At 46.0% G+C, this 262,801-nt stretch overlaps 1 protein-coding gene and 3 long non-coding RNA genes across 25 annotated transcripts; 2 read left to right on the top strand and 2 right to left on the bottom strand.

The window, feature by feature from the left end:
• Window positions 1-20,265: 20,265 nt before the first annotated feature.
• Window positions 20,266-57,162, top strand: LOC309845919. 3 transcript variants are annotated; one of them, XR_014301599.1, is made up of 8 exons: window positions 20,266-20,353; window positions 30,146-30,264; window positions 30,819-31,000; window positions 31,269-31,381; window positions 35,257-35,310; window positions 35,726-35,807; window positions 53,512-53,560; window positions 56,205-57,162. It is a non-coding gene; the product is annotated as an uncharacterized lncRNA (long non-coding RNA). The 3 variants fall into 3 exon arrangements; XR_014301600.1 differs by lacking the exon at window positions 56,205-57,162 and having other exon boundaries at window positions 53,512-54,830; XR_014301601.1 differs by lacking the exons at window positions 53,512-53,560; window positions 56,205-57,162 and adding an exon at window positions 35,906-42,756.
• Window positions 57,163-58,298: 1,136 nt separating this feature from the next.
• On the bottom strand, window positions 58,299-65,592 carry LOC309845918. Of its 7 annotated transcripts, none has more exons than XR_014301595.1 (4): window positions 64,119-64,626; window positions 61,942-61,992; window positions 61,173-61,232; window positions 58,299-58,604 (listed from the first exon to the last, which is right to left on the bottom strand). It is a non-coding gene; the product is annotated as an uncharacterized lncRNA (long non-coding RNA). The 7 variants fall into 7 exon arrangements; XR_014301593.1 differs by lacking the exons at window positions 58,299-58,604; window positions 61,173-61,232; window positions 64,119-64,626 and adding exons at window positions 62,366-62,564; window positions 62,842-62,979; window positions 65,014-65,437 and having other exon boundaries at window positions 61,242-61,992; XR_014301596.1 differs by lacking the exons at window positions 58,299-58,604; window positions 61,173-61,232; window positions 64,119-64,626 and adding exons at window positions 62,366-62,564; window positions 62,842-62,979; window positions 63,340-63,784 and having other exon boundaries at window positions 61,242-61,992.
• SMARCA2 (SWI/SNF related BAF chromatin remodeling complex subunit ATPase 2) lies at window positions 63,962-243,100 on the top strand. Of its 14 annotated transcripts, none has more exons than XM_082694426.1 (34): window positions 63,962-64,103; window positions 77,696-77,959; window positions 81,876-82,005; window positions 87,680-88,051; window positions 94,985-95,240; window positions 102,734-102,860; window positions 105,097-105,270; window positions 106,380-106,553; window positions 108,910-109,080; window positions 117,498-117,551; window positions 120,359-120,489; window positions 120,721-120,778; window positions 122,863-122,963; window positions 124,204-124,351; window positions 127,758-127,921; window positions 129,308-129,374; window positions 130,043-130,153; window positions 132,778-133,020; window positions 134,429-134,542; window positions 141,539-141,646; window positions 142,268-142,354; window positions 145,629-145,675; window positions 147,844-148,010; window positions 153,606-153,769; window positions 159,038-159,265; window positions 163,004-163,081; window positions 167,972-168,190; window positions 196,348-196,565; window positions 204,761-204,814; window positions 214,047-214,152; window positions 214,678-214,779; window positions 217,642-217,774; window positions 240,852-240,994; window positions 242,058-243,100. In XM_082694426.1, the coding sequence occupies exons 2-34, from the start codon at window positions 77,732-77,734 to the stop codon at window positions 242,091-242,093; spliced, it is 4,713 nt and encodes a 1,570-aa protein (XP_082550552.1). In that variant the 5' UTR covers window positions 63,962-64,103; window positions 77,696-77,731; the 3' UTR covers window positions 242,094-243,100. The 14 variants fall into 14 exon arrangements, with proteins under 14 accessions (XP_082550552.1, XP_082550563.1, XP_082550562.1 ...); XM_082694436.1 differs by lacking the exon at window positions 63,962-64,103 and adding an exon at window positions 64,764-64,868; XM_082694433.1 differs by lacking the exon at window positions 63,962-64,103 and adding an exon at window positions 65,556-65,929.
• Window positions 68,548-77,687, bottom strand: LOC309845922. Its single transcript, XR_014301604.1, has 2 exons — window positions 74,397-77,687; window positions 68,548-72,563 (listed from the first exon to the last, which is right to left on the bottom strand). It is a non-coding gene; the product is annotated as an uncharacterized lncRNA (long non-coding RNA).
• Window positions 243,101-262,801: the final 19,701 nt, after the last annotated feature.

The following is a 262,801-nucleotide window of genomic DNA, read 5'->3' as shown; positions in this document are numbered from 1 at the left end:
TATCTTCGGACCGTTTAAGATTCTTTTTGTCATAACCTACACGACAGGCATCATGGACTGAACACCAGGCTAAATGTTCCCTCTATGACAATTGGTAATAATGTCCCACACTCACTTGTATCCTCCATCATCATCTATGATGAGGCTAATCCTGTCCTTTCTGCATGAGCTGTTGGAATACCCAGAGCAGCAAGGCAAAATATTATCGAACAGGAGTTGACCCGCAGAAAGCCTAGTGTAACAGAGCTCCTTTCTGGAAAATAAGCTAGGGATGGCATTCGTTGGAATGGGCCCTACACACTCTCTGGAGTGACTGGCTCGGCCACCGTTGCTCAGAACAGCGTCATGTCAGTCGCGGGACGCCGTCCTGAAGACAGGGTCCACAGAACTCAGAAAACATCCTTCAGTCAAGAGGCAGCTCCTTGATGGAAGAGGAAGTGATCTAAATTCCGTTGGCACGTCTGCCACAGACACTTACGTGGTCATGTCCCGTGGGCCCTTCTGGGACTCTGTTTCATCAGTGATGAAGGTTGGGAGATAGCCTTTCTCTATGAAAGTGAGACGTGTAGGAACCGATACCATTTTAAATCTTTTTTTTTTAATTTTGTTTATTTATTGGACAGACAGAGATCACAAGTAGGCAGAGAGGCAGGCAGAGAGAGAGGAAGAAGCAGGCTCCCTGCCAAGCAGAGAGCCCGATGTGGGGCTTGATCCCAGGACCCTGGGATCAAGACCTGAACTGAAGGCAGAGGCTTTAACCCACTGAGTCACCCAGGTGCCCCAGAACGAATACTATTTTAAAATGTGCAGTGAGTGGCCCAGAGACCCCCCGGTGACAAATACTTCCTCGACTGTTTTTTAAAACAAAGTGAACGGACCAATACTTTCATAAGCAACAGATCGTTATTTAAATAGACTTGGTCCAGATGTTTTGTAAGACAAGTTAATAGAAGGGAAAGTCTGGAAGTTACCAGAAAGGACTCAGCTGTGAAACAGAAAAACTGCCATCCATGCTCGACCCTTCTGGAACTCTGAGATTATAGTAAAGAGACCGTAGTTGTGCCCACACTTAAGGGGGAAAAAAATGCAGCATACGAAAATTCAAATTTACAAACCAGATCAATTAATGGGTGATTATTCACACTATAAAAGGATTTATCGCTTTACAAATGGATTCCCTGCAGGGTTCCATTTTAATAACTAAGCCTTCTCAGTGCTAGGAACCACAGCCAATTAAGAGTCAGTCAGAAGTGGAGATAAAGCGACTCTGAAATTAAAATGTATGTCAATGGGAAGTCAGTGGTAGAGCCACAGAAATTCACATCACATGCAATTTTGTAGGGATACGGAACTTTTTTTCACCAGCCTTAATTGAACACCTACTACAAACCCAGCCGGTCCTAAAGAGTCACTGTCAAGGGATCTCAGAAAACCATAAATGCTCCTTGTCTTGGGGACCCACACGGCGTGTTTGTAGCAATAGGGTGTGGAGGAGGGACTGTCCCCATTTGGGAGGGGAGGGCAAGGCACTGCTTTCTTGTCAGAACCCATGTCAATTCCCAGGAAGCTCCCCTGTCATTGTAACAACCACAGAATGCCATCACCTCCATTCCCAATTTCTCCTGTCCCACTGACCCAGTACCCCACTCACTGAGAACATTTCTCACGTTCAGAAACTCTGCTTGAATCTGAAGACCTTGGTGCGAGAGACATTCTTAGAATTCGACTGCTTTCAGGTGGAGAGGGAATTAAGGCAGGAAGAAATGGAGCGGCGGATATTTGCGTGCCCACTCTGGGCACCTCTCTGGTCAATAAATCTCTCTCTAGAGACAGTACAGCACTTGATGTCTACGCTCTGAACCCCGCTTCTTTCTACTCTCGTCATTTTCCGCGTTTTCCCTCTTTCTCTCCGCCCTTCGCCCGAGCTTTCAACAAGGGAGCTTCCTCATTCTTTGTCATCCCTTCCCTGGGATCTCTCTCCCTGAGGGCTCCGCTTTCTCTGCTAGTAGGAGTTTGGAACAAGAAGGGTGGTAAGCGAGAAGCTAGCCCCATGATCCCACTGGCTCCGTGGGAATTCTTCCCTAACTCGCTAAAGGGAGATCTCTGCTGGGGGTTTAAGGAGAGAAGGTTTGGAACCCGCCATCAAGGGCTTGATAGGGCATCAGCAACAAGGTGACTGAAAGAAATTATTTTTTATTGTACTTGGTTTCATTAGGGTTCAGCGGATGAGGTTGCATAAAACTTTAACTGACCCGATCCAGCACTTTTTTTCATCACTTTCTTCTGCAGCTTTCAGCGATCTGAGAATGTGAGGAGAAAGCCCTCCTGAAGTCATTCATCCCCGGTGAGCGGTTAAATGTAAAGACATTGAAGGATCTGGATATGACAGCAGACACATCATTGGAACGGCCGCCATTGAGGTCCCTCCAGAGACGTGAAGTGACACAGCAGGTGATCCAGACCCCCACACTGGGAAGCTTTGAGAAGCCAGAAGGCATCTGACAAGCTGACCCTGATGGTAAGAGAATGGGAGGAGGGAAGCGGAGTTTCCAAGGCGGAGGTCGGAGTCTCAGACGCGAACGTGCAGAAGTTCTGCGTGACGGCGTTGTCCCTGGTCCGGCCAGCTGGTGTGGCCGAGGCCAAGTGGAAATGAAGTTGTTAAGAAGAATGTTAAAGCCCCCAAAAATGGTACAGAGAGAGAGAGACTGAGACAGGTGCTGAAGTCATTTTGTAAAGTAAATGGAAGCGAATTTGAAAAGAATGACTCAAATTTCCATTAAAATGCCTCTGGGACAAAAGATTACAAGAAGATATGCAACAATTCTCAGCTGCCTTCGTATTAGTATAATGCATTGGGGACCTCAAATAAGGCTTCATTGCCCACTGAATTTCCACTGATGCGACTATTATTCAATCGACAGGTAGGTATTTTGGATACAGAGTACATAGCATAACGATCTGAGTATCAACCCTGTGTCAGATACTGTACTAAGCACTGTTTTTGCAATTGAAAATGGACAGGTTTGTGCTCTTAAGGTGATAAGCCCTGAAGGAGGGAAAAAACTTCAATTTCAGCAGACTAGAGTAAGTACAAATGCAGTAGATGCTCATAGAAGGAATGCCTGACCGAGTCTCTAGAATCTCGGAAGGCTTCTTGGAGGAGGCATCATCGAAACTGGGGTTCGAACAGTAATCTGAATTAAAGAAGTGGATGGTGATAACCGATGGGTGTTGGCAAGGAAGCAGCAGGAGCGAAGGCTCAGGAGTAGGAAGGAGCAGCATAGGCTGAAGGAACTGCAAGTGTGGAGGTGACAGGAAGCTAGTCGGGGAGGGAGGGAGTGAGAAGCTCTACACGGGCAAGGACCTCTTGAGTCACTCCAAGGAGCTGCCATTTTATCCTGAGAGCACAGAAAACAATTCAGAGGTCTTTGCACTGGAGGAACGATGTGATCACATCTGCATTTTCAAAAGCACATTCTCGTTGCCATTTAGCGAGTACATTAGTCTGCAGAGGGCTGGCACGGCCAGATCATGTCCGGTTATACTAACTTAACATACCAGCGCAGGAGAGAAAAGAAGGGAAGCCAAGACCCAACTCTCTGGCTTGTGTGAATAGGAGGGTCTTGGCACAAATCTCAGACATTTGAGTGGTCGGTTTGAGCGGGGGCAGTAGGAAGCTTTGGTCCTCGTTTAGGCAAGTGACCAGGTCTGTGAACAGAGGTGAAGTCAGATCAGGCGAAGGGATGTAGGGGGGGATGTTGGTGTCCTCCAAGGCTCTGAAGCCCTGGGGAAGGGGGAGATCAACCAGACATGGTGGGTGAGAAGAGGGTTTGGAACAGCCTTGGTAGAAATCCAAGCAAGAGATTAGGCCAGTCCGGCAGTCTGCAAGATCAGAGCCGTGATATGGTTGGGTTTTTGGAAATGTTCTAGAGGTGAATCCACATTCTCCATGAGGGAAGCTTCAGGACGTCTGCAATTATAGTAAATGCTCTTTTGACCTAGGTGCTTTAGAAAGTAATCTTACTGTTATGTTTTATATTCAGGGTACGGTGATGCTAGTTCACATATCCCTAGAACAGAAGACACACGAGTCAGGAACAGAATTCAGGGCCGCCATGATACCAGGGAATGGGTTGCAACCCACAGTCACTTAGGGCCTGAGGCTAAAATCATGTCGTGTATGCAAGTCTTGAAGGTATGGGCTGCAAACAGGTGGATAATTTTATAGCCAAGACAGATATTCCTTGATGCCCAGTATATCTCGGTGATACAGTAATTAGCTCTTCCTCATTGGGCTCTATTTGGCCAAAAGCCTGGTTTTCTCCATCTCTCAGAGGCCCTCCGAGAGAGCTTCTGCATTCTGGAAAACCAAGACAGACTCTCCATTGTTGAGGAAAGGCACCATCGCTTCCTAACATCGAGCTTACTGAATCTCCGTCCTCCATGGTGCCCACCTTTTTCTCTTTAGCCAAGATGCCTTTTCTCAATTATTTTCCCAGTCTCCAGTCCCAACTGGCCTGCCTCCAGTCACTGATGTATCTCTAGAACCTCCCATCCCTGCTTCAGCCAACTTCCTTTGGTCTTCTGCCCACAGGCTCCGTGCAGCGAGCTTCGTGTGTTCTCCAAACCTCCCCCTGCTGTCAGCTACTAAGGGGCTCACAGCTCCAAAGAAAGCCACTAAACTTAAAAATCGGCATTTTAAACCCTTACCTCTTGTTACCCATAGTGACTTGGGTGGGGAGAGTTCTCAGTTTTCTCATCCATCCAGTGGGGATAAGCATGCCTGTGTGTATACCTGTCACGGGGCTACAGCTCAGTAAATCTCAGCTGTTGCCGTGATCGCTACTGGAGTTGAAGTCCCAGCTCCCACATTCTGTAGCTGTGCAACGCCAGGTAGGGCACGGACTCTCTGAGCCTCAGTGTTCCCTACTGCCCACCCATCTCCTAACACGAAGAGGTTTCAGTGGGAGATCCTAAACAAAGACCCTTGCGTATTACAGAAATTCATGGCAATGTTACTTCCTCGAAGTTTTCTTTGAAGATAGTGCCTTGCATAAGTAATATCACCAGAAAACCGACAGTCCTTGCACGGGATGCTGGCTGGGCCTGGGGGAGAGGGGACAAATGGGAAGCTTGACTTTGGCTTTGTCCCATGGCTGCCTTTGATACCTGATATTTGAAGGACGCTGAAAGATTATCTGACTTTTATTTCAGGTTAAGTTCTCGAAACGCTACATAGTTGAGCCATGACTACTTGGCTGCCGGTAAAATGTCTTCTCTGAATTATTTAATAATTCGAGGCTTTTGCAGTTAAGGACGAATCTGAGAAATGACCAAGGGAAGCATGTTCGTAGTCATTTATAAACTTCCCACGGAAAACATCTGTCCGTTCTTCTGTTCAGCCTTTTAAGGAGCCACACAGCAAATACTGGCAAAATAAAAACAAAACCAGCCCTGGGACTAAATTCAGTTCCTCTTTCTGTACAGTTACGATTCTACCCAGGAAGCAATGAGTGCCGTACCCCATATTCTCTCCTTGCCCGCTTTCTTTTCCCCTTGGTTTATTAAAAAAATGACACGCGGTCCAGAATGGGCCAGCTGACAGGGATTTAAATCGGCTGGAGGTGAGCTCCTCATTTTTTCCTCTTGTAGAATGCCTCCTTCTTCCCTTGGCACCTCGCTCCTCTGCTGGCTCATAATTTCTCCTTATAACTCACTCCCTGGCCCAGGTGCTGCCCCATGACCTTGTTTCAGCTTCAACTCCTAGCACTGACTGGACCAATTCTTTCTTGTCCTGCAGTCCCGACTCCAGAGGGAAGGGTTGTGATTGCCTTGCCAACCACTTGCACATCTGTTTGGGCAGAGCCCGTCCTGCCAGGCCCGTCCTATCGGAAGGCAGACTGGAGACGGACCACCTGGAGCAGGGGACCGCGGCCAGCCAGGCCAGGCTGGGGCGGAGCTACCGATGCAGAACATGCCGTTCCGGCGACTTAGCTTCCGAGGTGCGCTCTTTTACCTTTCCTTGTATTTTTGTTTGTTTGGTTGTTTGTTTGTCTTTTTATGATACGTAGGAAGTTCATGATATCAACCTGTAAGCCTTTGTCAGAATAGAGATTTTTTTTTAGAAGAAGTGAATAATATACTGACTTAGAAAGCTTTTTGAGCCAACACTATATCAAAAAAGTAAGAAGAAGAAATTTAAAATTAAAGTCTAGACAACTGAGAGGTTTTCTTCAGCGTTCATTAGAATATTGAGGTTTCATAGAGCATTAAGGTTTTATTCTGACAAAAGTCCATTGCAATATCATCCACGAATGACAGAGAAGCTGTCTTTGTCAGTGTTCATGGTACAGAGCATTCATGTCCAGTTTCCAAAGCAGGATCTTACAAGTCCTGAGTAACAAGGTATATGTGCTAAGGCCCTGGGGTCAGCTCCTTTGGGTTTTCAATGATTAATTATTAAACTTTCACATATTTTGTTATTGTGGCTTGTTAAACAAAGCCACTATTAAAATTAAGATAAGTCAACTCATAACTAAATCACTTACATTAAAAACAAAGGTAATGAATATTCAAAACCCATCACTTTCTTTTTAGTTTATGCCATTCTACCCTTATCTCTGCTTCCGAGCTTGCCGACATGCACTGTGTCTACATGGTTGAAACACTCTGGAACCGTGTGCTCCTGCACTTCTCCTCCCAAGCTCGTGCTTGGTGACGTCACACTGACATCTTGAAATCCCAGATGATGGAAGGATTTACATCATGGAGGGAGAGGCCCGCACTCCAAATCAGCCTTTCTCCGCTGATGCCCCCTTCCCCTGAGACCCAGTTGTTAAACATTGATCAACATCCCACTGGGCATCTGTTTCACTAACCGAAAGTAAAACTTGCAAATTCGCAACAGCTTGGGGGCTTGGCTGAAAAGTACTTTTAAAAGGGAACCATGGCTGTAACCCTGAGTTACCTATCCATGAAACGTATCCACCAGCAATGCCCACATCTTTATACATTGCTTCCTGCCCTGGAAAGTCCTACCCATAAAAATAATGCTAATAATAATAATCTCAGAATGCGTTATTTTGGGGAGGAGAAGGTGGTTAAGGGTCTCTGAAGCTCATACACAGAAACCCATACACATGCACCTGTACACAGTGCCCAACGGAGAATAGAATGTTCACCTAATGATGGATTTTTTTTCTTTTTTTACCTAATGATGGGATCTAAGCTGCTTGAAACAATTACGACTTACATTTAAATTCAGGTGTTTTTCTCTCTTCACCGCTACACATATTCTTGAATACCAATGAAAAAGTATCCTAGCTTTTTACTCCCCATTTTTGATTCATGATGACCTCACTAGCTGCCAAACAAATTCATCCTAATTATAACCTTTTGAAACATTACTCCATTAATAGAATGTGCAAGAGGATGACTGATTGAGTCTCTGGTTAATGTGTTTTGTCACTTAAGAGATTGTCAAAGTGGTTGAGTGTTTCCCACGTCCTTATAAAGCACATGGACAGAGTGACAGCAAATAGAAAATATATAACCTCGTTGCACTTGGAAACATCTATGGAGGGGTGAGGGACTAAGAAGCCTTGCGAGCCTGGCGAAGAGGCAAGGTGGGCCTGCCCTAAGTCGATTTGTATGATGAGCTAAGGAGCTTCCCAGGCAAGTCTCATCAGAATGGAAAAGAGAACCAGGCACAGGCTCGTTCAGGAACAGAGCCAGGGAGAGGTGATTATGAATACATCAGAGCATCTGTCACTTGGATGAGCTCCTGGCCTCGTCCCCCACCCTGTGTCTGCACCCTGAGGCAAGAAGTATAAAGGATAGAGCTGCTCAGGAGGCTCATTCGGAGATTCTAGACCACAGACATTATTGCTTTGGGAACCCTCTACTGTTAACAGAAGGCCGAAGAGGAGAGCGTGTCGCCCGTTCCGCAACAGGATTGAACAGCTGTGGTATCTCATGGGTACTTGGCCATCGGTGGCGGAGAAGCCGTGGGGGCCGTGGCCTGTCAAAGCAGCATCTGGGCTCCTCGGAGGCTGCAGTCCCCCTGGTAAGGCCATCAGGATGGGCAGAGGCCTCCAAAGCTAGTGGAGGAGGGAGAGGGAGATGTCAGACACAGTTCCCACACCGAGCACAGGACACGCGGGGTGATATCAGAAGACCAAAAACAAAGAGGATGTGTGCTAACTAACGTGACTTTCCCTTTGGGTTCACTGGATACACTACCCAAGAATTTCTGAGAAATCTGCGGGGAGGGGAAGAACTTGCAGAGGCCCACAGTTCTGCATTAGTGGGCGGTGACAAGAACTTTTAAAAAAGTGTTGCCTCTTTTCCTGTTGGAAGATTCCCGGTACAGATCTGACTCACAGAGAACCAAGAGCACACTCTCACCCCGAGCGCCAACACTGGTCCGCTCACATCTTGGAGGTGCATCCGAGCGGTCGGAGTTTGTGCTGGTCACTGGGGGGCTTCCCCAAATGAGAGGAAAGCTCTTTGGCTAAAACTTCAGGGGACTTTCTGGAAGCACATGAAAATACTCACCGTGCTACTCGCCGTAGGAATGCCCACTTCCTACACCGATGTCCCTGCCCGAGGTTCCTTTCATTGGGGCATTTGGACAGCACTCTGAGTCCTTGAAGCAGGAGACACCTGCGGTCCTTGCCTGAGAAGCTCCATGAAGAGACACAGGGCGGTCTGTGTTCTCTCCGTGAAGTGGAAAAACTGTTGGAAGGGCAGAGACAATGAAAAATCCAGGCTGGCTCCCAGAGGACGTCATTAGGATGGAGAAATGAACCACTCCTACCAACACCTGTCAGGACAGCACAAACAGCGTCTTTGTGCAAATCACAAAAAAGCAGCCTCTCTGGGTGGCCAAGTTGCAAGGAGATGCACCTTTTTCAGGCTGACAACCACTCATGGGGACACAGCTTGGCAAACAGGGACCCGGCCCCCCAGATCTCAGTGCATATGTGCATGGCAGCCCACCCAGCCTAACGGGCTACGAGAGGGTGAGTCGGCTGGAGGCATCCCACGTCAAGAAGCAGGAGTCAACGTGGAAGGCTGTGCTCTCGGAGATAGGAGCCAGAGGCTTTGCTTGACCTGAAACAGGAAGGAGTGTGTGGCTGGAGCCGTTGCCTGGGGAATTAGCATTTCCATCTGGCCAGACAGTATATGCGGCATGCTGCTTTGCAGCCCCAAGCAGCTGCCTGTCGGGAAGGATACAAAAGGCCTGGAAAATCACATTTTAAAAACCAGAAAGTGCCCGATCCACACCTGAAAAAAAAAAAAAAAATCATTGCAGGCCTGGAACAGATCCTGGATCTGATGGAGGTTCATCTTCTCACAGGAGAGGCTAAGAAATCCACCGGTGTCCTGGCTGCCGGAAGTGCTCCGGGCGCCGCAGTGAGGACAGCCTAGTGCACGGCTGGGCCCCCCTGCAGTGGTGCCCCTGGCAGGTGCATCCCCAGGGAGATGGACGCCAACAGAGAGGACACAGACACGCAGGGGGGTAGCCGATGGAGAGAAAATTACGTCCACTAGCTAGAGCTCAGCCGTGGCTGGGCAGATGGGGAAATGAGAAAGAAAGAGCTTATTAGACTTCTGTTCGTGTGACTCCGAAGACCAAGATATATTTAGGGGGACAGAGAGCTAGCTGGACACCAAGCCAGCCGCTTGTTAGAGGAGAGGAGCTCTGCTGAGAAGGAACTAGAGCTTCCCCTTGCGTTTTGTCTCCTGGTTAGAACCCAGGGCACTTGGGTGTGCATCCAGGGTAGGGAGATGGGAGAAGGCAAGTTTGTGGCCCTGTCAATGGAAGCTGCAAGGACTGTCACCAAACTGTGAGCCTGTGGTCACAAGTAGCCACAGTTTAAAGCTCCAGTGTAGAGGGCGGTGTCACAAAAGAGAGCATTCTCCCTGACTTTGTAGAATCCCTGGCGATGTGAGAGGCAGTAGAGAGGCAGGACTTCGGTGCCTTCTGAAGGTGCTGGTGCTGTCCCCAGGCAGGGAAAGAAGCCATACCCAGCCGAGGTGACCCCAGGCCCAGGGGCCCAGGAGGACCAGCAGATGGGAGGTACCCAGACAAACAGCACAACTGAAGAAGAACGGTCCCAGAGTCACATGGTAAGGCACGGATCTCTGCACGAGCATATACAGCCTGCCCTGCCCCCATGGGACCTACAGACAACCCGAGGGAAATGTGGGGACTTTGTAGAGGCCTGGGGTGCAACATGCACAAACACGGCAAGAGGCAGCAAAATCCAAGTGCTCACGGAGTCTCCCTTCCGTGGGCACACAGGTGTTCTAGCAACGGGGAACACAGGTAAAAACTAAGATGATCCCCGTAATCAAAACTGATTCTCGGTACCCTAAAAGAGCTTCTTACCTTTCTGAACTCAGCTATAAACTGTGAAAATATTCAGGCTTCTGACACAGAAGTGCCTTTCTCCTTGCCTGTTAGGCTCAGACCTCACTCCTCACCGGCCTCATCTGTCCCTGGAACTCGCAGAGCTCACTCTCACCCGAGGGTCTCTGCCTTTACTGTTCCCTCTCTCTGGAATATTCTCCCTCCAAGCTTTGCAAAGTGGGCTCCTTCTTGTCATTCAGATCTCAGCCTAAATGCCATTTCCGCAGAGAGGCTTTCTCTGACTATACAATTTTTTAGCCCATTTTCCACCCACAGTCCCTCCCGCACATTATGTAGTTTTACGGTTTTAATGACACTTATCATTAGCTGAAATTATCTTGTTTGATTTTTTTTTTTTTTTTGGTTACTTATCTATTGCCTGTCTATCTCCAACAAAATGTAAGTACTAAAAAAGCCAGGCATTTGTCTTATTCCCATCTGTATCCCCCAGCATATGACTGCCTGGCACATAGTAAGTGCTCTTTAACAATTAGTTGAGGGGCACCTGGGTGGCTCAGTTGGTTAAGCCGCTGCCTTCGGCTCAGGTCATGATCTTGGAGTCCCATGATTGAGTCCTACATTGGGCTCTCTGCTCAGCAGGTAGTCAGCTTCTCCCTCTGACCCTCCCCAATCTCATGCTCTCCCTCTTTCTCTCTCTCAAATCAAATAAATAAATAAAATCTTTTTTAAAAAAAGAATTAGTTGTATTAATTTTAAACATTCATTTTCAGTTTCTCTGCAGTTGGGGGAAACACTCACCCTAGGTCAACAACAACAACAAAAAAAGGGTGTCTCTAAACCCTTGTCTTCTTATTCATTTTCCAGGTAAATGAGATTGAGGACTCCTGCCTCAAACTTAGAATCGTGATTTGTTCGTATGTGCTGACAGATCACTTTCAAGTTCATGCCTTTGACATCTTTGTACACTTGCCCTTTGCATGTATCAATACTTTACATTCATTTTGCTGGAACACCAGTTGTCTCTACTGTTCAGACTGTGCCTCTTCTAACCCAGTGCTGTTGAAACAACACATTGCTAATGAGAACTTGTGATCTATCAGCAATGTAGGGAACAGCGTTTTACTCCATTAGCAACAATCAGACCACCTGCATACTTTGTGTCACTTCCCATCCTCATAACTGAGCCTGCTTTAAAAATATTGGTAGAAACAGAATTCAGGTCCCTCCCTTGTGTTTTAGTAACTTTGCATACCCACTGGGATTATGTCTGATGTTTTCCAAGTCCTTTTAGGTGACTGGTTTGACACCAAATGAGCTTCTAAGACACATTGCTGAATCATCTTCATTGGAAAGTTTTAAGAATAGAATAGGTAACTGCTTAAGCTAGATGAGATGTCATAGCACTTTGAAGCTAGGGTTAGAAACAAATTCACCCCTTAAAATTTGCTCTAGCAAGGTGATTATTCTACCTATGGATAATAATTAGTCCTCTAAAACTGGCAAGCTTTACTTTTAACAAACAAAATTATCTTGGAAGGAAAAAAACTTCATTAACCAATATTGGGGAAAGTATATATATTTCATATTTTTAAAATATTTATATATTATATATTTTTTATTTATGTAATATATATATATATTTATATCTTACCTTTATATATTTTTTATATTCATATGTATATTCCTTCCCCCCTCCAACCCCAGTTAGGTATACAGCAAAATATTGAAGGGGTGTTTGAGACCAAAAAAGACCAGTGACTTAGGGGGATATTTCCTGATGTGTTTGGCACTTTTAAAATTTTTGTTGTTTTTCTTTTTTCATGTAAATCATCCTCTAGTAACTAGCATGGGGTATTTCTGAAATTCATTTACTGCCATTTTGCTGTATTGTCCAACAGATTGTTTCTAGTACCTTCTGATGTGTGGCAGCTGTGTTTTAACAATTCCAAGTGTACCATATGAAAGTAATCAAAGACATTAACACACTAGTGTCTGCAGCTCTGGAGGTATTTCCTGAACTGGGTACTGCTGGGCCAAGCAAAGTTGTACGTAAATTACTTTTTTTTTTTTCCACATGCTGAAGTTTCCTCTAAATATATGTAGAAGCATCACATGTTTGTGGATCCCTGTCTTCATGGACACAGCTCTCTACAAAGGGCGAGCATACTCAAATCTGCAGTCAAGGGCCATTTTTACAGAGCGTAGAATACATAATACATGAATCTGCGCAAAGTGATCTCTCCGATTCCCAAAGGAGGAAATAGTTAAAGTTTAGTGTTTTCTCTGATATAGTGTACCCTGGGTAGAGTAGTAATCGCTAACGGCATAACATTCTAATGTAAGCGGTTATTGGGAAATGTTTCACAAACAGTATTTTATTATAGTAAGGTTGCACTCCACTTAAAGTAAATATCCCTGGATCCCCTCCAAAGCCAAAAGAGTGTAGTTAGGTTACAGAATCTGCTCATTCAGCAATTGTGTCATGATAAATTAGGAATTTGAAAAGAGGGTTCTTTGTTTATCATAAAAGGTGCAGAGAGGTGGAGTAACCTGAAATAAGTACACTTTCAGGGAACTGTTGGTCAATAAAATGACGTGTTGTGCAATCTCGAAAGGAGGCATACAGATATGCCCATTGTAGTTCCTCACTGATTGTCAAGTCACATATGTCATGCAAGCTAGGTATCCAAGGATGAAGCTTAAAAAGAAGGCTCCACATGTGGCAGATGCTGTCAGAAGTCATGTTTCAAGATTTAAGTTGAGCTTTCCACATATCCAATTTTACAACACTTTTGCGATCCTTAGCAAAAAATGTGAACTCTCATTAGCTGACTCTGGATTCTGTATTTTAGTGGCCATACATGTTACAGGTATAGATCTGGATAGATATACAGAGAACACCTAGCATCACACGTTACTGTACCAACTCCACTTTCCTTGCTAGAGGAAGTACGCTTTCCAAATGTGCTTCAAATCAGGGGTTCTAGGACTCTGCTAGGAGCCAAGAGCCTGCGTTTATTTGACATTCCACTTCTCCCCTATGACCACTACTGACAGAGCCTCGGCGTGCCTGGCCCTTGTAGAACTTTCACTCTTAATTAAAATAGTGACACCAAACGCTTTTAATGATTCCCCAAGTGCTATTATAAGGTACAGGGTAAATGTTGGAGCTGGAGCCCCCCTTCGGGGAATAAAACGATTTGGAAGTAACATTTTCCGCACTGCTTTGTCCATTGCTTTCCTTTGGCCTTCCCACAGGACTTCACTAGGCACTGGGCCACATCTAACCTTAACTCCTACTGATCCTTACTGAAGGAAACTTTTTGCAACATTAAACACCAGAATAGGACATTTTCCCAATCAGAAAGAAAAATTGTTAAGACGTTCAACTCTGTCTTTTCAATTCCTGGCTTTCTTCTCTATTCCATGGTCTGTCTTCTTTATCCAGATAGATATAGAGGAACCACGAAAGAAATTGTCCCCTCCCCCACAGCACCTTGAAGAACTTACACAGTATCAATCCTCACTGGAGTTTGTATTTATGGAGAACTTACTACTGGCAAATGGTGATACTGAAGATTTCTTTTTAATTTGTTTTTCATCCCTGTCCTTATAGTTGTGCATGAACATGGTCTAGTAGATCAACATAGATCTATTGATAGATAGATAAATAAATGTTGCGTGAAAAGGAAGAGTTAAGGATTATCCTGTAATACAGAACTCTCGCTGTCTACCTCTTTCATTGCTGAACCTCAACCTTGCCTGTTTTTCCTCAAGCAAAGAAAATTAGAAACAGTTACTGAAAAACTGCCATTTGGATCAGCTACTTTAATTTATTCCACAAATTCTTTTGATGATACTTAGAATGTGCAAGGTACTGTGCTATACAGGAGAGATGCACAAAATGTGAAATCAAGCACCCTTTCCTCCCATAGCTCCCTGCCCGGTGGGAGGCTGGGTGTTTCAAGGAAGGGCTTCCAGCTGCGGAGAAGCAGAGCGAAGGCCCTGAGGGTGGCTACTAAAGGGAGGCACTTGTATAGCATGCTTCGAAATGAAGAATTTCATTTGGCTGAAGATTACTCTGCATGGAGAGATAAGAGAGGAGAAGTAGGAGAGGAGATAGGAATTGGAATGAAGCTAAGAAGAAAGCCTTAATCCAGATTATAGGACTTGGAACATCAGGCTTAAGGTTTGAGTGTTGCGTCCTCAGCAATGGAGAACCACTGGGGGCTTTGCAGGGACAATGACCTTGTGATCAAGTATCTCTCTTTCATATCCACTGCTGAGAAGGTCTTCAGTTTAGAAGCCCAGAGATTATTCAGGAGACCTTTAACAACATCCTCGGTATCACCTACATTGTGAGAGAACGGGGTGGTTTTGAAACTATCAAAATCACAACAGAAAAGATGGAAATGACATTGAAAAACTGTCTGTTCCTCTTCAAGAAGCTATGTGCTTAGTTATGATCCTTTTTAGCACAATCACAGTGCAGAAGAGCTTCATCTTGGTGCATCCCCCCAACCCACTGTACCACCAGCCCGCCTCACCACTGCATCCCCACGTAGTCATCTTCCATCCCAGCCCCACCAGGAAGAAGAAAACTAGCTTCTCCACCCTCACCTAGCCATTAGTCGACCTAACTAATGCTTTCATGGAGGTGAAGGGCAGGATATGATATAAAATTAATGTCAGAAGAAATGAATGACTCCTTTAGGTGTGATTCATGAGTGACAGATTTTAATCTTCCTGCCCTTTCCTCCCCCACCAATGCAAATTCCACTTGCTTGTTTCTCCATGAAGTTTCTGGCAACCAGAAATCTTTTAGTGCCATAGTTGGACTTAAAATAACAAGTAGCCAAGGAATGGAAAAAAAAAAAAAAAAACTTGAACCAAATTAATATTAATATGGAATGACCAAATAGTGTAGAGTAGTGTATCCATCAGGTTCTAGCAGGAAAGAGATGGTATGCCCAAATTAGAATCATTCCATGTGAATTTAATAAATTGAATAAAAAGACTATTTACAGAGTTTTAGGGAAACCATGAGGGTTCTTGCAGCACACTGAGCTAGTAAAAGCAAAGCTGGTACCATTTCTAGGCCCAAGAGAGGAGGGGAGGGAGCATTCATGCTATCATTATTCAACAGCGTACCCTGCAGAGAGGGGCATCATGAGAGGAGCTCATACCTTCAGACAAGGGACACCCCTGGTCCAGGGTGATGGAGACGAAGCCAGAGAAATAAAGATGGTGATCTCCCTGTGATCTCTCCCTTCACTCTTTTCTCTGAGCCTCTTCATTGATTGGACTCAACCAGAACTGGAGAGCAAGGTGGTGGGGGGATCCCTTGATGAAGTTGTTGTAAGTCAGCTTTCCTATGCAGAGCCAGGAAGAAATGAGTGCAGAGCAGATCTGGAGGCGTGAGTAACATACCCAGCACTAGAGGGAGGGAGAAAGGGAAAGTAGAAGCAACGAGCTTGGGAGAGCAGGTGCGGTATGTTGGAGAAGGAAGGGCTAAAACTTACTGTTCAGAGCGTTGACCTTGTTGAACACACAAGGTCACACACACACACACACACACACACACCCCTTCCAAAACTAAAGAAACACAATATTGGGATCTCCTTGTCCTAAAGCTGAAGAGAGACATTTTCAGACAACCCCTTACTCCACAAGATGATCACCCTTCTCTCTGTGAGGAGAATAAGCTCACTGAAATCCAGACACTAATGAGATCTTAAACCATGAAAAGAATTCACTTTGAGGTGCATAGACCATTTGACTAGTCAGCTGAGAGTATCTTGAGGAACTGCAGGTAGAGCAAACCATGTCTTCTCTTTTCCCATAGGATTACCTTCCAGGGATACAAAGTCAGCCTCAGGTGGAAACCTGGAAACCCAGGTGTTCTTGGAGTGCCTCCAACTTTCCTCTTCTCTCTTCTATTCCTTTGTCCTTCCTCCAACCATGGCCCCCCATCTCTAGGTCAAAGTTTGGAAATCTTCATTCCTGGATTAATCCTGGAAGGTACTGAGGAATTTCTATTCTGTACCTCTTTAGTTTTCACCAGGAGTAAGATTCTTGTGCCTGAAGCATCTACAAGGGAAACTCTCTCTTGCTAACAGCGAACACCTTTGAGGCATGATTACGCTGGAGAAACATCTTCTCACCTGCACACATCTCACCCACCCCCTTTCAGAGTAAGTGTCCAAAGAAATCTGAAACTTTGTTTTGTCACACTAACTTCAGGGAAGTACTTTCTCTGGTTATAATTGGGTCATGGGCTTCTTTTTAATTTGACCAGTTTCACAAAATATGTTCATCTTGTATGTACTTAAATTACCTTTTCATTCCAAAACTTTTCTTTGGTTATCTGTAGCTACATAACACTGTGCTAAAATGTGGTGGCTCAAAGCAATAGTGTATTAACTTTCACAGACTTATGGGTTGTCAGGATGCTTGCTTCTTGCTTAGGATTTCTCATGCAGTCATCTTGAATGCTCCATTGGGCTGTCCGTCCAAGATGCCACTCTCACATAGCTGTTGGTTGAGATGAGCTGGAGTCTTTGACTAGACCACTTGTTTGACCTCTCTATGTGGATTTCATTTCTCACAGCGTGGCAGTGAGGTTCTGAGAGGGAACTTCTCAGCGAGAGCCTTCCAAGAAAGCCAAGTGGAGGTTGCCAAATTCTTATAACTTAATGTCAAAAGTCTCACCTCAGACCTTCCCTTAAGAGCACCCAGATTCAAGGGGGAAAGGAATTAGACTCTACCAGCCACTGGTGCTGAGGAGAAATATGTACCTACAAAGCGGTATGGAATTGGTGATGGCCACATTTGGACTCCAACACAAAGTTTCATCTCTTCTTTTGTGTTTTCCTAATGAAATCATGATCATTCATTTGTACTATCATTATTCAACAGTGTGCTTAATATAGTGGAAAGACCACTGAATTCAGAGTGAGGAGGCCAAGCCAACAGTCCCACCAGGGGCAAAGTGTAGCCAAAGCAGCAGCTGGGCTCTGAGGTATCCATGCATCCATGGTAGCTCTTGGGCTCTGGGGCATTTCCATGCCTTCTAATCCATTCCAGGGAGTGCAGAATTCAGAAGAACTCAGCCATGGTTGTTTCTTCTTCATTCAAATGTCTCTTACCTCCTGACGTTTTCAGGGAGGGGAACTGAACAGGCAGAATTACCTCAAGAATTCAGAATAAACGGAGTGGGGCATCATCTGGAGTGTGCCAACACGTCAGTTTGTATTAATCAATCCCAAAGCTGTCAGGTACCCCCTCTGTGATCTTGGGTTAGTCACTTCTAATTTTCCTTTTTTGAATAGGAAATTCCTATGGGGCTTTAATTGTCTGAATTAAGAGATTAGAGGAGAAACTACATATCTATTTCCCTTTTTTCCATATTTACTCCATTCTATGCTTAACCCTGTCCCTGTACACTTTGGATATTTTATTTTATTTTACTTTTTAATTGATGTATCATTGACATACAATTTTATGTTAGATTCAGGTGTACAGCCTTGTGACCTGATCATTCTATACATTAAGTTATGTTCACCACAATGTGTTGTCACCATATGTTATTACAATATTATTGAGTATATTCTCTATGCTCTACTTTTCATGCCCATGACTTACTTATTTTATAACTGGAAGTTTGTACCTCTTAATCCCCTTCCCCATGCATCCCCCAGCCCCCTCCCTTCTGGCACCCACCAGTTTGTTCCTGTATGTAAGAGTCTGGTTCCATTTTAGTTTGTTTGTCCATCCATTCGTTTTGAGTCTTAGTTTCTACATATTAGTGAAATCATATGGTCTTTGTCTTTCTCTAATTTCCTTCTGTACAATGGAGAGAACAGACATTTCAGAGGTGCTAGAGGAGCAAGATAAATAAGATAAATAAAAATGTTGTCAACAGTAGAGCTCTAGGGACAAGTAAAGTATTTTCAAGAATATTGCCTAAATCAGGGCAAAGTTTCTCTCCAAAGGGCCAGTTAATTAATCTTTTCAGCTTAAGGGACCACATGGTCTCTGTCACAACCATTCAGCTCCACTGTCATGGAGCATGAGTGTGAAACCAACCTTAGACAAAAAATGGTAACAACAGGTGTGGCCTGGGGGGCCTGGATGGTTCAGTGGGTTAAAGCCTCTGCCTTCGGCTCAGGTCATGATTCCAGGGTCTTGGGATCGAGTCCTGCATCGGGCTCTCTGCTCAGCAGGGAGCCTGCTTCCTTCTCTCTCTCTCTCTCTCTCTCTCTCTCTCTCTGCCTGCCTCTGCTTACTTGTGATCTCTGTCAAATAAATAAATAAAATCTTAAAAAAAAAATGTGTGGCCATATTTGGCCATCATGCTTCAGTTGTCAACCTCTGGTCCAATTTATGATCTCACCTGCGAAAAGAACAGAGTGAAAAGTCTGGACAAGTAAATTTGTAATAATGTCTTTTATTTAAACTTACTGTGGTGCAGACACTGGACAGGTGAACTAAAAATACAAAGAAATGGGAAAATACTGTTTGACACTACGATTTCACACTGGATTTCCTCCTAGAAGGGGAATGGTAAGAGAAAATACCCTGACCATGGAGATCATAAGACCTTGGGGAGAGGATGGCTGGTGTAGTGGAGGGAGGGAGAGTAATATTCCATTTATTCCCAGATAGGAATTAAAATGGCAGGGAGAGTCTAAATGATTCTCAGTATAACCCTACCCCCCGAACCTCCATTTCCCTACCAAGGCTATTTAATTCATGAAATGATTTGAGTGAGTGGCTTGTCTCTTTTTAAAACCAGTGAAGAGGGGTGCCTGGGTGGCTTAGTGGGTTAAGCCTCTGCCTTCAGCTCAGGTCATGATCCCAGGGTCCTGGGATGGAGGCCCGCATCAGGCTCTCTGCTTCTCAGGGAGCCTGCTTACCCTTCTCTCTGCCTGCCTCTGTCTATTTGTACTCTGTCTATCATATAAATAAATAAAATCTTTAAAAATAAAAATAAAAAAATAATAAAACAGTGAAGAGATTGTGGCTGCATACCTCTTTCATTTAGAACAGATCCTCAATCTCCTACTAGGATGTTGGAGTACAGATGCAAAGAAAAACACAAAAGAGTAAGTCCTAGAAACACCTAGAAATCACAGGGAGGCCTGTATACCCTCACGAGCCATAGAAATAGGGTGCAGAGGGAGTGACCAGATGTCCAGAGGGCAGGGGTCCCAGCTGGAGTCTTCGACAGAAACTTTGGGCATATCATGATAACATGATAACAATGATTATGGCACTCTTAGAAAACATGTCAAATGCTTTCTATTAAAAGGGTAATTAAAGTTTTTTAAAGGTGACTAACTGTCCCATTCTATCAAATATGACGATTTCCTTGAAAAAGAAGAAATATACATAACTGGCCATCTCACATGCTTTTTAATGGAGATTTATCCAAATTTTGCCTCCCTGGGATGAAACTTTTTTTTTTTTTAAATGAACAGCTCTTTTTGTGAAGAGGTTTCTCATAAATAATATCCTCTGCAATCACATTTCCAAATGGCCCATTGCCAGTTTTGGTTTAGGAAAAAAAAAAAAAAATAGGAGTCAGCAATTAGCACTGGGCCCTTGAAGAAAGAATGTTCATAATAACAAAAGACTCCAGATAACCCTTCCATAGAATAGTGACATGTAAACGTGTGTGTTCGCTTCTCTGGGAATGAATGGCACAGTTGGCCATGTGCTTACATAGTCTGGCATATACTTGGCACATTGTATTTGATTCTTGGCCATAAGATTGCAGCGAGCCCCTGCTAATGACGGCCGAAGAAAACATTTCAGAATGTCTTTATTTTACAGGAAAACCACTGCGATTGAGAAGAAAAACTTCTTACTCAGAAATGGGTGATCTGAATTTGAGTTGAAAATCTGCTACTCCTTAACTCTGTATCCAAGTTTCTACTGGAGCTCCAAGAGCATCAGTATCATCTGTGAAGGGTAAGAGAGCCCACCCTTCGTCTATCACCTGGTGGTTGTGAGAATTAAGGGAGAAAAGTCGGTGGAAAGATGTTTGCAAATTGACGTAGACATAGAAGTTTTTCTAAACTGATGTTTGAGATGATATTGTAACTAATTGTTCAGTATTTTTACTATAGTTTCAGGTTTCTCTTAGTAGTAGGATTCAAGCATGCATATACTTAGAATATGAGTCTTAGCGACTTATTGCCGGGGCAGTTGACTCTTGAACAATTTGGGTTTGTACGCTGGGATCCACCGATGCACAGATTTGTTTCATATCTAAATGCCCTACTATTCGTGGATTTTCTCTTCCTTACAATTTTATTAGTAACATTTTATTTTCTCTAGCTTACTTTATTGCTAGAATTCAGTATACAATACATATAACACCCAAAATACATGTCCATCCACTGTTTATGTTATCGTTAGGAATTCTGGACAATAACAGGCTATTAGTCATTTTGGGGGGAGTCAGAATTTACACGTGGACTTTTGGCTGGGGGTAAGGGGCGGGTGTCAGTGCCTCTGACCTCCACCGTGTTTGTGTCGGCTGTATGTGAAGAATAATATCGTCTTTGCCTCCAGCTTCTTCTCCCAATATCCCCAGTGTCGGCGAACTGATAATGAATGGAATGAGAGTAGTGGGCAGGTTGGGCATTGTGTAGTCAGTGCTGCTGGTTGCCTCCCCGAGAGCTGTCTATCAGTTCTCCCTTTCCTGTTAACGGAGTCCAGATTTTTAGTCATATAATCCGTATACAAATCCCCATTTCAGCCCCCATTTCAAGGACAAATATTGAGTTTTCAAAGCCACTTACAGTAACCCTCTTCCCTTTGTCAGTGGCTGATTAAGAACTGGACCCAATGCTCAGTTAGGTTTGTTGAATGCATGATAATGGACACTTCCGGAGCACTCACTCTATGCCAGACACTTTTCCCAATTCTTTACATACATATTGATGCTAATCCTTACACCAACCCTATGAGGTAGGTTGTAGGACTCTCTAAGTTTTGCTGCTGATGAAATTCAGAGCTAGAAAGACAAAAACTACTTGTTCAAGGAAGTGTTTAAGTAGAACTAGAATACTACCCCAAGTGGTGTATCTTGTTGCCCACACTTATTGTCAGTGTGTAACACTAAGGTGGACATCTTCTGAAGGTTTTTGGAAAGGGTCCCCTCACTAATAAAAAACAGTCAAGCAGGATATGCCCTGTTCCTTCTGCCAGATGTGTGGTGATTGCATGTGATGCTCGGGAGAATGGCAGCCATCTTGTGACAATGAGGAGCACTAAGCCAATACACTGAATATAGTCCAGTGAAAAGAAAGAAAAATCCTGAGTCTTTGACATTATGTTGAAACACTGACTTTGCAAACTGTGAAACTTGCCTACTGCAACACTTACTAGATGCAATACTCTGTTTTCATCTTTGTGTAAACAATTTTGAATTGGAGTCATCTAATATTACGCTAAATACATCCCAGCTGAGCTAACACGGACATGCTGTTAAGTATGGTATGTCCAACCTAACTGATTAGCTTCCTTCTGAAGTAGCAATTTATTTTCACTAGATATATGTCAAGGATGCTAAAAGGGGATTACAGTTGGGCAGAGTCGTTTAGAGAAAATGATCCAAGATGCCTTCTACTTCTAGATTGCTGTTTTCAGCGAAATTATGGTTTTCTCTATCAAGTAAGATCATTAAGATGGAAGGTAATAAAATACAATTGAACAGTCTTCTGGAGGAAAAAAAAAATATTTGGAAGATAATGGAAGAAACGATAAATTAGCAGAAAGGTAGGCAGATCCTGTGGCTCAGTCAAGGAACTGAAACCAGAAATAACTTGAAGATCCAGGATAAGCCAAACTTAATTTGGGGACTTGCTTCCTCAGTTTCAACCTTAAACATCAATTAAACAAAAATTCTTAGCCTCTACCTCAACTACCTCATACTTCTCTTTTCCCTTTACCTCCAGCTTCTAGAAGATCACACAGCCTCCTTCCTAATTTCTCTTGTAACTACTGTTTCTATTTACTTCGTTTCTATTCCACAACTGAATGGGAACTCCTCAAACTGAGGCGACTTACTTCTGCATTTGCAAATCCGAGAGCGTATTTCAGTCCTTGACCCATCCAGTCTCTTCATGGTGTTTGGCCTCAACTTTTAGCTCTTGCTCTACATTTCGTCATCTCTCTCTGAGTTACTGCAGTGCCTCCCACTTCCACATGCCCAGTTCTTTTTCACCATCTCAGAACATTCTCCCAACCTCCAGACCCCTGTTTATAGCTCTTTCCGGAATGGCTTCTGTACACTCTGGAAAAAAAAAAACAACAGTCTTCCTGGCTCCTCCATCTCTCTCTCTGCCTCTCCCTCCCTTACATGCTTGTCTGTTCAAACCCCCGAACATGTGTTTCATTTGTCCCCGATCTGTTTGCATTTCCAATTGCAGATCTTCCTCTAGGCCTCCCTAGGCTCCCAAGTGGCCCACCCTCAGATCCCATGCTGACCACCAGAAGAGTAAGTCTGAACAGGAGTCAGCATAGGAAGTCCGAGCTTTCTTACTTTGATGACCCCTCATTGGTTTGAATGGCAATTACCTTCAGAATAGCACCCATTTTTCTTTGGGTGTTGCTCCAACTGGCGCCATCTTACCTGCCGGCTCCGGCTATCCCCTTCACGCACCCCGTGGTTTTCCTTTGTGAAATTGCCCGCTCTTCCACCTCTGTGCTTTGGCTGCATGTTGGTTCTTTGATTGAATTGTTCCCATCTACCATTGCATGGCCTGGCAAACTCATCATATCTCAAGGCACAGCTCCGATTGTGTCTTTTCTGTTTATCTTGCCCACCACCAGGCCGACTTTCAACTCCCCATCTGTTTCTAGAAACGTGCCTCCATTCAAACATGCATTGGAAAAGCAGGAGCTGCCTGGATAATGCAATGTGTCACCACCCCCAGCTTCGTAGAAGTGCCCAAGGCCTGAGGTTCTAACCCCAGCTGAGCTAATGTGTCCCTTTCTGGACATCTTTTGGTTTGAGACCAGAGAGAACTGGCAACGAATTTCTCTGACATTCAGTCAGGGGAGAAAATTATTATCTTACACAAAACAAACTCAGGCTTAACCTAAAACTATGTAAAGAGCGACTGTTTAAAGATATTTTTTATAAGAAGAAATTGTAACCCAATAGTTTGAACCTAAACCATTTTTTCTATGTGTGTAAAAATCTCAGCAATCTGAAGACTAAAATTAAAATGCCACTCAGGTGTTTGTTTTGAAAAATTCAAGAAAGGAAGCAAAACTAGAACTCAAGACTTGAAAGGCGGAGTCCTTAAGGACTCATGGTAATCTGGGATTATTATTGTTAATTAAAATTAAACACAAGTATTAAATTTGTTTTGATAAAGAAGATAAATAAGAATGACTCAGTAATATTGATCTGGATATAAAAATCACAAAAGACAACACAAAATAGAAAACAAAGGTATTCACATAATTAGACATTCTAATTAAACATTTTTGAAGTCCTGGCTTATGCAATAAGGTACAAAAGATAAATGGAGTACAAATGATAACATTATTATCGTGATTTTGAGATGTTATTATTTATGTAAAAAACTCAGAAGACTCATTTGAAAAGAATAAAGTTAATAAACTTATATGTGAAAAGAACATGCCTATTATGTATACAAATTCAGAAGTTTTTCCTATGTATCTGCAATAACTGATTAGAAATTTAATAAGGAAATAAACTATAATTTTATTAGAAAAGAAAAGATAGTTCTTAACTTAAGAGAATGTTTCCAAAGTAAAAGTTACCAAATCATTAATAAGAGTAACTAAAACATACATATAATACCTAAGAAAAAAATCTACCTTAAAAAAAGATACTGTTCCCAGAAAACTGGAAAATTTATTGAGGAGCATGAAGACTGTAATAAATGGAGAAACATAGCAACAGGAAGACAATATTAAAGAAATGTCAATGCCTTATCAAATAGTCCTTAAACTTGATGAAATCCAAAACAATATCAGTATATTTTTCTTGAAACTTAATGACGATCTATCGTTCCATAAAATCAAAACAAAACAACAAACAAAAAAATTGAGAGGTAAATGAGAGGACCCATCCATGTCAAAATGTGTTACAAATCTACAATAATCAAAATAATATGCCACTGATGTTATTTTATGACCCCAATTCTTGTTCTCTCTTTCTTTGCCTACTATAATCCTGACCCATTCAAAAGCAGCCCTTTCTGTGAGATTTCCTTGGACCACCCAGTCTGGAGGTCTTTCCCCATAATAATGCCCTTCTCTTTGGTCATTGATCCATACTCTTGTCTACATAGCAAAATTTGTACATGCCTTTTTTTCTCATAGTTTAATTTCCTCTTTTTATTGTCTTTGTCTTAATAGTTTCACACCTCCAAGATACAAACAGTTGTTTTCAGTATCCTCATTGACAGAGGGCAGTGTGAGATATAATAACATCATGATACCAAGGCTTCAGAGTTAACTCTGAGGACCACCGGGAGCAGTAGTACCTGGGAGCTTAGAAACGCAGCATTTCTGGCTTCATCCCAGATATACAGAATCAAGCTGCATTTTCACATGATTCTCAGGTGATTTGTGTGCACATTAAGTTGTGAGAAGCACTGCCCTAAAGAATTTCATGGAATAAAAATATTTCATAGCACTCCCAAAGCAATCAGACATAGTCAGATATCTTCCTGTGTTGCAAACGAATAAAATTATTCAAATCTTGTTTCCTTGATAGGCAAAATTTTAGTGACACCAAAAGAGCACTAAAGAACCGTGGATCCAGGGCATGGTATAGGTTGAAGGATAAAAAGGCTGAAGGGGTGTGTTCATGGGGAATGCAAAGGCAGTAGTTTGTAATTTGGAAATGATCTGATACCTGGTTACTTCTGTAGGGCTTGCTAATTTCTCCTTCTAACACTGGTCTCCCCACTAAGACATTCGTCTTTACTGTTGTTCTACATTGGGTTGCCTTAATCTCCCGTCCCACTCACTGTCTTCTAACAAAAGCAATCCCCATCATGAGTCTGCCCTTTCCTATCAGCCTAAGCCACAGTCCCCAGAGCATCCATTAGAATGTAAATCCCTTAGCAGCACAGAGTAGGGCTGTAGCATCAAGTAGTAGACATTCAACCTAGTAGGCATTCAATAACTGAGTAGTCAACAGATGAATCTTCTTTATTATAGCAGGTCCCTAAAGGGAATGATATCTACATGGGTTTGCAATCAATCCCTTATCCCCTTAGAACAGTGCTTATTTTACCCCATAAATTCCTTTTAAGTCTGTTTTCATTGTATCACTACCATTGCTACCTCATGGCTGGACTGTCATAGGAAAATCTGAAATACTCTCCTTTCTCTGGTTCCCTAATCTAGCTTCAAGGAACTTTTTACAGTCTGCTCTTATCCAAAGCATCACACCCAAACCCTTTACCTCGACACTGAATTTATTTTAGAGTCCGAACCTTGGCTTCCTTTCTAGCTTCATTTCATGACTTCCCAAAGGCGACCTTCCTTTCTAGCCAAGACAATCTACACATGATTCTTTACTATGCTTTCTCTGCTAGGATCCATGTCCCCAAAGTAGAAGTGTTTTTCCCTACCATGTTTGCTGATCGAAACCTACCCATTCCTTAAGACTTGGCTCCTCTACTTTCTCAATGGAACATGGTAGCCAAGCACTCTAACCTGGCAGGATTCATCACTGATTCACTCAAGGAATATTTGCAGTGATTTCTTCTCTGAATTCTCCTGTCACTTATTATGTCTAGAGCCCATCACTTACTATGTATGATCTCTTGAACATATATCCTTCGGCATATGTGTTTTACATACAGGTCAACAAAGAGGTCAAGACAGGGTAGCCTAATATTAAAGCATCTCTCTACCACATAGTAATGATGTAACATTAGGCAGCTTTCTTCCCCTCTTTGGATCCCAGTGTCTTCATCTATTAAAAAAAAAAAAAAGTACCTAATTACAAGATTATTATAATTAAGATAAATCACATACTTTTCAAAGCTCTTAGCAGGTATCTGGAACATAAAGAGTACTCAACAGTATTGGTATTCCATCCCCAGAATACTTACAGTTGGTGCTACTTTATATCCTTATGTATTTCAGTACAGCAAAATATTTATTTATCCATTGGTGAATTGATAAAGATTAGTGTTGACTATCAACACTGACTTTCCACTGAAAGTTTTTAAGAAAAAAATGTCCTATTCCTTTTGGATCAAAGAGTAGGCATTCCTCTCTAAAAGAAGGGTATTTGGGGGAGGATATGAAAGAGATAATGTGATTAGAGTCCTATCTTAGAGTATTTACTCTATCTTTGAGAACATATCTTGTAAGGGAGTCTGGTTTTCTCATTAAAACTATGATGAGTAACAGAATATGTTGTAAAGAAACTTCACTGTTGGAGCCTTGGACAAGGGCTAAACCTCTGTAAGCCTGTCTCCCCACTTAACAGTCAGATTAGAGCGATGACCCCTACCGTCCCTTGGATTGCTCTGAGAGTATGGTTACTTTGCTGTGGAATATCGAGATTGCATTATCTCCTCCATCTTTCATCTATGTGTCAGCCTTAAGAAATAGCTGTTGAATGATTGATTGATTGATTTCAGATTATAGAAGAAAAATTCTAGCAATTGTTAAGGTATTAGGTTGTCCCTCAGATCTTCATACTCACTCTGAAAAAGTATGATGGCCTTACATTATTTAACAGTAAATGGTAACAATGCTTCATCTTACTCTACTTTGGAAAAAAGATTATTATATACCTGTTGGACTTCCTCAAAATTAACTAATAGCTTATTGGCCAAAGTAAAGATGGCCCGTAGGTTTTCTGTTTTCTGCATGATTGTACTAAATACTACACATGCCCTTTGAGTCTGAATTAGAATTATGTGTAAGTATGGCAGAGTTTAAGTAGGATGCTATCACTTTTTATTCAGTAATACAAAAAATATTTGCTATTGGGTCTCATGCATGCCCTGACTTGATAGGTGATGTTGTGTTTAAAACTCACACATGCATATTTCCAGCAAATCAGCATCCATGCTCTGGGTGACATGGGATGGGAGGGCATGTCTGTTCTTGCTTCTGACATAGATTTGTTGATATGTTGGGGAGCAGAGTGACACATTGATATTTATTTCCCATCAGCCTTATTTTAGGGTTCTCTTTATGAGTCTGTGGAAGGCCAGCTTCAGGCCATACTGTTGCTTTCTGTGGCTACCCTTTCAGTGACCCATGGGAGCAGAACCACAGACAGTCTCCAGCTTGAGTCCCCAGGCTTCAGTAAGGAAGTGTTGAATGGGTAGCATGTGTTAGGTGGGCCTTCTGTGAGTCTACAGCCCTGAGTTCAGTCGCACTGGACTTAGGAACTGGACATCCCATTTATGCAGGAACCTTGGTCACTATCTTTGCAACAAAGGCCAGATCTTCCTTCCCCATCTCGTCTGTCTCTCCATAGAAGAAAAGTTCAGGTACGACTTTCCATGGAAGCTCATGAGGGATATGCTGTACTTACGGAAGACTTCCTGAGCTGGCATTCCCTCCCATCAGACCCTCTGGTGGCTCCCTCATTGTTGCACAAGGTGACAGTGTCCATATAACATGGGAACATGGTGGGAACCTGTGCCACAAAGCCAAGGGAGGGGCTGGTGGCCTGACCTGAGATTGCCCTCTCCCAAGATTGAGGCTTTCAGCCCACTGCTTTGAACTGGGTAAACGGGGCTCGGCATGTTGGTCATTCAACAGTGGCCAGCCTCCTGGGACAACAAGGAAACCTCAGAGCAGCAGGCTGGCTGGTGTTTCTGGGGAACAAGGTTGCGACATCAGCTAGATTTTCAGTGGTAACAAGGGCGCCGAACTGCCGTCAGAAGCATCTCCCAAATATCCTGCATCTTTGCAGAGGTAGGAGTTTGCCTTTGATGGGTGCACTGTCCCATGTGAGAGTCAAGCCTGAGACCACCGAAATGGGTTCTGTATCAAGGAACGTGAGGATATGCCTGTCCTTGAGCTGTAGGACTCAGATATCCTGAGCCTTCTGAAGGTTTTCCTTTAAGTTCCTTCGGGAATAAAGGACCACACCATATGAACCCTTCTGGGCAGCGTGGAAAGGCTTCAGTTTCATTCTTACTAACTTGACTTGTGTGCCGCTCCCAGCAGGTGTGCGTGAGACTTGAGCACTGACTGAGGTAAGGGACAAGCCAAATCAAGGTGACTTAGACCCTGTACCCTAAGCCTCATGATAGAAACTTGTTGCTTATACAGGTTAGAAGTGCCCCCACATTCATGAGACCCTTGCCTACCAGTGTGTATCTTAGAACCAACCAGCATCATTTCTGAATAGACGTAAGCACTGTCTTTGTGCCTGGAGGATCCTGGGTCAGAATGCAGGAAGCAGGGGAGCCGGCCTCCCATGATTTATTTCCCCCTGCAATTTGTGGTCAGGTTACGATTTTACCTGGGGAAACAGCGACCTGGCCATCTGCTTGCTCCTTCCCTACCAGGCCCTGGGCATGGGGGCTGGTGATGAGAGAAGCAAGGGTGGGAACTGGGGGTGACTCAGCCCCGTCATAGATGGTGGCCCATCCCAGGTCAGCCTTTTCTCTCCCTCGTCACCGCCTTCCTGCTGCCAGAGTTAGCCTGCCGGATCAGTAGGATACAAAGCGACGTGTGACCCTTTCTTGAGCTGGATGCTGTTGTCTGGCCAGATAAACTAACCGGCTAGGAAATCCAGCTGGGCTGGTTGTACTTTGCCCACGTCTGCTACAGCATATGGTACACTCTCTTGAAGTGGCTGGCACAGCTCTTTGATTTTACCGTTCGTCTGATGCCGGCACCCAGATATACGCAGACTGTCATGGGTTGATGCAAACCAGACTCAGCTTGGTCACAGGCGTGGATCTCACGAGAAGAGCTCTTTAACACTGCATTTGAGCTCCACAGTTCCCAGGATAACAGAGCTGGATAGAAAGACGAGAGGGCGTATCCCTCACAAGGCCTGCTCATGTTCCTCGAAGAAGTTGAGGCAGAAAGATTGAGTGACCCCCCCCCCACACACACACACAAACACACACAAGGTCTCACCCGGCCACTTAGTCCAAGGACTAGAACCCTCGGCCCCTGACTTCCAACCAATGTTCTTCCCAGCCCAGGCCGTCATCCCACGGCCAGTTGAATCAGTTGTTGCTTCATCTTCTAAATCCAGCCTCTAGAACCTTTCCTGGAACTGGACCTCTGGGCCTGAAATGGTTTAATGCACACTTTTGGGAAAGGAGAGAGCCACAAAATCTCTAAGTGGTTTTGATCAAGTTTGCCAATATTTACATCGTAGGGTAATCTGCATAAACCTCATAAATAATGTAAAATTCCTCCAAAGCGAGTTAACCGTGAGCTACAGCGGTCTTTGGAAAAATCCGTGTTATGCAATCATCCCGACCAAGTGAACAGCTCGATGGAGCGGCGAAGGTAACCACTGATTGCAGTGACTGCTAGTGACCGTTTTAAGTGTGACTATTTTTAAAATACTGTATGCCTCATTAAGCTGTGCTCTGAAAATGAGAAATTTGCTTTAACTGCATTGTTTTGAATTGCTGAGAGAAGGATCTATCCACCACAAGGTGCCCCGCTGCTGAACTCAGCCAAAAAGCTGTTAATAACCCCAGCAGATGTTTCAGCTTTTAGGCCAATAGACTCCCTCCCTCCCGGCCCTCCCCTTTCTAGAATCTGATGCCAAGAGGACTGAACTCCACTTTCTGCGGCTGCTGCCGTGGCCGCCACCACCAGGGCCGAGGAACTGAGTCTTTGAACAACCAGTGGCCACCCGGCCTCGGCCATTTAAGGTCAGAACATGATTGCTTTGACTGTCCGAAGTTTAAATCTTCAGGGGGAAAAAAACGGTGGGTGCCCAGAATTGCTGTTTCTGTTTGGGTGTCTGCCTTCATTGGCGGCCATTTTGTCCCGCTTGTTGTGGTTTCGCCCTGCTCCTCAAAGTCCATTTCTCAGTCTCATGGGGGAGGGCTGGGCTTGCTGGGTGGAGGTCATTCCTATGCTTGTGTCCCCATTGGTCACCAGGAGATGCTGGCTTAGCAGCTTTACAGAGGGGTCCCCTGTGTGATGTACAGTTGGGGGTGGTTGTCTGCCCGAGACTACAGGCCCCGAAAGCCCTAACCTTAGCAGGTATGCAGTATTAGAAGTGCGTATCCTAAACACAGTGACATCCCTGGTAGGTCGGTACGTTACGAGAGCATCGTGGGCTCCTATAGTCCCACATGGGGATTTGTCAACATCTCTGGGATACACCTTATACCCTTAACCTGAATTTAAATCTACATTCCAAGGCTTTCCAAATGAGAAGAATTTTTTTTTTAAGATTTTATTTATTTATTTGACACAGAGAGAGAGATCACAAGCAGGCAGAGAGACGAGCAGAGAGAGAGGGGGAAGTAGGCTCCCCGCGGAGCAGAGAGCTGGACACAGGGCTGGATCCCAGGACCCCGAGAGCATGACCTGAGCCGAAGGCAGAGGCCCAACCCACTGAGTCACCCAGGCGCCCTGAGAAGAAATGTTTTTAAAAAGGTGATCCTCCCGCTTCCCTCACACTCCAGCCCTTCCCCCTTCCAGTACTCAGTTATTTTGCAGAGAGCGCTTTAAGGCACCCCGGTGACAGCAGGGTGACCAAGAAAACACAGGTGCACCACATTTATGGAATATCACGTTGGCTAGGAACACATCCGAGCTGCACATCTATACATCCTCTCGTGCAGAGAATTGCCGTTTCAATGGGGGGAAAAATTGAAAATCAGAATTAAGTTCATAAATACTTCGCTTCCTTATTTTGATGCAGCACAAAGGCAGAATAGCCTAGACTCAGTGGACCTCTCTTGTCAGCTTCAACATTTGCCAGCCATAGTCATTCAACTCCAAGATCTCAGCTCTATGCCACAGTAGCTATAAAAAGTAAGTACCTTTTCCCTGGTGCCAGAGCCGCCATATTGTTTACAGACGCTCAACACTCTGTGTTTCTCTTTATCAGAAAAAGCTCCCGAGTGTGATGAAAGTCTATTCTTTATTTCTTTCTTTCTTTCTCTCTTTCTTTCTTTCTTTCTTTCTTTTTTTTAAACTGGAGAAGGTAATAGATTCCATCCTAACTTTAGGTCCACATCCTTTTCAGTACACATGCAGAGGCACTCATTAATGTGAATGGAATTTGCATGTATGTATCTAAGGGGAAATACAGTTGCCCACACCTGTGTGTTCTTTATTTTCTTATCAGACGGAACACACACAACATGGTACACTTGGGAGTTCAGTGGCATCGACACCTTCTAATTCTGAAATTTAAGTAACTCGGATTAAAAATTATCCCAGTCATTCTGAAATGGGGTGTTCCCACCAGCAAATGGGATGGACGTTTCTGCTTAGATGACTGTGATTCCAAAAAGCCAGTACCAGATGATAAGTCTTTAGTAAAATAAACAACCAATGTCATAATAACAAAATAGGCTAAAAAAAAAAATACCCCAGGAACTCCCTACTGAATCAGTAGAGACTACATCCTCATTATTAAAAAAATTCTGTATTAAATTACCTATATGCATCTCCAGAGGAGTGAGAACACAAGATGAGGGAAAGAGAATTGAAAATAATCATTGTTTCGTTGAGATTCCAGACCTGCCGGCGGTGAATATTGGAACTAGGCATTAATAAACTATGTGGAGGCATCTGGGACCCATGGAAATCCAGACCAGGCACTTCATTAGGTCCTGAACTTTATCTGGAATCTTCTACTACAGGTGATGAGTTCCAAGCTATTCTGCTCTTGATTATTTCCAGCCCAAGTGAAATGGACAATAAAGAAAAGATACTTCTATACTATTTCCATGATGGATGTTCACGACGAAAATAACTCCACCATCTGATGTATTTCACAGTTTTAAGTTAAAACAGACCTAGTATAATATGCTTGTACATCTGGCTCAGGTGCTTCGTTTGCCATATGTTTGTGAAATAATCCAAGGAGATGTTACAATTGTACCGCTCCTCTTGGGACCCGAAGAAAATGTGCCCGCGAAGAGTTACCTAATTATTCATTCCTGCCAACAACATCCTCGCCTCATAATAAGGGGGTGCTTACAATGAGACAATAGTGCTTTCAATCTTGAGAGATGTCAGTGCCACTTATTGTTTCAAAAACAGAAAGTCTTTTGCATTTTTTAAAATAAGAAAAAGATCTGTGGCCTTTAAAGCAAATAACGTACTCTGCAGGTGGTGTAGTTGGTATTCTCACTGAGGGGGGCAAAAGCTGGGCTACTGATCAAGGCCAGTGCTCCCTGGAACTCAACAGATGAAAGCTCCCCCATAGCGATGCGGAGATGAGTGACCCCAAAATCCAGAGGAGCTAGGAAGTGGCCGCTCTGGTAACTCTACACAGGAGTGGAGAACTTTACAGTTGGCAAATTGCTAACCACATTTAATTCTCATAACTACCTTGCACAGCAGACAAAAAAGGCACACCTTGTTTAACCTTCCCAGTTATGCTGATACTTCACAACCCTAACTAGCCAGAAATGTGAGCCTCTTTTTTAGATGTAAAAGAGTGTTTTAGTCTTGACCCATAAGCACCGGTTGCCACAAGGAGTTCTCACATGGAGTCATTGAACATCCGCTTTTCCCTTGCTCGTGAACTTGCATCTTTTAGTCCCGTGACTCACTTATACCCCCCTCTCTCTGTCTCTCGATTCTCTTTTGACCCAAGAGGCATAATTTGACTTTTCGTTCGGGGGCTCAGGGAAAAAAAAGAACAACAAGGAAATTAACTTAATGATCAAAATATAGGCCTACCACGAAAATACAGATTGTAATGAGGCTCCAGGCCAGGCTGAAGGTCAGGCGGATAAATCATGCTCTTGGCCTAGCTTTACCCACCACTAAATCAATGTAAAGGAAATGGGATAAAGATGAAGATATCAGCCAGTAAATCTCTGTGTGTGTTAATTGTGCATTTCCAGAAGTGCCGAATGCCAGGAGAGCTGTGTCTCCATTGGGGTACCGCTGACATGACCCTAAAGTGCCAGATTAGTGTAGGGGTTGGTTTTCCCTGGAATTCCAATCTCAGGGTCAAACAGGACACAGAGGATGAGAGAAGAAGGGTAGGAGATTCACCCCAGGTTATCCAGGTCGGATAAATGGGTGCCATTGTCCAACATGCTTGTTCAAAACAACTAGGAGCTACAACGCATCCCTTAGTTCTGCTTTGCTGATTAACCTTAATGGTTTTGGATTACTTGATATACAATATTTTCTGGATGTATATTCCCCATAAGAGGGAGAGTGAGTTATTATAAAGAAGTAATTGAATATTGGTCTCTTGTTAGGGTAAGAGATTCCCCAGGCAAAATTTTTTCACTCATTGCAATTATACACTTTCTGGAAATGTCTGCATTTCCTCCATTGTCTTAATGTTTACTGAGTGCCTACCAGTAGGCCACGTGCTACGGATACAAAGTGGAGAAAGCGAGGTCCTACTGTCAGGGTGTTTAGGCAAGTGGAGACGCAGACTTGCCAACAAGTAAATACAATGAGATTTACAAAATTGGTTGATCCACAAAGTTGACTGACACGTTAGGAGAACACATTGCAGTCTGTTCTGGAAAACTTCCCAGAGGAAGGAAAAATATGAATAGGTGTTTCCAGGCAGACAAAAGATTTCAAATCGTGCACTAGGAGTCCTGAGATGCTAAGGATCAATTTTAAGCAAGGCCGTAACAGAATCACATGTTTGTATTTGAACTCTAGGCCTCCAGTGAAGGGGACGAGGGGTGGAAATGAAAATTCCTGGCGAGAAATGTCAGGGATTATATGGCAGTACTTGAGGGAGTTAGTGGACCTAAATCAAGTCGAAAGGTGGCCCCCTTAGACGTGAGAGGTGAATGAGAATAAATAGGGTTTGTTGCTTGGAACGTGAAAATGTGGTCCAAGGCTCCAAGAACGTTGGCTTGGGAAACTGGGCCAAGGGTCTAACGTTCACTAATACAAAGAGTATAGGAGGGAGAGCCAGTTTTGCGTAGTAAAGAGGCAGAGATGAGCACGCTCGATTCTGGACATACTGAGTTTGTAGTGCCTGTGAAATACCCAGGTGGAACGATTTAGAAAACAGTGACACAGGGGCTCCGGATAGAGATTCAGATGTTAAACCTCCCTGGAAACAAGATCCCCCAAAGGTGAATAAAATGGGAGAGAAAACACTGACATCTAAGGAGAGCGGAGAGAAATAGAACCCAGTCAAGGCACAGACAAGGAGTGACCAGTGCAGACGTCAACCAGAAGAGAGAGGGAAATGTCGTGAAAGGCAAAGCCAGAACTGCAAGATGAGAGAAGAGTCAGCAGGACAAGTCGTATAAGATGAGAATGAAAAATGCTTCTCCTGGGGCGCCTGGGTGGCTCAGTGGGTTGAGCCTCTGCCTTCGGCTCAGGTCATGGTCCCAGGGTCCTGGGATCGAGCCCCGCATCGGGCTCTCTGCTCAGCGGGGAGCCTGCTCCTCTTCTCTCTGCCTGCCTCTCTGCCTACTAGTGATTTCTCTCTCTGTCAAATAAATAAATAAAATCTTTAAAAAAAAAATCTTCTTCCATTGGGTGAGGAAGTGAAGCTGGGCTGTCTCAGGGCAGCGACAGGCCTAGAGCCGGGTTGGAAAGGATCAAAGCGCCCATGAGTGACGTGGAGTGAGAGTGAGGAAATCTCGCTTGCCTTTTGCAAAGGAATCGCTATCAAAGAAAAAGACATGAAGGTGCTAAAAAAAAAAATTGGTTATTTAAATTGTTTTTTTTTTTTTAAGGTGAGGGATGAGCCTATTGGTCTGCTGAGCGGAACAGCCAACAGAACATCAAAGGTAAGAAAAGGATGTTATTGATAAAGCACATTTTCAAAGGAGGCAAGGTGGACTGATGTCCATTGTCCAGTGGGCAGATGCCGTGCCCTCTGATGGGAAAAGCATCTGTTGCTAGAGGTGAGGACGGGGAAAGAACGGGTACTGATGCGGATGGGCCCGTGGGCGAATGGGTGGGAAAATGAAAGGAGCCATTTTGATGGCTGCGGGTCCCGAACTTAGAAATGAGGTCATTCCGAGAGAAAAGACTGAAGGCTGTGAAGAGTGAGGAAGGTTTCGGAACAGCAGCTGAGGGAACCCAGAGAAGCCCGGGTAATACGACTGTGGAGTAGCAGCGAAGGCTCAGCTGAGATTAGTTTCCCTCCAGATTTATGGTCTCCATTCTCTGTGGCCGTGATGTTTCTGTTTCCTCTGGCAGAGCCGTGCTCGAGGGATGTTTACGGCTAAGGAGGCTCCGTAGGGCACTGCTTGAAGGACATGAAGTCCATCCATCTCTCCAGGTACTTTAGATTATATCTCAAGATCAAGGTAAACCATCCAAACCAAATACTTGAACCATATCATTTTGGCTTCTTGTACTTCTTGTACTCACTTTCAGTGACTTACGTTTCGGCATGGAGCCTCGGCCTGCGTCGAGGGGACCCCGCAGGAAACACCCATTGGCCTGTTGGCATTGTTAGCATCATGGAGGATGTGGAGGAAGCCACTCACCTCTGAACCACGCATGTTCCACTCGTGAGGGCACAGAGAGCCCTTTCCCTTAGAAATAGGCGTTCCTTTGGTTTTTCAGTAGCAACCCCAGTGTGTCCGTCGGGTGTAGGGTGCATGGTCTTGAACCCACAATGCTTGGGTTCCAATCCAGCATCTGGCACCTCATAGCTGGCTGACCTGGAGGCTCTTAACTTCTCTGGGACTCAGTTTTCTCATCTGCAAAATAACCAAAGTCATCCTGCCTACTTCGGAAGGCTGAAGTAAGAATTAAATGGCACGGTCAATGTCCAAGTGCTTGGTCCTATCATCCGGCAAATTGTAAGTCCACTGTACGCATTTGCTGTTACTGTTCTTGTGACAAATATGATCTCACCAGTGCCCCTTGTGGGTCTTGTGTTTATTCTCTTGCCTTCATCCTCATTGTGGCATGCGGTAGGGAGCATGTTTTAAGTCATTTCTGGTCACCAATTAATACTGTTGTTTTCCTTTTGTTCTTTTTTTTAAAAATTTATTTCTTTTCAATGTAACAGAATTCATTGTTTATGCACCACACCCAGTGCTCCATGCAACACATGCCCTCCCTAATACCCACCACCAGGCTCCCCCAACCTCCTACCCCCCTACCCGTTCAAAACCCTCAGGTTGCTTTTCAGAGTCCACAGTCTCCCATGGTTCACCTCCCCCTCCAATTTCCCTCAACTCCCTTCTCTTCTCCATCTCCCCTTGTCCTCTGTGTCCTTTTGTTCTTTTCCTGTGCCTCGCTTAGTTGTTATCTGCTGTGCACCTAGCGTCGTTCTAGAATGAGGCAGAATTTTTAAAAAAGTAAACTAAAAAAGGCCTTATAACCAATCAACAGCGACAAAGACGCATCTGCCTATCTTTGTTCTTGCTTTGGGAAGAGTTTCAAAGATGGTCAAAAGGACCTGGAACTTTCTTAGCCCACACTTGTATCTAGAAATGCAAGTTTCCTTGAAGTCTGTTTCTGATCTTTCCTATTTCTGATACGTACTTTTCTTACCATCATTCTCGACTGGCTCCTACAGGGACTTAATCCTAACTCAAGCGCTCACAAGCTTCTCGTGGAGAATGAACCGCGCGCTAATTTTATGGCAGAGACGGATGGGTTGTTGTCGTTGGAGAAGCAGCTACAGGGTCATGGTGGCATGAGGGCTGGATCTGGCCATCAGAGGGCCTGGCTTTGGCTGCAGGCTCTGTCACTAGGAACTCTTTGTCACCGAAGCCCCGTGGCTTCGGTTCTCCTGTGGGCCGAGTAGGGTTAACATGAGTGATCTCAATGTGGTTGCGCGGAATGAAGATGATGCTCTGCAGAAATTAGCTAATCCGCCTCTAGTGCGGAGAGGTGGCTTTCAAGTTGCCATTCAAACTTGCACTTGAAAAATTGGACCAAACAATCGAGGCTTCTCTCAAACACATTTAAAGCGCCCTGAACACAGGTGTGTTACCCAGCTTCATGACTCGAAATATACATACCAGTCATTGAAGAGTATTTAGTCAAAAGTCAAAACAAAAAAGCTCTCGTTTCCTTTTAAGAATATTCAAGAAACATCATCTCAGTATTCGAATATCAACTTGGCCTGTAATGTCATCAGAGAAACATGAAAAATATCCCAGATTGTGTTCTTTGCTTTCAACTAAATGAATGATCTGTAGACCCCCGGATACACAAATACATCTGCGTTACCTCCTGGCAGGTAATAGCTTTCTGTTTGTTTTTTGTTTCTCTTACCGTTGCTGCTGCTGGTTTTTTGCTGCATAGACCAGTAAAGCACATGCAGATAAAAGGCAGCTGTTTTGGGGTTTGTTTCAAATCAAGGGATGTGGGTGTGGGATGGTTTATCCCACCTGTTGCTATCAAAGGGTAGCAAAAGATCAGGGTCATTTCTTTAAGGAAATCAGAGGACTGACTTCTCTGGCCTCCCTCCCCCATTCAGGCCCGAGGTGGGGAACCAAAGGGCGTGTGCTGGCGGGCCACTCCCACCACCGCAGAACATCGCTGAGAAATCAGTGTAGGATAGCACAAAAAGAGCCCAACTACAATGGTCGGTCTTCAAAGGGGCTCATTTATTATATTGCTCAGTGCCCCACAGAGTTGCTCCAAGCTCATAACTGCCACTGATTTCAAAGAGAGCTCTGAACTTGCATACGCTTCACAAGGCACGGCGCGGGATGAGAAATAGGCTGAGTGGCTTGAAGCCATGTTCAGACATTTTTTAATGTTCGTAAATGTCTTTGGCACCATCACTTTCACATAGAAACCCACTTACCTCCTGCCGCAAAGTGTGAAATAAAGCCATTTTCAAGCCTGGGTAGGGGATGGTCTGGAAATTGGGCTAAATCTTAAAACTGCATGAAGACTGAAAATAGGATTCACAGGCTGGGGCTCAGCGCTCACTAAATCCCTTCTAAAGTCAGGTCACCGCAACCCCCTGCTCTGCTAGATACCGTCAGTGCTTCCTTGAAAGGGTTAAGACAGTAAATGCAGTCGCCTTAGTAGCTTCCAGACTGAAGGTCCACAGCTCCAAGGCATCCCCAGATAAGGGCTCTAAGGGAAGGAAACACTGTTTCAGCTGGGGTTTGATGGGCATTCAAACTGCCACAGCCCTAGGGGACCTCAAGTTAGGGACTGGCATTTCCTACCACCCTCCTGTCTCAAGAGATGCTGTGGGTCCCTGCTTGATCCAGAAAGCTTATGGGAGTCCGACTGAAATCCATCCAAGGCTTTCTTATTGAGCACCTCCAAAAAGATCAGACATCTTCCCTAGTTCTGTTTCCGGGGCTCTCTAGCCAACAACACAAGGAGAAAGAATTTCCTTGGGGACTCAGAAGTGATTTCTGTATTCTAGGGAGCATTTGGGCAGCTAATTCCAGAGCCCTTCGGAAGGCTTTATGAGTACCTTTCTTTTAGAAGGATGCAGGAGAAAGTGGTGCCCTCTCCATATTCACTGTTCCATAAACATTCACTAAATCTTGGGCAATGCGTTATAGTGGGTAGCATCTTTAGCTGGAAGCAGAAAGGGAAAAAAAGAAAAAAAGAAAAAAAAGAATGAAATAAGGAGGTGTTAGGTGTGCTTTTCAGAAATCCAGAAGTGCCTTCCACAAGTTTGAAAGCATACAGCCTCATCTCTCAAGTTCTTTCGGAGAACACTGCTAAGCATTTATCTACAACAAATCCTCACAATTTCTTTATTCCCTTAACCAATGTTTGCTGAGCACGTGCTATGTTCCGAAGTCATTGAACTTGCTGGGATTCAGTAGCGGACAAAGCAGACAAAAGTCCCTGCCCTCAGTGAGATTGTGTCTTAGTGGCGAAGACACATGATAACACATGGTAACAAAATAAGACCAAAATCACTCAGGCATCTGAGATGTGTTAAGTGCCGGGGAGAAACAGAGCAGGAGAGGGCAGGGGTCCAGCAGGGTAGGACAGGGGTGCAATCTGAGCTGGGGTGGCCTTGGGAGGTGTCCTTCAAGTAAGAGTTTCTAGGGAGCCTTACTTCTAAATGCTCGCCTTTTTTTCCCGTTAGTTCGAATATTAGTAGAAAGGAACTCTGAATTACCTGTGACGTCTTTTTAAAACTTAAGAAGTAAAGGCATCTTGCCCAAAATGAAGAGAAGGCAAAGCCGCTCTGCTCTTAGCTGCCCCCGTTGGCCTGAGCTGTGATTTGGAGCACCTTCCATGGAAATAGGCCTGCTGCCTGGAATCCTGTTCTGCATACAGCAAGTGCTCAGTAAATGCTGTTCCATGGTCTGGGCTCCGCTCTAAAAGTAATGATTTTTGGGGTTTTTGTTGTTGTTGTTGTTGTTGTTTTGACAAAAAGAATGTCTCCATATTTTCCTCTCTCTGTCAGGGGCCTATGATTATATTGCTTAGATACAGTCATAGGGACAGATGAGACATCACAAGTAATTTCTGGAAATTAATCAAGTTGTGTTTATTCACAGTAGCCTCCCTAAATTTCCGCATCGTCAATAAAGGACCTTTGACTAATCTGTCTTCACTCACTGCCATCATTAAATTTGGAAGCAAAATGCCAACGGTCTGCCTCCCTTCTTTCTGGGACGCCTCCTTATCTCCAAGATTAGACAACCACCCCATCCCTCAAACACAACATATTTCTTTTTTTTTTTTTTTAATTTTTAATTTTTTTATAAACATGTATTTTTATCCCCAGGGGTACAGGTCTGTGAATCGCCAGGTTTACACACTTCACAGCACTCACCAAAGCACATACCCTCCCCAATGTCCATAACCCCACCCCCCCCTTCTCCCAACGCCCCTCCCCCCAGCAACCCTCAGTTTGTTTTGTGAGATTAAGAGTCACTTATGGTTTGCCTCCCTCCCAATCCCATCTTGTTTCATTGATTCTTCTCCTACCCACTTAAGCCCCCATAAACACAACATATTTCTCTAGTTTCTCCCTTCCTTCCTCCTTCCTTTGAGCTCGCCTTTTCTTTCCTCCGCATTCGTGTTGTGCCAAGCATGTTGAACTCCCTCAGGCTCCATCCTAACCACACTAGAAAAGTTAATTCTTCATATAGGTGTTGTTAGAAGCACTGAAAAGAACAGTACAGAATGGAAAGGCATGAGGGTCAGTAATATTTTTCACTGGAGAGCATTTCCCAGTGGAGTATGTGTCCACTGCTGCTGTTCCATGTTACTCACTTGTACCTAGCAGTTTATGAGTCCTTTGACTTGTGTATCTCCTCTAGTCCTCTAAATTTTGGCTTCTCAAAGTGTGGCCCATGACCAGCAGCGTCTACGTCTCCTGGAAGTTGCTAGAAATGCAGAATCCCAGGCTCCACCCCAAACCTACTGAACCAGACTACAATTTAACGAGATCCTCGGGTGCTTGGTCATTTGAGGAGCACTCCTCTTGGTAGTCCTGAGAGCACGTCAGAATTTCTCTTGCCTCACTGACAGTTAAGAAGTAAACAAAACCCGGGTTCAAAGATATTCCTTCGGCTCATAGGTAACAAGATAAGACTTGGAGTCAAAGACCAATATTCTTTCCCCACAACTATGTCCCTTCTTTGGATGCTCTTGGAAGAAACTGTCGCATACCCCTTTTTGGATCTGGTATCGCCTAGCCCAGTATTTTATAAGGAGCATCTGAACAGTAATTATAGCCTGATATTGTCCCCTGGTGGTAAGTCGGCAGATGTTAATCTTGTACTTGATTATATATTCCTTATGTAGGCTGGTCTTGCTGCCTCTTGTCTAAAAGGTCTAAGGTTAATGACAGGAAAGAAATGTCAGATTTAGAAATTTCTCCAATTTTCTCCCAGTTCCTTACCACAGAAGATCATGCTCTCTGGTTACCTTAATTCTTGAAGTTTCTATTGCAATTTTGTTTTCCTGAAGTGGGTTCTTAAGTGTTTCATATGGTCATCTTGGAGGAAAAGGGAACAGCAAGTAACACATAGCAAGCCCTGCCTTGCACCCCATGCTCTGAGCTTGGTCTGTCTGTCATGGTTCCCAGAGAGACCTGTTGTGGAAGCTGACAGGCAAAAGAAACATGCCTGGCAGTGCTGGGAACTGACTGTCCTACCATGCTGGCCTCTTCCTAAAAGAAAGCTTCACCTGAATCCTCAGGGAAGTTGACCCAAGTCAGGAGGGGGGATTATCATGACCTTCTGTCTTTTGTCATCATTGATGATGGGACACGTTAGACCCACCGTCTTTTCTAAAAGAGAAAAGCGACTACCAAACTCCCTCTGGTTTTAAGGGTGAAGTCACAGACGAAATCAAAACAAAGAGGAACCAACTAGAAGCCACGAGTGCAGAACCTCCCCGAAAGGGACCAAAAAATCAGCACAGTGTCTGTTGCTGGGAACACCCATTTCTACACCATACACCTCGGCTAAAACCCAGACAGACGAAGCCAGGCCCTCTAAACGGGTCAGCTTTAAACTCTTCATGCTCAACAGAGAGGCAGAGAAATGTCACCTTACTCTTTAAGAAAGGAAAAGGACAAATAGATTTCGCACTGAGAAAGGCGTCTCCTAGAATCTCTCATATCCATGTTCTCAACCCCAGCTCTGTCAGCTCAGTCTCAGCCGAGACCCTGGACTGAAATGTCCTCCCGTGTGACTCGAGGAGTCTGTAGATAGTTTGTGTGGCAGTCGCTCCACTAGTCTTAAGGATTTAAATAGAGTTATAGCTACTCAGATTTTAATATATGCTACAACTGTTTTGCTGGCTTGGCATTTAAGGATGCAAACTTTCCAATCTCTTCTAGAAGCATGACACCATAAAAGGGACTACCGTAATTAGGAATAAAGCTGTGCAGTCCTCATTAACCAGAAAAGCACTTTCTAAACCCAGGGAGGCTCTACTTTTATTCCAGGAAAAGTCAAGAAAATGGTGCCTCCAGAACCCAGTAAAGATTTTGGGTCAAATTGTCCTCGCTGGAATTGACTGGGGTTGATGTAAAATGCCTTTAAAAGGCGGAGAACAGCCAGCAATCTCGCAGAGGTGATCCGAGCAGAGAAAAGGCTGGCGAGTCATGTTAAGTAAGCTAATCTTGCTCCAAGTTGCGTTGTTATTTAAGTCTTGATTGGCCAAGTTCATTCCGTTTTAATGCGTTGCGATAGGTCCTGCCCTTATTAACCAAGTACATTATGGTGACTGGTTGTAGGTCTTCTGGTCCCATGGCAACAACACGTGACCAGAAGAATGCTTTCTGAATTAAGCCCGGAGTGATAAGTCCCGAGTGACTCAAAATAGCTAAAGAGTGTATATAAAACCAGGCACAAGCTAGTCTCAAAGATAATTGCAGGCTTTACTTTAGTTCTTTAATCTCCACATCCTTTTCTGTCCTGCCAGAACTGTCTACACAGGGGCCTCCCTACGGCCTTAGCCACAGTAAGAACCAAGCGTTTTGTAAGCCAGTGCCTTCTTATACCTGTCTAAGGGGATTTGGTCACTCAAATCACAAATGAGCCATGTTAGAAGGGGTTCCACTGTAAGGCAGTCCCACACGTAGGAGGAAGACCAGAACGTTCTGAAGGAATTTGATTTATTTATGTTTTCTGCATAGATACTTGTGATGTGTCTGCTTCCTGGAAAAGCTACATTGGTAGATTGTGGATAGCAGAATAGCTAGTTCTTAGTCTCTCTTTGAGCTGACGTGCTTATCACCCATGTTTTAAAACCTAATTAAGCTATGGTTCATTTATAACAAAAGGACACGGGACAGGATGGTCCAGGCTCCGATCTCTGCTTTGTCACTAACCAGCTCTGTGGCTCTAGGCAAATTAGCTCTCCACTGGGACTCTGTTGCTCTGTTTTATAATCCTAACAGCTCTATTTATTAAACACTGTCCCCAAACTCAGGATTCTGCCAAGCACTTCAACTAGATTATCTCATTTAAACTTCACAGACCCGCCGTACGTAAATTCTTTTATTACCTCCATTCTGCAGATGGGGAAGCTGAGGCATAGAATGGGCATAGACCGGCTTTGCCTGTCAAAGAGCCAGGAATTCATCAAATTTCCCTAGACTGGGGGCGCCCGGGTGGCTCAGTCTTTAAGCCTCTGCCTTTGGCTTAGGTCATCATCCCAGAGTCCTAGGATTAAGTTAGGCTCCCTACTCAGCAGGAAGCCTGCTTTTCCTTTTCCCACTCCCCTTGCTTGTATTCCGGCTCTCACTGTCAAATAAATAAATAAAACCTTAGGTGGGGGAAAAGTTTCCTTCGCCCAGGCTCTAGATCCCTGGGCTGCGTGTTTCTCTGATAGCCTCAGCCGCCCAGCCCAAGGACGTGTTCTCGCTCTCGAATCCTTCCTTGTACTTAGAGATGATTGATAGTGTTAACTCACGTGGCTCATCTCGGCCGCCGTGTGTTTCCTTTATTAAGTTTTAAAAATTATTTTGGTTTTTAAAAACTTGTTTCCTCAACTGAGTCAAATGTCTGAATGAGCCTGCGGGAAGACCACTTCCTTGAGGACGACGAGTGAGGTTTTCTGCCCTTTTCGGATTCCTCCCTTTATAAATGGAAATAATCATGTCTGGCTTAAGGATTATTTTCAGGCTCCAAGCAAAATGGCTATAAGGTGAAAAGCACTGTATGGATAGAATGTGTTACTAGTGTTTTAAAATATCAGCCCTTTCAGGGAAGACTTTCATACGCGCTGTATTCTCCATGGCATGGAACGCGGTGCCCTCCAAGCTGTGAGACCTTGAGGTGGTTGTGGTGATCATTACTTTGATTGTGGTCTTCAATTACAGAGAAGAATTCTTAAATGCATTCTTATTTACCTTCGCACCATAAATTGATGTAGCAGGAGGAACAGTGTAATGGAGATGCTGAAGCAGAAGAGAACTAACATTGGCTGAGGACCTAAATTTGTCCCAGGCGTTACTTCGCTGAATTCCCACCATCTGTCGTTGAGAAAGTTAAGCGAAAACCAAGTACAGAGATGTTAGGCAGCTTCCACAGAACACACAGCTTTTCGCTAAGAGTTAGGATTCAAACAGCGACCAGGGTTTTGCCGCGCCATACTGAAGATGAATTCACTTTAAGATTTTTGAGCCTAAGGGCGCCTGGGTAGCTCAGTGGGTTAAGCCGCTGCCTTCGGCTCAGGTCATGATCTCAGGGTCCTGGGATCGAGTCCCACATCAGGCTCTCTGCTCAGCAGGGAGCCTGCTTCCTTCTCTCTCTCTCTCTCTGCCTGCCTCTCAGTGTACTTGTAATTTCTCTCTGGCAAATAAATAAATAAAAAATTTAAAAAAAAAGATTTTTGAGCCTAAAAATGTACATATTTTTCACATATCATTATATCAAAATGTCCAACTCAGTCGTCAACATTTTCTTAGTAACTACTATGATCAACCGTTAAAGCAAAAACCGAAGAATCCTAAAGGTATACATGGAAAATGACCTTGGAATCAGCAAGTTCAAGAACTAGTCCATGACTTTTCCAGCTTCTCCTGGAACACCTCCCGATGTGTCGATGGCCCTGTCTCCAGTGGCCAACAGTTTCATCTTTGAACACTTAGAGAACATTACCACTTGGCTCTCCCTCAGGCATTTCAAACTTAAGATGCTTAAAACTTAGTTCATAAAGTAGTTTCCTAATTTTGTTTAGAGTTAATGGGGGAGTTGGGCTCACCAGAGGAGAGTGAATGCTACAGAAGGGAACACTATCCCATCAATAATTAACCACAGATTACATTCTAAACAACCCGTTCACTTTTTCATTACGGAGGCCGAAGGAAAACGTCAGTAAAAATTGTTACCCTATCTCCTTGGGATTTTCCAAGATCCTCTGGTCAGAGCTTCAGCCTCTGTTTGCCTTACAAGACAATTGTATCCATCAGGGTTCCCAGCAAGAAGCTGATGGTGCATTCAAATGGAACTCCAGGCAGGTTAATGAAGGCATATTTACAAATGTATGGGCAGCGCTCAGGGAAATCAACAGAGTATGGTAGAGTGGAGAATTTAATACCTGAGAGGGTGAGGGGAAGGAGCAAATCTCAGCACCCAAGAAAGTCCTGGTGGAAGACCCTCCCCTCCCCCACCGCCTAGAATAAATGGGGCCTGAGGTGGTGGTTTGCCCTTCAGCAGAGAAGTAGGCATGCTGATCTCACTATCCCCCACCCTAGAGTTCTTGCCCAGGGCTCCGAGTTTCGGCTGGGACCAGCTGGAAGACAGAAGACAAGGGAGTTTACTAATCCAGTTCAGGAACTCCCCGGCCTTCAGGACACAGAGCAAGACTCAGAAGAGCAGAGAATTACAGCTCCACAGTGCAACCCCAAATATTTCTCAGGCCTTGTTTTGCCTTCTTACTCCTCTCTTGCCATTTACCTACACCTTTTCCCCCATTTCCAGTTACTAACTCAGTAACAGGAAGGGCAGCTAGTTTGAAAACAGCCTTGGGTTGGGGCACCTGGGTGGCTCAGTTGGGTAAGCATCCGACTCTTGATTTCTGCTCAGGTCCTGATCTCAGGGAACTGAGATCCAGCCCAGTATCAGGCTCCACGCTCAGTGGGGAGTCGGCTTGAGGGTCTCCCTCTCCTTCTCCCTCTGCTCATCTTCCTGCTCTCTCTCCGTCTCAAATTTAAAAAAATCTTAAAAAAGAAAGAAAGAAAGAAATTAGCCTTGGGTCCTGATGGATAGAAATGATAATCCTAGAGCTCTACTAGATTTTGCCATTCAAAGAGGTTAGCATTTGTCTCTTAAGTTACACAAATTCATTCTAAAAGAAATTGTGTGACCCTGCTTCCATAGTTTTGTGTCATAATAAGAAGACCAAACCTGCTAAGAAATATAGAGAAATATACACACATGTGCACACACATACACATACACACACACGCATCTAGAGGCCATTTAGTGTTCCCACTTCAAATAACTTTTTCTGTTTTTCTCTGATTTCTTTCTGAAACTTTGTCTAATTGTTCATCATTAAAGCCTTTTTTTTAAGCTTTAAATACTGCCAATGGAAGTTCTAAGCTCTGAATTACTAGTCTAATTGCTTTCTCCCCATCCCCAATATGTTCAAAGACTTGCCTTTTGGGAATTATGTCTTAACTACAGATTTCTGAGATTAAAGTTTTCTGAATGAGAGGTCTCAGAACCAGATTTTCCAATGGGATCTGCTCACGTGCTTAGAGCAGACAAATAGCGTTCATGCCTGTCAAGCCAGGTCCATTGGGAGGACCATTTGTTACAGAACCCCTGAGATGGAGTTGACACAGTTTGAACAAGTTCAAGGAAATTTCTGCATCCATATTACTTGGATCCTGGTGTGATGGTCTGTTCATATGTGTTTTGAGCCCGAGAGAGTTTTTTCCAGACCCCAATAAAACACGTGCTAGTCTACTCCACCACACTGCGGAACACCAGTCAACAGCAACACACATCGTTGATAAAGAGGACAGATTCTCATGCTGCGCGAGCAGAATCAGAGCAACGTTTTGTCATAAAAGGTAGCTAATACACTGGTAAGCTCACTGGTGGGGGCTTCAGTTCTGGAATCCTTCAAGCTCTGTGTGTTTTTCCCCTTGATGTTAGTAATAGGGCAGGAACACTGAGAAATAAGCCTTTTAAATTTACATACTCATTCAAGTATTGATCAAGCCCCTTCTTCAAGGCAAGTATGGCCGCAGGGGTGGGACATGATATGACAAGTAAGACGTGATCCCTCCCCTTAAAGAGCTTGTAGTTCAGCTGAGTGACCGAATCACATCAGAATGCGAGCAAATTCTGAAAGCAAAATATCGTCAGAGACTCTGTTCCAGGGGGACCTTTTCATCTGTTTCATCCACAGCCCTTAAGCAGACAAGGACTGACGAGGCCATCTGAGTGACGTTGTTGTCGTTGTGTATGTGCCACGGGTTTAACGAACCATGACTGCTGTGGTCATCAACTGATTCTTAGCGCCACCCCGTCCCCCAGCTTCATGACACTGTGTCGTACAGACACACATTCGTTCTTGTGTTCAGCAGTTGCAACAACCCCCTGATCGGTTTCCTTTTTCTGATACTTGAGTATTGTCACTTTGTTCTCCCAAGATCCGTTCTCTAGCACCCTTGTAAGGATCATACTAAAACAGATATCTTGTAGTCCCATTTCCCTCCTATAATGCTTCACAGTTTCCTATGCCACCAAGGCAAGATCCAGACTCACCAGTGAGCGCCACTGTGATCTGATCCCTGCAGAATTTCCCAACACCTTTCATGGCTCCTGCAGCTACACCTTTCCATGGATGCTGCTATTTCAGGCTTTAACGCCTCCTGCCTTTGTGCTGGCCATCAGTCTACCTGGGCCAGTCTTCTCCTTCCCTTCCTAGTTCTGCCTCTGCTTTATTGGTCCAGGTCCATGTCTGTCTGTCTCCCCTTCCACCTTGCAAACACCATCACCTATTCCCTGAACAACTACATCTGCTTCCTGATGGGTCTCCCCTCTGCATCTACTCGTGCCCCTTCCCGTCCATTCTTGAGTGCCAGGATGGTGGTAACCATCACGCAAGCCCTCTTTACCCTTATCCTATCATGTTGGAGATAAAGAAGAGCATCTTTCCTATGGCCAATCAGAAAGGCCCTTTCAGGCCCTGCTTGTGTATCTGGCCTCATGCTCCTTATGCGGTGACTACAACCTTCCCCGATCGCTCGCTAGTCTAGGCTCTTTCTTTATTCTGCACTCTTGTGGAAGACTATTCCTTTTCTTCATGGTGCCTACCTCAGTCTGCAGGTGGTTGTCATCAATGTCTGACCTGCCCCCAAAGCAAGCTTCATGTCGTAGGGATGACATCGGATTTTGTTCGTCATTGCATCCCTAGCCAAGCACAATATCAGGCACAAAGGGGATGCTCAAAAGCATTGCTCAAAAGCAACCCTCTAAGACTCTTACTTCATTTGGAAAGCCCTACTGTCACTACCGCTAGCACCCCAGGTGGGACTGGCCTCCAGCAGCCTAGGAATGTGTTTTCGCACAGACCTTTATTCTCTATCATTTTACTTGCCAGTCCTTAAGGATCTCAGAGTCCAGAGAGAGAAGCGCTATCATAATCAACTCTACATCCACTATGCCTGACACGTAGATGGTGAACGATACATTCATCAGTAAGTTTTTTTTTTTTAAATTGAGGTGAAATTTACATAACATAAAACTGTAACCATTTTCAAGTGTCTAACTCAGTGGCATTTCTCACATTCACAATGTTGTACAATCATCACTATCTGGTTTCAGAACATTGTTGTCACCCCAAAAGGGAGCCCCTTACCTGTTGAGTTGCCTTCTCCCCATCCAGCTTCTGGTAACCATTAATCTGCTCTCTACCTCTTTAGACTTTTCCATGCTGGGACATGTTGTACCAAGAGAATGTGTTTGGCTTCCTTCACTTAGCATAACATTCTCAAGGTTTCTCCGTGTGAGAATATGTATCAGCCCTTCATTCTCATGGCTGAATAATATTCTATCATGTAGGGACATCCCATTATTCATATTCATTCACCTGACACACATTTGGGTCGCTTTCACCTTTTGGCTATTGTGAGTAGTGCCGTGAGCTCCCACACACACTTTTGTTTGCACACCTGTTTTCAGTCCTTCCACTCCCTTCCTGAGAATGGAGTTGTGTCACATAACTACGGTTAGCTGACTGAGCAACCACCGAGATGTTTTCCACAGAAGCCGTCCCATTTTCACATTCTCACGAGCCGTGTATGAAGGCTCTAATCATTTCTCAACATCTTCACTAATATGTATTATTTTCTGTAGCTGCCATTTTTTTTTTAAAGATCTTATTTATTTATAAACAGGAGCAGAGTGAGAGAGAGAGCACAGGTCAGGGGTGAGAGTCAGAGGCAGAGGGACAAGCAGACTCCCCGCTGAGTAAGGAACCCAAAGCAGGGCTCGATCCCAGGACCCTGGGATCATGACCCAAGCTGAAGGCAGACAAGCCACCCAGGCCCCCCTGCAGTGGTCATTTGTTGAAGCAATCAGTATTACAGCCATCCTAGTCAGTTTGAAGTGGTATCTCATTGTAGCAGTACCACTCCCTATCCATCAGGATGACTACTGTTTAAAAAATTAAAAACAGAAAAATCAGAAAAGAACAAGTGCTGGTGAGGATGTGGAGAAACTGGAATCCTTGTGCACAGTTGGTGGGAGTGTAAACTGGTGCACAAAGGAAAACCTTCTGTTAGGGAAGATAGTATGGTGGTTCCTCAAAAAATTAAAAATAGAATTTCTATATGACCCAAGTAATTCCACTTTTGAGTATATACCCCAAAGAATTGAAAGCAGGGACTGGAACAGATCGCACATCGCTGTTCATGGCAGAATTACTTGCAATAACCAAAAAGTGGAAGGAACCCAAATGCCCTTCGGTGGAAGAACAGATAGACAAAACGTTGTAGGTGTGTATCACGGCATATTGCTCAGCTTTGAAAAGGAAGGAAATCCTGTTAAATGCTACAACATGGATGAAGCTTGAAGACATTATGCTAAGGGAAATAAGCCATTTGCAAAAAGACAAATATTGTCTGATTCCACTGATGTGAGTAGTCGCTTTCCTGGAAACAGATAGTAGAAGGCTGGTGGCCAGGACCTGAGGAGAAGGGGGAGAAACGGTAGGCTAAAGGTTGAGAAAGGCTCCCATTTTTTTTTTCCAAAGAGGCAGAATGCAAGCAGACTCTCACATGGGATTGTAGCCTGGATGTTTCACTGTCTCCTGTGTTCCTCCAACAGCAAAAGGAGGCTCTTCCTAATATAAAGACTCCCTAACAGTTGGCAATGACATTAGGCATGGCATGTAGAAAAGAAGTCCCAAATTGAGAGCAACAGGAGGAAAGGAACCCTGGAGAAAAGAATCGAGAAGGGACTACATTTCACAAAAGTACCATTCAAAACCATTTTGCAAATGGGAGAAGCAAAAGAAGAATTCAGAATTTGTGTCAAGACAGCTGATCAAAAAAGAGGAAGACATTCTAGAGAAAAATGCCAAGGCCCAGGGCTCCAGCTGATGAGCAGAATTGTTGGCTGGTCAACCTCTGGCTTCAAGATAGAAAAGCATTTTGTTTTCTGTAGGTAGCAGATATTATTGCCTGAGCATTAGTTCTAATGAATGAGCTGGCACAGCGGGATATTTGTCCGCAGGTTTTTTATAAGTAGAAGTCATGGAAGTACCCATTGAAACCAAAAAGCAGAAAGTCCTGTTTGGAGTTCTTATATTTGGGGATTCCTTTTAATAACAATTCCCATTTATTTGTGTCTGGAAGAACACCAGGGAATAAAGTTATTTTGAAAAGAGGCTAGATGAAGTACATCTCATATCCGCCGCGCCCCGCCCCCCCCCAGAATGCGCAGTAAGTAATTGTATCCAAATGAACTCTCATGTCTAGCCGTTTGAGGGAGTCCTTAGGCTTTTCTTAAAATGATTATTCAGGAAAAAAATTTTCAGTTGGGATTATCCTTACTTTTTATAACCCCTTTTTCTTTCCTGGTATGTGGCTTTTAGCCAGTCCTCTGATTCTTAGAATGCTTCCGAAAAAGATGAATTAAGGAAAAAGGAGAGGAAATTCAAATAAGTCAACGGAGGCTGCTTGGCAATAGTGAACATAAAACATGTGGTTAGGAAGAGGTTGAAATGAACTAAAATCAAGGCAACTGCGTTTTTTCAATAGGACTTGCTATTTCTATCTTCCATTTCCATAGAGGGAGGGAAACTAAAATGGCATAATAGAAACAGCTAATATTTATCCAACGAAACATATGATGTGCGAGGGCCCGTTCTAAAGGCTTCACACGTATTAACTCACTTAATCTTCACATCAGCTCCATAAGGATGGGGCCGTGGAAGCGTCCATTGCTAAATTTTCAGGAATTTTGTGAGCCTGCCGGGAGCTTGAAATCAGTCATTGTGGGAGTATTTATTTATACCATGGAAATCGACATATGTTACAAATCGGGGCTTTTGGGGGGAGAGCCATTTGTCAAACGTTTTCTAGAATACCACTGCTGTTGTCCTTCTTCCACAGATGGGGAAACTGGGACACAGAGCAGTTAGGTGGAGTCTCCACGATCATTCAACTCGTAGTTAAAATTGGTAGCGTTAAAACTGTCTGCGAGGCAGCAGGACTCAAGAGCCCAAGCTTTTCGCCATCATACCGTCCTGCTTCTGATGTGTCTGACTTGCGCTGACTGGATTTGGAAAGCCTAGGGCTCTAATTTGGACTCTTCTACTATCCGCTGTTTAAGCTTTCCAGGTCTCCAGACATTTTATAATAGAGATGTGACCATCTTCAGAATGCTTCACGTTGATCTTTGCCCTATCACTAATGAAATCGATGATCACAGTGAAAATGTGATTCCTCCCCCGCCCCCAAACCTTCCTTCCTAATTTTGATTGTGTCTTCGCTATGAAAGTAGGATCCGTGTATATCTCTTCGGACTTCGGCAGCCTTTCAGGAGGGCTATGGTGAATTTTCTTTCTCATGCTCCCATACTGCTTGCCTCATTATTGTAGAAAGCAGAACAGCTGTGCTGACAGTGGGTATCATCATCATCGTTAATAAATATTTATTGAGCATGTCCTTTGTGCTGAGCTCTGAGGACACAGAGAGGTAGAACATAGGGTCCTAGAAGCTTGCCCAACAAGTGGCCCAGAGGGAGAGGAGAGGAACCCCAGTATGTGGGGAAGCCTTTCTGGGAGAGGGAGTAGTGCCTGAGCTCAAGTGGGCATCATAGGTGGGCAGAAGGGTTTGAAGGAAGGCACCAGGACAGTGATCGTTTCTGTGTTTGGAATAAGTGATGCAATTTGGCCTAAGAGATGTTCTGTAACAGGAGACGAGCCCAGAAAGGATGGACTGCTGTCTGAAGAGGACCTTTGAGCTTGACTCACCAGCCTGGGCTTCCTATTTTGAACAGTAAGGAATCACCTGTGGTTCCGAGCGCACCAAAGATGAGCAAAGCCGTGCTATGAATAAGATGAAATTTAGCCAGGTGTGTAGAATGAACTGAAGGAGAGAGTTGCTGGAAATGGAGATAACAGTAAAACAATAATCTGTTATGAAAGCTTCTCCAACATGGAAAATCCTCATGGAATCATTAGAATTGTAAGCAAGATACAGTTAGAAGGGCAGACTGTGGTTACAACAGTACAAACACCTACGTGATGGGAAACACTGGAAAGAACCACAACTGAATTATCACAGTGATCGGACTGGGCTGAAGAATTATGGGGAATTGTGTTTTTTTCTTCAATCAAGATTTTTGGTTATGGGGTCATAGTTTATCATCGTGAAAATGCATGGAGATAATTAAAAAATGGACATAAGAAGAAGGGGACACAAATTTTAGGTAAAATGATAAATTATGCTGTAGGCAGAACAAGATGAAGGAGAACTGTCCAAACGCGATGCCTCTGGGGCAGCTGGAGATAAGGGGCTGAAAGTTTGGAGAGTGATCGACCCTTGACACCAAGAGTTTTGTGAGCCAGAGAGGAGCTGACGAGTTAGTTCAAGGGAGCTCACAGCAGGAAACTCCCAGCAAGACCTGAAACTTGGACTTGGCCCATGAAGGTGCAGAAGAGGAGGAAGATGGGAAATCCTTAGACAGAGCCAAACGTAATTAATCCAAGGAGGAGGAGGAGTGTTAAGACCTGTTAGGACACAGAGACTAACAGAAGTTAGTTTAAAGAATCATTTCGGGGTGCCTGGGTGGCTCAGTGGGTTAAGCCGCTGCCTTTGGCTCAGGTCATGATCTCAGGGTCCTGGGATCGAGTCCCGCATCGGGCTCTCTGCTCAGCAGGGAGCCTGCTTCCCTCTCTCTCTCTCTCTCTGCCTGCCTCTCTGTCTACTTGTGATTTCTCTCTGTCAACTAAATAAATAAAATCTTTAAAAAAAAAAAAGAATCATTTCATTTACTGAGTGTTCTCCTCTGTGGTGACGCATGATATGTACATTATCTCTACTGTCTTACGATTCTCCTAACGGTGCTCTGTGTTACCTTCTCCCCACTCTACAGATGGAAAACCCAGACCGGAAACACAAGATGGCACAAATCTTTCCAGTCTGTAAGTGAAGGTAAAAGGGCTCCCAGGTCAGGGTCACGTGACTTCTCCAGACCCAAAGCTCATGGAACAGGGAAGCTTTCATGGGAGGGAGGTTATGCACGCAAAATCCCCCTGGAGGGTGGCCAGCCCACCGCTAGTGTCGCTGAGCCTTGCCACAATTTGTTACGGGTTTTCACAATTGATACTGAAAGGACTTTAGTGGTATTTCCTCACTTTCCACATTTTCTCAATACGTAGATTGTCTAAACGTACAAGTGCTGATGCTTCTGTCAGTCGGTGTTATCTAGTTGCTCCAAGCAGCTTTCCTAGTTCATTATCAGCAGTGTATCTGATGTCATACACCACGAAGCTTCTGAAGCCTGGTAACGGATCCATCCGTAAATCGAGAACCTGGAGCGGGGGAGGGGGGTGTTATTCAGAAGAGAGAGGGAATTGTGACCGTTCAGCAGAATGTTGATTACAAGTTTAATTCAAGTTACATGCATTGGTGATTCAGTCCTACAAAACAAGGTGTTTAGGTTATTAGATGCCTAAGTGACCTTCTCTTTCCCTGTTTATGTTAATAGATAGTGTCTCTGACGCAGAGTGTTATTAGATAGTTTTGCTCAGTTTTCAGAAAAGACCGTGAATACACAAATCAGCAGAGGCCAGATCCTATGCCCTTCATAATGACTAGCGACCAACAAATCCATCATGAATCTATTAAAACCGTATGCCCTGGGAGCATTACTAGCAAATTTCACAGTCTGAATTCTTACCAAGGTGGGAAATTTTATGGATTTCGCTGTTAACATAATATGCAACCTGATAGTCACGTGAAAATGTAATCACGAGCTATAGTTTTCTTGTTATTAACTCAAATTAGGATATTGTATCTATTTTACTAGATTTCAAAAAATCTAAAACTGTTGCATCTGTAGTTTTAGATATATTTATATGTTATAGTTGGCTTTAAACACTAGTTAAATTTTATATTTAATGTCTTACTACAGCTGTAGGGGGCTGTTCATGCATACTAAGCCTGGTTTGTGGTACTACGAGTATCTTTGTAAAAATGACTTACAAAGAATGATTCTATTATAAAAATATAGCTATTATTACTATACTCCGAAGTCTCTACAGAAAATGAAAATAAAGGTACTTGATAAAGCTTTATTATCACTGGCTATTTGCTGATTATGTGGAAAAAGTAAGCCTAGAACTGACTTGTCTCATTGTCATCCATCATTATTTACTTGGTATCTAGACACCTTAAAAAAAGAAAGAAAGATGGTCCAAGTATAGGAGCCTGGAGGAAATTTTTATTTGACTACATTTCAGATGATATAATCCGTAGTCTTGATCACGAGACCCATGTTTTAATAACCTGACCTGAAAGAATATTTAGGTGGGGGCAAGAGGTTCCTGAAATGTGTATCACCTTACGGGTCCAAGGGGTGTTTTTCACCTCACTGTGCATTCTGAGTCATAGTGGGGGGTGTGCCACAGTGACAAAAAGAAAGAGACTAGGAACCGTTCACTTCAGAGAGCATTGCCTAATATTAGCAGGGTGAGTGCCCTTGGAGACTTTGTTGCCCTGACTGGGTCTGCTGGCCCTAGATCCCTTCTTCACTCTTCTGCTGGACTCTCTGGGGCCAGTGGGGCTGACTCTGTGGGGCTGCATTTCCCGGGCGCCTGTATCTGCTGCAGTCAGCCCCTGGGAGGCACCAGCAGGAGACAGGACAGCTGGAGGACTGGAAGGAAGGGCAAGACAGGGTCTCTTCTCTTTCTGCCTCTGGTTGCTTCTCCGGCAACAGCTGTACCCCCGCAGTGGTTCTGAGAACCATCATGGGCTCCCATCGCTCTAGGAGACCGTGGTCTCTGGGTTCTGAGTTCTGCCTCATCCTTTAGCTCCCTCAGCTTCGAGGTGAGTGTGACTTCTTACTCTTGGTGCTCTCAGTTCCATATCTGACTTCTCAGCTCTTCCCTCGCCTGTGTAATCAATTTCCTGAATTAAATTCCTCCATTTCCCTAGCTGGACCCTGACTGGCCCAATTCACTATATACCTAAGTATTTGTGTATCGGGTCATGATGGAGAATACATTCTGTGCGGAGAGGAGTTGTTAGAGCAATTTGAAAGCCACTGTCTATGAAAATGAATCTGACAGCAAAGGGCGGACAGTGGTGGGCCCGATTCTTCACTTGGGCGTTGATGGCTGGTACTGAGCTGAAGACCGTGAACTTGGAGATTCTTTTTCTCTCTTTTTTTTTTTTTTTAAGATTTTATTTATTTATTTGACAGAGAGATCACAGTAGGAGAGAGGAAGGGAAGAGATCACAGAGAGAGAGGAAGGGAAGCAGGCCCCCTGTTGAGCAGAGAGCCCAATGTGGGACTCGATCCCAGGACCCTGAGATCATGACTTGAGCCAAAGGCAGCGGCTTAACCCACTGAGCCACCCAGGTGCCCCTCTTTTTCTCTCTCTTAAAAAGGGAAAACTTTGTGGTACAGAAGAAGGAGTACCGACGGGGGGATGAGGAGACCAAGATTCTAATCCATGTAATCATGTGTTCTAGTCCATGATGCTTCCTTTGTGCACGGAACCAGGGGCTCTGAGATTGGTATGTCTTTTTTTCTTTAAAGATTTCTTACTTATTTTTCTGCAGAGAGAGACAGAGAGCAGCGCATGACCAGCGGGAAGAGGCAGAGGAAGAGGGAGAAGCAGATGAGCCTCCCTGATGAGCAGGAAGCCCGATGCGGGACTCGATCCCCAGACCCGGGATCATGACCTGAATTGAAGGCAGATGCTTAACTGACTGAGCCACCCACGTGCCCCTGGCATGTCTTTTTAAAAGGGATTCCTATAAGAAGCTGTAGTGTTACCATTTGAAAGAAGACGTTGATACACAGCCTGTGACAGCTCAAAGACCAGTGAGACTAGCACCTGTAGGCTGTTTAAAAGAATAGTCACTTACCTAGATCATTCCATTACACTTGCATTATTTAATTATTTTCCTCAATTGATAAATATTTCTTTATTATGCTAGCACTAGAAATAATAGCTCAGCATTCGGGTCATAAAGTTCTTAGGGAATAAACATTGATATGGGCTGTGGGACTTGCAGAATATCAGGTAACAGTGGTCACGGTCATTAATGTCGGTAAATAAATCACTCTGTAAGACAAATGCCCCCATGGGAAGATGTATTTTTTAAGTAGCTGAGTAAGATATAGGTAACGTGTGAGGTGTCGATCTCTTTAAGATGCACACATATCCCCCCCATGCCCTAAGTCCTATTGAACAAACAAAAAATGTTGCATGTTTTGATGTTCTTTGACCTTATCAGCCATTCCCTTGCTTTCCTCCTTATTTAAGAAAAGTCTATGACCAAAAGTCCCCAGTCTTTAAAATAGTAAAATGCCAACAGATACCACAATGTCTCTGGTGAGATAAGCAATTGCATATTCACAATTCCAGACCAGATGTGAGCTTTTCCTCTATGCCCAGCATTCAGTGAAGTCAGGAACTGCTCAGCTGAGTTTATCTGAAGGGGAGATAAAAGATAGAATCTTCCTGCCTGGCATTAAACCTTGCCCCATGCAGAATCCAGATGCTCGCAACCCTTTTTTCAAACTTTGTGTATTTGTCGTTGTTTTTTTTTTTGTTTTTTTGTTTGTTTGTTTGTTTGTTTGTTTTGTCTTGTTTTTAATATTCATCACTTTCTGGCTGGTGACACCACTGAAGACTACAATAAACCATATTGTTGTGGAATGTGCTTTGTCCCCACCTGCAGGGACAAATTTTTTTGGTCTGCGGAGACTGATTTTTTTTTTCCCCCTCCAAAGCAGATTATTTATCTCAATTTCTTTAAAGAGTCATCTAAGGTAGTTTTCATGGTTATTTCTGTTTTTATATGTTCCTGGTTTATTTTCTACTCTTCCCTTCAATTTACATAGAACGACTTCAGGCACAGGAAAAAATGGCCGGGATTAAAACAACAGCAGATTGCGCTTTTGCGTGTTGAACTTGAAGCAAGAATCTGGTGGGTGATGTGTTGGAAGGCAAGCTGGAAGAGGGTCGCACACACATAAGGTGCAATGGATGGCAGCTGCAAAGAGAAGTCCGGTAACAGCCGAAGGTGGTCTGAAAGTAAAATGCTGCCATAAAATCTCCTACAGCAGCATGGGAAGGGGACCCACGGCATGTTCTGCCCCCGCAGCTTGTGGTTGAGGGGCTTGGAGATGACCTAAGCGTCACACTGGTACAGAAGCATATCATCATTCAGGGAAACAGAGGGCAGTGGGGACAGTGGCCTGCCAAGGAGAAGTTAAAATATTTGAACAATTGATAACAATAAAAACTTTCAGGCTCTGGATTCTTGTTCTGATCCCCAAAATGCACCTGCCCAAAGAGGCGTCGAAGCCTCAGAGATAAGTTCACGACAACATTTGTAAAACCCCTTCTTGTCTGGTCAACAATGTATAATGGAGTATTATTGAAAAAATGCTTCAGAGTGAAATTATCCTCAGAAAGCGCATCTCCAGAGACAAATGAAGCCCTCCTTTGGGCAGTTAGGAAGCATTTGAATTATCTAGAGAAATACTGAATTCTAAATGGTTTTTCTAAGGATAGACATGATTGGACGTAGAAAGTGTGCCCGCTTTATTTTGTGAAAGTTAAGGAAAGGTTAATTTCTTATCAGAAAAGTCCCCTAGATCATTAATGCTGGTGATAGCTCGATAGCAGTGCTTCTTACCCCCTGTGCTGAAGATCTCCTGGAGGATCTGACTGAAGGTATGGACTGCCTTTGCAGAAAAGCACATCTCAACATGATCATGGAATTTCAAACACGGTGTCGAGGGATTGTTGAATTCGCCAAAGATCATTTATATTCCACTGGCCCCCCCATTCCCTAATGGGTTAAGAACCCTGTATTGATGATAAATGATGGAACAAGTTTTTACATGAGCAGCACAGATCACGCCGAGTCTGGAGCTTTACCAAGCTGGGTTAAAAATTCTGACTTCATCGCTTAGTTCTCTCCAAGTCGTTTGATCACATTCCGCTTGCAGTTAAAAAGGAAAAGAATGAAGTAAGGATAGACCATGACTTATGTCTATTAATTCGTAATGCATGTATTCAGTATTACTATATCAAGTGTATCATAAAACATACACAAAATAGAAGTTATAGAAGACCGAGATGAAGATGAGAAAATAAAATACCCCGCTAATCACGATGATATCATCCTCTATCAATAGTTAATATCTCACGGAAAAATAGATGCTCAGATCAGAATTCATCATTAATGACAGTTCATAGAAATCCAAATTGCAAGTAGTCTCGCAAATTTGTGAATGTTTTTGACCTATTTCTTGTCAGATCCAATTAGACTGTCATTGTTTTCACTGGCGAAAAACTCTTAGAACTGAAAGTGGCAGATTTGATCTTGATTTTCACCTGTGAGTGCATTATTGGATTTATCTCAATCTTCGATTTCTTTGAAGGAATCTTTGAAGCCACTTGTTTTCCAAATAAGAGAGTTAATTGGTTAAAACCAGACAAGACACTTTGCGGAAGGTGTGAACTTTAGGCAGTGTCAACACCCTGAAGTCAGTGAAAGAACGAGATGGGGGCACTGTCACCCCTCCCCGGGACTCTTCAGTGAGTACTCCTCAGGTACAGCACTGGGCACGTGACCACTTTCCTGGGCACCTCGTAAAGGTGCTACTTGAATAAATATAATGAACATTTGGAAAGCTTTTCTCTTTTTGATCATTGTATATATATTTTTAAAGATTTTATTTATTTATTTGACGGCAGACATCACAAGCAGGTAGAGACACGGGCAGAGATAGAGGGGGAAGCAGGCTCCCTGCCGAGCAGAGAGCCGATGTGGGAGTCGATTCCAGGACCCCGGGATCATGACTTGAGCCGAAGGCAGTTGCTTAACCAACTGAGCCACCCACGTGCCCAAGAAATAGAATTTCTTTCTTTTTTTTTTTTTAAGATTTTATTTATTTATTTGACAGAGATTGCAAGTAGGCGGAGAGACAGGCAGAGAGAGAGGGGGAAGCAGGCTCTCCGCTGAGCAGAGACCCCGAAGCGGGGCTCGATCCCAGGACCCTGAGATCATGACCTGAGCCGAAGGCAGAGGCTTAACCCACTGAGCCACCCAGGCGCCCCCAAGAAATAGAATTTCTAATGTTCTTCCAAAATCACAGTGAACTGCCTTGCTCACTCCACTACGGAGACCCCACCTGAGGCAAATTATTTAATGCCTCTCAGTTTCTTCATCTGTAAAGTGGGGATAATGTCATGTAACTCAGTCGGATCAAGTGGACCAAGGGCATGGGTCAAGGCCTGTGCACAAACCCTGGCCTGTGATTTAAAGGAGAAATAAAAGGAGATACTATTATCATGATTACTCCTCTATCACACGGCTGTTAAGTGAACTCGTGTTGCTCCTAGCCTCATTTAAAAACCACACAAAACCTCCTCTCAGTGCTCTCTATATGACTTCGAGAGCTGTAGTTTCTCACCTCCGACCTCGCCCCCCGAAACAGAACAAACCAAACAAAAGCATATTAGCCTTTTCAGCTTGGAAAACAGTGGATTCTGAACACTTAGTAATCCTGTTCATTAGCTTGAGAATTACTAATTGGGAAGACCCCTTAGATCCTATCAGATCATTTTAATATGGGAGAGGGTTGTTTGCTTTTTGGTGTTTTTGCTTTGTTTTTAAACAACATACAATGTACTAGACGCCTGGCTAAGGGCTGAGGTTTCCAAGATGAATTGAACTTGCTCTAGGCCCTCCAAGCACTAACCATCTAGTGGAGGATACCAACCAAATAATCGCATCAAAGTGGTAAGAGCTATAATGGAGGTACACACTGGTTGCTATGGGAGCAGAGTCGGCTAAGCAGCTTCTTTTGCCTGGGGAGGGCAAGGAGGGCCACCGGAAGGAGGCTGGGCCATAGCTGAGTCTTGGAGGATAGGCCTGGGAATCTGCATTTTGGTCGGACGGAGGTATATCCAGTATGGTCCCTTAGGAACCCGCGGGTAGTCCAGGTTTCTGGCGCCGGGGTTTGAGGGGTTTGAGGAAGTCAACGAGACTGGCAGAAATCTGTCCGTGCTCAGCCTTGGATGACATGCTTTGACCGAAATTTATCACGGAATGGATTGGAAATAGACAAAGGCTCTTAAGTGAGAGGGAGATGCCATCACAGAGAACAGGGCGGGTATTTTGGAGGAACGACTGACGAAACAAAATCTCTTGAGACAGTTGGTTGGGAAAAAGGAAAAAGAAGAGCTTTTACCTCTGTAGTCAATTTACTTGCTAATTCTAAACTCGTCACTAAAGTAAATGTCGGCTAATTCACTTTTGTCCAAGAGCCTAAACAAGTTTAGGCTCCATGACTGTAGAAGAAGTATTCATTTCCTAAGTGTCTGACTTGTTCCTGTCGGAAGCCTGGCAACACTTCAGCTGGCCATTACCAGTTTGCCTGGTGGGATTACAAGCTTCCAAATGTTGCATGAGGAATTGTTCCCTATGAGGATGTTATAGCCAGATACCAATTTTCAAACCCAACATCCACTCTAAACAGAACATCAACCGCAGCCGACTTACATAACAAGTGAAAGTGGCCATACAGACATGAAAGAGCGACTTCCATCTCTTGATGCCAAACTAGAAAGAGAAAAGCAAGTTCAGAGAACACATCATGACTCATCAAAGTCCAAAAGGAAAAGCTTCACGCACACACAGCCACCCGCGCAACCTCTTGGGGTCCTTTTAGCCTGCAACCATATTGGCTTTTGTGTGGATCTTCTGCGAGACAAAAGAAACCCATCATTTTCCTCCTTAACATCAGTCGTTACATGTTGCTTTACCTAAGAGATGAAGCTTCTGCTCCATGTTCTACAGGCTTCCCCCGCACCCGTACTGAGAAATGAGCCTTTTCATTTCTCCTGAGTGTAGGCCTTACTTTCTAACATTTCCACTTTCTGCAGCGCCTGCCACCAATGAGACGATTCTTCCCGAGGGAAGACCAAAAGGGAGACGGTGGTGCTTTCTTAGACCAATACGAAGGGAAAAGGAGATGCAGTATCTGTATTTAAGCTCTGCTCCCAGAGACAGATTTTATTTTTCAGCTCCCATAGTTGAGTATAGAATGCATTGATACCAGTCCTTCCAAGCGCTGCACCAAAATGTTATATGAGCCGAGGAATATACACGGGTAGCAAAGCAAGCCTTTTCTTCTCCACTCTCCCTCTGACAAAACACCAGGAGGAATGGCCAGTCTCTTCCTCCAGTGTCTTACTAAGATGATTGTTCTCTCTTTGAAATGTGGCATGGCCGGTGAAGATGGAATCCTAAAAGGATCAAAGGTACTTACGCACAAGGAAGGATAAGTGTGAGGTTGGTGTGCCAGAGAAACAAATTGGGCCTGAAAAAAAAATTAGAACCTATTATTAGCTAATATAATAAGCATTGCCATTAGGTGAGGGCCCTCTTACTGACAACTAGATTATCTGGCTATATTATTAGTTGTGGTTTATGAGGCAGTTAGAAGTTATACTTTTACTACATTGCTAATTTCAAGGTTTCTCGATGTCTGTTTCCTGGGGAAAAGTTATCCTGGCATATCCTCAGGCAGAAAAACAAGTTCTAACAGTCAGTCCTTTAGGGCATACTCTATCCTATTTCTCTTAGATGCGTTCTCTTTTGTTATCCCGAGGTTCACTTTGGGATAGATGGGAAAGTATAACGCTGAAGTTATCAAGCAGGTCACAAAGCCTCAGAAACTACGGGATGCTGACATGGACACTCCTTGGCTCCTGAACTTGGTGGCCTTGCAGACTTCTGTTTCCCCTCGCAATGGGCCAGCCAGGTAAACAGATTTTGCCATTTCATGAGCCGATGCAGCCTTGTTTCTTGTCTTCAACTTCTCCAGTGCCCGGTTCCCAGCATCCTAGAACTGCGTTTCAGACCGGCCTGCTCCAAGAGTCAATTCTGCAACTGCAAAATGGTCTTAAAATAGGATTTTACTCTAGGGGGAAAATCCTCAACCAAATAGCCACAGTGCGCTTTGAATGACTAATTGAAGCCATTACATTACAAAATAAGGGATACATCATTCTTTTCATAACACTACCATATAGGAACAGTTTTAATTTTAAGAGTCAAGCACTTACATTAATCTGAGTCTGAAATAATAGGCCCCTGATTTAAAATCTCCTAACATTCTTTCACACTTCATAAAACTAAAAATAAAATTGTCTCAGCAAACACTGACCTATTCCGCCAGCCAAAGAACTGTATTTCAAGGAGAATTGGAACAAGAGGTCGCCCAACTGCCAAGTGCCGGCAATCTACTGTGCGGAGCCTTAATCGCTCTTAAATGCGAGGTGGGAGAGAAGAGCCAGTCTGTGGACTGTACAGGATAAGAGATTTATTCCCCTTCTTAAATCAAAAGCAGATTCCATGCTTCAGCTGTCCCCTAAGCCGCTCGCCCCGCCCCCACGGGGTTGTTTTTCCGTAATTTTGTATATATTCCCTTCGCAGATGACAGGTGAGGGAAGCTTCCAGTGCCCTATCTGGTCCACGAAGTAAACAGAGGGGTGAGGATGGGCTTATTTATTTACAAGGCGTTCAGCCTCTCAGCTGTTTTTTTCCCCTCACTGGCATTTGGAAGCTTGCCGTCCTCCAGAAAAGAGACAGATTTGGCAGGAATGTTCTTTGTGCCCGCCTCCCTTTTTACCGGGGAGGAAGGGGACAGATTTATAATTACAACCTTGAGTGGGGGTTGGGGAGAAAAAGTTTCAGCCGGCACGACGATGCCTGTTTCTTCTTTCACGGTCAAGACCGTGCCGCCAGCCGCTCTGGTGCCCCCCCGGGAGCCCTCCGCCTGTCCCCTCCCTTTCCCTCTGCAGGCTGGCTCCGGCAGGCGGAGGCACGGTTACATTCCAGCACCTTCTCCACATACCCCCAAACTACTACGCGCTATTACTACGGCCGCCCTGGCTCTCCCGGGGCCGCCTCCGCTTCCCCAGCCTCCCCGGTGCGGGCTGGGGGAGCCCGGAGCACGGCGGGGACAGCGACAACGGGCGCCCGACCCCGCCGGGGTTCGGGGGCGCTCGGCGTCCTGCGCAGTGTCCCCGCTCCAGGCACGAGCACGGCCCGAGAGCCGGCGCCTCGCAGACACACACGGATCCACGCATACAGTAGAGCTGTCTCGATGCACATTCTTGCACACCGCCCCCTCCTTCCCCCCGAGCTCCCGGAGTCGCTGCGCGGGCCGAGTGACAGGCGCGTCCCGCCAACCCGCGCCCGGCCGGGCAGGGAGGAGCGGCGCGCGGGGCCAACTGCGGCGCGTCTTCCGGCGCCCGCGGAGGCGGCGAGGGTGGGACGCGGGGCGGAGCCCGAGTTTAGGAAGAGGAGGGGATGGCTGTCATCAATGAAGTCATATTCATAATCTAGTCCTCTCTCCCTCTGTTTCTGTACTCTGGGTGACTCAGAGAGGGAAGAGATTCAGCCAGCACACTGCTCGCGAGCAAGGTAAATATAACTTACAACTCCTTTCTCCTCCCTCCCCTCCCTCCGGCCTCGGGGCTGCAGCCGCCGCACCAACACCCCTCCGGCTCCGCGCCGCCTTCGCCGGGGATTATTCATTATTATCCTAATTATTATTTATTGTGCATGCACGGAGACCAAAACAAACAGGCGGGCCAACCGCCGCCACAACAACAAAAAAGCCCGCCTCCTCCCCGCGGGCCTCAGGTGGAATGCTCTAACGACAGCTCCCGGGCGGCCGCGGAAGAAACGGGAAAGTTTCAACCGAACCTCGCTGTTCTAATAATAACAGTAATAATGACTACTTCGGGGAGGCGAGGGGCGGGGGGAATCCCCACGAACCCCAGCCTTGACCCTAGGTAGGCAGTCAGCGGTGCGCTGCCAACTCAAGGTTGCAACACACACACACACACACACACACACACACACTCGGCCAGGTTGCAATCCCCCCCCCCCACCATCCCCTTAAAGCTGGGGGAGGGGGACGGTGGAGGGGGGCAGGCTGGAGGGTCCGGGAGGAGGATGGACAGGCGACAGTTCCCCCCAGCAGTCCTCCCCGGAAGAGTTGGAAGGGGAGCGGGAGAGGAGGGCGAGGAGCCCGGGCTGGCGGCGGGGCGCCAACGAGCGCGGCTGCCGCCCGCTGCCCGGGGACTTGTTTAAAGGGCTCCCGTGGCCGAGACGCCAGCGGATCGCGGCGGGCGAAGCCGGAGCCGGCGCGCCGTAGAGGCGGTCGTCACCGCCGCGGGGCCGGTGCGTGCCGGATCGGAGGTGTCACCTCCACTTGGCGGGTTCTCTCGGGCGGGGATGGGGACGCTGACCGGTACGCAGGCCTTTAGGCAAAGGGGTTACCGGGGCGCTGCGCCCGGGGCTCTGCGGACGTCCCTGCCTCGGGTACCTGGCGGCCGCGCGGGCTCGGGTGTTGAAGTTCGGGGTGTCCGGCCCCGGGCCGCACCGCCGGGAGGGCGGGAGGAGGCCCCAGAGAAGGAGGTCGGAGGTGCCCGCCGGGCTCAGTTACCCTGCCCTCCCCCTCCCGGGGTTTGTTTTCTTTTGCTTGGCGTCGTCCCCCAGCTTGAGCCGCGGGAACCTCGGGCGTCGGTCGCCCGCGATCGTCCGGGTGCTAGGGGCTCGCTGGGGCCCGGGAGAGCCGCCGCGGCTGCGGGCCGGGAGGCCATGATCTGGATAATCTTCTCTGCCTGACTGTCACAAACAGGACCCGCGCGCACCCGGGCAGCAGTGGTGGCGTTCGCCGGAGAAGGGGAAGGGCTGCGGGGGGGCGGGGGAAGGAGGGAGGGGGTGGCGAGGGCGGGAGGCGGGGAGACCGGGTGGGAGCCTCCTCCCAACGATGACACGCACCCCTTCCTTCTCGCTCCCTGCTTTCGAGTTTGCTTTATTCCCATCCCAACCTGATTTACCCCTTCCTCTGCTCTCCCCCTCCATCCGGCCGTCTTCCCTCCTCCCGTTTGCGTTGCAAAACAGGGCCATGCCATCTGCAAAGGTGTCGCGATGCACTTCCCCAAATAACCGGTCCGGCGTGCCAGTCCCTAGGCGCCCTCCGGCTGCGGGCGCACGCCGAGCCCGGTGCTCCGGGTGCCCCGCACCAGGCCTCGCAGCCTGGGCGCAGTTGCACCGCGCGGGGCGGGGCGCAGCAGTGCGGGCTCCGGGGGACCCCCGTGCCCTGGTCCCGGCACTCGGCGGGTTTCCGGTACACGCGGGGAGATCGCCGCCTGCCAGCGTCTTCGCGCTCGCCCCTGCCTCCGCCGCCTGGATTGCATTATTATTTTTATCCGGGTTGCAGCTTGCGGCGGATCCTGGTGAGCGCGGGGCAGGCCGGACTGCCGGGGGTGGGGGGTGGGGGCGGAGGGAAGTTGGACACGGATCAGGCAGGAAAAAAGAAAAAAAAAAAAAAAGTTTGGCAGGGCGGCTAAGTAGGGAGGGGGGCGGGAGGGGGCGGCGAGCTCCCGCCGCTCGCGTCTCCGCGCCCTCGGGGCCGGCGCGAGCGTGTCTGCGCGTGAGTGTGAGTGTGTGTTGTGCGCGCCGGGGCCCGTGCGTCGCGAGCAGAGGCGCCGGCGGCCGCCGGGAGCCCCGGGAGGACCAGGCGAGGTTTGGTGGCGGGGGCCGGGGGCGGGGGGTGGCGTGTGCGTGTGGCAGTGAGTGTGCGTGTGCGCGCGCGAGCGGCGGGGAATCAGGAAGTCACAGCAGCGAAGCGCACACAGACATGTTTGATCGCCGTGACATGACGCGCGCGAGGGAGGAAGCGGCGGCGGCGGCGGGGGCCGGGCCGCGGGCTCGGGCGCGGGCCTAGGGCTCGGCTGGGGAGCCCCGCTCCGACCGCCGGGGGCGCCGCCGCCGCAGGCTCGCCGAGCCCCGCGCCTCTTTTTGTTCCGCGTCCCCCAGGTAAGGAGCCTGCGCCGGCGCCGCCCGCCGGGTGCGGAGCTTGTTCCAGCTCTTTCCCTGCCGGCCCCCTCCGGGCTCCCGGCTCGCCTTTCCTGCAAAGTCAGGCAGGCGGGGCAGGCGGGCGCCTCGCCCTCCGCTCGGTCGCGTGGAAAACTTTCCAGCGGGAAGCCCCGCGAGGGGGCACGGAGAAGGCCTCGCCGGCGGCTGTCGCTGGTCAGCGCCTTCTCCCCCGGGTCCGGAGAGCGGAGTCGCCGCTGTTGCACATGCAAACTTTGGGCCTAGACGTGCCTGCAACTCTCGCCGGATTTACTCCGGCGATCGGATAAATAGGCCGAGTCGTCCCTTTGCTCTTGCCAGGCGTTTGGATTTTTGAAGAGAAGGAGAGGGGCTTGGGGAGTCGGGGGAAGGGGAGGGGGCTGTCGTGCAGAATCCATTCCTTCTCTCGTGTCTGCGCCGGGTGTTATGTAATTTTAATAGCACATGGGTGCAAAGCCCACACTGGGCTTCTCCCCTCCTTTGTTTATATAACTTTTGGGAGAGTTTTGCAAGGTTTCGCCTTTTTCCCTTCCTCCCCAATCTGGTGGACGTTGGTGCTTTCGAAACCACAAAGCGACGGGGGTCGATATTTGATGCAGAGCTGTCATCATTGTCTCCTGGTCACCAGATAGACTCCATTCCTAAGTACCTGAAATGTTAGAGCCCCGGGGAAGCGTTAAGGATACACACGTTCACCTCCTGCATGGGGCGGATATTTTTAACATCTGTGCGTCATGAAGAGCAGAGTTAAATTTTAAACTCCCATTGCAAAGGACTTTTTTATTTACACCTGGTCGTGCCGTGCTCCCAGGAGCAGAACGCTTGTAGGAACAGAAAGCTTGTTGCTGGCGTGTGGAGTAGCAGAGAATTTCTGCCGCACCAGCGAAGACTCAGAAGGCCCCGAGAGCTTGACTAAAATAAAAGCCATACCCACCAGCATAGGTGTGTATAGACCCTTCGATGTGCACGTTCAGATATTTCGGTAATATTTTGCGTCGATTGGGGGGGGGGGCAGGGCCACTGCCCCAGGCTTGTTTGCTCACACTAGACCTGGTAGGCGACCAGCCTACTTTGAGCACGCTGGTGAAGTGTTAAGAGGTGTGGCAGGTCTTTATCCAAGTTGGTGTATTGTTATGCAAATCCAGACACACTCCCTCTTTTAGGGATCTAATTGCGCTTTTATTCTCCTGGACTTTTTTTTTTTTTTTTTTTTCTTTTAAGTTCCCTGACTCCAGTGTTTGCACTAGGAAGAAGGGATTTGGAGATACCTGTTAGGTACCAAAGATATTTATGGCAGTGGACTAAGGAAAAAATCCAAACCTGGGCACTGGGATCCATTTACCTGATTGGAGGCATTAAGCAGAGGTGGTGCCTTGTGGGTAAATAAGATTGTGAAAATAAATTAGGAGTTTGGGGTATCAGAACCCTTGAAGAATGGTCAGAGGGGAGGGAGTGTCTCCTTCAATGCAGCCTTTCTCTTCTGAGTGACAGCAGTGACATCCCAGCTCTGGGACTAGCTGCACTGTGGCGTCTTAAGAAAATATTCACCGCAAGAGTGTGTTCAAAGGAGCTTTAGATCTTTTCTTTTGTTCGGTTTTAAAGTGGTTTTTGAGCATTTCTTGTCAAGTTTCTTGAAAGGTGCTTTGACCAATACCTGAGGCTTGGAATTGACCAAAAAAAAGAGTGCTTCTGCTTGTATTTTATTGCTAATGCTGGAATTATTTCTGACAGTGTAACTGGAAAGTAACACTTTGGCAAATAATTATTCAAAACTTTCTGTCTTTGATTAAGATCAGACATTTACAGGGCAGTGTAAAAGCGTATCCCATTCTCTCTAGGAGACCATTTGGATGCCCCTTACTTTACTATAAAATTTTGACATCTCATTTTAAAGGCTTTTATTTTATTAGAGCAAGATCAGAAAAGTGAAAACTTTTTCATAAGCTATGAAAATGGTGGTGTCCTCCAGTGTTTTCCTGGCTTTTTTTCTTTTTCTTTCTTTCTTTCTTTCTTTTTTTTTTTTTCCTTTAGAAGTCTTCCTTTGTAAACAAGGTCTTTGTTTGTCAAACTGCCCTAGGTCAGCAGCTTTCTGATACTCCAGAGAAATAATAAATCATGATTGGTGACATCTTGACATGCTGCCACGAGTACTGAATTATCACAAATATAATGCTGGGCAGGGTTTGCCAGCGCTGGCCTTGTGAGGGAGTGTTGATAGGACCTGATTTCAACCAGCCCAAGTTTTGATTCCCACTGTTTGGGGTCAAGTTGGTTTTCAGGGGAGCCACGGACAGTTTGTTGCTTAACATGAGTGGACTGGGAGAACTCCCTACAAATGAGTCACTTTTCTCTTCTGCAGTGTTTCTGGTGAACAGATGAGAAAATTTCCCTAATGGGAAAGCCATATTTGGGAGCTGCTTCTGATTTTTCTCTTGTCACTTTCTTGTGTGAAAGAGTGGTCTTCTGAATCACTCCTTGTCCTTAAATGTGTTCTGTAGATTGTTTCAGACCTACAGAGGATGCTGACTTCTCTGTCGTCTTGGGAAGAGTTTGCATGATGGAACTCTAATCTCTAGCCATTTGAAAAAGTCTCGGGTCATTCCGTAAGTAGTTGCGAGCAGAAAATAGGAATGGCGGTAAAGCTGTTTGGTAGAGTACTTAGGAAGGCCTGAGATGTTTATTTTTTCTGCATAGGAAGTCATGATTATATTTACCAGAGAATACAGAAGTCTAAAACTCAGTGCTGCCGCAATCATTATGAAAGATAGCATATGTACTTTGAGGTTATTTATCAGCAAGTTAAATGGGGTCTTGCAATGTGGGTTTGCAAAACTTTACACCTCATTGCTATTTATTATGACTGGTTTTTTTTTTTTTTTTCCTCATGTGAATGTAGTACTTTTCCCTGGAAGTATTCAGGATACATTAGACTGTCAGTATTACAGGTTTTAAAGATACAGTCAAAGATGCTTGAATAATTATACCTCAGCAAAAACATATCATAGAGCTGATGACATTCAGAAACCACCTTGCTGGGTCTTTACGATGTTGGATAGAGGAATCTTTTGATTTTAATTATGGGTGAATAACTTACTAATTCACTCATTTGGAATGATGGTTTAGATACAGAATACAGGATTTTGGCTGAAATATTGACGTAAGTGGTGCCCTTCTGGGCGTCTGGATTTATAACACATTATTATGTAATTGAAGCTGTGAATTGTGATGCTTTCTTCGTTATGTAAGACTTTCAGAACATTCACACAGTTATAATCAGGCTATAGGCCTGTATCATGTAAAAGCTTTAAAAATCACAGCTTTCTCTAGTATTTTCAGGGGCATAAGTATCAACCCAAGCATCGGTTTTACACCAAGACCATTATCTACACCATTATCTACAGTGATGCAAGCACTGATGTTTTAGGAACTTTTTAGGAGCTGATCTCCTCCAGATATGGGCTGACCCTTTCATGAATTGTCCAGTGGAACCCGTAGGAGTTGAAATGAGTTTGAAGTTTAAAAACCATTAAATATAATTCTAATCCCCCCCCACCCCCCCACCCCTTCTTAAAAGCTGAATTCAGGATTTGGAAGTTTAAATTACTTGAAAATAGAAAACTCATATCTGAGCAAAAAATATCGGGATGTCTTGTTTGGTAGGTTAATAGTAACCCCAGGGAAATTGTCTGTTGGTTTGTGTTTGTGTTTTCTTCTTGAGGATGATTATGTATTTCTTCACCCACTTGATGTTGCGTATCCCAATTGTTCTCGTCCCACTGGAAGATAAGTCACTGAACTTGCAAGTGGAATGGACCGGAGGGAAGCCCTCTCCCCTTTTCCCCGCACTGCTTTTGAAGTGGGCACATGCTGCCCTTTGTAGCATCTGCAGCGACCCGGGCTGTTGCCGCTGTGCCGTACTCATACATGTGCTAAAATGCTATTAAGCCAAGCCCATAACTCCGTGAAAAGTACACAATCTACAACTGAGATTAAATCTACAATTAAATCTGCAGTTGTGTTTTCAAGAATAGATCTGAGAATATGGTAAACCGCGCAGGCCTCGTGATGCAGGGAGAGGTCGGGGGGAGCTGTCGCAGGTCCATGGGGTAGCCTTGTGGGGAGGGGTGGGGCACATGGGGGTACTGAGCATCGGAAGAAAAATCCAGAGATTACAGGGACTGGTCTGAAGAATCCATGAGAAGACGTTTGACCTGATGGCTCAGGGAGGAGGTTCGTGTTGGGGAGAATTTGTGGAAGACAATGTTGGACGTGGTAGAAAGACTTGACATCCGGACTATTGCAGGAATATTTTATCCAGTGCTTACTGGAGGCTTGTCTCAGAAGTTTTGAATGAGGGACTTCATGAGCAAAAATAGTTTACATCGCCCTGTGGATTCGAGGCTGGGGTGGGTGTCGAAACCATTGGAAGGGTGTCCCGGTAATGTACATTTTTACAGCAGAGCTCATAAGGTGTCTTCAAATGTGGTATTTTACTTGATTCATATCAGAATCGTGGTTGTAGCCGACGACTGTTTTGCCTAGTTTGTAGATGAAGAACTTGAAACTTGAGGTCCAATGAGCTATGGTGGTGATTTCTTTTAAAGGGCATGTTAGCAGTAAATGGCCATTATCCATTTTAATTGCAGTGAACTTGAAGGGTTCCTACTTGAACTTTTGTGGCTACTCTGAAAGCCCCAGCAAGTGGGGCATATCAAAACCCTGAGGTTCATTCAGCAAAGAAGGGTCGAGCTTTACTGCAAAGTCATAGCGCACCTTCTCAGCCAGAAGAGTTTTTAAAAGAGGTATTTCAGACTCATATGTTTAGGTTTCATGTGTAAATGCAGTTATCTTAGCGGACAGAGAAGGAGGTGGCTACCATCATTTCTTACCAGCATCCCAAATGAGGCTGCTTGCACAGGGAGCTCACAGAACCGAGGAAGGAGGGTTGTACATGTGAATGGACACAGGACGGTACCTGTCAGGGTGGCGTCCTCTGAAGCGAGCTTTTGTCAGTTTGGTTGGCGTGGTGTGGTTTTGGCCAGTTGCCTAGCAGTTTGGGTTCAACTAAATGTTGGAAGTGATGGCCATCGGTGATAACCTTTATAACTACCAAAGGTCATGAGTCCTGCGTTAAAAGGATGCTCTGCCCTAGTGTTGTTTTGCTGAGGGACTTTTTTCTGGTACTTTGGGTTTGCTCATAGACACCCTCCTCTGAAGCCTTTTTCCTCAGCGGAAAGGTTGGCTCTCCTCGTGGAGGAGGTCCTGGGATTGTGACATAGGTAGGCCACCATCTTGAAGGGTGATGGTGTTAAATGCCAGGTTCCTGAGCATCCCCAGGGAAGGGCAGGGCAGGACTTAGCTGTTGCAATGTTTGTGTTCTCTTTTGTCCCACACAGAGCTTCCCCTGAGCCTTGGCCAGGTCTGATTCTGGGCAAGGACAGTCCCAGGCCAGGTTATTTCAAGGGAAGGCAGCAGCTAACCTCATTTGTTTCCTTCGCCGTTTGACAGAAAAGGTCACAAAAGCCGGACCGAGTACCGTGTTTTTATTCCCACCCCTTTTTATTTTTATTGTTTTATTTTTAAAGATTTTATTTATTTATTTGAGACAGAAAAGGGCACAAGGCAGTGGGCGGGGGGAGGGGGGAGTTGCAGACGGAGAAGGAGAAACAGGCTCCCCAGTGAGCAGGAAGCCTGATGCGGGACTCGATCCCAGGACTCTGGGATCCTGACCTGAGCCCAAGGCAGATGCTTAACTGACTGAGCCACCCAGGCGCCCCAAATCCAACCCCTTTTTAAAACCTACTTGACTTTGAATGGGAAACTGACAGAAAGCACTAGGAGGAAAATGTTTTCTAGGCTTTTCTAGAATTTGGGGTCCAGTGACATGTCCCGTTGAACTTCAGGCCCGGCGTGGTTTTTCCCTGTGGCGTGTACTGTTTCAAGCTGCACGTCCCAGACCGAGGAGTGGGAGGCCTTTTGGTAATGTTTCGCTGTCTATCCAGGCAACCTTGGTCTCTGAAAAAGAAACTTCTGGTGGATTTATTTTCTTTATCTTCACTGCTGTTCTAGCCCACGCCCCACTCCCCCATTAAGCACAGCAGCGCTTCTGTTCCCGTTGGAGAGATGTTGCTACTTCTTGTAGGAGAATTATCAATTCCTTTATACAGAGCTGCACAGAAAGCGAGAAGCGCTTCAGGTCAGGAGATGTTCTGAATCAGCAAACAGACATAAAAAGAACCCTTATCTTAACTATCTCCTGAGCCGTGCAGTTCTCCCGCAACAGCCAGAGAACTTTAAAAGGACGGAGCTATTCCCCGGGATGCGAGGAGGGCCTAGTTTTTATTGCGAATGTGCCACCTTTGACCCGGACCCCAGTCTTTGTGTAAGTCCGGCAGCGATGAAGATGTGCGGGGAAGCCGGGATGTGCCCATGCTTCCTCGCCTGAGTTACTGAAGAGTCGCTGTCGAGTCGGGATGTCCTGTCTCCCCCCGCAAACCCATTCTGTGCCTAGAAAACGAAAGTGTCTGGGAGACATACATCTATTTATTTGTTTGGTTGGTTGTTTGGTTGGTTGGTTTTATGGTTTTTTCCTTGGAGGCCTAGCTGAAGGGTCACCTTCTCCAGGAAGCCCACCGGTATTCCCTCTGCCTCCTTCCACCCTGCAGAGCGCAGGCAGTCTCTCCTGTCCGTCCTTAGCTGTTTGCTGTTTGCCTTCTTGTCTTGCAGGAGCTTCCATCTGGGCCCCCACTGCTATTTATGGAAAAGTCTCTTTCCCTATCAGACTGGCGGAGCCTCGGGGTAAGCCCTCGGGGCCTTTCTGTGCCTCCTACCTGCCTTGTGGGCAGTGGAGATTCAGGACAGCTGGGAATGGACAAGCAAAATGGGCCCTCCGGACGTCTGATTAGACTTCAGCGACCTTCATGCACGACCTCATGTCCACCTCCTATGCTCTCCCGGGCTTCTGGTCATTTCTCTGTCCCTTCATGGGTTGATCTAGTATCACAGCCGGAACCTCAGCCCTCCCATTATTGCCACCTGGAGACTTCTCTGCCCTTCTCTTTGCGTTCCGGGTTCCTGCACGTATGGGGCTCCCGCCTGCCCCAGGGGTTCAGTGGCTCAGCACTGGGCTGCGGCAGGAGATGCGGAGTTCTGTCGACAGATGTGACTCTGAGCCAGCTTCGTGGTCCCTTTCTCACTTCCTGCCCTCACCTTTGACAGGGGGGATGTGACAGCAGGTGTCCTCAACTCAGGTTGCTCCTGTGACTCTGACGCCCCCGGGGGCATGTTTAAATATGACGGCAAGGGGGGGGGCCAGTAGTGTTTCGGCTGATCACAGTAGGACAGGAAAAGGTGTAGGTTTGGTCATTGTCGTCATGGTCAGGCTGGCGACCCTCCACGTTCCAGGAAGTCAAACTCCTATTTAATATGCATCATGATGGGTGCGCTGGGGCTTGCTCAGCTCAGGAGAGAAGGAAGGAGGGAAGGCATCTGGGGTGGTTGCCGCTGTGGGAAGCTCCAACGACTTTTATTTTTAAAAACACACACTCCCCAGTTGTAAAGGCAGGATCCAGATGCAGAAAAAGACAGGTTGTACTGCTGAAAATGTCTTGGCCAAGAACAGGGCGGCCAGCCCTCAGGGAGCGCATTACGGGAGGGCGGAGACTCGCAGTGCCGTGCGTGGGGGGGGGGGGGGTCGCTGTGCTTTACGCTTTGTCCCCCCACCCCAGACGCGTCGCCTTCCTTCTGTCAGCCTCGTAACTGTGGGACAGGCTGTGCTCCTCTGTGACGGTGCGTAGCTCTCGTCACCCTACCTCCCAGCCCAAGGGAAACTCAGATTTTGAGTGTTACCTTGTGCAGAGACGTGAGCTCCTCCCCTGTCCTGGTGATCTGAGCTTGTCCCAGGTCCCTACTGCGTCCACGCCTGTCACTGCCTGTCTGCATGCTGTCATCCGTGCTTTGCAGGAGGAAGAAGAGGGTTTGATTCCTAGGGACCCCCGGGTGGCTGGTGAAGGAGAAGCTGAGTTGGCCAACACTGGACTTGACACCCGAACCACAGTAACTTAGTAGTGCCCCGCGCCCCTGCTCGAAAGCTCAGCCGCTCTGTAATTCACAGCAGCCGAGTTGCTTTCCGCAGCGGGAAAGGCTGGTTGTGTCCTCACAACCGCGAAGAAGCTCCCAGCAGAAATACAGAGGGAGGGCCAGGAGGCCAGGGCTGTGACCTCCTCCTTGAGAGTCCCCCCTCATCAGTCTACCGGGGTGCGGGTGGCGAGGCGTGAATCCCGGGACAGGCCAGATTCTGCCCCACGAAGGCCACCGCACACAGGACTGGGGCCCGTCCTCGAGATGCTTTGGAGTCCTGGGTGCACAGGTGGGGGAAGCCTTGAGATGCTCAAGCCCAGAAGAACCAAAAAGACTCTATAGAGGAAAAGCACTGGTGCCCCGGATCCCGGGGTTGGTGGTGGTGTCGGGATGGGAAGACCAGACAGAACCCGCATCTCTGGGCGCGATCAGAGCAGCCTGAGTGTCCCGTTCCTGGTTTGGATGATTCCTGCCTGCATGAGTCGGGGCAAGGCTCCTCCGTCGTTACACTCCTCGGCCTCTCTGAGCGCCTTTCTTTGCGACGCGCGGTTGGCCCAGGCGCCGGACGCTTCTCTTCTTCATAAGGACTTTCCTCCACAACATGTTGCTGTGTCCACAGTCCCTGGAGGTATCCAGTACTTTTCCATCCCCCCCTCTCGTCTCTTTTCCCCTTAAATGAACCTTTTTAGGAGTTGCCTTTAACATAAAAACGAGGAGCATTTGTATGGGACAGTATACAAGTAATCCCAGCATCCAGCCAGATTCCCCCACGGCAGCGATTCCATACCTAGGCACGAGGCAGGATTAAGGGTCAATATACGTTAAAACAGAAAATGTGGCCAGTGGGGACCGCCAGGCTCAGGATTTGTATCTTCATTGTTCAGACCGCTGGTGGGTTACCGGAATAGCTATTGAAGCCCATGTCAAGGTAAACCATAACAGGAAGTAAGCAATTTCCTTTTATTCACTGAAAAATAAAGGGGTGTATTAGTTTGCTGATATACATGAAAGAACATTATAACTTGTAGTACCTCCGAGTTGACGTCAGCTCCCTAAATTTAGGACGCTGACTGAACGAGCCTGTGTATGAGGGGGTGGCATGCAAAAAAAAAAAAAAAAGGTAAAAAAAAAAGTTACTTCTGCCCGCTTTGTTAATCACAAAGAATAAATAATAACATTTGGCTCTCTAGTGAATTCAAGGCTATAATTCACGCTTGAAGCTTCCCTGTTGTTTTAGAAACCACTTCAGCTGGGTTCTGAGTCCCATCTTGTATCAGCAAAACACTGTGTTATAATCCCTCCAACGTAGCCTTTCATTGCTTCCCGTTTTAGCTCGAATTCATTCATCAGAATGGCCTAAATTCTTGCCTCCCCTTCCTAGATTTCTTTATGTGAACGTAGCTCAGGCATGGATTACTCTCTAATTTTTTATTTATCAAATAACGGGTGCTATGGGTGCTATTCATAGTTTGCCCTTGGAATCCGTGGGCCTCCATTCAGCTCCTTTTTGAGCCCTTCCCACACGACAGGCAGGCTGGAGGAGCCGAGGACACATAGGAGTGACCGGGAGCAGGACCCGTGCCCTCAAGGCCCTCACTTTCCAGAGACTCAGCAGGAGGGGAGAGCCGGAGGCGACGAATGGAACTAATGTGGGTTTTTTGCGTATCCCCGGCCGTGAGCGGCCGGTCCCCTGTGGTCCATTCCCAGCCCTACCACTAAGTAGCGGGTGAGCAAATCACCGACAGGGTCTCATTCTGTGTTTTTTGAGGTTGACAGCAGAAAAGTTTTTGTGTGGACAGTGTGCGTGGCCCCAGGTAGTATAAGGTCCTGTGTCGCACCGAACACTGATGCTCTTCAGTTACCATCGATGCGGCCTCTGGGAAACAGCATCTTTGCTTGTTTTGGGTCCCGTCCAAGAGGCAGGCATGCCCACCATGAGGCAGTTCCCCACGACAAGGGGATGCCAAGAAGTCTTGGAGTGTGGGTGACGGAATCTGGCTTTCCCAAAGTCGGAGAACTGGGATTTTCTCACCCCGTCCGTGCTGGGTGCGATCTGGTAGTCACAGATGACTTCTCTTGGAGATCTTGGGCCACAGAGAAGCCGAGGTTGAATCCCCGGTCTCAGTTCTCCAAGTGGTCTTCGATTCATGAGCCGGCAGGAGGACCACATTGAAACCGCTCCTTCTGGGGTGCCCGGCTAGCGTCTGCCTTCAGTCCAGGTCATCCTCTCGGGGGCCTGGGGTCATCACGCCTCCCTCTCGGGCATCCCTGCTTCTCTCTCTGCTGCTCCCCCTCCTTGTGCTCCCCGTCTCTCGGTCAAATACATAAATCTTTAAAAAAAAGAAATCAGTGAACTGTTTCTTCTGATCACTTGTGGTACAGCAGAGACGGTGGGGACAGTAATGATGCGTGGGGGGCAGGGGAGGCCCGGAGGTGACACAGCACTTACACTGCGTTTCGGTCTCAGCCAGTCGCTGTTCTTTGTCGGCATTTGAACCCCTGTCCCACAGCCTCTGCTTTTCCCACAAGCTAATTCTCTTTCCTTCTCTGTTTCCGAAATTGTACTTCTTTCCCCCCGTTTAACTGTCTAGAATTCTCTGTGAAGTTTCCGGCGCTCATTCGCTTAGGAAAATGTGTCTTGGTTGGATACTTTTTCAGGGGTTTTATGTTTTAATGGCTTTGGGGGGTTAATGACTTGTAAGGTGCCCAAGCCAGTGAGTAATGGAGAGCATCTGTTGACTCCGGTAATAAATTTCCAACTTGTTTAGAATTCTGCTTATGTGTTAAATTTGAGTTTCTCCAGTGGGTCTTTTTTTGTATCTTGGATGATTTATATCTTTCTGGGGAATCATTTAGAGTGGGTTTTTTTTTCCCTTTTAAACAAGTGGTCTTCATAAAGACTAGGGCAGATGGATCTCTATCACACTCCCTCAAACATCTGGACGCGACAGGGCAGTCCTGTTTGATGTTTGTTCCAGAAATGGCACCATGAAAGACTAACACTGTTTCATTCTGATCTTAACATCATGTTGAAAACATTCCTTTCTCTTTTCTTCCTTCGCACTCAGGATCCCTCTACTGACTGGTCAAGACCGGAGAGGTAGATGTCCACGCCCACAGACCCTGGCGCGATGCCCCACCCAGGGCCTTCGCCAGGGCCCGGACCCTCACCTGGACCCATTCTTGGACCCAGTCCAGGACCCGGACCGTCCCCGGGTTCTGTGCACAGTATGATGGGGCCGAGCCCTGGACCTCCCAGTGTCACATCACACCCTATGCCGACCATGGGGTCCGCCGACTTCCCGCAGGAAGGCATGCACCAGATGCATAAGGTAAGAGTTTCTTTTCTTTTTTTTTTAAGATATTTATTTATTTATTTGACAGACAGAGATCACAAGCAGGCAGAGAGGCAGGCAGAGAGAGAGAGGAAGGGAAGCAGGCTCCCCACTGAGCAGAGAGCCCAACGTGGGGCTCGATCCCAGGACCCTGGGATCACGACCCAAGCCAAAGGCAGAGGCTCAACCCACTGAGCCACCCAGGCGCCCCAAGAGTTTCTTTTCTTGTTCACTCTGTCTTCTGAGTCATGGATGGCTAATATCCCTAATAACACCCCCTCTTTTTTTTTCCCCCTACTCTTATTAATAAGAGAATCAAGCAAGGTCTTTGTCTTATCTTGTATATTATTCAAAACATACGTTCTGAGGCTCTGTTATTGTTACAGATGTTGTAAAAGAAGATCAAATCTTGGCTTTTTGAACAATGCTAGATAGGATTTGTAGTTCTGACAATTAGGTTCTGTGATTTGTGGGTTGTGGGCTGTGGGCCTGGTGAGTAAGTATATTCGCGCATAAATCTTGATTTTTCTCCAGCCATATATGTAAAATCACATACCATCCACGAATGGATGTATTGAAATTTATTCTTCTTTAAGAATGTTGATACTTACTTTAAAAAATAGATCTCACAGAGTGGAAAGTAAACGAGTCATTTTCTAAGGCTTTTTTTTTTTTTGTTAAGTCTTTATCGAAATAAAGTAGTTTCCAGGGACTCCCTAAAATGCACTTTGCTGTCTCCTCCGTCAAGTGGCTTTATTCTGATTTTGGAAGAGGGCTGGGACTCTGCAGAGCGCAGGTCCATTTGTTTGTTTCTGGACTGAGGTTATAATACTCTCCTATTTATGAGGCTTGGATTGTGGCTATAGGAGGGATCCCTTCAGTATAACTAGGTGTTAGGCCTTTCCCAGGAGATGCGGAGAAGCGAGAGCTGCCTCTTGAGAAAGCCAGCCAGATCCTGTGACCGTTGGCTCTGCAAGTGAGTAAGTGGCCAGTGAAACTCAGTGAGGCCACACTGCAGTGACCCGAGGGGCGTGTGTGATGAGACAAGTAGAGGTTTTCCATCCCTTTCGGATGACGTCGCAGATACATGGGGCGGTCAGGCTGCCTCTTGGTATTAAGTACACAGACCACGGAAGATCCTGGTTTAAAACAGAAGGATTACATCAAAAAAGAGCAAGTCTTTCCTCTAGTCGTGTAGGACTGGAGGTCAGTTTTAAAGTAGGGCATCAGAGCCCAGAAGGGAAGACCCTTTTTCTTACCCTCGTCTTGTCTTGTCTTTTCCTTTTCTTTCATTTTCCTTTTCCTTTCCTTTGCTCTTCTTCCATTTTTTTTTTTTTTAACAAATCTGGTTATTCGATGATTTTCAAATCAGGAAAGTGATATATACTTGCTTTGAAAAGTAAAACCATACTGAGATAAAGAAACGGTTTATCCTGGCCTCACCCAGGTAACAGATTTGTGCTTGCTTTTTATACCTCACGTTCCTCCCTGCTCAGTGAAAGGTCCTGGGTAAATCCAGGTGTCCGCATCACACAGGTCTGACTTTTGGGTTTTGTTTTCCTTTCGCCATAATACCACCACGTCATCACTGTTAATGACTCTGGAACCTCCTCTTCTCCTTTGACAACACACACTGGATACCCTGCATTGTAGCCCCACGTTCTTGCTCTGCTTTCGAGTTTGTTTTGTTTTGTTTTCTTTAACATATTTTTAGCTTGTCCAGTATGTAAAGAAATAAAGCTGCTTCTTTTCCAAATCATATTCTTGAGGGGACGTATTGAACATCTTGACATACTAAAGTCATTACATTGTCTTGCATTCCTATTAAATTAATTTGGGAGCTATTATAGGCCTGATCTGTCACTCGTGGGCCTTAGTCCAAGCGGTTTGAATAATTTCAGGGCGGTTCGAGGCTGTCTCACCTCCCAAATGAAAGATAAAATCTGGAGGAAAGATTTAGTTGACCTTTAGTATCATTTAGGCATTTGGAAGGTGAAAAGGTATGACTGAGTGTTGGGTCCCGGATGGATTTTTGCACTGGGTCGTTTCTCTGGGTGATTATCTCTTCTGATCTCTTCTATTTTGTGACCTAGTGCCTTTCTCGTATCTTCTCCTTATCCCCCACGATACTCTTTTTTGGTTTCACTTTTCTCTCGTTGTACGGAGTTTGCATTTTTCCCCTCCTGTTCCTTCCTACCAACCCCCCAGATGCTTCCCTGCGTGGGGACGTGGTTAAGAGCCTCGAGTTCACACCTGCTGACCAGATGCCTCCCCTTTCTCGAGTCCTTTTCCAGGGCAGCTCTGTGCCTTGTCTTCCTCCTCCTTCTCCCTCTGAGATGCAGCTTTTCGCTTTTCAACATCGCTGGAAATAAACAAGTGGCCTAAATACATCTGCTTGTGTTGCTTTGATTTCCTCCCTATTATTACTATTTAACCGACTCAGAGACACTCTTTATACCAAATTCTTCCCATTTTTCTTCCGAACATCCTCTTTATGGTAAATTTCTCCTCTTTTCAAGTGCATGCTTTTGACTCTGCAGAAATTAACTTTCCTTTCTGTAAAACTGCAAACACTCATACTTTCTTGCTTGAAGTCATTTGGTTTCTATAAACTCCTGGAACTATTTCTTTCAGGCGGTTCTGAAAATTGCTCTTCCAGTTTGGGGAGGAATAGACTTTTCCTCCCCCCACCCCCTACACACATGCTCCGTTGCCCAATTCTGGATTGGATTAATGTCAGCTCGATGGCTCTTTATCGTGTGCCTGTTAGGCACAAGGCCTCACGTCCTGGTTGGAGTCCCCGTGATCTTGACTTTTTCTTTTTTCTTCCCAAACTCTGCCTTTAAAACATTTGCAAGTCGTCTTCTGTCTGTGGTGCCGGTTCGTTCGTCATACCGTCCTCCGGCAACACCCCGCCTCGCCCCGGGTCTTCCTCTTTTCCTGACTGCCTGGAACTTTCTGGTTTCGACTTTGAAACTTTCCGTGTAGTTCTTTTCTCCCTGATGAAAAAAAAAATATGACCAAAAAAGAAAAAGAAAAAAGAAAAAAGCATCATTGCAGACATTTCAAATAGCCTTCCTTTGGACTTTGGCCCGCCTTCAACCACAGCAGGTTTCAGGACTGACTTGAGAGGGTAGGGAAGAGTAGCTTGCATCTGTGAGCAGGACGTCATTTTTATTTGTAGACGTTTGACATCACACACACACAAAAATCCACCTGTTTAGGGTGCCTGGGTGGCTCCGTGGGTTGGGCCGCTGCCTTTGGCTCAGGTCATGATCTCAAGGATCCTGGGATCAAGTCCCGCCTCGGGCTCTCTGCTCAGCAGGGAGCCTGCTTCCCCCTCCTCCTCTTCCTGCCTCTCTGCCTACTAGTGATCTCTCCCTCTCTCTCTGTCAAATAAATAAATAAAATCTAAAAAAAAAAAAATCCAACTGTTTAAAGCCTTAACTCCGGACTTATGAATAGTTTTGCTGACCTTCTTGGTCTTATTTTTTTTTTTTTTCATCCCCACCTGCAAAGTGTGGGTAATATATGAAAGTACAGGTAGTACAGGTATAAAAGTATATGTCTGTCGTATGAGCAGTGGATGGTTATGCCACGGTTTTGAAGACTTTAAAAGCGAGGGATCTTGGGGCGCCTGGGTGGCTCAGTGGGTTAAGCCGCTGCCTTCAGCTCAGGTCATGATCTCAGGGTCCTGGGATCGAGTCCCGCATCGGGCTCTCTGCTCAGTGGGGAGCCTGCTTCCTCCTCTCTCTCTCTCTCTGCCTGCCTCTCCATCTACTTGTGATTTCTCTCTGTCAAATAAATAAATAAAATCTTTAAAAAAAAAAAAAAAAGTGAGGGATCTTAAAGGCCCAGACGGAAATCTTGTACCTTCCGGAGGCATCTAACCGATGTCCTTTGAACGTTCCAGCCCATCGATGGCCCGCACGACAAGGGGATTGTAGAAGACATCCACTGTAGCTCCCTGAAGGGTTCCGGTATGCGGCCGCCTCACCCGGGAATGGGTCCTCCCCAGAGTCCGATGGATCAACACAGCCAAGGTTTGTGTCCGCTGCACACCTGCTGTTGGCTCCATACTGTCTGTCTTCTGTCTTACCGGTTACTTTACTTGTGACTTCCAAGGAAGGTGTCTAAGGAAGGCTGAACCCTGCAGGCCGCTTCTCCCCTCAGCCATGCCAACAGGACTATGATTTTCGTATGGGCGGTGTTATTTCCAAGATCCTTGTAAATTCTACTGGCCCCCACCGTGTCCAAGCAATCTGCAGAGTGGCTTTGTGCACCCGATGTGGATTCTTTATTATGATCTTTAAAGGTACATGGGGTCGGCCCCGTTTTCTAGATGGGAAAGATGAATCTCCGAGAATTTGCTGTGTTTTCTTAAGTGAGGAAGCGACAGCGCCAGAAGGAGAAACCAGGTCTGCCTCTAGATGATAGCAGAGATGTGAAGGTAAGACGAGCCACCTGTGTCCCTTGAATTGCACGCTCAGACATTGTCAGGTGGCTTTTTCTGGCTGTGGAATTACCTGTCATTGCTGGTGGGTGGCTGTGTTTGTCTCCTAGGACCGCTGTAACTGATTCCCACAAACGGGGGGCGGGGGGCAATGAAACAACAGAAATTGATTCTCTCCCACTACTGGAGGCTGGAAGCCTGAAATCAAGGTATCCGCGGACCCTGCTCTCTCTGAAGGCTTTCAGGAAAAACCTTTGGTTTTGCCTCTTCCTAGCTTCTGGTGGTTGAGAGCAACCCTTGGCAGCCCTTGGCTTGTAGATCTCTCATTCCAATCCGTCTTGGTCTCCATGTGACCTTTGGAGTGTCTGTGCCCGCGGCCAGATTCCCCTCTTCTCATAAGGACACCAGTCTTCGGTTTAGGGTCCCCCCCAATCCAGTATGGTCTCATCTTAACTTGATGACATCTGTAAGGATCCTGTATCCAAATCAGGCCACCTGCACAGATCCTAGAGGTTAGGGCCTTGGCCTATCCCTGTAGAGGACATAATTCAACCCACAGTAACAGCCAATCCATATATGACATATTTCTCTTCTCCTCAGCGCCCTCCTTCCTCACTGTTGAAGGTACAGTGACTTTGAGTACAGTGTGACCTGTTTGCGGAATCACTGGACGGTCATTTCAGCACTCAAGGGCATGCCTTAACCAAGGACAAGTTAACCCTAGCATGTTGATCTTCGCGTTCAAAGTTTGTGGTTTATGTGTTGTCATAGGTAGTCCTTTGTCGTTCAATGTATGTGGGGTTTTTTCTCTGTTCATGATTGACCATCCCTCCACCCGAGGGGAGATTTTTTTGACTGAGGATTTTGAGAAAGGTATTCAGAATTAAATACGTGCGCGCGTGCGTGTGTGTGTGCACGAGCACATGCACGCGCAAATCATGGAGGCATAGGAGTGTGTCTTCATTCAGAGTCAAGCAGGCTTTGGCTATCCCAGCCTCTGACTGAAATTTTGATGGCCACAGCTATGAGTATCACAGATGATGCCTCACATTTTGATCACGGCCGCCAGCCAGCCTGATTCCTTGGGATTTTTTGCAGTATAGGAAGAAAATACTTGACCCGTTCAGGGCTAAGAATGGGTTTAGACAACACTCGCAGGATTAGCAATTAAATTCTAAGGAGCCAGTTGTGTTCCCAGAGCTAATGAAGATCTGTTTTGTACTCCCGGAGAGGTGTAGATGAATGACGTTCCACGGCTGTCAAAGCCAACTGCCTCCTCTGTCTGCTCCTGGCTTTGTGGTGCCTCTAGGAGTAGGGCCTGAGGGAAACCTCCAACACAAAACACTTTAAATGCACGAATTTTCAGTGAGCACTTTCATGTATCTTAAAATTTCTCTCACTGCTTGGTTCCTTTTATTCTTCTTGGGATCTGCAACACTTGGTACATCATCTGGCACTTCACTGGATAGATACCTTGTTCATTTTGCTCAGTTAGGTAGAGAAGTGAGCTGATGCATTCACCAGCCAACCATTTTAAATAGATACTAATTTTTATATAATTTCGGCAAGTCGTAATTACCTGGAAATGTAGGGGTCTGCGCTAAATGGAATCCGAATTAGCATGTAATATATTTCTGCCAACCAGTAAAGTGCATTGTAGGCTGGGGAATGAGTTATTTAAAAGCATATTTTTGCATAAAGTAGTATTGGTATAATAGAGTCTTATTCTATGTAATGATCTAAAAAGAAAATAGACCCTGTAATAGCATGTATCTTTAAAGACCTCATTGTAAACACACACACATACACACAGACACACACACACACAAAACCCTTTATAAACACACGTATGGAGAGGTGTGGTATTGATCGGAAAGCTGCTAGCTTTAACTACCTAGCAACGTATTAGGTTATTTTACGGTATTGGTTGAGAAACAAAACCATTTCCTTCAATAAATACTGAATCGTGTACCTTATGGTCCCAGTGATAACATTGTTTATTTTTAGTCCATTGGACAGGAAAAGCCTTCAAAGGCAAGAATATAATATTCAATGTGTGTGTGCCGGTGTGTGTGTGTGTGTGTGTGTGTGAGAAGAGAAAATTCATATAAAATTGGCACTTATAAGTTCAAGATTATTAAAAGGAAAGACATGACCGCTTCTCTTGAGGCAAGGTGAAACCAGGGAGATAATGGCCCTCACAGACTTAGAATGGAAAACAGCCACATTTTTTGGGACCACTTTTTAATGAGCAAATCAAACCAGAGTTCAAAAAGAGCAGATTCAGTATCGACACCGGCATCCCACAGACAAATGTCTATTCTCTCTCAGGCAATTGCTTTGCCCCGTTTCCTTAACTAAAGATAATTACTAAGATACATTATGTTGTCTCATCATTTAGATTCTGGTTTTACCTGAAGTTTTATGGAATGCTAGTCATGTAGGGGGGGAAAAATCTCTTCAGCTTAAACACTGTCACATTTTTAATGTCATACTGAGATAGAATGATTCTGTTAACATCCCCTGTATTTCTTAGGAAAAAAAAATTTTTCCCATCCCCAGTTTCTTGTCACATTTGAGGTAAAATTTTGTTGCATGGATTAATTCCAGAAAATGATTTTTATTCCACTCTCAGTGTTTTTCTTAGTGAATGTGAGGTAAACCTAATCGTTGTGCCGGATACAACTAGAGTCATTTTCCCATACTTCGTACTTTGACAGAGCAGATTAGTCAACAGTTGAGTTTCGACTGCATTGTCTGATGGTTTGGTCCATTGTTTTGGCCATCCTGTGACGCATCTTGGGGAAGCCACAGATAATGACCTTGGAAATAGGAGAGACTGGAAGGCAGGAGACATAGGACCCATTTCAATGCCTGATGGTATCCATTCAACTATGCAAATCCCAGTAGGAAGATTTTTGGTAGCAGGTTTCTCCCCCTGTGGTAGACAGAGAGTTGGTCAAAAAGGTGTCAGGAAGGTGCTTTCAACAATGAACAAACTATATGCCAGCAGGCACCACCATTACAATTAAGGGGCGAACGTAAGCCTCATGGAGGAGGAAGAATGTTAATGACAAAGTTCTGTGCGTGTTGGGGATCCACTCAAATGTTTTCTGTCATAAGTGACAACGTACCGGGCTTTAAATTTCTGCTGGTCATGCAGGCTGCTCTGGGGCATTTTCTTGGCTGCCTCAGATGGCGACTAGAGCCCTAGTGGCTGAGTGGTTTTGCACTCCATTATGAGGTAGGGACTTGGGGAATGAGACTTAGTAGAACTTGTAGTTCTCCTCAGGGCGGCGTCGCTTTGAATGGATCTCCTCAGCTCACCAGCTTGTCGGACAGAGCCTACCCTCATCTTAGAGCATCTGAATACATTTGTTGCCCTTTCCAAACTGGGATTCGAGATAAAATTATGGCCTTTCTCTTCTCTAGTCTTTCCAGTGGTGATGCTGAGTCCCCACTTAGCGTCGGTCTGATGTCCTTGGGCCTCCGTGATCTCATGTGGATGCCCAGAGCTTTCTGTTCAAGCCCGACATAGGTTCCAATACACAGCAGATGTCTAATAAACACCTGTGTGATGACCTTTATGATGATTGTGACTTCGAGTACATTTATTAAAGGGCAAAGACCTTGAATCTGATATTTTATATTGTGTCTTAGGACACCAGTGACTTGATTAATTAGCACTCAGTTTGAATTCACGGCAACCTTTAGGATTGCAGGAGGCTACTTCGTTCCCTCCTCACCTTGGCTCTCGTGCCAGCAACGCTCAGTCATAGGTTTTTCTAGGAATTCGTTGGCCAGGATCTATAGTTCATCTTGTGAAATAAGTTCCTTGAAATACTTCAGGCTTTTTTTTTTTTAACTTTTCTTCTCCGAGAAATGCACTCTTAAATTTCCCACATAGATCTCTTAAAGCCCAAACAGATTACTCTCGTGTTTATGTGATATTGTAAATGGTTCCTAGAAGATTTCTGAGACGTTCAAGTCTCTAACTTGCTTGTATAAAACCAAATTAATATTAGAGCCTGGAAAGAATATATACACATTGGAATCAGACACACTTCGGTTTGTATCTTAAAGCTGCCAAGACCTAATTATGTGACACTCTAAGTCTCAGTTTCCTTATTAAAAAAAAAAAAATGGAGGTGACAACACTTAGCTTTGGGGGCTGTTGTGAGGATTAAAGAAATAATGTGTACGCCGCTCATATCCCTTTAATTGTCCTTACCCTCCCTGTCTGTGCTCCCACCCATCTGAAGTCCACTGGCCAGCCTGCCATCTTGCCTCCAGTGGAGCCTCCAATGGACTTCAGCCCCTCTTACCCACACCTGGAAAAGTCCCTGGGGACTAATAATCCCCAGAGTAAAACCAGTGACCTAAGCAGTGATTGATGATCCTGAGAGTATAAATACCCCAACTTCTTCCCTAGGATAATTTAGAGGTGAGTCATTGACCTCATACCCTAGAGGTTGTGCCTAAAATTAGCACCCACCAGAGCAGCTGCTGTCTCCTACTTACTTCACCTATCTCTACCCACCCACCCCCAAGTCAGTGTGCTTGCACCTTCCAGGTAAATCCCCTGCACTCAATCCTTCCATCAGGCTCTGTTTCAAGGGAGAAAACTAAGTGCCTTGTGTAGTCTCTGTGGCAGTGGAGGCCCTCAATAATTGCGCACGATGATAAACCAAGTAATAATTTGCTGTCCCATAAGAGACTCTTCATTCCCTGTTGCGAGATAGTACACACTCACCAGGTTCTGTTCTGGAGGTTGGAACTACTTTTAACGTATAACACTGTCCCCTGCTGTCTTGGCTTTATGTGTGCAATAGCCACTAGCAGCGTCCCTTCTAGGACACATGTGGCTATTGATCATTTTGCTTAAAATGTGGCTTGTCCTAATTGAGATGTGCTGTCACTTAGCGTGAAAAAAAAAAAAAAAAAGAAAAGAATGTAAACTACGTCTTTGATCATTTTTTATTTTGAAATGATGATATTTGGGGTATGTTGATTTCAGCAAAGCATTATTACCAAACTTGGCTCTGTGTCTTTCACTTTTTAATGTGATGACTGGAAAATCTTCACCGCATGTATTTGGTACAGAGCAATTTGATAATCACCCGTAGTTCTGTAATTATTAAGTGATGCATATTTAAATTTCTAGCAGGCGGTGCCATTGCAGAAAACCATCCAAATGACCACGAATGCCGGGCTTCCAGGGTCACTGGGGGCAGCATGTGATCTCCTTTCTTGTTTTATTCTAGGTTACATGTCGCCACACCCGTCTCCGCTGGGAGCCCCAGAGCACGTCTCCAGCCCGATGTCGGGAGGCGGCCCGACCCCTCCCCAGATGCCGCCGAGCCAGCCCGGGCCCCTCATCTCGGGCGATCCGCAGGCGATGAGCCAGCCCAACAGAGGTCCCTCGCCTTTCAGCCCCGTCCAGCTGCATCAGCTGCGAGCGCAGATTTTAGCTTACAAAATGCTGGCCCGGGGCCAGCCCCTCCCCGAAACACTGCAGCTTGCAGTCCAGGGGAAGAGGACGTTGCCCGGCATGCAGCAGCAGCAGCCCCCGCAGCCCCAGCCGCAGGCGCCGCAGCCGCAGCAGCAGGCCCTTGTTAACTACAGCAGACCATCTGGTAGGTTAATGTGCAACCACACGAGTAACGCGACGGTCCAGCTCGGCTAAGGAGGACTGCTAAGGTCCAGCTCGCAGAGGCGCTGGGCTGCCTTTTGTTGTACCCTTGTGTGGCTTCTGTAGCTGGGTCCCTGGGCTCCTGCCCTGCAGGGCTCCCGGGAAGGAAGCCGTGTCCCCCGGGGATTCTGCATTCTCTTTCAAGAGGCTCAAGGTTGGTCCGGTCGGGAGCTCGGCCACCGGGCCCAGGTTAAGAACCAGGCCCCTAGAGCGTTCTCGTGGCCAGAAGGCGCCCCTAGACTCAGCTCTCCTTGAGCCATGCTGTGGGTGTTGATTTATTCCTCTCTGCCCCTTGGCGTGGAGAAGAGCATTTAGGGAGACCTCCGCAGAGCAAACCTGCGGTAAAGTCATTATCAAGTAGGAGGAAATCAGAAACAGAGGGAAATAGCAGTCGGGGTCAGGGAGGTCGGGGGCATGGAGGGCCCCCCAGAGCTCACGGTTGCTGCCCCGGAGCTCGAGAGAGGACTGCAGCTTCCTGGCAGCCAAGAGAGGAGACCCGGGGTCTGCTACCAAAGCCTCACCACGCGGGAGCAGGCGGCTTACCCGTTGCTCAGAGGAACGCAGAGCCTTTTCTAGCCTGAGACTATAAGGTAGATTTTCCAGGTGGGATTTTTCTTTTTTAAATTATTGGTGTTGTTATTATTGTTGTAAGAGACACTGCATCATAGAGGCATCGATAAGATTTGTTCCTAATAAACAGAGTAACAGAATCCATGCGGCCTCTTTCTTCTATAGACCCTGGCATCAGACCCCAGGCTGTGATAGGACGTTAGGGGTGGAGATGAGCCGGTCCTGTGCATGGCCTTCTGACGGTCTGGCTGGCCCCCGCCACTAGAACTCAGAGGTGCGGGGAGCTGTGCGATGAGCTTCCGTGAACGTTGTTTTCTCTGGCAAGGTTTCTGTTAACCACCAGATAAACGAAGAGTTGATGGTTCTGTCCTAAGTAGAGTTTGGAATCCCAGGGTCTTCCTCAACGTTGACACCCTGTCCTGTGACTGCTTCCCTCTCCCTGGGGCAAGCCGGGACGTGCGGATCACTGCCAACGATTCATTTGGGACATTGGTACTTTGTCTAAGCTTGAGGACTTAGGCAGTGGAGAGGAGTTCAGATTAGTAGTAGTATTATCTTTCGGTTATCGTCTGCCTTCTGGGTTTGCAAATGTTTCTTTTCTGGTGGGGGAGGCTCCAAGAGTTGGCCTACTGGAAGGATTAACTCACCTTGTTAATTGTGGATGTAGCCTTAGGAATGGGTTTTAAGGAGTTTTAAGGAGCAGGAAAGGATCGCGTCCGCTCCAGACCTCTGTGTAGGGACCGTGGTGCTCTGGTAGGTGGAGGACCCTGTGGGACTGAGGAAGGCCAGGCCGAAAATGGGACTGCGGACACCTGTTGTGTTTAGAGGGTTCAGAACAGCCTAACTCCAGCTCTTGGGAAGGCAGCCAGAGGGAAGGAAAAAGTACACGCATGTCTCTGGGTGTGTAGCCTGTGCTTCCTAAGCACCCATGGGACTGCCTTGTGTGTTGTGCGCAGCTCGAATGTTCTGCACATGGCACCCACCTAGAACATGGAGAGTCGGGATGCCCATGCTAGAGGTCTGCCCCAGAGCCTGTGTCCTTACCCCTGCCCTGACTTCTTCATCACAGAGGTGCTCATGCATGGCCGGGAAAGAATGTGTCTTAAACCAGGAGCCAAAGACAGCAGCCGTTTTCCTCAAGGGTGTCCCAAAAGAAAAAGGATCTCCGCTCCTTACCTAGAGGCTGTCTACTGGTTCTCCAGACAAGGGCAGCGAATTTAGGACTCTTGACATGCCACATTGCAGTAGTTTCCTCTAGAACCACCAGAGAGTTGGTAGTTGGAGGAGGGAGAAGCAAAGCCAGGACCTCGCAGGCGCTAGTGGTGTGGGACCGTGTCCTATAGGCGTCCTTCATGGCGCATCGAAGCATGGCCTGGGCTATCATCACAGACCTCCATGAGCATCACTACTTTTTTATTTTTTTTATTTTTTTAAGATTTTATTCGAGAGAGAGAGAGAGAGTGCAAGCAGGGTGAAGAGCAGAGGGAGAAACAGACCCCCCGCTGAGCAGGGAGCCCGATAGGAGACTCAATCCCGCGACCCTGAGATCATCACCTGAGCCCAACGCAGAGGCTTAACCGACTGAGCCACTCAGGCGCCCCAGACATGAGTGCTTTTTCAAATGACCCGTGCATAGCAGGAAAAGAGGCCCGAGTACCCTTTAAGAAGGCAGGAAGCTGGAGGATTCATTTCAGAAACCTTTTCACCCAAAGTTCGAAGAAGGAGACCGATTAAAGTAGTAAAACTTAGGTGATCAAGGTTTCGTTGTCTGGACGCTGTACCTAACGGCCACTTCACGTCCCAGTGAGCACAATCCCGAGTGTGTTTTCTGGACCAGGTGTTACCCATCTCTGATGCTTCGTCTTTGCTCACCAGGGTCAGGAGGAAGCCGTTGTGTTACTCAGTGCTCTGTCTCTTGTATTTCCGGCGGTCAGGCTTCATTAGAAAGGAAGGTATTTGGGCAGATCGTGTTTGATGCCAGAGTGGGCAAGGAGGCTGTGGACAAAGCTGGAAGGAGCTCCGTCCCGCCAACAGAGCAGACCCATTCCTGCCACTGGGAAGGCAGCTACACCCCAAAGTGCTGCACAGCTTGTCCCCAAATCTCAGCTTTCAGAGTCGGATGACGTCATTACTTGACAGACTTTTTTGAGGGGTTGGCACTTAGGGCAAGTCAAAATAAGGCAAAGCATATTTTATTTTTAGAGTTAATATTTTTTAAATTTGTTATTACTTATCTTCATCCCTCCTTAATTTAAAAAAAAAGTATTTGTGTTTATAAATACCTCTACTAATATATCAGAGAAAAAAATAAGTTTAAGGATGTCCATTTATCTGGCAGTATATTCCATGTTTCTTTTGTCCGGCTTTGTAGTGTTACTCATGTTTGGGAGAATCTCTTTGGCTGGGGTGGTCTGCCTCAAACCTGCTCACCCTAAGTGACCCACATCCTCAGAGGCCACGACTGGAGAAATATGGGTTGACTGCAGGAGTTGCACACTGAACAAATAATTCTTCTTAAATTTAAACAATTCTAAATCCTTACCTGCTGTGGGCTCTGTGCACATCTAAGCCATCATCTTTTTTTTTTTTTTCCACTTTGATTCATTTATTTCTTCTATGGAGACTAAAGCAAAATTAAAAATAAGAACTGTATAACTTTGGGTTTTTCAGGGGCTTTTGGGGGGTTTTTGGTTTTTTTGTTGTTTGTTTCTTGGGGGGGGTTGGTGTGGGGTGGGGAAGATCTTATGGTAGAAAGTAAACGTTTCGTTGCTAATTTTTCTCAGCACTTGCCTCTCCTGCTCCCTGCCCCTCCCACCCCCACTCTTTTTGGGTACCTAAAATATCTAGGTACGTTCAATTTAAATACACTTCATTACATTTATTTTTTTCAACCCATGGAAACCACTTAAATCCTTATTTAAGGCACAGAATATTGAATGAGGATCCTAGTGTGCTAGGAAGACAGTGTGAGCCCTGAACGCACAGAAATTCTGTACATGTTGAGACTCCGGTGTTTTAATAAGTTTGTTTTCCTGTTTCTTAAAATCAGGCAGAGGGGTGCATCCGAGAAAGATGCCCCCCGCCCACCTTAGCTGCACGGGGTCTCTCTCAGGGGTGTCTGGACATACCTCTGCCTTGATTTCCGAGGTGAGGACTGAGGGGGAAACAGCCACATTTGGAAGCTCTGACAATTGAGCCTGAATTGTTTATGTTGGGAGTGGGGTGGATAGGAGATAAGCTAAGGAATGTAATTTGTCTTACGTGTGAAGATGCCGGGAAGCGGTCTGATCATTTAGCAGACCGCGGGTGTCGGTAGCAGCGATGGCTTCTGTGGATAGAGAGCCGACCTCGCCAGGTACCTCGGCTCTACGCGGCCTGAGGGACAAGCAAGAAATGCAAAAAACAGGCAGTTACATTCTGGGCATGTCCATCTGCGGCAAGCTGCCCTCGCTTCCCTGGGCTCTGTAAGTAGGAGTTTTTATGTAATCTGTTGGGAGGGAGGAAAAAATAGCCCCACGCAGTAAATGAACTCGCGGTGTTTAGTCGGGAAAGGAATTTGCTTGTAAGTGGCTCTTGATAGGAGCTCGGCAGGAAGCAGGTGGCAAGCCGACTTATCTGAGTGTTTGTGCCAAGTCGTCTTGAGCCACAGAAACATCCTGAAGTTTGCTGTAGGAGAGTGTACTCTCAACACTGCCAGCCAGCACAGTACCAAGCTTCCCTAAAAGCCTTGCCTTCGCCATGGGGTTTCTCTATAAAGCTAAGTAACTGAATGAGACTTAATCTTCTTGGCCTTGCTAGTATTAAAAATGACCAGAGTGGAGGCTTGGAGCGTGTGGCTACCCGGTCTCACTGAGTCCTCGCTCCCATCCTAGGGGGTGAGGTTACTACCCCATTCTACGGATGGGGAGACTGAGCCTCATGGGGTTAAGGGACTAGCTCAGGCTCGTTTACAGCAAGTTGTGGGACTTTTTGAATTGGGAGACTTGAATATGGAAGTTCATGTTTGGGTCTCTGTCTCTCTGCTTCTCCATTTTAAGGGTCGGTCAGCTGGCTAAGAATGTCTTTGTCTTTAATGAATTCAGAAAGTCAAATTATTGGGTGTATTAGATCTTGTCTTGAGTCATAGGCTAAAAATGACTAGGACTGGAACTAGGAGTATCAGACATGGTTTGGATACCATCCTTTGATGAAATGTGGCTTTAAAAATATAGACTTGAATATACCTCAAGGAGTCATTAGAGGCTTCTGCGTAGGTAATTACAGGCAAGAAAGCTAACGAAGAAAGTTCTGGAACCAGGTGGAATGTGTAACACTAGTGCCCTGTTCTGGCTTTTGTTGATGAATTATTTAAACTTTGAAAGAAGGAAAATACTCGTAGAACTGAACACCCAGTAATTATTGTGATATCATATCAGCAAGACCCGTATTTTCTTTATTAAAGATGGTGGTGTTTTTAGGGGGCTCAATGAGTGGGTTTTAGTATGCTTATACCAAGTTTTGAAATATATTTAATTCTACCAGTTTCTTAAGTTTATTAAGGAGATTTATAGAATCACAGAGAATCAACCTGTTAGAAATCTCTGTCTCCTCTTTTTGGCTGGATCACACCTAAAGTAAACCAGATGAAAAATCTACCCTGTTTTAAAGACCTCTAGGGAAAACATATTCTAAAACATCCCTCCATAACTCATTCCAATGCTTAACAACCCTGAGATTTAATGTGTAGAAATCGGTTTCTTATATACGGATGAAAGAAACTTCTAAATATAAAATATTATGAAACGCGATGCATTATGTAAAAGACTTCCCATTCAGAAAAAAAAAATCAAGAAAGTATTTAGCTGAAAAGAATCTCTTTATTACGACAGTACATCTACGATGCTTAAAATAGAAAATTTTTAAAAATGTATTTTTTTTTTCCCTGAAGAGTTTTTCATTCCCCACTGGACCCAGGGCTACCTCAGGACTATGTAGCTGCATGTGTTTTGGAAAGTTTACCTAATTTCACAAGGAAGGTGAAAAAAAGCACATTAGTCCCTCCCCCCCTCACACACACGTGTACAGTTTCCTAAGCAGTTTGTTCTAATTCCTCACATTCCTCCTGTCAAAATGTTTGCTTATACTCTCCTTGCATTGTCATTTAAGCCCATTTCTGAGTGGTGTTGGCTGGAAATTGAATAAATGTGTCTAATTTTTCATAATGTATGTCTTTGTATGGTTAATTATTAAGGCGCTCTGAAGTATACAGACTATTATTTTATTACCGTATAATAGTTTTAACTTTTCTTAGAGAAGATATAGAAAATGCTTGGGAGAATGCCTCTCAGAGGTTTTAACAACTTACTGAGATTTTTTTTTTCATTTCCTAATTCATCTGGTAGCATCACTAATCTTATTTATAATTTTGAAGTAAGTAAAATTTTAACTATAAAGAGAGAGAGAACACTTCTTATTTTCGGTCCATACCTAGCAATCAATTTGAACTCCTGAAGTTTAATGTGGAAATTAAATTAACTTATCAAGTGCATTTTGATAAGCTTGATGATTGCGTATCCCTTTATTCTGTTAGCATGAGAAAAAAAAATGCTCTCCTGAATCTTAATATTTGCTAGTTTTTATGGGTGGAATGAGTGGATTTGCTCCCCGCCCCCCCACACACACACACTGAATGTTTTCAGAAACACTTTCTTATATGTGGTTAACACACACACACATACACACAAACGCACCTTCAATTCCTGAGATGCACTGATGAAGCCTGCAATGTGCCTTTTAGGTCATTAAGGGAAAACGTGTGCGCCTTTTGGTTCGCAGGGAGGGCTGGCCGGGCTGCCGGCTGTGTTTGGAAACCCCAGCTTCGGCGAAGGGTCTGTCTCAAGCCCCACAAGGTGCAGCCTGCAGAATGGGATGTTAGGACCGCACCCAGACTGCATCTGGCTGAGCTCTTGAATGCACCTGCAATCCTTAAAAAGACAAAAACAAAACCAAAACACCCCCACAGCCTACTCCAGAGCTCCATTAAGCGCTGACCATCCGTTTCTTGAATGTATGTACGAATTGCGTCGTCTTTGGGCCATGTCACCGGTGTTCATCAGTGAAGGCCCCGCGCTCTGAGAACAGATGCCAGGCTCTTCTCACTGACTCCCCCCCCCCACCTCCCCCTTCCCCATCTCCTTTCCTCCCCTCCTCCTCCCTTGTCTGGAGATGTTCCATTGTCCCCCGAGGCGGGGGGTGGCCGGCGGGCAGGCCGGGGGTGGCCGCAGGGCGCCGGCCCGCCCAAGCTGCCCATGTCGCTCTTGTCCCGCAGGCCCGGGGCCGGAGCTGAGCGGCCCGAGCACCCCGCAGAAGCTGCCGGTGCCCGCGCCCAGCGGCCGGCCCTCGCCCGCGCCCCCCGCCGCCGCGCAGACGCCCGCGGCCGCCGTGCCCGGGCCCTCCGTGCCGCAGCCGGCCCCGGGGCAGCCCTCGCCCGTCCTGCAGCTGCAGCAGAAGCAGAGCCGCATCAGCCCCATCCAGAAACCGCAAGGCCTGGACCCGGTGGAGATCCTGCAGGAGCGCGAGTACAGGTACCCGCACCCATCCCCGGGCGGGGGCTGGCCGCGGTGTCCTCCTGAGCACCGCGGAGCCCGGGGGAGGTGGGGGGTCGCCCTGCCCTGTGGGACGAGGCCCCGGGCCGGACCCCAAGTTTGTGTGCCACTGGGGGGATGGGAGTGGACAGGACTGTGATTTTCCACCACGGAGTTAGAAAATGGTCATCACCCCCTGTGACATGCCAGGCACCGTGCTGGGCGCCAGTGAGGTGAAGACAGGAGCCCAGCCCCGAGAGCTTGTAGATCCAAGAAGGGCGTCTTCTCACTTGTAGCCCAAGCGGGGCCTTGTTGTGGTTTGTCATTTCATCCTGCAAATGACTCTGAGCTGGCTGCGCCTTGCGTGCGCCATGCCCGCCGGACCTTCAGGATCATGACCCATCGCATGCTACTAGAGCTACTGAGTGGGTTCTTCATTGTAATGTGTGCATTTGTGGCTCTCCTGCTTGCTCCGGCCTTAGGAGGAAGCTGCCTTCACGCAGAGTCCATATTTAAACTCTTATTCCAGAAACTTGATTCTCACCTGACTTGGCACATTTGTCCTCATCCGTGGTTGGCAAACTTTTTCTGTAAAAGGCCTCATGGTAAACATTTTACCCTTTGCAGGCCCATAGCGAAGGTCCCTCAGCTCTGCCCTTATCGTGAGAGCGTTCACAGACAATGATGTACTGGCCGTGTTCCAATAAAACTTGATTTATAAAAACAGACTGTGGACAAGCTGGAGCTAGCAGGCCCTTCATATAAATAAATGGTTAATGTTAACCAAAAAGAGAGTCCATGAGTAAGGATTCAAGATAAAACAAGGCTAAGATCATGGTCTCTGGAGTTGGCCAGTCATGCGGCCTCTTGTCACTTACCAGCTGTGTTACCTTGGTCAAGTTACATCTCTCTCTCTCTCCTTTTTTTTTTCTTTTTAAGATTTTATTTATTTACTTGAGGGGGAGAGAGAGAGAGCATATGTGAGGGGGGTGGAGGGGGAGAGGGAGAGGGAGAAAGAATCCCAAGCAGACTCCCACTGAGTGTGAAGCCTGACATGGGCTCAGTCCCATCACCCTGAGATCATAACCTGAGCTGAAATCAAGAGTCAGACCCTTAACCAACTGAGCCACCCAGGCATCCCAAGTGACATCTCTTCTCTGTGACTCAGTTTCCTTCGGTGTTAAAAGAGAGTGTTGCAGTACCTCTTGTAGTGGGGGAGACTAAACAATACGAAGATTTTGAGTACATATCAGCCATTACCTTTTCCTGATTATTATTTCAGTCAAAAGAAAACTGAAGTTTAGAAGTCCTAGGGAATGTTAGTAAATAACATCCAGGCTCCCTTGAAAGACATTATCTGGGTCTTTATTGAAAAACGCATGACTTGTTATTAGATTAAAATACTAACTTGCCAGCTTTGAGTGTGACTCTGAGGAAGAAATCACAGTACTTGCCATTAAATGTGCTTAGCTTTTTGGATGAAGAGTAGAGCTCTGCTCTCATTCCTAGTACTAATCCTCAGTGAAGAGCTTTCATATTGCCGTTTCCCGAGTTTTAGGTACCCCTAGAGAGTTAGATACCCATCAGTCCGTTGGGATTGCAATGTTGCTATGCAGATCACTGTGTGGTACGAAGTCAAATGTTAGCCCTCTATTCTTATTTGGGGTCGGAGAACTTTTTTATACATGGTGCTGTATGCTGTTATCAAGTTAAAAAAAAAAGTCAAAAGTATTTCTTTTAAAAGATTTATTTATTTAAGACAGCGCATATATTGGCAAGCTGGGAAGAGGTTGAGCGAGGGGGAAGCAGAGCCCCGTGGGATGCGGTACTCGAGGCTGCCTAACCGACTGAGCCTCCCATGGAGCCCCATAGGTATTTTTTAAAAAGACAGTAAATGGAATCAAGGAGGTATTGTTTAGTTACTCTAAAATCCTGACTTCCTAAGAGCTAGCATTTTTTTTTCCCTTTCTTGAATGTGCGAAGCTACCAGGACTGTTGTCTGTCATGCGAACGACATTCAGAACAGACACTCTCTATACCTAGAAACACATCTGGACTTTTTTTTTTTCCTTACGCAGCCTGTGTCATGGGTGTGTATGTGTTTTACTGAGTCCTAAATTTTCTTTATCGTTTTTACCAGAACTTTAATTTGCAGGCCTTTCTAGTCATGAGCCCATTTTAGCCCCTTTTTTAGAAGTGATCTTAACAGAAGACATCCCAGAGTATACAGGACCGAGTGGTACGGTATAGCCTGTTCCAGGGTGGAAATGTTTTGGTCCTCTGGTCCCATGCCAATAAGAAAAAAAAAAAAATACAGGTGTCAGTATCTTTTAAATGATAAGCCCTGCACAATATGGGGTAATGCCTATTGTCATATTATTATCATTGCTTGATACACATCTCCTCTTCTGTAAAGCCACGTGGCTTCTGAAACCATCGCTCTGGCAACCCTGGGTCCGCAAACCTGGTGGGGTCTTTGGACTTGAACTTTCCTGCGGCCATCTTGAGAAGAGGTATAGGTTTCCATGGGCAGCCTTGCAGTGTATCTTTTATCTTCCTTGGTCAGAGGGGCGAGAGCTGACTTCTCTGTATGGAGATGAATTGTTCAGCAGCAGAAATTAATTACATTTTTCCTTTAGAAAGGGTTTGATCAAGTGCTGTGGGCTCTTGTGAGAGACAGCAGAGGAACCCTTGCCCCTTGATGAGAGAGTGGCTCACTCGTCTTTAGCACCAGTAACTGGGGGGGGGGGGGATTTTTTTTGTCTTCTGATTGAGTAATTTGAGCAAGGTCTAAGGGGGAAAAAAAACCCTCTTCCATAATTTTATGAACTTGGTTGGAGCAAAAATCATCTGTCAGAAACTCTAACAGATGTTCATGTCTTTGACCATTGTAATATCACTTACCTCATCTGCGAAAATTGAAGGGAACTTGTCAGAATCTCAGCTTTCTTTCTAACTTTTAAGTCATTTGGCTGTTTCTCTTGTTCATCATAAAATCAGAATCTTGACAAATTGACCTTCTTCACGCGGCAAGAGCATAAATAAGTTTCTGCCTGTGCACACTTTGCCTCAGATCCGTACAAGCTCTGCCATTAAAACATTTTGTTCTCATTTAAATTGGATCCTTTTCTTCTTGACCATCTTTCTCTTAATGATGGAACGGACTGCCTTTTCCTGTAGTAAGTGTCGGAGAGATATTTCCAGTGCTTCTCGCCCCCACCCCGGCCTTTGTGGCACACTTTCCTTGCCCTGTCAGTATATCTGACTTCTGTTCTTCCACTCCAAGGTACACATTTGGGCAAAAGGGCTCGGAGTTGTCACAGTAGGATGCAGACGAATTCTACAGATGTTTGCATGGAAGGTGCACTTGTCATTCCAAAGAGTTCTCCGAGAAGAGCCCGGTCACATCAGGCCAGGCCTCTCCGGGATCACCTCTGGATTTAGTGTGGACACAGTGGCGCACCTTGCTTCAGGAAGCAAGCCTCGTCTGCTTAGCCTGCCTTCTGTCCTTCCCCAGTTCCCCCAGTGCAGCCCTGAAATTCCTTCTGAAAATTACCAAGGGCCGTTTTATCAGCAGAGTTACAAAAAGTCAGACTCCCTCTCCCTCTCTCTTATTTTTTTTTTTTTTTAAGTGTCATTCAGCTTCTTGAAGGAACAAAATGTACCAGTGTCATTTTCTGTTCAAATAACTCTCCTACAGGAATCATAAACTTCTCCTCCGGACCTGAGCAAATATTCTGTTACCTCTAATGGAACTCTTTTTCTTGCCGGAACAGTAACCCCTCTTGATTTACTGTTCAATCTGTATGAAAAACCTGAGTGACCTAATTCTGCTTCAATTTTCTGTGCTCGTGAGGACACTAAATGAGTCTCCCGCAGTTAGCAGTATTGCTTGTGTTGTTGTTTCTGGAAGTTTAGAATCTCAAATCTCTTTATCGGACTACCTGCTGGATCCTATTGATGGGGAGACGAAATTGTCTGGAGAGGAGCGTTATTTAAAATGAAGATTTCTATTAACAATGACAACAACCACCGCAAGGAGAGAAAATTTCCTACATTAAAGGAGCCCCTCCTGGACCCTCGCCCCCCACCCACCCCGCGCTGAACCAAATGCATGTAATTTTACTCTGGAATCTCCCTTCCCTATTCTGCAGTTTAAATGTTCACACTTGGCACTTCTTGCCTCCCTTTCGTAAAAGAAAGATTCTTTTGTGCTGGGGAAGCTGAGATTCACTGACCAATCACTAGGCCCTTCGGAGAAGCAGACGCTTCAGGAAGAAGACCCCCGCCCCCACACCGGCTCCCACCTTGTCCGACTCCCCACCGTCCTCCGCCCCTCCTGCTCCCTGTGACTTCATCTCGGTGCTCTCAGCCCCGTTGTCCTAAGATTATTTGTTTAGTCCTCTTTCCACAGACCTTTGGAAGATTAAGGAAAAGCAGATATGCCTCTAATTTCACACCTGACCCACTTTGTCAAAGAGAGGAAACCAGAACACCAAGGATGGTTGGAGTTCTGGGATATTCCGATGAAAAAGGTCTACAGTCAATCTAGAACCAGGGAAGTAGCCTAATGAAATCACTGGCTCTCATCACTAATTTTCCTATAATATGGTCTTCGTTTCTGCCATATTCTGTTGGTTAAAGCCTCTGCCTTTGGCTCAGGTCATGATCTCGGGGTCCTGGGATCGAGCCCCACATTGGGCTCTCTGCTCAGCAGGGAGCCTGCTTCCCCCTCTCTCTCTGCCTGCCTTTCTGCCTACTTGTGATCTCTGTCTGTCAAATAAATAAATAAATAAATAAAATCTTAAAAAAAAATAAATTACATATATTTTTAAAAAGTAGTAGGATTTTCTATCAAACTTGTAGTTAAGATGCATCATCTTTGGCTATAATTGGAGATTTGGGGCTATGTCACTATTTAAAAAATTGAATTGGACAAATGAAATGGACCTTCGTTCCTACAGTGAAAAATAAAATAAAAATTAAAAAAAAAAATGAAACAGGCTAGAGGCACATGGGTGGGTCAGTGGGTTAAGCCTTTGGCTTTGGTCATGATCCCAGGGTCCTGGGATCGAGCCCCGCAACAGGCTCTCTGCTCATCAGGGAGCCTGCTTCCTCCTCTCTCTGTCGGCCTCTCTGCCTACTTGTGATCTCTGTCTGTCAAATGAATAAATAAAATCTTTAAAAAAAAATGATAATGATCCCATGAGTATCAATAGGAAGTGAAAGAATGTTGGGTAAGTCTGAATAATTTGATGAAAAGAAGAAAATGGTGGAAGTTTATTATTTTTTATTTTATTTATTTATTTATTTATTTTTTAAATTTCAAAACTGATGGAAGTTTACTGTTGTTGTTTGCACTCGCAGATGTTTAGTCTGTTGCAAAGAGGAGAGAGAGCGCCACTTAAAGGTGTGATCGCTTGTGTTGGCACATCCAGTTGAAACAACAGCAGGATAACAATGACAGTACTACTAATAGCACATTCCGACGATGAATCAGTCAGGAAATCAGAATTAATAATGTGTGTGTACCAAATAAGATAGGAATCTGTCATAATATTGTTTGCAGTCAAGTCAGTGAAAAAAATGATGTGTTTCTCTTACTATCATTTTTGAAGTTTTGAAAAAAATCCCACTTCCTTTTCTACCAGAGCAAACAGCTATTAGTTTTTAGTTTTTGTTTTTTTAAATTACTCATTTTGATGTTTGGGCTAATTGAAGTATTAGGATATTTTGTGACATCTAGGTCAGACAAGATTTTACTTTTCCATGTTAACACACAGTATCTTAAAAGCTGACAAAACCATGATACAGATTTATGTTTAGTTTTTTTACTTTTTTTTAAGGTTTTATTTTTTAAGTAATCTCTACACCCAACATGGGGCTTGAACTTACAACCGTGAGACCAAGCATCGCAGCCTCCACCAACTGAGCCAGCCAGGCGCCCCACATAATATGAATTTTTACAAAAATCTTAAATTATCAGCTTTTATACTTGAAGGTCCCAGCGCTGCAGTTAGGAAGTGGATATTCGTTATCTAGGGTGTCACTGTGGGGAGTCAGGCAAATGAAGACTTCTGTCTGGGCCCCTCCTGCACTAGCTCTGTGAAGTCTGCCTGTTGCTTGCTATCTCCAAACCTGAATTTTTTCATCGGGAAGATGGGACCATTATAACATTGACCTTGTAGGGGGTGCGAGTGTGCGTGCATGTGTGCGTGCATGTGACCGAGACAGAAGGAGAGAGGGAGGGAGGAAGAATTAAACTTTGTGCATTAGCTACACCTTAGTGTAGTGAGTGTTAACTTAGTTTAACTTACTGCCTTTTACTGTTCTCCATGAAATCTATTCCAAGACGCTCCTGCCCCAAGTTTGGAGGGAGGTAGTTCTAAAAATAGATTTAAACGGCATGTAATTATTTGTAAGGACAGGATCCAGGCGAACCTGAAGCCAGTGTATATGGGTGACGGTAAAAGTATCCCAACTGAGTGAAGAAAGTGGGATGTCTTTTCTCTTCTGCTTTTATTATGAAGAAGGGCCTGCAGTCATATTTTTGAGGATGTCTGAGATGAGACTCTACAGCAATCCTTCTCTAGAAGTTCATAGTTTTTATTTTTTTATTTTTTTTAAAGTTTTATTTATTTCTTTATTTGGCAGAGAGAGCGAGCGAGAGAGAGCACAAACGGGGAGCAGGAGAGGGGGAAGCAGGCTCCCCGCTGAGCAGGGAGCCTGATGCGGGGCTCGATCCCAGGACCCTGGGATCATAACGTGAGCCCAATGCAGATGCTTAACCGACTGAGCCACCCAGGTGCCCCAGAAACTCGCAGTTTTTAAACACTGTTACTTTACCATCCTGTGCTGCCCCAACCCTGATTTTTAAAAATGCCTAATTTGCCTCTTCTTTTTCAGACAAGCCCGGCTCACAGAGGAAGTGGTTGTGGTTGGCAGGGCTCTCTCTGACCGTTTTTGGGTTGGCTGATTTCTGTGGCCTCAGCAGCACCTAAAAGGGCCCTTGTTCACTCAGCTTTAAGGGCTGTTGTCATCAGCGTCTTGGCAAGGAGAGCAAATGGCCCGGTTGCCTGGGGCAGGCCTAGAAATTAGGAAGAGATGTCAAGTTCTGCACTCTGACCAGCGGGGCATTTGGGAGCCAACCCCGCCGTCCTGTTTCTCATTTTCTGTCTGTTCAAGGCGAGCTGTGACACTTGACTTCCCTCCTCGGTGTATCACCAGCCCTTCTTGTGGGTGTTAGAGAGAGGTCAGGGAAGAAGGTCAGAGTGTCCCGTAACACGTAGCACCTGTCTGCATTCACGCGAAGGTAGCTTTTCTCTGTTGGACATCAGAAGCTCTAGTTGGGTGTCAGAAGTCAGCTGGCCGGCAACGTCTGGAATTGTGTCTGGCCGGGAACTTAGACCCACTAAGGATTCTCATTTATCATTAAGGCTAAATCATAATGTGTATTTCCACCTCCCCTTCCCTCATGTCATTGTTTCCTCTAGGCTCCAGGCTCGCATAGCACATAGGATACAAGAACTGGAAAATCTGCCTGGCTCTTTGCCACCAGATTTACGAACCAAAGCAACGGTGGAACTGAAAGCACTTCGGTTACTCAATTTTCAGCGTCAGGTAATGCCTTTTCCCCAGCGAATCTGAGATATAGGACATAGATGTACGTCTGTTCAATGCTGTTATAAAGATAGAAACTGAGTAAAACAGTATATCTTTTAGACTGCCTGCATAGAGCTCAAAATAATGAAGACTGAATTGTTTATTGTTCATTTTTTTTTTTTTTTTGCTTCTGTATATCAGAGACAACCCTCCGCCCCATATTATGGTTTCCAAAGTCAGAGTAATGGCATTTTGTTACCGTGGATGAAACCTCGAGAATGAATGGGATATATAGAGAGAGATATATGTCTCTCTCTCTATATATATAGATATATCTAGAGAGAGAGAGAGACCAGAGCCTCTTTTGTAAACACGAATGTAAAACCTGAGCCGTGATGACGAAAATAATTTTAACAAATATGATAGCAGCTCTGTGAAATGAATAACTCATCATTTACAGAAACATGTCAAACCGTTTGACCCCATCAGGCCCCCACGTGGTGACTAATTGTGAATGATCATCTCTTTTCTTCCTGTGGTTCTTAGTGGCCCCCTGGTGAATCAGAGCTAGTGCCATGAGCTGTTTTATCATCTCAGATACTAGAGAAATGAAGGAGAACGAATTGTTACGTCGATGAGTTACGTGTGCTTCTCAGGAGGGTGGGTTGACTTGGTGAAAGTCTCGGGGTGTGCAAAATGAATTATTAATGGATGAAAGTAGTTTGGAAGTATTGAATTGCATGACTCGGTCTGTTGCAGGAAGTGACTGAAATCGCAAAGCTACCCCACTTGCCACTGTCCCATGAACCTGGGAGTGCATTTGCCCTCTTGGTTATAATGTCCGTGGTGGTGGGGTGCTAGTTGGCCATAGTTCCATGGGAGCAGATTTCAGCTGGAAGTCGAAAAGAAAGAAAATAAAAGGCTTGATCCAGTACTGTTAAATGATTAATAACCAAGCATATTTTCACAAGTGAGATTATAGTCAGATTCGCTTCACTATGCCAGACTCTTACTGGTCTCTGATTTTTTGCTTGATATTATAGAAAAATCCACGATTTATGAAGCTTCCCAGTGAACTAACTGTAATTGATGCTGAGTTGAGTTTCTTTTTTTTTTTTCTAAGATTTTATTTATTTATTTGACAGAGAGAGAGATCACAAGTAGGCGGAGAGTCAGGCAGAGAGAGAGAGAGAGAGAAACAGGCTCCCGCTGAGCAAAGAGCCCGACGCGGGGCTCGATCCCAGGACACTGAGATCATGACCTGAGCCGAAGGCAGTGGCTTAATCCACTGAGCCACCCAGGCGCCCCCTGAGTTGAGTTTCAATTGAATTATTATTTTAATGTATATTCCTAACCCCATCCCTGGCTGCCACCACATAACATACAACGTGGATAGGACATCATATTGATGATCATCTGGGGCGCCTGGGTGGCTCAGTCATTAAGCATCTGTCTGGCTTCGGCTCATGTCATGATCCCAGGGCCCTGGGATCGAGCCTTGCATCGGGCTCCCTGTTTCTCCCTCTCCCACTCCCCCTGCTTGTGTTCCCTCTCTTGCTGTGTCTCTCTCCGTCAAGTAAATAAATAAAATCTTAAAAAAAAAGACATCATATTAATGATAATCTAAAGGAACTCCATGATATAGTGTGAAATGTAAATATCTCCAAGAATATCATTATTGGGAGTGGGGGAAGCCAGCGCCAGTGCTTCCCGTCGTCTGTGTGAGCATGAACGTTGAACTAATGTTCAATGTGAGTGCCTGCAGCTCCTGTATGCGAACAGGAAGTCATTTCTCCACTCTTTTTTTTTAACAGAGCAGCATTCAAGCTAATCTTTAGACACAAAGAGAATGTTACTGTGGCACTTAAAATGAAGTCAAATATTTCAGAAGATCATTAGCTAATTAATACCATTAGAATAATTAAGCAGAATGAATGAATTTATTTAAAACCCAAGTCAGCGTCTGTTTTTTTTTAGTGATAACAGTGCTATGAGAGTGTGTGTGTGTGTGTGTGTGTTTCCCCTGATCTGAATGTCTTGGAAAGAAAACTTATGTCATCTTTGAAAATACACCATAGATTTTGCATGGTGTAGTCCCTTCACTTACAAAAAAGGCCACCTGTGATGCCGAACCTTCTAGAGTCTGCCGTGTGCCTCCACTAACCAGGAGCTGGAGCAGGGCAGGGCCCGGGAGCTGGGCCTTGCCTCTGGGGACAGGCTCTCCAACCACTCTTCCCCCCCTGCCCCTTGACAGCTGAGACAGGAGGTGGTGGCCTGCATGCGACGGGATACGACCCTGGAGACAGCCCTCAACTCCAAAGCCTACAAGCGGAGCAAGCGCCAGACCCTTCGGGAGGCCCGCATGACCGAGAAACTGGAGAAGCAACAGAAGATCGAGCAGGAGCGGAAGCGCCGGCAGAAGCACCAGGTACTGGGGGCTGGACCCTGCGCCCCCACAGTGGCAGAGACGCCCCGACCAAGCCCTCCGGCGGAGGCAGGAGGACTGCAGAACAGACCACGGGGCTGGGCGGTGGGAACATGGCAGAGCAGAAGGGTTCCCTGGAGCTGCAGTAGGCCGACCGCCCCAAGGAACAGGAGGGGAGACCAGGCCACGCTGGGGACGTGGGTGGCCTGTCCACGGCCTCCTGTGGCTGGGGTGAGGTGGAGGGCCCTGCCTTCTGGATACCAGGCAGGCGTGCTCCTCACCGTCCCGCCTGCAGCTGCCTGTTGGAAGGGCACGGGCGGGTGGCCGGAGGGCAGAGGCCCCCGGAGTGGGAACTTGGAAGAGGAAAGAAGAGAGCAATTGGTTATTTTTATAGCAAATATGAATACCGTCTCCTGGGCTTTTGCAGGGCCCAGCTGGAGGTCTCCTAGGGGCAGATCTTTTAAAAAACATCCCTTTTCTAGGCGTTTGGAAGTCATTTGATGGCGGATCTGATTTTGCGATGCAATCCCATACATGGTGCTTGTTTTCCTGGGCTTCATTTAGTGCCCGGCTTCGTTTCATTTTGAAAAATGTTAGATGTTTATGGGTACACGTTTCCTCTCCTGTCTTTAAAAGACTGCTCTAAACCCTCTGCGGCGAGTTCAGCTGCCCCTCCGTGGTATTTCAAGTCGTGGTCCTAAGACATCTGAGTTAGAGCAGAAGGAGGCATCACTTTTATGACCTGCTCTCCCTGGAAATGGCTGCCTCCCTCAGGTTGATGGGAGGGCGGTTTGCTTTCAGTCTTACCCTCACCCATTTTGCGGCTTCTGTCAGTCCCTGATCTGCAGTTTTCACGAGGCCCTATCCTCGAGGTCCTAGAGGCTTCCCTTACGAGCTGGCGCCTCCTCCCAGAGGCTGCTTTTCCCACTAGCCCCAAATTGTGCAGCTCAGCTATCAAGAGACATCCCAGGGCACCTGCCCTATGGAAGATTCTAGTCTTCTGCTGCTGTGAAAGACACCCTGAGTGTTTTCTTGGGCTCCACGGAAACCTCCGATGACATTGGGAAGTAGGCTTTAAGGATCGTTTTCCCTCCTCCGTTCGGGTCCTATAGGAATACCTCAACAGCATTCTGCAGCATGCAAAAGATTTTAAGGAGTACCATCGGTCTGTGGCCGGGAAGATCCAGAAGCTGTCCAAAGCAGTGGCAACTTGGCACGCCAACACGGAAAGAGAGCAGAAGAAAGAGACGGAACGTATTGAAAAGGAGAGAATGCGGAGACTGATGGTAAGGGGCTCACCTGTGGGGACCACGGGCGGTGGGGTTCCCGTGTGCACCTGTATTGAGAATGTTAAACACACCATCTCAAGAGTGGGTAAAAGCAGCTTGTCAAATATATGAACACGTCCCTTTGAACTTCCTACGGACAGAGTAAAAACATTTCCTTCCTGGACAATGCCTGCCGCAAACCTAGGGCCACAGCTGACGACTATGTAATATTTCCGTGTCCTGGGGTGGCCTTGCTGTGCAGAATATAGCATCTCCCATGAAGGCAGGCCGTTTGCAGGGCATTTAACAACTAGACCTGGAAGGACTGTTATGATTGTTCTTATTAAAATAGTGCCTCTTTGAGACTAAGGACACAAGTTGTTTTGAGCAAATGTGTCATTAACTTGTGTCTGGACTCGAAGAAGGCCCGTTTCTTGAAGCCCCTAGTGCTTAACCACCCCTTTTTTTTAATGGTAGAAATTTCTCTCTTCTAGTGTAAAAAGTGATTTTTAAGTTAATTTTGAAATGTCACTTTTTTGGTTATGGCTGTTATTGTCAGATGCTCTTCATGGAGCGTACCATTGTGCTGTTGTTTTTTTAACCGGGAGATAAATCCAGAAGGGACGGTTCACATTGCTGGCCCGGGTGTCTGGTTTTATTGACCATTCATTTTTGGAATTGGACCTCAGAGCACACTGTGGATTTCAGAAAAGTCTGTGTGATCTATAATGATAGGAGACCTGTCTATCTGGGACATAATGCCAGACTGTGGGATGGAGATGAAATCGTTAGCCTTGACCCATAATTACGTCCCTGGAAAATTCCAAGTGACACTGTCTTCTTTGGTGGTCCGGTGGTTTGCATTTTGTTTTCATTATCTTTTTTTGGATTCCGAGAGTAAGCACATTTCTAAAGGCTCTGCATGCAGGTGCACTGAATCTTGTCATCTTCTCCTGCCTCCCTTCCCCCTCCCCTTTTTTTTCCCCCTGGGAAGGAGAAGGCTGTCCACGAGATTTCTACCCAGCCAGGGAGGCCCTTTTCTAGTTGTGGGATCTGAGTACGAAGCAGATTTGTCTGATTCAGCTGGAGTGAAACTATATTAGAACCTCAGTAACAGACTGGCTTGACACTAATGATTAGGCATTTGCAAATCATTAATTTTTGTAATTAAATGATGGAATATAGAGATAACAGAGAAACTGAAGTTTTTTATCACTCTTTCTTCAAGTGAGATCAACCATAACCAAAAGCAATTAGAGTTATAATAGCATTTGGGGTTCCTGCTCATCCACGGGGCAAACAGCAGCTAGACCGAGTGATAAAACGCCTGTCACTCGGGGAGACACTGAAGTGACGCCCCTGGACAGAAGATCCTCGGCTGCGCTGCGGTGCCCTGGCCTCTGGAGGATTTTGTGACATGTTCCTTTTATCCTGAGTCACACGAGGAAAATATTTTGGGATGTCCTTCTATTGGGACGTATTAAAAAGATTTCTCCTGCAATGGCTCCAAGGACATCAGTTTTTATGGCATTTAACCTCATGATGTTGCTTAATGGGAGGTAGAGGTAGAAATGACTGAATCTGTTTTATCGCTCAGCAGTATCAGACTCTGGGTGCTAAACGCCTTGCCTGTGGTCACTTAGGCCTGCCCTGCCAGCCTGTGACAAAAATCCCCCCAGATCTGACATTTCCTGTCAACCACCCAGTTTGTCATGCTTTTACATACAAGAAGTTACACTTGTCAAAGTCCATTTGGGTCTTTGCCCTTAGAAGTGCTTGATGAAATGTTTCCTACTGAAATGTTTCCAAATGAAACAATGATATGTCTGGACTTGGCTGCAGGATAGCCCCGTTTGGGACCAGGGAGAGGAGTTGCAGGAAGGGTAGCGGTGAGACGGGAGTCATCACGAGTTCATTTGGGTTGCTTGGTGTTGGTTACCTGACAGACTACACTCCTCTCTCCACTTTGGGTTATTCTTGAGAATTTCCATGCTTCCAAGTGAAGGATACACTTTGGATGATGAATTAACAAATTTTAGCATCTTTCTCTCTCTTTTTGTTTTGAACAAAGAAACCTAGAAAAACACAGAGTTGAGTCAAAGTCCTTGCCCGCACTGGTAAATAGTGTTGTTTTGGGTCCTGACTTTGCTGCAGAGCCCATGTCCTGGGACTCGGGTGGGCAATGCACTCCCAGGCATGTCCCCCCCCCAACCCTGACCATCCTGGACTGCGCACAGTCACTCCCGCAGCCTGGGTCATTCAGTGCGCAGCGCCTACCAGCCGTCAGTTCGGACCGTGATGGGGAGCGCTGAGTGGAGAGTGGAACTGTGTACGTCTTTGCTGTGCTCTCATCATGTCCTTCTTTCCTTAATAGGCTGAAGATGAAGAGGGCTACAGAAAACTGATCGATCAAAAGAAAGACCGGCGTTTAGCTTACCTTCTGCAGCAGACCGATGAGTATGTGGCCAACCTGACCAACCTGGTCTGGGAGCACAAGCAAGCCCAAGCAGCGAAAGAGAAGAAGAAGAGGAGGAGGAGGAAGAAGGTGAGAGCCCTGATGGCGGCGGCCGAGGTGGTGGGGGGTGTGCGTATGGTCAGGGGCCACTCGAAGACTCTTTCATCCGCGCTCCTTCCTGACCTGGTGGAAGATTCAGGTGACGGAGTTGCAGAAGATGCTTACGCAAGTGGGCGGCACGGTGTGAGGGAGGGAGCCAGGCACAATGGTGTGAGGGAGGGAATCAGGCACAGCGGTGTGAGGGAGGGAACCAGGCACCCCAGAGAGGATGTTGAAGTCATATAAGAGTGTAAGGGGTGGGAAGTGAACTGAAACACTGTAGTCCGTGTTTCCTTGTTCCATAGCATGTTTCAAAATGAAGCGTACATGGTCAATTGAAAAAGGAAAAACATGGGCACACGTGTGTTTGCTTGAGGTTAACACCGGTGTGGCAGGGCCATGGGACTAGAGCGGAAAAGGCAAAGTGCTGTTGGAAAGAGCCCGAGGAAGGGGTGAGGGCTGGCTCCGGGGTACTGTCAGAGCCTGTTTGAGCCTGTTTGTTCGGACGGACGGCAATGCCCAAATGGTGTATTCAGTTCAGCTGCCCTGTTGTGGCGCTAAGGTGAGTGGGCAGACCAGGGTTTTTGGTCCTGACAGAGGACAGTAAATGGTTTTGTATAAAATAGAACCTAATCAGCATGGAAAGGGAAGGATGAGATTTAGACTCTGAGCGCTGCAGCTGTTGTGATCTCGATGCAGGTGTAAATGGCCCGGGTCGACCTGTGAATGTAGGTCCTCTTGGAAGCTTGAGTGGTCTGGTGGTTTGGTTCTTGGTTCGTATTTGGTTTTCATGGGGGATCCTGAGTGGCCTGGATGCTCAATGTCCACAAGAACCAGGAAGGCTTCATCGGGTCGTGAGGAGCCCGGCTGGGCGGCGTTCGTCATGTATTCTCTGCACTGAATCACTGAACAAAACGTTTTTCAAAAAAAAAATAATTAATTTCATGGCTCCTGAATTCTCATACCTGCTTCGTAATTAAGGGGGGAATGAATGATGGAGAAGGCGCCTCCTTGCCCCTGACTCCTTCGGTATAAGATCGCTGCCTGCATTGTGCAGATGAACAAGGGATGACTCAGGGCTCGGATTTAGACAATTTTGTCGGTGAGAAATACCTCATTTTCTTGTCAAGGTAGCATTACAGACTTTGCAGGATTCCAGCTCCCAATTTCTGACTTAAAAGGACGTGTTCAGAGTCAGGAGAGAGCACATGGTCCAACAGATGGGATTCTGTGACATCCCACGAGGGGACCCCGTGAAGTGACGGTTTTCGTTTTTCCTAATGCGGAGATGTCTTTTGCACAGGTTACCACAAAAGGTCACCGTTGGTGTTTTCGGTACTGAAGTTCAGATTCCACTTTTTGTGTGTGATTAAAAGCTAATGGCCCAGATGTGTGCTTCTGGCTTATAATTACTAGATTCCTGTCATGATATTATATGGTTATATCATTGTCGGCAAAGAAGGATATATCACTGAGTGATAGTGATTGTACCTGTATTTTCAGTTAATCTGTACAAGGCAGGAACCTGTCATAACATTTTTCCTGGTGCTGCCAACCCCACGTGATCTCTAGACTCTACTTGCCAACCCCTGCCTTTGGGTTTGCCGATGGTAGATACTCTTTCTCTTTATCCGTTTGTCTGGTGCATATTACCTGGACGCGTACCGTGAGCCAGGCAGAGGGCTCAGCGCTGGGGAGGAGGAGAGAGATGTGGAGGAAGAGTACACTTGTCCTCTCTCTCAGTTCCACCGGAGAGGGGGAGACAGACAGACACTGATCAAACACACACCCAAAGAGATGATCGTAAACCGTGATGAACGCTGTGAAGGAAGACTGGGAGCCAAACTTGGGGGGAGGGTGCCTGATTTCCTGGCAAATGAATGATCCATACCAAAGCCAGTCCCGCTCCCCTCTGCTGGACAGGAGGCTCCGGGGGCTCCCACTGGTTACCTCACGTGACTGAATGTGCAGAATCGTGACTTCCCTGGTGTGCTTTTCCCTGGCATTTGTGCTCGCCCTGCCCTCAACAGGACCTAGGAGCACAGGCAGGATTTCCTTCTAGAGCCTTCTTGCTGGGACGGATGGGACGAGGAAGGAAACCGAAGAGACCTGGCCCTTCCCGCCCCCCAACCACCTCCAGTCCTTTCTGAGAACCATCTCTTTCCTGGGGCTTTGAGATTTGGTTCAAAGCGAGTTACCTAATTCCAGATCCACCTTTATTCAAGTGCAAAGAAAATGGTTTTGCTTTCAAAAGCCGATTATTGGACAGTCTGGATTTTCCGTCATTCTTCCCTCCGTTAGAGTGAATGATTGAGGGTGGCTCATTCCAGCTTCTCTGCTGGGGAGGACGGCCGTGTTCAGAAGCTTAAATAGTCATCGCTGACCCTTTCAGCTTTTCCCACAGAACCAAATATGATGCTGTACCTATCTAGAGTGTGTTTTTTGCGATTAAGTAAGGCCTCAGTAAGCCTTTTTTTCTTGTGACCCACTGGACCGACGGCGCTGTGCTTCGGCAACAGGTGTAGGGGCAGCTGGGCCGCAGGTACCTCTGTCCAACATGTTATCGGTTGAACATGGGACTTCACTGGAAAAGGATTAATCTTTTTTTTTTAATATTGCCCCAGTGTAACCAAGAAGGTGTCTCTCTTTCTGGGGAAGTGTATTGCGTTTCCTTGTTGTTTCTGATGAGGAGATGGGTTTCCTTGAACCTTCCATGAGTGTGTTTGCACCTCTGTTCTCGCCGTGAGAGCCGCTGCTGCGAAGTATACGTTTATAAGTCATTCTGGAACTTACTGCTCTCAGCCCGGTCTTCCATTAATGCCCTTGAAGTGGAGGAAAAGGAAGCGAACTATGTGTATCTACCTAGGTGTTCGAGGAGGAGTAATTTGCAAAGTAGTGAAATATCCATTATGTGAAACCAGCTTTTGCTGGGCAACAGGATTAATGGACTCTGACGTGCCCTCAGCATGACCTTGAGGTCTCTGTCCTCTTCTCTTGATTGTTCTGTAACATCTGCAGGCTGAACTATAGGATGAAAAAGGGCATGGGGCTAATAAAGCCACCAGAGTGTGTACAGATAGGCTTGAGTGTGCTGATGTAGAAAATTGGGCCACCGCCCAAGAACGCATATCTGACTGCAAACTTCTAAGTTCCTCACTGCATCAGAAAACATACTCTACTGATTTGCTTTTATTCCCTTATAGAATATTTCCTTAAAGGATTGGTTGCCTGGTGCTTCAGTCTCCTGATCTGTGAGGAGGTGATAGGATTACATGGCCAAATGTAACTAGAGCATTTAGAAGGTACCTGGGCACATAGTAAATGCTCAATAAATAGTAATTATTGTACCAAACAATTCTGTGGTATAAACATAGGCTAGCAATTGTTGAAACATGGTTTTAAGGGCTTTTTTTCTTTTTTTAATAAAATCTTCTCTTTTCCCATGTTATATGTTTGCAATGATGTCAAGAGAATAAATGTTTGGCTACCACCACCCCCCCTCCCCCCAGTTTAGGATCAGTTAGGCGAAGGGTAGGATGTCTTTTTGGACATTGACAGATTCTTTGACCATTGAGGCATGCAGTTGGAAATGAAGATTTACCCTTTTTGGTGGACTCTGCTTACCCCTCCCTCGCTAGCTCTGACACAGAGAATTTTCTAATTGTGGGGCCCCTCATTTGCAGTGGTTTCTGGTGGTAATCAGGTGGTCCCTGTGCAACTCGAGGGTGTTTTTCCTTAAGCTCTGGTTAGGAGCCCAGGCTCACCGCCCCCTACAACACCTCCCACGCCCAGCCTACTGAGAAGTCCAGTCCCTTCACGGGTTCTGCCTCCTGAGCGGTTGACTTCAGGCCAGAAATAAATATTTAATTCCCTCTTCCAGATCTTCCAATGCAGCATATACCAACAGAGCTACACCCTTGTTGTGAATGTGTGACATTTCTTGGAAATGCAGGACACTAACAGGAACCAGCAGAGAATCCGTGGGGACCACTGTGCCAAGTATTTTTTTCATCGTGGTGTTTGCTCTTCCGTCTGAAAGTTCTTTTATTCTCTTTCTCAGCAAATGCTGTTATAAAGCACATCTCAGGACTGTGACATTTTGGAGGGGGGCTCTTTCTGGCACAGAATTCTACACGGGTCAGTAGAGCAATGGGAAGTATGTTTTTACCCTTTTTAGAGAGCAGCAAATCAGAAAACCCTCTCGGCATAATTTTTGGTGACAAGAGCATGAGAGGCACAGGAGTGACGTCATTGAGACATTCCTTGTCAATTCAAGTCACCCTCCTGTTCTTCTCAATTCTTTTCTCTCTCCCGTTTGCCCCCAAGATGAAGATTTTCCCTTGCAAGGAGAATATCACAGGTGAAAGGAGAAGTTTCTTTTTCTTTTCTCTTTTTAGAGAGAGACAGAGAGCACGAGCAAGGAGAGGGAGAGAGGGTGCGGGAGAGAATTCCAAGCCAACTCCGCTCTGAGTGCAGAGCCTGGCGTGGGGCTCGATCTCACAACCCTGAGATCATGACCTGAGCCAAAACCAAGAGTCAGATGCTTAACTGACTGAACCACCCAGGCGCCCCTGAAAGGCTCTAAGGTAATGCTGGGCATGTTGAGTGTAGGGACAACCAGGAATGGCAGGTGATTGTGGTGCCATCGTGATCAGTCATTTGATTAGTCCAGTATCAAAATGGGTGAAAACAGAAGTTTGGATCAAAGTCCTGCTTAACTGGATTGACCAGTTACTTGAGTCGAAAAGGTTGGAATTGGCTTTCGTTGCAGGGTGCAACCAAAGTAATGTGCAGTTGCCTGTTAATGTGATATTCTTGGATCTTTTTTATTGCCCGATCACCTGTCTTCATGCTCAGAGATCCACTTAAATGACAGTGTAAGTAACCCAGGTGGTTTCTGGATGCTTAGGTTTCCCCTGAGCCAGAATGAGCCTTGAAGTTGCCCGCACTTTCGAATGTTGTTTTAGCGGCGAAGAGCCCTGCTGGCAGGTCAGATGCACTCACTTTATAATATAAATTATAAAATTGTAAAATATTGGTACAAAACTGTTTTCCACACAGATTGGGGCTGTGGCCCGTGTTATGGTCATGGGAGTGAAGCGCCCCTCTGGGGTTCATTTTCCTGGGTTCGGCTTACCTGGGATTTTCCCGTCTCGGGATTCCTTTGCCTCCTCATCCCTGTTGCTGATTATGTTCTATAGCTTCTGCCGGAAGACAGGTAGCGGTGAGGCTGGTGAGATACAGCTTGGTGAGGCCACCCAAGTGGGATTTCTAAATTGGCTTTGACCTCGGAAATTGGGGAGCCACCTTGTTTTCCGTTTTGACGGGTGTGTCCCACATCCCTTCCCATCACCACGACAATGGCCTTCCCCTCCCTCCAGCCGCATAATTAGTTCCCAACTTCTTGATTCATGGGTGAAGGGCTGCAGATTGTTTTGTTTTGTTTTGTTTTTGATCCTTGGAAAAAACCCAGCTCAGGCTTCTGCTGGTCGTGTAGGACGTGTCTGATCGCAGGATGGAGATAACTGTGTGACATTCCCCAGGTGGGGGGAGACATGTAGCCCCCGTCGCAGTTTGTTTGGGGTTAATCTTGAACCAAGAAAAGGGAAGCATTTTGTTTTGTTTTGTTTCGTTTCGTTTCGTTTCGTTTTGTTTTGTTTTGTGGGGAGAGGATTGGGCAGCGAGGATAAAGGCACCCCTGTGATGTGAGAACCGGAGATTGTCACCAGCTGAAAGAATCCAAGGCATGATGGGAGAACGTGGTCTCTCTTGTCATAGAGAAGACTGCCACCTGGCTTCCACCGCCTGTAATAACAGCTAGACTGGGTGTAAGTTCAGACCTCTCACCTAGGGACAGTTGGGTGAGGAGTGTGTGTGTGTGTGTGTGTGTGTGTGTGTGTGTGTGTGTGTGTGTTGGGTGAGGAGTGTGTGTGTGTGTGTGTGTGTTCATTCGTTCTTAACTGTTTTATGGCTTGCAAATAGACCAGCATTGTGTGTGTGTGTGTGTGTGTGTGTGTGTGTCTGTTCTGTTCGTTCTTAACTGTTTTATGGCTTGCAAATAGACCAGCATTTAATTCCAGTAATGGTGACCCACTGAGTCCACTGAGTGTGTGCTAAGTGGAAAGCATTGTTCCAGATGCTTCCCTTCCTTCAGTCACCAAGCATTTACCTAGTACCTTTCATGTGCTAGGACTCTGTAGGTGTCTAGCCACACGAATGACAAAAACAGACAGAAATCCCTGACTTCAGGCAGTGCTATAGCCAGTTCTCGCGAACTTAAAGGAGCGGTCCTTGGATTAGCATCAAATCTTTTACATTGTGGAGATGGACGCTGGCTGTATATATTTCATGGAGCCTTGGATCGTGCATCCTAAAATTATGACCTAGTCCTGCCTCCACCCGACGAGGGAGGGACTGGTACTGTCCCTTTCTGACGGAAGAGGGAACCAAGACTCAGAGATTTGCTCAAGATCACACAGCTCACGTCTGTCCCATGGAGCGGCAGAGCTGGGATTCAAACACCAGTGGTCTAGTCCCAGAACCAGGTTTCTTAAATCTCATATTACGTTGCCTCTTGAATTTGATACCATATAGAATTTTTTAAATGAGTTTAGAGGATTTTCAGTAAAGGAAGGGCCTGGTGGTGGGGTGGTTTTTAGATAACACTCTAGCGAGTCAGTAGCATATTCATAGAAGACCATCCTTGAGAATGGTTCTGAATCTATTATTTATGGTCCTCCAAGCTTTTTAATGTACTATTCATTGAGATGGTGATGCAGTTCCACTAGCGAGATACTGGAAATTGGCTTATCCATTGTCTCATTTGATTTTCTTTGTTGGCCAAATTTGTAGCTTATTTCGGATTTGTATGGAAAGAATGGTGGGATTAATTGACTTCTTCCCATTAATTAAAACAGCCGCCTGAGTATAGTGCCTGAGAATTCCAAAAAAATGGAACTGTGAGGGGCTGGTTGAAGGGTGGTTTCCTTTCTGAGCCTTTCTGCCATTGTTGTCTGTGTCCGTAGCCAAGACACAGGGCCTGGCGCTTTTCAAAGCTGACCCTTCCTTCCGAGCCTGGGAATGTTTCACTTTGGGGTGACATAGATAATTAAATTCTGGGGAAGTCATAGCCAAAGGGAGCGTTTTATTTCCAACTCTGTGGTAGAAATGCTGCACTTTTTCTTGCCTTGTGCTTTGGCTTACATACTTACATGTATTTCTTGTAAGAAAATTTTGAAAAAACTTCAAAAATTTCAAACATCTATGGGAACTGCTTTTCTTCAGTGTAGACAAAAGGTTGGATTTGGAACATTTTCTATAAAAGCTGTTTTTGTCAAGAGACAATGGAGTTATTTTTCATGGAAAGCAAAAATGTATTCTATAATCAATGCCTTAAGTAAACAAAGTAGAGTTAATATTGATTCTGTATCATTATATATATTTTTAATTAACTAAAGAGCCCAGGGGAAGAAAGCTCATTTTCTTAAATGTCTTGATAAAGGAAATGACTAAAGTTGTGTTTGTTTTTTTTTTTTTCTTCACGCAGAAGTAGTGTAGCTTTCCAGCAATAAAAATAAGGATTCTGTAAAGGTGATGGTAAAGATTTCACTTGTCAGAAAGGTTGTTATAATGTAAGAAATTTCAGACTTTTTCGTGTTTATTGCAGATGAGACCCTCTCAGGTATGTACAGAACGTGACATAATCTTAGCTTTTCATTTAGGCTGTCTTTGAGGCACATAGAGGTTAATGGACTAAGATACTGAAATATTTAAGAAATGGTCGATGACAGAATTTTTTGTGAGATCACAGTATCTGCATCCAACTTCCTCATATTGCCAACCATGGAAATGCTATATACTATGAAAAGCCAATTAGGCAGAATGGAAAACATCCAGAGAGTTCACAGAGAGTTGTATGATTCTGTATTTTTATGACCCAGGAAGCAGTTCCAAGTTTACCGGTGGTCAACATTTTTAGAAAACTTGCTAAGGGGAATGAAAAAGTTGGGCTGGTTATGTCAGGGTTTGCCAGACACGAGAGGGACATCTCACACGCGCGGACCTCAGCCCTGCTGCTCCCGTGTCTTCAGCTCTTTGGGTTCTAGAAAATGTCATCCACGAATCTTTGGCGTGGGCCAGACTTGTATCACACCTGGCATTCAGTAACTCTCTCCAAGTTTCTAGAAAAAAAAAAAAAAAAAAAAGAAAGAAAGAAAAGAAAGAAAAATCCCACACACTCTGTATCAAACAGTGAAGAGAACTGGAAATAAAAGACATCAGTACTTAAGCTCTATTAGAGGACGGTGGTGAGTAACAAGGAAGTGCTCTTTGGGGCCACTGAGTTGCCATGAAATCTTTCTGATAGCCATCTTCTTGGTTGATGTGTAACGTCTGACCTTGCTTTGCAGAAGGCTGAAGAGATTGCTGAGGGAGGAGAGTCTGCCCTGGGACCAGACGGAGAGGTGAGGAGTTTTGTGCCCACTCCTGCCTGTGTTCTGCTCAGTGAGTCCCTGCCATGCCCTCCAGCACCATTTTCCGGGAACACCAACTTTATTTTTACGCAGCTTTTCATTTCTAAGTAAAAATAGTAGTACATTAGCATAGTAGAAAATTAGGCAAGTAGAAAAGGGATATACTGGAACATAATCTCCTTCCGTCTCAGACTGCCAATCAACGGATATTAAGTTTGTGTACTGTTCTGGAATCTTCTGTGCGCATATATGTTTATGACTCTATAGAACGTGTAAAAATCTCAAGTGATTCTATAATTGCATTTTCCCCGTAAGTGATACAGAAGCATAAAGATATGACCCAGTTTCCTCAGTGTATTACTAATTTGAAATTATAAAACTCCATAAACACAAACAATTTACATATTTGGTGAGCTTCTTTTTTTGACATTTTTGTGTAGGCTCACAAGAGTGCTTTTCTGTATAGATTCACCACCACATGCCTAATGTGATTTCTCAGGATTTTGAAAGTTCCCCGGAATCATGAGACACAGTTACTTACTTATTGGATTTAGTTTCTCCTCCAAAAACTCAAAAAAGTTCTCTGCCAGGGATTCACACGAGGATGTGCGGCCCCAGAGCGGAATGGGAAGGAGTTTGTTTCCAACGGCCTTCTCCTCTCTCAGATTCTGATAAACCTGCTGGGTGGACCCTTCTAGAATCTGTGCACACGAGGCGTACCGCACGTGTGAGCAGCCTGGATCCGGAGCTGAAAGGTTGAAACCACTACTCCCTGCAGAAACTCCTTGAACAATAAGTGTCGCTTGAGCACTGTAATTCGTCACAAGGAAAGAAAGGATCGGGATGAGTTGTCTCATGGTTCAGCCACCCTCAGTGGGCCACTCTGGGGGAAGAACACTATTTATTGGACACTGCGAAACAACGCTAGTCTGTGCAAGCCCCCAGCCTTACCTACGCGCGGCTCACATGGGTCTGTAATTAACAAGCACGCAGGGGGAGAGCGAGTGGGTTGGTGGGACCGTGCTCCTACCTCTCTCCTACCTCTTACCGTCGGTTCGGAAGATCCCCTGCTGATCTTGGGCTTGCGATGTACACCTTTTTTGTTTGTTTGTTTTTTAAATCTTAACCCATGTGCATTCTGCTTGCTGAAGTTGGCAGAGTGGGCATCTTGCTCAGTTTGTTTTGAAATCATGTTCTTACCCTCTGCCGGGCTCCTTCAGGGCCCTTGCCAAAGCCCTAATTCCAGCCACGGCAACTCCCGATTTTCTCTGCGGCACGACATAAGCAAGGAAACAGGCTGTGTTCTCAGAGTCCGCAGTAACGGAACACAGTTTCTCCAAGGGAGGCGATAACGACTGGTAGATTCCTTGCTGTACCGCATGGGCATGTGGTTGACCTTGTCCCCAGGGAGGAAGAAAGGTCACGCGTGCAGAGCAGTAGTGTCCCAATCTGTTGCTTTAGCCCACATCAAAGAAAAAAGAAGAGACGGCTTGGAGTTGGCCTTTTCTTTTTTAAAAGCTTTTTTTTTTTTTTTTTTTTGGTAGATACTCGCTAATATATTGTTTTTTGGGTTTTTTTTGTTTGTTTTTTATTCTGTTTTGTTGAAGGAGAAGGGAGAATGAACTTTTTTTTTTTTTGTCCTTTCCTCTGAGATAGGGAAGATACACTGCGGTATCCTGTGTTTCCTGTCATTTTTATTTAACTCCAATTAAGAACAATTGAGAAAAAAATTCTTCAGAATTAATGAACTGTGTAAACATGGAATTTTATTACTTCTAAGGAGATGGATAACCTGGACTGCTCACAAATCCAGCATTGCCAGGCCAGCCTCTGGCCTGGGGGATCCGTCCTACAGGTGTGGTCGCCGGGTCATCAGTAGCATTCATTTGCATAGGATTGATTACTCCATTTTTTTTTTTTTTTTTAGGCCTTTTAAAACAATTTGTTCCTTGAAGTAGGTTAGACAGGGCCTCTATGATTTCATTTCTCCTCTTAATTTTCTGAGCAAGCCATTCTTCACGAAGACTCTAATAATGAACTTCAGCTCCGGCTTGGTCCATGCGCCCGGTTTCAGAGGATCCAGCTTCTGGCTCTGTCTTGGCTCTGTCTCGCTGTCAGGTGCCTGTGGCCAAGCTAGAGAACAGGACACTGGGTTCTGCAGAAACTCAGACGGGCCCCTCGAGAGGGGACACAGATGACAATACCTCTTTCTTTTCCCATTCTCTCAGAAACCACGACTTAGCAATAGTTGTCATGGGGAAGGGGTATTATGTGGGGGTTCTTATTTGCAAATGACAAATGACAACTCTGCCAGATTTAAGTAAGAAGGGAGTATGTTCATAGGATATTGGGTCATTCATCAGACCTCCAGGAAACCTGGAGAGCCTGCCTTGAAGCTACAGTAGGCCGTGTTCTACCGTCTAGCCAGTCAGTGAGGCCGTGGCTGGTGGCTGACGCGGTGCACCGGCAGGGGCTCGGCCTGGCCCGGCCCTGTGCTCTGCCTTCCCTCCAGCATGCCTGTTGCTCCCGGCTTCCCCAAGCCTCGGGCTCCTAATTCCAAGCCGTGGTGAGTGCGTCCAGTTGATGGAGCTGAGGTCTGCACTGACCTCCTTGCTGCAAGGGAGGTTGGTGCTTTCAGCGTCTTTAGTAGGAGGTGACCTCCCACCTCCCGCCAGGACTCATAGGTGGGGAACTTTCCAGTCACAGGAAAAAGTTTCAGATGCTGGGCAGCGTCCAGCACAGAACTGGGAGGCGGTCCTAACACCCAGCGGTGATGTGTTTTTGTTTCTCCTTTCTAGCCCATAGACGAAAGCAGTCAGATGAGTGACTTGCCCGTCAAAGTGACTCACACGGAAACGGGCAAGGTCCTCTTTGGACCAGAAGCACCCAAAGCAAGTCAGCTGGACGCCTGGTTGGAAATGAATCCCGGGTACGGCATTAAAGCAGAAATTCTGGGGTTGGGGTCCAGTGGCTTCTTAAATGTCTGTGGTCCCCATAAAATCTCAGAGCACCAGCACCATGACCTTCGCTGAAACAGTTCAAGTGATTCCCCACATTTGTCATTTGTACACAGAACATGCTACGTAGGTCATGTGCGTGTGTGGTGTCTTCTAATTTTAGAAAAGTAAGCCCCCTCTCCTTCCCACTCCTTTTCCTGCAGTTACGAAGTTGCCCCGCGTTCCGACAGTGAAGAGAGCGATTCTGATTACGAGGAGGAGGTACGTGGGTATCTCGGTCTTTGGGGTGTATGTGGGAAGAGCCCCTGTCTATCACTGCGTCCTCCAGTGCTAACCTTGGCGTGACGTCTGGAGCTGAGGATGCCCCAGAGCTATGGCGATGGTGCCCAGCAGTCTGGTGACCTCCCCGGGGCTCTTGGCCAGTGGCGGGACTCGGAGAATTCTGAATTTATATGAAACCAAGAAAAGAGAGGCTGCCATGAAAGGGGAGGTGGTGGAAAGGTCTTGTGGGGAGAACTGGAGATGGGTTATTTTGGGAAGGCGGTGCCCTGCTTTCCCTGGCCCACGCTGAGGCTGAGCCACCCAGAAGTTTCCGGGGTCCTTCAGGTCTTAGAGTCTACTCAAAATTGTAAGTCTGGAAGGGTAGATGAAAGGGCAACGCAGACTTGGTTTGATGAAGTTATTGATCCTCTTGGTTTCTCTTTAAACGTGATTCTTGTTTAAATTCCTTGGATATTCCCGTTACCCCCAAGAGAAGCACATTTCTCAGTCTCTTGGGAGGAACGAATGGGCAGTAAGTTTACCTAGAACCTAAAATGGAATCCTTGGATACTTTTAACAGAACTTAAGAAAGAGTAATAAAGGGTTTTCTTTAGATCAACTCCGAAATGTGTTATAATTATAAATAGAAGGATTAAAAGAAGATTTTTATCTCCTTGCTGAGAGCCTTGTTTGTGGGTAGCCATTAATTCTGTTTACCAGCGTCGAGGAATCTTGGTTCAAAGAGCACCGTGGTCACAGAGCGGGCGAAGCCGCCCTACCAGTCAGGTCACTCACCAGAATTCTAAGACAATTGTGATTTTCTTCTATTTTGCAGAACCTTCCCTTTTTTCCCCTAAATTAATCTACTGTGAACACTTGGTAACTTTTACAAAGAGGAGGAATTAAAAAGTTACGTTTTAAGAAAAAGGCTCCAGCAAAAACAGCTGCTTTGGGTTGCGTATTATTTATTTTTTATAGGCCGCTTTGGCTCTGAGGTCTTTGAAGCTTCCAGAATCAATTTTTAAAATGTTTCTTGTTCACTTGGATGAATGGGTCCATAAATGATCCATTGGAAGAAACCAAAAGATCCCCTGGAAGTCATTGGGTCAGAGAGCCACGGAGGGACAGGGGGTTGCTGAACCCGCAGGTGTCAGCCCAGGACTGACAGCCGCACACAGCTCCGGGCAGCTGGGACTAGAATGAATTTGAACCCGAGTCCTCATCTCGGGTCTGTCACTCATGCCGAGTCACGTCTCTACTCAGAGCCTCACTCCTTTCCTGGAAGACAAAGGAGCCAAACTGATTCCTCACCTCACCTCCCAGCATCTCAGTGGTCCGTTCCCTGAGGTTTGGTTGTTAGCAGGAATATTATGTCCACTCCCATTTCTTCATCCAAGAGTGATGGGAAAGCATTAATCTCTTAAAACCTGCTTTTAAAGAAATTCCACCGGTGAGTCTGGAGGGTTTAGCTCCCAACAGCAGTGGTTGGCCGTGGGCATAATGACTGTGTAGCAAAGCTTTCCAACAGATCAGCAGAACGTAGTATGTGGCTGAGAGGAGCCTGTAATGAATCCTTTGCCAAGTTACTGACAGCTTTCGTCTAAATACTCGGAGATCTGTGCTGTGAAGTAGTCCCAAAGCAGTGGGTTTCAAGTTCCAGCCCCACTACCTGGAATCATGGGGGTCATCCAAGTCCCCTTGGCTAAATTATCGGGGGGCATTTTTATGAGAAGGGCAGTAGTAAGCCTCTAAGTCTGGCTTAGGCTGTAGAATTTTTCTAAGAGTGAGCAGGTGTGGTCTGTCAGAGTCTTTGATAACCAATGATAAATACCCATCTGCCAGTTATATTGGGAGCAAGGGTTCTAATGGATCCTGGAAGGGTTTCTTCTGTTCTCTTCTCCATGATTTAAACAGAAATGGAACAGTGTATTGCCTGGTTTAGGGAGGTGTTAAATTTACTTTCTCCCTACATCGTATTTACTCTGCGAAGCTGAACACCGTTCAGTTTCCCTTCAGAAAAGGCCAATCCTAGAGATTTTGTCCCTGAAATGGAATCCTTCCTGTGTCTTTGTTCCTTCCCCCAGGATGAGGAAGAAGAGTCCAGTCGGCAGGACACGGAAGAGAAAATACTTCTGGATCCCAACAGCGAAGAGGTTTCCGAGAAGGATGCCAAGCAGATCATTGAGTGCGTATCACTCACTTTTCTCCCTTGTGAAAATGCGTGTCCCCAGAATTGTGCTGTATGGATTTTCTTTCAGAGAACTTTGTCTGAGGAAGGAAGGCGACCAAGTTCATGGCCACGTTCCCCTTGAAACGCTGCCATCAGAGGTCACCCCCTGCCTCTGGAGCTCGGCTTTCCCACCTTCCTCAGTGGCATCAGCACTTACCCAGGAATGCCTGTGAGAGATGCCCATTCACCCAGGTCCCCGCTGCCAGCCAGCCCCCTTGCTCCCACATATTGTCCGCAGCACCCCAGGACCTCTCGGCACCTCGTCCTCCTCCCCGAGTCCGAGTGCCGGATCCAGTCTTCACTAGGGCCGTTCTCCATGTCAGCTCTTTGCTTGTGTGGCTCTAATGTTGATATTTGGGGGAAATGATATGTAAAATAGAAAATTTTAAAGTAATGAGATTAAAAAAAAAGCAAAAATAGGCATTATGATATTGTCTCCTTTTTTTTTTTTTAAAAAAAAAGGTTTTATTTATTTGAGAGAGAGCACAAGCAGGAGGAGTCACAGTCAGAGCTGGCAGGGTGAGAAGGAGACTCCCTGCTGAGCAGGGAGCCTGACACAGGGCTTGATCCCAGGCCCCGGGACCATGACCTGAGCTGACGGCAGACACTTAACCGTTTAACTGACTGAGCCACCCAGACACCTATGTTTTCTCCTTTGATTCGAGGTCTGTGGGCCCCACACTAGGAAACTTTGTTTTCTGGGTCCGCTGAAGGTTTAGAACTGCCCAGTGGCTCCTCACTGCCCGTGGAGTTAAACACCAGCCCATGAGCAAAATGCGGAGGAAGTGGAAGCCGGCTGGTGCCTCTCCCATCTCTGTGGTCACGTTGCTCCCTCCCTCTCGTGCCCAGCAAGCTCTAGACACCATGCTGTGGATAGGGTTTATCTTTGCATCTGGAGAGCCTAGGATGGCCTCCCTGGCCACTGGGTCATCTGCAGGGATGCAGTTCCTGCTCCCATCAGTCATTGGAGGTCAGGTGGGCCTGCCTGCCGGTCCTGACTCTGTGACCTTTCCCAGGGCCCAGGCACACGAATTAACCTCCAGCTTGCTCGCTTTCTGTGAGGGTTCCCAGTCCTGTCTTTTAACCAGAAGACGTACTGGAGATGATCAGTAAACTATACTTCGCACAGCGGGGCTTGGCTCTCCATCCATGCGCCCAGAGATCTGTGGATGATTCTCGGCTCTCTGTGTCTCAGGACGGCCAAGCAGGACGTGGACGACGAGTACAGCATGCAGTATAGCGCCAGGGGCTCCCAGTCCTACTACACAGTGGCCCATGCCATCTCCGAGCGCGTGGAGAAGCAGTCCGCCCTCCTCATTAACGGGACCCTGAAGCATTATCAGGTAACTGGTGGGGGTCGGGCCCTCTGGGGCAGCCATGGCCCTCGCCTCACTTTGGGCCGTGTGTGTCTTGCACATGTGTACGTGGCTTGCGTAAGGTGTCTGATGGTGGAGAGGCCTCTGGGGTCATGTTGCTTAAGATACAATGATTCTCTGTGGCGCCTGTAATTCTTGCTTTAGAGACACTTCCATCGTACGAGGGCATCCCCTAGAAATTTCCCTTCTGTGAATTTAGGATGGCTCGTGTTCTAAGAAATACAGGCTTAGCAGTTAGAACGGTTTGATGTTGTGGATCTCTTCACAGCGGAAAACCCAGTAAAGGGAACGTAGGTGCCTCGTCTTGTAGTCCATGAAGCATTTCTTCCAGAACTTCGGTGGTGGGTCTAGTTTAATGCCATGGATTCAGCTTCTAGGAGCCGCTGTCCACTACATGTATGGCCTTTTCTAAGACACAGTAAAGTGGTGAGCTTTGATGAGACGCCCACTGTAAACAGAACAGACGTTTCATTTGACCTGTTGGAGTAAGGGCAGCTCCTATTGTCTACCGCCTACCACTCTGGCGTTTCCCAAAGTGTGTTCCTTGGAACACTTGGTTCATGAGCTGTCCCTTAAAAAAAGGAAAATGGGGTCATGGTCAAATGAATACGAGGAAATACTATCATCCAGAGGTAGGACTGTCATGTAATTTACTACTCCGGATTTGGATGCTTAAAAGAGTGAATAAGGGCCCTTCTTATTCGTACCAAGCATAACCCAGGACGATCCTGAGCCAACCAGACAGAAGAGCACCGTGGCAGTGACCCCTCCTGGTAATCCTTGGTGTTCATGAGCACATTCACGACTCTTGTAATTGACGACCGCGTGTCAGCGTCCTGCAGTGAGATCACTTTGACTTCCTATTTCCCAAATTTCTTGGACCACCCAGCTTTATGTCCATAGATCCCCTATTAACGTCCTGTAATTTAGGAAGTATATGCAAAGTTCTCTGAGTTTATGGGTTGGCTCCCCTAAACTCCTCACTGCCAGCACTGGGCTGGCTGCCACGGCGTGGGGGTGAAGGGTCCAGGCCTGTGGACGTAAATCACGCTTAATACCATGTTGATTTCCTCCTGCAATTAAAGCCTTTCTCGTCACTTGTCCTCATTGCCTTTCCAAACCTGTGTCCCCCATTGCCCTCTGGGAGCTTCCTCTTCCGGGCTGCCTGTAGACTTCCTGAGCATGCGTCCGCGTCAGTCCCCTTCTGGGCTTTTGCTCCACTGACTCCCTCCTTCCCAGCCTCTGACCGCCCGCATCAGACCCATGAGATCCTTTCCATTTCTCACAAACTGATTCCAGCCGTGGCTCGGGGCCTGCCTGGATCACCCTGTCCACGAGTAAGCTTTCTGCCACCTCGCTCCTTGATGGTCCGCGTATCTTTAATAATTGCGTAACCCTGACCCAGTGGGGGGTCTCCCCACGGCTTCCTGGGAAAGCCACACACGTCTGGTTCGCTCCCCAGACCCACCCCTTCACGGTCTGGGCAAACCCGTATCCCCTCCCACTGTTTCCATGAATTTCTGGTCTCCTCTGCTGCCAGGTTATGCTTGGGTTTAACACAAATGCAAAATTCAGCCCCTTGGCCAGTTTTCATTAAAAAAAAAAAAAAAATCAGGGCACCTGGGTTGCTCAGATGGTTAAGCCACTGCCTTCGGCTCAGGTCATGATCCTGGAGTCGCGGGATCGAGCCCCACATTGGCTTCCTGCTCTGCAGAGAGTCTGCTTCTCCCTCTGAGCCTCCCTCCCCCTCATGCCCTCTGTCTCTCATCTTCTCCCTCTCTCTGAAATAAATAAAATCTAAAACCAACAAAACAAAACACCATCACGACTATCCAGATGTTTCTGGCATTTAGTTGACTTTCCTAAAGGTCTGGTGGTCTGGGATCCTGGGGCAGGCCCGCCGCCCTTCCAGTCTGCAGTCGCTTCCGGCTGCCCCTTCCCTCGGAGCTCTTCCTGCTTCTCCCGTCGCTTGGCGTTGCTGTCCTCCTGCAGAATCCTTTAGGATGATTCGGAGTCTTGCACGGTACAAGGTACCCTAAGTGGCCTGTGGAAGTATTTCTGCAGACCATCGCAGGGCTCTCCCCAAGAAAATCTCTGCTCGCTGCAACTCAACGTGCGTGCCAGAACAATTTTAAATAAGATGATACGTATTCAGATGTGTGCCACGTACTTTGAACCCCTTCTCGGTGCCTGTGGATATGCGATTGCCTTTGTGTCCTCTTGGACTGCAAGCTTCTGCAGGGAGGCCGCCTCCTGCGCAATGGGCAGGCGTCCATCTGCTATACCCCCTTGCATGGTTCTTTGCACAGAGCAGTCATTTAATAAATATTGAAAATAATTGAATTACTCACTTGGTTCTTACATAAAACAAATTAAAATTAACATTTCCCTGAGCATAACTTAATTAGCAAGCTAAATTAACTTCAGCAGACATGCATATTTATATATTTGTGTATTTATGCATATTCACTTACATGTAATACATAATATATAATATGCACAGATAGCTGTATGTATTTTATAATATGTACACACACACACACACACACACACACACACGTATATATACAGAAGTATATTGAATTGCTCCTACCATTTGAGCTCAACATCTGTGTGACGGTGGTGGTATTGGTATTGGCGGTTGGGGGAGAAGGAAGGGGAACAATTTTGTATTTTCACCCCAGCCTTTCTTGTACTTAACACAGGAACTCCACAAAGCTCTGTCTCCGGTGCAGGCCTTTCGTCCTTTAAAAATATGTCATCCGTGTTTCCAGCCATCAGCTTCCCTTGCGGTGCCCCGGGGGAGCGCCCCCCCATGGCTGCTCCCACATGAGGCCTGTCCTGCGGGCCCCGCAGTGGCCAGGCTCCCTGGTCAGCCGGCTTGCTGGCAGAGGGGATCCCGGCCTGGGCAGGCTCTTCATGGCCAAGAAGGCTGTGTCTAATGATCTCTGATCTGTGTGCCAACCCTGCCTTCTGGTTTGTTTGTCTCTAATCCTCACATTGGCTTTTTGTTCTTGGAGTGGTTGGAATGGATTTTTCGTTTGGGTTTTCTTCATTTATAATAACTCTGGAATGTCATATACTGTGAAATGCTAAGTAGGGATGAGCAGCAAAGCTGCTTAAAATCCCACCAGTATGCTACAGCCCGTCATTTCTAAATCTGATTAACACTTAGCACCTGCCAAGCAGCAGGGATGATTACAGGCTCATATTTTAAATTCTTTTTGTGTTGGTGCTTCCCCCCACTTTCCTACTGTGGGAAATCCAACATATAGCACCGAGGAGTTAAGAAGTCGCAGCCTCACTTGAGTTGTATTAGTATTAATTACCTGTGCAGATCTTGGATAATTGAAGCAATTACTCTTCATTTCAGCTCCAGGGCCTGGAATGGATGGTTTCCCTGTATAATAACAATTTGAACGGGATCTTAGCTGACGAAATGGGGCTAGGGAAGACCATACAGACCATTGCACTCATCACTTACCTGATGGAGCACAAAAGACTCAATGGCCCCTATCTCATCATTGTTCCCCTTTCGTAAGTAAAGTCATTTATTCCTGACTTATCTCTCCGTAGGTTATAGATTGTCCTATGAGGAGCCTGTCCTTGTTTTCCATTTAAGGCAAAATTGGAACCTATAGCGGGATCACCAGAAGCTGCTGCTGCTCTGAACTCAGGTTTCCGCTTCCCACCCCCGGCCTCTTTGAATGGCTATTTAACCACAGGACAAAGTGATTTCATCAGCCCTGATAATCAGGCCGCAGTTCACAGCCCGCATCACACCTTAAGTGGCTCACGGGGCAGAAAGGTTTTGATTCCTATTTTTTAAAGATTTCTTGGATTTTTTTTTTTCCCCTTGTCCCATTTCCAAAAGCTTACATATATTCAAAAAAGTATGACTTCTTCAATCTGCCTCGACTGTATCTCTTAGAGCAGAATCTGGGTCACAATCGTACCTGTGAATTTGACCTTAAACCGTTTTCAGAACGGACAGTCTGACGTCCGTGATCCCGCTGCTCCGCAAGCGCAGGTCCTCCTGTCCTCCACTCAGTGCCCAGAGCCTGCGCGGTTCCTCCTAGGTCTTTTCTGGGCCTGAGAGAAGGAAGACCTGCTCAACGCGGCCCTCCCGGGAGGGCTCTGGCAGCTGGTGTTAGGTCGTCGTTCCAGTCGCTGAGATCTTTGTCGATCTCGGTGCTAAGATAGACTTGGACCTTGCAAAACAGACAGACGAGCAGAGGGATTCTGGTTTCGCATTTGCAAATTTTGTCTAAACGAGAACTGTTCGCAGACCTTCGGAATCTGTATTAGCCAAATCTGTAGTATTTAGACGTCCTTGGTATTGTATCTACATTTCAAGTATATATTCAGTTCTTTATATATATTTTGCATGTTCTGATTCCCGTATTATGGTGATGCTTTCAGGGATTTAAAAAAAAAAAAACAAAAAAGGCATTCCCTATTTCTCCCCCGTTCCCTCTTGACAGATTTATTTAATATTTTCATGTGCTTTTGTCATTTATTTTTTTTTCCTGACTCAACTTTTCTGTGAACTTACATGGCTGTTTTTCAAGAGTCCCCAAATCACTCTGGCAGTTGCTGTTTTCAATATTGCAATTAAGGGTTGTTGTTTTTTTTTTTTTTTTTAATTTTCCCTTCTCTATGTTTATGCATTTTTAAAATTTTATTTATTTCTTTTTTCTTATGAGATTTCTTAGAAACTGACAAACACACTTGTCATGCTTTGGGCCCAGCTTCTTTCCCACTTATCTCTTATTTCCACACCTTTCCAAGAATCCTGTAGTTGAGATATTTTCTATTCTCTCTCCCCTTTCAAGGTGAGGCCTGAGCATGAATAAGGACATCTTTTTAACCGCCGATCGCAACAGCAATGTCGTTTTCTCTGTTTTCTTCTTTGTTCTACAGGACTCTGTCTAACTGGACATATGAATTTGACAAATGGGCTCCTTCTGTGGTGAAAATTTCTTACAAGGTTTGGAACGCTGTGTTTATATATAAATGTGGAAAAGCAAAAAATAGACCCTCCTCTTTTTTTTTTTTTTTTCTTCATTCCATATGCACATCTGTGAACTGTATTTGGTTGTAAAGTTTTGTCATGTACATCATGTACCAAACAGTGTGAGTTAATCATCCCAAGAAGATTACTGTAATAAACCATAATTACTTTCAGATAGTGAAATGCAGAAGAAAATTGTTAATTATCATATTGCGCGGTTTCTGATGAGAGTAATACAAATGACAAATACCGCACATTCCGCGGGCCGCCGCCACCGCGCCCGCTGTTCCTGCGAAGTTCGCCAATTACCGGGGCGCCCGGGCCGCCTGCTCCCACGGAAATGGAGCCTTTCAGCCGAGCAGCGGGTTCCCCGCCACCTCGGGGTTGCTGTAATTTCCCTCTCCGTCTTCCCCCTCCCTCAGTTTCCAGGGGGAAAGCCTGCCTAGAAGGGTCTGGAAAGTGTCCAGATGTGCGCGATTTTGCCAGGCACTTTCTTTGTGGATAATGGGTCCGCATACGGTAATGCATAGAGACGCAGCCCGCGCTCACGGGTCTGGGCTCCATTAAGCTGTGAACAGTGAGGCAGAATGCACACATTACTCGCATTGGGTCATCTATGTGTGTGTGTGTTTCTTTCCATTCAGGGCACCCCCGCCATGCGCCGCTCCCTCGTCCCCCAGCTGCGGAGTGGCAAATTCAACGTCCTCCTGACTACTTACGAGTACATTATCAAAGACAAGCACATTCTTGCAAAGGTATGTCTTTAAAAAAAAAAAAAAAAAAGCTCCTTTACCCCTCATGATGGACCATCGCGCTGGAGTGTAAAGGATTTCCCAAGTCATGCCCACTGGGGTAATTTGATCATTAGAGGCTTTTCCCTCTCTCTCTCTCTCTCTCTCTCTCTCTCTTTTTCTCTTTCAGAGTCAGCTATATTTTGGGAATGGGTTTTAATTTTAGGCATGCTTTTTGTTTGTTTGTTTCATTTTGTTTTGTTTCTTTTGTTGGCCTATGTCATCAATCCTGGTTCTGTGACGGAGCCTCTCCTAGTTTATGAGTTTACATCTCTTAAAAAAAATTCACCTGGGCTCCTTGCGCAGCTCCTTTTCTCTCCAGCAGCCCTGAACGTGCTTGTGGAAGAAATAATTGTTTTTGTTGCCCTGGGTTATTGTCAGCAGCATGACTTCATTCCTCTTGTGCCTTTGTCTCTCCAAAGATGAGTAGGCACCCTTCCATATGGTTTCTCCGTGTGAACAGTTGTCCACGCTGCGGCTTTGCTCTTCCTGTGTTGGGTTTTTTTCCTCTGGTGAAATAATGGGCCACTGTACGGATGGCTCCGGGCTGTTTCTGTGCCTATTCACTCGAAGCCGAGAAAGAGCTGTTTTCTACCTGCGACACGCTTGTCTCCTAATTTGTACGTCCCAAGTTGTCCTTTGGCCAGAAAATAGAAAGTTGTTCTTTGATTTCTATCGCCTGGCCTCCTAATGCATTCATTCAGAATACCTTCTTTCGTGGGACCAAACACGGAAGCTTCAGTTTTCTTCCTCTGGTGATTTCTCCTACCCTGTGGTGTTTTGGAATTGGCTATAATCGGAAACTAAGCGGTGGCCAGAAGAGAACAGAATTCCTGTTTCTGGGGTCTTTTCTCTCTCCCCACTAAACCTCTGCTCTGGGAACTGTTGAGTTCCCTTCCTGGCCTCACGGGTGCTCCCTTGCAGGACGTATGCTCCCAGGGGAGGTTTAATAATTGAGATGGCACTGGCGACAGTGCCGTGTTCCTGCTCCTCGTTCCCAGAGAGGAACTTGGCAGTGTCAGAAATTACATGTTTTTGGTAGAACTCTGGGAATGTGGGTTTGTCCATCGGAGAGCCTTTAAAAAAAAAAAAAAATCCTATCTCACCTTCTGCATTTGTATTTCCGCATTCATCAGAGATGCCTGGTAATGAGATGAATTGCTTTTATTTGTTGCTGGAGGAATGAAGCTATGGAAAAGGGTAGTGGAATTGTGTTCAAGTGGAAGACCTAATTGGTAAATGAGCAGATTAGCACAATCGAAGTCCTCTCTGATTTCCTTGTTTATTAGGTCCTAAGCTAAATCAGGAAAGTGGATTTTGACTGCTGACTTAAATACGTTTGTATCTGGTGGCCTCGTTTCATGCCGAGGGTAAGCTTGGGGGGTAGTTGGCCATATAATTTCATTCTCATGGACACTTTCCTTGGAAGCAGTGGAGGAAGAATTAAAATAAGAAAAGCTCTGGTAGTTTCTTTTACCCAAACATCCCAGCCTGACTGATGGTATACTTCTTCTCCCCCGACTTTACGGTCACTTCTAATGAGGAAGGCAGAACCCTCTAGAATCCCGTGCTCACCTCCCTCCTCCCTGTCTGGGAGCTTTGGAGCAGGATCCAGGGACATCTGAACACCAGATGCTTTTCTTGGCCATTGCCACTGTTTTGTAGGGAATGAATAGGCTTAGTGGGACATTCCACATTGTTCTCACTTAAAGAAACTGAAACCAGTGACCTTGAAGAGGGCTGAAGGGTAAGTTGTGAGAGAGGAAGAGGCCCATGTGCAGATTAGGGAGGAAGATTGTGTGATGTGGCCTTTCTTTATTTTTCACGCAGCACTCATGATGGCAAAGGAGATTGTGTTTAATTCCAAAGTTCTGGCAGAATCAGAGGAATGATATTTTAGCATTGTCTTCACTGTCAGTGAGTATATCCTTTCACTTGAGCTCTCTGAAAACAGTGATCTGAGACCTGGCCAGCGAGGACCTCGGTCAGAACCCAGAGACTCCAGGTTGCCAGATCTTACTTTTTTAAGAGAAGCTGGATATTCACATTTTTGTGTGAAATATTCCAACTTTTAAATGTTAGCAACTCATTCGAATTAAGAAGAGAAAAAGAACACTGAGCTGAGCCAGGTCCTAACAATATAACAATAGAAGCAAAGGCAGGAAGCCAGAGCATCTCAGCTGTACGTACCTACTGACGCCATCTTGGAAAATCAGTCACTAATTTCTGCTTCAAGTGGGGAGCTCTCCTCTCTTCTTGCTATGAGCCGAGGCAGCATGAGCACTGAATCAGGGAGAGCCGTCATGGTCTAGCATTAACAGAGGGAGTGTTGGTTCAGGAGACACAGGAGCCAGTCCCGGCCCAACCATTTCATCTTGGGCCCACGTTCCCCTCTTTGGCAAGAGCAGTTTGGAATCACATGACCCCTAAGCAGCATTGGCACTGACATCCCATTATCACGAAGGAGAGTCACACCGTATTACGCACAAAGTCTGAATTCCTTGGTTTTCCACACCACGGTTTGCCTATTGGAGGTGGTTGTATTTCCCCTTGCTCATCTCATGTTGGTCCTTCCTCTTGGGTTACAGATTCGGTGGAAATACATGATTGTGGATGAAGGCCACCGGATGAAGAATCACCACTGCAAGCTGACTCAGGTCTTGAACACTCACTATGTGGCCCCCAGGAGGATCCTCTTGACTGGGACCCCACTGCAGAATAAGCTCCCGGAACTCTGGGCCCTCCTTAACTTCCTTCTCCCCACCATTTTCAAGAGCTGCAGCACCTTTGAACAGTGGTTTAACGCCCCATTTGCCATGACTGGAGAAAGGGTACTGGTCTACCTTTTGTATCTTCCACTCTATGGCAATGAAATGAACGTAAAGATCCAGAAGCTGGGAGTGTTAGAGCCCCAGAAAACCTGTAGGGTGGTTGGCAATGTCGCTCACTTTACAAAACTCATCAGTGGGTCCGTGTGTTCTCTTTCCAGGGGTGTTTCCTGCCCTGAGAAAATGGATCTAGTGATGGGTCTAGGGTCCTAGGATCTAGGATCTTTGGCCTTTTCCCGACATGTTAATCAGGCCACTAGAGAATGATCCTGACTGATGGAATCCTTATTTGTACGGGCCACAGGGAGGACGAATGGAGAGAGATTTGTTGAATCAATTTAACCAGATCAACCGACCCAACTGAACACAAACCTTAAAGCACATACATATTTCCTTGTAAAACTTGGGCTTCTCCTTAAGCTGTTTCCCTATGAAGAGTTTGTATATGAAACTGAATTAGCTCATGCTGATTTTCTGTACACACTTTTCCCCCAATTTTAGTGTGAGCCTGTTTTATGTCTACATTAATACTCCTCAACTCCGGAGTAGCCGTTTTCAAGTTCCTTATTATTCTGTCCACCATCTGTCTTCTCTTGGAGCTCATTTATGGAAGGAAGACACGGGCCATTGCAAGAAAAGGAATGGGTTCCTGTCCTTTTGATTAGTGGTTTCTTAACTGTGGGAATGAAAAGTCACTTAGAAGGCTTTCAGGACATTTATGTTGAAACTATTCAGCACTTTAATTGTGAAGTACATCATAGGGACTTTTGCCTTTTGTCAGTAATTCATTGGCTTGCCCATTTGTAGAAAGTAATGTCAATCAAGTCTGCCCCCTAGAGGTTCATAGAGGAAGGTGACCAGAGGTTCTAGAGAAGGTTCCAGATAAAAGAGGGCTGACCAAGATAAGGGGAGAGGGAAGGAAGAGTGAGGTACAGGGGGTTGGAAACCCACCACCATCCACTGGGCCCACTCTCTTCTTTTCCTGTTCAGGCCTTGTCGCCTTGGGGTGTTTCTGCTTCTGAGACAATCCAAGTTAAGAGCCTAACTTAAGGCTTTGACTTTGAGGAAGCACACATGAACTCTTGCCCCTCTCCTTGGGTTCTGTCTCAGTCTTCAGTAAGGCTTTGTTGCAGTCCTATCCAAAAAATGTCTGAGCTGGGAGACTGGTTGCTCTGGCCCCTTTTCCATGGAACTCCACATTAAGACAAAGATGCCCATTTAGGCGCCATTTTATTACCACTTGGCACATAGGAAGAGGATTCTGAGGCATGCAAAACAGGTAAAGACCTAGCCTTAATGGACATAAAAATTTCAATCACATATCACGGCAAATTAATAAATGTAACCCTACAGCATTATTTTGTGAAATATCATAAAAAAAAAGTCCGACTCATCTGAGGTTCTCTTGTAGGTGGACTTAAACGAAGAGGAAACTATATTGATCATCAGGCGTCTACATAAGGTGTTAAGACCATTTTTACTGAGGAGGCTGAAGAAGGAAGTCGAGTCCCAGCTGCCCGAGAAAGTATGTTGCAAATTCCAAAGCTATGGTTCCTTTCCCTGCTGATCTCCCAAGTACCTGCATCTGAAACTTTCTTTTCTTTCCTTTTTTTTTTTTTTTAAAGATTTTGTTCATTTATTTGACAGAGAGAGAAACAGCGAGAGCAAGAGCATAAGCAAGGGGAGTGGGAGAGGGAATGCAGACTTCCCCCTGAGCAGGGAGCCCCATGTGGGGGCTCGATCCCAGGACCCTGAGATCATGACCTGAGCCGAAGGCAGAAGCAAAAAACAACCAGCTCGTGTTTTAGTCCCAGGGATCTTGGAAATATCGTATAGGACATTTTTGTTTGAGAGAAGCTAGAGGTTTGCAGAGAGAAAGAGAAGGGAAATTTCAACATTTTCGGCCTGGTTTCCCTAAAGCTCTGGTGCTGGCTTTTATGAAGTTAGTAAATTCATCGAGTCTCCTGACATTTTCGCTCACACTTATATTAACTCAGTTGTATTAGTTTAACACTATATTTTAAGTTTGGATTTTTTTTTTTTAAGTTATTAACCTCGTGAAGTTCACTCTTGTGGGCACCATGGAATTGATCTGCCAGTGAGTCCAATGAGGATATGAGTTTGGGTCTTACGTCATCACCAGAAGTCCTCGTAAACATTTACCAGGTTTCCTAGAAGTGTATTTAATGCTTATGACGTCACTCTTTGGATAATAAGTGAAAAACAGAGTTCCTTCAAATTACAGACACATCATCTAATTATTCTCGGATGTGGTTTTTGATCTATACCATAAAAGCTAAGTCCCCATGAATACTTGAAGCAGGTAATTTTCACATGGTGTGTAGCACCCTGACTTCTCGGAGCTTTAGAATGTCTTTTGAGCCCTTTGCTCCACATTTTCTGGTTTGGTCCGGGTATTAGTTTAGTATGTTCCCGATCATATTTTGGAACCACACCCTTCTGAGTTCTAAATTTTATTCTCTCTTTTTCAAAATATTTTATTTTTATTTATTTTAAGAGTCAGAGAGCACAAATAGAGAGGCAGGCAGAGAGGGGGGCAAGGAAACAGGCTCCTTGCTGAGCAGAGTGCCCGATGCGGGGCTTGATCCCAGGACGCTGAGATCATGGCCTGAGTCGAAGGCAGAGGCTTAACCCACTGAGCCACCCAGGCACCCCTAAATTTTATTCTCTTAAAGATAGGTTGTTGGGCATTGTGTACTACTTGTGGCAGGAGAGAGATGTGGATTTGAGTTTTCTTTGTACATGAGCCAGTTCTGAAATGTGTATTTCACGTCACTGTGTTTTTTCTGTGCCATTTCTCTGGTTTTTGTACAGGTTGGTTCATCCTATTCATTTCTTAAGTAGCAGTTGACAAGAGAGCATACAAAGTTGATCACCTTATCAAGAGAGGATTTGGTTCCAGATTACCCTGTTCATTAACAGTCAGGGGAAAAAAATTAAACTTAAGTACCGTTCTTACATCATGCTTATCCCAGCAGAAGCCTAAATATTTAAGTATTTAAGTATTTTATTTTTCTAGTGAATGCATCTTGGGTTGAGTGGTCTTGATACTGTTTTTGACTTCCCATGGTCTTGGTGTCTTTGGGTGACCCTCTCACTGTTCAGGGAGGACCTTAGTTACTGAATAAACTGGGGAATGGTCTAGTGGTCATGTGGCCACCTTGAACTACTTCCCAGCAAGAGATCCTGCAAGGTATAGAGACAGATGTTAACGGTTTTAACGTGTCCTGGGCTCCTTTGTTTCTTTAGCAGAGGTATAAAAATCAAGGGTAATTAACTAAAGTCCTTCATTTATTCATTCTTTAGAACGTCTTCATCTTAGTTACTTAATTTCCAGGACTGGCTAATAGAGATAGATTTTTGAAAGCTCATCACAAGTTGGAAATATGCCCAGTTTGAAGAAAATCCACTCTATAAAAATCCAGACTTGCCCAGCCTAAGGACCATGGGGTGATGAGTTATATCACAAAGGAATTCTCTGCTTTACTAAAATATTTATTCCACTGTTCCATTCACAAAAGAGCCCCCTGAGTATTGGTACACTTAAAAAAAGAAATCAGGGTTAGATTATAGCGCAGTATCTTCTGCGTAAAGTATACTTACCCTCTTTAATACCCAGGGTAGTATTTGAGTATTTGAGTATATATATGTTAATCTAGCCCCGTATGTGATACATTATCTACGGATAAGCTCCCCTTCATGGAGGAAGCTCGGTGGAGTGGAAATCATGGGCCTCCTGTCAGAGCGCACACGCCCTGTCACCGTCCCTGTGTCTTACTAACCATTTGGCATCAATCAGTGAATGCAGTGGGGCTCCGTGTTTCCCGGTGAACTGGCAGAGAAATCCCACCCGCCTCACGGAATCATTGAGAGGACTAAGTGGATGCAGGACCCCTGAGTCAAAGCCTGGCGTGTGTCAGCTCTCAACGCCGACAGCCACTGCTGCCTTCCTCCTCGGCGTCAGCTCCCGCTGCCCCGACTTCTAGTTCCCCTTTCCGTTCCTCTCAAGTTCTCTTTCATGCTCTGCTCCTCCTCACGCTTTCGGTGGCCCCTCCCCCACCTGTGTGCTCACCAGCCTTTCCAGGGCAGTCGGGGAACTCACCACTTTGCCCACGTAAGTAGCTGTTGGTGTGGTTTGGCCGGCATTCTCTCTACTTTTTCTGTCTTGTTAGGATTTTTTTTACCTGAGAGACATTGGCCACTGAAGTATCATCCTTGGGGGTTAAGGAACTTCCTCTGCCACCATCTGCTTACGGCCACGAACAACGCGTGTCTCTTTCTCAGCCTCGCTAAGAACCTGGGCAGGAATTCTGGCTGATGGCAGGAAGAAGGCCAACTGTTCCAGAGCAGTCATTCTGAAATGCTCTCATGAAAAGCCACCCATTAAGGATGTGGGGGGTTTTGGGGTTTTTTGTTTGTTTGTTTGTTTTTAACTTTATTTCTAAATTTACATATAAAATCCACTCTTTGGGGTCTATAGTTCTGTAGGCTTTGACAAATGCAGAATTGTGTGAACCACACCCACAGTCAAAATACAGAACAGTTCTCCCTCCAAGGACCCCTCCACAGAGTTCCTGGTGCTATTTGTTCTTAGTCACATCCTTTCTGGAACGCTTGCCCTGGTCTGACCGCTGATCTGTTCTCCATCCCTGTAGCTCTGCCTTTTCCAGAATGTCACGGGGATGGAGTCACACATCAGATCTTGTCATCAGACCTTTTGCTTCTGGGTTTTTTCCTCTCAGTGTACTGTGTTGGAGCTCCATTCAAGTTGTTGCCCATAGCCACGGTTGTCTCCTTTTTATTGTTGAGTTAGCATTCTTGTCTATGGACGCAGCATAGTAGGTCCGTCCGTTCCACGGAGGGAACAGTTGGATCTTCTCTGGTGTTTGACAATTATGCATGCATGTGCTGTACCCATGGTGCATAGGTTTTCATTTCACTGGTGTGAAGACCCAGTGACAGGATTGCCGGATCCTATCGGAAATGCACGCGTAGCCTTGTAGGAAATTTCTGGAACCATCGTGCAGTTGCACCAACAATGTCTGAGCCTTGCCTTTCCTCCTCGTTCTCATCAGTCCTCATCGACTGCCATCAGTTTCTTGACCTTTTTAGCCATGTCAGCAGGTGTGCACTGGCATCCTGTGATAAATTTGCATTTTTCTAACATCCACTGGTGTTGGGCATCTTTTCCTTGCCTGTCTGACACCCATATGTCTTCCTTGATGAAACGGTGCTCAAGTCTTTTGCCTATCTGTTTGTTTTTTAATTAGGTCATTTCTTTTCTTATTATTGAGTCTTATGCTAGGAAAACTTGTAAAAATACAAAATATATTTTCTGTGTCCTACACGGTCATTCTGTCTTGTGGCTGGACTGTGCTCAGGTGGAACTAAAGCAGCCATAGGAGGGTCAAAAGTTGGGTGAGGGCAGCTCTGCTCTGTAGCAAAAGAAGTGTTCATGGATGAGTATTTAATAAAAACGAGCTTTTATTGATGAGGATTTAATAATGTCATGAGTCCGATGACACTCCTAGTGGGCAAGGGAAGGTACCATCCCCCCAGTACCCCAACACCACCACCAGGCTGTAGCATTAAATTCATTCCTTGAACTCAGGAAAGATTGGCAGCTCGAACGAAAGGACGGATGTAAAACTTAACGTAAACTAAATAAAAATTGATCTTGTGATTTAGCTCCCATTTGGGGTTGTCTAATTCATAGATAACCAAGAACCAACTAGACTTGCAGATGGCTGTATATGTGTGTTTGTGTGTGTAGAGAGAGAGGGAGAGAGAGATGCCTGAATATGCTAAGATAGGTGTACAGTGTCAGAAGCTCACTAGAGGCTGACCTACCTAAAATCGGTCCTAATTTTGATTTGACCTGCAAGAAACAACAAATCAGCTTCACCAAGATGGGCAACTTGTACATTCATGATGCAGACATTTGGAATGCTTGATGTAATTAAACATTACTCTATTCCACCTTTGAGATATGTAATCTTACTATTCCGAAAGTGGTAATATACCACACATCATAGTCTTGAGCTGCTGTCAGGTCCTCGGGGTGGGCTCGCCTCTCTGTTGACCAGTGTGCGGCGGGCGGTGTGGTTTGGCATCCCTATCTATGTGGCATCATCATCCGTGCCTCCTACTTCCCATATTCCCTCCCCTCCAGCACTTAGCACTGGCTGACTGATGGGAAGGGGGTTGAGGGTGCCGTCCCTAATTCTGTATCTGCTGGGCCCCAGCGCACTTAAGAGCCAGCAGTGGGGCCATCCCTTCCTGCAGAGAGTCCCCCCGATGGCGGTGAGCGTGCGAAAGCCTGAATGTCTCCTAGGTCGTCCTCAGCACAGAGCTTAGGAGAGTGGACTCGGTGACTCGGTTTCCAGTTCTAACCGCACCATTAAATACCCCCATCACTTTGAGCCGGTCTTTTAAATTTCAGAGGCTCAGGGTCTGTATAAAATACAGACATGACATTGTCTTGTGACATAAAGCACTCCGTGTAGGTCCTGGTCAACAGAAGGAGCTCAGTGATATTAACCCTTGGGGCCATTTTTTTTTTTTTTTATGATTCATTTACTTATTTTAGAGAGAGGGAGGGGCAGAGGGAAAGAGTCCTGCAGACTCCATACTGAGCACAGAACCCGATGTGGGGCTTGATCCCACGACCCCAAGATCATGACCTGGGCCGAAATCAAGAGTCAGACGCTCAACTGACTGAGCCATCCAGGCGCCTGCCTTGGTGCCATTTTTATGCTCCTACTGGTTGCGTCTGAAGTTGTCCAATGCTCTTCTTCACCGTGATCAGATTTCATTTTGAGAGTGAACAGCTCTCGAAAAAGTCGCAGTACTTTAAAAATAGGACATGATCAGGCATCTGGAACAGAAAGCCTGGAGCAAGTGCGTTCTTATTTATTAAACTTGGAGATTTCTGTTTTTCCCCCTCTGGCCAAGGTCATTCATTAGAAACAAGAACAAGTGTATAAAAGGTCACCTGCTTCCCTTACTTTTCTGCAAAGGACCCTTTCTCCAGTCTTTGGTGCATCAAAACAAGTGGCGAAAGGCTATTAATTGCAGTTCCATCTGGCCCGACAGGTTCCTTCTGAAGCCACAATTGAATGAATATTCAACTTCTCTTCATCTGTGACCTACTCGCCCTGGCCCTCGGAGCTGAAAATAACCTGATCATTTTTAATCAGTTTATTAAACATTAGGCAGCTTGCTGATTTACTTTTAATCACATTCTGCAGATTTCTAGGCATTTATCTGATGTTTATTATGAAAATTGCACATTTGTATTCTGGGGATTTTTTTAATAAAGAAAATAATACCGGGAAATAATCAAGGCAGATTTATGCATTAAGAACCTTCTAGAAGTATTGCAGGTGTGTGCTAAGCCAAGGGCACGTGAATTCCCTTTAACTGTTTTAAATTGGATTTTTTTCTCACTTTTTTTTTTTTTGATAGTCCAACTGGAAGCCCATGAGGCTTTCTTTGCCTTCTTGAGGTGGTCATAAAGTTGCATCCAATTCCCACCTGCCATCCGCACAGGAAGTAGTTCCTTGTTTCTGAAAAGCAGAGATCAGTGGCAGCCAACCTAGGGCTGTTACAGCTCTCACTTGTGGAATAATACTGGGGGTTGCTGCCTGTGACCATTGAAAAAATTATCTTACAGGGGTTGCTGGGTGACTCAGTCGGTTAGCTGTCTGCCTTCAGCTCAGGTTTATAATCCTGGGGTCATGGGATCGAGGACCACATCAGGCTCCTAGCTTATCGGGGAGCCTGCTTCTCCCTCTCCCTCTGCCTGCCACTCTGTCTACGTGTTCTCTTTCTCTCTCTGTCAAATAAATAAATTATCAACAGCATCTTACAGGGGCTCCTGAGTGGCTCAGTGGGTTAAGCTGCCGCCTTCGGCTCAGGTCATGATCTCAGGGTCCTGGGATCGAGTCCCACATTGGGCTCTCTGCTCGGTGGGGAGCCTGCTTCTCTCTCTCTCTCTCTCTCTGCCTGCCTTTCTGTCCACTTGCGATCTCTTTCTGTCAAATAAATAAATAAAATCTTTAAAAAAAAAAATGTCTTACAGAGCAAGTCTTGGGATATCGGACAGTCAGTGTTTTTCTCTTATATCAAAGGGGGTATACTGGGCAGTGGAAGAAATACTAGGAGGAAATTATATTGAGCATCTTTGAATTTGAAGTTTGTAAGCTTCTCTCTCTCGCTCTCTCTCAAATATGGAGCAAGTCAAGAAATTTCAGAAGACGTGACCCTCGATCACATACATCCTTTGGCAGGTTCCCCCATCGTTATGGTCCCTTTAGCAGTGATGACCACGGTCTCCACCGCCACCCCCAGCCCACCCCGCACTCCGTGAATCCAGGGAGGGGAAGCGGAGGGACCGCAGAGTTCCAGGACTGCCGCCCACTGCCATGTCCCCGCGGTCTTCTCCGAACAGGCCCCTTGCTCTCTCCCGCTCCAACACCCGCTGTTTGCTCTCCCTCAGGTGGAATACGTGATCAAGTGTGACATGTCCGCGCTGCAGAAAATTCTCTATCGCCACATGCAAGCCAAAGGGATCCTCCTCACGGATGGTTCAGAGAAAGATAAGAAGGTACGTGTCAGAAGATGACGCAAGGCAGCGTGGGGTGTGTCTGTCTTCCCTGGGCCGTGACGTCGGATCCTCCCAGGAAGCGTCCCTGCTCCTGCTGATCTACTCAACCGTATTTCTGGGCCTTTTCCGTAGCTGCCGTAGCTGCCGTAGCTGCCAAAGGAAACCTCATAACCTCCTAATCGCTAACTGCATTGGGGCAGGAGTAGTGGAGTACATCCATATCACCAAAATAGCTTTTATCTCTGCTCATGTCAATTCTACAGGGAATATATTCCGCTTAAATGTCGTCTGGGGGCACCTTAGAAGGTGTTAAAATCCTGTGTCCCTCCCTGGGCATCTATCTGTTCCAGGCTTCTGTCTTCCCAGAATCCTGGGGAACAGTCGATCATGTCACCAAGCCATCAACTCAATGTGGCTCCCTCCTGTAGCACAAGTTAGTCACGAGAAAGATGTTGTATCTGTCACTGAGAAACTTTTATAGCACAGGACCTCCAGATCCCCACAGGCGTAGGTTACGGAGAAGACCTCTGGCCCTTTCGTAAACGCCTCCTGTTTAAGAAATGGGGGGTATCTGGCCAATTAACGATTTGTTCTGTGTTTGCTCTCCCCGCTCGTCCTCAGGGGAAGGGAGGTGCCAAGACCCTCATGAACACCATCATGCAGTTGAGAAAAATCTGCAATCACCCCTATATGTTCCAGCACATCGAGGTAAGTCCACGTTCTCCACTGCGCTCCTGATCCCACCTGCCCTGTTCCTAGTCACGCCACTTTTTTAAAAAGGAGAAAAGAAGGAGGGTCGAGTTGGGTGTGGACGCTGGAAGGATGTGTTCTGAAGCTCGACAAAAATAATCGACCCATGTGAACATTCCGGTTCCCCGTCCTCCCTGGCACGGAGCGCTGTAGCGTCTGGAATTTTAGAACCAACAGTTCGAAGCATCGAGAAGACACTGCAAGCTCGGGCTCGTCCCGTGGGCTGGGGACAAGATGTGAATGGCCTCGTTACGGTAGGAGCTGTGAAACGGGAGGAAGGAGGCTATGACAAATACTAAGGTGACATGTTTGTACCCACTGGAGAGGAAGATGCCCTCGAAGTATTTTCTTTGTAACAGACGCTGCCCGTGGTTGGGCTCCGTAGATCGGCCTTTCTCCTTTCTGGCTTCCATCCCGACATAACCGCTTTTATCCTGACACTCGGGTCCTCACAAAGCTATTTTTAGGGGCAAGCACATTTTCTGGCCTGTTCACGGCATGTAAATAACTTTCCTAAATGGACAGGACTTCAGCCCCGTGGGAGCCGTTGACCCAAGCAGGAGGGAGGAGGAGCCACACCAGAGGCCCCACTGTTGCGTGAAGCTGCCGAGACATGGGGTCGTGGTGGGGCCTCCTGGCCATGGCGTGCAAGCGAGCCCTCCGGCGCCTGCCCTGGTTCAATAAAAGGGACATAAAAGAAGGTTCCGGGAAATCAGAATTGTAATAATTACAGTATAAAAATCAAGTTGAAACACACCTGCCTTTGAAATAGTCTTGACTTCGACAGTTTTTTTTCCCCTCCCTTATTTTGGGCCATCACGCTTGGCAGATGAGTATTTCATGGCACGCCTCCTCCCTGCTCTGGGGACCCGTCCCAGCCTGAGCTGGCTGTTGCCGCCACATCCAGAGGGCAAGGTGTCTATAGGCGGGCAAGCTCTACACCCAAGTCTGTGGACAACAGCAGCAGGACCAGCGACGAAAATAAAATCCCACGGAAAGTCACGGCTGTTGAAACACTCGGGTGAAGAGAATCCCACGTACAACAAGGAGGCTGTGTCCCTGGGCCACTTTGTAACCATGACCTGGTGAAAATCTCTTCGCATCTCCAAACTTCCGTGCACTTGTCCCATCATCACGTGCTGATAGCCTATGGGACTGGCAGAGGCAGAACTTTAACAAAAATATATAAATCACAGAGGAAGCATCTTAAAAATTGATAACCTATATTAAACAGGTAGAAGGTATCGATGAATTAGTAGCAGCTCTATATTGGTCTGTGGCTGCTGGGAGCCAAAAAAAAAAAAAAAATGTCAAATGATGAAAGTGACCAGCGTCAGGGCAGGTGAACCCGTCACCCACCGTCCCATCCCCTTCTTCCCCGAAAACAATTTTGAGATACTTATTCTGATTCATAGAAGGGTTTGAGGACTTTAAAGTTAGGAAAATTAAGTGTCAGTCTTACTTCATTTTGGTTGTCATGCAAAGAATTAGCCTTTGAAACGTGCTAGACCGTGTCAGAAGGGGATGAAGCCTTCCGTCCTCAGGCTTCTGTCTGGAGAACCCGGGGAGCCGGGCAGCTGAGCCTAAGTAACCTGCCCTCCATTCCTTGCATATTTCCATTCTAAATAGCCGTCAGTAGAGAGACGGACTGATTTGCAATTTGTTTTGAACATAAAAACTTTCGGAAGCGTATTCCTAGCCATGAGACCCAGAGTCTTTGGCACACGTGGCCCAGCTCTGGCTCAGGGCTGGTGTGTGCATTTTGCCTCTGTCTTTGTATGCTTTGCACGTCACCTCTGTTCACAGGAAATCGGCCCAGAAGCCCCCTTTCCCTGCTGGGCTCACTGTTTCCCTGGGGACCTTCAAACCAGAAAATGAAGACTTTTTTTTATAAAAGGGTGCCGATCCCTGGGACGCCTGGGGGGCTCAGTCAGTTAATCGTCTGCCTTCGACCCAAGTGCTGATCTCGGGGTCCTGGGATCGAGCCCCACATCTGGCTCCCTGCTCGGTGGGGAGCCTGCTTCTCTCTCATCCCCTGCCTGTGGCTCCCCCTGCTTGTGCTCTCTTTCCCTCTCTTTCTCAAATAAAGAAGTAAAATCTTTAAAAAAACAAACAACAACAACAACAAAAATGATGCTAATCCCTAAACTTATCACCGTGCACAGACATGTAACACTCTCGGGTTTTTATAGTCCTGCGTAGGCGATAAGGATGGATCCCAAAAATGTAGCAAGGTGTGGCTACAGGTGAAGACAGAGGGCATGGCTCTTGGGGTCAGAGTGGGGTTTCTGGCCATTGTCCGTCGGTGGTGACTTTCAGAGCCCGCCGTAAACGATGGGCAGTAAGCAGACATGAGAGGAAAGCTCAGAGCGGAAGAGAGCTGGTCCCTCGGAGGAGAAGCTTTGCTGCTGAGGGAAGGAGAGGAAGCAGAGGAGGGAGACAGCGGGCGGCCCGTGTGAAGGCGTGACATGCTTCCCTTCCCCACAGATGGTCGCCTGTTCCCTCCAGTCAGCCTGGATTTTCAGTTCTTTATTTCTTCTACAGGATCAGCGAGGAAGGAATTACATGATTTAGGAGTTTAAATTCGATTGGAAATTCTAAAATTCTCATTTTAAATGTCAAGTTCTGTGTTTTGAAGACGGGGGCCCGGCCACCTGAGGGAGCGGCCGGGGTGTCCACTGAGGGCCGTATGTGTAACAGAGAAAAGCATAGTGTGGAGGGTTGTTGGGATTTCTCGAAATCCAGAGTTAGAATATAGTATCCAGTCACCGTGACTTGTCCTGTTAAATATTTTTGCAGTGTATTTCCGTGTCCGTCTGAATCCTCATTTGCTTCTGTTAGGCCCTCTCTCTAGTCTAGACTCTAAACTCCTAGGGGACAGATAGTTCAGTTCTTTCTGGACCCCCTCCCCCCACCTGCCTGGCTCAGCCCTGGGTCAGTAGATGCTTAATCACTGTCTGATGTGTGAACTGACCGTGACGTCTCTATGAGATTCTGGAGACTTATGGGACCCCCAGGACATGTTTATGTCTGCATTCAAAGTCTGCCTTCAAAGACCTTGAGTTTCTGGTTCATCGTCTAAGGAGTATTTTCATACTTACTGATTATTTTATTTAACTATTCTCTAGAAATAAATGGGACGACCTCACCAAAAGAATAATTATTAAATTAATAATTTTACATATCTGGGTGGGGTTTTTTTTAATCATTTTTTTTCTCCTCTCTTTTAAAGGAATCCTTTGCTGAACACCTGGGCTATTCCAATGGGGTCATCAATGGGTAAATGTTAAAATTTATCTTTCTTCCAAAAAACGGTTTGTTGGTCATCCCGAAACTTTTCACGCCCCAGTGTTTCCTATCACACACTGCCAGCCTTCTGCGCCCACCGCTCACCTCAGCATCAGAGCTGTTAACCGAAGTGGTATTAGCTCTCTCTTACTTCACTGGCAGTAACTTCTGCATGCTTTGATCAAGTCACTATTCAAAGAACATGGATCTCATTTAATAGAATTAATAGTAACCTCGTGTCCTAAAAACGCGGTGGAAACTTGGAAGAGTTGTACTCACAACCAGTTGTGTAGCTTGGGCCAAAAGTCCATGGATCGTACTGAATTTCAAGTCGATACTTAACAGGGGCGCGGTTGGGAGGAAAGGTCTTATCCACCCTACAGATGTGTAGCTTTACGTTCATCAAAGTATGGTCCATACAGGAAGTGGGGTTTTTTTGTGAGCAGTGGCCCTCCTTACAACAACAACGGAAAAGATGCTTGTATTCACAGAAAGTCTCTGTTTTGTACCCGGGACATTGATTATTGGGATGTGGGGGCCACACTTGGATCCCAAGGGCAGACAGTGTCACTGGGCTAAGAACTAGGACTGGGACCCATCTAGAACCAGAGCCATGAGGCTGTCCTGCTCCTGCCCACTTCCCTCTCTTCCGGGTCCCGTGGCCACGCCTGGTGCTGTGAGATGGGCCAGGGTTGCAGAGTAGCACTACAGCCCCGGAGCAGGGGACAGAGGTGGGGAAGATGCACGTGAGAATGTGTCCGCTAGAGACGGCGCACGCTACCAGCAGTTGCTGATGAGCCGTTGTGGTGGTGTCGAGTGAGTGCGCTGATGAGTTCTGCCAGCCATAGCCACCCGACAATTAAGTTTTAATAATTTATCACATCCCTGTTGACAAAAGAGAGGAGTTTATTATGAAGGAGCAAAGGCCCTGCTTTAGCTCCTTGACACTCTGAGAGCAGGTACCACCCCCACCATCCCCTTTGTGATTTGAATTTCTGCATAACCCAGACCTCATGTCCCCTCCCCAGTCCATTTGTACAGTGTACATGGTGACATATAGAGGTGGCAGATCTCACCACTGCCCTGTTTCAGGCCCTCCAGGGGCTTTCTGTTGCACTTACAGCTAACACACTCAGTGTGGCTTAAAGAGTTGCCTGGCTTCTGTCTCCCCCCAGCCCACACACCCACTGGCCCTCTGGCCCATCTCCAGAATTCCCCTGTTGCTTATGTTCAGTTCCTCCGACTCCCCAGCCTCTTTTACGCGACGGGGCCTTTGCACATACTCTCCCCACTTCCTGGAATCTCCTCCTCTTCCAAGCCCGCATTCTTTAGCCAGCGGTCTTGTTCATTGTTTGAGGTTTTTGCTCAATTGCTCTCTCTTCATCAAGGTCACCTGCATCAAGGGCTGGAAAATTTTTTTCCCTAAAGGGCCAGATCTCAAATATTTTTGCCTTTGCGGGTCAAAAGGTCTGTGCCCCAGCTTTGCCATTGCGTGGCATGAAAGCCACCACGTAGACAAAACAGAAATGAGTGAGCCTGGCTACGCGCCAGTCAAACTCTATTTACGAAAACAGGCAGCGGGCCAGGCCCTAAATTTGCCAAACCCTGCTCTGATTTAAAGATGTCCTGTGTTGCTGTGTGTCGTCTCATGGCAACTTGTTATTTTTTTCTTTAGTGCTCATCACAATTTGCAATTAGCCGTTTGGAAGGCAGGGGTTCTGTTTTCCCATCCCTATACACGTGCCTGGAATTGTGCCCAGCAGGTTGTAGTAGATGCTCAAGAAATATTTGGACACATCTTAAGTGCCCTAAATTAGTAACTTTACGGGCTTACCAAGTAGCAATTTAAGGAAATATAACAGATTCACGACTATGTGTGTGCATAAGAGAGAAAAAGAGAGAGAGAATGAGGAGGGGGGGAGAGAGAGACAGAGAGTGAAAGTATTAGGAACATGAAAGGGTTTCCTTCTCTTTGTAGAATCAGTCCCCATCCGTAGCATCTGGAACGTACTCTTTGTGGGTTTTGTAGAGAAGTGTTTCCTCCCATGCCCTGTCCCCATCGCGCTGGGGTGGACACCCACACATTCATTCAGGCTCTCCTGGATCCTTGGAGAAGACAGCAGTAACACCGTCTTCTGGTTTTGCCTTTTTGGGTTCAGGGCCGAGCTGTATCGGGCCTCAGGAAAGTTTGAGCTGCTTGATCGTATTCTGCCAAAACTGAGAGCAACTAATCACCGCGTGCTGCTTTTCTGCCAGATGACGTCCCTCATGACCATCATGGAGGATTACTTTGCTTTTCGGAACTTCCTGTACCTTCGCCTTGATGGTGAGTCCCAAAGGGATCAGGCTGGGAAGGCAGGCCATGGGGCGTGCAGGGGGAGGGTGTGTGTGTGTGTGTGAGGGGGCCCTTAGGTCCAGTTGTTGGAGAGTTAACTAGCAGGGTGAGGGGCAGCTTTGCCAGATAGCGTTTTTTATATCCTCCAGCTTAAAATAAGCCGACATCACTGGCACCGCTGTTTGCCTCCCCCGCCCCGCAACCCCGACAAGCCAGCGCAAGTGGACTCAGAGGCACTGATAAGTGCCACGATTAAACTCAAAGAAACTAAGCTAAAATTTAAAAGCCCTCTCTGCTTTTGGGATGGTGGGTTAGCTACGCGCCCTCCCGAATGTTCTGATGAGCCCTGAGCTTTTTCTGCTGAGGCTTATTTTAAAGGGATGGAGGCTGTGTCTCCTCTCTTTGGTAACACTGTAATCATTCATTTAGGATGATACTGAATTATCGCTAAAGCTTCTTTCTTCTCCTAAGTAGAACATATCTCCATGCTGCATGAAGAGATAGGGCCCCATTGTGTCCTGGATTTTATACAACTATGTGAAGTAGTTGCTTGATTTGCCTGGTATTTCACTTTTTGGAAAATCAGTAAGAAAATATGAATGGGGGGGGGCGCTCCGTTGGTTCAGCCTCTGCCTTTGGCTCAGGTCATGATCGCGAAGTTCCAGGATCGAGCTGCTCAGCGGGGAGCCGGCTTCTCCCTCTCCCTGTGCTGCTCCTCTGCTCTCCCTCTCTCTCTCAAGCGAATAAGATTATATATAAAAAAAAAAAAAATGAGTGGAAGGAAACATGTATTTAGAGATATTTATTTCCAAAAGTACTATATGATTTGGATACCAACCCTAATATTTTTGAGGCTGAAAGATACCAAATTCCCCATGTTGTGGCAAGGGGATAACACTTTCAAAGAGCAGTGCATGGGAATAAGACCCTATGGAGTCCCTTGCACACAGAACAGTAATGGTGTTACTACTGTCTGGTTTTGTCTGATGCAATCATCAAGTTATGGCTACGTGGGAAATTTAAAAGTTTATGTTCCTTTAAAAGGTTTTGTTTTAGGAGCCCGAGTGGCTCAGTCGGTGAAGCCTCCGACTCCTGATCTAAGCTCGGGTCTTGATCTCAGGGCCATGAGTTTGAGCCCTTGTTTGGCTTTGCACTGGGCATGGACCCTCCTTTAAAAAAAAAAAATGAAAACTAAAAACAAAACCAAAAATAAATAAATAAAAGGTTTTGTTTTACGTTCAGTCCAACATTCTGTCCCGCTGGTTGCCATGAATTAGATAGAACTGGACACACACCAACCTCAGACTTGCCCTCCTGTCTCTTTTATTTTTATTTTTAATATTTATATTTATATATATTTTTATATATTTAACTATATAAATATTATTTAATTTGTAGATATATTATGTAATATATAAATATATTACTTAATTATATATATTTATATGTATTTATATTTATGTATTTTTTATATTTATTTTTATTTTTTTATATTTTATCTTTTAAATGAATTCTCTTTATGGCATGGGGGTATGGCTACCTCCTAGGGTATTACTAATTTTTGAACTAATTATGCCTCAGATGGACTTGATTTTGAAAAAGCTTTTTACCTCTCCCCTCCGAAGTCACTGCAGACAGACTCACGGCCGAAGCAATGCTCCTTCTTGATTTCGTGACACAGTTCTGCCGTCCGCAGTCTGTCTCTTTTGGCCAATCTCCCGCACTGCGTCTCGTCCTTTGTCCTTTGACCTGATTCTCCCGTCCCTTCTCCAGGAGGGGCAAGGTCAGCACCCCTCCGGAGGGCAAGCCCGCCTTCCCAGCTGCCCAGGGTGAGGGGCATCCTGGCGCCCCGCTTCGCGGCTGTTTCACTGTGTGGCTTTTCATGTAGCCTCTCTGCTCTTGGAGGATTGCAGCCTTGGAGTATTCGAGTCTGGGAAGCTGGCAGGAAGTGCTTTCCTTGAAACAGACCTCTTGTTCTCCTGCCAGCTTGAGAGAGTGTCCTTCACAGGTCGCTGTTGCTGGCGGACCGTCTCCATTATTTACTCATAATAATTGTCATAAAAGGTAACGTTGGTGGGATGCCTGCTGCATGTGGGCTACCGAGCAGGGCGCTTCATGTGCGTTACTGATCGAATGTTCTCAGCAAACAAGCTACGTCTGCCCCCTTTTACCAAGGTATGAATAGGATTCCCCATTTCACAGATGGGAAAACAAAGGCTTAGAGACACGCGCAAGTTAGAGACACGCGCAAACTTACGCATGGCGCAAGCGGCGAAGCCAGGTTCTAACCTCGATCTCTCGGATGCCAGCGTAGTTCAGACTGAGTTTCAGCAGAGCAGGGAGCTACGTCCCCTCTCCGGCCATGCAGGCTGCTGTCCCGGTGGCAGCATTTCAAGAATGATCTCGAGCTTACTCAGCATTTTTAAAAATGATGAATTGAAACGAGGTACAAGCTGACTGGAACCGCTGTGTCCCTGTCATCAGGGCCCTCACCGTTAGGCGGGAGGAGACAACAGGGAGACGAGCTTCGTAACAAAATGTTACCGGTGGGGAACACAGTACAGGCTCTGCCCACAAGAAACAGCAGCCCTTTGTGGAGACGCCAGAGAGAACCAACGGGCAACCGATCAGTCTCCACGCTCACACGTGCCCCAGCCTCCAACCACCTGCCTCTTCCCCCGTTTGCTAAAATGACTTCAGATTTCCGTGGCTGAATTTGACGTCTCAGATTTTTGACCTCATGGTGGGGGAAAAAAAATCACTCAATGACAGCTAAACGGATTCTTCCCCCCCTGCAAAGATGATGGTTGCGTGAACAGATTTGGCCGCACCGTCCCGTTATAGTCTTTGTTTTCCCTGGAAAAGATTTTTGAGGGAGACCAAGTGGTGCAGCTACATCCCAGAAGACGAAATTTCCCAAAGCAGCTGAAACTAAGTTAAAATTAGTAATCATGAAAGCCCGGCAGCGTGTGCCTTCTGGCACATTCTGCAACTTTCAGCACAATCACACTTGCTATTAGTTGTGTTCTTGGTTACGTTCTACCTCAGAAGTCTAACGGAGCGTGGGACTGACGCTCCGACTGAGCGTGCGAGGTCATGTGCCGCGTACCAGGAGCATTTATTTGCTCTGGGGGTAAACCGACAGCGCTTTGAGTCGCCCTGAGGCGCCCTCCCCAAGATTGCTGACGATGAGCAAAGATCCTGACTTGGGGAACCTGTGACTGATGGGATTGGTAACCCAGCAAACTGTGAACCTCGTCGTTAGAAGGGTCTTCGTTTTTTTGCATGAAAAGTAATTTAATCATAGATTTTTTTCATCACGTTCCCAGCTACTTAGCATGAATTCGTACCAGACACACGGTTGGTCTCTGCTTGAGTTATGGGGCGGAGGAGGACCCAAAAACTCCTTTGACCAAGTCCTTTTGGTGTTTCTTTTGCCTTTAGGGTTATTTTCTTCCCCAGGAGGCCTATCCCCGAGCCCCTTTAGTTTATAGCTTAATGCATGTGGCCAGTAGCCAATTGGTTTTCAGTGTATTTAAAACCAAACTTGTGGGGCACCTGGGTGGCCCAGTGGTTTAAGCCTCTGTCTTCGGCTCAGGTCATGATCTCAGGGTCTTGGGATCGAGCCCCACATTGGGCTCTCCGCTCCACGGAAGCCTGCTTCCCCCTTTCTCTCCGCCTGGCTCTCTGCCTACTTCTGATTTCTCTCTGTCAAATAAATAAAGTCTTAAAAAAAAAACTTTAAAAAAAAAAAAAAACCAAACCTGTAACCTCACTGCGCCCTGCGGTCCGGAAACGGACGTCCTTGTCTCTGGAAGCTCCTTGCCTTCACTTTGGAAACGTTTTTGCCTTTGCCGTCGTTTCTGTGCCGTTCCCTCTGGCTGAAGGCGGAGGCGAATCCTGTGAGCGGTGGCTGCGCCTGAGTCATTTTGTTTTAACGATGGCACCTGGGAAGACGACGGCGGCGAGCCGGCCTCACGACGCCACAGAGCCCGTCCGCCGTTAGATCGCGAACGAACCCGTCACTGTGGTCTCAGCAAGCCAACTCTGAAAGGAAAAGAGAAAAAAAAAAAAAAAAAAAAAGAGCCCCACAGCGTGGAGACCTCACTCCGCACATTTGGTGCCCTCCCCCCCACCCCCCTGCCGCCAAAATAGCCTAAACTCTTGGCCGGTTCTCCCTGCAGGATTTGACCAGGTGGGTCAACTGGAAATCTCATTTAGAAAGCAAAACGAGCTCTCCAGAACGGCGGCTTTGTTTAATGAGGAGAACCCCCAAAGCCCCTTGGTCCTAATCCCCATTTTCTCTATATGGGGAATTGGGCTTGTTTTTTTTTTAATTTCCCCTCCTCCTCAGGAGGGTACTTACCATTTTTATTCACAGGAAGAAGAGCTCTCCCTCCCCCCCCCCCACCCGTGTTTGGGTATTTGACCCTCAGGGTAACATGATTTCCTAAACTGTCCTCACCTAAATGTTTTAATCCTCTGAAATAAGTTGCTCGTGTGTTTTTATCTTTGCAACAAGAACACCACGTGGAAATAATATTTGTAGAGCAGATGTGTGGGAACTATCCTGAGACATGCATAGCTGCTTCCCAGCAGCCTCAAGCTTTTCTCAAAACTCTGCAGCAATGCTTCCCCCCACAACCCCGCCACCCCAGAAGACATTACAACACCGGTGGCTGAGTGGCTAATTTGGGAGGTGGGTATGGGGATATCAGGCCCTGCACCTGCTCGCCCTGCTCGGGGGGGTCTGATGCTCTCCACTTACCCCCCCCCAGCCATTGTGGAGTCCTTTCAGGCCCCCTGGGTTATATGCCACCACTGGGCTGGGTCGCAGGTCTGCACCCTAGGAACTCGGCAGCGCAGAATGTGCCAGTGCAAAGCAGCCTGAAGAGCTTCCATGTGTGTGTACTGGTATGCATGGGGTTATTGTGGCTTCAGGTCTTGCTAATCGGGATAAAAATATTCCTTTCAGGTTTTGTGTTTTTTCCCAGCCAGATCACGCTCAGGAGCAATCCAAACGGTAAAATGCAGCGGAAACCGGTTTCCCTTTTTTTCCCACCCTCTTGGCATCAACAAGTTCTCCCTCTAAATGCCTGTTGGTCAAATCGCCTTAAACCAGTACAATAATGTTCGTAGGTGTGTGTGTGTGTGTGTGTGTGTGTGTGTGTGTGTATGTTGGTAGATGGGCTTTTAAAAATTATTTGGTGTTTTAAAGCACAGAAATCTAGAAAATGTTTCGTTAAGTTTTAGGTTAAATGTGAGAATGTTCTGGAATTTGTGGAGTTACAAAGATACCCAGTCCTAAGTATTTAAACCCAGCATTTTGAAACAATGGGTAGTAGACAGTGTTCCTTCTTGATTTAAGAAAAGTCTCTCTCTCTCTCCCCTCTCTTAATTGCAAAATGTCCGAAGTTCCTTTCAAAAAGTAAAAAAAAAAAAAAAAAAAAAAAACCGAAACCTCAGGGGATTACCTCACTAATGCCAGCAGGCATCTGTTTCTCCAGGAGGCCGGCCGATCGCTCTAGCTCGGTGCCATTTTCGGGAGGGAGTTCACTGGCAAATTTACTTTTCTTCTCCCCCCAGGCACCACCAAGTCTGAGGACCGCGCTGCGTTGCTGAAGAAATTCAACGAGCCCGGGTCGCAGTATTTCATCTTCCTGCTGAGCACCCGAGCGGGCGGCCTGGGCTTGAACCTGCAGGCAGCGGATACCGTGGTCATCTTTGACAGCGACTGGAATCCTCACCAGGTCTGTCTGTCTCTGAGGCGGGTGCCCCCGTGTCCCCTCTGGAGCTACAGGGGCCGAAAGACTAGCAGTGTCAAGAACAATTTCTAAAGGAGCCGTCGCTCCAGAGGGGAGACGGCCGTGCACATCAGGACGGCTGTTGGCTTGCCTCCCTCGGGGGCTAGGTAGTGAGACGTCGTCCACATGCCTTCGATGTGCCTTTGAAAAGCTCCAGTGTGGGGTCCAGAAATTCCGTTTCTGCTCCATTTTCAGCCCATCTCCTGGGATGGATGTTTGGTTACAGGATAAATCACAAAGGCTCTGAAGCAAGAGCAGCAACAACTCACATTTATTACACCCAACTCTGTGCCTGCCTCTTCATGGGCATTGGTTCATTCCGTTTTCCCAATCCTGTAAGGTTGTTGATGGCACTAAATGTACCTTTCCCGGCAAGGAAAGGAGTTTTCAGAAGCCTTAAGTTGCTGAGGGTCAAACAATTAGTATATTTATATACAATTAGTAGTTTTTCTTTTAGTCTGTGTGTTTTGTTTAAAATCGCCATCAAAGACTGTCCCATGGAGCATCTACTGTCGAGTTCTTTGAGCCAGGTCCAATATACGTGTCAATGTACTCCTTTTTAGAGGCTGCTTTGATGGTTGAAAACGCCCCAGAGAATGGGTCTCTTGTGGCTCTCCTGGGGTTGCCTCCGTGGCCTGCGGAGGTAGGGCACCTGCTCATGCGGAATCGGGTAGAACGATGTTCGTCGGGGTTTGATTCATTTTGGAGCACATGCGAATTCAAAACAGTCGACGGGAAAACCGCAGCTCTCCTGTAGGAATGGGAGGTGGCGTACATCAGTTTCACCTGGGCTGCGGCCTGAGCCTCAGTTTCCCCCACTGCAAACACGCCAAGCGGTTGTCTCACCGGGTCATGGTGCAGACTGGGACGAAAAGGCTTACGGGATCATTTGGAGCAGGGAACGGTCGTGGGATGCACAGAACGATGAGAGAGCTTTTTAAAAATGCATGCACACCTGCTTCCCATTCCCTGCCACCCCTTGCCCCATTTTGTACACACTTCCCAGACTTGTGGAGACATTCAAAAAGCTCCCCAGAGATTCTACGTCATTCCTCCCCTAGCTGAGGGCCACTGATTTCAGAGCCATGATTCTGAGCCTCTGGGAGGCCACGGCCACTGAACCCCTGCCGTGGCCCCCAGCCGTTCTCCGTGAACGCAGTAAAGAACATTTCTCTGCAAACGTCCGGACCTTGGAAAGGGTTCGGGAGCCACCAGTGCAGAGTATATTAGTTCCAAGTCTTTGGGAAATATTTTTATATTTTTTATATATTGCCATAGCCCACATCGCATTCCCCGGGCACAGGTGGAATCCTTATTCCTGTGGCAGACCTGCAGTTTTCCTGTTCACTGTTGGGGACTCAGCGTCCGTCCCGCAGTTCAAGAGTGGCTGCAGGCCCACGGGCGCCGAGGCTCGGCTGGGCATCTAGGGGAGGAATATGTGATTCTTCTCCTCCCCGGGGAGTTCAGGGTGGTTTATATCCCCCCCCCTACATCTGCCTAAATCTTTCCTGAAGGGGAAAAAAAAAAATACTAGCTTGTCTCTAGGTGATTGGGAGGTTCGCTGGATTTTGTCTTTGGAGGTAAATACATCTGTGGCTTCTCGGCTGACCACCTGCGTTGGCAGAGTGGATTCCAAGTGCCGGGGCATTCACTGCCTCTAGACATGCTGATCTACCAGGGAAAGGATGCTGGGCCGTCCGTGCCTGTCTCTCTTTCTCTCCCTCTGTCTCTTCCTCTGTCTTCCCTCTTCCTCCTTCTGTTTCTCCTTCCCTCTCTGTCTCTTTGACTCCCCCTGCCTCTCTCCCCCATCTCTCTCTCTCTCTCTCTCTCTCTCTTTCTCACACACACACACACACACACACACACCCCAGCTGACAATCCTTAACTACAGGGGGCATCTCCAGAACAATTCATTCACCTTTCTTTGTATTTGAACTAAAACTTAGGCAACAAAACACACAGGACCTCAGACTTCCCCTGGTCTAATTCACTACAAGTTCCCGGCCCATGGACCATATATTTCTCCAAATGCTTTTATCTGCCGTAGGTAGATTTCACTGGCACCTGATTTGGGGAACTGGGCTGAACATATTTTTCATGTCTTCACTTAAATGTGGCCATAAGTTTGGGCAGAACTTTTTTTTTTTTTTTTTCATTTTCAGAAGTCATTGATCTTTGAGTGGTATTGATTTTCCATATACAAGGTAAGGAACTAACTTTCATTAAGCAGCAAACTCCACTAGATGCTACAAGGCAGTTTGCAAATTTCGTACCTAGTTCTCGAAGTACCTTCCACGTAAGGAAACCAGTCAGTAGCAACTTGTCCGTGTCTGTCTGGGTGTGAATCTTGGGCTCTTTCTACCCTGTACCCCTGCATGAAGGTTGCATGGTCCCCAAGGTGAAAGTCGTGGAGCTCTTTGTACCATGTTGGTTTCAGCTTGCATTGTGGGGGGAAGGCATTTGTAGTAATTTTTTGTCACGTTGAATCAAAATTAAGGCATATTGACCAAATAGTGGTTCTGTTCGACAGAAGTTGACAGACTGAAGATGAGAGAGGCATATAAGTCGCTGGCTGGGGGCTCTTGTTAGAAGGAAAGTTTGAACGTCCGCATGTGGCATTAGCAGTAAAATCCTGCGGGATTACCGAGGCTCTCATTTTCCAAACTGTGGATTGGAACCGTGGGTTGGTGCCCTTACTATTGGCCCATGGAGCTGGGGTTGAGTTGTTCCGACTGTTACCCGGGAGGCCCTCTTCCCAGACTAGGTCCTTGTCTTCAGGTACACTCACACCTGCTAGGCGTGATGAAGCGTCTGATCCCTAAGACCTCAAAAGTATTGAAGAATCCTTCCAGTAACAGCACCACATACAATCCCTCCCCATTTTGACTTAGAGACTCAGAGGCTTACATTCCGTAAACTGCTTCAGCCTAGAAACACTAATTTTTGCTGCTTTCCAAATAGATAAATGGCTTTAGAGGCACAGCACACCACTGCCAGCCCCACAAAACAGCTGGCAGGGGCTCACGAACTTAAGACCCCCCACTTTGTAGATGCCCCAGGCCCTCTGCTTCCTTGCCTGTCACAGTCCTCTGTCACCTGGATCTCAATATTTTTGTGATTTATCAGCATCTTCTATGGTAGAAGTCAGCAAACTAAGACCTGGGGGCTTTCGTAAGACCAGTGAGCTCAGAATGGTTTTCCCCCGTTTTTAAGTAGAAAAATGTAAAATGGGGGAAAAAGAAGATGATGATGAGCTTTTTGGTGAGAACAGGTGCTGAGTGTTTGCTCTGGGCCCAGACAACCTAGAATATTTATTATTCATAGAAACTTAACTCTTGGGCCCGTTACAGAAACAGTTCCCTGACCCCTGTTCTAGAAGATAACCCAGAGTTGACAGCACACAACTCGCCATCTTGGTCACTGCCTCCCCGTGCTGGTGAGCGTGCGTTGAGAGAGATGATTGAACCAAGGTCTTATAAATGATGTGTAAGGCTCTGCCTCCTCCCCCCACCCCAACTTTGGATTTTACTTACCTGCCTCACTTTCTCCTCTTTGGAAAAACATCTGATCTGGATGCGTGCTGGCTGCGTTCAGGGGTCAGTCGTCTGATATTTGACATTATTCAGACATCTTCTGAGGAACAATTTTTGCCTCATTAGTCTTTCTTTTTTTAAGATTTTTATTTATTTGACAGAGACCACAAGTTGGTAGAGAGGCAGGCGGGGGGCGGGGGGGGAAGCAGGCTCCCTGCTGAGCAGAGAGCCCGATGCGGGGCTCGATCCCAGGACCCTGAGATCATGACCTGAGCCGAAGGTAGACACTTAAACCACGGAGCCACCCAGGTGCCCTGCCTCATTAGTCTTTTAATCATAGAGGTCCCTGCAGCAAAGATGGGGTATCTCCTGGGTGGACTTTGACCCGTTGTCACCTATGCCACATGCGTGACCAGGAAACTCACACGGTCCAGGGGATGAGCTTAGAGCTGTGGAGTATCAGCTCTGTGTAAAATCGGGATGCGGGATACAAGGGACAGACTTTTGGCCTAAAAATGTAAACAGGTCTAATGGGGGGACACGTGGAAATCACTCCTTAGCATGGGCGCAGAGACTGTCGCCTGGGCCAGAAGGAGTAACAGTGACAGACTGAGAAGGTTGTATTGTGCAGCATTAAAATCAGGTAACTTGGCCTCAGGTTTAGGGAAGGTTTTTATTGAAAGATTTCATTAAAACCTTTTTCTTCTTCTAAGAATAATATATGTTTAAAGCAGAAAAAAAAAAGTTAAACCATTTGAACATAAAAGGAGGAGAATGTAATAGTAACTCATTACTTGGGAATGTCAGTATCAATGGCATGTCCCCGCCTGCCTTTTCCTGGTCTGGGTCCTCATGTACCTACTCATATGTAACTTGTAGTTTTGACTTATCATAGCTCTGTGTCACTAGATTTCTAGTTGATTTTGTATGGTACTAGACAGTATATAGTATATGGTACTTAACATTACACAGACGAATTATTTTAACCAATCTGTTATTGTTGGTTTTTTATTTAATTCTGCTTTTTAAAAATTGTAAATAATACTTAACAGTGAGACGCATACCCTTGTAAATCTTGGTACACATCCATGATTATTCCCACAGGATACGTTGCTGGAAGTACAATTTCGGGAGTCAAGGACCATCCCCAGTTTTCACACCTTTGATACACACTGCCAGATTTCTGCCCCCCAAAATGTGACCCATTTAGTATTATACTGGCAATCCTCTTCATTCCTCAAACTGAAGATTGCGTCTCTGGTGGGTTTAGATGCCAGGAGATCTGTCCCCTGAGCAACCCCTGTATGTGCGGTGCGTGCGCACGCACGTGTGTGTGTGTGTGTGTGTGTGTGTGTGTGTGTAATTCATGACTGTTTTTAAAAATCTTCTTGAACACTTGATATCAGTGTCCATGATTTCTTGCAATTTAAGGTCACTTATCGGTAATACCAGAGTCCTAATTCTGATATCAAATGTATTGAGTTTTGTTGTTTAGCTGGGGACTAGGCCTGATGGTGAACGGAGCTCTGCGGAGCCCAGCTTCCCTCCGTCAGGCAGGAAGGAGCAATGAAAGCAGAATCTTCGATGCATGCGGGTGGTGACATAGCCCTCCCCCCCCGTCTGGGGCAGGCTCCGCTCACGGGCACGGGTGCCGCTCACGGCCTGTCCCTGTCCCGCACAGGATCTGCAAGCGCAGGACCGAGCTCACCGCATCGGTCAGCAGAACGAGGTCCGGGTGCTGAGGCTGTGCACCGTGAACAGCGTGGAGGAAAAGATTCTTGCCGCCGCCAAGTACAAGCTGAACGTGGATCAGAAAGTGATCCAGGCAGGCATGTTCGATCAGAAGTCCTCGAGCCACGAGCGGAGGGCGTTCCTGCAGGCCATCCTGGAGCACGAGGAGGAAAATGAGGTATTACAGAAAGCCGAGTGCATGAGATCCGACAGTGACTTTCTGTCTCGGGAGGATTAAGAATGACCTCTGTTCTTTAACGAATTTCCTGGGCTGGCGTTAATTAAAATGAATAAATTAGCTGCTATCTTCCATCCCAAGCCCAGAAAGCCTCTGAAAGTTATTCAAGCCAGGGCCTTGGGAAGCATCTCCTAGAGGGACCATGAGGCTCAGCCAGGACAGCCTTCTTCCCAGGTTTCTCCCCAGAGATGCAACCCAGGCGTGGGGCTGGATGGTGTTATAAATACTGCCCTCTGTAGGGCGCACGCAGAACTACAGGCCGGCCCCTAGGGCAGGAGGCTGGTGGGGACAAAACCAGCCTTTGAGACAAGACCCCTGGGGAGGAAGGGCCCCTCCTTGCCCTTTCTCTCTGCCACCCCCCCCCCCCCCCGGGCCCTCTGTTGTCTTTTGCCTTGCGATTAACCACCTCGGTATGCTTGTAGGACGAGCCCTCACAACCACCTTAACCTGTTTACTCCTATTTGAAAAGCATGACATTGACCTCCAATTCGGATTTTTCTGTAAAAGCCGATGAATGGCTGAGAAAATGACCAGTTTAAAAAAAAAAAAAAAGAAAGAAAGAAAGAAAAAGAAAAGTAAAGAACCTCTTTTTTTTTCTTTGGCAAAGTTGTTCAAAGAACACATTACTTATGTTTCTCTAAGGGGGGGAGTCTTCAAGTCATCACTTGTTTTTTGTTTGGTGTTTGTTTTTTTAGATTGCCAGTTTGGGCAATTTTTTTTTTTTTTTTAGATTTTATTTATTTATTAGAGAGAGAGAGAGCATAGCAGGAGGAAGGGCAGAGGAAGAGGGAGAAGCCGAGTCCTCGCTGAGCCAGGAGCCGAGCTGGGGCTCGATCCCAGGACCCCGGGATCATGACCTGAGCCGAAGGCAGATGCTTCACTGACTGAGCCACCAGGCGCCCCGCCAGTTTTATTAATTCCGTACTAAATTTTCAACCCAAATGGATTTGAAAGAGATTGAAAGACATAGTTCCAATGTAGTCTAGAAAACTGCGCAAAAGTGCCAGCACCCATCCTTATCACAGGGTTGTCTTGGGAAGGACACGTTTGGTTTGATGTCCCCATATTTGTAAACTGAAGAGCGGGTTGACCTTACAGTGACCAGCGGAGAACTCTTCTCATTGCATATATTAGATGCAGCTTGACTTTGCCTTCTGTAGGATATAGGTTTTTGAAATCTCCTATAAATTATAAGGCAAATTCTTTTAAAAGCCTCCCGTACTTTTTTTTTTCCTGAAACAGAGTCTTAAATATGAAGTAGATTTTGATATTTAAATGAATCCTGAAATAAAGTTTTCCACACACTGAAGAGCATTTTTCTAGGGTGCTTCTTCCTAACTTGTCTTCTGTATTGGATGAGCTATGTATGTGATTTCATTAAAATAATGAAAAGTAGGTGTGCACCTGCATTCCTACCTTGACACACATTTTTAAAGTTTTGATCTCGAATAGTTTACCACTCTGATTCTTGAAACTGAATATGTGATACAGGTTCGATTTCTTGAAATCAAGTATTTGGTACTAATTTAGAATCAGGTTTTTGGGTGATTGTGTTGTTGTTGTTATGGTTTACACACCTGGGAATGTACAAGAAAGGAGGACCTGCGATACATGCATTCCCAAAGCAGGTGTGGGCAGAGCTGACACTCAGCCCAAGGCCTCCATTGTGCTTTTGCTTCATTTGTTTTGTGGAGGCCTTGGGAAAACAGAAGCTGGCCTGGGTTAGATGGGGCGCAAGGTAGCCTGGAACTTTCTCTCCCTCCTAGGCTGCGGGGACATGTCAGTATCTCCCAGCCCTGGGGGCCGTTGGGGTGGGGAGCTGGAGTGGGATCCTTACGAGCAGTCTTGCTGGGGCTCCAAGCTCCTTCCAGGCTGTGAGTGTGTCAGACATGGTACCATTTTCTGGGTGGACTTCAGGATGTGAAGATGTTTGGGGACACTGACAGACCACAGTCAAGGCCTCTGGTACCAGATATTAAGGCCACTATCTGCCTGGTTGACAGGCCAGGAAGGACTAAGGTACAAAGAGTCCAGGAAAGGATTTCACCCGCCTCCAAGGCATTCCAGTCTCTAGGAAGATCAGGCCACTTTAAGAAGTCTTCTTGCCAGTTTACGAGAGAATCTTTTTTTTTTCCTTTTTTTAAGATTATATTTATTTATTCGACAGACAGAGATCACAAGTAAGCAGAGAGGCAGGCAGAGAGAGAGGAAGGGAAGCAGGCTCCCCACTGAGCAGAGAGCCTGATGCGGGGCTCGATCCCAGGACCCTGAGACCATGACCTGAACCGAAGGCAGGCGCCCCGTAAGAGAATCTTTTCATCCTAATCACAGGGAAGTCGGAGTCCTCTATTGTGTAGACAATAAGTGGACAGTATGTGATTCTGGGTATAGAGTGGGCAAAGCAGAGCACATTTTCACCAAAGGATCCATTAACCAGATTCTTTGTATGGTGAAGTATCAGCCCCCTGCCAGCTAGTCTTTGTCAGATGAAATAGAATATTGAGACAAATTGACTTTAATCAGTCTAGAGATGAACTAGCATAGAAAGCTTTTTAGAAGTAATTATTAGCTTGAATCATTAGAGTTTTGCGCTATGGAAATGCATTCATTTCTAACACAGCACATCAGACATTATCTTGGGAAGCGCCCGAGTTATCTCATTTAAGCCACTCGTACACTCACACTGTTTCTAGAACAAGGTCCCTCGTTGTGAATGTATAATTTGGGAAATTGGATGTTTGAAGTTCTGGGTTTTCCTCCTTCCTCGCCCTGCTAATACACTGAAATTCTCCATTCAATTTTTAACACGCTTAGCCAGCATATGATAAAAATAATTTTGGAAGGTAAGTTCTGCAGCTTCTGCCCAACTTTTAAAATCATGTTTTTCTTCAAGTATGGAAGTCATCACATTTCTAGGAAGCTGGAGAACTTGGTTTCTGAGGAATTTGCAGAGAGAGCATGTGCCTTGGTCTGACACAATATAAAAAGGAAATGTTAGCCCTTGTGTACCTGCTTTCTCTGCTTAATTTAATTTTTTTTAATTAAAGATAGTTTGTGGGGGGTTGTGATAGCTACATTCTGAATTGTCCCATCCACAGCTTTAACCATTAGCATAAGAATTCCCACTGAAAGACACTGATGATACGTATCTCAAAGGCTCTGCATTTGACCTGTGTAATTTTAAGGTCTTGCTCTGTGCCTAGTCACAAACTATCAGCTATTTGTGGGTTTTGTAAGGCTTCGAAAATCAGCACTTACATGAAGATTGAGATTAATAGAAGCAAAAGAATTTATGTTAGGCACTTTCCCCTGTGCATTTCCATACTTAAATGTTGCAACTTATCTTCAGAGTAAATGCCATACCCATTTTACAGATGAGGTCATTGAGGTGGGGAGACATTAAGTATCTTTGTTTTAAAAGTAACAGAATCCAGATCCATGCCCCCCAAGCCCCGGGTTTTTCGTCATTTCCCATGTTTTCTTTACAAACCGATTTTTCTCAGGGAAGATGGTTTGAATGCCTTGTGAAATAATGATGGCAAAGAACACACCCAGTGACACTGTCTTTGCTTTCTGGCTGTGGTCTGCAGGACAGACCCACGTGACTCCTTGGTCCCTTGCCCCACTTGTCCAAGCTCTTCCTTAAAGCCTGCTAAGTCCTTGTGTTCTTGACCCCAGGAAGAAGATGAAGTGCCCGACGATGAGACCCTGAACCAAATGATTGCTCGACGAGAAGAAGAATTTGATCTCTTTATGGTAATGTCATAGGAACTCATGCCCCTTTCTCTGTTGACCCGAGGTGTCCGGAGCCCACGGGCCCCGGCGGCATTTCGTTTGTGAAGCCTGTGACTTCCCTTCAGTTCAGAGGCTGCAAACTGGCTGGGTTTAGCCTGCAGACATATTTTGTTTGGCCCACGCAGGGTTTTTTTTTTTTTTTTAATTTCCAATTTGTTGCCAACATAAAAAGAATCCTGATTTCTGGCTTCTCTTGAAAAAGGAGAATAGGCAATACCAGGCCCACGTCTCTGTGTGGAAGCAGTTGGCCAGGGCTTAGTAGCAGCTGTGCCCTCTGGACAGGCCATGTGGTCCACAGCTTTGCCACAGATTCCCACCCGCGCCGCTCACCTGCTGCCCCCTTGCTGGCTCATTTCTAATTCCAAGCCAGCGTCTTCCGGGAAACCTGCCCGGCTTCTGTAGGTGGTCTGTAGCCATTCCCTTGCTGTCTCCCCACTGGGTCACAACAAACATGCCCCACGGCGACCCAACAACAGGGTCATGCCTCTTCCTAACAGTGACGGGAGCCTGCTGAAGGGAACAGGAACCTTCCAGAAGCATCTCAAGGTGCAGCTTTGATGTGTCACCTTTCAGTGAAAGAGTCAGTTGGATTTCACTGGTCCGGACAGGTAGACTAGAACCTCGACATTTGAGGGTTTAACATCCACAGTTTCAACCTCGATGGTCCACGCTGCGTAGGTAGTCATGGGTAATTTGCGGAAATCTGCATTCGATTTGTGTGCATGGCCTGCCGCAAGGTCAGGACGTGCGGAAGCAAGTCCCTTTGGCAAGCGAAGGAGGCCGGAGGAGGGATGTTTTATTCCATTCTCAGGGCACGTGGGTAACTATCTCTGCTTCCCCGGCGCTCAGAACAGCTCGCGGCACGTAGCGCTTGCTTAACAAATACCGACTGAATGAATGGCGGCCTTTGCAAAATGTAGGGCCTTGAGACAATGTCCGTGTGGATCAGGACATAGACAAGGTGCCAGGCCCCTCCACTACCGTCAGTCACGCGTCTCTTCCTGACATTTAGTTTGATGGCCGAATGAGAGGATGAATGTGAGCTGTAACGGGGAGCTTCCCGGCCCCCGTCTGAGTGCCCTCAGGTGTCAGACACGCAGTTTGCAGGAGTGAGGCGAGTGGAGGGGTAGGGGAGGGGGTGGCGGTGGTAACCTGGAGCTGCTCTGTCTGAGGGCGACAGGGCCCCAAGCCCCACGGAGCCGGGAACTCCAGATTGCCAAGAGAAGCTGGAAATCTAGGTTTTTCGTGTGATTGCTGGATTTCAAAATGTTTGCGGCTAAATTCAGTTTTTTATTATGATCTAATACTGCGTGCCAAACAAAACGGGACCCTGGGCCAGATATGACCCACAGGATTTGCGTTCTCTGTTTTCTTGTGCAGACAGTCCGAGAAGGGAGTTCTAGCTGTGTGGAGGCTTACTTTTTTTTCTTTTTGGGGGGGGGGGGATTTTGTAATTTTTGTCTAGGGAACAGTCATTGTGTCCACACATAACGATTCAAGATAAAAAGACACTTAATTCTCTCTGAGGGAAGTTTTAGGTCGCCCTGGGACTGATTCCCACCCTGGAATGTGTTCTTTCCTCCCCTACCCCCATGCACCGCCCTCCCCGGGTTGGGCCATTTTATATCAAAATGATGCAACAGGATCATATAACAGCAGGGTCCATGTAGGGTGTTCCTAAAACCAAACTTTCTTTTTTTTTTTTTTTTGAGATTTTATTTATTTATTTGACAGACAGAGATCACAAGTAGGCAGAGAGGCAGGCAGAGAGAGAGGGGAAGGGAAGCAGGCTCCCCGCTGAGCAGAGAGCCTGATGCGGGACTCGATCCCAGGACCCTGAGATCATGACCTGAGCCGAAAGCAAAGGCTTAACCCACTGAGCCACCCAGGCGCCCATAAAACTGAAATTTATTAACTTAAACTGTTGGTCCCTCCCTTTATAGCCTGTTCTCTACTGAGGGACGTTAGCGATCCACAGAGGAAGCAAACATTTTTTTTCTATCCTTGAGGAACTTATTAAAACGTGAATTCCTGGGGAACACAGGGGCAAGAGGCCCTTAGCTTCCCTGGCTGGTCACTGACTGGCAGTAATTCAGCACGGCCCACAGCCTCGGATACTCTTGAGGTCCAGGAACGGGCCTCACTGTGTGTCATTACACAAATCCGAGCAGGCCCAGAGATGGAGATTTCCATCAGTAGCCCCAGAGGGAGGGGAAGAGAGGACTTCTCTTCTCTGACTTTTGGGCTGGGTATTTGCAGAAATCAAAAGCCTCGGGGTGGAGTGGGGGGGAAGAAATTGAATGTCTGGCCAAGGCCCAGCCGTCTTTTAATTTGGGAGTATTTTATCATGCAAAGAACAGGCTTAGAACGATGAACCTGGCGAGGGAGCACTTTTTGGTCGGCATTTCAGTTTGGGGGCATGTTCTGCTTTTTCTCAATGGTTGACTTTTCATTTTTGGATTATACAAATTTGGGGTTGGGTTTGGTGGTGTGTTTTCTTTTAGTCTAAGCAGTGGCCGCCTTGGACCAGTTTCCTGTGCATTAGCACCTCCACCAGGGGGCAGGAAATCAAATCTGAATCCTTGCCAGCTGCTCTGATGAAGTTCAGTGAGACAAGAATGGAATGTGTGCTAGATTCGGATTTCATATATTTCACCTTTTTATCCCTTATTATTAAAAAAAAAAAGTTCTCTGTAAAATTTAATATAAGCTTATGATTTGGTTTATCATAGACTTGGTAGTTAAATAACACTCATCAAGCAGACAGTCTCTTTAAAATAAAACCTTTCTTTTGAATAGTTTTCTCATTTCCTTCTAAAAATGGGACTTCAGAAACAGAGATCTTTCATGCCGGTTCCCTATGAATTTTACCTGAAAAGATCTTTGATACACCAAGGTACAAATAGGAGACATTTTGGTAACATACAAGCATGAAACTTTATAAACTGTTATGTTCCCTACAAAGGCAAGAAGTACTTTTTAAAAATAACTGTACTTGTTAACACAACATTTATTTAATCAGGTCTTAAGACAAATATATTCATGTCGTACCTGAGTCGTAAATTAGACATCCTTGCATGTCACCTTCAGATCTCGTTCTGGTCTTCTGCAAGTAGAAAACCCTGCGGAGAGATGCAGCCATCAGAACTTGAAGCTTATTGAAAAATAGTGCATCAAGCCCTTTCTAAAAGGAGAAAAAAAAAAAAGGAAGTGCAATTTGCTTTTTATATCCAATTTTATATATCAATTCACTTTTTATTTTTTATACCAATTTGTTTTTATTTCTATGTCAGAAAAGATTATGTTCCCAATTGTGGACAAAGGCATGGTGTAAGTCATTTCTAACAGCTCTTGGTTTAGGTAATGGTGGTGGTCAAACCAAAAACCAAAGTGTCATCTCAGTAGAATGCATTTAACCAAAAAATGTGTGTTTTGGTTTTTTTTTTTCTTATTAGCAGTCTAAAGTAGCGTCAGGAGGGCACGTGGAGAGGTCCCTCTCCAGGCTGCGTCGCCAGTAAGGCGTGCGCTGTGCTACCAGTGCAAGTTTGGTGGATCCCATATCTGATACCGGAGCATTAGGAGTCAGGATTAAGAACAGCCTGTCCAGCTAACTATAGCACATGACAGAACGGGACGGCCACATTTATCAACCAATGGGGCTCCCCCATGCTGCAGGCCGGCCCCATCTTGGGAATATAATGATTTCCAAAAAAAAAAAGTCGAAGCGCCGTTTAAGGGACTTTGAACTTGCATTTTTTATGTGGATCCTAGAGGTCAAGTTTGGATTTGAATAGAAATGTCATTGACCTTCGGTTGCGGGTTTTAACTCTTACGGAAAAGTTATGTTGAATCCTTGTCTCAATACGGTAGAACCGAAGGAGGAAAGGGGAAAGGTAAATCATTTAACGGTTAATGGTCTATTCGATTGTAGCAACAGTACATCTAGCTAGCAGCCTCTCTATCTATCTAACTATCTAGCTGTCTATATACTTATATAACTAACGTATGCAGCCGTCCAGTGGAGGTTTTATTTGCTTTTTGAAGCTAGCAGATTGTTTAATTACAGGTTAAAGCCAAGTATGTGGCACTTAACTCTCTTACAAGTGCACTGGATTTTTTAAAAGCAAGCAAGAGGTGGGGACACAGGCATTTGGGAGCCTAGGAAAATATACGAAAGAGAGACACTTCCCTGATGACCTGAGCGGCTGAGATGAGCTCGACCTTCTTCTCTGGTGCTGTGGTATTTTCGTAAGAGCTCAACTTTTTAAAAGCTCGGGCTGAAGGACATCCCTCTCGCGGAGCCCACAGTGCACCAAAAATTCAATACCTTCGTGGCTGAATGACTAATCAAGCCTTTAACGTGCCCACATGTCCCAGGCCAAGGGTCGCCCCTCAGTTGTTTAATTAAAAGCATGAGCCCTGTTGAGAAGAGGGGAGTTTTCTTCCTGGAGTTTTTCTTTCCTGGGCTTTCAGAGCACTTGGATGCCAGGGTAGCAGTGAGTTATTTTAAATACATCCCCAGCCGGACTTTCCTCCCTACGCCTTAAAGCGGGAGCTTTGTGCACACGCAGACGTAGTTGAGAAATTTTTAAAGAGTGTCTTCTAGAGGCATGAACTTCGAAGATGGGGTCCAGAGGGAGGGAGATTGTTACCTTGCAGAATCTCCGTGGGCCCAGGGCGCTCGAGGAATGAGCTAGAACATGTCGGTCAGGATCTAGAGACTTTATGGGAAAAGCAGAGAGGGACCCCGAAACCACAGGAGGGGACCCGGGGACGTTTCGTGTGCCGTGAGGTGTCGGCCGTGTGCCGAGTCCCCGTTCCCACCGGTGACACTGTCGTTCCTGCCTCCAGCGTATGGACATGGACCGGCGGAGGGAGGATGCTCGGAACCCGAAGCGGAAGCCGCGCCTCATGGAGGAGGACGAGCTGCCCTCCTGGATTATTAAGGACGACGCCGAAGTAGAGCGGCTCACGTGTGAGGAGGAGGAGGAGAAGATATTCGGGAGGGGGTCTCGCCAGCGCCGGGACGTGGACTACAGCGACGCCCTCACCGAGAAGCAGTGGCTGAGGGTAGGTGTGGCTGCTTTTCGCTGGCCTGGCCTGGCCTGGCGGGCGCTCCTGTGGGCTCGAGCCGTCGGAGCCCGGGGACGCGTGTCCAGGGACAGCAGAAGCGGCTCCTGAACAGGGGAAGGTCGTTGGACGGTGCCGGTGGCCTCGTTGTGTTTCAAGGCAGGGCCTTGGAGAATAATGAGGAATGTCGCGGGAGAGCAGAACTGGCCACTGGCAACAGTGAGGCCCGCTCACGCTTCATGACCCCTCGCTTGCCCCGGCCTCAGGGTCGGATTTAGGATCAGAACGCGAAAGGGGGTCCGAGAGATCTTTTTAATTGTTCCCCCTCAATGTCCTGGTCTTGACTCGGAGTTTTACTTTTCCAAGGCCTACGGAGAGAGTTTGGAGACAGTGTGGTTTCTAGCTGCGTGGTTCCTTCCTTGACCCAAGAAATTAGAGCTGGAAGGTGTCTTTGTAGGGTCTTAGTTTTAGGGACAAAGCAGTTATGGCCCAGAGAGGTTCAGTGACGACACGGGGACGCACAGCTGGCTAGGAACAAGAATTTGCGAGTGCTGACGCATTCGCGTGCTCAGTTTTGGCTCATCCGGTCTGCCCATGGCAAGCACAGACGGGGGTCACTGAAGTTTGGGAATGTTATTCTGCAGTTTGGGGGTACACCCCCCCTTTGGAAAATGTTGAGTTCTCATTTTGACTGGGGAAATGAAATCTCAGAGTGTGGCCTGGGGAGCGGAGGCATCTCTCGGTGGCCCTAGGAGTGACGTGTGTGCATGCCGTGGCCGGTGCGACTCTCGCATTTGAAGGTTTTGCCCCACTTTTCCTCGCTGGGAGCAGACTTAGGACCTGTGTTGACAGCAGTCTGGGACCCTCGTCCCAGGCAGGACCGGTAAAGGCGCTCTGGAGATAGCTCCATCGGGTTGAAAACCAAACAAAACAGAAGCTGTTGTGAGGAGTTCATTTTATGGAAGGGGAATGCCGTTCTGAGCTTTGCGACACGTGGCTTTAGGTCCCAGGACACAGGTGGGTAGGCGGGTAGAAAGGCAGGGGACGTGTTTCGAGATTGGTTATCCAAGGCCGACAGGTCTGGGCACCACTTGAGATGTGATGTACTGCGCTTGCTGTATGATGAGAGAGACGTGACCTGAATTTTGAAAAGCCTGAAAAAAAGAAAGAGACGAAGAAAGCATCGCTCATATTTACGGCTGAACAATGGCATGCGAAATGCGGCTTCCTACGTGTGACTGTCTGACTGTCCTGTCCACACATCCCCGTGGCCCCAGAATGTGTTTTGTGGGATCCTTTTGTTTCCCTATTGTGAGGTTGTCGCGGTATCGTTAAGATTCGTTCTGTAATGGGAAGAGTTTGGTGTTTGTTTAATAATCATTTCCGAGCTCAGGAAAATTCTCCTCCTTTCTCTTTTATTCAAGCGATCAACTGAGTACCTGGAGTCCCATTATGACAGACGAGACAGCCCTCCAGGCCAACACGGAAAGTCGGTCTTTACACACAGAATCTACAGATGTTACAAACAACATTACCTTATCTTTTAGGCAAGAATGTAGCTGAACTCACCCATTTTAAAATACTCTTTGGGCAACACTCTTAAGGAATAGAACATGGATCTTAGGGTTGCCTGGGTGGCTCAGTCGGTGAAGCGTCTGCCTTCGGCTCAGGTCATGATCCCAGGGTCCTGGGATCAAGCCCTGCATCAGGCTCCCTGCTTAGCAGGAAGCCTGCTTCTCCCTCCTTCATGCCCGACGCTTGTGTTCCCCCTCTCTTACTGTGTCTCTGTCTGTCAGATAAATAAATAAAATCTTAAAAAAAAAGAAAAAGAAAAAAGAAAAATAACGTGGATCTTAGAAAGTTTTCAAGTGTAGAATGCCTCGTTCGCTCTCTGTTTCCTTCGGTGTCTATGACTAGTGAACAGCACAGTGCCCGGCACATGGTAGGGACCCAAGGAATGTTGGCAAAATGAAATTGTAACTTTTAAGAGGAAAGTGGACATTGACTCGTTTACCATAATGTTAGAATAGCATTTCCCTTTTCTGGTGGTCCGGTAGACCTTCTTTGACTTCTAACATACACATCTAAAAACAGAAAACTGGTTTGTTTTTCAAAATGACACCGTGAAATTCATGTTTATAATATGGTATAATATATAATGTACATTATAATTTATATAAGTTATATTTTATATATTATATTATATTATGTCATACTCATGCTGAGCTGTCTTGTGAGATACGAAGTCAACCAGGAAAGACAGAAGTGTGCTCAGCACAGCTCTGTTGTAATCCATCTTTTTTGTGATCCGTTCTTTTGCAAACCGTCTGTCAGTATTTGGAAGGAACCGGTAACTCGCTGTCAGCTGCGACCCACAGTCCAGGAAGCTCGGCCCATGGCCTGAGCATTCAAAATAGATGCTTTACTGTCATTTGTTTTCTCATTCACCAGCTGCAGTCCTGTTCGATATCAGCCTAGCAAGCTTTTTTTTATAATAACATTATATTCAAGGGGTTTTCACAAGCCCAGACGCGAAGAGATGTTCCCTCCTGGCGGATGAGTGAGCGCGCTGAATGGACCCGGCCGACCCAGCCTTGAAAGGGAATATGGCAGAGACTGTTGTGGAAGAAATGCTGAGATGGGGCTAAAATAATTCTTCTTTCTCCTGGCAATGTTGTACAAAGCCTGCTTGGCAGAGGCCTCGGAGATGCGGGGACTCGCAGAGCTGGACCGCGGCCGAGCGGAGCAGCTCCCCGCCCCGGGCTCACACCACGGTCTCCGCAGCCCCGGTGCCAGGAGACGGGCCGTCCCTCAAGGAAACGCTCTGCCTTTTTGCCCACGTTCGGTGTGGGAGGCCCTTCCCCACCCTTTTCCTTCTGCTGAGCCTTTCTCATCCTTCAAGGCCCAGCTCCACCTCCACCTCACCGGTGGCGCCCTCACAAACCGTCCTGGAACGTTCTCTGAGCCCTCCCGTGTCCGTGCTCGTTCTTGGGGCCCAGCTCACAACCACAGCCCAGCTTCCTGGCGTTCTTGGTAGTTGCCCCCACGCCCGCTCTCCTCGTAGTGGGCGAGGTGGATCTGGTTGGAACTTAGGAATTTTGTGTGCAAAAAGTATGCGCCCACTGATTGCCACATTGAATTAGCAGCAGATTGAGGTGGAAGAGTGCGGCCTAGACTAACGCTCACGGTGGCAACGGCCGGACCTACACGTGTCCTACTCATGGGCCTATCGGAAAAAAACCAGTAGAAATTTCTTCCTCACATCAAAGCCCAAGGTGGGTGTTTCTGGTTGGTGATGGCCGGGGCTCTCCATGCGGCCATTCAAGAGCCCGGGCTGAGGGAGCTTCCGCGGGCTTCTTCGTCTGCACCCCAGCAAGCGGGAAGTGGGGAGAACAGCACAGAGTGGCGGGCGTGGAGCTCGGATGGGCCGGGCCTGCCACGGCTCCGTACCCCCTCCGCTCATGTTCCACGGGCTGTGGCTCGGCCATGAGGCCCCACACCGGCCATAAAGGAGACCGGGAAGTGGGGTCTGGCCGCCAGCCCAGGAGAAGACGACTCTGGTGACTAGCTGCCCGTCTCTGCCTCATGAACGCTTAGGTTAAATTTAAGTGATGTGGCCACTTTCTTTGAATATTGTATTATGGTTTTATCACAAACAGGTTTTATTTTATAATCCTATTATGCTAAAAATTCCCACAGTGACCTTTAGACAATCTGTTTAGTTGGAAGACTTTGAAATTTTTCTGTATTCATAATGTTGTTTTAAATGAGAAGGATCACAATTTCAAACAGCTCAATTTAAAAAAAAAAAAAAAGGTTTTTTTAAAGTTATCCTGAAATCCCTGTTTTCCATGGAGGGAAACTTAGCCAATTTCAAGTTAATTGGGTAATCTTTTGGGGGGAATCAGGTCAACGTTCATGAGTCCCAGGGGCTCTTGCCCTCCTCTCCTGGGGGCCACTGTCCCGGCTTCCTTCCCAGGTGGCATCTGGATAACGGTGGAAGCTGGTGTTTCCTGGTGGCCTGGGGGACCGGGAGCCCTGGTTCTCCCGTTGTCCTGTGGGTCTCTGCTGGGCTCCGCACAGGCCTACCCGTCTGTCCCATCCCTGGAGGTCTCGACGGGTGTCTGGTCCCATCTCGTTCCCTGGGAGATGTCCATGATTTGAGCTCTTCAGGTCTGGGGGCCGGGCTCCATCTCCGGTTGGCAGCTTTCTGGCCGTCGGAAGTCTCATGAAGACCCCCAAACCCCTGGTGCTGTCCTCGTGCTCCCAGCTCTTTTGTGCCCTGCTTGAGACTCCGCAAAGTCTTGGCTGCTTTCTGCACACCGCGCTAGACCGTGCAAGAGAGTCCAGCCCTGTTTCTCAGCGAGGGCAGTCACCACCAGGGGGTTGTCAAGACTGAAGTTTCTAGAATCTGATGGCTGGGTGGGTGAGGAAGGTTTGTTGTTGTTGTTTTGAGTTGGTTTTTTTTTTTTTTTTTAAGATTTTATATATATATTTATTAGAGAGAGAGAGAACATGGGGAGGGGTGGGGCAGAAGGAGAGGGAAACTCCTCATTGAGCTGGGAGCCCGATGCAGGCCTCATGGGACTCGATCCCAGGACTCCAGGATCATGATCTGAGCCAAAGGCAGATGCTTAACCCACTGAGCCACCCAGGCGCCCCAGTGAGAAAGCTTTTGAACACAAGCAAGATGAAAATGTTTAGCTTTTGCACATTGTATCTGCCCATATGAACATATCGTAAGGGACCATCCCAGAGCCTTACAAGGAGCATGTGAGGTAAGAGTCCTGAGGTTTGCATGTTATTAGCTTCACAGAATACCTATCTCTGGGTACCTTTAGGGTCTCATTCCTTTTGCTCCTTGCACCCAACCCTTTAAACACACCACTTTTGGACCCTCACGGGCAAGGCTTCCATTTCAACCCAACCTGGCTCACTACCCAGAGTTGGCACAGACGCCACAAGTTAACGGGCTCGGGCCCCAACAAGGCCATGCTTATTCCCCCCACCCGCTGCACTCTGGGGACCCCCCAGGCTACCTCCACTACCCGACTGACTGGCTGTTAAGTGCAGGGGTTCTCAGGAGCCCTTCAGGTTCAGTAATTTGCTGTGATGACGAATGGAACTCAGAAAAGCACTACTTGTGGCCACAGTTTTCTGACAGACCCAAGTCCGCACCAGCCAGTGAAGACAGGCATAGGTAGGGTGAGGTATCAGAAGCAGACAAAGATCCTCTCCTGGCACATCAGTGAGTCTCCCCGAGCAGGAAGCTCCACTGACCTTCAGTGGCCAGGTTTTTACCCAGGGCTCTTCCTATGTAGGCACAAATGATGAAAATCATTTGCTGGGGAAAAATAAATAAAATAAAATGAAATAAAATAAAATCATCAGCTGGGTAATTAGACGCCCCCCCCCGCCCCCGCCTCCGCCATCCCAGGTCCGCCTGGCTCCACAGCCCAACCATGTCATCAAGCAGTTGGTCCTCCTGGTGACAGCCCCCATCCTGAAGCCCTCTGGGGGGCCCTCTCTGGTCACCTCATTAGCATAACAGAGACACCACTGCCACTCCGGAAATTCCAAGGGCTTTAGGAGCTCCATGCCAGCACCCCAGGACAAAGGACAAATTCTTGATGATACAACAGGTGCCAATACCCTGGAGCCTGACCTCTTACCTCCCTCCCTCCTCACTCCCAACACAGAAGGCCCCCTGCCCTGCCTTCCTGTGACATATGCTGAGCAACTTCCCCTACACAACCTGGCCCAGCCAGAGGGGCCAACCCAGTGGCTTCCAGGGGTTCTCAGGATCCCTGTCCCCCAGGCACTAATGTCGATCCCAAAGAGGCTTTGCAACTGAGGAGACGCCTCTCCCTCCACAAATCCTGATTTAGCCTGCTGTCTGATGGTGGGCTGCTCACAAATCCGTTTTTGGAAGGTGCTGGTCTCATTCGTTTTTTTCTTTTTTTTTTTTCCTCTTGCATACCAACTTTATCCTAATCCTTCTGAAGGCAGTGGGTGGCTCCCCTGAACGGAGGATGGCGCCTTTAGAAAGCGTAAAAGAGAATATGAACGCGGTTTTAAAAATAGAGTCTCCATCAGCATTTCAGAGCTTTTCCCATGGTGGACCCAAGGCGATTACCGGGCTGCACCGCGGGCTGTGTGTGTGTGTGTGTGTGTGTGTGTGTGTGCTGGCGTGCGCATACACAATAGTTGGCTCATGTTGATAATTTCTTGGAAAAATATCTCTGTGTCTCCGTGTGAGAGCAGGCGTGCCATCAGCCTGAATTGGCAGACATCTGATGAGCCCAGGGGGACAGGTTTTTCGGTTTAGCTCCAGCCATGCGCGCTATCTGTGATGTCTCCAGTATTGTCGTCGTTATCGGGGGCAGGGGCTCCATAAAATCGGCGGGGGGACGTGGATTACAAAGCTAAAATCTGAGCCGAGGGTGCATCCTGGAGTCTTTGCTTTTTCTCTTCTTCCTGTTCCTTTGGTCCTTCTGCCAACTTCAGAATCCTTCCCTCCCTTAAAACATTTAGTGACACCCCAGAATGTTTTTAATTGCCAAGTGAGTGATTTGTACCCTACAGCACTGGAAGATAATTGGAATGCAAACCAAATTATGTGCTCTGTGTAATATTTAATTACCAGCCGGACAGAAGGAACGAACTTTGAAGAGTACGCTTTTGTATCGCAATGGATATGCGCGTCTCGAAACAGTAATTTGGCAGGTCCTTCTTACTCGCTGGTGCCTCTCTGTGTGGTCCTCCTGGATGAGGAGGAGGATGCTTTTTTAGGTATCCTGTAGAAGCTCCCAGTGTTGAAGGAAGTTATCTCTGTGTCTGCAGTGCCCTGTTGTTGCAGTTGGGCCCCAACCCAAGTTACAAGCAAGAGTGGGATAAGACTCGCTTCCTCCCATCTTCCAATCTAGGGATAGATGCAGCTGGTTTGCGACGATTTGGGATTTCGAGATGGCAGCCCAGCGAGGAAGGGCAGCCCAGAGAGGAAGGGCAGCCCAGAGAATGCCCTCTTTGTCCAGCCAAGTCATAGCCCAAGCGCCCCATGATTTCTGTGCCAGAGTACGGACCTCTCCTGGTCCTGTCTTCTGACCACTCAGAGGATTTGGGGGGATTCTCCTTCCCACAGCTTGAAGTGGGGGAAACAGTAAGAGTCTTAAACCATACAGTAGTGGGAGTAATCAGTGAGTAAAATGCAACACTTCTCAAGGAAATTTACCTGGGAGGTGTCTTAAAAAGCTACCTAACACCAGGGTGCCGAAAACAGGGTAAGATCCCCTGGCTGGCTTTCCATCACCAGCGGCCCGTGTCAAAAACTATCGGGGAGAGGCAGAGAAATCCAAGAACTGGAAAAAGTACCAAGAAAGTTTAAAGAAGTTGGAATTTCAAGCACAGTATTTGAAATTCTGTTGACATACACAAGGAGAAAGAGCGAACTGTCTTGCCACCCATCGGAAGAGGATTTTTCCTCTCGAGAGAAATTTCTAGAAATCTCTGAAACTGTGTAGTGTCTCCTGTGTTTGGTCTGGATTCAGTACAATCCAACCTGAAATCAGAGACGGGGGCTGGAGACTCCTCACTGTAATCCCAGTTGAGAGCACCTGTGATTCTGGGAAATGTCCCTTTTCTCCTAAAATATCTTAGGCTGACCAGACTTTATGTGTGCTTGTTTTTGTTTTTTTGGGGATTCTTTATCAAAAGTATAATGTGCAGAATGCTTTTAACATTTTGTTGCTTTTGTTTTGTCGCTTTAAATAATCTTTCTTTGCTTTTCCTGTAAGACATAAACACGGGTTTTTTTGTTTTTATTTTTTTGTTGTTTTGTTTGTTTTTTAATCAAATGGCATTTTCCAGCTTTTAAAATTGGGTCATCTGATATACCGGGGCAAAATTTCTAGCAAGCTGCATTTCCGTTTTTATACACAAGGGAGAGCTAAGGACCTAGAAAATAGATTTGGATTTTGCCAAATTCCTGTTCTTTGTACTTTAGGAAGGAAGTACTGAAATGACTAGTGGCAAGCGTTTGAGTTGCGTGAGGAAATGCTTGACACTAGTAAACGAATTTTGGTAACTTTTCTACAGTTTTTATTTTATGCTCAAATCCAAATCCCGGCTAGATTGTTTTCACAGCCCTTGGAGCTTAATGTGCTCCCTTTTGTCAGAATCCAGTAGGGTAAGTTCGGTAGAAGAGATAGTCCTCCGAGGGCCAACTAAACTAAATACTAAAGGTTGAGAAGCAGGAGAGACTTGTTTTGCTCAGTTTTTGAAACTGTGATGCTTGGAATTTCTGGTTTCAAGTTCTATCCTTTGAAATAGGGATTCAGCTCAGAAACGTAACTCAGTCATGGAAAGGAACCATGGGAAATTGGATCGGGCTTACAGATATTTACAAGTTCGCCTTATCTTTATGCGGAGCCAACTCCTGCGGAGAAATTGATGGTTTCAGAAATATGTCTGCTTTTTTTGAAATCAAGATTTAGTTCCTGTCCTGTAGTTTTTTTTTTTTTTTTTTACTTTTGTTTTCTTTAATCAGTAAGGCTGCAGGACGAAAATCTTTTGTTTATCCTTAGCAGATAAAAAGTATATATACTTACGGCATATGATGTGACGTTATGATACAGGTACACATTCTGCAATGAGGTCGTTCATGGTGGAGGTGGGGAAAGGTGCTGGTCGGGAAGTTAGAGGCAAGGCAGGATGATTTTACCACCCCTGTGTCCACATCTGGGCGGGTGTCACAACTGGGACTTTGGTGATCCTGTACCTGGATAGCTTAGGATCATGGTCCAAGACGGAAGTCTTGGAATCTGATGACCCAGGGTTCACATCCCAGCTCTGTCTAATTATAATTAGCCTGCGAGTCTGGGTGCTAAGTATAACTTGTAGCTTTTGCCATAAAATGGGGGAGGCGGGGGACAATAGCATGTACTTGGTAGAGTTTTCTGAGGTTTAAATGTCTTGACGCTTAACCTGGCTCACATAAGAAGGGTTCCAAAAACAAACTGCCTATCACAAAAAAAAGAATTAAATTATGTCAGAATAAACCTTATAAGAAATAGTAAAAGAGGAAAAAAAAAAAAAAACCCAAACCATTTCCATTGTCTTGTCCATATGTCTTGAATATAGGGTTTGGGGCGACCGGGGAAAGGGGAAGTTAAAGAGGTTCCTCTCCCCGCTCAATAATGGACTTAAAGAGGAGGAGATGTGAGCTTCCTGAATAGGTGGCGGGTGGGCCTCTTCTCCTCAAGCCCCCGCAAGCTCTGCACACTCAGCTGTGAGCTCTCTGTCCTGCGGGGTTTTCTACTTAACCCTCCATGTCTGCAGAAGAGCAGGGGACCATCTGTCGGGAACAGGGCCGTGGGTCCTGGCCCTGCCACCTGCTGAGGAGGGGACCCTGGGCCTCCTGTGTTGAGTGAGCTGTATTACCTTGGACTCGCAGGGTCCCTTCCACAACCTCTAAAACCATGTGAAGCTGCTTGGACTTTCACTTTGTGCTCTGGTTTTAGGAATGATCACCCTCTGGTTGGGTGATGGACATTGGTGAGAGTATGCGCTATGGTGAGTGCTGTGAAGTGTGTAAGCCTGATGATCCACAGACCTGTACCCTGGGGCTAATAATACATATGTTAACAAAAATAATTAAAAAAAAAAATGACCCCCCTCTGCTTTCCTACTGGCAGGGCCGTGCACAGAGGCTGCTTAAAAGCAGATTCAACGTGACACCCATTTCTCCAACATGGAGGAGGCTGAGCCTCTAGTCCATGCCCAGACCAGGAAATAAGGTGTTAATTGTCAAGTCTCCGTTCCTTACCGGCAGAGCGGTGCCCGCCTTATTAGTGCAATTAAGAGCCAGATTGGAGAGACGCTATTAGAGATAATAGTGCACACTTAGCCACCTTAAAGAGCTTGTCGAGAGCCGGTCTCCAAGTGTACACAGATGGGAATTAATAGAGATTAAAATAGATTGTGAGATGCTCTGACTTGTACAGCTTGAACTGTTCAAGACACGAGCAGCGTTCAAGCGATGGAGATCCTACTTTGTTAGGGTTAGTGTCCTGCTTCTGGGGACCCTGCTTAGGATTTTCCCCTCCCCCACAGGAGGGAGGGGTAGCTCCCCCCATGCCCTCCATAAGAGGAAGGCAAGTTCACCTGCTTGGGAGATCCAAGCCTCTGATGGCCGCCCCTGTGCCCCTGGCCCCCACTGGAGGAGAACTACAGCACGTCCCGTACCTTTGAGTAAAGAAAAGGCGATGCAGGTTGTTAGGTGCTGAGGTCTGTGGAATGTGTTGATTCCTGGCTTTGTAGGATGGCTTTTCCTCTTAGTTCACGGCCATTCCGTGGCTACCCTGAGAGGTCAGAGGGTCTACCTGCCAAAGCAGACACCAGCTCCCTGTCACGCCCTACCCACTACGCCCCCTCCTCTTCCCAGCCATGCCCCCATCCACGCCCCCTACCCCTCCATATCCCCCCCTCGCCACGGCCTCCTATTGCAAGTGCAGTTAAGCCCAAACACTTTAGGGCGCCCTGGGGGCTCGGTTAAGCATCTGCTGTCTCCTTGTCCTAGTGGTCTCTTTTCCGGAGAGATCCCTCCTGACCACAGCAGCTGAAATCGCCAGGCCCGGCCAGTGTCTGTCACGTGACTTAAGCCAGTTTAAGTTTAAGCCCTGCCATTGTGCAAAGGCGAGCTCCTTGTCTCCTTCCTGAGTATGAGGCTCCAAGAAAGCCAGCACCCTCGCCTGCCCGGTGCACTAGCACAGGGCTTCATGAGAGCGCCCCGCACACAGTAGGCACCTTATGAATACCATGACTAAGCGAGCATACCCGCCGGAAATGCAGGCTTGCAGGAGATGTGGCTGCAGTCTGTGTCCTATAGGCAGAGTGAGTGAATCCTGTGCTTTTTGACTCATGAGGGTCAAGGTAGACATTGTTGGCATTCTTCCCTTTCGATGCCAGTGATCTGCGTCTTCTCGGAAAGAGTGCTTCCTTAAAAGAATTCAAAAGGCATGCGGTTCTGACAGAAGGGCTCGTGAGCTTCTCAAGAATTTGCAGGCGCTGTTCTCATTTCAGAGCCCGGTGATGAAGATCACTTAAATTTGCACCCAAAAGTACAATCGCCACTTTCCTGGGGCAGCCTTGCTCTGCCTTGCAAACAGCCGTAGATTTCACAACTGCCCACCAGTTCCAACCTTTTCTTTCTTTCTTTCTTGGCAAAACCCAGAGTAATACACCCAGTCTAACTCCAAATTAAAAGACAAAAAGAAAGCGCTACAATAACTGGGGTTTCATGTTTAGTTTCAGACAAGAACGTACCCAAGAGAGCATGTTTTTTTAAGCAGAAGGCCTTCGACTTTTATATTTTCTTAGGGTTTCTTTCTTATTTTTTATTAGAGAATGTTGGATTGTCAGAATTCATGAAAAAAAAATTGTAGATGGGACCATGAAACTCTGCTATAGGCAAAGCTTTTTCTGCCACTCCTCCTGACATACAATATTTAAGATCGTGGTGCTCAGCGTCCTTCGTAGAAAGCATATTCCTAATGCAGGATGCCGTTTTCTAAAATCGCCTTCCCTTGGACGTTGTGTAGAGTATTTTCTAAAGATGTCCTACAGATTATTTAAAAGGATATCTTCAGAACTTTATCGAGGTTGTCAGTGGATCTATTCCTCTCTTCCATGTTGCCTTTGATGACTTAGTGGGAGGAAGGCGGGCTCAGGCACCAGGATCTCCGAGGTCTGTTTCCAGATCTGTCGTCATTTTGCTACGTGACATCTTGGATAGGTCATTTCACCTCCCTGAGAGGGATGAGGGTGAGGAAGAGTACATGGTCCCGTCTTTCCTGCCCTGCCCGTCTTTGACTTTGCCTTTGGTGACCCTGGAGAGAACTCTGGATTTACCCTGGTCTGGTTCCAGCTCTGACACTTGGCCCTAAAACTTGGAGGCGCATAGGTGAGAGACTTGCTCCTTGTCCTCAGGAAGGCTTTGTTTTGAAAATGAGGATTTGACACAGGGTCCTGTAGCGTGTTGGTGGCCTCAGGACACGGTCCAGCATTTGGGACGATCTGCTTGTTGGCCGTATTCAGAGAGTTGAACCGCGTCCATGTGCTGGTGGGACATGATGGATGGGAAACCAGTGTGGTGGTGGCCACGACGGACACACCTGCCTGTCATATGGAGTTCCCTTCCCCACACAGGTAGCTGGGGACTTCTGCCATTCCATGCAGAATGAGACCAAGAATCTTCTAGCACTTTGACGACAAGAAGAAACGACCCAACCCCTTCATTTTTTTTTTTTTTGAGTCCCCTGCAACTACCAAACAGCATGCCTAACAGGTGCCAAAGGGACCCATTTTGTCCGTGAACACATGACAAGTCCTCCCTCCCGCCCAAATTATCAAGACCGAATCCATTTGCGTTCATATTAATTTTTTTAAAAAATCAGTACACCAGTGTCAGGGGATACTCCTGGAAGGCAGAGGAAGGTACTTGGAGTCCAGCGGACCTCAGTGTCAGCCCCGCAGGGGATTCCCTGTCATCAATACAGATTCTGCAAGAGAAGTAATAAACGCAGTTTAGGGTTTCACTCGCCATTTTATCTTGTTACGCGAATCTGATGATTGTTTTCTTAGTTGTTATCTTTCTGCATTTTTTATAACCCGCAACCCAAAAACCCTTGGAGCTTTGCTTTTTTTTTTTCTTTAATGCAAAGTTGAAAATAGCTTTTTGGGAGGCACCTTTCCTCATTGTAACAGCGTAACAAGCAGTACAGAAGAGCGAGGGAAAGAACACAGAATCACCTGTGATCTCCCTGACCTTCACGTCCCCGGGTTGGAAAAGTAGCCAAGGCAAACATGGCCAGGGGTTATTTCAGTGCCATTACGTCCAGAATTATTTTTAACCTGTTACGAGGCTGAGCTCTTTTGTAGCCATTTCAATAAATCCCAGCCGGCGATATCCATCAAGCCCCAGCCTGCCGTTAGTAATATTTGCATGTCCTTCCACTTGGTTTAAAAACAGCCTATTTTACAGGGTGCCCTGTGCCAAACAACTGACTTTTTTTTTTTTTTTTTTGGAAAGCCACTAAGGGATATGTGGGGGCATGCCATCCCACACTGGGATAGCGATTTTTCCTGCTCCATAAACAGAGTATTCAAGTCTCTACTTCAGATTTCACAGGCTGTTCCCTCCTCTTGCTTTTACCTCTCCGTGTCATATAGCTGGTGCTTTTTTTTTTTTTTAAACCTACAAAACGGGCTCCCATAACTCCCCTTTGCAAGACCGATGTATTTTCTTTTCTCTGGGGTATAATTTTTTTAATTAATTTATTTATTTTCAGTATAACAGTATTCATGATTTTTGCACCACACCCAGTACTTTGTGCAATCCGTGCCCTCTATAATACCCACCACCTGGTACCCCAACCTCCCACCCCCCCCTTCAAAACCCTCAGATTGTTTTTCAGAGTCCATAGTCTCTCATGGTTCACCTCCCCTTCCAATTTCCCCCACCTCCCTTCTCCTCTCTAACTCCCCATGTCCTCCATGCTATTCGTTATGCTCCACAAATAAGTGAAACCATATGATAATTGACTCTCTCTGCTTGACTTTCTCTGGGATATAATTGATGTAAAAATACTGTCTCCTTTTTAGTTGCCAGGTCTGAATTCTTCACCCAAATGCCTTCCGCTGGAATTTTCAGGACTTTCGGTTCCTCCACCGTCCTCTCCCTCTCTGTTCCAGACAGTGCCAGCCTGGGACCTCTCAATCTCTGTCTCGATTTCATCCCCTTACGTATTCAGAATAGCTATTATCTTGCCCATTTTACAGACGAGGAACTAAGCCTCACAGGCAAGGAGCTGGTCTTACTACACAGCAGGTAGATTGGTTGGATGAATGCTGAACCTTCAGTTACTTTATCGCCCTGTAGATTTTGAAAATGCCTATCAGGGCAGGTCTGCGGGACTGTGGGGTTTTGGCAAAAGACAAATCCTGCCCGGATTGGCAGCCCCTTTGCCCACTAGCTGACCCCTTCCTGGCGTGTGCATTCCAGCTGCTTCTTGACAAGGTGCAGGAGCTCAGGACAGATGGGCGACAGGTGAGTCTCTTGATGACCCTGGGCGCACTTACATCTAGAGAAACCGAAGACAGCCCTTTAGGTGGAATGAGTGTTAACCCGCGCTTCGCAAAGGTGACTCGCCCCGCCAGTCCTCAAGAGGGCGCTCCTTGCGGCCTCCATCTTCCCAGCGGTGCGACTCTCTATCCCGTCTTGTTTGTCTTGTTCTCCGTTCCCCGGGAGGTCCGAGCCCCTCCCCCTCCTCGCGGGCTCCGCTGGGCTTGCACACGTGCCTCTGCCTTTTCACCAAGGGAGGGGCTGGTATTGGGTGTTCCTCCAGGTTAGGGCGTTCTTTTTGCCGGCGAGGCGGAGTATCTTATTTCGGCCGCTTTACTCCCAGAGCCGGAGCAAGACACAGGGTGGTATAATAACCAATTAAAATAAAGGCGGCTTAGGGACCCCTGGCTGAGCCCAGTCTGAAGAGCGTGTGACTCTCGATCTCAAGAGTCGTGAGTTCGAGCCCCACTTCGGGTTCAGAGAATACTTAAAATAAGTAAATAAAATTTAAAAATAAGATAGTGGCAGTTTATAGAGGGAGTTTGGAACAGGGTGACTAGAAGCCAAAAGTACTTATTCTGCCCCATTTGTCTGGCTTGTTTTAGTTCACCATATTAATAGCTTTACAATGTGCTTCCTTGATAAGGCCTGCTACTTTGAGAAAGCGGAAGATAAAAGAGCAAAGATTTAATTTTCTTGCAACAAGATTTTTGGGCCCTGCTGGTGAGTAAGGCATCAATCTAAATGCCTTTACATTTTGATTAAGGGAACTTTTTTTTTTTAATTCCCAAAAAGATGTCAGAATGATAGGAGATTCGGGTAAATTTTGAGAGAAGAACAAAAGTCATACAAAGCAAAATTAAATCAACAGTGAACAAAAGTACGTGTGATATATTGTAAAAAGTACAAGGGAAGGGGGAAGTCCTGTAGGATTTTATGAAGGAAGGGACGTTTTAGCTGTTTCTTTGAGCAAGGAGCCTGATGTGTGGAGGAGGGGGGCTCAGAAGGAGAATTCCAGGCTCTGCGCCACACTGAGGCGTGGAAATGTGTGGCTCCTCCTTCTGCGACCTTGTGTGTTAGAAGCACAGTGTTTTTATAGGGGTTTTTATAGGGATAGGAGTAGAGGAGAAAGATTAAGGTAGGGCCCTCCCTGGAGGCTGTACTCTAGGCTTTACTTTGTTCCGTAGAAAGACCATAGGGTCTGAAGTGTAAGAACAAATGTGCGTTCCTCCTTCTAAGCAGAAAGAAGATAACCGCTGGCTTTGTAAAGGATGAATTAGGGCCCAGGAGAGAGGGCAAGAAAAACCCATAGGGAGGCCATTATAGCTGACCCTGCCTGTGCGAGAGGAGAATGAACAGAAGGGAATGAACTATTTCAGAGGTAAAGCCCACAGTGACGGGCAGGCCTGCCTGCCTGTAAGGAGGGAAAGTCATGATTTAAAGGTCTTTTTTTTTTTTTTTTTTTTTTTTAAGTCTGGATAACTGGGGGGAAATGATGCTGCCCTTTGATGAGACAGAGAGATCCAAGGAGAAATATTTGCTCTTCTGGGAGAAAAGCGATGACTTTGAGCTGGGCCATTTGAGGGGATATTGGAAATCACAACTAGTAACTCCAAAGCCAGTCCAGGCTGCAGAGAGAAGGTTTGAAGCCATGTGCATTGAAGTCACAGCGAGGCCAAGGGAAATCTGGATCTCCAGGGGACCCTACTTCTTGTAAGGACTCTGGCACCAGTGGCAAGGGTCGGTTCAGAAAGCACCCACCACCCTGCGGCTCGAGGGGTCTGTGTCCAGGTTGCTCAGCAGAAGGAATTCTGCCAGGGACCCCGCCGTAGAAGTGGGGAGGCCAAAGCCTTCCCAAAATAATGTCATATCTCCCCCCCACACACACACCCCCCAGAGAGAGGTTTTGAAGTTCTCTAGCAGCCAGTCCTCCAAGGGCTATTAAGAGACATCTCAGCACCTGCCGTTCTAGGCACCAGGTGTGTCAGTGATGTCCACTGCGGGCCTGGGACAGCTGGCCACATTTCACCACATGGTGACTATCTCAAGCAGGAGAAAAGAGACGAAGGCCAAAAATAAAACCTGGGGAATCTGCGTTTAAGGAGAGAAAAAGGTAGTGAGAAAAGCTGGGGAAACCCAAGACTGTGGCATTATAGGGAGAGATTTTTAAATAAGGAGCAGCGGAGACGGAAATAAAGATCAGACTAACAGGGGGATTTGGAAGCTTTGTGCAACTTCTGGAAAATCTCCGTGTCCCGTCCTGGGTGCTGATGGGTTTTCCCCTGTGCTCAGGAAGTAGAGTCGTTCGTTCAGGCGACTCCAGAGGTTGGCAAGTGAGCAACGAGAAGGCAGAGGGAAGACACAGCAAGTTCAATGCTAGAGCTGATGATTTTGTTCTTGAAGATGAACACAGAAAGATCTAGAACAGAGATGCTTGAATTCACAGCTGGTGTTCAGTAACCAGGTATAGAGCCACGAGCAGTCTTCCCAGGGCACCCTGTCCAAAAGTTCAGTTTGTATTCGACGGTATTTGTACTACCTAGCTTTTCTTCCCTAAGATCTGCGCTAGCTGCACAGGGGAACGGAGAGAAATCAGGCATGGCCTTGGTAAGGACACGATCAGAGTGATAGGTTACGGCTGGGCAAGACCCTGAGCAGGAAACGAGCTGATGATTGATGCTTGGCACAAGGTGCACAGGTACAAGGGATTGGGAAAGGTGCTCCAGGTGAGAAGTATGAGAGGAATCTCGAAGGGGGAGGATAAATATGGCGCAGTAGGGTCGGGTCCTGGCTTTCTGCTCCTGTTCCGTGTGGGGTGTTCACGGGCCAGGAGGTAATGGCCAGCCGGGTTGGGTAAGATCAGACTGGGGAGACTCGGAGTTGGCAGCCTGAGGATCGCCCTGCAACTTGAGTCGGGCAGTAACCCGATGAAAGAGAGATTGAAGATCTGGCCAATGAGACGTAGCCCACAACTGCTTAGGGAAAAATCAGAATCCACCTGTTGAGATCTTCCTGCCGGGGAGAAAAGGCTGAATGACAAGAAAGAACAAGGTAGTGTGACTTTCCTTTTGACTCCCACTCTGAAAAGAAGCCTTCTTAACTGAAATAATCATAATCCACAGCAGGTCGGTCACTGAAAATATTAAGCTGAGAAAATGTCGCCTAAAGTAGACAAAATCTTTAATAGAAAACATAATGTGTTATTTGCCACATTTTTACTTAAGGCTAAAGTTGACTCTTGGAGTCCGCCGACTTGTCTTCTTTGCATAAGTAGCCCTATTATGTTTCACTTAGGATTTCCAGTTTTGGCCTTCTTAGAATCGTTATTTTATTTTATTTTATTTTATTTTATTTTATTTTTTGCAAGTTAGCTTTACTGAGGTATGAGTAATGAGGTTAGGAGTCGTCTCCAGCACGCATTCGGAAAGCACTCCCCAGCCTAGTTCATGATCACCGCCGTCACCTGCATGAGACCCTCCTCTCGGTCCTTACAGGCTCGCCGAGGGCAGACTGTCCCCCACGTGAAGAGAGTCAGCAGCGCTTCCGTTTGTGTCGTGAGCCACTCGCCTCTTACGGAGTCTTCACCGTCTTCCCTGTTCTTTGAAATCCCGTGTCTTTTCACAGTCGCGCTTCATTTTACGTAATCTCCAGTTGCGTTACGTAGTTCCGATACCAGCGTAACTGTCATCTCCGTTTTTGGGAACACAACTGATTCTTGGCCTACACCGCAGGTGGAGCGAGCAGGGGGTCCTCTCGGTGGGCAGGGCCTTACGTGGAGGCGGATTGAAGGAGGCTTTTTCCCTCCTTCAGATCTAATGACTGAGAGCTGTGCATCCCCTTAAATTCCCTTTCTCTGTGCTCTGTTCTTAGAATGCGATGAGGAGAGATTTTCTGCAGTAAATGTCCCTGCTAGGTAGAGCCAGGCCCTGTGTGCATCCACACTGGGCACGTCGCTGGCCACGTTTCAGGTGACCCAGTCTCCTGATGTTGCCTCTTCTGCTCCGCAGCACAGCCCATACACCTACACCAGCCGTCACTTCCCAGCAAAACCCTGGCTCGCACCCCAGGAGGCCCTGGGAGCCGTGCAAAGCCAGAAGAGTGCTAAGCATGTTTGTTAGTAAAACCTGGTCTGTCTTAACCTCTGTTCTCGTTTCTTTGTGCTTTAAAATTACAGACTTGTTGCAAGGTTTATTGCATGACAGATGGTGTTAGAACACCTAGAGCTTGTAGCTCCTCAGGGCTCAAAATTCATTTTAGAATTTTTAGCCTTACTGGCCCGGCGTGAAGCAGAGGAGGAGAGTCCCCCCGACAAACAGCTTTACGTGTATTTAGGAGTGCTGCGTAGACGTACCTTGAGCAGGTCTAAATCTGAAATTAGGACTGCATGGGCCCCAGTTGATTCTCAAGTTGAACTTGACCTGGGCGCTCCTCTGCTGACGCTCTAGTGGGCTCTTTGCATGTGCGCGTGTGTGCGTGTGCACGCTTACCTGTGGATGCTGGTGTGTACCCGCATGGGTCTAGTCCGTCACAGGTCCGTGTCTGTGCACACGCCCTTCCAGCCTCCCTGGCTGGAACCAGCGACTTTCTTTGTTCCTTTCATTCAGTTTCCGCTCCCACACCCGTGGGACTCCCTCTTCCATGCTTGCAGTCCAAGTTCCTAAAAGAAGTGAACTAATTTGCGGGCTTGTCTGCTAACGCCGAGATCTCTTGCCAGGCCCCGCACGATCCTGGAGACCGGACACCCTGAACACAGGGCGCAGGTGCCACTTCCACCGGGCGAGACCCCGCGTGGGGGAGGCCGCCCGACTCCGAGCTCGGCAGCCCGGGTCCGGGCAGGACAGTTTCCCTTAGCTTCTAGGACAGCATGAGACACAGCAGTTGCTGTCCCATACTCACACGGATGTTCAGTTTCTTGGAGGCGGTCCTCAGGCAGCGTCCTTGCCGAACATACCCGTTTCCGTGATAGAGACCATGACGGCTTCAAAAACCTCAGTCCCCAATCAGAAATTTCAGTGACGATATACATCGGTCTGCAAAGGCTGCAGGAACAAAATACCACAAACGGGGTGGCTTACAGAACAGAGACGGACTTCCTCGTGGATCTGGAGGCTGGAGTTCAAGAAGGTGTCCACAGGGCTGGTGTCTGCTGTAGCCTTCCTCCGCGTACAGCTGCCACCCGCTTCTTCCGTGTGGCCTTCCCTGTGTGTTCCAGTCTCCTCCTGGTAAGAGGAGGGCTCACCTGAATGACCTCTTTCTACCTTAATTACCTCCCAAAGAGCCCTATCTCCAGACACAGTCCCATTCCGAGGCACACCCAGGGTTAGGACCGCCCGTATGAGTTCGGGAGGAGACGCGGAACAGCATGGTGTGAAGCCAGGAGTCCTGCAGGAAATTCTGCCGTAGACCATATCGGAAGGAGCGCCTGGGTGGCTCAGCTGGTTAAGCGTCCAACTCGTGGTTTTGGCTCAGGTCATGATCTTGGGGTTGTGAGGTCAAGCCCAGCGTCAGGCTCGGCTCTGGTCCATAGAGCCTGCTGGGTATTCTCTCTCTCTCCCTCTTCCTTGACCCCACCCACTGCTCATGCTCTCTTAAAAAACCATTGGCAAAAGTTGATGACCATTAAAAAAACAAAACAAAAACCAAGCTCAAGTCCTCTCCGTGTATTTTAGTTGAAACTGAACTGGAGCATTTAGTTTGAGTTGAACACGTGTGTGTGTGTGTGTGTGTGTGTGTGTGTGTGTGTGTAAATCCCAGTCCCCTTGGCTGGTGTTCAGGCCAGACTGTGGCAGCGAATGTGTGCGTTGAAAGAGAATGGTGATGACAAGGACAGAGGAGAAGAACCTCTTCTGCCGGAAAGGGCTGGTTTCAGGAGCCGAAATCCGTGTGACCTACGTGGGCCAGTGGTGCCTTCCCGGGCAGACGAGGGCACTGCTGTGAAGTGTGTCCTCAGGTTCCAGGGATGACTTCGGGCAGCAGATTCCCCTGATCGTTCCAGTATTGACAGCTGGGGAGACGGGTTTTTCCTGGAAGTCCCTTCTGTGGAGAACCGAAGGAAACTGTGAGGTCGTAGAGAGCCGTGTGGAAGGGTCTAGATTCTCAGCGGGAGGAACTTCTATTGAAGACGAGTTTAACGAGGTGAATGAGGAAAAGCGCTTAAAGAAAGGGATGCAGAGATCAGCCAACCCCTCCCCATCAAGGGGCTCATCTGAGATACTGCGGGACATCGGAAGGGCGGAGGGTAAAATGTTGGGAGCTGATCCTTGGCAATTGGCCAAGGCTCAGGAATGAGGCTTCTTCTGTATCCTAGATTATTTAATGAGTGGAAGAGGGCAGATGGAGTCCAAAACTGATAAGGTGGGTTTTTTTTTGTTTTTTTTTGTTTTCTGTACCCCAGAAACAAAACCAAAAAACCTCTTACTGTTCTTTTCTAAATGTTTTTAAGTCCGTGTGCTAAATAGGTATTCATGCTACTGTGTTTTACATTTTCTTCTGCATAATGAGAGTTCTAAATTTTTCAACGGGCATTTGCAAGGGGCAGGGGATAATCATCGTTTCCTGATTGTCAGGTTGGCTTTTTGCAGTTTCACCTTGCACGGTCATCTTTGTGGTCCCACACTGCCGTGCAAAGCAAGAACTGCACGCGTGTGTGCGTGTGTGCGCATGTGCCATCTTATTAAGATGTAACCTGTTGTGTCTTCAGACGGTTTATTCATCTAAGCCTAGCCAGCATAATTAGACTTTACCTGATGGTTCCCGGTCTTCATTCGTGCTATAAAGTAGCAAATACCGTGGCTAAAGGTGTGCGGCTTATGCAGCAAACTTCCAGAGCTGAAATCCCGGCTTAGATGCTCACCTGGGCCTGATCTGGGAGCCTCCGCTTTCTCCCCTGTAACCCGACAAGAGTAACAGTACCTGCCTCCTGGTGTTGGTGCAAGGTTAACCGAGCAAATGTGTGTGTAGCTCGGAGTGCCTGGCGACTGTGGAAATGCGTGGGTAGGGGATGCTGCTGGTGATGATGATTGGTCGTAGGGACAGCGGAAACATTCCCCATGCCTGCTATCTTCAGATGGACTGAAACCGAGACCCTTTCTTCTATGGGATGGCCTCGGGCTGCGGTGCTGTAATTCCTTGCTTCGTGCTATTTACTCTTCTCCTCCCTTAATTTGTCAGTTACTGGTCTTTGCCTCTACCTCAAGCAGAACAAGCAGAACAAGCCTCCCTCTTATTTGGGATTTGATGCTTTTCACCTATGGGGTGGGGTTGGGGGGTCAGAGCTCTGAGAATGTTTCTTGTGTAGAAGCCCTCAAGGGTCCCTGTGTCCCAGGCAAGCCCTGAAGAGAACCATTTCCTTGGCTCGAGGGCCTCCAGAGGAGGTGGTACTCCGTCATTGTCCATCACCTGTCTATCTCAAAAACATCAAGTTCGTCTTTGTAAGCATTGAAATTACGCTGCAATCTGTTACCTTCTTTTGGCATTTCCTTTTCTTTTTATATTTTAATATACTGAGAACCCTGAAGTACAAGGTGACCCAGGCCTCCCTGAGAAGCCCCATTTGGGGGATGAGTGGGTTGGGAGTGACAGTCACTGATGCCTGGTCTCGGGATAAGAAAGCGGAACTGCGTTTCTTCTCATTCTCCATCGCTTGTCCAAGTCTCTTGCTGGTTCACAAATTCTCTCCGGTTCTTGATTCCACCCAAGGGAGCTGGAGCGTCGCAGGTGCCTAATTGGTGAGAACAGAGGTGTCCATGCCTCGCGTTTGTAACGTGGCAGGGTCTAGGGGGCTGGACGTTTCTGGGGCTGCCCTCTACAAAATCTGAAACTCGTGCTCTGAACAGAGTCCCGGGCTCAGTACTCCCCAAAACGTACCCTGTGGGCTCTTGGTTGATCCTGTGGCTGCAATAAGTTTTCTACTTCTGTTTTTATTTTTTCCCCCTCTTCCCACCCCAGAATTGCTCTTTACCTGAACTACGGTTCTAATTTGCCTTGTCTCAGTTGTATAAGCTCACCCCTTTCCCTTCTTCCAGAGCTTCCTTGGGTAGCCATGAGGGGCAAGAGAGCACCTCGGTTTGTTTTTGCAAAAGTGATCGGAAGTCGTCGAGGAAGAGACAGAAAAGCTCACTGTATGTGGTTTATGGGGGCTCCAGGCGCTTGCCCTTCATGGCCAGTGATGTGCGCTTCAGTGGCCAACTCCCAGGTGCCTGGCACGAGGAAAGTTAAGAAATAAGGGTCCCCCGAATTAATAGGTTATCAGTTGATTGCACCACAGTGGGGGGGGGACCCTATGCTTTAAAAACAAAATAAAACAAAAAAAAACCTTTTAGATCAACTCCTCTCTCTCTCTTTTTTTTGGTGGAGGATGTGGGTATCAATCCCACTACCTCTCTGCTCTTTCTTTCACTCTCTGAGGCATTTATTAACAAAACTCTAAGGTCTGTGAATCGATAGGGCCCTCTATGCAGGTATTTTCATGCATCCTGGGTATTACCTTAAGAACCTTTGAATGGATAAGGATTTTTGGAAAGGGCTCCTGGTCCCTGACAGGGCAAGACGGAACGTGCTAGCTGTTGCAAATGCTGGAAGGTCTGAGGCTGGAAGGAAAGCTAGCAAGATGTCCCCCAGTCTTGTGCACCGGTGTGTTGAGGTGGTAGGAACACGTAGGAACCTGTCGATGGGTTTGTTTGTTTCTTAAATATTTACAGAGCTGGGTTCCCCCACCCCCACCCCAACCCCGTGACTTTTCTTGTTTCAGTTGTGGGAAGAAGCACATCGTGCAAAATTGACTCCCTTCACCATTCCGAGTGTACATTTTAGCAGATGGCTCTGCGACCATCACTCCTGTGTACTGCAGAACTATCCCAGCCCGAAAGTCCGCAGTCCTTGAACACTAACTCCCCACTCCCCCTCCACTCCAGGCCTGGCAACCTCTGTTCTTCTTTCTCATGTAAGTGGAATCCTGCAGTGTGTGTCCCTTCGCTGTCTGGCTTGTTCTACCTTGGGAATTTGATTTTATGCCGAGATTTATCAAACAGTTGCTTTCAGGGATGGTAATGATCAAGAACCTAAAATTTGTCGCAAGCCCCAAGTCTTAAATTCTGTATCCAGAAGTGCTAGGGTCTTTATTCAACCAAGTGACTAAAATGAGGTGGCATTTTGGGTAAGAGCTCCATGTTCAATTTGTTGCTATCATTAAAAAAGAAAAGAAAAGAAAAGAAAAGAAAAATCCCCGTGGTAAGAAAATTTCCCGTATGTGAAACCTTAAAGTTTCTTTTAAAATCCACTTTTTTTTGGCCACTGCTACTGTTGGTAGTCTGGTTGTCTTGGAGAATCCCTGCCCTTCTTACTGGCTTCTAGGGTCTCGGCAGGGCTGAAGAGAGGGTTAGCCTCCCCTAATATTAGAATCAAGTTTAGCCAAGTGTGAGTGGTCTTCAGGAAGCAGTGTAGTATTGAGCTGTAATGGTCTTAACCCACATGCTTGAATGCTTAGCCCTCCATCTGTAGCCCTCCCCTACCCCAGCAGTATTTAGGATCCTCTTCTGGAATCTAATGCAAGTTCCTGAGGAAGAGAGACCCCTCCCCCATCACCTCATCCCCCCCCCCCCCACGCACACCCCCACAGAGAGCAAGAGACCTTGGCCATGGCAGAGGCTGTGATATTTAAACGTCAGAGTTAGGTATTAGAATATGGACTCTCCCATTTCCTATCCAAGACATTTCCCAGGCATTGTCTACATGTCTTTAGAATTGCTCCTTTTTATTTTTCTTAAGATGGTCCGTTCCGCCGTTGGGGGGGCTGTGGCACTCTGCGTGGTGGGCTTGGAGATCCCGAGTGGAAAAGGCAACCGCAGCGAAACAATGCCCCAGAGTTGCCTGTGGCTTTGTTTGCTTGTCCCTGTTTACCTATTCACAGCCATGGATCCTTTCTCCTGCGTCCTACTGGGACGCCAGGTTTAATAACGCCCCGTTACGGAGAGGGTGATGGGAACAAGGATAATGCCGACTTTCTGCACTGTCCGTCTTTCCCTGAAAGACCTAGCTTGTGTCAGGGTGACAGAGAGGGGCACGGACCAGACCCACGTGTGGGCGATTTCCCAGTCGGGTCTGCCATGTGCTTTTTTTGCAAGCTGCAAAAGTGTTTGCTCTCCAACGGCTCACCCTGCACAACGGTCTCCTGCATTCTCTTATCAGAACCTGCGCGCTGCTTTCTTAAGAGCTAATTGAAGAAGGAGCCCGTCTGTATCTCGTCCCTGCTCATCCTGTGTCGTGAAAATGTATTCTTAAAAAAGGGGAGACAGCGAGAGCGAGAAAGAGAGAAAGAAACGAAAAGAAAGAAAGCAAAAAGAAGGGGGTGGGGGGAAGAAAAGATTGCCATCCAGTGGAGGAAGGAGTAATTCCCAGCTTCATTCAGGAAAAACGCAGGCTGGAATATGCTTAACTATTTTAACTTGGCCGGGGATTTTTATCACCAGAAGGGTTTTTTCAGTGACATCCGGAGCCAAATGGGTGCAGTGTGCCTTTAAGGAAAGAAGTGCCTCACCAAACTTCCCCATAGTTGTAGCTCACCGTGCGGATAGGGAAGGAAAGTGTTAATTTCTTATTTGTACACTTTTTTTCCCCCGACTTCCTTCCTATTCACTTCATTAAATCTAGAGGCAGTTCAGCATGGGAGCCGTCTGTATGTTGAATTAGGGCTCGCACTCTTGCGCAACACGTCACCAGTCGGAAACTGGGGGTTTGCTTCTGTGATTTATTTCATTATTGTGCTGGTAAAAGGTTTGGAAGGGCATTCTTTTCGGGGTAGTACTTTAGCATTGTGTAGCAAGTTTTTTTTTTTTTTTTTTTTTGGTTTTGGTTTTTGGTTTTGTTTTGTTTTTTTTCTTTTTTGTGCCTCCCCCCACCCTAGCACGGAGTTGAGTCCGTTCAGCCAGTTTACTAAATAATTTTAAAAAAAAAATAAAAGAAAAGAACAGTTTTAAATTTCCATGAATAATTTTTACTTCCAGGCAGGAGTAATCTTACTCTACTTCTTTAAGTGCGAAAAGCACTGGGAAATATTTAGCGAATTGATTTCCATTAGAAAAAGACCCTTAGAAACCCCTGAACATAAAGTACTACATATGGATGTGTTTGGGGTCTTTGGGGAGGAGGGAAGATGTTTTGTAGCTGATGGCATTCCTGCATAAAACCTTAATTTAAAGGGAATAATGGTCAGTACTTTGTGTGTTTCCTTGTGATTCCAAAACCTAAATTTAATAGGGATCTGCACGTATTAGCAATTGTCATAAACATTGTCTCCACTAGTTCTTTTTGCAATTTAATTTCTTTTCCGCTTCTTAGCCACCCCCAGATTTAAAGATTGATAAGTCCAAATATCACGAGCTTATGCTTTGTTCCGTTTTTTTTGTTTTGTTTTGGGTTTTTGTTTTTGTTTTTTCAAAATTAAGGGGAGGGGGTGAGCATAGACCTCTCCTTTTCACAACTTCCCCCTCTTCATATACCCCACTGAAAAGAAAAACAATGAGAAATTTTACAGCAGGAAACTGAAAGGGAAGTGTCATAGTTATTTGGGATTTTCTTTAAGGAGAAAGAGGACATTGTATTAAAATGTTTGAACTTGAGAACATGCACATTGCTTTTACTGACATGGATTTAATGAAAAAAATTCTTTTATACCAAAAAAAAAAAAAAATCATCTTAGATTACTCCAAAAACATAGGCAGCCTATCTTTTCTTAAAAGCACTAAAATGAGGTTTAAAATGCAAAAAAAAAAAAAAAAAGAAAGCATAAATTGTTTTTAATTTTGTAAGATAAATTTGAATATTAATTTGTTTTCTTATTGGCTTAATTGTGAAAATGAGAGCAAGAAGCAGAAACCATCTGAGCTAAAAAATCTCTAATTCTGCTGCCTGGAATAATAAGGGGGAAAAATATGATAAGTAGTTGTCAATATTAAAACAGGCTGAAGGAGGAAGGCTTCGGGCCTTGTAGTAGGTAGAATGAAACAGCAGATTTGAGTATCCACAATCCTTTCAGTATTAAATTTTCAGTAAAATAAAATTACTTGTATATGAAAACATAGCCTTTCCCCAGCTCTCTTTTTTTTCCTGATCAGCTGATGAAGAGACTAGCAGCTCGCTGCTTTGCTGGCTTGTTAATTTTATCCCCACTAACTGTGATTTCCGATAGCCGGCCTGCTGATAGTGGTAAGGTAAATATCCTTTTTCGTTGCCGTCTTGAAGATTCAGTAGAACTACATCCCAGGCATGTGTAGGTGTGTAACACATCAAAAGCCGGTGTTCTCCGTATTTCTGTGTGCAACTGGGTGCCTGAGGAGAGCAGTACCATTAACTGTTGACAGCCTTGCATGCTGAATTCATTATTAGTATGTTCCGTCTCCAAGATTTGCGGGACAATTTCCTTCTCTTCATCTTCGCTTAGCTGCAGTGTGTTTAGCTGTATAGTGGGTGTCCTGCTTTTAGGCAAATGAATATTAATGAAATAATGTGGAGCTTTTTTTTTTTTTCTTTTTTCTTTCTTTTTTTTTTTTTCTCCTCTTCTTCTTTTTCCTCATAACTCATCAGATCTCGCCTCCTTCATAGTGGTTATCTGAACACTGTAGGATCGTGATGGAAATTGTCTTTTGATTATTAAGGCCTGGCCTCAGACTGTCCCTTAGGATTCTTGTCTGTGTGTATGTTGCTTCTGATGGGTTTGCACCTTGGAAAGATGCATAGAAAACATTCTTTTAATCCCACCAGCATTTTCCCCATGCCAGGTTGTTTTGTGTTCTGTACCAGGTTTTCTTCATAAAACCTTTCTTTTTCAGGAGGCATTGTACACAAGTGAAAGAAATTATGTCTGAGCTGTAATCACTCTTTATATTGATTGTTATACTCACATGATCATAAATATTAGCCATGTTTGGTGCTGTGGAGAAATGAAGGTAATTGCTTTATGATTAGGGCTCTTTCAGCTACGAGAAAGGATTGATTAACATTTGCATACTGGAAGCAATATTGAGAGGCAGGAGGAACAAATAACATCAGTTATTTTGTGTGAGAAAAAAATCTTGAAATGTAATGTAAAGGTCTTGCTTTGTTTTGTTTTTTTTTAATTTTTCATGGTCAAATTTCCTTTTATCTACGTTTTGCTTTTTTTCTCCTCATTGCAATTTTATTTTTAAGTTCTGAGGTTTACCAGGTTGGGGGGGGCGGGAAAAGAAAGTTTAAACTTCTGGGTCTGTCACATGGGTCTTTTAGCCATTTACGAACAGGTTTCTTTTATACCTGGTTGTTTTTATAGCTATTTTATTATCTCTCTGCATTAGTGCTGCTGGCTGTGGTTTAAAGCAAGCGTTTGCAGGTAATTGGAAAAAAAAAAAAAGTGTTTGTTGTTTGTGAGTGTGTGTGTTCCTTATCAGACGATTTAAGTACGTTTACCAAGGAATGTGGCTTTTGTACATCCTGTTTCCTTGTTTACTAATTGCTACATTAGAACAAAATCTGGATGGAATTCTGATTTATGTTGTGAATCATGAGTAAATTGATGTAAAACCTCCAAGAAGGGTCAGAGCTTATGTGATTGTAAGGACGTATTTTTAGAGGGATTTTTTTTTTTCCTTCACCCACCCCTTGTTTTGTTTTGCTTTACCATTCTCCCCGCCCCCCCCCACCTTCCTTACAGTAATGAGACAATTAAGGTCTTTTTCTTACATGGAGCTAAAATTTCATTTGGATTCAGTTATCTTTCAGACACTTAAATGTATAGCTCTTTTTGTACTCGTCATTTCTTCTCACGGTTAGTGTTTCCGGCTTTCAACATATTTTGTTCATGGATTAGATGTGGTTTAAAGACACGTTGATTCAATATGGCGGCCTTCGCTCTTCTCACTTGACTGGTTACTGTTAACTTCTTTTTTTTTTTTTTTTTGATGATTTTATTTCTGTTTCATTTTATTCTTATTACTCAGGTTGCCTTTTTAAAATTGTCTTGGTGATTCTCCTGTCTTGAATTTTCCTCCTTCGTTCCCTGCCACGCCAGGCCATTGAAGACGGCAATTTGGAAGAAATGGAAGAGGAAGTACGGCTCAAGAAGCGGAAAAGACGAAGAAATGTGGATAAAGATCCTGCAAAGGAAGACGTGGAGAAGGCCAAGAAGAGAAGAGGCCGCCCTCCGGCTGAGAAACTGTCCCCAAATCCCCCCAAACTGACGAAGCAGATGAACGCCATCATCGATACTGTGATAAACTACAAGGACAGGTGAGTGTTTCACTCCTACCCTGTGATCATCTTCACCAGGAGCAGGTTCGATACTCACCGCAGAGCAGGATTTAGGGGGGCATGTGCTGGAGCGTTCAGGTTCTTTCTCATTGATGTTTCATGGCTTTTGCCCCAAAGGAACCAGGGACCTTATTCACCACGGCTGCCATTGCTGTTCTGGATGCTCTTTGATCAGCTGCTGTTGGAGATACTTGGAAATAGGAGTTAAGATTACAAGATTAAGGTCTGAGCTGGAGGACGATTCTTAAAGGATCTCAGAAATAGCATCCTTTACGGGGAAGTATTTGGGAGTGGTTGTATGAAATTCTACTTTGGGGCTGAGTTGTTAGGGAGAGAAGAACCCTAGCATACTTAAGGTAAATATTTCATGTCAAGATTCTGTTGAAAACGGAACAGAGGCTTTGTCAAAAATGCCGTTCCTTCTTTCCTTCCAACACACTTGAATGTCTGAGCGCTTGTTTCGACCATCTCCTCCTTCGTCATGATTCTCCTTAGTGTGGTCTGTTAGCAGACGTAACTCGCGTTTGTGGAACTTTTCAGCGTAACGTTGAGAAATCTGTGCTCGACCCTGTTCCCCCAGAGCAGTGTCTGTCAGCCCAATACGGTAGATAAACTAGTTGGGCGACCTTTCCGGTAGATGTTTTTGGTTTCTGCTTGATAATCATGTGATGCAGTTTTCATGGGAAGATCACATCTCGTTCCAACTGAAGAATCGATAGGAAACAGAAGAATTAAACACTGTATTTCTCTCAATGGCATAGCGGCGTTGATCAGTTTTTGGTTACCAGTTTTGTTGTTTGTCGTCGTTGTTGTTGTTTTTACATTCACTAGTGTTGCTCTCTACATCTGGGAGTGTATAACATGAATAACTAAGTTGGGATTTTAGTTTTTCATTGTGACTTTGGTGTATGTTTTATACCAGGAAGAAAACCTCATTATAAAGGTGAAACAGTACAAAAAGGAAGACACTTTCTACCCAGAAGTGGTGTTTTGTTTTGTTTTTTAAAATGTTATTTATTTATTTGACAGACAAAGAGATCACAAGTAGGCAGAGAGGCAGGCAGAGAGAGAGGGAGGAGCAGGCTCCCCGCTGACCAGAGAGCCCAATGAGGGGCTCGATCCCAGAACCCTGGGATCATGACCTGAGCTGAAGGCAGAGGCTTTAACCCACTGAGCCACCCAGGCGCCCCAGAGATGTTATTGTTAAGTCTTTCTTATATTATATGTAAGGAGTTTCCAGAAGTGGTGCAAAGTGGCAGGAGGAAGTATGTGTGAAGAAGTCAGAATGTCATGCCCCGATTTGTGTCCCAGATTTTTTAGGTTCTCTGCTCACTCTTTTTACCCTTTCTTCCTCCTCCTCCTCCTCTCCTTCTTCTTCTTCTTCTCTTGTTTTTGTTGTTGTTTTCCAAGTGCATCCCCCTCTGTATTTCTGAGGTGGCAACAGAGAGCGGCCCCATTATATTGGGTTTCGATGAGCCTGCTCGTTGACAGGGGAATGACAGCCATCCACGGAGGAAAAATTTGGCCATAAGCCCGTTTCTTTGACCAGAGCAAATGTGCAGACCTCCCTGTAACCAAGAGTCTGTGACTCTTCGCGTTTCTCTCCGTCCCCAGCCCTACCGGCAGGCGTACGCTAGGCAGGAACAGTTTCCAGGAAACCAGCTTGGACAACAATGCCTTATTTGAACAGCCCCTGTTGCAAGGAAAAATAAGTAGGATCCCTCCTGCATATGCCACCAACTCTTTTGTCGTTGTCTTAGTGCAACATCGGTCACTTTGCCCAGGTGTGCCTCAGTTTGTAACCTGCTGGCTGAGTCGAGGGCCAACAAGAGGGTTAGAAGCTAGGCCTTTTCCTCCAGGTGATGGCTCGCTCCTCCGTGCATGGTGTAAAAGAGGTCACCAGCTGGTGGACCACATATTTGCCAACAAATTGATTTATTTCATGGTTCATGTTGTTGGGGTGGGGGCAGGGAGGACAAAAAGAAAAACACCTTAAAACTGACGAGATTTCTTAGAATTTCAGGTGTTTTCCATTCTTTGCAAAAAAAACCCTAAAGATCATGCTGCATCCTACCCAAGTTTCCCTAAGGTCATAGCTGGTGGGAGTGAAGATGTGGCCGCCCCCGCCCCACGGGCTCTCCTGCTCTGGGGCACGCCCCCTCCCCATCACCTGCTGTCCCCCTTCCCGCATGGAGGGCTGGCGGCCATTTGCCGTCAAGCCTTTCCCACTTGGCCCACTCGACTCCTTATATTATATCACCTGCTGGCTCCTCAGCCTTTGGGGTTTATGCCTTTTGGAAACCCATAGCTGGGCGCTGGTCACTATCCATCCCTTACCCTCAGCTAAGCCCAGCCCAGGAGCTGATGGCACAAGCCCTCGTCTCTGGGTTCAGCTCCCCATGTTGGAGTCTGCACTCCCGCCTTCACTACCTGCGGGGCAGTGGGGCAACTGCCTCGACCCCCCGAGCCCGTGTGCCTCATCCACAAAATGGAAGGCGGACTGTAGCTGCCTCGAGAGGCCCTCCGTGAGCTTGAGGACTGAATACGGGCTGGTGGAGTCGTCTCCTTCCTGATCGCCAGCCTCTCAGACTACTTTGAGCCCCTTGGGTGGGTAAATGGAGCCCCCGGGTGCTTGAAGGGAAGTGTCCTTGCTGATCGGATTTCCGTGCCCCCCCCCCAAAAAAAACCCAGAAAACACAGTTTCACTGGGACTGATGATTGAGCCTGTCGCTGCTTGTATTGTCAGGGAGCGAATATTTAAATATTTTAGCATGCAGACATTAAGCCCTTTATTTATTTATTTATTTTTTAATTCTTCCCCTCCCCTTTCTCTGGTTTCAATGACTTCTTTAACCCTTCCTCGAAACGTCCTCTCCCAAGGCCCATCCTGTCGGCTTCCCCATTCGGGTCCGTTCTAGGGGGCACGTTCCCAGTAGCTGCCGCGTGTTTCATGGCCTGTTCGTGTTAGTAATCTAGAAAAAGCACTGATTCTGAATATTTCTGTGTTTTATTTCTCTTACCAAACTTGGTTCTCAAGTAGGAGGCTCTCAAATTAGGAGGGCCTTAATTGGATACATTGTTATATTTTTGTTGGTTTTAGAAAATACTGCTGGGAAATGTACCTACCCCTCCATGTGTTGAGAGTTCTCTGCCATTAAAGTCAGCTACTAATATAGCAACTCAACCTACCTGTGCAAGAAATACCAGCCATACGCACTTCCCTCCTAGCACCTCAGCCGAATGTTAGGGTTCTGACAGTCGTACAGATTAGCGATGTATTAAATAAGAACTGCCATCTATATTTAACTGATACATAAGAATTAATTAGCTCTCATGAGACAGTTTTTTTCAAAGTTCTTGCATGATTCTGGGACAGATGTATCTTTTTTATAAAGAGCTAGGATAATTTAACAAGAGTCTATTTATGCCCTTTGTTTTCAGTGCCAGGCCTGTTGTTTTGTTTTTATTTTGTTTTTCAAGGAGGATACTTTTTAAAATGCAACCCCAAAGAGCCAGTCATTTTGTGTGATTCACAAATGTAAACTCCTTCGGCAGTAACGGCTCTCTAAATCTCTAAAGGTAACTCTGGTCAGCTACGGCTCGTTCCCACCGTTTTCTTTCCCCAAATCAAGTAGTGTGAGAAGGCTTTGTTTTGACTTCCTATATTATGCATTGTTTTCTGTTTCTGTAGAAGTTTTTTAAAAAATCCTGTTGTAAAATTAGGTGCTATTTAACCTCAGACTTAATTTCTTTCAAAAAGGGATTCATCCTGATGTGCATTTGTAAACCTTTAAAATGGCCCCGGGGATGAGCTCTTAGAGCAAGGTGCGGAGGGGTAGGGTCTCGGAGAGAGAGCTGTCCCAAGTCTGGAGATGGGGCTTAGACTTGCCTGGATGAGGGAAAGATTCTGGAAAGATTCCATGTTTTAGCTCTCCCTGGTTGGTCTTCCCACAACCCAGGTGTGTCCCCGACACCACCCCGTCGGACAGACCGCCATCCAGCCTCTGTGTGTGTACCCCCAAGGGTTAGGTTACGGGGTTAGGGGGCAGTTCACGGCACCGAAGGAAACCTCTAAACACAAAAGTCATTTCCCATATTAAAACCGATTCAGCCTACTGTCGTCTGTTCGTTCTCTTTGGACCTTCAGAGAGTAAACCCGTTCCTCATTTCAAGAAATGTCCTTTGTGGACAATGTACCCACCTCCCCACATTCTCCTCATGGTTGAAACCCCCCACCCTTTGCCCTCTGAGTGATATCTAGACCTGCGTCTTTCAGTCCCCTTCCGTGGGCACCTCCTGCTTTCTTAGTGTCCCATTTAACATAGAGCACCCAGAATTCCACCTGTGTCCTCATGCCGCAGGCGGGGTGGTCATTTTCCTTGGGCTGGATACCAGTGTTCTGTTACCGTGACTCAAGAGTGCATTAAAGTTTTCCAGCAACTCTGACACAGACTTAACCTTTATGGAACACGGGCTTGTTGAAAAGCTGCCATTCCCCCAAACATACAGAAAGCTCTTTTGTCACTTGATGCTGCCAAGGTTAGCCTTCCACTAAGCATTTGATTTTTTTTTTTTTTTTTTTTGGAACCTGTACCGACTGACTTCATTCCTTCCCCTGTCAGTTCCATTTAACTGACTCACGTCCCATCTTTCCAGTCTACTGTTATAACTTAATTTTTAGGCCTTTTAAAAGAAGATTTCCTTCTCTAAGTTCTGTGTTTGTTTTTCTTTTGGGCATCGGAAGATTTGTTACAAGCTGTTGCTGAGAAACTTCTGAAGGGCAAAGGACAGGTCTCTAGCCTGTGCCCCCTGAAAATCACTTCAGGGTCACAGGAATGTGGGAGCCAGTAATCCCTAAAGTCGACTAGCCATGTGCAAACTCACATGACCATGCCATCATGTCACGCACATTCATCTGTCCTTGGTCAAGGCTATCAAGAAAGGCTGAAACCAAGAGGCAGCCACGTCCGTGGCCTCTCCAGTCTCTCCACCCAGAAACCCCGCCGAAAGAATGAAATGAGGTTGGCCCGCCATGGCTTTTTCTAGGAGACCCCCTGCTGGTACTCAAATGATGTTATTTATCTTCCCTAAAGAGCCCCGTGGCATCTGAATAATTTCTTCTCAATTTTTTTACCGAGGGTCCAACATCAAGCATAGCAGCCTCCAGTTTCCTTTTCCGTTTTGACATGGGGACACGGGCGCTCTTCTCGTGTTCTGACTCCACTTCTGCTCTTTGTGATTTCTCAAACATGGTGAGAAGCCATCCACACTCCTTCGGGATGTAATTCGTTTGCAACCGGAACTTGTGCCCACATGAAGGGCCTTCCTGTGCTCTGCCGGTAGCTTTTGTTCAACGTTTATTGTGCCTTGCTTTTCAAATCTGAGCACTGTTCTCATCCCTGAAGAATCTGGACACAGAAGATGAGGTCGTATCATGGCCTGGCTCCCTGGCCGTTGTTGTTGGACCGTGGCAGGAGCATTGCAGGAGGACAAGCCCTGCTGTCTGCCAACAGTTGGGACTTCAGGTCCAGCATTAAGGACAGACACAGGGAAGCAGTGCAGGAGGCAGGAGATACCTGTCTGGCCGGTCTGATCGGTGGATGAAACCCTGGCCTACGGTGGGGGTGGGGGCAAGGCCGGTGGCCGCTGGGCTCCTTCCTCTCTGACACTCTTGAGGCTCTGCTGTCCTCCCAGAACAGGGACTGTCCTCTTCTTGCCCTGAATTTTAAGAAGCCTTGGTGACCTGTCCGAGAATGGTGGAAAGCCTTGGCTTGTTCCGAATTTTAGTTGTCCTCACCTATAGAAAATCATTCCTTCATGCTGGAAACATTTATGGCATTCCTTCCTGGTTTCCAGCCCTGTCCTACGGAATAGGGCCAGAAGGTAAAAATAAACAAACAAAAAAACCTCAAAGTACTTAGCCACTTGCTCGCCATTCGTGCATTGGAGGACATAGTCTTCCTGCCATGTGGTCTTCCTTCCAGTAGGTGGCTGGCCAGGGGAATTCAGGGACGGAGGGGTCACATGAGCTCATTATAAGAGGACACAGTGACATTCTCTTGTGTTTAGGGTCACTTTTACGGGGGAAAGAAAATACTATCATCATAAAGACGTTGACTCCGGGAATGGAGAGCCAACATTTCATTTCATTCCATTCCATTCCATTTTAGCACCTTCCCACGGAAGGACTCTGTAGACCTCCAACCTTAGGACGAACTGTCCTTGCTGACGTCCTGCATGTCCCGAAGTCCCTTGTAGCATTTTCCCCCTATTTGAGGAAGGCCAAGCGGCTGGCTTTGAAGGTCCACATCCCACCTGTCCATTGTCCAGAAGGGGTGGGCTCCTGTTAAAATGTCCCCTTCTTCCGAGGTTTCCTCTCGGGTGCTTGACCTCTCGTGTATCACTTACCGTGGGGCTCCCCCGCTCGGAGCATCGTCAGAGGCTTCCACCCAGCGTGCACTGCTCAGACACTGTTCCTCCTGGCCCTCCAAGGTAGATTTCTGGCAACAGAGATGTTTGAAGCCAAATCCACATTCCTCTATTCTTGCTTGAACTCTTTTGTTGTTGTTGTTGTCACTGGCATTTTGTACCTTTTTTTCCTTTCCCCACCTAAGGTGATCAGATCGCTGACCGGGGTAGCTCTGTCCCCGTGCACTCCTTACCCGAGTCCCTCAAAATGCCTCTGCCGGGGTCGCTCTTGTTCCAAGCCTTGCATCCTTTGCGATCTCCAGGCCTCATTAGCTTCGGCTCCCAGAACCTTGCCCATTGTTCAAATTATTTCCATCCTGTGCTGCAAACTAGGCTAGTATTTCTGGTGGCCACGTTGCTCTTCCTCTGCTACTGCAGGTCCTGTGACCCCATGGTTAACCTAATCACTCACCCAGCGTCCCAGAGGCACAGCAGAAAAAGCGTTCCCAGCCCCATGCCCTGATTCCTGATAACGCACGCATGCCAAGTGCCCTCACCACACGCATGCCAGCATCTGTCCAGGCCACGCTTCTTCCGGGGGCCGTCCCGTGGCTGGCCTGGCCTGCTGCCCGTGTCCCTTGCCTCCCATCTGCTCCCCATCCTGCCTTTCTGGGGTGTGGATCTGAGCCTGTCTCCCAGGTAACACCGCACACCTTCCCTTTGCCTACCAGGTAAGGATGATCTAGTTTCTCAGCACCAGAGCGGTGGTGGTCCACGGCCCACCTCCATGGCCTTCCCACCATCATTCTCCATCACGTCCCTTCCCGGTCTCCCTCTGCTTTCGGACGGCCCAGCTCTTTCTCTCTTTTCCCACCTCTCTGCTCTCCCTGGTCTATACTTTCCCACCCATGTCGTGCCTCAAGCCCTCGAGCCGGCAGTGGCTCCGAGAAGGGATTTTTCTAGGCGGCCCCACGCAGGCGGCGTAGGCCAGAGGGAGCTGTCCTCACCTGGAGGAAGGTCTGGACGGGAGGGCGGTTTCTGCTGCCATGTCTCGTGCCTGGCAGCTGCTTGGTTGGCCGCCGCACAAAGGGACACCCTTGTAGCAGGCCCAGGATGGCTTAGGATGGCTTCCTTGGAGGCCATGGAAGGGCCAGAGACCTCAGGTGGTGTTTCCTGGTCCTCTGCAGTGGAAGGGACTTACTTGCAAAGACTAGAGGTCTGGGAGGCAGAGCCAGCCACCCCGGGGGGTGTCCCTAGGCTGGCTGCTGTCAAACCGCGCGTTCCAGCTCTCTGAGGTAAGTAGTAGCAGCCAGGCTCGGACAGGGACAGGCTGCAGCTGCTTCCCGGAGGTCACAGCCCCCTTTGGCCCCTCCCCATCCAATGCTGCCTGCCTTGCACTGCTCCGGGAGCCGTGGAGGGAACCCGTACCCTAATGCTCCCCCAAACATGTGCAGGGGGAAAGGGAACCGGAGTAACAGGCTTTTGCGTGTCTTAGAGAAGCAGGACAAGCCTCAGGGAAGGGAGGAAATCATTGTTTGCCCCCCACCAATTTCCGGAGAACTGTGCATTTCCTCCGAGTGTGGTTCCAGGCATAACCTCCTGTGGTCTTCCTCAGACCCCCGGAGGAGGTGAGGCAGGGGGTGAGCGGGCTGAGGCTTGGACAAGCGAACCGCCTTCCCCCAAGGTCACCCAACGGAGGAGGAAGAGCTGGGCTGGGACTGGCACCCAGGTCTTCTGACGCCGGTGTTCTTTCTACTCTACCGCAGGTGTAACGTGGAGAAGGTGCCCGGTAATTCTCAGTTGGAAATAGAAGGAAACAGGTCAGGATCTGTCTCGTATGCCCTTGTCTCTGAACACAGGTATCCCTTGGCCCATCCACAATCCGACTCCAAAGGAGCCGGAAGCACATTTCACCGCGGGCCCCGCACCCCCCGACCGCCCCCAATGGGGTGGAGGGGGCGTGGAGGAGCCCGGATCCCCTAAAACACCGGCCGGCCCCGGGGGGCTTTCCAGGTGTCTCTGCGCGCCTCCATGCGGTGTGTCCGCACCTGCAGAGCCCCTCTTCCTCCCCGCAGGCTGCTGGGGCTCCCCCGCTCCCGGAGGGCGCAGCTTCTGCCTCCCACCCGCGGGCCCCCTCACTCGGGGCCGCCTTGGCGTCCGGGTTTCGGGAACAGCGTCTGCGGCGCGTGGTGCCTGGTGCGGGGCTGACCTCGGGGGCGCGGGGAAGGGCGCACGCCCTGTGCCGCGTTTCTGGAGGCGCCCGGGGGGCTTCTGGGCTCCCCTGCCGCTGGTCCTCAGTGTCCCGAGCCAGTCTCTTTGACCTTTGTGTGCTTTTGCTTCTGTGTCTGTAAGTGGAAATGCTTTTCTCCTCGCGATTTTGGGAGAAGGAGGTGCTGTTGGTGGAGTGGGAGAGGGGGATGGGCAGGATCTTCCCAGGGTGGAGCTGCTAGTCCTGCGCTGAAGGGTTTTTTTCCTTTCAGTCAGCATGAACTTAAAAACTAGGTCTCTCCTTGCGACGCTTGACGGTCCATAGTCCATTTCTGTTGGTTGACCCAGTGACCTCCTTCACAGCATCTTCCTCACTCGTGGTAGGATCCAGTCTAGGGCCAGGAGGAAGAGGCATCGAAGCTGCTTCTCTGGTGCATTCCAGAACGAACACCCCTCCCCGGTGGTGCATGTAAGGCGATGCGACGTGGGAGTGACTGGTGCCTCCCATGCCTGTGTGGGGATAGGACCCGTGTGCAAGACGGTCGATTTGTTGGTAATTCCTGTGGGTGTTGAGGAAACAGCACTGAGCCCTGGAAGCCAGACCCTCTAACTCTGGGGTGTGTGCCGGACGTCAAGAATCGGGTTCCGTTTCTGCCACCGGGAGACAGAACTCCGTCTGGATTTGCATTTGGGGATTGAAACAACATAGAACTCGGACTTTATTAGTTTGGCCGCTTTAAATAAGGAAGCAGCTTGGTTAAACACTCCCCCTGCCCCCTCTACTGCCTCCCCCAAACATGGAAAGGACGCTTTAATGGTCTAAATGGCGTGATGCAGCTAAGCACCCAGCCCAGTAAACAGGGCAGACATAAGCTCCTTTTCCCCCTTGTCCATCAGAATGGTCATGTGACCATGAAAAGTGGATTAATCCCAACTCTAAAGGCCCTCCTGTGTCCTGCCTGGGCTTTCCGTGGAGGTGATAGGGCTGTATGTAGCCGGGACCTAGGTAAATACATTTTTACAGAAGACACATTTAGACTGATTTTTAGCAGTTTCAGGCCTTGGCATTTCCTCTGGGCTCTGGACTCTTTCTCATCCCTTACTGTCCCGTGTGCTTCTCTTCTCCATACGGCCAAGTTTATGATGTGTGTTGTTCAGAGCTTGTATTAGGGTAAACAGAATTAAAAGTTCTTCTCATGTGTTCAGAAGCACCGAGCACTCTGTGTGCCAGTCTCTGTGCAAGTACGGGGTAGAAATGAATCCAAGGGAAAGCCTTAAAACAGAGCTGCAAGGGCGAGGAAGGAAGAACACGCACCCAGTATGAATGTGGTGTGGACAGGAGGACGGGGAGGGCCAGCGTAGGATCTGTGAAGGTATTGGGTCATCGGGTCTGCTCGTGCACAGAGTGGGGATCCCCAAGTAGACCGCAGGGGTTGGGGACAAGGCAGAGGCCCTCGGTCCCCTGTGCATGGGCCACCATGGTGATAGGGAAAAGCAGGACCCTCTAGAGACCATCTGGATCCCAATAGGACTGGATCCTGCAGGGTCAGAGAAGGGGCCAAAGCGTGGGACAAGGCGGTGGGTGTGGGGACAGGGGTGACTTCTCAGACATGTGACTGACAAGACGCAGAGCAGACTGGGTGTGAGAGGGGAACCTACAGATCGCCCTGGGGTCTCTGGTAGGTGGATATTGTACCGCCCACGGGAATGCGGGGGGAGGGACGGGTGGCGTGTGTGGGTCCCACATGTGGAGAGTGTGCGTGCACAGCTCCCCTGTGCGGCATCCTCCCTCCCAGAAAATCCGATTCCTCTCGTGGCTATAAACGGCCCTTGATGTTGTGATTATGTTGCTAGTATTGACTATCCCTTCAGGACTAGCCAAGAAGCTCTTTTAGATGAAATTTATTTTTAGCAATGTTGGCACCAGACATAGTTCTCTCTTTAAATAGGGGAGGGAGGGAGGCTAGGACTGTGGATCGAGGGCCCAAGCCCTTTGGCATATGGTAGCTCTAATTCGATGCAAGAGACGTCGTGAACTCGGACACACTTGGAGGTGAAGAGCCTTGCTTCCCGCATTGGATACTTGGGGCTCAGCCTCCTCTTACGTAGCTGTAGCCTGGTGAGGTTGTAGCCTCGTGCATTGTCTGAAATGGTAATCCCTGGACTAGGGTCCTCAAACCCCTGTCCCGTAGCTTCTTGGGGACCCCCTGGTGCAGTGAGAGGCTCCGAGAAGTCTGACCGGAAGTCGCCTTTTGGGCTTCTTTCCACCTAGTGTATCCCAAATGCCTTCGACCAACAAAACCCCCTTTCCCAGGGAAACCCACTGAAAATCGATTAAGCTTGTGTTCCTTGGAGCACACTTTGGGAAAGGCCAAACTGGAGCGCAGGAACTACTTTTTGTCCAGGGAGAATTTGCTCGGAGAAATGTGGATTTTCAGAACTTTGTTTTTCCTTCCTGACAAATACTGGTACTTGTTGCATGTTTAGTCAAAGAGGCGGCTCGGACTCCTGGCCACTTGGCACTCAGTTTACGAGGCTCGGCCGGTTATCCCCACACAAAGCAGGTGGGCAGCCCACAGATAAACCTAGCCTGTCTGCCTTGCAAGGTGCGGAAGGCGTCCGAGGCTTCTAGGGTCCATCTGGCCCAGAAGGGCAGGGTGTCTGCCTCTCCGAGCTGCAGGCCAGTACCAGAGTCCGTGAACTCTCTCTGAGGGAGGAGGATGAGGAGCCCCAGCGGGAGTAACAAGGCAGAGTTTCTTACGGGCCGATAAAACTGTCTTTAAAGCCATTCTACGGGCATTGTAATAAAAAACCGGATTGCTCTGAAAGACGGCAGTTACTGGGCATGTATGTTCTTGCATATTCACGGGTGGGAATCTGCTTCCTCACATAGAATCCTACACCTTCCTTAGGAATTTGCTAGAACAGCCACTTAGAGCAGCCCTCCGGTGCCCCAGCAGTAGCCCACCCATCTGGCAAAGTGACGTGTGGTACTGGGGGCTCAGGTGGGGAGCATTTGATTTTGCTTGCCTGCGAGAGCTTTGTGCTTTTGAGTTGGGCCAAAGGCTTTGAAGAGTTTTTTACTACTGCAAAGCAGAGACACACAGGGTCAGATCCAAGGATAAAATACTCAGGGGAAGGTGGGTCCTTGCCTTTTGAAAGGAAGACATTCTTTGGGCCCTGTCCCACTCTTTCAGAGGACGTGACATAAGCAGGTGAAGAGGCTGTCCAAGGTCACTGGACAGGTGCTCTTAGGAAATGTCAAGTGAGAAAAAGAGGGAAAGCAACCAGACATCCCGGGTCGGTATTTCTGAGTCAAGTGATAGGTACTACATCTCCAAGCTTCCTCAAAATGCTTGTCTAAGCAAAGAAATCGTATTCTCGGAATCCTACGTCCTACCGAGCACCTTTGATTTGTAGTAGAAAGTTCAGGGACAGAAACCTGAAGAAATAAATGGGAACTTAACAGTATAGTAGATTCCGAGGGTTGTGATACATGATAAATCGTATGCGATTACTCTTTTCTACTATTCTATTTATTTGGCTTTATTATAGTAGAATTAAAAGGTGCCAGTTGGTGAAATGTGCTATTTATGGTGATATAAATAAAAGGTGGTCATATACCCCTTAGATAGCATTTCCCCAGAAAAAAATTAGATGAGGTTTTTGACTTACAGCATGTTGTCAAAGAAGGCAACCCAGGAGAAGTATGTGAGACCGACTTGAGTTACGGATAATGATAAGGTTCCACATTACACTAGCGTGTAAATCCTCATTCGGTCGGATCCGAGCACGTTGTTGGGAATGTTTATGTATGCTCTGACGCATCTCCTTGTGGTCCTTCGTTGGTGACCTTTCAAAGACCTAGTTGCAGTTGGACTACATTTACAGTCGGACACCCTGTGTTCTTATATTTATTTATTTTTACCGAAGGCCGCAACAGGGCTTCCTCCCTCCCTCAAGGCGTCCCCTTCAGATGCGTCGTTTCAGACCCTCTAGCGCGCTGTTGTCCTTTGCGCAGCAGACGTCCTGGCCGGTTTGCATTAGCTATTCTACATACCGCTGGGATGGACGCCAGGTATGTACGTCTGTGTCTGTTGTATGGACATGCTTATGTCACAGACGTGTATTGTCAGCCTAGAGAAGATCACCAAACACAGAGGCACGCAGCCGGGCATCCCTGTATCTAAGACTCTCCGTAAAGCCTTGCTGCTTTTCTCACTGAGCCGAGGGAGCCTTCTATGGACTGCTGACGCCAGGGCGCTTCCCTTGCCTTAACCCGATGTGACCTGATTTTTGTTGCTGCCTCGGGCGCATCCTGTATCTGCAGTCCTGACGTGCCCCCCGGGATGATTTTTACCCACTTCTAACGGCCAAAAGCAGGTCTGCCCCCACTGTGTTCTGTTCTGCCATAACCTCCCGCATTCTTCAGATCTCCAAGCTTGTTAGGAATTACCGGTCCGCACTCAGGAAGACCCACATGAGAGATCTCGGTCGTGAACAGGGAGGGCAGGTGTTCCCACACCTGTTGCCGGCCTGGCTCGCGTCTCTGGGGGCTCTCAGGGAAGTGGGGCACTGCTGTGTTTGCGGTGCATTTCAGGTGCACGGGAATCTGACCCTGAAAAGCAATGGCTTACTTTCACCTGCTGCCCTCCAGTGTGGGCCCAATTTTTTAAAGTTTTCATCCAGAAAGATTTTCCTGTGTTTGACTTCTTTAGGATGGTAGTAACTTTTTTGTTTTTTGGTGAAATCCTTCCAAGTGGGTATTCTAAATCATGACATTGTTTTTCTTTTTTTATGGTGGCAAGATAGTTTTTGTTTAGTTAACAAGTGTAAACGGGTGGCAATTTCAGTGCTAGCTAAATTCTCTTTTTGCAGGAGTCTCCATTATCCATGCTTGTCAACAGATCAGTCTGGGTAGGTAAAAAGAAAACCATAAGACAGGAAAAAAAAAAAAGCCCAGAAACAAAACCCAAGAAAATTCTCACCTAATACCTTATCTTCTTGATTTGGGTTTATAGGGAAGGCAGAATAGCCAGCATTTTAAAGGAGTCGGTCTCTTAGCGAGCATTTCCCGTCTTCTGCCATGCCTAAAATGTAATTAGAGGGGAAACTGATGTTTATGTCACATTCATTGTGTACGCAGTCATCATTTTAGAATTCCAGGAGTACAGACATGAAAGTTGCATCCTTTGGTTTGCGGAAGTAAGGGAGAGAAGTGGGTTCCCAAGTGAAGCCGAGCAGAGGAAACCTTGTGAGTGTGCGTGTGTACCCACGTGTGTGCATACCCATGTGTACGCACCACCATCCGTGCGGTCCGCAGTGCGTACTGCAAACCACGTGCCCACAGTAGCATGGGAGCCCTTCTGTCTCATACACCCTGACACTGGGGCCATGTGTTCCTGTGTCCATTCACCTCTGTGGGGGGGACCCCTGGGCTGCTGGCCCACCAGCACCTGGAAACTCTCGGAGGGTGCATGGTGTCATTTTAGATTTTAGGTTACACTCTTGCCCTCCTCCCAGGCCGTTCCTATCAGGCCCACGTTTCCTCTTCGGCGATCGATCACTGTACGAGATAGATCTGAAGTCACGGACCATCAGTGGAATCTTTGCTTCCGTGGAGGGGAGTGGGTATCCTTTCTGTCAGGGGAAGTGCACTCTTCCAGTGAACAGTTTCTACTTCTAGGCCTTAAGTTGTACAAAGTGACATAATGGAAAAATACCTGGAGTTGGGGGCGGGGGTAAGCATTTCAACAGAAACAGAACACCTTCTGCAAACCATTCTACAATTAGTCTATTGTTCTGGACTTAAAAAAAAAAAAACTTTCCAGCACTCCAAAAAAAAAAAAAAAAAAAAAGGCATTGAAAAGGTATACTGAAAAAAACTTTACTCAGTGTAAGTTTGAAAAATGCCAAGAATTCAAAACTCTTTCAGGCTATTTCACTTCCTTTTTAAATTTTTTTTTTTAACCTTTAATGTAGAAAAAAATAAGTTACTGTAGTGATCTGTCAGCAAGTTGTTTTCCTAACTTGATGCTTGCTTGCTTGCTTTGAGGGAAAGAATGTGCACAAGTTGGGGCAGGAGGTGGAGAGGGGGAGAAGCAGACTCCCCGCTGAACAGGAGCCCGACCTGGGGCTCGATCCCAGGACCCTGAGGTCATGACATGAGCGGAAGGCAGACGCTTAACCAACTGAGCCTCCCCTACCTTGTGGCTTTCCATAGGTCACAGAAAGCTGGTTGTCCTCCTGACATTCCTGCCCAAGCTGGTCATCAGAACCACCACTCCAGCTTTTGTCCACATATAAGATGTCCCCACCCTCTTTGGAAAAGAGCAGAAGAAAACAGAAAAAAAGCATGTACATAGAAGAATTAAGTTGTGGGCAGGGGGGAGGTGCCAAGGGTTAGTTTGATAGTAAGAATTCCTTCCCATTTTCATGGAGAATGGCTTCTTGAAGTATGGTGGGAGGCATAGAGACCGGGGATGAGTAACCAAGTGGAGGTTGACCACGGTTTTCCCGGGCACGGGAGAAAGAGGCTGTCCTGGTGAGAAGAGTCAGGTCCTCAGTACAGCCTGGGTTTGCAGGGAATGAGCAGAAGAGAGCCTTGAAAACCAGACTGAGGTGACTGTGTGATGATCACACCAACAAACCACAAGAGGTCTTTTTCCAGTAGCTTCCAGGTCTTGTGTTTGCCCCGTAACTCTGTCCTCAGTGAAATGGGAGGTAAGAAGTAAGACAGGAATATGGAGTCAAGTGAACCTTAACTTTTTAAACAGTATCAAAATTTTGTCTTATTTTCTGGGTCCCAGAACGTTCAGCTCTCTCCTTTATGAGCACAGATCATTGTCGACCTGTTTTGTCACAGGGTCTAGAATTCCCACAACCCGACTAAGGGCAGGGACATCAGACCAAGCATGTTTTGGCCATGCTGTCCCCCACCCCCCACCCCTCCAATTCGAAAGTGCTTTATCACCATTCTTGGTGCAAAGGGCTTATTTCTCACGGCAGCAGTAGTACAGTTGAAACCGAGAGTCTGTCCATCACACGTGTACAGAGCACAGATGTCCTTGTAACCCGTCAATAGAAAAATGACACCATCTGTTGGCAATGTACAAAATGACAGCGTAAAGATGTCACTGAGGGTCAGGTGTTCAGTCCAAGATGACAAAGGGGTCTGACTTCCTGACGGTGGGGAGGACACGGATAGCAGTAGAAACACCGGTCCCTATGAATTGCCTTTCAGAGACTCCTTTTCAACCAGGTAAAACGTTTGTGTATCTCAGTCTCAGAATGGGAAGGAAAGAGACCAGCCAGACACTGTGGGCCTATAGTGAAGGTGACAGTAAATAAACCAGCTGTTGTCCCATAGTCTCTGGTACAATGGATGGAGGTACAAACGCGTGTGTCAGCCTGGAGAATGGGGGTAGGGGTGGCTGTAGGCGGGGAGGCCCTCCTTGGTTCTTCCCACAATAACCTGAAAATCCCAATTCCCTCGTAAACAGCAGTGCTGTGTGTGCCCCCGATTTTCATATTCATGAGGCTCCTATATGTCTTAAAAAAATAAAATAAAGCCGAGACCCAGCATAACAGAAAATCTCGCCCATTCCTTTGACAGAGGATTTTCAGTTAATTTATGCAGGCCCCTATGCTCTTCAGCATTTCCCCCACTGGTTGCTAAGCAACCGCTTGAGTTACTGCGCATGCCTTTTTTATGATAACTGTCATTATGAATATTTTTTAATTATACAACTGGGACCATGGATTAAAAGAGCATATTGTCCCTCATTCTTCGCCACGGCTTCTAGCGTGCTTGCACACTCGTGGACTCAACCTTCTGGAATTCACACACCCGTGATGTATGTTTATTTATTTGGTGGGTCTGCCTTCACAAAGGAAGTAGAGACTGCCTTGTAAGGGAAGCGAGATTTTTGTGAAAAATGACTCCAGCCTGCCTACAAGCTGCCCCATTGATCCGGAGAGGCCGAGTCAGACGTTAGACTCTTGAACTGAAATTATGAGTATCTTTGTTCCTGTAACCGTGCCTGCTTCCAGTGCTATAAGTGATGTTAAAAGCTCACAATGCATTAGAGACTGGTTTTCAAAGTTATAAATTGTGAAGCATTTGTTGCTATTAAATTTGCTTTCAAATAAAGCGACCATGGAGTTGAGGGAGGGTATCACACGCGTCCCAGACCTGCGAGGCATCCACACTTGCTACAGAGGTCAGGTCTTTCCTGCCCAAGGGGCTCCGTGCGCACACGAGTGCGGTTAGGCGATCAGAAGGGGTTCCTCGGGCAAATACTCATAAAGGTATGCATGGTTCACCGTGTGTAAAATACTCTGAAAGGAATAAGACAGAAAAGAAAGACACACAAAGGCTTTTCATCTGAGTTTCCGGAGTATATTCTAACATACTATGCTCTAAGTAGACAGGGAGTTTGAGACAAAGGAGTATGGAAATAAAGCCATTGTGTACTTTTTTTTTTTTTAACCAATTCAATTATATTCATTTAAAAATGGAATTGTTGGTTGAATACGACATTTTGAAGATTTCTGTCAAAAAGCAGAGCCGTGTTCACTCTGAAGGAGGAACTCACAGTGGACCTGCCATGCCATGTCCTGTGTGTGACAGAAGTGGGGATCTAATGGCATTTTAATGTGATTCTGGAGTGAGCTCAAGGAACACGCATCTCCAGTACGGTCGTGGGATTTTTCTTGATTTAAAGGGCCCCCACGTCCACAGGCATGGGGTGCTCTTTGCTTTTTGGGCATTCTCTGAAATCAAACCCTTTCCTCCGTCGCGTATGATCGGATCTGTGTCTGTTTGTCTCTCCTACCCTACAGTTCAGGGCGGCAGCTCAGTGAAGTCTTCATTCAGTTACCTTCAAGGAAAGAATTGCCAGAATATTATGAATTAATTAGGAAGCCGGTGGATTTCAAAAAAATAAAGGTAGATACTTTGTTTACGCACTTCATAAAAAAGAAGGGGGAAGCCCTTGAAATGCCGACTGTGAGAACTGGGCAGCGGCATCCTTATCTGAGCACCATGGAAAGCCCCCCCCATTACCCCACCCCCTCCCCACTCTAGGGCTTGTCCCCAAAATGGCGGAGAGATCCTTGGGCCTTTCCGTGGATTTTGTTGAACTGCATGGAGAGCTCCTGCTGTATTATGTTGCATTTTATTTAAGACGTTTCAGACTCCTCCCCCAACCCTTTTGCTGCTTTTGTGTCCCATCCTGTGCTGCTCCTTCCCCCTAACAAGAAGGGACCCCCGTGGGAGGGTGGTCTCTCTGACTGGCGCCCCCTGGAGTTGTTCACTCCCGCATCCCCAGCAGGGCTGTCTGCTCTGAAGACAAAGGGAAAATCAAATCAAACTTTTTTTTTTTTTTGACCAAGTAATGATTGTTTGTTTGTTTGTTCCCCCTTCCTTCCTTCTTCCTCTTCTTTCCTCTCTTTTATCCGAAATTTGCTTTAGGAAAGAATTCGTAATCACAAGTACCGGAGCCTGGGTGACCTGGAGAAAGACGTCATGCTTCTCTGCCACAACGCTCAGACCTTCAACTTGGAGGGATCCCAGGTACGTCTTCAGTTTTCAGAAAAAGGTGGAACCTTCCCTGTGCTGCTGCGCTTTTAAGTGATAGATGTCACTTTTCTGCTGTTTGAATGATTGCGGCTCCCCCGGGTGGAATCAAAAATGAGAAGTAAAAACGTACATCCTAAGCTAGTATGTAAGGAAATTGAGGCTTTGGCGCTTTGAGATGAAGGCCAGCCTCTTTGTACCGCAGATGTGCTAGTTCCTACTTGTGCTTCCCTTCAAGGCTTGGCTTCTAATTAGAGGAGGAATTCCAGGAAATCACTTAGTGCAATGCTTAAAGGCTAGAGGTACAGTTTCTGCTTTTGTCAAGACTGTGTATTTGATTATATTCACCTTCATGTTTCTGACCGCACCCTTGCATCAGGGAGTGAAACTACTGTGATTTAAGAGGAAAATAGAAGTGAAACTACTATGTTGTAAGGGGGGGGAACCTAGAGAAAAAAGAACCACTGTCTCTAATGGCTTACAGAAAATGCTTATCAAGCCGACTGCATCAAGAACTCCCCGGGTCTACTGTGTATGAGCAAGTGACCCTCAGTTGACAAGAATAACTAGGGGAGGAGCCTCTCGCTTTAATGGCACCTCAGTTCCGCTTCCCTTGTGCAGGTGCCCCTTCTCTCCTGTCTATATTTCCAGCCCGATGCTCTTGTATCACGGGGAAGGAAGGAGTGGTCTGTGTGTCTGCTGCCCGGTGTCCGTGTCAAGCCAGCAATAAGTTCCTTGGGCTTCTCTCCCGCTCTTGCTTTTTCCGCCCTCATGGCCATTCCAGTCGTGAAACTGGAGAACATGAGAATCCTTGCATGGACCTTTTCTGAAAAGACGGTACATTTCCAGGTTCACGGTGGTGTCCTCCACCCTCCCGTGGCGGCATGCGGCAGCCTCCGTGTCTGCCCGCACCCCGTCTCACACATGAAGTGGAGTCACAAGTGGCTTCTTGACTGGCTTCCTCCTCCATTCTGGGGACTCGTCGCTCACTCTCTCTCTCTCTCTCTCTCTCTCACGGCCCTCGTTGCCCTCCCGTCTCCTACCCACCGTGTGCGATCAGGGTCCAGAATGAATTTCGTCTCCCTAGGCTGCTTTCCAAAGTCCTAGCCTACTCTCGTGCCGTAGCCACCTTTTCCTGCTGCTCCTCCCCCTGAACAGTTCGTGGTCTAATCACACCGGGCCCGTGACCACTTGCGTCCCTGGGTGTGCGTGCTGGCGCCAGCAGGAGGACCGAGCGAGCCCGCGTACTTCTTTTGTGGCCACCGGACAGCAGCATCTTGCCCAACACAGTCCACGGTCCCGGCCAGAAACTGACCTGGCACAATGCCAGATGCACACACTTGGTCTCTTTAGAAAGCCCCCTCCTTTCTCAGCCCTGACGGAACCCTCCTCACCTGCTCCTGTCCGGCTGAATGCTCATTTCCAGCAGATTCTGCCCCCACGGCCCCATCCCAGGACCCCTCCCGACCCTCTGCCCCCTCCGCACGCTGTCCTGCGGTGCTCACTCCAGGGTGTCCCGTCACCTTCGTGAGCTTGTGGCTCCTCTTTCCAATAAGGACTCTGTTTTACAGCCAGGACCGTTGTTGTCCATGGTTTTTTATTTGTTGAAACTCCTAAAATGTATCCTCTTCACCCTTTTTGAGGGTACAGTTCAGTATTATGTTCTCTTTATCGTCCAACAGATTTCCAGAATGCTTTCGTCTGATACAGCTGAAACTCTCTACCCGTGAAACACCTCCCCATTGCCCCCCCCACCCCGTACCCTGCTCTGGGCCCAGGGAACCTGTGAATTTGACTAGCTCAGATACCTCACGGAAGCGAAGACTGTATTTGTCATCATGTGACTGGCTTTTGTTACTCAGCATCCTGTCCTCAAGGTTCAACCTTGTGGTATCAGGTGGAAGGATTTCTCCTTTTTTAAGGCTAAAGAATTCATTTTCCATATATACTGCATTTTGTTCCTGCATCTAGCGGACCCTGGGTTTGCTTGCACTCTTGGCCCTTCAGAGACACAGGTGTGCAAATCTCCCTTCAAAACCTTGCACTCGCTCTTTTGGGTGTATACCCAGAGGCGGGATTGTGGGATCACGTGGCACTTCTGTTTTTAATTTTTGAGAGAAGGGACCATTTTGGAGCTTCAGATCTTGGCAACTCTGCAGGGATGTGCTCAGGTGTGAGCAGACAGTAAAAGGGAAGTACTGACTGGAGTAGTAACAGCCCGTGCTGATAAACGGATGCTGAAGACGAGCCTCCATTTTGTTAGGGCTTTTGGGTGTTTAAGGAGGTCAGTTTACCACAGTTTTGGATAGAACAACTCAAATAAGAAATGCAGGTTTTTTGTTTTTTTTTTTTAAGATTTTATTCATTTACTTGACAGAGATCACAAGCAGGCAGAGAGGCAGGCAGAGAGAGAGGGGGAAGCAGGCTCGCCGCCGAGCAGAGAGCCCAACTCGGGGTTTGATCCCAGGACCCCAGGATCACGACCCAAGCCAAAGGCTGAGGCTTTAACCCACTGAGCCACCCAGGCGCCCCAGAAATGCAGTTTTTAAAACACTCTTTTTGTTATCAAAAATGAGAGGCTATGTTACAGAAGCCCAGCCTTCCCTAAGTATTTATACCCATGCAGGTGGGTACACACACACACACACACACACACACACACACACATTATTTCAACCACAAATGGGCTTTTCCCAGAAGAATCCGTGTGTCAGTGTTTGAGTTCAGCGTTCTCCTGTTGGGCTTCCGCAGGCATGAAAACTCCCACTGTTTCTAACAGACTCCCCCATCACAGAGCAGTCAGGAGGATCTCGGGTCCTCAGCTTGTGGTTTGTAACCGGTACCACTATGACCCTCCAGATCTACGAAGACTCGATCGTCTTACAGTCCGTGTTTAAGAGCGCTCGGCAGAAAATCGCCAAAGAGGAAGAGAGTGAGGACGACAGCAATGAGGAGGAGGAGGAGGAGGAAGAGGAGGAGTCCGAGTCCGAGGGTAAGCCCAGGCCTTTGCTTCCTCTGCTTCTCTGCCCTTTGCCACCTACGTTGCCAGTTCCCTAGCGGCTAACAAAACAGATTTTCCAGCCCCGCAGATCTGGATTCCATTCCTTGGTCTCCTGTGTTCTTGCTGGGCCACCTCGGGCCAGGTAGGTAACCCTGCTCAAGGTTACTTTCCTTCTCTATAAAAGCTGGGTATTAAAACCCCCCAGGCGCGCAAGGAACTTAGCATTGGGCCAGCGTCCTAGGAAGACTCCGTGAATGTTGTCTTTGAGAAGTCAGCGTGAGATCCATTCTCTACGCACACTGCTGTTCTTGCCTATCTGTTGTGTACCGTGGTGATCTTCTCCCCTGGAGGGACGGATGGAGTGTTGATCCGTGGGTACCATCCCCAGAGTTTCTGATTTTGTAACCTGTGTTGGGGCTTGTGAGCATTTCTGACCCGCTCCCTGAGGCTGCTGGGCCTAGGACCAAGTCCACTGGGAGAATCTGTGTCTCAGCAAATAACTGTCAAAATGGGTCGGAAACATTGTCATGTGGATCCTGTCTTTATTTACATTTTGGTATTTTGTTCATCGTGGATTTTTTGGGGGGATAAACTTTGAGTTTTTCAAATACTGCATTAGGATATTTACCCGGATTGCTGAATTTCGGTGTGTTCAGAAGTTTTCTTAAGTTTTTTATTTTAACAGCAGAATAGTTACCATCCAGTGTTACGTCAATTTCAGGTGTACAACAGAGTCATTCAATAATTCTGCACATTTCTCAGTGCTTTTCCGATGGGCCCCGTCCTTGGTCCCATCACCTACTTCCCCCTTCCTCCCTCCCCCGCTCTGGTCACCCTCAGGTGGTTCTCTCTAGTTAAGGGTTTGTTTCTTGCTTTGTTTCTTTTTCCTTAGCTCGTTTTTTGGGTGCCTTAAAATCTACCTGTGAGTGGGATCATATGGTATATATCTTTCTCTGACTTATTTTTATTTTACTAACATATAATGTATTATTAGCCCCAGGGGTACAGGTCTGTGAATCGCCAAGTTTACACACTTCACAGCACTCACCATAGCACATGCCCTCCCCAGTGTCCATCAGCCGGGACCTCCTAACCCTCCCTTCCCCAACCCCCATCAACATTCACTTTGTTTTCTGAAATTAAGAGTGTTTAATGGTTTGTCTCCCTCCCAATCCCATCTTGTTAAATTTTTTCCCTCCCTAACCCCTGACGGCCGCCCACCCTGCCTCTCAAATTTCTCATATCAGAGAGATCATGTGATAATTGCCTTCCTCTGATTGACTTATTTCGCTCAGCTTAATACCCTCTAGTCAACCAGGTTGTTGCAAATGACAGGATCTGGGTTTCTTTTTTCCCATGGCTGCATAGTATTCCATTGTGTATGTGTACTGTGTGTGTGTATGTACACACACATACTGTACACACACACACACACACACACACACACACCCCACATCCTCTTTACCCATTCATCTGTTGATGGACATCTAGGTTCCTTCCATAGTTTGGCTATTGTGGTTTGTGGACATTGCTGCTATAAACATTTGGGTGCACGTGCCCCTTCAGATCACATTTGTAACTGGTAAATACCCAGTAGTGCGATTGCTGGGTCATAGGGTAGCTCTATTTTCAACTTTTTGAGGAACCTCCATGCTGTTTTCCAGAGTGGTTGCACCAGCTTGCATTCCCACCAACAGTGCAGGAGGGTTCCCCTTTCTCCGCATCCTCGCCAGCATCTGTCATTTCCTGACTTGTTAATTGTAGCCATTCTGACTGGTGTGAGGTGGTATCTCACTGTGGCTTTGATTTGTATTTTCCTGATGCCGAGTCATGTGGAGCACTTTTTCACGTGTCTGTTAGCCATCTGGATGTCTTCTTTGCAGAAATATCTGTTCATGGCCTCTGCCCATTTCTTGATTGGATTCTTTGTTCTTTGAGTGTTGAGTTTGATAAGTTCTTTCTAGATTTTGGATACTAGCCCTTTACTTGATATGTCATTTGTGAGTATCCTCTCCCATTCTGTCAGTTGTCTTTTGGTTTTGTTAACTGTTTCCTTTGCTGTGCAAAAGCTTTTTATCCTGATGAAGTCCCAGTAGTTCATTTTTGCCCTTGCTTCCCTTGCTTTTGGTGATATTTCTAGGAAGAAGTTGCTGTGGCTGAGGTCGAAGAGGTTGCTGCTTGTGTTTCCCTCAAAGATTTTGATGGATTCCTGTCTCACATTGAGGTCTTTCATCCATTTGGAGTCTGTTTTTGTGTGTGGTGTAAGGAAATGGTCCAGTTTCATTCTTCTGCATGTGGCTGTCCAATTTTCCTGACACCATTTGTTAAAGGGGCTGCCTTTTTTCCACTGGACGTTCTTTCCTGCTTTGTCCAAGATTAGTTGACTGTAGAGTTGAGGGTCCATTTCTGGGCTCTCTATTCTGTTCCATTGATCAATGTGTCTGTTTTTGTGCCAGTACCATACTGTCTTGATGATGACAGCTTTGTAATAGAGCTTGAAGTCTGGAATTGTGATGCCGCCTACTTTGGTTTTCTTCTTCAACATTCCTCTGGTTATTCAGGGTCTTTTTTGGTTCCATATAAATTTTAGGACTATGTCTTCCATTTCTTTGAAAAAAGTTGGTGGTATTTTGATAGGGATTGCATTAAATGTGTAGATTGCTTAGATAGCATAGACATTTTCACCACAGTTGTTCTTCCAGTCCATGAGCACAGAATGTTTTTCCATTTCTTTATGTCTTCCTCAGTTTCGTTCATGAGTACTTTTTAGTTTTCTGAGTACAGACTCTTTGCCTCTTTAGTTAGGTTTATTCCTAGGTATCTCATGGTTTTGGGTGCAATTGTGAATGGGATCGACTCCTTAATCTCTCTCTCTTCTGTCTTGCTCTTGGATTTCTGTGCATTGATTGTATATCCTTTTTATATCCTTTACTTTACTGAATTCCTGTATGAGTTCTAGCAATTTTGGAGTGGAGTCTTTTGGGTTTTCCACATAAAGAATCATATGATCTTCAAAGAATGAGAGTTTGACTTCTTCTTTGCCAATTCGGATGCTTTTTATTTTCATTGTCTGCTTGCTGAGGCTAGGACTTCTATTACTATGTTGAGTAGCAGTGGTGATAATGGACATCCCTGCTGTGTTCCTCACCTTAGGGGAATAGTTTTCAGGGGTTTATCAATCTTACTAATTCTTTCAGAGAACCAGCTCCTAGTTGATTTGTTCTACTGTTCTTTTGGTTTCTATTTCATTGGTTTCTGCTCTGATCTTTATTATTTCTTGTCTCCTGATGGGTTTAGGTTTTCTTTGCTGTTTTTTCTCCAGCTCCTTTAGGTATAGGGTTAGTTTGTATACTTGAGACCTTTCTTGTTTCTTGAGAAAGGCCTGTATTGCTGTATACTTCCTCTCAGGACTGCCTTCACTGTGTCCCAAAGATTTTGAACAGTTGTGTTTTCATTTTCATTTGTTTCCATGAATTTTTTAAAGATTCTTCTTTAATTTCCTGGTTGACCCATTCATTCCTTAGTAGGATACTCTTTAGCCTCCATGTATTTGAGTTCTTTCCAACTTTCCTCTTCTGCTTGAGTTCTACTTTCAAAGCATTGTGTCTGAAAATATGCAGAGAATGATCCAATATTTTGGTTCTGGTTGAGACCCGATTTGTGACCCAGGATGTGATCTCTTCTGGAGAATGTTCCATGTGCACTAGAGAAGAATGTGTATTCTGCTGCTTTGGGATGGAATGTTCTAAATATATCTTGTGATGTCCATCTGGTCCAGTGTGTCATTTAAAACCTTTATTTCCTTGTTGATCTTTTGCTTGGAGGATCTGTCCATTTCAGTGAGGGGGGTGTTAAAGCCCCCTACTACTACTGTATTATTGTTGATATGTTTCTTTGATTTTGTTATTAATTGGTTTGCATAGTTGGCTGCTCCCATGTTCGGGGCATAGATATTTAAAATTGTTAGATCTTCTTGTTTGACAGACCCTTTAAGTATGATATATTGTCCTTCCTTATCTCTTATTATAGTTTTTGGCTCGAAGTCTAATTGATCTAAGAATTGCCACTCCAGCTTTCTTTAGATGTCCATTAGCATGGTAAATTGTTTTCCACCCCCTCGCTTTAAATCTAGTGGTGTCTTTGGGTCTAAAATGGGTTTCTTGCTGACAGCATATTGATGGGTTTTTTGTTTTTTGTTTTTTTAATCCATTCTGATACCCTGTGTCTTTTTATTGGGGCATTTAGCCCATTTAAATTCAGGGTAACTACTGAAAGATGGGAGTTTCATGCGTCATATTGCCTGTAAGGTGACTGTTACTGTATATTGTCTCTGTTCCTTTCTTTTAGGCTCTCTCTTTGCTTGGAGGAGCCCTTTCAATATTTCCTGTAGAGCTGGTTTGGTGTTTGAAAATTCTTTTAGTTTTTCTTTGTCCTGGAAGCTTTATATCTCTCCTATTTTCAATGACCGCCTAGCTGGATATAGTACTCGGCTGGCTGTGTATTTTTCTCATTTACTGCTCTGAGTGTATCATGCCAGTCCTTTCTGGCCTGCCAGGTCTCTGTGGATAGATCTGCTGCCAATCTAGTATCTCTACCATTTTATGTTACAGACCTCTTGTCCCAAGCTTCTTTTAGGATTTTCTCCTTATCAGTGAGACTTGTAAGTTTTACTATTAGATGATGGGGTGTGGACCTATTTTTATTGATTTTTAGGGGGGTTCTTTGTGCTTCCTGGACTTTGTTGCTTGTTCCCTTTGCCAAAGTAGGGAAATTCTCTGCTATAATTTGCTCCAATATACCTTCTGCCCCTCCCTCTCTCTTTGTCTTCTTCTGGGATCCCAATTATTCTTACATTGTTTCATCTTATGGTATCACTTATCTCTTGAATTCTCCCCTTGTGGTCCAGTAGTTGTTTCTTTTCTCAGCTTCTTTATTCTCCATCATTTGATCTTCTAAATCACTAATTCTCTTCTGCCTTATTTATCCTAGCAGTATGCGCCTCCATTTTTTATTGCATCTCATCAATAGCTTTTTTGATTTCAGCTTGGTTAGATTTTAGTTCTTTTATTTCTCTGGGAAAGGATTCTCTAGTATCTTCCATGCTTTTTTCAAGCCCAGCTAGCACCTTGGTAATTGTCATTCTGAACTCTAATTTTGACATATTACTAATGTCCATATTGATTAGGTCCCTAACCTTCGGTACTGCCTCTTATTCTCTTTTTGAGGTGAGTTTTTCCACCTTGTCATTTTATCCAGATAAGAATAGATGAATGAGAGAACAAAATACTAAAAGGGCAGCAACGACCCCAGAAAAATATACAGTAACCAAATCAGAAAAGACCCTAAACTGGGGGGAAAAGAAAGGAGGAAAAAAAAGAAAAAATGTATATTAGACTGGTGAACAGAACAGAGCCACACATTTGATTTTGGCTGTATTTTGATCTGTTAGAAGAAACTACCTCCCAAATTTTTTAAAAAATAAAAAAATTATATATAGACACAAATAAGGGTAAACATGGTGAAGGGATGGAATAGGATTGTAAGGATGAAAATTAAGAACATTCTAAAAAAGGAACTGATAAGTGGGTTGAAAAAAGAAAAAAAGAATGTGATCAGGCTGGAGACAAGAACAAAGGCATGTGCTGGATTTAGGGTGTATTTTGATCTGTTAGAAGAAACTGTATCCCAAAATTGTAAAGAAAGAAAAACCTATATGTATACCAAAAACAAGGTCAAATACAATGAAGTGATAGAATATGACTGTAGCTATGAAAATGAAAAAAGATTTTTAAAAAGGTATTGATAGGATAGTTTAAAAATGTTAAAATAGGCACATGAAAAATGAAAAAAATAGAAGAAGAAAAAAATAAAATTAAAATAATTTAACTTTGAAAGAGTAAAGAATCAAGGGGGAAAAGCCATGAATTCTGTGTTGCTCTCCCTGAGCTCTGTAGTTCTGCAGTTCTGATTGATCAGCAAACTTGGTCATGGCTGGATGTTCTTGCTGATCTTCTGGGGAGGGGCCTGTTCTCAAATGCCTTTGCCCGAGGCAGAATTGCACCGCCCTTGCCAGGGGCTGGGCTAAGTCATCTGCTCAGGTTCGCTCTTGGGAGCTTGTGTTCCCTGAATGCTTTCCGTAGAGCTTTGGAAGACGGGAAGGAAAATGGCGGCCTCCCCGTTTCCACCCAGAGGAGCCAAGAGCTGGGACCCTGCTCCTCAGTGCGCCCTCAGAGAAAGGCAATCAATCCCTTCCATCTCCCTGGTCTCCGGCCACGCTCTGAGCTCACCTGGCCTGTGACTGAGCATTTCTGTCTCTGGCGCTCGGCCCCATTTGGAGTCTCCAAATGCAGCAGATTTCTGCAGCACACTCTTGTGCTGCTCCTCCCAGAGGAGGAAGGAAGGAGACTCCCCGGATCTGCCACCTGTGGTGTCCCTGCTTGAAGAGCCGTGGCCCGACTGTGCCGCAGATCACGGTTTAAGGTAACCCCAAGCTGAGAGCCCACTCCTCAGCTCCTTCTCCACAGTGAGCTACCCTGCTCTCTCTGTGACCCTGTGGGTCCTGAGACCACACTGTCCCCGTGAGGGCTCCATCCCTACTTAGCCTCTGTAGTGACGTCCCTCAGTGGAGAAGACTCCTAAAAGTTCTGATTTTGTGCTCTGCTGCTCCACTGCTTCCCGGGAGCTGGCCCCTCCCGCTGTGGTTTATCTTCCCCCTTGTTTCAGATTCACTTCTCTGCACATCCTACCTTCCTGAGAGTGGCCAGTGTTCTGTTCCTAGAATTGGTGCTCTGCTCTTCTCTCTCCTATTGAGTTTGTAGGTGTCGAGAATGGTTTGATAACTATCGAGCTGAACTCCTGGTACCTGATGATATTTAGGTTTCCTACTCCACCATCCCGCTGACTTCTTTCATGTCGTGTGATATTCTAGCTCCATCCGTGTTGCTGCAAATGTCTTCGCTCTTTTTATGGCTGCATAATATTACAGTGTGTGTGTGTGTGTGTGTGTGTATCACATCTTCTTTATCCATTCAAAAATTTTGCACCCTAGACCTCTTCTGTCTTAGCTTCATTCCAGCTCTGGTTGATCATTCTTATATTTATACAAGGTTAAGGCCGCCTTCACAACTCAAACTTTCCTACCTAGTTACATCCTCACCCCATACTTCCTGTCCAGGTAATTAATCCCAGTGGTTTACGGTCTGCTGTGTGAAACAGTACAGATACACTTCAAACTTTTTTTTATTAGGTTTGTTCCTGATTACATATTTAATACAGACAACTTGGAAAATATTTTTTCTTAAGAAAGGACCATTTGTAATTCCATCGCCCAGTATACATTTAGCATTTTGAGAATTTGCCTTCCAGTTTTTTCTCTACCTATTTTCTTTGTAAGAGCACAGCACACTGTTTCGTAGCCTAATTTTTCTATTTTATGAACATTTTCCCATAGCAGGGAGTGCCTTCGGATAGCAGTATGTGTTACCATTCATATTGAGTCCAAGAAACCGATCAGTCTTACTCCAAATACTCCCCCTGAACATGTCTACCCCTGATTCACTGCAGACGTTTTTCAAACATCAGACACAGGAGTCCTGCCCCCAGCCTGGAGTTTTGATCTGTCAGCAGTCTGATGGGTGACTGTGTCGCCACACCCACATCTGTTCTCGGTGTCAGTCTTTTCAGTGAGTCTGCCTTTTATTAATTTTACCTTCTCTAATTCCACACGGTTATTCCCCAGTTCTGATAACCCAGCATTTGATACCTTAGCGCTACCTAAGGGACCTCAGTGAGATCCTTACTTTACATCCACATTGCTAATCCGCTTTCACAGAGCTGCCCTCTCCCTCCTCACGGTTTAGTTTCTCTGAGCTCTCCTGAGACGCGGTGTGTGAGCTTTCTGGGGCCACCGTCACAAACCAGCACAAATGTAGTGGATTAAACAACCCAAATTTACTTACCTCACAAATCTGTAGGTCCCTGGGTGCTGTGGGTTCATCTGGAGGCTGAAGGCGAGAACACTGTACTCCCGCTGCCTCTCTCTGACCCTATTTTCTGCCTCTCCTTCCACTTTTTCTTGTTAAAACTGAGGGTATAAGTGACATGTTAGTTTCAGGTGTACAACATACTGGTCGTTGTATTTATTGTGAAATGATCACAGTAAATCTGATGGAGAGGCATCACCACAAACAGTTACACGTGTTTTCTTTTGCCGGGATCCTAGATCTCTCTTACCAACTATCACAGTGTTAACTAACTGTAGTTACCACATGCTACCATAATCCACCAGACTTACTGATTTTCTACCTAGAAGTACCTTTTGACCCCCTTCACTCACCCTCCAACCCCACCTCTGGCAACCAGCTTCAGTGTTTGGGTTCTTAGGGGGTTTTTTGTTTGTTTTATTTGTAAGAATTCACATTTAAGTAAGATCATACGGGTAATTATCTTGCTCATTTCACTTACTATAATGTCCTCTGGGTCCATCCACGTTGCCACAAATGGCAGGATTTCATTATTTTTATGGCTGAATTATATTCCACCGCTCACCCAGACACCCCGCCCCCTGCCGCCATTTTCTTATTCACAGTGAGCACTTGGCTGTTTTCAAATCCGGGCTCTAAGTAATGCTGCAGTGGACACGGGGGTTCACACATCTTTTTAATTTAGCATTATTTTCTTCATGGACACACCTATACTTGGAATTGATGGGTAATATACCTTTTTTTTTTAAATTTTTGAAGACCCTCTACACTGCTTTCCATGGTGGCTGCACAAATTTACATCCCCACCAGTATTGTTGAAGGGCCCCCTCTTCTCCACATCCTCACCAGCACTCTCGCTTCTGGTCTTCTCGACTCCAGCCATTTTCACAGGTGCGAGGTGAGGCCTCATTGTGGATTTGATCTCCCATTTCCCTGATGATGAGAGATGTTGAGCACCTTTTTCTGTACTTATTGGCCATCTATATATGTCTTTGGGAAAGTGTCTGTCTAAATTCTTGGGCCCCGCCCCTTTTTAAAAAGATTTTTATTTATTTATTTGACAGAGATCACAAGTAGGCAGAGAGGCAGGCAGAGAGGAAGGGAAGCAGGGCCGACGTGGGACTCAATCCCAGGACACTGAGATTGTGACCTGAGCTAAAGACAGAGGCTTTAACCCACTGAGCCACCCAGGCACCCCCAGCCTTGGCCCCTTTTTTAAATTGGATTGTTTTGCTGTTGAGTGTAGGAGACCTTTATAGATTGTATTAACTTCTTAACAGAGATGATTTGCAGGTTTTGTTTTCTTTTCCTCCCATTATGTAGTTGCTTTTTCATTTTGTGGATGGTTTTCCATTGTTGTGTAGAAGCTTTTTCATATCATATAGTCACACTTGTTTATTTTTGCTTTTGCTAGCAATACTTTTTCAGAGCAGACGCCTAAGTCAAGACCAATGTCAAGGATCTCACTGCCTGTTTTCTTCTAGGAATTTTATGGTTTCAGATCATATGCCCAAGTCTTTAGTCCGTGTTAAAATAATTCTTGTTATGTGTAAGTCAGTTTCATTTTTTTGCATGTGGCTGTCCTGTTTTCCCAGCACCACTTACTGAAGAAACTGTCCCTTCACCGTGGTATGTTCATGGCTCTGCTGTAAATTGATCGTGTGTGTGCTTTACTTCTAGGCTCTCTATTCTGTTTCATTGATCTGTATGTGTATTTTTAATGGCAGTACCATACTGTTTGATTGCTGTAAGTTTGTAATATAGTTTGAAATCAGTGAATGTGGTACCACCAGCTTTGTTCTGTCTCAAAATTGCTTTGGCTACTCTGGATCTTTTGTGGTTTCACACAGATTTTAGGGGATTGTTATTTTTTATTTCTGTGAAAAATCCCATTGGAATTTTGATGGATTGCATTGAACCTACAGATTACTCTGGGTAGTACGGACATATTAACAATACTGTATCTTCCAGTTGATAGCACTATTATTTTTTCCATTTCTCTGTGTATGCTTCACTTTGTTTCATTTAATACCTGATAGTTTTTGGTGTACAGGTCTTTCACCTGTGTGCTTAAATTTATTCCTAGGTATTTTATTCTTTGGGAAGCAACTGTAAGTGGAACCGTTTTCTTAATTTTTCTCGTAGCTTGTTACTAGCATACAGAAAGATTGTGGTATACTGATTTTGTATCCTTCCACTGAATTCTTTGATTAGCTCTAACGTATTTTGAAGTCATTAAGGTTTTCTGTATCTAGTAAGATCTACAAACAGTGGCAATTTTTCTTCATCCTTTCCAGCACGGTGCCTTTTCTTATCTTTGCCTAAGTTCTCAGGGTAGGACTTCCAATACTGTGTTGGATGAAAGTGGCAAGGGTGGTCATCCTTATTTTTGATCCCGATCTTAGAGGAAAGGCTTTCAGATTTTCTCCACCAAATGTAGTATCAGCTGTGGGCTTGTCACATACAGCCTTTAGTATGTTGAGGTAGTGTCCCTCTATATGTACTTTGTTGAGAGTTTCTGTCATAAATGGATGTTGAATTTTGTCACATGATTTTTCTTTTTTTTTTTAAGATTTTATTTATTTATTTGACAGAGATTACAAGTAGGCAGAGAGGCAGGCAGAGAGAGAGAGGAGGAAGCAGGCTCCCTGCTGAGCAGAGAGCCCAATGCGGGACTCGATCCCAGGACCCTGAGATCATGACCTGAGCCGAAGGCAGCGGCTTAACCCACTGAGCCACCCAGGTGCCCTGTCACATGATTTTTCTACATCTATTGAGATGATCATGATTTTTATCCTTTGTTCAGTTAATGTGTTGTATCATGTTGGTTGACTTACAGATTTAAACCATCCTTGCATGCCTAGAATAAATCCCTCCCTTTTTCCTTAGGATTTTTCCTTAAGATTTTATTTATATCCAACATAGGGCTCACACTTACAATCCCGGAGATCAAGAGTCATATGCTCTACTGACTGAGCCAGCCAGGCACCCTGGAATGATGACTGATTTGATCTTTTTATACAATAATTGATCTGTTCATATTTTCTCTCTTTTTATGATTCAGTCTTGGTAGGTTGTATATTCCTAGGAATTTATTTCTTCTAAGTTGTCCAATTTGTTGCCATATTAATTGTTCATAGTAGTCTCATAAGCTCCTTTGTGTTTCAGTGTTATCAGTTGTAACTTCTCTTTCATTTCTGATTGTGCGGCCTTTTCTTCTTGGTGAGTGTAACCAAAGGTTGGTCAGTTTTGTTGGTTTTCAAAGAAACAGCTTTTAGTTTCACTGATCTTTGTCTTTTTACACTCTTGTTCATTTATTTCTGCTCTGATCTTTATTATCTTATTCTTTTTACTAACTTTGGACTTGGTTTGTCCTTCTAGTCCCTGGAGGTGTAAAAATATGTTGAGATTTTTCTTCTTTCTCAGTGTAGCCTCTTAGAAGCGTTCGTGCGGTCTAAGTTTTGGTATGCTGTGTGTTCATTTTCATTTCATCAGTGTGTTTTTTTATTTCTCCTTCGATTTTCTTTTGTTGTTGACCCAGAGGTTGTTCAGTAACATTGTTTAATCTCCACATTTTAATGTGTCAGTTTTCTTCTTAAAATTATTTCCTGTTTTCATAAATTGTGGTCAGAAAAGATGCTTTCTATTTCAGTCTTCTTAAGTTTATTCAGATTAGCTTTATGGCCTCATGTATGACTTGTCCTGGAGGTTGTTCCATGGGCACTTAAGAAAAATGTGTATTCTGTTGCTTTGGGATGAAATGGTCTGTATGTATCTGTCACTTAAGACCTATGTTTCCATATTGCTTTTCTGTCTGATTGATGTCTCCATTGATGCCATTGGATGTAGTAAAGTCATGTGCTTTAAAATTGCTCTTTCTTTCTTTAGGTCCATTAATATTTGCTTGATGTACGTAGGTGTGCCTATGATGGGTTCAGTAATATTCACAATTATATCCTCTTGGTGGATGGACCCCCGCATCAATATGTAATGTTCATGTTCTTATTCCAGTCTTCTTTAAAAGTTTATTTTCCCTGATAGAACTATAGCTACCCCAGCTTTGTTTGGGTTTTGATTTGTGTGGACTTTCTCCATCTCATCACTCTTAGTCTGTGTTTCTTTAGATCTGAATTCTTTTGTAGGGAGCATATAGATGGATCTTTTTATTGAAGTATTATTGACATACTCCATCCTCTTAGTTTCAGGTGTACATCATAGTGATTTGATATTTTCAAGTATTACAAACTGATCTAGTTACTATCTGAATCCATAAAAAGTTATTACAGTATTTTTGGCTGTTTTCCCTATGCTGTCCATTATATGTCCAAGACTTTATCTTATAAATCAAGGTTTGTGAAGTCCCTTTCACAACACCTCCCCTCTCTGGTAATCAATCATTCGTCTCTTGTATCTATCATCTATTTTGTCCATTTGTTTGTTTTCTTTTCTAGATTTCATACTTAAGTGAAATTACATGGTATTTGCCTTTCTCTGCCTGAGTTATTTCACTTAGCGTAATATCCTCTCGATCTATCCATGTGGTAGCAAATGGCAAAATTTCATTCTTTTTTGTGGCTGAGTACTATTTCATTGTGTATATAGATCACATCTTTATCCATTCCTCTATCGGTAGATCTTGGGTCACTTCCATATCTTGGCTGTTGTAGAGAATGCAGAAATGAACAGAAGGGTACATCTATCTCTTTGAATTCATGTTTTCCTTTTTCAGATAAATACCCAGAAGTGGCACTGCTGCATCATGTGGTAGTACTATTTTTAATTTTTTCTGTTTTTGCTAGTGTCTGCACAAATATACATACCCACCAACAGGGCATGAGTGTTCTTTTTTCTTTCACATCCTCACCAATAGTTACTTCTCTTTTTAATTGCCAGTCTGATGGGTGTGAGGTGCTTTCTTACTGTGGTTTTGGTTTATATTTCCCTCTTGGTGAGTGATGTTGAGCCTCTTTTCATGTTGCTGTTGGCTGGAATCATTGGGAAATGTCTATTCAAGTCTTCTTCCCATTTTTTCATTGGGTTCTGTCTGATATTAAATTTTGTGAGTTCTTTACATATTTTGGATATTAACCCCTCACTGGATGTATAATTTGCAAATATCATTAACATTCAGTAGGTTCTAGGGGCACCTGGGTGACTCAGTGGGTTAAAGCCTCTGCCTTCAGCTCCGGTCATGATCTCAGGATCCTGGGATCGAGCCCCACATCAGGCTCTCTGTTTTCAGGGAGCCTGCTTCCCCCCGCCCTCTGCCTGCCTCTCTGTCTGCTTCTGATCTCTGCCTGTCAAATAAACAAATAAAATCTTAAAAAAAAAAATCAGTAGGTTCTTTTCATTTTGTTGATGGTTGCAGTGTACAAAAGTTTTTTAGTTTGACCTAGTCCCTTTAGTTTAGCTTTTGTTGCCCTTGCCTGAAGAAACTAGTACCAAAAAATACTGAAACTGACATCAATGAACTTACTGTGTGTTTTCTTAGAGGACTTTTATGGTTTCATGTCTCACATTTAACCTTTTTATTGTCTTTTGAATTTATTTTGTATTTGGTATAAGACAGTGATCCAGTTTCACTTTTTTGCGTGTGACTGTCCACTCTACCCAGCACCATTTATTGAAGAGACTGTCTTTTCCCCATTATAGTCTTGCTTCTTTTGACCATATAAGCGTAGGTTTATTTCTAAGTTCTCATCCTGTTCCATTGATCTATGTGTCTGTTTTTGTGCCAGTACCATACCGTTTTCATTACTGTAGACTTGTAGTGTAGTTTGAAATCAGGGAGCTTGCTCCCTCTGGCTTTGTTCTTTCTCAAGATTGCTTTGGCTACTTGATGTCCTTTGCAGTCCATACAAATTTTAGGACTTTTTTGTTCTAGTTTTCTGGGAAGATGCCATTCATGTTCTTATGGGGATGGCATTGAATCTTTAGATTGCTGTGGACAGTATGGACATTTTAATAATACTAAGCTTTCTAATCCATGAGCATGGTATATCTTTCCATTATTTGTGTCATCTTCGGTTTCTCTCATCAATGTCTTTTAGAGTTTTCAGAGTACCAGTCTTCCATCTATGGTTAAATGCATCCCTAGGTATTCTAATATCTTTGGTGCAGTTGCAAGTAGGACTGTTTTCTAGATTTCTCTGAGCTCATTAGTCCTATAAGGAAAGAAAAGATTTCTGTGTTAATTTTGTAACCTGCTACTTGGCCAAATTCATTTGTTCATTCTAATAGTGTTTTGGTGGAGTGTTTAGGTTTTGCTATATATAGCATCATGCCCTCTATCAATAGTGACAGTTTTATTTATTATTCTTCAATAACTGCTCTGGTTAGGACTTCCGATACTATGTTGAATAAAAGTGGCAAAAGTAGGCATCATTGGCTTGTTGCTGATCTCAGGGGAAGAGCTCTCAGTTTTTCAATATTTGAATATGTTGTTACCTGTGGTTTTGTATATGGTCTTCATTATGTTGAGGTATGTTTCCTCTATACCTCCTTTAAGAATCTTTATCATAAACGGCTGTTGAATTTTATTAGATGTGTTTTCAGCATCTACTGAGATACGTTCATCCTTCATTATGCTAATGTGGTATAGCACATTGTTTTATGGATTTGAACCATCCTGCCTCCTTGAAATAAATCCCACTTGACTGTGGCTTGTGACTTTTTCATGCATTGTTGAATTCAGTTTGCTAACATTTTCTTCAGAACTTTTGCATCTGTTTCTTTCACATATAGTGGCCTGTATTTTCTTTTCTTGTGCTGTGTCTGTGTGGTACCAAGGTACTGCTGCTCTTGTTAAATGAATTTGAAAACATTCCTTCTTTAATTTTTGGAATAAATTGAGAAGGATGTGTTATAACTGTTCTTTAAGTGGTTGGTAGAATTCACATGTGGAACTTCCTGGTCCTGGACTTTGTGGGGGTTTTAATTACTGATTCAATTCTATTACTTGGACTTGCTCTATTCAGATTTTCTACTTCTTCATGATGAAGCCTTGGAAGATAATTTCTAGGAATTGATCCCTTTTTTCTGTTTTCCAGTTTGTTGGCATATAGTTGTTTACAGTAGTTGCTTATGCTCCTTTGCATTTCTGATTTTAGTTAAGCCTTCTTTTGATGAATCTGCCGGAGGTTTATCCATTTTTTTATCATTTCAAAAAATGAACTTTTAGTTACATTGATGCATTCTATTTTTTTTTAAGCCACAATTTCACTAATTTCCTGATTTCTTTCCTTTCTTCCACTAACCTTGGGCTATATTTTTCTAGTTGCTTATTTATTTGGGATTCTTCTTGTTTCTTGTGGTAGGCTTGTGTTGCTATGAACTTCCATCTTAGAACTGCGTATGTTGCGTACACAGATTTTGAAACCTTGCATTTCCGATTTTCCTTTGTGCAAGAGATTTTTATTTCCTTTTTGATTTCCTTGTTGACTCACAGGTTTCTCAGAATGATTAGAATCCACATCTTTGTGTTTTTTTCCATTTCCTTCTTGTGATTTCTAGTTTCATACATTTGTAGTTAAAAATAAAAGGTGCTTTCCATGATTCCATTCTTCTTAGATGTTTTGAGAAATGTTCTGTGGCCCAACATGTTATCATGTTGCATGTGCTCTTGAGAAGAATGTACCTTCTCCCATTTTTGGATGGAATGTTCTCTAAACATGCGTTAACTTTGTGACCTCGTGTTTCAGGTAAGGCCATTAACTGATGTAAACGAGATTATGAGGTCCCCTACTTCCCTTGTGGTACTGTCCTTTTCTTCCTTTATATCCTTTCATATTTGCTTCATGTATTTAGGTGTTATTATATTGGGTGCATGAATATTGATGAGTGTTCTGTCTCCTGGATTGACCTTTTTATCGTCATGTAGTGCCTTTCTTTCCCCCCTTGGTGTAGTCTTCGTTGAAGTCTGTTTGGTCTGATCTAGCTGTTGCTGCTCACAGTTTTTACTTCCTTGGAGTATTTTGTTTTCAATCCCTTCCCTCTCAGCCTGGGTGGCTGTAGAGCTGGGGAAAGTCTCTGGTAGGCAGTGGAGAGTTGGCTCTTGCTTCTGTTGATCCAGTCAGTCAACACATCTTTTGATTGCCCCCTTTAGCCCATTTATGTTTAAATTAATTTTTAAAATTAATTTTTTATTAGCATATAATGTATTATTTGTTTCAGGGATACAGGTTTGTGAATCATCAGTCTTATACAATTCACAGCACTCACCATAGCACATACCTCCCCAATATCCATCACCCAGGCACCCCATACCTCCCATTCCCTTCCACTCTAGCAACCCTGGTTGTTTCCTGAGATTAAGAGTCTCTTAAGGTTTTTCTCCCTCCCCAGTCCCATCTTATTTCATTTTTCCCTCCCTTACCCCTACGAACCCCTGCCTTGCCTCTCAAATTCCTCATATCAGGGAGATCATATGATAATTGTCTTTCTTTGATTGACTTATTTCACCTTGCATAATACCCTCTAGTTCCATCCATGTCATTCCAATGGTAAGCTTTCATTCCTTTTGATGGCTGCATGGTATTCCATTTATACATATACCCCATCTTCTTTATCCATTCATATGTTGATGGGCATCTAGGTTCTTTCCATAGTTTGGCTATTGTGGACATTGCTGCTATAAATATTTGAGTGCACGTGCCCCTTCAGATCACTATGTTTATATCTTTGGGGTAAATACCCAGTAGTGCGATTCCTTGGTTGTAGGTTCTATTTTCAACTTTTTGAGGAGCCTCCATACGGTTTTCTAGAGTGGCTGCACCAGCTTGCATTCCCACCAACAATGTAGGAGGGTCCTCCTTTCTCTGCATCCTCACCAACATCTGTCATTTCCTGACTTGTTAATTGTAGCCATTCTGACTGGTGTGAGGTGGTATCTCACTGTGGCTTTGATTTGTATTTTCCTGATGCCGAGTGATGTGGAGCACTTTTTCATGTGTCTGTTGGCCATCTGGATGTCCTCTTTGCAGAAATGTCTGTTCATGTCCTCTGACCATTTCTTGATTGGATTCTTTGTTCTTTGGATGTTGAGTTTGATAAGTTCTTTCTAGATTTTGGATACTAACCCTTTACCTGATACGTCATTTGCAAATATCTTCTCCCATTATGTCAGTTGTCTTTTGATTTTGTTGACTGTTTCCTTTACTGTGAAAAAGCTTTTGCTCTTGATGAAGTCCCAGTAGTTCATTTTTGCCCTTGCTTCCCTTGCCTTTGGTGATGTTTCTAAGAAGAAGTTGCTGTGGCTGAGGTTGAAGAGGTTGCTGTCTGTGTTCTCCTCAGGGATTTTGATGGATTCCTGCCTCACATTGAGATCTTTCCTCCATTTTGAGTCTGCTTTTGTGTGTGGTGTAAGGAAATGGTCCAGTTTCATTCTTCTGCTTGTGGCTGTCCAATTTTCCCAACACCATTTGTTGAAGAGACTGTCTTTTTTCCACTGGACGTTAGTTGACCATAGAGTTGAGGGTCTATTTCTGGGCTCTCTATTCTGTTCCATTGATCTATGTGTCTGTTTTTGTGCCAGTACCATACTGTCTTGATTATGACAGCTCTGTAATGAGCCTGAAGTCTGGAATTTGGAGTCCAGAAAGGAAGCAGCAGAGATCCTGGTTCAACTTTGGTTTTTTCAACCTTCCTCTGGCTATTCAGGGTCTTTTCTGGTTCCATATAAATTTTAGGATTACGTCTTTCACTTCTTTGAGAAAAGTTGGTGGTATTTTGATAGGGATTGCATTAAATGTGTAGATTGCTTTAGGTAGCATAGACATTTTCACAACAGTTGTTCTTCCAATCCATGAACGTGGAACGTTTTTCCATTTCTTTGTGTCTTCCTCAGTTTCTTCCATGAGTACTTTATAGTTTTCTGAGTACAGATTCTTCACCTCTTTGGTTAGATTTATTCCTAGGTATCTTATGGTTTGGGGTGCAGTTGTGAATGGGATCAACTCCTTAATTTCTCTTTCTTCTGTCTTGCTGTTGGAGTATAGAATGCAACTGATTTCTGTGCATTGATCCTGTACACTTTACTGAATTCCTGTACAAGTTCTAGCAGATTTGGAGTGGAGTCTTTGGGTTTTCCACATGAAGTATCATATCATCTGCAAAGAGTGAGAGTTTGGCTGCTTCTTTGCTGATTCGGATGCTTTTTATTTCTTTTTGTTGTCTGATTGCCGAGGTTAGGACTTCTAGGACTATGTTGAATAGCAGTGGTGATAACGGACATCCCTGCCATGTTCCTGACCTTAGTGGAAAAGCTCTCAATTTTTCTCCATTAAGAATGATATTCGCTGTGGGTTTTTCATAGATGGCTTTGAGGATACTGAGGTGTGTGCCCTCTATCCCTACACTGTGAAGAGTTTTGATCAAGAAAGGATGCTGTACTTCATCAGATGCTTTTTCAGCATCTATTGAGAGTGTTCTATGGTTCTTGTTCTCTCTTTTATCAATGTACTGCAGCCCACTGATAGGCTGCAGGTTGGTTCAACATCTGCAAATCAAAGAACTCTTGACAGCTCTGTGCTGATTGCCATTTTGATAATTGCTTTCTAGAGTTTTTGTGGTTCCTCTCTGCACCTTTCTTCTCTTAGATCCCTTCATCTGTGGTTTCTTGACTCTGTTTAGTGGTCTCTGTAGTTTCTTGATCTTCTGTGTATTGACTGTAGGCTTTCACTTTGTGTGGCCAGGAGACTTGTATAATACAGTCTACTTTAAGTTTATAATAGCTTAAGTTTTAACATATTCTAAAGTTCTACATTATTAATCTCCCCTCTGCACCATTTAGGATTTTTTTTTAAAGGTTTTATTTATTTGAGAGACAGAGCGAGAACACAAGTAGGGAGAGGGGCAGAGGGAGAAGCAGACTCCCCGCTGAGCAGGGTGCTCAATCCCAGGACTCTGGGATCATGACCTGAGTCAAAGGCAGATGCATAACTGACTGAGCCACCCAGGCACCTCTCCACATTTTATATTTTCAGCGTCACATTTAAATCCCTTTATCTTATGTATATACTTGTGTATCTCAACTAATTACTGTAGTTACTTGTATCATTTTTAACTTTTAACCTTCATACTAACTTAACTTACAAGTGATCAGTTTACTACATTTACTGTATATTTACCAGTGAGATTTATTATTTGCACCTTCTGTTTTTAGCCCCAAAAGTCCCTGGAACACTTCCTAAGAAGGCCTGTTTGGTGTCGATGAGCTTTACTCGGTGCTTGTCTGGAAAACAGTTTTCTCTCTCCAGTTCTCAGTAATAAACTCGCCAGGCTCAGTGTTCCTGGTTGGCCCTTTTTTTCCCTTTTCTCCCCTTTGAGACCTTTGCATGTATCTGCCACTCCCTTCTGTGGTAGAAAGTCTGCTGAAAACTTTGCTGCCACTCTGAGGGGGTTTCCATGGTATTTTTCATGCCCCCCCCCTCCGGGTTTCAGTCTGTCTTCTGTGGAACTCCCCTCATAGAGCTTCCACTTCCGGCACTACATGCTGGAGCTCCGTCCCTGACCTTTATTGGCGGCTGGTGGGTATGCTCTGCTTCTTTGTGCAAGTTCTCACCGTGTTCATCCATCATCCAACATCAGTGAGCACTTTTATGGCCATTATTTATTTTCAGTTCCTCTGCTGACAAAGTCCTCCAGAACGTGGCAGTGAAGGGTATCCCTGACTGAGGTCTCACCTTCCTCTTTCATTTGGAACCCAGTCCTGATTCTGTTTTCCTTGACTCGGCGTTGGTTTTGATGTATGACATCATCATTTCTCTGACTCTTGATGGAGTAGCCTCTCAGTGGATATGAAACTTCTTCACCCCAGCCTCCTGGCTGGCTCGCTCACCTTCGTGATGGTCCAGGCACCCATTTTTAGGGGTTCCCTGTTGTTAAGATTGTGCCAAGGACCAGTCTCAAGGGGGCGTATCTCCGTGAGCATCATGGTTCAGGCGCTTAAATGCCAGACCCTCAGGTAGCGACCTGTCAGGAAGGTAACCCTACAGTATGCTTCTGGGTCACAAGCCAAAGCCTGCTGGCCCCCAGAGCCGGGCGACCTCGAGACGGCCCCTGGTTGGCAGTCATGGAAACCCAGGGTGCTAGAAGGGTCTGAAAACTGCCCTTTGAGAGACATGTTCTCATGTGTGGCAGATTAAGAGCTCAAAGTTAACACCCCCCCCCCCCGTAAGGTCACAGGAAAGGGTTACTGTCTGTCCTTACTTAGATGGATGTGTGTGTTTCATTAGAAGCTTGTCCCTCAGACCGTCCCTGTGAAGGTAAGCTGAGAGGTCTCTGTCACCGAAAGACTGGCATTCTTGGATTCCCGGCTTTCTTGTGCCCTGAGGGGGTGGTAGCTGCTAAAATTGGGGTACCAGAGGAGTGTACAAGCTTCTTGCCAGGAGGTAAACAGGTATGACGTAAACTGGTGTGAGGTAGGGGGAAAGTGCAAAGATCCCTTCATCCCTAGAGAGCACCCCAGCGGACCTTTAAATGTGGGTCCACCTTCGGGGTGATACGTAACAAAGAAGCACCCAGAAGTCTGGGTGCTGCTCAGTCATTGCCTCTGTCCTGAGTCCTGGGGCAAGACACCCATTTCTCAGCTCCCTGAAGCTTTGTGGGGTTCTTACACAGGCCAACGCATGGGTGGTCAAAGCTAGATGTTCCAGAGACTCCTGTCTCAGGTGCCAGTCTTAAAATTTGGGGTGCACAGTGTGGGGGTCAAACCCTTCACTTCTTGGGGAGAGTCTCCAGGTTTTGAGTTCCCTCCTGGTCTTGGATCACCGTCCCAGGGGTGGGGTCTACAGTGAGTGTCTCAGCCTCTCCGACCGGTTGGGTGGGTTTTCCTTACTTACCTGCCAGATGGCAGTCACTCAGGTCGTGTCTGGGTTTTTTCACCCGAGGAAATTGTTCTTCATGTGGCTGGGGATTGGGCGTGTCCTTGGGAGGTGAGGTCCGAATGTCCCTTTGCTCCCATCTTGAACCAGGACCTCTGCTGCTTCCTTTCTTACAACTCGGGGTTCATGTGGTCTGTCTGGGATTAACTCCCCTTCTCAAGGTCAGCTAATCAGCAGCCTTCCCCTTCGGCCGTGTCCTGTCACATTTGGAGCGGGGGACATCTCCAAAGGGCCGTTTTTCTGCCTGCCCGCCTTGGTCATGAGCCCTTTCCATGGATCCGTCAGGGTGGGATCGTAACGCCTCGGGACGCGGTGTACAGCGCCCCTCTGCTGGTCCAGTCTCTCACCTGCATGAGCCTGGCAGCCTGTCGGGTGGTTTTTTTGGAAGTCCGTGTCCACGGACTCAGCCTGGTAGTGGAACAGCATCCCACACTCCAAGGTGTAATTATAAACGATCTACTTGGGGAGACACTGTCCTACCTTTTCTGCCAGTCTTCTGCCCTTTTCCACCTTGCATGGATTTTTCTGTTCTCCAAATAGCAGGAAGTGCTCCTCCTGTAGATAGATGCTGCATTTTTTTCTATTCATCAAGATTTTTTAAAGAGGCCTCTACAGCTTGATGCATTTCTAGGAATAGATCGACCTTCTCATCCCCCGTCTTTTCTTCTTTCCCCCCCAATACTCCACCCAAATGGCAGGCACCTGTCTTGTAAGTCACTCTGCAGCAGACACCAGGGGACAAGGGACCAAAGCCCGACAAGGAGTACTGCTTTGCGTACTCGCATTTGATGGTCTCTGTCACGTTTGGCGAGGACCGAGGGCATAGGCTGGCACTACGGTTCAGAGCAGCTCTGATCTCAACTGTGTTGTCAGCCTCTGTCTCCACAGAAGATTTCACTTTTGTGAAGTGGGGGAACCCACCACCATATTTACCAGAGAAGTCCAAGAACCGCTCCTAAGTTTCCTTCGGGAGCTACGACTCCCTTCGGAGCAGGGTCTATTGCTAGGTGCCTTGAGACCCAACCAACATGAAATTCCAGCATGACTGGTTGGAAAGAGAGCCCCCTACGCCCCGGGACTTCCTCATGAAGTCCTAAAAATGGCATGCGGTGGTCACCTGTTCCAGAACAGTGCGGCGGAACAGATTTTCCTTGTCCCTGGGCTTCCACGCCTCCCTCCATGGCCTTGCACGATGATCTCTCCCCCGTGTCTGTATTCCTCAGAATAGCCCCGTGAAGGTGGATAGGGCTGCTGTCTTGCTGAAGGCTGATGAAACAGAACGCTTAGAAGTTGACCATATGGTTCTACTCACCATACCTCCCCCAAATTCTGCCAGATTTGTCAACAAAGAGGTTTACAGCAGCTTTGCTTATTATATTGGTAAAAAAAAAAAAAAAAAAAAGCTGGGAACTTGAGCAGCCATCTCTAGATGACCGGTTAAATCATTCATAGTAGACCCTTGGAGGTATAGACTATTTCCAAGCCTTGGAAAGAATTGGGCAAATAGATACTAACGGAGAGAAGTGCCCCCCGCCACGGCTGAGAATGATGGTAAGGATGGGTAATCGGGGCGTGCATCAAGCAAGTGAATGACTGTGTGTCTGCCCTGGAATTCTTTATGTTCCCTAATTATGTAATTATAAACTGTAAATTGTTTGTTTCTGGAAATCATCCCCAGGAAGAGCAATCAGGAGGTACTAGAGGTGGGGGAAGCAAAGTGCTCACAATCACTTAACTTGCCGTTTTGTAGCTGGGTGGTGGTAATATTATTCAGCTCTGAATTTTCAAGTCAGCTGGAGTTGTCTACACAGTAACATTGGCCTTTAAAGGAAGAAAAGGCTTTATACTTACTTTGTCCCAACAAAATTCTACTGAATAAACACCCCCAACCCTCTACCAGCAAGAAAGGCAGCTCTGCTTCCCCTGCTTAGGAAGCCCCTGTCCAACCCTAAGCGACCGCAAAAAGGACCCCACGCCGCTGCCTTCGCTCCTGGAGCGTGTTCTGGCAAACAGCGCGCTGTGTCCTCCTGACCAAGCGTGTGTGAGCAGAGCGGGTGCCAGCAGGGTGACGGCGGACAGGCATCAGTCGAGCGTTCCAGGCGCTCGGGGGACCTTGGCTTTGTGCTCTGCAGCCTGACGGTCTTTTCACGGCCTGCGGAAGGACTTGCCTGCGATTCCTCACTGCTCTTCCGTGTTCTGTCGTAGCCAAATCTGTTAAGGTGAAAATCAAGCTCAATAAGAAAGACGAGAAAGCCCGGGACAAAGGCAAAGGCAAGAAGAGGCCAAACCGGGGAAAAGCCAAGCCTGTCGTGAGTGATTTCGACAGTGACGAGGAGCAGGACGAAAATGTAAGTGCAGCCGGCTTTGGCTGAAGCCCAGAAGCCCTCTCCCTCCATCCGTCCTGTCTGACCGCTCTTTTATCCAGAAAGGGAAAGGCGGAGACTCGGGGGAGATTTCATTCCCGAGGGCTGGGAGCCAAGCGGCATGATCTAGGACAGAGAATTTCAAGCTTTTGGTTAGTGCCTTTTTAACTGTCTCCAAAAATGAAAAACTACTCAGTCGAGTTTCCTCTCCTTTCTTACCTCCCCACTGCTTACAAATACAGCTTTCTCGAAGGCTGCGTATTTTTAATCTTGGAAAAATTCAGGAGCAGGGATGGAACAGGCCCTGAAACACTTGCCTTCCCTCGTGATGTCATCGTGAACACTCGTGGGGGCCCCCAAGGAGCGCTGGTACCTGCAACGTGTCACAGAAGCCCGGGCCCCGGTTAGGTGTGTCTGGCTCTCTGCGAACAGCAGAGGTTGGATTCAGACCCACACCGTGTGACCGGCGGGTCAGGGGCACCGTCCCGGATGTGGGGGACACGTGCCAGAGGCCTCCATTGTATTCCCTTTCCCGAGACCTCAGGTTCCTCCTCAACACCCCCCCCCCAACTTCAGCACGCTGCCATTTGGGTCTGATGAAAACCATCTGCGAACCCTTCATGCCCACCCCGCACCCAGCCTTCACCCTGGGCCCAGACTTTATCAAATGCATTTACAATGCTGTGTTTTCTTTCAAAGCCTTACCTGTGCGTTGACATCCAATGCATGGTCCTTTTGACCGCTGGTGAATTTTCTAAACCCGGTGTGCTAAAAATAACAGTTAATAGCCTTGACCTTCTCATGCCAAGACAGAAGAAAACGAAACAGCAGTCCAGATTGGGGGGGGGGGTGCTTTGGGATTCGCAGCAGAAGCGCCCCTTTGGACCTTGGATTTCTCTCAGGGGTCTTGCCACCTTGCCCCAGAGTGTGGAGACGCGAGTTAACCCTTTCCAAAATGCCATTTCCATTCGAGTTTGCCTCTGGAGGGTCTATTACACCTTTCTCTTACGTGTGATTTCATGCATTTTTATCCTATTTTAATTTTTAGGAACAGTCAGAAGCAAGCGGGACAGATGATGAGTGATCGGTGTGGACCTTCCCCCGCCACCCCCCGCCACCCCCCGCCACCCCCCGCCACCCCCCACCTCGGTAGACCTGAACTCCTTCCTCCCTCCCTCATTTCTACCCAGTGAGTGCATCTGTCCTACGGGCACTGGGCTGTTTCTGTGTCATCCCCGTCTATCAACTAGCTTTAGGATCGTGCCCGACAAACATATGATATCATGGTGTAAAAACACAACACGCACACACACGCACATAGACACACACACACACACAAATATTTGTAACATATTGTGACCAAATGGGCCTCAAAGATTCAAAGATTAAAACAGACAAAGCTTTTGATGGAAAATATGTGGGTGGATAGTATATTTCTATGGGTGGGTCTAATTTGGTAACGGTTTGACTGTGCCTGGTTTTACCACCTGTTCAGATGAAAAGGTTTTTTTTTTTTTTTTACTTTTGGGGTTTTTTTGTTGTTGTTGTTGTTATTTTGTAGAACTGATAACCAGGAGAAGCCATTAAAAGCCACTGGTTATTTTATTTTTCATCAGGCAATTTTCAAGGTTTTAATTTGTTCGGTATTTTTTTTTTTTTTACACTGTGGTACATATAAGCAACTTTACTAGGTGATAAATGTACAGTAGTTAGACTTCACCTGCATAGACATTTTTTCCATTTTATGCTCTACGATCTGAAAATATGCTTTTTGAACTGTATAAGATTTATGTCTACTGTAAACATTGCTTAATTTTTTCTTTGCTCTTGATTTAAAAAAAAAAAAAAAGTTTTGTTGAAAACGCTATTGAATATTGCAATCTCTCTAGTGTATTGGATGGCTTCTTTTGTCCACCGGATCGCCTGCGTTACCCATGTGTATCGTCTCCTTCTCCCTAAAGTGTACTTAATCTTTGCTTTCTTTGCACAATGTCTTTGGTTGCAAGTCATAAGCCTGAGGCAAATAAAATTCCAGTAATTTCCAAGAATGTGGTGTTGGTGCTTTCCTAATAAAGAATTTAGCTCAACAAACTGCCTCCTGTTTTTTGAGTTCTAGGGGGTTGAAACCCTTGCCTGAGTGAAGGTCTCCTGCGGAGGCTAGGGAGGCTCTGGCCGTGGACTGCTTGGTCAGGGGTGGGGAGAAAACAAGAAGAGGGAGAGAGCTCCTCTCCTGGAAAGAACTAGGCTTGTTGCAAAGGAGAAGCGTCCATCATCCCACTAGGAGACATGTGGCCAGGGACCAAGCCATGTTAAACCCAGCTCAGCTGTAATTAGGGCTTTAAAGTCTGTTTCTACCCCGCCCATCTGTATGGGAATATAGATTTATCCTGTACTATAATATGGTATGGAACACATCTATAGTAATAGCTTTTGATTTTGAAAGATTTCACGAGCTCTCAAGGGAAAGACGAGTTCCATGCACGCCCGTGCTCTCCACCAAGACAGAACCATGGTTACTACTTTGTCCTGCTCCCCTTTTCATGGGACCATTTTGAAATTAAGTCCCGGTCATCGTAGCACTTCACCCCTAAATACTTCGGCACAAACCTCCGTACCACTTAATCCATCCCTCTGGTTTCCACAATCCTACTTTCATACCAGAGGGAATTAACAGGGTACCTGGGTAGCTGAGTTGGTTAAGCGACTGCCTTCAGCTCGGGTCGTGATCTCAGGGTCCTGGGATCGAGTCCCGCGTCGGGCTTTCTGCTCAGCGGGGGGCCTGCTTCCCCCTCTCTCTGCCTGCCTGTGTGCATGCTGTCTCTCTCGCTCTAAAAAAAGAGGGAAGAAAGAGGGGGGAATGAACAACAGTTTCCTAATATCTCCTGTGTTATCATAGTCCTGTTTCCTCAATTGTCACAAAACTGTCTTGCATTTATTTGTTTTGAAAAGTTTTCAAAGAAGGTTAACACCTTCTTCCTTATGGAACCCATGACTCCAGGGACCAAAATGGAAAAGTTTTCTCTCTTCTCTAATCGAGTGATAAAAACCTTTCCTAGAATCGCCCAGGGAGAATGCCACAATTCTGGCTTTCCTAATGCCAAGTATGACCAAGTCATCCTCCTTTGAATCCTGCAGGAAATCAGACCCACACGACGTGCATCCTCCGGAGACACCCCCTGGTCCCTGTAAGTGGGCGCTCTCCTGTCTGCGTTTCCACTTAGTCTGAGCATCACAGACTGGGCTGTTTCCTCCGACCCTTTGTAGAGTTTACCAGCCACAATGGGCTTGGCGCTTTCCCTATAAAAGGGCACAGGGTGAGAGTCTGTTATTGAAGGGTTTGTTTTCAGTTCCAGGAGAAGAGCCCTATCTCACCGCGAGCCTCCATTTCCTCTACTTCGTGTACAAATCCGACTCTTCGCAGCCTCGGAGGCTCTGGTGCTCTAAAGCCATCCAAACCACTGCCTTCGTGGTTCAGGACAGCGACTGCATTAGACTGTTCTCTGACTCAGTTTCCCCGGCTCCCACAAACCAGCGGGGTGGCGGGGAGGCAGGGAGAGGGAGCGCATGAGCCAGAGGCCGGCCATCCTGCCTGCACTGGGGTGTTGCCCGTTTGCCTCCTGCTCGGGAAAGCCCACCGTTTTGTTCAGCCGGAGCCCAACCCACCAGGTAGGCCTAGCTCTTTCCAAGAAAGAACTATACTCAGATAAGAGTACAGGCCAATCCACTGGATCCCTTAATGGGTTTATTTAATGACAGGATCCCTGTAAGGAAGGCACAGTTCTTGTTTCCTTTTTTGCAAGTAGGAGTTGTGCAAACGAGAGACCCCAGAACTGTGGCCAGTGCACCAGAGCAGAATCCGGGAGTGAGGCTCTCGGCTCCTGGGCCCACGAGCGGTGCCGAGGGGAGGCGTGGCTCCCGCCTCATTGATAAACCCGCAAGGGCAGGGCAGATGCCACCACACTGACAAATCAGTCCGTGCTCAGGACTGTACTCCGACACCCAAGCCAAGTTCCCCAGCTGGGCTCCTCTGCTACCCTGGCTCTTCCTGCTCAATGACAAGCCACTCCAAGGACCAGAACCTTGTCCCTTAGACCCCAGCTGCTGTGGGAGACCCAGTCGGTGTGGACAGCGCAACTGCGCTCCGGGTGACGCTGAGGCGTGCCCCAGTTGGAAAAGCACCACGGGCTCTGCCGTATTGTTCATCTCTACTATGTCACCCCACCCCTGGGGAGCTACCAGAGGCCACATGGAACGTGGTCTTGATTTCTGTCATTGGTACAGGTGGACACCTCCATCCCGCAACTGTCACTATGGTCGAATCGACCGCAACGGGGAAACATGGAAAGGACGAAGGTCCCCCGCCTCCCCCGGCCCACTCCGGGACAGAGCTTTCTGGTCATCGGCATTCCCAGGAAGCAACCTTCCTTTCTGCTTGCCTTGAACCTCATTCAGACCAAAAAGGTGTAATACGAGCAGAAAATTTTTCGGTCCACCTCACCAAAGGACAGAGACATAGTCTCCACTTATGAATAAAGGCAGTCCCCATGAGATTTTTATATGAACAGTCGATCTCACTCTACAGATATTCTGGAAGAAGAGCCAATTCTACCCCTCTCCCTAAAATTTACTAAGTAAGAGCTACGTCAAGCCAGATAAAACACAATCGCGGTCCTTCCTCAGACTGTCACAGCGTAGGAGTCACCGGGTTTCACTCTCTGCTGTGCTTAGGGGAGGGAGGATCAAAGACGAGGGGAGCACAGCGTGAGAGGCGACGATGGATGGGTGTGGAATTGCGGGAGGGATGTTCAGGTGCGCGCCATCCATCACCGGTGTGGTCTGGGATGGCGAACATAATGGAAAGTGGAAGGGACATGTTCCGAATGACTGAGCCCTTTCGGTAAGAAGGCGTCCATATTCGGCATCACTTTCAGTCAGGATTTTCCAAAGGGATTTACTAAATTGCGTAAGACAAAACAACAAAGTCAAGAGTATGGGGAAACCAGTTTCCTGTTTATAAACACGGGGGTGGATTGTGTACAAGAAAGAGGCCTTTGTGAACCCAAGTACTGTTATGAAGCAAGGCTCACCGTGGGATTCTAACCTTCAGAGAGAACGGATGTATAGTCCCTCCAGCAAATATATGTATTTTCTAAATTCTCTTGCAAAAGCTTTAATTAATGTCCATTATAAAACGGACATGGGTGCACCATACCTAGTGAAATAATACCCCCCCCATTTTTTTTTTTTAATTTACCCCCACCAGGCAGCTAGCTCCAAGAGCCTGATGTGCTTACTTCTGTCCCTTTCTTCCTGTTCACATAAATACGTAGAATCCTATGTGTCGTCAAAGGCCGGGTCCCCAGCTGTCACCAGCATCACCCACTGACAGGACGAGCCACTGTACTGCTTGCCGCGGGGAGGGAGAGTGCTACTCCATGGAGCTTTGGTAGCTTGCGGGACAAGGTCAAGGTTGGACTTAACTGAAATTTGATTGAAGATATGTCTTTCAATGTGGGGATTTGTTTACAACTAAGTAAAGATCATGATAGAATATAACTGGGGGTTGGGGGGGAAGTAGGAAAACAAGGATTTTGGGTGGACAGTCCAACGGTCCTAGGGACTTAACTGTCCGTTTCGGTGCTTTATGGAAGAATTCATGTGTCTTTCAGGAAGCTCCTGTGATGAACAATAGTAATTTGCTTGGGCAAGAGTCTCCCTGAATACTACAATTGTCCTGATGACACAGCGGAATTTTAAGTTAATTTTAATGTAGATGGTAAGCCTTAGGGGAGGGGTAAACGTTCCTGTTTTTATTCCTATTTTTTTTTAAGTACCGTGCTGCTCTCTGCACCGTGCCTTATTTTCTCAAAGTCAACAGAGATGAAACTCATTTTTAATTTTTTTCTATATGAAAAGAGCACGTTTTCCTGTTCATTTTTAATAGGAATATGTGCATGTTGTAGAAAATGTGGAAAGTAAGGGACGTGGGAAGGAAGAAATCACGGAGAGCCCATCCACCAGACAGAAACACTTGAGCTTCCGTGTTTCTTGGCTGCCATTTCAGGAGCTGGGACGTGCTCTCTCCCATTCACACAACAAGAAAGAAGCCGAACACGTGGAAAATCAACCACCCTTCTTAGATGCACCAGAGAACTGAAGTCACAGGGCAAACCAGTGCCTCCGAAAGTGAGGACACAGGCAGACACAGAGAGTCCCCACTGGGTTCTCTGGAGCAGGGGGCCAAACGCTGCCTAGGAAAACCTCATCTGTAACTAACGAACTCCTGGAGGCTCGGTTAGAATTCAAAATACCCGAGGATCCTGTGTCAAGAGGGGCCCCACACCTGCCTGACTTTTTCCACCAGGAGCCTATCCTGTGTTCACAGTGAAGATAGGAGAAAAATCCCCTCAATCTGGGAGCAGAAAGAGAGGGAAAGTAGCTGTTTTTAAATATATCCAGAATGTTTCAACAAGGTCTGTCTTCACCAGAGCTATTTTATCAGAGCCTAACCAATGCAGAAGAAGAGAAATACCCAGCTCTGGTATCCTCTAGCCTTGGCATCTCTCGGAAAGAGGAGAAAACAATCTGAGAAGCCCCTGTGATGGTCACAGCCCCAGGGACACAGGGGCTCTAAAAGACTGGGCCCTGATGGGGTGGGGGCTGGAGAACAGGGCTCCCCCAACACCTCACCACACCCTTAGGGCTGCTGTAGAGTGACAGCAGTGCAGTTGCAAACACTACGCATCACAGGTGGTGCTTTTAATTAAGGCCTCTAGGGAAACCCAAAGATAACAAAGGAGACCAAAACAAACAAACAAAAAACAAACAAACCCACCCCACAGGCACCAGAGGGAAGGTTAGCCCCTGACACACCAACAGCTACAGCAAACAGTGAACACAGCCTAACCCCTGGCCAGATAAACCTTAAACATCACATTAAGGCCGATCTACCTGGTTTATGAATATTTAAAATCTCACACAGAGGTCTATTTACCTAGTCCATTCTTATTTTTTTAACCTAGTACATCATATCCCATTCACGACAATCACACAGCACAGTAAAAGACCAAAAAAAAAAAAAAACAAAAACAAAAACAAAACAAAAAACAAAACAAAAACAAAAACAAAAAACCCAAACCACATTTTGAAGACAACGTCAGAAGGAGATTAGATATGGCAAAGATGTTGGAATTATCAGACAGGAAATTTAAACCAACTAATTAATATGCTAAGGGCACTTTTGGAAAAAGTGGAAAACATGAAAGAATGTGGGTAAAGTAAACAGGGAGATGGAAATTCAAAGAATCAAAAGGAAACACTAGCAACAAAACCAAACAAAACAAAACACTGCCAGATGTGAAGAATGCCTTCCATAGGCTCCTTCGTAGAGTGGTCACAGGCACGGCAGGAATCACTGAGCTTGAACAAGCATCAGTAGGAACTTCCACAACTGAAATCCAAAGAGGAAAAAATAAATAAAAATAAAACAGCATCCAAGAACGTGAGACAATTACAAAAGATGTAACATATGCGTAATGGAATACCAGAAGGAAAAGAGAAAAATGCAAAAAAGAAATGTTTGAAGCAATAATGACTGAGACGTTCCCAAAACATGATGGACACCAAGTGACGGATCCAGGAAGCTTAAAGAAAATGGTGGGAATGCAAGCTGGTGCAGCCACTCTGGAAAACAGCATGGAGGTTCCTCAAAAAGTTAAAAATATAATTATCCTATGATCCAGTAATCACACTACTGGGTATTCATCCAAAGGATACAAATGTAGTGATCCAAAGGGGCACGTGCACCCCAATGATTATAGCAGCAATGTGCACAATAGCCGAACTAGGGAAAGAGCCCAGATGTCCCTCAACACATGAATAGATGAAGAGGATGTGGTAAATACATACAATAGACTATTACTCAGCCATCAAAAAGAATGAAGTCTTGCCATTTGCAATGACATGTATGGAAATAGCACTATGCTAAGTGAACTAAGTCAGAGAAAGACAAATACCATATGATTTAACACCTATGTGGAATTTAAGAAACAGATGAATGTAGGAGAAGGGAAGGAAAAATAAGATGAAAACAGGGAGGTAAACCATAAGGGACTTTTAACTATAAGAAACAAAATGAGGGTTGCTGGAGGGGAGGTGGGTTCAGGGACGGGGTAACTGGCTGATGGACATTGATATAATGAGCCCTGGGTGTTACATGCAATTGATGAATCACTAAATTCTACCCCTGAAACTAATAATACATGATATGTTAACTGAATTGAATTTAAATTAAAATTTAAAAAAATAAAAGAAAACCAAGCAGGTTAGATACAAAAATACAGATAAAAAATCTACACTTAGGCATATCATAGTCACACTGAAGAAAATTAAGGCAAAAAAAAAAATCTGAAAAAGTCAGCATGTATGTGGGTAGAAGGAAATCACTTGCCTATACAGGATCAAGAATTGGTATTACATTGGAATTCCCTTAAAACCGGTGCAAGAGAGTGAAGAGAAATACTTACATGTTAAAGGAGTCACCAACCTAGCCTTCTTGAATATAATGATAGAGAAATAAACTCAAAACAGCTTGAGGACCTAAATATGAGACCTGAAACGATAAAACTCCTAGAAGAAAACATGGGCAGCAATCTCTTTGACATTGGACTTAGCAACATTTTTCTAGATATGTCTCCTTACGCAAGGGAAGCAAAAGCAAACATAAATTATTAGGACTACACCAAAATAAAAATATTTGCACAGAGAAGGAAACCATCAACAAAATAAAAAGGCAACCTACTGAATGAGAGGATATTTGCTAAGCACTTACACGATAAGGGTTAATATCCAACATATATAAAGAACTTACACAGCTCACTACCAAAAAAGTCATATTTTAAAAACAGGAAGAAGACATGAACAGACATTTCTCCAAAGAAGATATTCAGATGGCCAACAGACATAGGAAGAGACCTCAGCATCACTCGGTATCAGGGAAATGCAGATCAAAACCACAATGAGATACCATCACCTCACACCTATCAGAGTAGCTAGAATAAAAAAGACAAGAAATAATAAGTGTTGATGAGGATTCAGAGAAAAAGGAACACTTGTGCCCGGTTGGTGGGAATGCAAGCTGGTGCAGCCTCTGTGGAAGACAGTATGGAGGTTCCTCAGAAAGTTAAAAACAAGTCTCATCAATCCAGCAATTCCACTACTGCGTATTTATCCAAGGAATTCAAATACACTAATTCAAAAAGCTATATGCACCTATGTTTATTGCAACATTATTTCCAATAGTCGAGATAATGGAAGCAGCCCAAGTGTCCATCAATAGGAGATAAATATATATATATATATATATAGAGAGAGAGAGAGAGAGATCTCTCTATATATATAGCCATAAAAAGAATGAGAGCTGGCCATCTGTGACAATACAGATAGACCTAGAGAATATTATGCAAAGTAAGTCAGAAAGACAAATACCATATGATTTCACTTATATGTGGAATCTAAAAGATAAAACAAATGAACAAACAAACAAATAAACAAAAGCAGAAACAGACCCATAAATACACTGAATGAAGGTAGCTGGATGGGAGGCGGGTAGGAAGATGGGCAAAATGGGTGAAGGGCCATGGCAGGTGCTGGCTTCCAGTTATGGAGTAAGTTAAATCACGGGAACACAAGGGACAGCGTAGGGACTAGTCAGCGGTACTGTGATAATGTTGTATGGAGACAGATGGCAGCTCCAGTCGCGTGAGCTCAGAATAATGTATAGACTTGTCATCTCACTATGTCGTACAGCTGAAACTGATGTAACGTGTGTCAACTGTACTTCGGTGAAAATAAATTTTATAAGAGCTTTCCCTATTACACTGACTCAAGCATGGGCCCTATATAGAAATACTAGTTCGAGTAAAGAGCCACCCTAACCATGTCAAAAGTTACCCCACAAGATTTCTTTGTCTTATAGCAGTGCTAAGGAATCACACCGTATTTGTAGGACATGATGTACTTGAGGTGCTTAATTCTGAGCACGCTTCCCTTCAGTATGAATCAGCCCTTATGACCTTGTAGAATTTCAACGGACTCACTGGGAATATTTTTGAGAGTCTGAATCCTCAATAAACAGCCTAAATAGGAAAAGTTTCCCTAAAGTTGAATATGGTTTCCACTGCTTTCAAAGTGTATTCCCAATTTTCAGCCTATGAGTTTGCTTTGATGATAAAACACACCGAGGGTGTCCCACACCACGTCCTATGCTCAGGGCTGGGGAAAGATCAGTAAGTGTGAACACTACTACTGATTGCATCTCCCCTACAAACAGGAACCCTCCCCGGCCACTCTGCTATCTTCAATCTGTCCTCCGTGACCAAGGATCATGGGCATGACCTCATCACCTACTGAGCACCAAACTCTGGCTGAGCCAGAGTCAACCACAGCATCTCTTCTGTTGAAGGATGGATAGGAGTCACAACTTGGACCTGGTTCTAAGTTATTTAACTGTTTGTTCCCAAATCAGCAAGCAAACAGGGCACGATGTACACCAGATAAAGACACCAACATGCGAACACACCCCTCTTTGGTCTCCTTCAGTGACCCACAGAGGTGTATCCAAAGTTCTGTGGTCATTGCTGCCAATCCAGAGTGACAAACCCCCCGAAGAGAGCAGCTCCAGTCCCCACCCATCCTAGAGAATTTGACACTAACTAGAGCTGTCCTGTGTGCTTAACAAGCAAATACCGTTCTGTTTCGTCAATGCTAAAACTCATATGTTTTCACATCTGTAAAAGACACATTAATGTTCTTTAATCTTTGGTGCTGTAATCTTGTTTGGCAGCAATTTTCCCTTTTTAGAGAGAAAATCATAATGCATCTACAACTGATGCCTGAGCATCAATAAAATATTCTGCATTTTTTCCTTTCCTTCACACACATCCTATGTAGCAAAGTAATGCACGTTCTTCTTCATTTCTCAATTTATTTTGGAGAACCTTCATATCAGTGCCTAAGGAATTGCCTCATTCTTTCTAACCAATGCATGCATATCCCATTATGTTGTTATTATAACTTGCCTAAACAGTTCCATATTGATGGGAACTTCTGGCTGTTTCTAGTCTGTGTTTATTTATTGTTGCCAAAAGTGATAAATGCTGTGAGAAGGGTGGGAACCAGATGCTATGGAGGGAACCTGAAAGTTTTGTGGAGGATATGAAATTTGGTGTGAGACCCGAGAGAGAGAGAGACGAGACAAGTCAAACTGCTCTTGGAATTTGAATCTCAGTAGGCCATGGGCAAGCCACCCGCCATCTTGGACTGGTACGGTGTGCTTAGAATGTGCAGATTTCAAACACTTCCCAAGAGTGCCTGCCCTTAAGCTTCTTTTTTACTGGCCCAACCCCCTTCCCTTGGTGATCCTGGAAGATTAACATCCACCTCAGTGTCCTGAAAGGGTCTTGGAAATAGTCATTAGAGTTGACCCTTGAACAACATGGGCTTGAACTGCCTCGATCCACTTATACATGGATTTTTTTTTTTGCAATTAACACAGTCAGGGTAAATGTATTTTCTCTGCCTTGTGTATCTTCTTAATGTTTTCTTTTCTCTAGTTTACCTTACTATTAGAATACAGTGAATAATACATATAACATATAAAATATGTGTTGCTGACCTGATGTTATCAAGAAGGCTTCTGGTCAAGAGGAGGCTATAAGTAGTTAAGTTTGGGGGGAATCCATAGTTGTACATGGATTTTGTCCTATGCAGTGGGTTGGTGGCCCTAACCCCCCACATTGTTCAAGGGTCAACAGCACTCCCTTCTTCAGGCTGACATATGGCACATGGGAATAGATATATAAGAGGAGGTACTGAGGGCCTTTAACTATTTGAGGATAATGATTTAGGTAAGACTGAGAAATTTGCAGTAGGTCCCTGGAGAGAAGGGAAGGCATGAATGTTAAAGAGATAGACCAGGGTAGCAGGAACTAACAAAATGAAGAAAGTGAAGTCAAGATGGTCCTAAGCTTCAGAAACCATCCAATCTCTTTTCCTGTATTTGGTCTTGGGACTACCAGGAATTTTAAACAGGATTTTACACTAGCATTTCAGTTCAGAGTGGAGGCTAATTCCTTAATGCATCTCCTTCTCCTCTGTAGTCCCCCTTGAGTTGTGAGAATAATTGCAATATTGCTTACCCTGTGTACTGCTATAAGCTTTTAGAGAGACAGACAGACAGACAGATAAAAGGTTAAAGATACAGATTCACTTAAAATCTTTGCAACATCTTCCAGGTAGACACTACTGGTCCTGTTTTGGAGAGGTGGCCTGCCCAGGGTCACCCACCTGCTAAGTAGTAGAGCTGGAATCCAGTCTTCAAGCAGACCAGCTCCAGAGTCCTTTCTCTGAACTAGGACTCCAACCAGAACGGCAGCCTGCCTCCCGGTGTCTCTTTTCTCTGCTGGACCATATGCTCCATAGAGGGCACAGATTCAATGTAATCTGTGGGTGAGTCCTTCTCCTCCACCCACCTGAGTAACAGGCACCCAAAACTGTATTACACTGATCATCCCAATGTCAATGCCAGCCAGCACTCCCACGCTGGATTACTCCCCGTGGTCCCTGTGTGGATAGTCTGGCTCCTCTCCACTGCATGAGCCACCCTCCAGCCAGTGTTTGTCTAAAATACCAGACTGGTCATACTTCCCATCAGCTCTGATCACTGCGAGGTTTCCTAGGAGCAAAGTATAGGTCTTCAGCACAGCTCACAAAACCCTACAAGGTTTGCTTACCCTTACCTGCTTCAACCTCACTATCCCACACTCCATGCCCCATGAACAAACCTAGACCAGCACTGAGCAGTGGAAATCTAGCATACATAATTTTAAATCTCCTACTAGCTGCCTTTTAAAATGTGAAAAGAAACAGAAGTTAATTTTAATGATACGTTCTATTTGACCCAGTATAGTCCTCAAATGCTATTTCAACATGTCATCAATATACAAAGTTAGAGGTACTTTATTTTTTTATAAAAAAGTTCTGAAAACCAGCATGTATCTTAGGTGTAGAGTATGTCTCGGTGGGGACTAGACACATTTCCAGCGCTTATTAACCACATGTGGCCGTCATATTTGCCAGCAGGGCTGGACACCAAAGCCCTGGTGCTCAAGCTCAAACTTGAGCTGCATCAAAATCACCTGGAGGGCTTGTTGAATACCAGATTGCTGGCTTTATCCCTAGGGTATTTGGTTCATTAAGTGAAGGCAGGCCTAAAAATTTGCATTTTGACAAGTTCACAGGTGGTGCTGATGGTGGTCTCTGTACCATACTTTCTGAACCATTGTTCTAGATCAGAGATTATAAACTGATGCCCTCAGGTTGGATCCGGCAAGCAGGCCAATTTATCCAGACCACACAGTGCTTTAAAACTTTGTTGGAGTAATTACCAACATTTTAAAATAGCCAGATTTCTCATAAAAGTCTAGACCCCAAGCTTCTGTTGAAAATTTATAAATCTAACTTTACAGGGTTGTATTTCTGCCTGGCAGTAAGCACCAGGAGGCAAATCTCAAGCAACTTGTCCTGAACGGTCATGAAAGCCCATTGCATTCTTTTACAATATGGAGGTCCCCACTGTGACTGAGTTGTCATCCCCAAACCTAGACCTTCTGGACTTCTCCCAGTACCTAAATACACCGAGATCTCTTTTATCTCTGTGACTTCCTCCATCTGGTTCTCTCTGTCTGGAACATTCTTTCCAACACCACCACGTCAACCTGGCCAACTCCCACTCGCCGTTCAAGGCCCAGCTGAGATGTCATTTTCTCCAGAAAGTCTGACCTGCTCTTCTGTAACTGAGTATCTGGGCTTCTTCTGTGCGCTTGTCCTGTCAGAGCTCTCACTCAGAACTCTACCTTCCCACTAGCTTATTTGTCTTGCTCATCATTGTATGAGGTTCCCGAGGGTAGGGAATTGCTTCTTTCTTTCTTCTTTTTTTTTTAAGATTTTATTTTTTCATGAGAGACAGAGAGAGGCAGAGGGGGAAGCAGGCTCTTTACAGAGCAGGGAACCCGATGCGGGACTTGATCCCAGGACCCTGGGATCATGACCTGAGCCGAAGGCAGAGGCTTAACCGTCTGAGCCACCCGGGCACCCAGGAATTGCTTCTTTCCTATTCACCACTCTATCCACAGTGCCTGGTCCACCCTCAGAATGGCACACAGCTGGTATTTAATAACTATTTATTGACTACATAGATAGGTAAGACATAAAAAAGCTAGAACAGGTCTTTAAAATAATATCGCCCAATTTTTGACTTTCCTGTAAGTGGCTACAGTGAAATCTTAGCTTTATTCCCAATTTTAGAGAGGACAACAAAAAAGAAAACTGTAAATTGTAATTTCTCTTAAAACTATGGTGCAAAAATAAATAAATTCAAGCTTTTTTAAAATGTTCCACCAGCTTGAGCTTAACTTCACCCTGCCTGAATTACTGAAAGCCCACAAAAATGAAATTAAGTACAATACCACTGTATTGTCAAGTTATAGACTTCTGCTCAATTTACTGCATATTCTGCATGTCATCTACACTGTACCATCATTTTATTGGTTTAAAACCAACAAAAGGGGCGCCTGGGTGGCTCAGTGGGTTAATGCCTCTGCCTTCGGCTCAGGTCATGATCCCAGGGTCCTGGGATCGAGCCCCGCAATGGGCTCTCTGCTCAGCCAGGAGCCTGCTTCCTCCTCTCTCTGCCTGCTTCTCTGCTTGCTTGTGATCTCTCTGTCAAATAAATAAATAAAATCTTTAAAAAAAACAACAACAAAAATCTTTCCTCAAATTAAAAGAGTCAACATTATTTCACAGAATCTTAGAATATGGCCCTGTCAGTTTGCAGGAGGGAGATGAGAGAGAAGACAGACTGATACCCGCTATCTACACCAGCCAGTGTATTGGGTACTTTGGAAATCACAAAAATGTAAAGGTAGAAATTCTACTCTTAAGCAGTTCATCACCTAGTACAGGAGATCAATCATAGGACACAGAGAAATGTAACATAAGATAGGAAGAAGCAAATGTCCAGCAACAAGTGAAGAATGTCACATGAGAACTCAGACAGTAAGAAGTTCTCCCCGCTTGGGCTGAGATCTGCAAATCTTACACGGTATAGGTAGCACGTGACCTGATCTCATACTGAGATTGAGAAGGTCTATGTCCTTTGGCAAATTCCATTTCTTCTCAAGCACATTGAGGAATACACGGCAATCTCTCTTTCAAAATTCAAAACATATGAGGAAGTTGGTTAGTTTAAGAGAAAAATGCTTGACAACTCTGGAAACAAGGATTTTAGCCCCAGCTCTGCCAGGAGCTAGTCTGTGACCTTCAAGAAGTTTCTTGATCTCTCTGGACAGCGTTTTCTCAGCTGTAAGCTGCACAGATAATAAATGATCTCTCAAGTCCTTTCTGGCACTCAAATTCACTGACTGTCTATATTCTGATTTTTTATGTTGATTAGGCTTTTGTGGTTAAATGCAATTAGTTTTGCTATGTGCTTCACAATAAATTCAGACTTTGCAATTCTTCATTATGCACAGAGGCAGTCATGTCTTATTGCTTAGGAGACAAATGAATTGTCGACTTTATATGAGGAAAATGATTAGAGATTATGTGTCTGGAGGGGAAGAGTAACTCTTACATTCAACAGTGGAATAATAACTCAAGAAGGTCTTGAAAAGACTATTGAAATGTTCTTTTGAGTCAGATAATTAAAGAAGAAAAAGTGCATGACTAGGGTCTCAAACGCAAACAAGCAAGGCATATCATTAAATAAATGGTATTTCATTAGTCCTGACCAGGTAAAGGGAGAAGAGGAAGGAAGATCATGCTGATAGATTTTGTCCAACTGATTAAATCTTAGAAAGAACATTCAATCTATTTTAAGGAAAACCTTTGCCTGGCCAGAACTTGCATCCTTCCTTGTTTATTTAATACCTGTGTCCCTGGTAGGGATATGTGTTTCGAAGCCATGCTCAAGTGAAATTGAAGAACCCAGGAGCAGACAGATGGAAAGTCCTTTGGAAAACTTCCACGGGACATCAATACCAGTGATATTTCACTTAACCTGGCTCTAAACCACACAGTGTTTGCAATTAAGAAATACACATTATTTGGTGACACTTTACGGACGAAGATGGAGTTACTCCCAGACCTACCAAAACGACTCTCCTAGAAGCAAGCTTGGGGACACAGGAAACTTCAAACTGACCTGCTGTTTTTAAAAGTAAGGTGCCTTGCTGAAATTTGAGAATGCAGCAACCGTTCCCAAAGAGTGGGCTGCTTAAAGCAGCATGGGTATTTCAGTGTCTTTCCTTCGGAGCGACAATAAAAATACCGTCTTCTGACCCACGGAAAGAAAACAAGTCAAAAGCAAGAGGAACTGTACAGCTCAGGGGAACACCCAGGGGTTTGGCTCCTCGTTCTTCCAAGCTCAGGCGTTGGTCTGGCTGCCTCCCGGCGGGTCTGGAAGTCGAAGCAGCCATGAACAAGAAGGTCAAGTCCTAGCAGCAAACGTGATCTAGGGATCTGGAGGAACAGGACCAGGACGCAAAAGGGTTTGGGTCGTGGAGAGCTGACCTTAGGGGAGCTGGGCCAAAAAGAATGTCCAGAAAGCTGAGGTAGAAAGGAGGAGAGAGAGCATCAGAGAGGTCACCCAAGGTCAGAACTAGTGAGGGACCGAAGGTGAATTAAACCCCACAGTCTTGCCTTCTTAGTTCACTGGATAAAGATGGGCAGGGCTTTTGTTTTACTTGGAAGGGAGAGTAGCATGGCGAGATCTGGAGCCACACGCGGGGACAGAATCCCAATGAACCGTGTGAGAAAATGAGGCAATAGTCATCCAATGCCTGACACATACTTGACACCCAATGAGTGTCCACTGTCTTCTCTGTCATCACCCCCGCACTCCCGTATCTAATGATAAACACCACGCAGAACTCTTTTCCATTTTCACGACAAGGTTCGAGAATCATCTTCCTTGACCATATGCAAACCCATGGAAAAGACCATCTATGTTTACTTAACCATGATGTGTTGGCTTTTAAGCTTTTTACCCAACCTTTTATTAAATGGTAACACTGGATAGCTTTATAGTGGCTTAGTAGGTATTAAGGATGGGTCCAAATGCTATTTTAGAAATAATTCTCAAAATGAGTCTGCAAGGTAGAGAGAATAGTATTTCTATTTCAACCGTGAGGAGAGCAGGCATGGAGCGTTCCACAGCTTGTCCAAGGTCACGCAGTCCCTGGCAGAGCCAGGAGTCGGGCAGACAGTGTGGTGCCACAGCCCTGCCCTGTTCTTAATCCCTCGGCAAGGCTGCCGACCAACCTGCTCAGGCTCTTCTTCGTTAAGTGCATAGCATGTGGATCTAAGGTATTATTAATCGGGCTAGGATCGACGGAAACACAAAAACATCTGAGCTCACTTATCATCAACTTCAGAGACAAATTAAAATTTGTCCTGGGGAAAGACTACAGCAGAGTGATTACAAATCCTCAGCAATACAGTAAGTGAATCGGTGTGTCCCGCCTCACCCCTTCCCCAGAAGCTTGTGTTTCCACAACTGAATCTCAGAAGAAGATACAATTCAGTGAATCACATGTGAGTCTATGTACTTACCATTCATTCACCACAGGTGAATGAACAGAAGATTATCTAAAGCATGCTAACCCAGGTAGGGCATCAAAACACAGGAAATAGGACTTTGCCCCAAATACTGAGCAACCTCGGAAAGTTATTGCAGCCAACATGATAAATGAACTAAAATTAAATATCATTAACCCACTATTATTTTTGTTTCAGTTCAGCACAGCAAACATTAGCCAATGAAGGAATTGAAGGAAAAGGTTATTCTTTATGAGACAACAACCTTCAAGCAACCTCAAGCACTTTAGAAACCCTATTTAGGGGCACCTGGGTGGCTCAGTGGGTTTAGCTTCTGCCCTCGGCTTGGGTCATGATCTCAGGGTCCTGGATCGAGCCCCACATCGGGTTCTCTGCTCAGCAGGGAGCCTGCTTCCCCTTCTCTCTCTGCCTGCTTCTCTGCCTACTTGTGATCTCTCTCTCCCTGTCAAATAAATAAATAAAATATTTTAAAAAGACAAAACCCTTTTTAATTATAACAGTAGATATTCTGGTTATTAACAGATATGTAATATTGATACTGTAGTTGCCGTAGCTTGGGGTGCCTTAGCAGCCCATCTCTCTTTCTTTAGAACTTCTCCTTTCCCCCAACCTCCCCTACCTCACCCCTAGGGTGAAGGGGTGAGCGCTGGAAGCTGTCCCTGTGGCTACAGTCATTTGGATGAACGCATAGGTGCACTATGACTAAATACATTTTTTCTCTTGGGAATTTAAGTGAAGACACAGAGACCACAATTAGGTGTTGCTGGAGTCGTGCCAAAGACAGAACCAAAAAACTGAGCCAACACAGAATCTAAAGCAGAACAAAGGAACAGACACCCACAGAGGTTCAGGGCTAAGCAATTAGACAGACTCTGGAGAGACCCAAGAGTTCCAGATTTCATAGTTTTAGTACCTAGGTGACCCACTGGAGGAGACAAAGAATCCAGACTCATAACTTGGAAAATAACACTTGGTGAATCACATGAATTGCATCGTCCAAGGAAAGCGAGGAGCTGTTCTCAGATCAGCAGGGACAAAGGCCCCCCAGATGCTCCGGTAGAGGAGAGAGCTCCCATGACTCTGCCAGGAGGGGGAGATGAGGCAGGCCTTGAGCTCATACGACAGCCCTTTTTTTAATTTTTTTTATTAAAGATTTATTTATTCATTTGACAGACAGAAATCACAAGGAGGCAGAGAGGCCGACAGAGAGGAGGAAGCAGGCTCCCCACCGAGCAGAGAGCGCGATGCGGGGCTCGATCGCAGGACCCCGGGATCATGACCCAAGCCGAAGGCAGAGGCCCCAACCCACTGAGCCACCCAGGCGCCCCCGGCAGCCCATTTTTAAGGAACTCTTTAGAAGAAAAGATTGCAATGTTTGCCATTAAACTATTCTAGATCTACACTGCACTGAGAATTTTAGTTTCCTGCTCTACTGACACGGGGTGCAGACTTACTATGGATGGGCTGATTTCTTTATCTATGTGGCTGTCATTGGTGACTACTCCTTGTATGTGCATTAAAATCACCTCTCCTAGTCTCTCGTCCCTTTATCGCCTTCACTGCCACCTCGGGTTCTTCCACCAGCAGACCCAAGACAAAGATCTGAGTGCAAGTGGTTTGGAAGGTGATCCCAGGCAGCACAAGCAGGGGTGTGGGGAATGAAAATAAGGAGGAGAAGAGAGCCAAGGCAGTGTTTGCTAATGAGGTTACTGCTGTGGGGACAATCCCACTGGGGACCTCTAAGAGGCTATGTAGAATGTGCCACAGAGCTGTCCTATCGCAACAGTGAGAAGCTAAAATATTTACTATCCAACTCCTGCTGGCCACTGTTCGAGGCTCCTCTGTAAGGATGGTCAACTCTCCAGCATGTCCAACCTGGACCTCGCATGCTCCCGCAGCCAGAGGTCACCCTCCAGTGGACTAGCTGTAAGATTCCATCAGGAGGGAAGGATCAGTGAGTGCTGGGGAATGGGGGTGGGGGGCCCAAGAGCCCTTGCTGTACTCCCTCATGTCTCTCTACTTTAGCTCAAGGGAGTTCCTCTTCTTTGCCACCAAGCTCTTTCAAGAACAATTGCACCAGAAAAACCTCTGGTAGCTAACCTTAATTCATGGTGTTTCTTGAAAAACATATAATAAATCCATAATTCAAAAAAAACCCCCTCATATCTTTCATTAATTCTAACTGGACTCCGTTCCTACAGCCCACCCCACCCCAGTTGATTGAATTAATGTCATTTTATTGCATTATTAAGAATTGATTCTATATTGTAAAAACTTCAAGAAAAGCTAACAGGAAGGGAACTGAAATTGGACTTAAATCCAATGGGCCTGACAGTTTCCTTCACTAGCAAAGTCTCACTTTCATTAATTATTTCCAGTCTGGTGGCAGTCCCGTGTCCTGAATTAGGAGAGCTGCACAGGCCACCCATCCCCCATCCTAGGAATTAATGACCACACGAGACCAGACAGGGAGGACGAGACGCGTGATTTGCAAAGTCTCTCCATGTTTACTATAAAAAATAGCAAGAGGGATCAAAGTCAATGAGGGAAAGGTTCATTTTCCTCTGCGGAAAAATGGAATGGACTCCGAAGGCCTGGACCCAAATGTGATCATTCATAGTCCCGCTTCCGCAGGAGTCCTCCTTCCCAATGCTAGTGATTATTAAAGAAGCGTGATGACCCAGCTGTTGTATCAAAGAGTAGACTTTATGAGTTACAACAGCATGATTCAAGACCATGCAGGAGGAGAGCCCGGAATTACAAGGGTGTGGCCCAGTGTTTGGAACCGAGGCCCGATGATGTGTTTGCTCTCCGAACAAATGAATAACACATGCTAGCCGTCCAGCTTCAGGAAATTCCAGTTGTAGCAAAGATAAACAATGCTAAGAAACTGACTCCTCTAGAACATCTTTCAGAAACCAGTTGTGCTTAGCACGATTTCAATTCATGTATCTAGAATCCTCGAGAATCCGAGGATTGGAAAAGGACCTCGGAATACAGTGGGAATGCAGTGAGTACAGTGCTATATAGAAATTCAGGGGCTGGAGGGGCACCTGGGTGGCTCAGCAGGTTAAGCCTCTGCCTTCAGCTCAGGTCATGATTCCAGGGTCCTGGGATGGAGCCCCGCATTGGGCTCTCTGCTCAGCGGGGAGGCTGCTTCTCCCCTTCTCTCTCTGCCTGTCTCTCTGCCTACTTGTGATCTCCATCTCTGTCAAATAAATATATAAAATTTTTTAAAAAAAGAAAGATATTCAGGGGCTAGAATAAACAGTCTCTAATCATATGGGTAATCTTCAGTGTCGCTTCCTCTCTCTCTTGTACTAAATGAACTCTACTGCTCTTTCCCATCTTGTGTGTCATCAATTCAACATGTCACATTTGAGTTCAAGGTATCAAGAGTCAGGCATCATGTCTTACAGTGATGATTGAGGGAGAACATGGCCCTAGCACGCAAAAGGTTAGCACGGACTACTTGGCTATGGAGGGGAAGGAGACAGCCTCTGTTTCTTGATTTGTCTGTGATAGGCAGTGACCCGTACTGAGGCCCCAAGGCCAAAGGAGACAGAAGAGTCATCTAGATGGTTCTGTCTTTCTGCAATGAGGGAGGAGCTCTAGTGGGTTAGGTCTCACTTCCTCTAGTCACCTCTAGGCTTCCAGCTACTGCCCCACACTGGGAAATGGGAAGCTCTAGCTAAGTCAGCACACCAGTCATTTTTCAGTAGCCTGATAACCAGAGGTGGGTGAGAGACCACTATTCTCCAACTTTAAGCGGGTTCTTTCTTTTTCTAGAAGCCAGTTTTGAATTCATCTTGGGGGTGGGAGCTCTGAGGACAAACATTCCCCTGCAGGGAATGGAAAGGCTGGGGAAGATCACACTTTGAGCCTTATAGTCTTGTAAAACTAAAATCATTGTGATGATACAGTTTGAGCCTGGAGGTCACTGTCCGCGGTCTAAGGGGCGGAACTCGGCTATGAAATACGCTTCCTTTCCTTTACAAAAGATAGATGGTTTTTTAGAGCCATTTTGGGTTCACAGCAAAATTGAGCAGGGCATCCAGAGATTTCCCATATACTCTCCCCCACCTCCACACAGCCTCCCTCATTATCCCCATCTGC

This window comes from Mustela nivalis, assembly GCF_964662115.1.
Source record: "Mustela nivalis genome assembly, chromosome: 13".
Lineage (NCBI taxonomy): Eukaryota > Metazoa > Chordata > Mammalia > Carnivora > Mustelidae > Mustela > Mustela nivalis.
The sequence above is the reverse complement of the archived record's forward strand: the minus strand, read 5'-3'. Positions and strand labels throughout refer to the sequence as shown.

Excerpts from the sequence above, each read along its gene's own strand:
- SMARCA2 (XM_082694426.1), top strand. The coding sequence starts at position 77,732 with ATGTCCACGCCCACAGACCCTGGCGCGATGCCCCACCCAGGGCCTTCG. Across the intron at positions 148,011-153,605 it reads CCTGTACCTTCGCCTTGATG|GCACCACCAAGTCTGAGGAC; the intron begins GTGAGTCCCAAA and ends TTCTCCCCCCAG. Across the intron at positions 214,153-214,677 it reads TGGATTTCAAAAAAATAAAG|GAAAGAATTCGTAATCACAA; the intron begins GTAGATACTTTG and ends AATTTGCTTTAG.